Source organism: Euwallacea similis, chromosome 6 (genome assembly GCF_039881205.1).
Source record: "Euwallacea similis isolate ESF13 chromosome 6, ESF131.1, whole genome shotgun sequence".
Taxonomy (NCBI): domain Eukaryota; kingdom Metazoa; phylum Arthropoda; class Insecta; order Coleoptera; family Curculionidae; genus Euwallacea; species Euwallacea similis.
Genome location: NC_089614.1, coordinates 4856596 through 5087335, shown reverse-complemented (window position 1 = coordinate 5087335; position 230740 = coordinate 4856596). Strand labels below are relative to the sequence as shown.

Sequence of the window (230740 nt, the reverse complement as noted above, 5' to 3'; positions counted from 1 at the left end):
TTTATTTAGCCCAGGTTAAATGGGGAACATATTTTAATTCAAACGAGAACAAAATGCAAAATAAACGAGCGAAAAGCAGGACGCGAGCTGCGTTTTTGAGGTAGAAAAATAGAGCAAATTTCTAACGTTTTGTCTGGATTTCGTAATCATCCATTCGAAGGACACTGCAATTATTTATTAGACAGCGGCAGCCATTCTTAATTGTCACTTAATATTTGTTCTACTGTAAAATATGATCGTTCTAATTTCTTAATCGAAGAACGTAAGTTTAACGTTTAGGGATGCCACATCGAAATTGACTAAATATCAAATTGAGAAGTCGAAAACCATGATTATGATGTAGGGGCCCCATAATACATTTTATAAACTGATCCAGACTAATGTCAAAGGTCTTTTAAGCCAGTTTTTCAACCTTTCCAAGGAAGTTTGCTTAATATTTGTAACCTGAAATCATACCTTTGCGTCGCGGGGATATTATACAAATGTGTATCTGATTTAAACGTTGACACTTACCTTTACCCATGTAACGAAAGAAGGTCAGACACAGTGAAAATATATAAAGGTAATTTCCTAGGGGTAAACTCACCATTTCCTTCTTTCGAAAATTTTATTTATTTGTAGTCTAAAATTTGCTTGTTTAGATGATTTTAGTTCATAATACGAGAACAATCCTGTTAAATTGGAAGTTGCCATCAATGTAATCAAGGAGATCTAAGAGAAACCAGGCCGATGGAATATAAGAAATTTCTATTGAAAAAAAACTTGAGCGCATGTATTATATTGCGAGTAGGGGTTGAATACCTTAATTTGACAGCTATCTTGACAGGAGACATACATATTTAATCTTTAAAGGAACGCGGTTTTCTTGGGGCTTTAATAACTTCTACGACGAGGACTTTTAAAGAAAGGAAACCAGATCGAGTTCGCGGAATAGACTTTAGGGTTTCTTAGGAGGTCTCTTTGTAATGTTTCGAAGAAAGGATTTCTTCCAAAATGACCACAACACGACCGTTTACCCGTAAAAGCAATTATGTTATTCGACTTTACAACCTTTACAGCTTTTCGATGAAATGTATCGCGTGTGGCGAATAATGAATATTAAGTTATGAAATGCATTAAGGTGAGAACGATATAGGTAAATCCTAAAAGTCGGATGTCTTTGACTGATAAACGTCCATTTTATCGCTCATCACTTGACCAAATATATTTATAGAGCTCCAGCAGAAGAAAACATCTCAAGGAAACAATATCAGAGCCTTTTCGGGAACGAAAGAAACTTGAAAACATAAATAATGCTTTCAACTACAATGCGAATTTAGTTCGAAAGATTTTTGAAATTTCAATATGAAATGGATCGGGAATCGAGAAATCGTGTTGTGGTAATATACAGAATAAAAGACAATTTTCTAATAGGTCTACTTTAAATTTTGTTTGCGTCTCAACGGAATTCTTGCGATGTGAAGAAATTGATTTTCTGTCAAATCCATTAAGGAACAACAAGATTTAATATGAAGAATAAGTTAGTTAAGGATCTGCTACGTTTAAAGATTTCTGTTTCAGAAAAATGCATTTAAAAAAGCCTCCATTGGTTTTAATTAAGCGTTTTAAACACCTGTTGCTGGGAAATAAACGTGCACAATGGCTTTTTACTGACTTCGTTGACGATTGCAAGGATGCTCGTTAAACTCATATTAACATATCTACATATTAACTTTTCCTTCTTAATTTCAATACGTAGCCACGAAATCCTATTAGGGTAGCAAATTATAAATCCACACTCAAAAATTGCATTAAATCCTCAACAGCTATTTGGAACATATGTATTGTCATAATGAGGTCTAACATCATATTGTATAACTCTCAATTCATTCCATCCATACAGGTGAAATTTCAGTTTTCAGATTGTTATTTCGTTCTATTGTTTCAGCTCAAACAGGTTAAAGATTGTCCTGTTTCGAAATAATGTAATATCACAATAATGGTTGATCGACACAGGAACAGCTTCAGTCAAATCGAAGGACCTAACGGCTATCAAAGGTAAGATAATTTGATTCCAAAATCGATACTTCAGTAACAGAATGTCTATCAGCAAGTCATTATCGTGAGGAATAGAATCGTACTGTTTTGCAACGGATGGGAAGGAAAACAAAATAAATAAAACTCGCAGACGATGCGAACACACCAATAAAGCACAATCTTTGTTGGGTGTCGAGTGAAAAAAATCAATCATACCCTATTAAAGCCTAACAAAACATTATTAAATGTACATTTCAGAGTTTTCTTCGAATTTCTACCACAAATAATTATTGTGTATCGTAATCTTAAAATGATACAGATATCCGATATTTCGACCTACAGGACAGCTCCAAGTGCCAAGAAAGAATTTTTGAATATCGAACAGAATCATATAATTTTTTACGTCGTTAAGATCTCCAAGTAATCTCTAAATAGTGTAAGGTCGAGCACTATGGCTTGCATCTATTGGTTTGGAAAGACGAACTTTCACTTAAACGAAAAAACGTGAATTTTGGAAATAATAAATAAATAAATAAATAAATAAATAAATAAACATATATATGTTTTTTAATAACTAGTTTGAAGATAACAATTAACCCGATTTAGTACCTTTTGTAGTATTCACCTAATAGACTAATCAGCTTATTTGGAATTTAATTCGATAGATCTATATTAATTTAAATCAGAAGCAGAAATTCATTTAACATTTGAGCGTAAACTCGCAACAGGTTATTAAACTCCGACGTTCAATATTTAGACTTTCTAGTTTACACATATTGATTTAAATATAAAATGGAGTAAATCACGAACCATATTCCCAAACAAATTTATCCCGAATTCTCGAAGCATCGTTAAATGATTCGCACTGCAACTTATACATTAAACTTTATTAATATGCGGGGTCCGCTAATAAAAGGATTTCGTTTAATAGAAGTTCAACATAATTGCGTGGAACCTGCTAAATTTGATCGATAAATTTACTACTGTGCCTGCAAGAGCAGAAGAGACACGTTCGTTAAAATGATCAGTCAGTCACTGCAGTCACAGTACTGAAATTATGAGCTGGTTTATTACCAGTTCATCTTTAAATCAATTTGATTATTCACCAGTGGCGTGGACCAAGGAAACCCGGATAATAAATTAATTTGATATGCTATGAATTCTAGAATCCAGGTCAAGGGAACCTATGTCTAATTTGTTACAGATGGAATATCAACGCAGCAAGCAACGAACAAACCTTAATCGACCTATTAAACAAAGACAGTGATAATGTAACGCCGTCACTGAAATTAGCACCTGTCAATTCTAGTCACATATACGCTCGTCGTCATTCAGCGCATGCTTGTACAGTCACCGAAGATCGACGTCTTGATGTCACAGTAAGTTTTTTTTGTTGTAAGACATTTTCACGAGAGGGAAAAATTGGTCTACGAAGCTTTTCTCACCTAATGCTGTATTTCTATTGGGGATAAACAAAATAAGTTTTGACGTATTTCCTTTCGAACTTGATTTCTTTTAACCGTCGAACGTTTGACTAGGGCACAGTAAAAAGTTAATCTATTTTTTGATAAAGAAACCTCGAAAATGTAGACGGTAGATGATGGATTTGTATGCAATATATACTGTTGGGGCTGCTAGCTAAAATACCGTCTTGGAATGGAACAAAGACTTAATATTTCCATAACGGAGAAAAGTTCGAAAGGTGCGGGCTCCAATTTTCCAATGCAAAACTTATTGGACATAATTATAAAATACAAATTTGGTTTTGTTTTATCGATTTTTCAATTGAAATTATCATTATTTTAGGTATTTAGTACAGCAATAAAAATAGGGCGCTATAGAAAATATGGTAGTTTAAATTACCGCCGTAACTTTCACTTTTTGCACAAAGGCCTTTCAAACTTGAGGTGAAATCAACTGCCCAAGAATACAATTTTTTTTAAAAGCTTTGATTCGATAATTAGATACCAAAAAAAGAGTACGTTTGTTGCTATTCATGAAGTTATTACAATTAAAATAAGAAGAGTTGATAATGCACAAAAACACATAGAAAAAGCTAATTTCTATTAAGAAGAAAAGTACAAACGGTAATAGTGCAGTTCAGAAATATCATCTTTCCCACTAAACCCTGTATTTCTTTATTGTTTAATAGCTTCGAAACTTGTGATACAAAACGTTGGTGGGAATATATACAGATTTGACAGACATATTTGTTGAATTGAAAACTATGATTTGAAGCTCGAGTGAAATGGCAGGTCCCTTCAGATAAAAATATACAGGATAGTTGACTATAACAATCAAGAATAGAAAGATGCAGAGCAATAATAACTCTGAGATTTAGAGAAGTGTGATGTAACGATAACATCAAAACTATGACGAATAATCTATTTCTGCCGACATGACAGATTTTATTGCAAAATCTAATGATAGTCGTCTAGTCATAAGTGGCAGCACCAGATCTGTTCCGATAGAGCGGCATGCCGATTCCGGGTCGTCAGAAACAGTCAGAAATATGCGCAGTCTACAGATCGGGACTCTTTCGTGACCTAACTCTGACGATCCAAAATTGATTTTCAACCCTATTGGAACGAATAAGTTATTCTCAGATTTCATCGATAATTATTTGCTTTTTTGACTCTTTCACATGCTATTGTATCTGAAATGTAACTATACAAACTGTTCGCTTGGTTGGGACAGTGTAGCACAAACCATAGTTGTTGCAACTCGGTTTAGTAATGTTCCCGACAGACAAAAAATCCATCCCAATTTATTCTCCTATCGACGAAAGGTTACCACGCCACAAAAAGGAGGCTCAAAAGCTTTCATTGAAAATTAAATGTTTTTGAGAGGTCTCTCTTTACATTATAATAAAATTCAACGGCTTTTACCATGGACATTATTAAATGTAATTTACGGAATGACAAGGACGATTTTTCGTTAGTCTGAGATTTAAAAGAAAACCAAACAATATTTGCTAAATGTTACCTTCTAAATTCTTCACAAACAGGACCTTTTACAAAACAGAACGATTTTGGATTCTCTCCCCGACAAATAAATTCAGGCCAAAGCCACGAAGTGGCTTTGGTAACAACTTTGGTATTTACATAGCTCGGTCTAGATTGTCCCTCAGAGTTCTAAACGGTTTAATAGTTACACATGAAGATTACCCGACCTTTGATTGCCTTTAGCATAAGATATGGGGCCTTATATTAAATTTCACCGAACGTTAATCACAACCGCTTAAATACATATTATATACGAGACAAACAGACATACATATTTTATGATGTTACCTCAACAATCAAATTAAACGATACAATTAACTTTTTATATGCTAGTAATGAGCAAGGTGACATTGAAATATTGATGCCTTAGTTAAACTTTTATTGCTAAAGTGAATGATATAAATTGTTTAAGCTATTTTTTTCTTCGCTTCCGTAGAACTCTAATTGAATTCGTTTCAACCCTTACATCTCTCTGTATATTAACTTACGCCATCATTTTATGTTGCGCATTTATAAACTTAATAAAAATTTATTATTTCAGATTCAGTCACAGCCACCTCCCATTCCCATCCGACCGCCGCCCGTCCCCAAACGGACATTTCCGCCTCCTCAAACGCCTCCTACCCCTCCAATGCCTCAACACAGCCCTCCTCTCAATCCGAACGTTCGTAGAAAATCCCCGAAGCCTCCTCCCTTGCCACCTACCCCCAAAACTCGAGCACCCCCTTTTAATCAGTTGCTCCCAAATCAGAAGCCTGGCGAACACTGTCGAAGGCCTGATATCAATCGAAATATCGCGCAGAAGACTACAACTAGTCCGACGAATTTTCCTTTTGACAATATTAAACCTGGGGAGATAAAGCGGTGTAGCGCCAAGCAGGAGACTAAACCGTCTACTCCCAGCAGGATGTGCAAGCCTAATCAACAGGCGAAGATATCGATGAGGCAAGATTCGGGAATTTCTACAGACAGCTTTAGTCAGAATTCGTCTCCTAGTTACACGACAAAGGGTATGGAAACTCCATTAATACCTCCCAGGACACCTGTACATAGGGCTCAAAACGGCGGAATATTAACCAAAAGTAAGGATCTTAAAGGGGAGGAGGAAAAAGCGGAGGAAGTTAATGGCATTACAAAAAGTGTCTCAACCCCTGCTGGTTTGCAGACAGTGGTTAGATTTCATAACGGATCAAGCATGTCTGTGCATCATAAGGTGAGTGACCGTGATTATCAATGAAATTTCCTCTAAAACATCTCTTATCATTCTGAATATTTAACTCTTCGACTGATATAATTTACTAAACATCAAATTTACCCGCATCGTAAGATTCATTGTCGACATTTTCAGTAACGTAGCTTCAGGTAATTGAAGGCCTCCTAAAAAAATCACAACATGAATAAACAGGTAATTTGTTTGAAAGCTTGAACAAGAATTAGGATTCTCCCTAACAGCTTAATTTTGAAAGTCCGTGGCCACATTGATTTTAAAAGTGAGATTCTTAACAAAAGCCCTTTCTGTTAAACAATAGTGTAACGAAAAAACGCGTGGAGAATAAAAAAGCCATAAAAAAGATTAATGGCTGAAAATATATAAGGAAAAATGTCCTTATTAATTTGTAGGGGCTGTAGGAAAAATACGCACGATAAGAGCAATTAAAGCATGTCTCTTCGGTGAGAAAACAGAGTCTCGAGCCCATCTTAGTGTTTACTTCCCTGGAAGCTCCATAAACTGACAGAATTAATATACATGAGCCTCAATTTTCGTTTAGTTTTATACTCTGAAAGCTTCTCCCTTGAATTTTAAGGAAGAAAACAAAATCCATCATTGAGGAATTACGTTTTAAAAGCAGTAATGCGTAGATCACTTGGAGTAGGAATAATAGTGGGTGTGCAGATGCATTAGAATAATGTACTTATTTTAGATCCTCAGAGAATCCCGGAGGCCTTCGGAAAGCTATAACCACAGATTTTTCCTCAAGTTTAGGTTTATACAGTTAGTTATTAATGCAATTGCCCTATTGGCCATCGGAACTGGCATTACTGTTTACTTCAAAGGTACTTAACGATCTCCCAACTCATTTAAAATCATTAATTAGCTTCAATTTCAGCGAATCCGTCAAATATAGTGACAATAGTGAACAAAACCATAAACGTAACAGGGTTGCCAATAATTATAGAAAAACTGAGTGACAATCCGGCCCCGGGGATTTGCTTGCCTGTTATAGTGAAATTTTGCAAACAACATGAGCTGCCTTATAACTACACGATTTACCCCAATTACATAGGGCATTTTGGGCAAAGAGACGCCCAGATGGATTTGGAGATATACGACGCTGTTGTTGACGTGCGTTGCTATGAACTAGCTGCTCTATTTCTGTGCACGATATTTGTGCCAAAGTGTGGTCCTAATGGAGGATTGGTTAGGCCTTGTAGAGATATATGCCACGGTAAGAAATATTTTTAAAATTTTATTGTCCATTAAAGCAGTGAGATTTCGCAAACCTCTTAGTAAAAGTTCTGGAAACAAATACTTCGAAACTTGTCCGTTAAATCGCTTTGAGAATCCAATTATAAAATTCTCGTAAAATCCACATTACTCGGGTAAAAATTATCGTTTGAGCTGGCGCCGAAACGTGAGGTGTAAATAAAGGTAATAATTCGTAATTATTCCCGAAACCCCGTAGGTATTATCCTTTACTTCTATCATCCCCAGTCGAGGTTTCTCAGCAAACCTTTCTAAAAGCAGCCCTAATCCAGACGACGAAATTAATGATTTTCGCTGTGGCTGAGGTCACTATTACGGACACTTAGGCGGGGTAGCCTCAGACCGGATCTTAGCAATATTAACTTGTTAGTTCGGGATCCTGTTGCGCGCCTATAAAACATACTTCATACTTCCAGAAACAAAACGACGATGCGGATTCTTCCTGGATGTATTCGGACTGACTCTCCCGAAATATTTGGAATGTGACTTGTTCCCCCAATCCAACGATACTGACGTTTGCATCGGTGCAGAGGAAGTTCAAAGGGCTAAATCCCGCGAATCTGAACCGAGTAAGTGCATGTTTCATCATGGCTTCCCTATTTTTAGAAGTTATCGATTTCCAGCACAAAATAACCGTTATAAAATAGATATGTCTTATTTTATGGTAAAGTTTTATATTCGGAGCTCCAATAAGAAATTATTTCAAAAAAATTTTAAGAATAAAGGGTAAATGCCCTTTTGGGCGAAATTTAATTAAAGAACAAGTTAACTCGAAATAGACTCTCGAGGAATTTGATTGTCTCGGTTTTAAATTTGGAAGACTTAAAGCTGGGAAGCTGGTTATGTGTTGTAAAAATAAATCCAAATTGTAACGTTAATCACTATGGTTTTCGGCGGAACCAGTTAAAATCATTAGGAAACTAATTAGCAAGGGTCTAAGGAACGGGTCCTTTCCCATTTTAATCCTGTTTAGAACCTTTCGATATAAAAACCTTAATTTAAAGTTTTCGGAAAGTTTTTGTGTAACTTGGATTCCCTACCCGAGCATTTTGGCGTCTTCATATTGACCTTTCAAGGGGAATGGTAAAAAATATTTGTGTGATATTTGTGTGAGACTTTTTTAAGGCTCGTCTTTGTTTGGATTACTTAATTTTACTGTGTGCGGAAATAAAACGAGAGAGCCACAATTGAGCAAAATTTTAACAATATGAAATAAACCCTTGAAAGCAGATTCTTTCAATTCGGGACAGTTTAATTTAACATTATGGGGCCCGTATTTTTAAATGAAAATCTACCATTTTAAAATGTTTTCCCGGCGGTATTTAAATTTCATTTATGAATGTATACCAAAGGATAATTAACGATAACAAATGAAAGAGAATCTTATTAAGTGTCATTTTAAATTATCTTCTGGTAAGTTGGTCTTTTTAATTGAAGTACCTAGGTATTATTTATGTATAAGTCAGAGAACTAACCCAAGTGAAGTATGGTAAGGGAAAAATTGGATCCGGATTTTCTGTCTGTTCTTTCTCCCTTTGTTTCTTTCATGTTCGAACAAAACGCACTAAATGATTAAATGTGACCCAACTATCTTCCGACAAAAGGCCGAATTGAAGAAACAAGTAAGTTGGGGGAATTCATCCAATCTGTAAATTACTCGAGTTTAATAAAGAACAAGAAATGGGAAAGAACATGATACCGTCAATTAAAGAATGTATAGAGCCTCGATATTAAGTATTAAGGGGTTGCTCTTCCTGCCTCGTTGCTTTAACCTTCTGGAAAATTCCAAAATTCCATTAGCTATAACAAGAGGAGAGGGGTTTCTTATTAAAGATTCAATTAAGTAACAGACGAAAGAAATTTAAAAATACACTTCAAGTGCATTGGATTATTTATTTTGAAGTAAGTACTTAAGTGTATGGTGTCTTTTATAGAATGGATCACCCCCTTAACTTCTTAAATTTATTCGATTTTCAGACTTCGAAAGCTTGTAATATCCATGTCCATTTATTTGTCCCAAAAGACTTTCCCGAGCCATTTCAACAAACCACACCTTAACCAACAATCGAATTTCGAAAATCTAGGCAAAACTGATTTTAGGGAATTTATTATTTTATTTTTTTCTTACGTCGAAAATGAAATGCATCCAAATCTAATATGTAAAAAACCTTCTTGACACGCTCAAATTTCTCTATGATAACATACTTTCCAACTGCACTAAAAGTTATTGAGCAAATGAAAATTTATAAAAACATGTAGTGTTTCGGTAATTTTAAATTGTTTCTGGTGAGTTTATCATTAGAGAAAAAACATTAATAAATATAAAAACTGAAAGATAGCTTCTATGTTGCCAGACAAACAAAACAAAAAAATGTCATAAAGTTAGAAAAAATTACAAAATTAATCAATTTTTAACGAAGAACGCAATACAGGGTGCATTATTGACGTTGTTTACATAAAGGAGTAACAAAACGGGTCCTAGATGAGAGCCCTGAGGTACAGCCTATGAAACATTTAATTTACGCAAAAAAGTATTCTCGATTCCAATCTTAGCACGTCGTTTCCGATCCGAAAGATATGATTAAATTCAGCAAATATACGGCACCGCAATTCCAAAATCCCGCACCATTTTGAATAGTGGTCTATAACAGACTTGGTGAAATGCCTTCGCAAAATCTGTATAGATTACACGGACGTGTGTCCAAAATCTTGACTACGTCGTTCCGAAACTTTTTCAGGTTCGTCTCAGTCGACTTACCATGAAATAATCCATACTGATTTGAGGACATCTAGACCTTGATGGTTTCGAAAAATTATTCTGTAATTATTCATTCAAACACCTTCGCCAGCATCAGCAGCAATGAAACTCCCCCATAATTTTTAATGTCCTTTTTCGGCTCAGACTTGAACAATGGCACTGTCCAGAAGTGCTTCCAGGTGGAAGGAAATTGGCTCTGCTAGAACGAGAGCTAGAAAATGTGTGAACAATAGACTAGACAGTCCCTCCACAATTCCTAAGAAATACCGAAGGCAATCCATCAGGGACAGTGGCCTTGTCCTTATCAGGGGTGTGGAGTTTCCTCATAACTTCAAGGACCGTCAAAGTGTGCAGAGGATCAATAATTTCAGGCTCAGGCACGTCCTCACGATGTTCACTGTAGCAGTCACTAACACCACTCAAAGTAGTCAGCGAAAGTCTTTGAGATTTCTGTCTGAGTGGTTTTAGCTAGTTTGTGAAGCTCATGCTCCTAGGAACATTACCGTCCTCTCGAAGATTTTTCACGAAAGACCAGAAATATTTAATGTTATTGGCTTACATCTACTCAGAATTGGAAACGTAAAGAAAGAGGCTGAGATCTATTAAGTAATAAGTGCCACATTTAGATGTTTTGTACTCTTAATAGGCCTTGTTCTTTCTTCTCAAAACCTCTATTGTGTCTTAGTCAACCATTGGTTGATAGCTTGTATTTCCTTGAAACATATTTCTCAATTCTGTACTAAGTAACCAGATAGAAACAATCCACCACCTGATCCATATCCGTACTCATCTACAACAGGCTCCAGCCAAAGCATGAAATATAACTATTTCGGTCGTGATAGTCAGTTTTGTAAAAAATTGAAGTTAATAAAACATCGTATTTTCATTATCTAAAACAGGAACTATTGGTAGAGGGAAAAATGCATTATAATTAGGAATTTGATGCTGGACGATGCGACTGATCAAAACCACTGCAGATCCCATAAATAAATTCGTCACTTTATCACAGAAAATGAGATCCAAAAATCTATTGTTCCTATTTCTCACTGTATTGGTCTTCCGAAATGTGCTAAGAGACATGTCGGTAACTAAGGCCTTACCTGAAGAGGATGGAAGATCCAAGGGAACAAGGATACGTTCCTAAAAAACATTTATTGTGGATAATTTGAAGTCACCAGTTACCATCGTTTTGAAATACTCATGTCTCTATCTCACAGTGTCTACTATATAAATAAAATTCCTATAAAATTTGATGATAGATTTAGCTGAGAAATAGATATAGATAGCAATTATTTTAATGTAGTTCATTTTGAGTAAAACCCATACTTCCTCGAAATTTGACTGGGTAGAGCTTGGTAGAACACTCAAGTTAATAGAAGATTTAACTGCTGTCAATGTTCCTCTGTTCCTTGTACAGTTTAAGACTTCATAGTTGGAGCTGTATACAATATACAGTATGTCCAAAATAAGGATGTCGAATATGGGGATCTCTTGAACGATAATAGATATAGACTTGATTAAATGGGAGAAGAATCGCATATTCAGGGAAGCAGTTTCACGGTGCAAACAGATATACAAAATTATTTTTCGTTTTCAATTAAAAAAAAGGTAATTAAAATTTTTTTTTTTAATTTTCTTCTCGGATTATGATAAGAAACAGATGAAATCTGAACGCCAGTTTGGAGCTCCTGACAAATTCTAAGGGATGATACTTTTGTTTGTATAAAAGAGACTTCAGGATTTTTAGTGGCCGATAATGTTATATGTTTTTCTTCTTTATCTTCTTCATTACAGCGTTTATTATGGATTGTTCGGCTCTATTCTTTCAAGGTAAACATCTTCATACATACGTTCTGCTTCAACTGCTAATGTCATAGAATGAAATCAAGATGGTCATATCGAAATTGGCAAAAACTGCAATGCAAAAAATAGTTAATTTTTTTTTCAGTGCAACCGAAAAACCAAAAAAAAAACTTTGTAGATGCGTTTGCATTGTGAAACTATTCCCTTGAATGCGTAACTTGTCTATCATTTAACCAAGTTTTTATCTATTACCGTTTAAGAGATCCTTATATTGGACATCCTTATCTTGGACACGCTGTATACCGAATTAAACATCTTCATGTTACAAACTCCATCATTCAGGCAAGTTTTGGCGAGACAAATCACGTCGTAAAGCCCTTGTTGCAGTTAGTAGATTCACAGTTTTAGTACGAAGTACACCGAAAATTTAATAGTACAAAGGCAACATAGAGGACCCACTTACTTCCAATTCATTCCAGTCTTTCTAAAAGTAAAAATTCGATGTTGAGGTACATCGAGTGTGATTTTTAAGAACAAATGTGATAAATTCGGTTTTTGTTCCTGGATCTATAGAGCCGTTCCTGCTTGTGAAAATAAGAGGCACAAATTCATCCTTCCCTGCCAAATAAGTCTTAACAAAAGCCTTCTCATGATGTAAGCAATTATTAAGAACGGGAGTATTGATATGAAACCTACGGCTTACCATGATCAAATTTGTATTGAATGTAACTGGAAGTTCTTTTTTTGTTTTATCCGCTAATATTTTATAGCTGTTGGGGAGTTGTCTTGTAATTGTACTTAAAGTTTTTTATTTACTTTTATATTTAAACTTACTTGGCTTTTTGCTCCTCCTTTCCTTGATCATAATGTTTAGCGTCATCCACTGCCTTCTTGTGCTATATTTTATTTCTTTGCCAAAATCAGTTTCAATATAAAAAAAGATCCATATATTATGGATACGTATAAAACACCCGGGAAAGTTTTTTTTTGAAAATTGGTACTGACGCCATATTTTTTAAAATAATTTTTCAAAACGGTCGAAAATTGGAATAAACTGCGACAAATGTTATCTAAAATATTCTATATAGAATGACTTCCGGTCGATGGTAGGCTAAACGCTTATGGAAAACGGGATACATGATCTTTCTGAAAATTTGCAAATATTGGTAATCGGTCTTGCTCTATCAATCTTAAATATTTTTAGCAACAGGACATAGTTGGTTATAATAAAAAATGTAGCAACTGCAATGCATTAAGGGAGACAATTTTTGTGCTTTTTCATTTTTAGGTTTATTATTTCTTTTTGGTAATTTCTGCATATAATTCCTATACCTGCATATATCTAGTGGTTTCCGAAATATTGATTAATGTTCTTATTTTTTTATTCAAAATAAGACCTTTTTATCCAAAATAAAATCTCTGCTGCAATGAGAACTAAATTCATAAAAAAAAGACATTTTGTAGATTGTTTTAGAAAAATCCACGAATTTGCTCTAGGTACAAAAAGTGGTTATATCTTGCTTAGCGTGGTTAAAAATAAATGGTTTCACTATTAGTCACTAAACTTGCCTAAAGTGCGTTTTTTTTTTAATAGAACATCCTGCATAGCAGCAAAAATGCTGAAAGACAATTAAATTTCCTCTGTAAGATTTCACAAATAAATGCTGTTTTGTATATTATCTCTAAACATAGGATTATTTTGGTATATACATTAGGAGACTCTGGAACGCCGCCATGATGGTGGAAAACTGTGCAATTTTTCAAAGAATTTAATAGATAGAGCGGGGTTGTGAATATTCGTTTTCGTACTTATACGGATATACAAAATAATGGTAATAAATATGGAAAGAATTCACAGCGTCCTACATAACTTGATTTATATCTAAAACCCACATCGCAATTACTAAATAATACGGTTATTACTTTAGATGCCTAAAATGGCCGCTATTGGATTTCACTTCAACACTACAGATTGTGGTTCTCTGGATATCATTTGCGTCAACCTCACGATTGCAATTGATTATACATTGGGTGCAATTGCTCTTTGTGATTTACTACTGGTGTATTGTAAACTTGTTCTTTTACCTCACTCGACAAGTAAAAATCTGTTAGAGTAAGATCGGGAGATTTAGCAGGCCAATCCCACGGATCTAAACGCTTAAGCCAACAGTCGCCAAATATTTCGAAAAGCTCCCTTGTCGTCTTTTGGCTGCAACACGCCCGTACTATGTCCAATAGAAACCAACAGGTGCGATATTTTTCTAGAAAATTATTTATCACCAAGCAGGATTTCGGGGTATTTGGTCGAATTTAACGGTTTGTCGTAAATGACGAAACTTATTTGATTATCCTGCAGGGGGAAAATAAAGGTTAAAATTAAATTTTTCTTCAAATCCAATTTCCTTAACCCCATGTGCATTGTGATCAAACAAAAAGAGTGAACAGTTCTTTCGTCTATTGGAAAAGCCTTCTCTGGAAAACTTCGCTTCGTCTGATCAAATTATACAAGCTGCATCAGAATTGTTTTATCAACTGCTTACTGTAGGTTTCTATTACTGTACACGAAATATTATAATGAGTTTTACAATTTTTTATAACTAAAAAAGACATGACACCTATATCTCTGCCACTAATGAATGGTTAAAGTCGATAATTTTTTGAATTATACCTACCGATATGCTAAACTCATGTCTGAAATTTGGTTTAAAAAATTTAAGCTGTTTGGAAAGTAAAAAATTAAAACTTTTTTTCTCTTAAACTTTAACAACCTGCATTTCGAAAATAAAGGATAATTAGACATTTGTTTATATAAACTTTATTTCTTATTTCGGTCAAAGGAACCTACAGTAAACAGTTGGCTGAACAATTTTGATAAATCCAGTAATTTTTTTTTTAATTGGGGTCTTCTTGTTTACATACGAAAATTGCTTTACAAAAGTAGATTATGTTAAAATATTAACAATATTTTCTTTATCAGAAATTATTGGTTTCCATAAATTATTGCTTCCGCCATTAATTTTGAATCATAATTAATGCAATCGTATGATATCTGTAAAAACTCACGTTCATTCATTTTGTGCAAACCACGATACATTTCCCTGAACTTTCTTCATTGTCCTTGCTATAATTTGATTATATTGGCTATAAAGAATAAATAATTTCATCAAAACTTTACTTGAATCGCCGTTTTCTGCATTTACCTAGTTTTCGAGTCACTGTTCTTAAAAACGCGCAAACGAATAGTCACTCTCCCTCTACCCGTTAAATTGTTTAAAGAGTACTTCAGGTTAATTGACCTTCGTCAAATATGCCAAATTTCTGCTTTTTGAGGATTCGAATCACGGCGTAATGTGTCACGGCCCCATTTTGAAAAAAAAAGAACAATAATTATTATTTCAAAAACCATGAGAGATAGGTAGAGGAATTATCACACAGAAGTGGCCAAAAAGAAATAGCGAATCTAAAAATGAAATAATATACAGGGTGTCCTATTTAATGTATTGGAATTGCTACTACTTTTTGAACATATATAATCGATTTAGCTTAAAAAAACTTCGTCATTTAAGAAAATGCATAAATAGATGTCCCTGGACGTATATTCTGTTGGTTATGTACGCTAGAGTCATATATTTCTTTGAGACCTAACTGAATTTATTATTCCTGATGCGTTCTTCTATCACTTGCTGATGTATATCACGATCTAGCGTACTAGAGCATATATTAAACAAGAGCCCAAACTGTCTCCAGTAATTTATTTTTGTGCTTATAGATTTGAAGTTCAAGAAAATGTATTATCCTCTGTCGGTCGTTATGCGTAATAAAACATACTATTATTTAGTTAATTAACTGGTTAATGGCAGGAATTTGGAATTAAAAGTCCTTTGAATTGTGTATCAGTTTGAAACAAACTGCATGAAATAATTTGAGCTTTGGTGTTGAATTAGTTGAAAGGATTTCGAATGGCGCATATTAAAATTAATAAATCGGCCATCATACGCATGCAAATCGTGGAAATGACATTATAACGATATTCTGGGAGGATTAGGCCGTGCGTAGTGGAACGAATGAAATTATGAAGGTTTTGTGTACATACACGGAAAATGGTCACCACATATTTTGGAGTAATTTTAATAATTTCCTCCCAGGTAGGCACATCGACGTTCGTACCACAAGGTGGAGGGAAACCTACCGAGAATCGACAATAGATTTATTAATCCATATAAGCTGTCAAATATTTTAAACGTGATTTATAAATTGTACCGAAAGAGTATACGTCAACAAATTTGTTTGCTGTAGGGATTTATTGGGAAAACATGGAGTTTTATTACAGCTTGTCCGACCGGATTCCAATGCGATGGCAAACGCTGTATTCCAAAAGACTGGCAATGCGACGGCCACATTGACTGCGAAGACCAATCAGACGAACTCAACTGTACGAAATGTGGCATGGAAATGATCCATTGTGGTTTTGACAAATGCATTAGTCAAGAACACATGTGCGACGGGAAAGTTGATTGTCCGTGGGCCCAAGACGAGAGGAACTGCGGTAAGCATTCCAGAAGCAAACCTATGAGGTCATTTTTTAAATTTCTTTTTAGTTCGATTAAGTGAAAGAAACGGCGACGAAGGAAGGGGCCTTTTGGAAGTATTTAGACCCGACCAGAGTAAATGGGTTCCGGCCTGCATCACCCAATATGACGAGCACTATTTCAGATATATCTGTTTCCTCTTGGGCTATGCGTAAGTTCTTTCCACTCGAATATTCATCAGACATCTGTTGCATAAACTGAAACGGAAATTGAGTATGTTGGCTACAACGTAATGGACCATTGATAGCGAATTAAATAAATCACTTTAAACTGACCTTTGGTTTAGATACTATAAAGCCTCTAAATTGCATGTGATACGTGTCCGATTTATCTCTGTTTCGGGTTGCTATTTCAGCAGAGGTAATTTTTTTCTACACACATTTCTTTTTTCAGCAACGTAAACCACAGCAAAGTAATAGAGAATCCCTCGCAAATATCAACGGACGTCGTAAGCGGCTCCCGATATCCCTCACGAGATAAGCAGCCCCATCGCAGGTATAATCTGATTAGGGAGCTGGCCTCATGTAACACTACAAACTATCCAACTGTCGACTTAGTTTGTACCGAATACAGTAAGTATATCTGCCGTAGCATTTTTACATGAATTATGTTTCGTTCACAAGAATAATGCAATTGCAAGCAATTTTTCCCAAATAAATTAGGGTCGCACAACGACACAGTAGTTGTATACGGCAACGAAGTAGAATATAGTGGACAATCGCGTGAAAAAGAAAGATGGGATTCTTACTACCGGAGACGTACACATATTTTCCCAAGACCGTGAATATCTTCGCCCCAATTAGGTGAAAAGTTCGTCCCAAGTGTAACAGTGCTTTGTAAATATTTCCGGCGAATTTTCTGATTTTCCAAAACTTGAGAAACCTAGAAACCAACTGAAGGATCTGTGAAAAGTTTCCGTCCTTTGGGCGGGGTGCTACTTGAAAGGGGATATACATTTTAAAGAGTAAGCGAAATCTTGAAAAGTACCATGTTTCAAATTTGATTGAAAAGAGGTGTATATAAAAGGAATTCTAATAAAGCCGATGGAAATTTCTATGGAAAGGAAAATATGCATCGTTAGGACGCTCGTTGAATTCTTCGTCTCTCGCTATATTTTTGACGCATTTCGTCCAGGAATTTGATGAAAAATTAATATAATGCCTTTCTAAGATTATTTCTTAATTAAATTATGCGGGTTAATTTCAGACAACAAAATCTGCAAATGATATAAAAGTACCTCGATTAAACTAACTTAAGTTATCATTGCTTAATAAACTGATGTCATTAATTAGAGCTCTAAAGACACTTACTTTAGACAACTGAATTAAATATTAATATATCTCGCCGCCTCAGGTGTGAAACATTATTTATTTTAAAGCTCCAGAAACTCGATCTGCGGAGGGTAATTAAGTATTAGGGGAAAATGAATGTGGTAACTGTAATTAACTCGAGCACTAATTATTCTCAGTGTTTTATCAAACTGAACTAGTTTTGGAAAATCAAACAGCGTTTTCTCTAGTGAGTCTCTTTAAAGCAGCCTCCAAAGGCAAAGACTTTTTGACTATGGGGTTCATTATTCAGCTCCTTTTCACGGTAAGCCCATCAAATCCAATTTAATTTCACACTCGGTAAAAAAATCCTTCCATTTCTCACTTGTCAGCTGGCGTCATTATTTTTCAGTGTGCGGAATGGCCCGTAAAAGCTATGCCGAACGGAAAAGAACTCCCAGGATAGTCGGAGGAATTCGATCTAAACCTGGAGACTGGCCCTTTCTGGCCGCCCTATTGGGGGGGCCTGAGGAGGTCTTTTATTGTGCCGGGGTTCTCATCGCGGACCAGTGGGTTCTTACTGCGTCTCACTGCGTGGGGAAGTACGTACGGACACTTCGAGTCGTGAGGCAATATCGAAATTTGGAATTCTTGTTTGCTTGTAGCCATTCCAACGTTACCGGGTGGACTATCCAACTGGGGATCACTAGAAGGCACGCGCACTCGTTTTATGGCCAAAAGGTGAAAGTGCGAAGAGTGGTTCCTCATCCTATGTACAACGTGGGGTATGCTCACGACAATGACGTTGCACTGTTCCAGGTAAGTTTTTTACAGGGATCAATACGAAATACGTTTGTCATGTGCTGTAAGTTAAAAGTGATGGATCGCGTTTTCGACGTGTTCCTTTCACTTCGATTAAAGTTCTTTCAATTTTTTTCTGTAAAAACTTTTTGGGCGAATATATGTTGAACTCCTGGGCCATAATAGAGCTCATAAAAATACGAAACTTATTATTCAGTAAAGCGAAGCATCTAGGTTTTCCATAATTGGCGTTAAAACTTCAAACCTATTTTTCAAGCGTTCAAAATAGAATTTGTCGTGGAAACTTCCAAAGTGCAGAAAATTATGAAAGTTTCAGACACCGATCCATTCTGGCATTTTTTCCTGTTCCCGCTGCTTACTTGTTTATGTCATAAGAACTTGCATAAAACGTTTCGGGTGAAGTGTAATACTGAAAACCACTTGACTTTCCTTCGCAGCTTTCTAGCAGAGTTACTTTTCACGATCATCTCTTACCGGTATGTCTTCCAAAACCAAACAGCGAACTTGAGCCTGGCACGAAATGTACCGTTATTGGTTGGGGCAAAAAAGACGAAACTGGAAGTAAGTAAAAATTTCAACATATTTTGCAGGTACTTGTTATTTTCAGGAAATTGGCAAAAACTCTGTAATAGGATTTGTCCTTATGAAAAATATGTGGGAACACGTAATTACGACAATTACAGTAAATTTGGGCATATAAGGGGTTTTTTTGTCAGGAAGTTAAAGCCGCTTTCAAACCAAACAGATAGGAGCTTTATTCAATAAGTCAGAATAAGGCTTACCTGCGAAGGAAAAAAATGTTTTCCTGAATTCTCTTTAAACCAATTAAATTTTAAAAAGAGAAAGGAATGGCGGGTGAACAAAAATTACATAATAGCAAAGTTGGCGACTTTATTTATCGTCTCCCAATGCTTCCTTTGACATTTCAGAGGGCATATCTCGACTTTTTACGGCAAAATTAAAATGAATTTTTATTAAAACGCTCGCTATCCATTGGTGTTCCTATAAGCCCGGCCTGCGTATCGATTTTGCTGTTAATATGTTCACTTTTTATATTCCTACGTGTCATTGTGCAACTTTTTGCATACTATTTTGGAGGTGAAAATCGGGGTTTATGTGACACTTAATATATCAAATTTACGTAGCGAAAGTCAGAACAATAGTAAAAGCTCGTCATAAATATAGTGATGCGAGAGTGAATTTGAGAAAACGCCAATTTGAAAATACATTATTTATTCTTCGGCAAAATTTCCTCTCGTCGATGTGCTGAAACTTAAAGCAGGATAGAATCGGAGAAATGCAAGATAACAGGAAAACTGTCACTCCGTTTGAACTCCAAAACAAAACATTCGTATCGGGAACGAGAAAAGAAACGTCAATTTCTTTTAAAACGAATTTCTGTCCTTACGCGTTACGTCGTTGGTCAAGCAATATTTCACTCCCCAGTGCCTCGTCTCATCAAGAACAAAACTCGTTGATAATAATACCGTTGTCGAGCTTAAAAATACTATGTACGTTAGAAATTTCCCAAGTCGCAGCTAGTTTTAAAGTAATTTCGGTTAACTTTGTACATCCGGGGATTGTTAATAATGCAAGCTAGAACGCTTTATTGTGGAAATTCTGGGGCATCTTTAAATATTCCCGTTCTCATCTCGACATTGCCGCAACATTAGACTCCAGTTTAATCAAGCATAGTACGCCCGAATTGAAAAAAGCAAAATTAATGTCAAAACTACTTACTAGATAGCTAATTCTTCTAAAAGAATCCAGTTTGTGCACTTTTCAGCCTCAGAATATGAGCCAGAAATAAACGAAGTCGAAGTACCAGTTGTGGACCGCGACGTATGCAATGATTGGCTGGAAAACGATCAATTGAATGTTACCGGAGGAATGATATGCGCTGGATACAAGGAAGGTGGCAAAGATGCATGCCAGGTAAATTATGCAGTCATGCCTCAAACATCCATGTGTGTTCTGAAATAGCTATTAGATATTTCAGCTATCTTTCAGACAAATAATTCGAGAATTAAAGTTGCTATTTAAACGATTCGAATCCGCTTCTCGCGAACGCGCAGAAATCATCATTTTAAATACTTTAATAATGGCGCATTAAATGTAACTGTACAAAAATTTAGCACTACGAGTTCATTTCCAAGCTTTTGCGGATTTTGCTGATACCTACTAAGCCTTCGATTAAACTTCAAGTTAACTTTCCAACTTAAGTTTATCGAGTGGTTCGAAGTTTCACTTATCTATAGCCAACTACTCCTATCGACGTTTTATTAGGAAAAAACGCTTGCACACGCACACCTGCTACTACGATTCGAAATGAAGATAAAATAAATAGCAGTTGAATAACATTAAATTCCGCAGAAATAAATAAATAAATAAATTCATTGACTGCCAGATATTGTAAAAAACACACCCCCTAGAACGAAGACATGGAAAAACACAACAGACGAAAAACCAATACAGCCACCCTTTCCCCCATTTCCCTTATTTTTTGGCCTTGAGGAAGACTAAAAATAAATCGAAACGTCTGCAAATTTTATGTATAAATATTTAGTGAGGGATGCGATCCATGTTAATATTTAAATTAACAATGCTTGCTTACAGGGCGATTCTGGAGGTCCGCTGCTATGCAAGGAACCGGATGATCCCGACCGGTGGTTCGTTGGAGGGATCGTCAGTTGGGGTATCAAATGCGCCCACCCCCATTTGCCAGGGGTATACGCTTATGTACCGAAGTACATTGAGTGGATACACGAGCAACTGAAACAATATTCTGATGAGTAAGTTAACGACGACAATAAAGTAAAAAGAACGTGGTACAAATTATACACGCAAAACAGTTTTCTATGACTTTTACAAGAACACGATTTTTCTCGCAAATGACTACGTAAAGCGGTTTTTATTGATATACTATGGTTCCATATTGGTAACATTATACATGATTTTGTGTTATATAACAATAGGTAGAGGTAGGAAATCAAAGTCAAACTGATATTTCAAATGGTTTTTGAATGGCGTAGCGTAAGGCACAGCCACGTCGAAGTTCGAAATTACGTTATAAAGTATTAGAACAGATATTCCGCCAGAATATTCAGGCTACGCACAATATTGTAGTTTGTCCCCCAAATAGTGATATCTTATGACAATTTATTAGTGTTCGAGCGGACCGCTGTCAATGTGATCTGTTTTATACCATTATAGTATACACATTATGCGAAAAATCCCTTAGCGACCCTTCATGTGCATATTTTTATGTTACATCACCGAGGATTTACGAAAGGTCAATGCAATTATCCAAAGAATGCAATATTGTATAACCTTCCAGTAAGGATGAAAACTACTTGAAAACTAAATCATGGAGACCAATAGGGATTTTTCACTAATTTTTAAGGGCCCTGGACATTCAAACATTGATTTTCAAGGAGAATTTAATTCAATTAACCTTGACACGAATGGCTTTTTCAATTTAACTCATTAGAATATCAATCTCTTACGAAAATATCTCTGGGTCTAGAAAACTGATTTGTTCGTTGACTAATGTTAAAAATTAAAGAAATGAATGTTCAAAGCTCTTGAATCGCTTTACATGAAGTATTTTATACCTTCTAGATAAAAGTAAATAGTTTTCTATAGACTTTATTACCAGTGTTATCTACTGAATGTCCGTCATCAGTTGGCGGTAAAGTTAATTAATGCTTTAATAATAGGTAACAATATTATCGGTTTACTAAGTGGGTAAGCTAGAAGACTTTTGGGCACCCAACAGGTGCAGTTTTCCCTAACTCTTCATGCGTTTGTTATGTTTAATGAATTTTAGTCAGTTAGTGAAACCAGCACATGATTTATGGGATATTAAGCGATATTACTTTACAGCGTAATATAAGTTAGTTTTGTACAGGGTGTTTTGTCTATTATAAAGAAGGATTTCTATATTATGTATATTTAGATGCGGCCTATTGAAACGAAAACTTTGTAGCGGGCTCAACACAGAAGATATTTTTATTAAAATCTTGTATCTTGGTCGTCATGAGAGCGACTGATACCAAAATTACTGAAAGTTATATTAGCTATACCGAGAGCAACTTATTAAAAACAATCATGAGCAAACATTTTATATTGATTCACAAACGTTGTTGAGGTTTTAACATCGCATATCGGGTATCAGATATAACTTTACATATCGAGTTTATGTTACTTGCACACAATTTTACATAAAAATACAAAGAGAACAGAAAACTTGCCTTAGAAAACATATCTCGACACAAAGGCTTACAAGAACCGTAAAGCATTTTTATCAGTTAGTCCTTTAAAAAGTCACTTGCTGTGTAAAACTTGAAAGGCTCCTACTGAACAAGTGTAGAATTTTAAGCTAAGATATACTATTTGAAATTGTAGACTTATAGAGAAATTGGACAATAATTCGCTGGCAAGAATGGAGACAATAATAAATCAATATCTTGGCTGTCCAATCCCAAAAAGTTGATTCTTAAGGACATGTCCCACATGGTTTGAATCCTAAAAGTGATATAGAGTTTTTGACAATATACTTTAGACAATATCTAATTAGATGAATTAACACTACTTATGAGGATGTTTTTAGATACATTTTGTGCGAGTCATGTGGGCTACCTCTTTATCAACGACAATAATTGTTTAAGTGTTACACCTCATTATAATATATTTATTAGAAATCTATTTTATTTGTAAACCTTATTTGCCAGTCGTATTGGGCAATATTGATTTTTCTACTAAAAAGGTGATCTAACTACATTTTTTACGTGCCTTACACTGCAGATTTTCCTACTTATAATTTTGCTATAATTTCTTTAACAATATTTAGAACCTCACATTCATGTCAATTATGCATGTAGACGAAATATTAAGATTGAATTAAATTAGAATAATCCTCAAAGTATTAGAAAACTTGCTCAACTTTCAACTACTAATTTTAATACGACTGGCTAATGACGGATAAAAAAATTAAATGTTGAAATGAATGTATTATTAGAGGATATTATACACATAGGTTAAAAAATAGACATTATTTATAATGCAATGATTAGATAGATGTTGGTGGCTAACGGAGTTCATTGAGTTTCTCGTAGCTGATGGCTATTTTGTCCTAGAATTTGTTATTATACTAACAGAAAAATGTTCTATTTTTTTGGCAAAAAAATATTTTTTCATCTATCTGCAAGGTTTCTGCAAACCACTCAGTTCATCTGAGGAAACCTCGTAAAATATATAAAAGAAAACTATATAACGTTTACGGCAAAAGTTCGTATAATTTAGACATGTTTTAGGAAAACTATAACTATATTATGTTCCTCATGGCTTTGGCTGGATATAGATAAATGTGATGTTTAGGTACTAAAGAAAATATAATATGCTTGCTATATGCTTCCAGAAACATTTCCCAGAAACTTTATGTAGGGTACTAATTCGAAACATACCCAAACTTCATCAACTCTAATCTAAACAATCACCCGTATCTATCTTCGCAGAAAACGTTTCTGGGAAATAATCCAGCTGTACCAAACAATAAGCAAGAACTGTCACAAGATATATCGACTCTACTCCGACCTAACAGCCGCTATTCAATGTAAAAAAAAAATCACAAATCTAAAGCTCAGGATCTAATGTGAGGCGTCTGATATTCGGCTCAGAGGCGGTATCTTTTGCGACATACTCTTCATTGTGCTGTATTTTCCTGTGTTAAACTATGTAGTTAAAACAAAACAGAGTATTAAAGAAATAGCACCAAACCTTGTGTTTCATTTACGACGTCACTTTCAACCCTCAACTGTGAAAAGAAGAGTAGTGGGTATTAGTTGTACTTTAGAAATATTTGGAGGCAATTAAATTATTGAAAAATTTATGTTTTTTACATTTAAAAAAGTTTCGACCTCAATCTTATTCCTGTTGAAGTAGAAACGGCCAATGTTTTCCTCTTAATATCTCCAAGACAAAGTTTTCTTGATCACATAGTGAGTCATAATTAGTCACTGTATATACATATATAAGGTGTTTGGTAGAGCAATAGAAAGTTTCCAATGGGAGATGGATGGGGTCATTTTGAATCTATACAACCATATTGATCCTTATATAGTCTTATCGTTTTTGAAATATCGAAGAGGAGAGAGTAGGGAGGGCAAAGTAGAAGGGGCGAGTAAGTACCTTAGAAACGAAGAGCCTCATTTTGACAATGAAATTAATGAATAGTAGTATTCTTTATGTTACAACTAGAGTTATCAATTTTAAAATCATTAATACTCATTTAAATTTATTAGGTGTACAACTTTGCTTCCGCCGTTTTTTTTCCGAATTTCGCGATTTTATTGTAAAAAACTAATTATACCTTTAGGATCCAAAGTATTGTCCATCGCTGGCCACTACTTTCTCCCATCTTTCGGGCAGCATACGAATCCCGTGTTGAAAAAATTGGACATCTTTTGAAGCGATCCACGATTCTATCCAATTTCTTACTTCTTCATAAGACCGGAAGTGTTGGTCAGCTAGCCCATGTGCCATGGATCGAAACAAGTGATAATCAGAAGGAGCTAGGTCAGGAGAATATGGCGGGTGGGGTAGGACTTCCCATTTCAATGTTTCCAAGTATTTCTTGACCACTTGCGCAACATGGGGTCGAGCATTATCGTGCTGCAAAATCACTTTATCATGTCTCTCGTTGTATTGCAGCCGTTTCTTTTTCAATGCTCGGCTCAAACGCATTAATTGGGTTCGATAAAGAGCACCTGTGATTGTTTCAGTTGGTTGTAACAGCTCATAATATATTACGCCGAGTTGATCCCACCAAATACAGAGCATGATTTTGGAACCATGAATAGACGGTTTGGCCGTCGACGTGGAAGCATGGCCGGGATATCCCCAAGTCTTTTTGCGTTTGGGATTATCGTAATGAACCCATTTCTCGTCCCCAGTCACAATACGATGCAGAAATCCCTTCCGTCTTTGCCTTGCAAGCAACTGTTCACAAGCGAACAGACGCCTGTCAATATCTCTTGGTTTCAACTCGTACGGCACCCAATATCCTTGCTTCTGAATCATTCCCATGTCTTTGAGGCGTTTTGAGATTGTTTGTTGAGTCACTCCCAATGATTGTGCCAATTCTTGTTGACTTTGACACGAGTCTTCGTCAAGTAATGCTTCCAAGTTCGCATCTTGGAAAACCTTCTTTCTTCCACCGCTATGTTGGTCTTCGACGTGAAAATCACCGTTCTTGAAGCGCTGAAACCACTCACGACATGTCCTTTCACTAATAGTGGCTTCCCCATAAGTATCTGAGAGCATTCGATGAGCCTCAGCAGCAGATTTCTTCATATTGAAGCAGAAAAGTAAAACCTCCCGCAAATGACGAGAATTTGGCTCGTACACTGACATTTTCAATTGCGAATAACTTTATGATGAAGACACAAATAGACTAATATTTTTATGAGGTTATGTTAACAGGTGCCCAAGGCTCCTGCATGCCCACATGGGGTTATTTATTTCGATCATTACTTACCGCTACATACATCTATTCAAAAACGGCGGAAGCAAAGTTGTACACCTAATAGTATTTTCTTCTGCTGAGTAATATATATATTTTTTTAGTTTCATGAACTATAATTTCGTCATATATCATTTGAAAGAATCATCTGAATTTCTGGAGCTATCGCCCCACTGGACAACATTTTTTTAAATGGAAGAATAAATTCGAACCAAAGTATTTTAACATAATAATTTGTCTGCATAATTGTTTGTAATAATAATTTTTAATTCATTTTTATCTTGCTTTGTCGATATGCATATTAAGAACATTTTAAGAAATATTTACGAAAGCGGAACGTATTTAATACTAAAAAAATACCTTAATTGTAACAACTCAATTATTTTGTATAAAATTCTAAGAAAACCGATATTTCAAAAGCGATGAGATAAATATCATTTTATAAATTCAAAATGACCCCATCTAGCACCCATTAAAAACTTTTTGTCGCTCTTGTAAACACCCTGTATAGTTTCGAGCCATCTCTGAGGAGAATTTGAGACTGATTTAATAACAATCAATATTGAGAAACGTTAAACTGCTTCAGGGATTAATTTCAATCGTTCTATATTCCAGTGTGGATGCGACGCAATAATATAGATATACATTACATAGTTATAAAGGAGAAAGGAACGTTAGACAATATCCTTGAAAACTTTAGCAATAGTAATTTCCAATAACTCCTTGGTAATGATTTTAAACGACTTCAAAGTCTACGCTAATAACTATCTACATATATAAGCAAAATAACAACATATGTGTCCCTCACAAGGCTTTTCTGAACCAGTAACTAATCTAACGTAATCAAAATTTGTTCAGACTAATATATGTATATGTATGAGATATTACCTGAAAAGCGACTCTATCATTTATCCAGAAATTTCTAATTGCTTAATATGATTGGCATATATTAATCCGTTATATTAGAGTTTTTGTCAGCATGAAAAATTGATTAACCGTACTTACCTAACAGGAATATAATACAAACATCAACTCATTGTTCAAATAAAAAAAAACAATTAAGAGATATCCTTGTTAAGTTAATATATTATTTTTAATTATACGCCATTTTGACAAGAAAAATTGATACATTTTGAGCAAAAAAAATGTAATTATTTATTTTGGAGAAGCACTGTGTCGACTAGTCAAAGGTTAATGGTACCGTAGATAACAAAAACAATTAAAAATAGAAGAAACCTTGATGCCTAAATGCTTCTATTCCTTAATCCCGGATAACTAAGATCAGATTATTCTTGTAGCTCTTACGAAACACAGTTAATTTAATTTTTAAAAGCATATTTGCTGGTAGGTTTTATGAATTTTATAATATTTAAATCATAAATAACGATAATAACATCCAGTAGAAGAATGAAAGTATCGTTTGAGTAGGTTTACAAAAATAGGTAATTAAATAAATAATTATTATTTTCCATGCCCTACTTTTCTGGTAAATTTAATAGACACTTCAAATATGTAGATAGGGTTATTCAAATTCGCTTCATGATTGGGATCTCTAAAACCATAAGAGATACGAAGTTAGTTAAATTCGGGTAAACTTGCGCATTTTTAGTTCCAGAAGTATTCGAAAAACTCCGATATTTGCTCAAGTGGTTATTATTTTTGCTTGAGCTTAGCCGAAGGACGTTTCTAAAAATAAATATCACTTGAATATACATACATTTTCCTCTCTCTAGACAATGGTGTCTGAGTTTTAATGTAGCATTTCCTCAGCATAATTTTTTGAAATACTGACCTGATATTTTTATTACATTTTTTGAAATCCCTTAATCTTCTGGTACTTCTTCCCTCCTAATTATTATAAATATTTTTTTAGAATAATAACTGCAAGTCGTCGGTTAACTAAATCATTCATGAAGGATTGAGGTGAGGAGTTTTCAGAGTATTTCACATATTTTAGGCGCTCACATTCCGCACAATTTAATTCTATAGATTTTCGTTTTTATAATTTTTTTCTCTTAAGCTTTGAAGACGGCGGCAGATTTGTCGATTTTTCGTCCTTAGTAAACACTGAATGTTATTCTCAATTATTTTTAGTTGAAAATAATGTGAAATTTCCCAAGATCCTTTCAAAGAAGATTACCTCGATTTTATCGATTACTACCGAAACAGTTGGAATTTTCGAAATGTTAAAACGCAATTGTATTCGGCATAAAAATACTCAACTTTGACCCAATTTAACCGCCTTCCTGCTTCTTACGATTTTCTAAATCTCAACGTTGAGCAGCGAATATGAGTAACCCTGTATAACCTCGATTTAGCACGTTATATCGACCTGAATAAATTAAATAGAGCTCATACCATGCACTTAGGTATATGATATTAGTTGTTTAATCGATTATAGCTCTTAAGTAGTTTTTTTGTTTTCAGTATGTAACTAGTATCCCATCCAGATGTCGCATCCCACTGAGGGAAACCTTCCCCTAAAAAAAACTTATTGTAAAAATGTTTAATCCTCTTGGGCTTCCCGCAGATTATTAGTTCATACTGGCTGGGATTTATTAATTATTATTATTAATATTCGTATTTCCATTAAGTTTATCATTTTATCGTGTTATATGCTTATACTTCTAATTGCCATATCACAAGTATACATCGATAAGAAGCAGAACCGTAACCACTTCAGCTCCGCTTGAAATTAATAACGATTTTCACGGACGTACAGTATGGCAGACATATGTAGGTAAATCACGGATTGAAAAAATATTTGTAATATCCTTTATAGTGAGTGATCATTAAAAAAATCGCGCTGTAGGCGATGAGATATTACACATGAATTTACTCAAGACATGCCTCTGATAGTCCAATGCGTACTTTTGCGTCTTTTCGAGTAATCGCCCTTTATAAATTATTTGTGTTTAAGAGGAATATACCTAAGTCGCAAGGAGATTTAGTATATTATAGGATTGCATTATCGCATGGCTGAAGCTTTGACAACTTTGATAGGAATGCCGCCCTAATTTCTTCTCTCGCTACATTCTACTTTTGTTTTAATCGGAAGAAGCACCTCAGTTTTGGAGAATGTATAAAATGTTATTCGTTCCTCGACATATTTCCCTCAAACTATGCGGCATTGAACATATAGCCCACGGTACGTAACGGTTAAATGGAAAATAACTTATGTGCCAGTTTTCGTATTTGCGGACTTCTCTTAATTTTATGTTTGAACTGGATGGATTACACGTGCGTCAGCTTCTCAGTGCCACTTCCAAGGAAATAATAGTTTATATAAAAATGTGAATTGTTTATATAGAAATGTCAAAGATGTTTTAAATTAAACATTTCCCGTTTGAAGATTTTGATTAAAAACTTTCCGCGAGGGCAAGAAAGTTTACATTTAAATTTCATAAATGCAAATGCGTAGGTAGGTATAGTTATAACTGTGGTAACGTTACTTGTACCTACAGATCCCCGATCTAGACGTTTAAAAATACATCAATCTGAATTTAATTAATTCATTAGACCGTTTCAGGTTTTCGTCTAAAATTTACACGCCAAAAAATAAGCAAATCAACAAATAAATAAATCCGATCCGGATGGTCTTCAGTACAGTCCTGCAAAATGATTATCGTGGTATATAAGTATAACTACGCGGTCTATGATATCAATATTCGCTATCATCAGCTATCAAGGCATCAGTCTATCGAAGTCTTTTAGAAAATGTGTTTGAAAGTGCGGGTAGTGAATCACAGCCGAATGACAGCTACTTGAACGAACTTAGTGATGCTACTTGAACTAGCAGTGATCCTATTCGGTCTTCCTTCGTTCGCTCTCTCTGAATTTAACAATAGCATCCTCAAGTACGATAAGTGGCCCATCGGCAATTGTTCTTCTATGTTTAACAGTACTTCTCCCGACATCTGTAAGGCTGAGTTGCTGGAAAAGGAATCCTGCAAAATTTGCAATGAAACTGGCTGTTTTTTACACGTAGCGGTACTCTTCCCGAATAGTGATAATTACATCCTAAATCTGAACAGGGTAAAACACTTTTAATTTCGATCGTTATCTATGTCGTCTCATCGAAATGCCGGTTAATGTTATAAATAAATAGCTACTTGTAGTGCCGCGTTACGGATGCATTTAAATAAATGACGTCTTCTCGGTAGCGCTGATTAAAGCGACATTAATGTTGGTAAACAACGCATCCATTTTCCCAAATTTTAATATGTCGAAAGTAATTTGCGTTACACACAGACCTTCCCTGTATAAAATACGGGCGTCACGTTACACAATATAATGTTACCTAGTTTTTCATTACCAAATTTCCTCATGCCTTTATAATTAGAAAATTCTAACAAGGACGGAGGCGCCAGACAGAGGACAAAGTACGCCCTTCTTTAAGGGGAAAATAATCCTTAAAATTTCGTTTACCTAAATTTATTTTGAGTTGGACGTATACCAATTTTTCCAAATTTCCCCATTTATTTGCTACATTCAGTGCAAAAATTGTCGTATGAACATCTGATAAAGTGACTTCCAGCCAGTTGTTCCAAGAGATACTGTAGATAGACGCATGTAAATAGCATGTATCAGCACATACTTATATTTATTTTTCAATAATTGAATCGATTTCGACAAATTTTCGTTTGCAATAGACGTAATCGCCAATTCGGTATATTTTTGCAATCTAAAACATTTCTCGTAGATATGTAAGTGGAATTACTGGGGCTCCTAAATTGGCCCCAAAAACACAATGTTGCACAAACATCCGAAAATAGCGAACAATCAGTCGAAACATGAGTAACATCCTCAGCATGAACAGTTTAATGATTTTTTCAGCATTTGACTTGCTCAGCAATATGATTGATTATTATTTACTAGTATCTGATTGCGTTGATTTATAGGATATTATTGGTGACGAAACTATCTACAGTGTGTTGGGTTAATGAAGGAGCTTAAGACCAGCATGTGTGTTTCTTTTCTTCATGTGTGTGAGTCGGGTTATCCGCAGAAAACAACGTAACTGTGAAAAACTATGAAACGTTTAAGAATGTATACATTATGACATCTAAAAATAGTCAGAACGAGTTCAATAATTAAAGATAACTTATCGCCTAAGTTTTAATATAATATAAAGGTAAAAGTACTTCAAACTGCCGCAGACGCTCTAAATTATGTATCACCGGGACGGATCAAAATATTATGGGAACTAGTCAAAAATTGCATTTCAATTCACGATAAAAAAGCAAAAAAATGTTCATATGATTAATGCGACTTCTTCCTTATCTCATCAGATTAGAGTTTAACGTTTTTTTATCATAGAACTTTGTTACAGACCTCAACTGTCATTTACGATGCCATTGAAAAAGCCAAAGAAATTCTCACAAACGTAGCTTTCGAAATTAAATCCTTTGATGACGAGTGTAAGGCTGATGCAGGTTTAAGACAAATAGTTGTCGCCAATGACTGGTGCCCCCATGTCATCATTGGCTTTACGTGCGATTACACCCTCGGTAAGTAAAGCCTATTCGGTATTTTTCCCGTATGTTTAATATACAAAAAAAAATTAATCTCGTTTATGCTTCCGCTTTTCCATAAGAGATAACATTTTATCACTTTTACTGTGCACAGAAAGTGGCCATAGTGGTTGATAACCTGTTTGGTATGCGGCAAATTTGTTTACAAATTAACTAGAACTCAACTCGGTTACTGCCTGATAGTTTTTATTATGTGTGCATTAAAAAGAGTTTTCCCTGCAATATTTTTCCCTAAAATTATATCAGATGTGTCATAAATGTCCACGAAAGGTCGGCATATGCCCATGAAAAATCGTATTGAAAAATTGCCTTAATAAAATTTTTGGAGGGAAATTTTCACAATATGGTTTTTTTCTAAGAATTTAGGTTAAACTTTAACACTGTCTGTAGGTGTTTCATTTGCGAAATTATGGAAAATATATTTTTTTAAATTTTTGTTTTACCTTCTGAAACTTCAAAATTTTGAAAAATGTTTCACGTAATTTTATCCAAAAACTCATTAACAACAATTAATCAATGTTGTTATTTGAAATTTGGGATTTTTAGCGTTTACCTAGAAGTTATGTAAATATTCGAACAGGTGTTGTTAAATCAAGCTCGGTATATTTACGTATGACAATCCTTCAAATTCTATTAAGTTACTATAGTTTTTGAGACAATAACGATATTTCAGACTTTTTTGACACTGTATGAATATTTTAAGATTGGAGATTTCAACGTTTACGCAGAAGTAGGATACAAAATGGAAAATTATAGAATGGAAATTTGCGAGCAAATCTGCTTGGCGGTAATTCCCCTGGTTGCATTTGACTATTACAGATGGATAGCGATTTGGTATTCAAACGTAGGTCAAAGTCAATCAGTCATCCTTTCTCTAATTACATTTTAATAGAGAAAGAGCGCTGAAATAGCAAGCGACGGCGACTTTGTCTCAAATTTCTAAACCAAATATTTTTTTCATTTATTCAATTATCTGCTTTATTTTGCAATTATTTTTGCTCAACCTCGTTCGCTATTTACCTATACTAATCTATTGCAACTAGTGGAATGACTGCAAAGCAGCTCCACCTGCAAATTTATTACTTCCTTTACATGCATTCTACCTACTCCTACGTAAGCGCTAAACATTCCAAACTTAAGCTATTTCTCGTAGAAAACAAGTCTTCTATTCACTTAATGTTTCATCATGCACTAACAAACCACAATTTTGTTTTTAGCTGGTGTTGGAAGGGTAGCCAAAGTTTTAGGTAAATATGGATCCCCCCTTTTATCACCCAGTGGTTTCACCTTCGACTTTACCTCAAAAAAAAAAGTACAAATGACGGATGAATTTTACCATCTAGTTAATATAGGATCGGCAGGGTACGCGTCCCATGGAGAGTTTTTGCATTTATTAGCTGAAAAGTATGTACCCACATTGTTTTTGCAAAACTGACTTCTAAACCCTCATTTTTTAGCTTCCAATGGAAAAGATTTGTGCTAATGACGCAAAATGATGATATGAGTGAAATAGCCGGGGAAAATGCTTGCTACCTGCTGCTATCTACTTTAATAGAAGAATTCAAGGGGGGCCATACAGAAATTGACTACGTATCTGGTAATATGCAAGTCCTCAATATCACTTACGATAACTTTCTAAGAGAGAAAGTAGGAGTGAATTACGGAAGTATGTAGTTTAGCTGCTCAGGCACAACACGACTTGTATAAAGCGGACAATTTACAGTAATGCTGACTTGCGCAAATCATTCAGAAATCCGCAAATTAGCCATAGAGGCTGCTAGGATGGGCATGATGGATAACGACGAATACTTGATGCTCAACTTTGCCCTTTATAACAAGTAGGAAAATGTGTGATATGGTAAACTGCGATATAATGGAACGTATTGACATTTCAGCGCGCCGTATCCAGATAGACCCTGGTATGACGATAACGACATAGAGAACAACGATCTGGCAAAAAAGGGTTTTGGTGCAATTCTCACGTTTTATCCGTACAGGGAGGCCGAATTCGATAAAGTTTCCAACCAGTCGTTTAGAGGCTCATTTTACTTGGATGACGTCTATAATGGCATGCTCATATACGCTGAAACTATTAAAAATATAACTGCCACTCAAAAAATCGATTCCCTGAAGGGGTGTGACGTGATACAGTATATGATGGGAAAGACGTATCAAGGTAAGGAACGCGCCTTAAAGCGTAAATTAAAAAAAACTTGAACTTAATTGGGTCCGACAGACCAGAACAACGAAGAGTTAATAATTAATTGCAACGCGCAGAAAGTTGCCGATTACGCCTTGGTAGCTCAAGACAAAAAGGGAGTGTCCAAGATTATAGGAGTCTATTCGACGAGGGATAGAAACATAACTTTTTGGGAACCTGGCAACACCCTATTCCCTCACGATGTGCCTAAATGTGGCTATGATCTCTCAAAGTGTCCCAGTGAGTGTCAATTTACCACATCAAAACCCGACTTCTGATCAGTTAATTTCAGCTTACAATAAAGTGGACATCCTAGTTATTATTTTAGTTAGCGTAATATTTATTGGACTGATTATAGTCGGGAGTATGTTTTACAGGTAAGTGCGCATTTCTGACCAGGGCAAATAATGATAATTAAAAAGCCCTCGAGTCCGAAATTAAAAACGCAAAATATCAACTCAATTAAAACGTTCTTTTAGACATTACAGATTAAAAGCTGAGATTTACTCGGAAGCGTGGAAAGTCAATTATGACGATATAGCCTTCCTGTCAAAAGATAGAAGGAGCAGCATTCATTCCATTGCGCCTTTAAAGGTAAAGTCAGTTAGATCTTAAGATCACGTTTAATAGTAAATTTGTTAGGAAATAGACGAAATGAGCTTAGCAGGGGACAAGCAACTCTTTGCCCAAGTTGGGTATTACAAATCAATCAGAGTGGCCATAAAGAAACTACCGGACATCAAAGTCCACTTAAAACACACGCAGCTACGCGAGCTAAACACGATGAAAAATCTATCCAACGACAATCTTGTCAAGTTTTACGGGGCTTGCATTGACAACCCCAACAACTGCCTCCTAATCGAGTATTGTCCAAAAGGCAGTCTGCAGGACATTTTAGAGAATCCCCAGTATAATTTGGACTGGTCGTTTAGGATATCCTTAATATTGGATATAGTTCGAGGGATGCATTATCTGCATGGCAGCCCCATTAAATCTCACGGAGCTCTTAAATCCTCTAACTGTTTAATAGACAGCAGATTTGTGCTGAAAATTTCAGATTTCGGCCTGCACTTTTTGAGAAGCAATGAGAAAAGTTCCGAATCGGAGGAAGACTCGTATCAGTATTGGAAAAGTAAGGTTTTGGATTAGTCACAGTGAGGTTTTATACAGGGTGCTATAAAAAGTCGGAGGACGTTTGAATGTTTCTAAAAATTATTTGTTCTCGTCAAAGCTTGGAAGCACGATACTTTAAATGACAAATTTTGATGACGTTGATATTTGTTTTTATTGACACCTGTCAAAGTTGCGACGTCATCGTCATTTTTTAATAGCAAGATATGTCGTGTGATATCTTAAATGAAAGGGTTGTCAATGCTGAATACGCCTTTAAAATTTCAGCGAATTTTTAAGCTCAACACACATGGAAGCCTGTCAAGCAATCTGAATTGTCCGTGTTACTAATTATCATCAGTTTTCGCGACAACGCAATAAATCTGTGAGAAGGATTTTCACAATGTCGCCGAGCTTGTCGTACTAGCACTCGTCGTAATGAGCAATTCACAATGTTTCATTCACTCTCATGTGCGCGGGGCGTAACCAAATTCACTGAAATTTTACTAACGTCTTTAGAATTCCATGAAAAATTGAGAAAAATGATTCTGGCATGACAACTTTGATGGGTGTCCATAAAGATAACTATCAGATCATCAAAAAGTAATTTTTTTATAATTGAAAGTAAATCTTGCCCAATGCGTTTCCGGGTTTTGAAACAAAAATATTTAAGGAAATATTTAGATGTTTCCAGAGATTTCCGACACTGTATCATAACTCTAAAGGAAGTCACATTATACCCTCATTAGAAGCGGCATCTTACTAAATATGGCATTTCTTGATTTAAGGATACCTCTGGACTGCTCCGGAGCATTTAAGGATAGCACCGACACCTGAAGGAACGCCAAAGGGTGATGTCTATTCTTTTGGTATAATTATGGAAGAAATAATCATGAGAGAAGGTGTTTTCTACGTTAAAGGGTCTACTTTGGAACCTAAAGGTAAGACAATCACACATACATATTTCCAGTAATGAAAAACTTACGTTATGGTAATAAGATATTCGAAAAGGTATTATGTACATTTAATTAAAAAAATACATTTAAATAATTTGTAATTCATCCCTTACCAATAGCTACTCTTCTTGAACTTTTAGGATAAGATAGAAATATATATATATATGTATATGGAGGAATCTCGTTGTGCCTTTTCGGGTCAAGGAGAAACAATGGCTTTATTTGCTTCCAATTTTCGCCCAATAATCCTTTAAAGAATCTAAAGAAAAACCTAATTGTAAAAAAAATCTCTTTCCCACCATCCCTTATGAAATTAAATATACCAAACGAAGATAGTCGCGAAAGCAAATGATTACACACACGTGTGTTAAGAAAATTGAATGAATAATGGACACAGCGCAATGACTTGCTTTGGCTAAGAGAATTAGCAATCTATTATTATATTAATGAATTAGGCAAAATATTCCCTACCGAAGGTTAGTTATATCCTACATGTGTCGAAATCCGACGAAAAAGACATCGCCTAGTCAAAAATTATGAAAGCGATTGGATTCCCAGTTTTAGTGGGAAAGGAAGACTTTTTTAATTTGTTTTTTCTATATGGTCCGTGACCTCGGGCAAAATAGCATACATAACTCGTAAGAAACTTGATTAACACATTCGCCCATTTGCCGCCCTCGTCTGCCGCTCATGTGCAACATTTCATACAAATGTTCCAAAACCGCCAAATGTCGAAGATTTGCCCAGAAGCATGAATAGAATGCGAAATTCAACTAATTTGGCCAAATCTATTAAATGGACTTGGTATCAGTTCAAACACGGAAAATTAAATTTAAACGAACCGAAACTGTCTGAAACGACGATTTTACTCTGAAAGTACAAAATCAAGACGAAATGTTCATAAGTTAACCAAATTGATCAAATTAATCTTTAAATAAGTTAAAATAGCGTTTTATTTCTTTTAGACTCGTCGTGCGTTAAAAGCTACTCTCTACACTTGTTATGTAAATATCTAATACACGTCACATATACAATGCGAGTGTAAAGTCAGCCCCTTTTAAATCCTGGACATTCTACGATATTAAAGGAAATAAATTGTTAAATGGATCTCGACTTTCACTATGATCGTGACTACGTATGACAGTACAACATATGTAGTCCAAATATAGCACCTAAATTTGATCTTAACATCATGGAAGGTTAACATTTTTAAACAGAGGACTGATCGTATGTCCACCCTGTATTAAAATACAAACAGATTTAAAAATATAGTTTTGAATGGTTTGTTTTAGTTTTACGTAATCGCTTAGCTGTGGGCAATACAGGGGTAGTTTTTTGCTTCGGCAAATTGACAAAAAGGTTTAGTCCACAGGTATGTGAAGCTTGAATTCTGAATTTTTAGCCATTTTAACAACTTAAAAATAAATTTGGACCTTTTGGTTATTATGGTTGTCTGTCATTACCAGGTACGTGTTTTTTTTGTGAGATACCTCTGATTTTTTACATCATAAAGCGGATTGAATTGAGTTTATTGGGATGCCTCTATATACGAATAAAGGCTGGATAAAAGAAGTGAAAAGGTGTTTATGAGGCCATTTCTTAATGGAAATCGATTTTTAACAAAAGGTATATTTGGACACTATATTTTTCGCATGTAACTTTTCCAACTATGTTAGACATTTCTTTCGACGGCAAGCGGCCCCTGCCGCCCGGGGGCGAAATTTAAATTATCAGAGAAGTTTACGAGCTTATTTCCGCAACCCGCCCTACGCCCCTCGCGCTAATAAATATCCGCCGCATAAAACGGCATCCGACAGTCGCAACATTGCTCCCGTAGGGGAAATATGTCTGACTGGAAACCCCCGACTTCATCCGAAGTCGCGGGGCGACCTGGTCCGCTGAAGCCCCCCGATGTGAGCCCTAATATTTCCCGAGTGAGAAGCCCTGAAAGAAAACAAGAGCAACTGAGAATGAGTCTAAACCTGCCTGCTAGAGAAGACACCCCTAGTCCTGGGGGTTCGAATTCTACCAGTCCAAGACGCGCTGTAAGCCCTCTTTTGGAAGTGCGAAGGCCCATTTGTACCCTCAATTGTGACAACTGCAGCTACGCTCTCTTTCATCGGTTTGGACTCATACCTGCAGACTCGAGTAACTATAAAACTTGAATATTACTTTTTTCTCTTCTTCTGGGCGACTGAATATAATGCGACAAAATTTGCGTATCTGTGTAAACCTAATTTAAATAGCAAATATGTTGCATATTTCTCCAAGGTGCAGGAGAGTAATATTGTATTATAATTCTCAAGAGTATGATATGCCGTTCTCCGTTTATAGTAAATTTTTATTGATTTCGGCTCTACACACACATTCGGAATTTGGATGGCGAATCAAAAGAAATTTTTTTCCAAAGCGACGCTTTACATGACTGAGTTCAAATAAAATGTTCAATAACTGAGGAAATTATGGACCCTCATACGAAATTCGTCTCATATACATATTTGCTTGTATAATAATAAAATAATTCACTATTAATAAGGTAAAAACTCAAAGGTTGATTTATTTTTTACTATATAGTAAAATAAATCTGTTGTTTTTCTTGAGGTTTTGGATGAAAGAATTTTGTTAGTCACTAATAACGAAAAAAGATGGACTTACATAATCATTATTTGCGCTACTCCCCATAATGGTAAAACGTGGTTCGCATACAAAATGAGACTTCAAAATTTCAGGAAAAGGCATAATCTCTTATTCCTCGTTGAAAACATAATAATAAGGCTTGAGGCCGAGGAAAGACTATAGATACAGGGTGTTGTGTAAAGTTATTGTAATGAGAAGTACCATGGTAAACCTTTTCTGAAATTGTGTATTTATCGCAAGTAAAAAAAATGTCTAAAAAGGTTACACTTGCCCAATACAATTTAAATTTTCATCATTTTTTCGAATATATAAGACTGTTCATTAGATTTCTTCTATCATTCTCCGCAAGGAACTCGTAAACATTTACATCCAACCTTGACTTGTGATTTCTCAGCAACCAAATGGACTTGGTGTATAAAATTCTCAAAAAAAAACCTCCGAATTTCGATTGCCTAAATTGATCAGTTATAGCGTTTCGAGACATATTGATTATTAAATTGAGCAGTTGTTGTGCGCGAATTGTGAAAGATTTAATTATTGTTGAATGAATTAAATGAATTGAATGCTGATGAAGCCACATCATCAAGAGCAGGTATTACGTCATTCAACAGACTAAAATGCGTTACAATAGGCAGGATTGTCTTGTCAAGCGATTCGCTGTGCGAAATGCAACAAGGTGGAAATAATAGCAGTCTTAAAGGGCTTGATAAAACAGCTTATGTGGATTGGCGAGTTGAATTAATATGGAATATGGCTCAATTCGATTCAATTCGAATTATAACGAAATTTTTATTGAACGAGTATGTCTTTTCGGACAACCCACCTCGTTATTTATTTCACAGCGTCCAATGCATACACCAAACTGTTTATATCACCAAATTTACCTAAACTTGTTGTTTTAAAACCTAAAATCAGTTAAAGCATTAAGCTTTCTATTTTTACAGCTGGTGAAGAAAGAGGTGCATTGTAGCCTGAATAAAAATCGATTCTTTTTAATTACCTTCAGACCCAATCAATTGCAAAACATTTTTCGAAATACATTTTAGTGCAACTTAATTAAAAGACTTTTTCGTTATCTTTTATCCAATCCGTATACACAATAGTTTTAATTATTGAAACACGACCCCTGAATAGTATGGGGATAAAATCAGATAAAACTTAATTTTCTACTGTAAAGTAAACCCGAATGTCGTTGTAAAAGATTTGAAGGGCACATCTAGGGCAATATAATACATGAGCAGGGTCAAGGTGTTGTCACTTTGTTCTCGAATTCCTCCTTCATAGTAAACCCTATGGACTATTCGCGATGTTTAAATTCCCTTCAAAGAAATCTATTTTTACTCCAATTTTTTATTCCCTGGGGTGCTTAAGAACTTGATGATCAATTATTTCGATTGTGTCCCGTAGTTTACTTTCTTTTCACACTTAAATGCATAGAACCATTAATTTAAGTCTAGAAAAAGCATAATAATTGGAAATTGCAATACGAGTAGGGTGGAAATAGAACAGATTATTGATCATGACTTAATTATTCATTTTTAAGAAAAAAATATTATCAAATTGTGCTATGAGACTAAAAAAAATTGTGCTGTGAGCCAAATTAAACATGAATATCGAACTTTATTAACACAAATATGTATAATTAACTGACTTTCGAAATATCGATGTTTAAAATATGATAATTACGCAAGTTAGGATTGTCGAAAGTGTAAAAAGTACTATTTTTTAAACGTCGATATTTCAAAAACATCGAAAAACCCGAATAGGATACTTTTAGAGAAATATTTTTAGAAACTTGTGGGAAATCCAAAAATGCAGGGAGCTTCATTTAAAATAAATAGGTTGAATCATATGAACCTTTTTTGAGTCACTTCAATGTTTAAAATTATGTTCTTCTTTTAGCTCGGTCTGCAAAGCAGGAAACTGCTGTTTTGTATTTTATTTGTCAATTTTATATAAATTATAATGCATTTTCAACTTTACCTTGTAAAAATATCACCAATAAATATCCAACTACATATCTAATTGCGAGGGAATGTATATAAGTACACGGCCGCGTATTTTTTATATTCCTCTTATACAACGTTGGATAAAAATAATAACACTACTAAATAAATATTATATTAATTAATAAACCGCACATTACAAATTGGTTTAACATCTATGGGTATCTCGGTTACCACAAGAGATACAAAGTCGGTAAATGTGGAATATTTTAGAGAATTTTATTAGAAACTCATGCCTGTTTTAAAAACTGCTTTAGGTTTTGCCATTTTTCAAACAAAATGGAAATAAATTTAACATTGCATTTTCAACTTTGCAACTAGAAGCTTACGGCAGTGTGAACGCCCTTTAAAATTAAATAATGGCCAAGCTGTGACAACCAACTATCTGCTCTCGTGTGTCCTGCCTTTACATATTGCGTACAGTAATCGATTGGTTCAGTCTTGATATATGTCAAAACACTGATTGAAACCATTGCACCTCAAATGTATTATATTGCTGCAATAATCCTCGGAATTCAACTTATGACAACCACCACTTTGAGTTCCACGGTACCAAATAATTTGTGTTCATATGATCGGACAGTTCCTATTCTAGTTCTGGTCATGAAGCTATCAAGTGTTTCTGAAGTCCGCCATAAGAAATAATATTGTCAAGTATAAGTTGGCGAGCTGTATTGGTGGTTTTTGAAAACATGAATCTTCTGGAGGATCTTTAATAATGCGGGCACTTACCTACTAATAAGATAAGGGATTGAGAAACGTATGGCGTATGTTTCTGGCCAACTAAAGTTGAATACGTAAATGGAAAAGAAACGATAATGGTTTCTAAAAAAGCTTAAATATGAAACAAAATGAAGAATTTTTACACGGTAACAGCGAATACCAATCTTTCGACTTTTTGAAAATTGAATGCTAAGGTTTACCTGATGGTTTTCCTTATGTATGGTAATATTTGGTTGTTGCATGAAGTTACAAAACTACAAAAAGTATTGCACAATAGTTCATTTTCATATGCCGGATTATGTCTGGTGTACATTTGCATATAATGTGAACAGTCGGTAATATGGTGATTAATCATAGTCTCCTGCGATATCACTGCGAATGCCAGTAGCGAAGCCAAGATTTATGTTTAGAAGGTCACAAAAATTAATGAAGCAATGTGACTGACACTGCTTAAAAATTATTTTACCAATAAGTACTACTTGCTTGAGAAAAACGGGATTAAACTATATTATTCATTTTCCGAGACTTTTTACTGATCTCATTTCAAACCTCGTTTTTATCTATTTAGATATATTAATGTACATTCAACCCTATTTTTATTTATTTTTTGTGCTGTATTCCAAATTTAGTAAAGTCAAAGTTTAAAAAAATTAAACGTATGTACATTTAAAAATTGTAATTTCTTTCATTACTGTCATAGAATGAAGATTGAAAAACGGAAAAAGTTCAGAAGAGATGAGGCGTTATAAGGTGATAATTCTTGATATGTATTAATAAGGACGATAGTGTCCTGTATTTTTGAAACTTCCTGTATATAGGATGTTCAAAATCTGAGCTAAACTATCTTAAAACCCACTTCAATCACGGAACAAGCCAAAATGTGCGTATCTATTTCTAAATATGGTCTGAATAAGAACATACGCATATTAACGTGGTCCTACTTTACTATAATGGGCATTATCATGGTTAGAATCAGGGACATACTGCCCTTAGTATGCGTTTTTGTATTAATCCCATGCTTAAAGGATTTCTTAACATGCATTTTCTTTCGTGTGGCAAATTGGATAGATTTAATTTTAGCTGAGCGGGAAACAATTTAGGTCAATTTTCGCGAAAACTAAGGCCTCGACAAACTTAGCACAAGAACACTTTTTGGTATTAAAAAGCTTAGCTTTTAAAGCTGGCAGCGTAAAAAATTAAAATCTTGAATAGAAAGAATGTTCGCAAAGGAAAGGGCAAAGCAGACCCTTGAAGGAATTAAATAGCTACCGATAAACGGATCACGTATTCTTCACCCTGGACGAAGTTCTAACCCCTTTTTCCAACCCCTGTTTGACTTAACTTTTTAATTCTGGAAAAAAGTATGCCTTGACAGTGCTTCAGTAATTTTAATCAACATACAATTCATTTTTGACCCTTCCTTTAGCCTCAATTTCACATTTGTAAATTTACGTCAGATTTAATAAGCTCTAATTATTTCGCATTCCAACTCTCAAGGCTAAAACAGGTATTTTTTTATATTTTTCAGAAATTGTCGAGTTGGTTCGTAAAGGGCCTGACGCAAACGACGGATCTCCATTAAGACCGACCATCTCTAGTGAAAATGTAAACGAGCAAGTCGATGAAATAACATCCCTTATAGAAAAATGCTGGTCAGAGGATCCTCACGAACGACCAGATTTCGGCACCCTTAAAACCAAGTTGCGACAGATGTGCAGAAAGTAAGTTTGTATTTTTACCTTGTAATTTTATAGTTTTCTGTATTTTTATTGAACCCCAAAACGGTTGAACTTCGCTATGTTTTGCTGAAAAGTATTGGTAAGAAGCCTCATTAAGGACATTTCCATAAAAAGTCCATTGTTTGGAAACAAATATTAAAAAGTGACATATTGCGCTTGATTTTCTTATTTAACAAACTTTTCAGTTTAAGCTTTAAAATTCGGAAAAACACCTACTTATAAAATGTCTAAACTTAAAATAAAAACTCCTTAAAGACTAACAAAGGCTTTATTCTCTGGAACGCTTTAATGTTAAAGGTTAGTTAAACAATAAAATGGAATTTTTTTTCAGAGTATTTAATTTTTTTTTAATTACTTAATTTAATAGGTTCACTTAAATTCTAAATATTCATGGGAAACACTATTCAATAATGCGCAGTTTCTGAACTATATCCCATTAACCTTATAAATTGCGGCGATTGCTGCTTTAAAATTTTCCATGTAATGCCATTTGGACGGCAGTAAATGAATGAAGATGTTCGTGTTTCGATATGGTTAGCTAAAAATAAGCTGCGTGTTGCCTGGACATCTAAGTGGGTCAGCATTTTTACCTGTCCTCATTAAACCATTTTCCTAATTTTTTCTATAAGGAGTATATAATTTTACAGCAAACCTTGGATATTTAGATCTGTGTAAGTACTTAAAATGTATAGATTTGTTGGCTAAATTAGGAGTATTTTAGGGCTCCTGTAGATTCTCGAAACTTCCATTATTTGCATGATATAATTTATTATATAAACTGGAAAAGTTCGAAATGAGAAACGTGGTTGGTTACTTTAAACAGTTATTTCTCTGAATTTCATTGCGGCAATACAATTTTTATGCATTGTATAACTGTTTCATATCGATTCGAATGTGGAATAATTAATTAGCAACCATCCGTGAAATTCGAAAAATATAAATTGTATTTATCAGAGGGCGAAGAATTTCTTACCCATGTCATTATGAATATATTTAGCTGCTGTTCAAGAATAAAGGCCAGTGCATTCGTTCTATAAGTAATTAGCATCTATTTCTTGGTTTTCTTCCATAATTTTTGGCAATATACTTTTATCTGGAGCTTTTTCAATCCTGGTCACTAGTTTTTTTGGAGCAATACAAGAACAGGGACTGTCTCAGAGCAAAAGAACTAATGTTGCCAAAAATGTTTATATCTAACTTCCTTTTCCATCCTTTTTTGAACATCAGTTAGATTACAATGCCTGGATCGATTTTAAGACGGGTCTTCGACCTCCCTCTCGAAACTGGAGACGTTCAAGATTTTCATCTCCCTCATGTGAGAGAATCTTAGAGAAAGATAGCCAATTAACTTAGTCCAAAACGTACTAGCTTTGTGAATTTTGCCTGAGCTTATTAACTTCCTAATTAAGCTACAAAATATTTTTATCATCAGAAATGTCAGGGTGTGCATCTTGCATGCAATGTCTGACCCGTTTAGTTTACATATCGATTACACACTCCTGCAGTTGTAGTGGCCGTAATTGTATGTCAGAGGGATGGCGATGCCTTTTTGAAACTAGAAAACAAAAATTATTTAATTAACTTATTATTTTTAGAGCTTTCTCTATTGTTTTCGTGTTGAAAAATTTAATCACCATCTGATTTGCGAATCAGAGAAACAATTTTCTTTCTTAAGAGTAAAATTTAATTAGAGCTTTCAAGTTTCCCTTTTTGATTCCAGAGAAAATGACATGAACTTGCTCGACAACCTGTTGACTCGCATGGAACAATATGCTAATAACTTGGAATCGTTAGTCCAAGACAGGACCAAGGACTACCTAGAGGAAAAACGGAAATGTGAAGAAGTTCTTTATCAGCTTCTTCCAAAGAGTGTTGCCCAACAACTTATTATGGGAGAATCAGTTACAGCAGAGGCATTCGACTCCGTAACAATATACTTCAGTGACATTGTGGGATTCACTGCTCTTTCTGCTGAAAGCACCCCTTTGCAAGTCGTGGATTTACTCAATGATCTCTATGGGCTTTTTGACTCTAGAGTCGAACATTATGAAGTTTATAAGGTAAGCGACATAAAACAGGAAAATATTCATAATTTTGAAACAATTTACATGTGAACGTAATTACTATTTAAGGAAAAAGTTGCATTAATTATAATTAGCGAATTCCTATCCCTCATCGCCATGACAATATATTTTTTCTCCTGGAATTTTTTGATTTCCATCTTCAATAACTTCAAAATTCATGAATTTGGTGTAAAAAAAATACAACATATAGATGAATAGAACATGAAAAAATTTGCTTTTGATTCAGTTGCTTTAGACATGCATATGTTTTAAAAATTAAGTAGGTTCATAAAGACATAAATTTATTATCTCAAGAAAGGGTTATTGTCAGGAACTTTATTTGTTAGGATGAGAGAGTCGTATAAGATAATAAAGCGACCTTTAAAAAGAATATACGACAGGTTTATCTTAGACACTCAGGCGACTCTAAAATCAATTCTTGATGATGATAGGCTTGTTCCAACTCACCTGGAAACTGTCTCGCAACAGTCCAAGGACTCTTCTGGACAAAAGCATCGTTCATTTAAAGTTGAAGTATGCAATATAACTTGCTCAGAAGGATTCTCGAACCATTCTGAGATGGTTTCTGACCAGTTGGAATAAATTTCATAACGCATAGATAACAACAACCTGAATAATGCATGTGAACGTTTTAGGTTTTAGAGATTGTATACTTTTTAACAAATACAGAATAAAAGTATACATTTTTGAATATGAGATATACTGTTCCAGCCAATTATTCAAAAATAGAAACTATTTTCTGTTTATTAATGTGCAGATTTTCTACCTATCAATACATAAATTCGAACCTCTTTTATATTACCCTCAAGTATACAGAAAGTAGCGCATATATAATTCTGATTAGTTTTAAGGCTGAATATTTTTTGAACCCTTCTTGGAATTTTAATGTTCTTATATATCTTACATCTCATAATAGATAACAGATAACAATAAAATTATCCTCTCCATTCCACCACTGATATAGAATTGATTCTCTAGTAGGTGCTACATTACTCTAGAAGGTGTTTGAAAAATTAACGAGGAAACATACTCTCTGGGTACGTTCTGTATATTAAAACTTAGCAAATTAAAAAACAACGAAATTGCTAATACCATGAGATCATTTAAATTTCATATTTCGCCAGCTGTGGAATTTTACACAAGAGAAATAGAAGATAAAAAGTAGGTCGTTGCTCGATCATATGCCGCAAAATGACGTTAAAATTAATATTTGATAAAGGAGTCGAGTGAGGTTATGTTGCTTTATTTATTTTTATCGACGTACGTTCTTTTCTTCAACAAACTTCACAGCTGACTAAATACGAACTTTAAATGATCTCTCTGTACAATTTCTTATCCCGACCGTAAATAGATCGTGCAAATGGCTTCAGTCAGGCTTCAAAAGACATAATACTTTAAAACTAGCCAAAATAATATATGCGCCATTTTTTTTTGTACTTCGGTGTATAACAAGTACCATATTTTATAATGACTTTAATTTTATCCGTTAAATATAATTATGGATTGAATAAAACTATGTGACAGCGCTATGAAACAATTACTTACCCATTGCTTTCAAGCAGTGTGTGACTAAATCCAACCGCTCCCCTATTCCACAAGTTCGAAATTAATTCTGATATAGACTTCAAATTTAGAGGTTAATGGAGGTTTCTAATGCGAGGTTGGACGCCAAATTGAGAATTATTAGACCCTCAAGATCTAATAATTCTCATTGTTTTCACTGTTGAATTTCATTGTTTTGGCAACTATTATTTTCCAGACATGGATTTTTGAAAATTAATTAATAATATCAGTAGGCAATTTCGCTTTTGGATTTTTGAGAAAAGGTATCACTTGGTATGCTCTTTTTAGTAAAGTTCTCTGTAAATGCAGAATCGATCGGCATTATTTGCCAGAACCGTGAGACTGGAAGAATATCGAGAATTGTAACGTTCAAACTCATTTGTTAAATGACTTGGCATCCTATTGAAAAAATATCCAAAAACGTCTTCATTTAAGGTCATTAAAAGTGGTAGATTAAGCGTCAAGTCGATATTTTAAATTGGGTTTGAAGTTAAATGAGGATGTAGGACTTATCTATCACACTTTAAGGAATGAAATTCGGTTACAAGTGAGGGAACTCCATTTCTTGCATTAATTCTCGATCAATCCCCGTTTTTGATAAATCACCGAGAAAAATAATTTTTTCAAACAGGTGGAAACCATCGGAGATGCTTACATGGTAGTCTCTGGTCTTCCTGAGCGGAACGGACTTAAGCACGCTTTCGAAATTAGCCGATTAGCTTTAGATCTTCTGGGAGCCATTAAACAATTTAAAATTCGTCACAGACCAGACTACCCATTACGGCTGCGCATTGGCTTGCACAGTGGTCCAGTCGTAGCGGGGGTGGTGGGGCACAAGATGCCCCGTTATTGCCTCTTCGGAGACACTGTCAATACTGCATCTAGGATGGAGCAAAACGGGCTACCTCTAAAAATACACATTAGTGGAACCACTAAGAATATTTTGGATAAGGTTGGTAGTTTTGACATCGAACTACGGGGCGACGTTGAAATGAAGGTGAGGATTTTTCAGTGTCCTTGAGGGTTCTAATCCTGAGGCACTTTTATTTTCTATATAATATACATGATATGTGTTTCTTGCTATCGTTGTAAATTGTCATTTAATATTAATACTCTGCGTCGGCCCAGCTAAGTTCTATTTACATTAAGGGAATGAATAATAATAAAAAAAAAATTTTTTAAATTTTGTCCGATTGACACAAAATGTGACCTTTTAGTGATACAAAACAGGTTATAAAGTGTCACTTTTAATTCCTAGGCAGTAATGAGATCATTGTACTGATCGGGCATTAGAAAGTTTTGTAGCAGTAAAAAGCAATAAAAGCTCTTTACTGCCTAGGGCGTAAAATTCAAAAATTCTAAATGCTTGTATGTAGAAAACATAAACAAATCAAATGAAAAATGATTTTAGCTGGTCAGGAAAATCGAAAAAATTTACGTGTTTTTGATTTAGCTTCCTGCTTAGTTTTTGATTCGGCTATAAATACTGCTGCGGCAGTAAATTCACTACTTTTACCTCTTGTGAATCAAATAATTATTACTTTCCCATAATAGTGATTACACAAAATTATGCAAAAATACGATACGGGCAATTTTCTTATGCTCCTGCAGTCTCACACAAAGTGGAAGTAAAACAAACGGGTTCGTTCTTACTATTCGAAATCGTGAAGCGTAACTGTCGGAATAAAAATTTAACCTTATCTTCTAAACGTATTTGGAACATAATTAACGTTTCCAATATAATCAGATAATCGATATATCAGCGATGGGGTTTGGCATGCATACTAGAATCCGTTAATTTCCCGGCTTTATGAAGCTTATGAAATTGGCAACTGCGCCAAATTTATAATTGCTAACGCTTAATTAAAATCTTTGTTTGATTTCTGCCTTAGTTGCTTATCTAGGTGAAATCCTTTTATGCATTAATTAACAAGAGATCTCAATGTACCAGTCCTAGTTTGTCAGTTAATTTATCGCTTGTGAAGGTAGTGAAAGTTTCTCATTATTTTATCAGGAAAATATCAAAGTAGCTTTGTTTGACTTTTGATATTGTTATATCGAAAATTTTAAATATGTACTAAATAATCGTTTTATTGATGCCGTAATTCATGGTCCCCAGTTTAGGATCGCCTAATTGATAACGAATTGTGATATTTACCACTAAGAAACAGGAATTTAGAGTCTGAGTAAATTAAAATTCGTTTTACCAAATAATGAATTACTAGCATCGCTTATTCCCTCTTGAAAACTAAATTGAAATCCTTCAATAAATTCAATGTGATTCATCCATTGCGGTCAGTTATTTTGTTTCCTTTCAACTCAAATAACCAACTAGCCACGTTTTAATTTATTATTAGTAATGACATGGAATTCTATCATTTTGAAATAGTAAAAGCTACAGAGCTACAGGACTCGGTGAGATCCATTTAATTTTCTATCAATTTATTGTAAGTTAGTTTAAATCTGTGTATTCATCGATCTGATATATTGAAATGTATGTAAACGTTTTACTCTTTTGAACTAATTAATTTTTTTTTTGTTTTCAAAATTTCATCAATATCTCTTCTAGTTTTCGATATACAGGGTGTCAATTTTTCTCTCCGATGCACCATTCTTGAGTAAAAAATAAAAATCATTCAAAGTGCATTTTTTATTATTGTCTGATAAAGAAAAAAAACATAAACATAAAAAAAATATTTATTAACTGGAAGTGCCTCAAAATGATTGCACCCCGCTTCAATTCATTAGTTGCACTTTGGGCAACTGCTCTGGTAGCAGATTGTTATTATTATTTTATTAGATTTCTTTCTATGGGGAATTTCTATCGAGTATGTTGTCAAGCTATACGACCAGGACATATTGTTGCGGCTACCAGAGCAGTCGCCCAAAGATGCAATCAATGTATTAAAACGGGGGGCAATCATTTTGAGGCCCTTCCAGTTAATCAATATTTTTTTTAATGTTTATGTTGATTTTTTTTGTTTATCAGACAATAATAAAAAATGCACTTTGAACGGTTTTTATTTTCTTACTCGAGAATAGTGCATCAGAGAGAAAACTTGACACCCTGTATTTTCTTCACGAAGTACTTTTTGACCAATGTTGCATAGTTTTTTTTTTGAAATTTTTAAATGTACAATGCACTGGTGAAGTTTGGCACTTTAAGTTTGGGTTATCCTGTACGTTTTAATTCATTCAAAGCCAGGCTTGGGTTACCATAGGAACAAAGCCCTACGATGATTTTTTACCCCACTCAGGCATAGGGTCATATTAGACACATGCATATGGAGCATAATATGTTAAGCCAGGGCAGACGCCTCAATGAGCTATAAGTCAGCGCAGTCATCAGATTATTTTACCGCAAACAAGCCGAACGCGCCGTGCCTACACCTGATAAATTTAGTAATGAGTACGCCACTCCTAACAGAAACAAACTTTTTTATACTTACGTAACTCCCCAGACATATTACTTCTCCAAAATCTTCTGCACTCATTCGTGTGAAATTTTTAAATTATATCCATCCGCACCATCCATCAACGCCCATATTTACGTCCTAAAAATAGGCGCCCGGCCCACATTTTTATCTTTATTTCTTCTTCATTAAGTAATGTATCAGAAAAAAAGCGCCAGTTGCCATTATCGCAAGAACTTTCTTAACTCTCATTTCTTAGGCGTTAGGCATTGTTCGGTTTACAGACACGTTTATGGACCGACGCATGACAAGCCTTAGTGATATTCATTAATCTTTCAAGCCTTAGTGATATTCCCTAAGCCTGAATCTCATTCTTTATTCTCGTGTATAATCCAAATAAACGGGTGAAAGCAAGAAGTGCGGAAATACAGTGAATACAACAAACGTCTCGAGCATCCTGATTTTGTTTGGTTGGCCTCGTTGAGGAGCGCTCCGCCCGTTCGGTTCGTTCAGGCTAAAATGCTCAAGTGAATGCACACTTCACAGTACAAGTAAAACTCATGTTAAGATGCAAGTAAGCAAAACAACACGGGAAACGGGATGCTCAAAGTGTGTGCGCCATTCGCTGTGTTCTTGCACTTCCCCGCTTTTACCCTCTAATTGCTTTAGTGATTTTGTTCATTAAAAACATGGTCGCAGATGATCTGATAGGGCCAGCTGGTGTCCTTTTTTTAACATGCAGAAATTTTCATCGCAAGTGTATAATGAACCTTAACGGGTCCTATAATTAATATCATAAACTTATTGCATACATGGTATTATTAATATTCACAGATCCGTTTTTTATAAATCTTATCACTTATTCTTAGTACTCTTCTACTCCTCCACTTAGGCTAATCTATAAAGAACATGTTGTGAAGTGTTCCGAAACTCAAGGCAGTTACTAACATTCTTGTTTCCGGTTCGAACGTTCTCAATAAGCTTAAGAGTCTCTAATGTTGTTGGAGTTGATATTAACTCTCCAATCATTGGTCAATTGTGATCTTTACCTTCCTCCAGGCCATTAATGTGAGCCGAAGAAAAATTAGAAGCGACAATGGCATCATCATTTAGGTATTTGATCGTTACAATATTGTCATCAGCGTGCATAGAAGTCATTTCGAAAACGCCGAAAATTGTCTGGAAAAATTGTTGTCATTATCTTCTTGTTATATTTTCTACAATCATTCCATTAAAGGCAGATCATCTTCTGGATCGAAATAGTTCCCCACGTCTAACCATTTGAAAATTGTACCTTTTGATACTCTTTGACACGCCATGTGGATGAAGTTTATTGCATCCCAAAGGTTGATACTGAAATTCTTTCAGCCATTATCAAATTAACTATTTTCGAAACAAGGAGTCTTCCATAATAAAATGTAGATAACATCCCGATCTATAGGCTATAGCTTGGCACTCGTATTTGGTAGAACGACCATTAACCTAATGAAGTCCAAATTTGTTACATTTAGGTAACCTAGGCAAGTGTCCACTAACAATATGATGTTTCGGGCCTTCCGGCTTAACTCAATACTCTATCCCCTCAATTAATTTGCTAAAATCGCGTCATCCATGCTTTCTTAATGAATTTGCAACTTACTGAAAACTCTACAACATTCTTAAAATATTGAAGATTTCTGAATTTTTAAATAACCAGTAATGTTCTTTTTTCTGTTATTGTTAAATTTATATATATGCACAGCGTTTCTTTTTTTGGAGAGCTTGCCACCACCACATCTCTTTTCTTCCAATTTTAAAGTTCAGTCGGGTGTTAGTTTGTAGAATAACCCGGTTTCAGCGCCATTGAAGACGTCCTCATCCTTGAAATCTCTTCTAGTTATTGGTCACTTATTCTGCAGCCGGTCTTTTACGACGTCCAATCAACCGTAGAACGTCCTCTCCTCAAGGATTTCTCCACTGGATATATTATGCCTTTTTTCTAACTTCTGGGCACTATTTCTTCTACATTTATTCTGTTCATTTTTTAGCAATTTTTTCCAATTTCTTCAGCTCTCGATTGCAATATGGCACCACTGGCGGTTACATTTTTATGCCTTTACCCCGAGAATCATATTAAAAGGCTCTGATCATCTGTGGAATTCGTAGATTTTTTATTCTTTTTTTTACATTCATGTTTTGACCTTCTTTAAAAAATGTAATCTAAATGTAGAATTTTTATTTATTTGTCTTTGAAATATGAACATATGCAACTAATTTGGAGGGTGTCTAAAGGTTTCAAGTGATTCTCACCGTTGATTTTCTTAATCTCATGCTTTATTTCGCGCCTCGCTTGGCAATATCACATTTACTATTCAACGTAGAAGATTTGCTTACGAGTTTTCTTTGATACTGCATTATCAACAGCAACACTTGTACATGCTAAGCTCACAAGCCAAGCTAATCCCTATGCGATGTAACGACTTTCGGAAATCCCCTGCATACTGGGTCAAACAGAGATTTTAATTCGTTACAACCAAAGATTTTTCCTTTGAAGTTCGTTTTATCTGAAAGTCCGCTGTAAACTAAAAAAATTTAACTAAAAATAGAAAAAAAAAATGTGGTCAAGGGGCCTATTTTATTTTACACCAAAAAAATTTGATTTCTTTTAGGAATTCAGTTTTTGACCTTATTTTTCAATTATTATCGACAGACAATTATCTTTTGATTAAAATATTTGAATAACCTAAAAACGCGATATTTTCCTCTTTTCAATATATAAAAGTCGCTTATACATGAGATGCGCTGTGCCTACATAAAACATTTACGAGTAACCCATCTCTTCGCATCGATTGCAGTGCATGTGCACTAAGATAACATCTATACAGGCATTCCTTATTGTAAATCATTATTATCCTTTTCAATGAGCATTTACATTATAAGGCGGTGCCCAAATTATCCAATGTCCCTTTAGCATAGAATGTATACCTGTAAAATGATCTTAGGTACCGCACCGCATATTGGAATGCTGCTTGGGAGATTTCTTATCGTCTCAAAAGGCCAATAGCGAATAATTCGAACCATCTTCTCCTCCGATATTGGTTGAAATTGTATTCATTTTTCCAGTTTTTTTTCCATCAAAAGCATGTTGTGTGAACTGTTACCCCACTGGCTTTGATCACAACAAAATACATTTTTCAAGTGACTTTATTATTCATGAAATGGGGGAATGATCTTACCTGAAGCAAGTTTATAGCGGTTTTATTGAAAATCAAACCATTGCATTGCCGAACCGTGCTCTCAAAAGCATGTAATATTAAACAGGAAATAATAAAAGTTTGGTGGCTCTCCTAGGAAGAAATTGCATTTATGTATTATGGAATCCAATGGGGAGAGACTTGCGTTCAGAGGTTCTGTACACTTAGAGAATACAATATAGGTACTTAGTTAATTAGTGAATGTTTAAATTAAAATAAAATATATTTCTTTGTACTCAGGTGTATTAGCTTTAACGTGGGTCTGGCACAAGACTCCAGCACAGCTATGGAAATTTCTAACTAAACTTTTCACAGGGAAAAGGCCGGGTAACGACATACTGGCTGAAAGGAGAAAAAGAACACAACGTGTATCTTGGAGACGAGGCTGTGACTCCCCAACACAGTGTCATGCAACAACATCCGCGTAGTGTTCACAAAGAAGCTAAAGTCATTGACTTAAGGAAGGGTCTTGACGACGTGAACTTTGTTTCTGAAACACCAACGAAAACCACGAAAGGGACTCAGAGTGATGGAGAGAAAGACCAGCAAGTACCGGAACAATCGATGAACAATCGAAAGGATGAAACTCAAGTCCCCCTTCTCTCCTTTACTGAACCTTCGTTTGATGGCGTTTCGTAGAATATTTTTCATTTAATTGCTCACCTTCATGTTATGAAATGCCATGAGTTACTCAACTGTTAACATTAATCATGTCCTGCGATTTGTTTCGAATTTCACTGTTGATTGCATGTCTGTTTAATTGCAATTTTCTTGATGTCGCTTCATGGCATTTCTTTGAATTGATGTATTTCCCCGGGAGTGAAAACGTTCACTACCTACTTAAAAGCTTCGTAAGAGCTATAAATCGAAATAGTACCAAATCACATATATGCGTAGTAAATTCTAAATTAAACTGGCCAGTATAAAGTTTAGAATTAGGGAATGCGCTTTATTTGAGCAGCAAAAATTACCACATTAACGCCACAAGCAAGATTCGATTGATTTAAAATCACAGCCAAAAATTTGAGTGATCTTATCTCTCTCAATGCAATGAATCATTGTATGTGTAAGTTCTACAAGTCTCATCTACTTGTTCTACTGTGTACACGTGCGAGGGGCTGCGATAGATACTTTATTGCTGATTTACTATGGGAACTGAAACTTTTTTACATAGCTCCTTTAAACGTTTACAATAATTTATATTTATAACTTAAGAAATAATAGAAATTCATGTCTACCTATAATATACATATAAAAAAAATGAAGGTTTTATCATTATATTAGGATAGAGAAATGATTCACAATTTAATGTTCTCGCTAGTAACCTAGTGGTCCTTCCAATAGACGGGTCAAAGCCAAGTCCATTGGAAAGCGAGACCAGATAAGTTTAGACTGACTCAGATTATTGCGTAAAAATTAAATCACAGCTGGATGTTGAAGTGGTCACTGTACCCCCAATGGACGGGCAGAGTTCAAGAACTGTGGTTAAGTCCATAGGAAAGTCAAATAGTCTGACCTGCTCTGTTCGGTCCCGTGGGGACATTACACTCCAAAGTAGCTTATTATTATTATCCTCACCAACGTTATCATTATTATTATTATTATTATTATTATTATTATTACTATCATCTTGCGTAAACTTTTCTACTAATTTAGTTTCAGATCGAAGAAACTTCCAGTTGCCTTACAGGGTATTTTTGTCACGGCTTATCAGGGTATTTTAATTAATTTATGACATTTTTTCAATTAGTTTATTTAAAGTAAACGCTGTAGTTATTCTAAAGTATATAAATGTCTACCATACCTGGAGTACCTTTAGCTATAACTGTACCTTGAAGCTGATGCATAACTGTGTTAATAAGCTGAAGAAATATGATGTACCTAATACAGTGTAACTACAATATGTTTATTTATTTATAAAGCTAAAAGATGTATATGAGTTGCATTTTATAAGTGTGTTAGAGATGTATACAAATTTTAAAGAACTGTTGACATTATTGAAGAGATTTTAATTTTAGGACTATTGTTTCGTATAAGACTCATAATAATCGTTGATGTACTTATGTATCTCTATGTCATTAATGCGACTGATAGGTACAATCTGCTTGCTCATTTTATATTATATGAGAGAAATATAAAGGTACCAATTCGCATACAATTCACATTAATACTGATGCCAATGTTATACATACACCATGACTGTGTCTCTGTTTCCTATATATATGTACTTCCGGAATAAACAGTAATAGTCAACTATGGCTTAAATTTATTGGTTTTATATTCCATTTTAGAACAAATAATTGAGTCTCGTGCTCAATTACTGTTTTTTCATGTACCCATTTCGCTAAACTCTATATTTATTTAAATGAGAAAAGAGAAGGGTTATGTACACTGATCCATCAATGCCGGGCCCCATAAATCTACCATTAACCTCCTATTTTTTAGCAATTGTATGTTTTATAATCCAAGGTAGATATTTATTTACTCTAGTATAAATCCCCGGACTGCCCTTATTGCCGCATTCGATTCCCCAAGATACCACTCCTATAGTTATCCAGCGTCCATTTTTCAACTGGTACATTAGCGGACCTCCAGAATCTCCCTAAACACATAATATATTAAACACCACGATTGTGAAGTACATTATTACGACCCGAACGCCAAGTTTAATCTAAGACGTGAGGGTCATAAGTAACTCACAGCCGTAGTGTATATGCTATTTTTTTTCTTATTAGATTTGGTTAGATTTGATTAAATTAAATTTACTTAAATTAAATTAGAAAGACAAAAAGACAACGAGTTCTGAATCATAATTTTCACGGGGACGTTTCCTTTGATATTCAGATCCATAGTGACCACAATAAAGCCACAACGGGATGATGACATTGCGACTGATTAGCTTGTTAGGTGAATAATGAGTCGTATACCTGTCTTCATCCATGTATTCAACTGTTTTAGAAATAAAGATAAGGAAACGAATTCAACACACCTAATAATGGTGTTTTTTTATAACTAGTAGTCAAAAAAGCTCTTTATTCATTATCTACGGAAGTTTAGGCATTTAATAAGTAACTTGAGGTGGATGAAATTTATTAACGTAGCAGCACTTTCACGATTGTGCTCAGAAATCGCGAGCAAACCAAATTTATTAAATCGATAATACAATTTAGATGAGAACAAAGGCAAAGCGGAGAGGAAATATGAGAAGCCCTTTCAGAGAAGAATATATAATTTTATTCGGATATATCATAAAAAGCGCTAACCTGACAAGAATCCTTTCCTCCGTCGTATCCTGCAGCGCAAAGGTTGTAATCAGTAATTTTCTGCAAAAAGCTATCTACACAAGAATCCTGTTTCCACACTGGGATTGCCACTTGCAACAGTATTGCTGAGGTAGGACCTGCATATTCTATTTGTCCCCACCCTGCGACTAATGCAGTCTCATTTTCGAAATTTTGTCCTAAAATTCCCAAGGATCAAGCAAGGGCGTCTACTATAACAGCAGAAATTCTTACCTGAAGGTGGTAAACATATAGGCCAAATATACGAGTTAAAAGAAGTCGGCTGTTCTAACCGAACAATCGCAATATCATGTTCATACGTAGAAATTTCAAATTGTTCATGATTAATTATTTCAGCCACTGCATAATCGTGAAAGCGTGTCTCGTTAGACTTCGAAAAATCATATTCCCCTAATCGAACCCTAACGTTTTCGGGGGTGGATCTGAAATTCAACTATAAGAAAATAGTTGTTGAAAGAAGCATATACTACTTGCTTCTGTAAACAATGAGCTGCAGTCAAAATATGCGTATCGGTTATAAGTGCCCCTCCACAAAATTGTTGCTCTGTCCCGCGATTGAATTCATCGGGATGGTAAAGGGCAGCCAGCCAAGGCCACTGCTGGACTCTAGTTGTATTAGTGGCCGACATCGATCGTCCCTCCGCAGGAATTCCGCATCCTAGAAACAGATCCTGTTAATAGAAAATTTCATTTTAGAATAGGATGTACCCGTGATGTTGTCGTTTTCTTCATAGTCTTCCCCACCAGCAGGTAGATCCATTATTAGCTGAGAACCTACTATGCCCGATAAAGCTACATCATCTGGACAACACACTCCTACAAATCTGGAAAAAATCTACTTATTCCAATTATTACTGACACAATGGTGACTGAAAATTATCAATGCTTAATATCAACCCACTAATCAATAACAGTTTTGACTGACCGTATAAATTGATATATGATCACGTTTCGGCACTCTTTGAAGACAATAAACATAGTTATTGCGTAACAAATGGTAATTATTTCTTTGAACATCAAAGCGGTGCTTATCATTTACTTCAGCATAGTTTTCTTAACTCAGATAAGCTTGACCCGACCTCGTCTCAGCACAAGTGTGATCAAAGTTTAACATGATGGTCACTAGTTGGCCAGACATAAAGTTACTTACGTTCTCTCAATGACGCACAAATATTCCAAAGTTCCTCTAGTTCCAGTTAAGACATCGATGGGGCAGAAAGGCAGATGTTTACAATGACCTTTGGCATCTCCTGGTGCTATACATTCTTGGTAGCGTTTGTTTAACTATAATTACGAACATTCATATATTCAGATTAGATAGGGTTGATATTTTACTTTAAATCTACGCCCTAATCCTAAGAATCTTTTTTTTCTGGCGTGGTCCCTACTGAAGAAACTGTCCAAGCCACTATCAGCTGAAATTGAAATGGTCTTTAAGATAATTATTTTTTTGTTATTTGCGTGTAGTTTCTACCTGGTCTATGAATGGCGCTAGAAGATATAAGCACAAAATAAGCAGCACAAGCAACGGAAAAAATTATTAACAACCGCATTTTGTAAACGAACAATCTTGACTAAAAAACGTATTTAATTTCGCCATGTCTTATCTCTTGTGTGGGACACATCCTGTTTTGCGTCAAAAAATTAAATAAGGTTCATGAAAATGGCCAGCCAGACCAGAAATTGATTTATGTAAAATTGATACCTTAGGGAAAAAGTGATCGAAGCAGCATAATATTTTAAAAATGAATTTTATTTAGTGCATGTAAATTCAAAAACAGACAAATCAATGGATACATTTTGAATTACTTTATTCTCTTTTTTTTGTAGTTACAACTATAATTAACCAGCGAATAGTCTCAGAGAAAAGAATGAAGTCGTACAACACAAAGTGTTTATGTGTTTAGTTTTCGCTGTAAATGTGCCGCATTTCAATTTTCATTCAGGTTTTAAGTAGTGACTATATTTCAAATCTATTTATAAATTAAAAAGAATCCTTCTTATTACCATTTTTCATACCATTTAGAGGAATTATTGGAAGGTTCTTGTTGCCATTATTTGATTCTCAATAAATTAATTTTTTTAACATTTTAAAAATTATTTAGATTATTAGCGAGGATTCCTGAAATGAGATCCTACACACAAAGTGTTCATAGTACTCATAAAGAAAGACAGGATTTTTGTCAGATGGTTGAGAGTGTTCCTAAGCTACGTTTTACCCTCTTTTAAGAGGCTTTGTTACATTTTTAACATCTATTAATTGTACATTTTTTAGGCCATTTTTGGATTGTTAATTGCCCTAATTATTTTTCAGTTTTTAGGTTATAGAAAACTATGATTGTTCGGGATTCTTTAATTTGTTTTATCGAATTCTTTTGAATTCAAGGCAAATTTGTTTCTATTAGGTCATTAAGAGAGTTTTTATAATTTTGGCGCGTTTAGACTTATTGGCTTATTTAGACTTATTTTTTTGATGGAGTTCACTAAAATGTCTCTTATACAGGGTGATTCTTACGTTGGTGATTCCCTTCGATGCCAGGTAATAAAGGTACAAAATGAGCATTTGTTCCCTTGGCACTTTTTCGAAATATTAAAATTAACGGAAATATGTGTCAATCACATAATAACTTGAATTGTCATTTTTTAGATAAAACTGTATAAATAAATTACTAATTTCCGTGTAACTGTTGAGATATTTGAATAAAATTTTATAGGAAGTGATAACTATGGGAGACGCATATTTTTCAATACAAATGTATATCCAATTCCACCAGTTGTGTAGATATCAACAGGTCGTTTTTATATTAAAAAAAAACTGAAAATTGTACATTAGCGAAAGGTTTTTCTTTTTGATTTTTTAAATCAGTTTCTGGACACAGCATTTTATTGAACTGGCGAAAAACTAAACAAATAAAATTTACTAAGGGTATCTAAATGTAACATTTTCAAAAACACCTTATCTGCTGCTTATGAACACGATTTTCTGTTACCGTCAATATTCGTTTCTTAAAAATCAAGGGCAGTAATTATTGCAAAAACCGTCTTGCTCTAACTTCTTCGATAACTGAAATACTTTAAATTTAGCACTAAAAATGCACACCCTGGACGTGTTTAAAATAGCACCATATACAGGATGCCCATTTAACATCCTCTGAGGCTCGTCCATCGGGATTTTTTCGGTGAACATTTATCATAAAGAAAAAACGAAATTTATTTAAAATATCCAATGTATGGTGTCTAATTATCTCTATTTTGACCTACGGCGTCCATTATTATCCAGAGACCCAGTAAAATGAATTTTTCTTAACATGCAACTTAAGAATTTACAACTTAAATTTTAAACCCGAATTATGCAAGACGTTTAGGGTCCCAATTCGTGATAATTTAGTTTTTCAGTTGCAAAAGCTAAATTAAGTCTCCTGGAGCTCTATAGGTACCTAATTCTAGTTGAGCAGGGTTTAACATGGGGTTGCAAATTTAACACGTAAAATTCGTAAAAAAAAATGCACTGTACATGCAATACTAATTAGCAATATACGAGTATCTTGTTGCGAAAGTAAATTAAACTTTGATTTACAGTGAAATTTTGCGTGATCATAAATTTCAGTCCCGTAGAATTCCCGATTGCCCGAAAAGAACCGTATAGGTTTAAATTTAGACACTGGCGCCTTCTCTTTTACTTGGACGAAATTTCAATGGATCGACCGCATAGAAGAAATACGCATACCCAGACATATGTACATATATTATAGATTTTAAGCCTATATAGACTAATAATAGCTGAAGGAAACCAGATTTGCAAAGCATGTCATTAAATATTTGCATGCGCCTACTCGTTACACTGCTATCACTCCGGCCCTACTTTTTTTCAAAAATCTGCTTTATTTATTACATTAGCGGCGTAATTGGCCGACTGTCTGTAATTGATTACATCCAGCAAGGAATGGAAAAATAGAGATTAGCTGAAGGATTAAAAATCGAAAAATTCGACCATGGAGTATAATAGTCATCATGACAAATTTGTTTGACTAATTCCATACGATTTCTATTCTACGTGAGTTTTAGAACGTATACCAAAAATATGTAGAAAAATATAGCACTTTATGAGAACTTAAAACTTTATCAGACTGCTTGTCGACCTTTCGATATTGCCATATTTGTAAATAAAAATATTGATATGTTTATATTCACCTGCGATACATAGATATGTGCTGTAATTGAATAATTCTTTCAAACAAGATGATTAAAATTTATAACTAATTCCTAAAATGAGATTATAACTAATTATTATGGATGCGTCATTTCGAGTTGCAATGAAAAATGCGTCCATCATCCAAATACTACTCAAAATGTACCTTAAATACATCACACAAGTTGACAACAGTATAATGATAGTCGTAGTATTAACAATCGCTTACTAATATCCTTTAAGTAATATCGCATCATGCCAGGGACGTAGGCTCTTTAGCGTAAGAAATTAAATTTTGACTATTACCAAAAGTCAAGCAAAATTGCTTCGGTCCCCATCCCTCGTGGCTACGCCCATGTACATAACATATTTTTATGGCAAATTTAATTTAGTGAAAAAGTCAAAATATTTGTAAACGGCCCATTGCAGGAATGGATGATAACACTGACAGTAGGTACCACGAAGTGGGTTGCTTTAAAACTGTCCTGAGGGTAAATGCTATTAGATACAACATACTAAGATGCACGTATAATATTGCTGGTTAATTACGGTTTGCTTGTGAAAATTTAATACCACAGTTCGCATCTTAAGTTACATAATAAATATAATAACAAAACAAACATATCCGGTATAAATAATGTGCCAAAGATGCAAAAGGAAAACCATTTTTTTTTGTTTATCTGAATCAAAACTTAAAGTGTGTTTTCCATTGTGCTCTTTGGTATAAATACAGGGTGATTCAGATATGTGAGATCAAACGTCTAGGAATTGTTCAGTGCAACAGTAGAAGACATTTGAGTATAAGAACCCATGTCCGGAAATGCCTCCCTAAGGCGCTACGGCCTGATGATGCTTTAAGACAGTTATATACAAAACTATGTTTCATCAAGCTTTAATACATTTTTTAAAAATTTGTTTGTACAAAACAACACTAGAGTAATTGTTCAAAATTTCGTCCTTGAACTTCATCCCTTCGTTAAATCAGATCGTAGAACATTAGATTGGCAGATGTGGTCCAGCTCCGTGGTCCCCTAGGTCACCCGATCTAACATCTTTAGATTTCTTTCTGTGAGGACATGCACACAGCCTCTGGCTTATGAAATGTCAGGGAAAACAGAGCAAAACTTCATTGTATGAATTGCTGCGGCATTTAAAATCCTTCAAAACGATTATCAAATTTTTAGCCAAGTCTGCAGAAACCCTGTATGTTGTTCAAACAGGTGCATTCAAGTTCAAGGACGACACTTTGAACAATTACTGTGGTGTTGTTTTGTACAAACAAATGGAAATAAAACGTACTGAAATTCGGTGAAACACATTTTCGCACATAACTGTCTTAACGCATCTGAAGGCTGTAGCGCCTGAGGGAGGCGTTTCCAAACATGAGTTCTACACTCGAATGCCTTCAATTGTTGCATGGAATAATCCCTGGAAGTTTGATCTCATAGTTCTGAATCACCCTGTACACTTTTATTATTATTGTATTATTATTGCAGGAACAATCTGAAAAAATAAAATTCTTTCAAAACTTTTTTCAAGTTAAATCCGAAACTAGCTAATTTACATAAAGACCTCAATACGCAATATTATTAGTTTTTTTGAGTCTTACATAATGATTTTACTAAATTTTCTTTTTCATGTTTAATTCCTGAGATATTGCTTTTTTTTATACGAACGTGATTTTTGGGGTGGCCGTTTCATTTGGTAAAAAACCATCAACAGGCTTTTTTATGGAAAATTTATGATCTGCGAGAAAATAAATGTACGGGGTTTAGATTTTTTGGTATCTTGCAGATTTACATTCTCAAAGTTCTTTTTAACGTATAGTGTCAAAGTCAAGTTCAGATTCAGACTGACATTTGTATAAAGAAATCTGAGGATGAAGTGGGATCGAAGTCTGAATTTATAAATGGATGAATGAATGTAAGTGAATTTTATAAATGAGTTAAAAAGTTTTTTCTGCCTGAGATAACATTTTTTTTGCGTATTCGCAGAAGCATAATGGAAGTTTTATCTTTATATTTTTTTATATCTTTAACCTGAGTAATCTCGATATACTAAAATTGCATTCCAATATATTTTTATTTTGAATATTTTCTCATAAAAAAATGAATGTTTCATGTAAGTTTCTCAATACTATGTATAGTATTAAATTAATTTGTCCAAATATTATGGATTTACCTGCAACTTAACAATTATCATTCTTCCTTGCATCGATAACAAAATATTGCTAGTTCCTTAAATTCTTGATTTTTATTTTAAAAAAAACTAAATATCTCATAAAATGCAACAGTTAATTGAGTATACAGTGTGCTCCAAATTGATAAAGAACGTACTGGGATCTTGAAAACTGTAAGAGACACAAAGGTGGTAAATGAGCAAGGTTTTAGGGAAATTTTAAAAAAACCAATATCTGGTATAAAAATGGCTTTAACTTTTGCTGTTTCCCGAAAAATGGGACTCTCTTTCGAAAAATTGCAGCACTAAAATATAAACTTTGTTCAATAATTCTTGAAGCAAATCGCACGTAATTTTGAAAATAAAATATTATTAGGGCAGTTTTTTGTGCAGAATACGACAACGTATCAAGAAAATTTTAGTTAGTAATTTTTAGCGTTTACACAGATATCGGCACAATGAATATGAACCAATAAAAAAAAAATACAAAATATACAAACAGTTAGACACTGATATTGATCATAAGTAGCCCCAAAATTAAGCAGATAATCGAAGAAATTATACCAAAAAATGAAATTTGATTTTGAAATGTGAGTCAAAGGCGTATAGAGACGTATGAAATAAACGGATAGAAAACTTATATGTTTTTGGACAGAGTGAATGCAGTCTGAAGTTCCTTTCTGCAGGCGCCTAATTCGCCTGCTTGGTCCTTTCTTTAACCACATACTACGATAATAAATTTCAATATTGAAATCTTGTTACGTACTTGCAAAAAAAGAGATTTTACAAACATTCTGTCCGAAAATGGCGTTTTTACCTATTTATTCCATATGACCACTGACTCACATTTCAATTCCTAGATCCCAATTCAGAGAAGACTAGGAGGAAGGACTGGATTGAGATTCTGCAGATGAATGATACGTCGCAGATAATGAAAGGGCGAGAATTAAAATAAAAATCGAGGATAATTTTGCGCAATCCACAAATGGTTTGAGAACAGCCTGAAAGGAATTGTGGCCTGGAGACATTTGAGAAATTCCAAATGAGAGATTTAGATTTGAGTTTCGATTGTGGAGAAAATTTAGAGACAATTTTAATAAATGAGGACCAGGGATGCGTGATTAATTTAAATTTCTGAATTTCTGAATAATTAAATTTCTGAAGATTAATTTGGATGAAATTAAAAGAAAAATTAATTGACCACAAATTTCTTTTCAAATTCCATAGAGATGTTGATTTTTTTTTTTCTTTTTTTGTAATTAACCCAGGTTTTAGGTCGAAGTTTTAGATGGGAAATGCGCGTTGCCATGTTGCAATTCCCATTTAAAAATCAGAGGGCTTATTAGCGTTCTCCGAAATTGACAGTCAATAAGGGTGTATGAGAATGTAAATATAAAATGCAGCAAACCCGATATGTGTATTGATTTTCGGTCTTTTGTTTCACGTAATTCGAATAGGTTCAGTACAGAGGTATTAAAAAAATCCGTTCACGATATGCCAAGAGCGTGGGTCTGAAATAATAAACTGCGCTGATTATTAAAAGGCAAATTATTTAGAAGTGACACTAACAAAGCTTACTAGAATGCATTCTAATTTGTTATGTGCGATTTGTTTAAATATTGGTCGTGTATAAATTTATAAATATGCAGAAGTCCCAATTATCTGGCGCACCAGACTATTGGTTTCTACCACACAGGCGCCAACATCTCAAACTTGTTCGATTTCTATAGAAGTAAAAGACATGATACTTCTTGCGCAATTCCTTAAGTTGATTTAGTGTACACCTTATACAAACGCCAGGTTTTTGTAAACAGAACAGATATGTATATAACACAATAAATATTTCCTCCATTACGAGATAAATAAAACCTAAAAGGAGCACGCAAGGCCAGGAATTCTCTTTCGCCCACCAGGTAGAAGTTCTTGCAAAAATGAAAATTAATAAATATCGGAAGAAAAATTAACACATGTTTAAGGCTTTCGTGGGGGAAGCTAATTCCATTTCGGCGGGCCCATTAGGAAATTAATGGTTTTTGCGACAATATGGTCAGTCATTTCTACCATGTGTGCCGAGAGATCTTTGCAAAATCTACGTGGGATAAACCAGTTAAGAAACGAAACCTGTACACGGCAATTCTAGCTGGTTGATATCGCCAAGTAGACTTGATGGACTATACTCATTACAGAAATTTAAAAGTTAAAAATACTTACATGGGAATCACACCGCCCAAGAAAAAACCATAAAATCATTATTTGCTATTCAAATTGTTGCATGCAAAACGTACTTGGAATTTGGTTTCGAAATTTGAAGAATGCTAATATTGACACGAGTTTCATGGAAATTTATTTGTCCAGTACCATGATACCCATCAAGTCTAGCACGTAAGATATAGTAATTTGTAATATTTTATCAACCTTTAGCGGAAATTCAATAGTATCTAAAAATATTTATTATTTACTGTAAGTAAATAGTGTACAAAAGTGACGAAACTTCTTAATTCTTGCTGTTAGTTTAATCTTAATACATATTCCCAACCCTAATCTAAGTCTAATACACATTCTCCGTTTCAGGGGACAACCTTTTTTGAACACATAAAATCCGCATTTATCTCGTTAGATGTCACAGCATCTTCCAACCTGTTTCAGAAGTAGGTACCACTTGCGTGAACCTGCACATGCGCGCCAGGCTAAGTTGTAGTACTTTAGCAAGGCTACTATACAAAACCCAAGTACCCACTACTCCGTACTGTATCTCGCGAGCGAATTAGTTATGTTGACGGTACCACGTAAGCGTGTTGTGAGATATCTTTTGGTACTGCTTTAGTCGCGTTATCTCTAAGGTTGTTTACCAAGGTCGTTCGTTAATCTCAAACTTTTTGGGATAGAGAAGTTTGATTTTTCGGAGGGATGCTGTTTTTTGAATAGTGGACTTGCAGTGAGGTTCCTTTTGGAGAAAATCGCGGTACTTTTGGTAGAATTCAGACATTTGGTAACAGATTTTTGGCATGATGGAAAGTTGCAGAACGTTTTGCCGCCTTGTTGCTCTTGCGATCTCTGCTGACCTCTTATCCTAGGCTGTCTGAAATGGTTCTTTAGTTGTAAGTTTGCTTTTTTGTTCGTTAAATGGGAATGTTACTATTAAAACTTATCTCGTGCATGATTATCATCTAGCTAACTTTCTATTTTTTTTTCTAAACACCTGCTGATTATAAGCATATATTGCTTCATTAGAAGGCTTTCCGGACATAAACATACATCGGTTAATTCGAAGGCTTTCTATGTTATTGTTTTTCTCAGTAACCACAGTAATGAGATTTTTACAAATTGAAGTATCACATAATTAGCTTTTGTCAAACACGATATCCGAGGGAATCGCCGACAGGAAATCGAATTGTTAGCAAAACATGGTTCATAGTCAAACATCTATAGAAACAAATCATTTTTTATCCTTTGCCCCTCCAAGTTACTTTCTAGTTTATATTAATCTGTAATACGGATGAGGCAACTTAGGTCGACGATCGAAACTGGCCGTATTTGCTCATTTTTCCAGCTTATCTAAAGCCGTTTGGAAGTTATATTTTATTTTTTTCGAAATCTAAGAGCTTAATCCCATTTATCTACACCTTTCAATAAATAATCTTATTTACCTCAATTCTAAATAATACTAAACATTATCTGATAGTAGATACGTTTTATACGCTCAAAGATTTCGAAGTTTAATAATTGTATTCAAATGAGTACATTTCTGAAACGTGCATAATTTCACATAAAAACCCCGAATTGAACCTAAAGGAAATTGGTCTTATCACAGCCTATTAACGTGACACTTCACAGGTAAGAAAACCCATAAACTCAAAATAATGATCAAAACTTGACGGTGCAATAGGCTGTAAGCACTTATAGCCGTAAAGTCTTGGATAGACATAGTTCCGAAGAATTTCTGTATTGTTCTGGTTATCTAAAGGCGATATAAGAAATATTTAAGACATTTGACCCAACAGCTGCTTAGTAAACACATACGCATTTATACAATCACCATTCTTACAATAATATACATATGCCTCTGTAATCATAATTTTTTAGCTCGTTTAATTGCTTAGGATAAGAGAAAGTACTCAAAGGTTGAATCTCTTTATAATTAACTTAATATCACTTTGAACTGAACTCGATGAGCGACTCAACTATACAGGGTGTTTCGAAATAAGTCTGCCAACCGCTTACTGTAGGTTCCTGTGACCGAAATAACAAAAAAAGTTCGTACGAACATGAGACCGTTTTCGCTTCCTGTCTGAAGTAAAGGGTGATAAGAAACTATGATTTTTTTATCCTTTCCTACTATGTCCGTTGCGGCATTAAATATGTTTAGGAAAATTAGAGAGCGTAAAATAGGTGCAGAGTCAGATTTTTTAAGGGGAAAACGATTTTTCAAATTTCGCCAGAGGCGTCCCATTGACATGACCCTGGACGTTTTAAACGAAAAATATGATACGCCGCTGGTTAAAAAAATATTCCTCATGTTTCATGTTTTTGTGAAAAAAAGGTCACTTGAATGTTTTCCATAACGTTTACCGTTTTCGTGGGAAAGTTTTTGAAAATATTCAGTTTTGATTAATAGCAAACAAAATCATTACCAAAAATTTCCCAGTACATTGAAAAATTCAAAGGTCTGCCATAAATCTCTCGGTTAGTTTCACAATCATGGCGATTGTAGGAAAATTTCTAATAACAAAAAATCATAGGAAATCCTTCGAGTAGCACAAGCTTTTCCAGGTTTTCGTAAAAACGACGATGTGCCGCTAGTTTTTAAGATCTGTATTATGAGTTCCACAAAATTCCCCAAGAGAGAAGAGAATCATTCCTCCAATGACTCAAGAACTCTTAGGAAATTTGTAGAAATATCCAAGAAATCTTTGGGCTTTTTATTATTACGCAACAAATCCTTCAAGAAAACACCAAAGAATTATTTACCAATCTAAAAATCTTTCAAATATTTTCGGATATTTCTCCTCAAGAGTTTGAGATCTGCGTTTAGTTAAATGCTTTGATAAAATACTCGAGAACGCTTAAAACAACTTGAGTAAATTTACAAATCGATGCAGGGTGCTTTTGCAAATTCCCTAAATTTCCATCCCTGAGAAAACCATCAAATGCTTTAGAAATTCATAGAAAATAATATTGTTAAGGGAAATTCCTCCAAACACTTAGAAATGCTTATAACAGAACTGTCGCAGAAAATTTTAGTCAGGCCAAAACACCCTGAAAAATGCTGTAAAATTCGTGTTCTAGTTCTCCATATAGAGTGTTTGCTGTCATGATATTCTTCAGACGTATTTAGGTCAAGACATTCGGATGCAACAAAACATATAAAAAAGCAAAACGTCCAGTGGCCTGCTTATGAGAGACACCCTGTGCATTGATAAATTCGTGCATTACAAATTCAGTTCTTTCAATTTCTTCTCAATGTACAACCGGTTTCGTCTGTAAGTTAAGCATTAAAATATTCAGGTTCATTGGCACCCTGACATCAAAAATCTATTTAAATTGGTAAGTCTGTGAGTTTTAAATTTATTCTCCAAATAACAGTTTTAATTTGAATGCGGTTTGTTAGGAATACCAATTAGGCATCACTTCAAGATTGAGAATGAGGAGCTGAAGATGGGGCCTGGAATACTAAGTTATAGGAAATACGCATATGCAACGTGGACCATCAGCATATTGTTTCTTAGTGTGCTTAATTATTTATTTATTAGTGTTTTAATTTGATGCGCAATACAGAACCTTGAAAAACTTCGACCTAACTTCCAGGAAATAGTTCCGGAACATCCACTTTTCCAGTCGTGGCGGTCTATCACATATTACTTTCATATAAAACACTTTAGCGGAATAGAAAAGTTCTCCAGGGACAATAAAGCCCTTAAGTAGGAACAAGACTATGAAACGTAAAAGTAAATAAGTGCACTTATTACAAAATGTAATAAGATATTTTACTTTCCTCCCCGCGTCAGTGGAAGTTCCCGTGATTGTTCATGAGGCCCCATAAACAGCACGTTCATTGAAGACAACAAAAAGTTAAAGTCATGTTCCTACTGATGTTCCGAGATTCTCTATAAGGACGTAATTTTTACTTACTTGAAAGATTGACAGTTTTAGTAATATTTCAATGGACAGCTAAATGAACCGGCCATGCCTCAGTGTGCTGATTCTCTGTTTATTTTATTTGGTTTTGCGGAATGGTCGTGACTGATACGTTTGAGACTTATCTTATTTTCATTGAACACTTGAAATAAATTAAGATAATATACGCTTTTCTCCTTAACTTGTGACATTTCGCGTTCTCAATAAGACACGTGTGGGATCATTTTTCACCTTCCTAAGGCCTAGCGCCCGTTTCCGATTGAAAAATCGCAGCGACTAAAAAGTTGTAACTGGCTCTATTTTTCCTGCGACTTGATTGTCGCAAATTAAAATGAAACATTCATACTACCATAGACCAGTACGCCTTTGCTGTTTTTCAATCGCAGCTTTAACACTTTTGGACGCTTTCGCAGTCAAAGTGAGTTTAGATTTGAATTTCAACTGTAACAATAGACCCTTGCTACGTCCGTGTACAGGATCCTATCTTTAGACATTGGCTACCGCTTTTGTTGTAGAAAAAAAAGAAAAACTTTAAATACGAGTTTTTTAAATACAGTTGTAGGGTTTATCCTAAATCTCCAAAAAATGTTACTTCACACAACAGATGAATGTTGCAAACTTAAAAAAGGACACAAAACCGATAAATTTATAATGGGCCACCTTGTATATTTTATAAAAATTGAATAGACCTTTATTTTCTGATTTCAAGAATATACGTTTCAAGACATATGTCGAAAAATGCAGGATGTTATTCTTTGACTCATTTTAAGAAAAAAAGTTTTTATTAACATGAGTCCGCAAACGCACCGTTTTCGAGATACAGGGTGTCAAACGACAGTTTTTTTCAGTTTTTTGACGATATCTCAGAAATTGTTGAGGTACAGAAGTCACATTTTATACACCTATTATCACTAATATTAGTTACGTTTTGAGCGCTACTTCAAGTTTTCCCCATATACCAGAGGCGGAGATTTTAGGGTTGCGTGAGATTTTTTTACCCCTAATTTCTACGCCACTGGGAAAATTCTCATTTTAGAGGCACGTTTTATACCGCCAATGTGTTCAGCACAAAAAGGATACTCATGGGCAAAAGCTCTAATGTCCATGAGTACCCTTTTTGCTAAATTGTCTGCTGCTAAAATTGTCGAGAAAAATGACATTTTGTGATGAAAAGCCTGTAAAAAACTAGCAACATGAATAAACATGATAATAACATGAAAGAACATCCTTTAAGTTCAAATGTCATTTCTAAGTTAATTTGGGAAATAAATGATATTTAAACATTTTCTTACCTCAAAGTCACTGACAAACGTTCCTCTGCTGATACAGGTTTCCTCCATCTAGTGTTTTGATAAGTTATACAAGGCCTCACTAGTCCAAGCAGTCAATAAACCATTTTGCATTTGTATCATAAAACTGGAAGAGTTTTCGAGGATATTTTATTAACTCATGATGAAGTGTGTGAAACTGTCTTTTTAGCTATCTACTGCTCACAAGTGAATGCATCTAATAGCGCTTTTGCTTTTTTCCGATAATGAAGAGCAAGAGCGATTAGAGCACGTATCTCTTCAAATTCCGTTTTGCTATTGTGGTACCACAAAGAATCGCAAGTGCGCGCTAAACCTAATCTTTAATAGAAACCTCGAGAGGCATGTACACTTAAAGGTTGTAGTCAGCACACTTCCAAAAGACTACATCTGCTGGAAGCAGATGTTTGGCATGTGCCTCAAATTATTAAATCAGATTCGAAAGACCCTTTTTTGTGTTTTCCTTTGTCCCAATTATCAATTTCAGTCTGTTAACGGAAGTTCCCTTTTAGGTCGTTAAGATTCCTTTAACTACCTAATTTAACTCAGTATGTTGTTTTTTCAAATTACTTCTGCTCGGGCACGTTTACCAATTACTTTTAAAAGGCAAAGATATATTACTGGAAACAAGGCATATATAGTCTTCACAAACGAATTAAAAATTCAAGGCCAGTTGAATAACCAAGTAGACACATATAATAAATTTCTGTGGTAGATACTCCTACAACAATACGTCCAAGATGAACCTTCTAAACACTATTTTTAATTATTTTAACATTTAGATTTTATCGCTTAACATCGTCTTAGGCGCCTAACAGGCAGTAGTGCAGCATAGAAGTTTTTAAAGGCCTTAATAAGGGATCGAATAGCAGCAGTTAGGGCCGCTTTTACAACTCGAAATAAAACTGCAGTTAACTCTTAAGATTCTCCGGAACTTGGGAATTGAGGTTTGCCGGGTCTTTTTGGTTTTTACATCTGTAATTATGCTCAAATTAAACTCCCCGATGAGTTTTGCAAGTTTGCGTAAACCGATTTAGAATATCTCTTTTAGTTTCTAAGATATGGGCTCACTTTGATTCTTACACATTTATGCGATTTTGTAAATGCCTAAGAATGAAACTTCTTCAGGCTACACTTTTGAACTGTGTAATTTAATATGGAAGATTTACATTAGGCGATTAGACTGAAAACAATTTTAAAAATTGCCAAATCAATTAAAAATTTCTAAGTTGTACAAATCAGACTGCATCAAACATCTTTCTCAACTTCCGATATAGGCATAGGGTGATTCATTGGGAATGGGACAACCAAAAGTTGATAGTTTTAGATATCTACGAAGTGTCGAAAGTTTAAATTTTTAATAATTTTTTGCCATTATTTTGAAAATATCTAGGTTAGACACTTGAAAATTTGAAAACTTATGTTTTTTTAGGTGACGAATAAGATACAATTTCCGCGCTGCTAATAAAGGGCACCACTTGTGGTCAATTTTATGGATTTTACAATTAATAACTTTTTACCCTCTATGTCTAACGCGAAATTCGATTTTAAATCTGAGAGAGCAATTATTTTTCCATTAATTATGTATTCTCGTTTCATTTCGATATTTCGATCCGTTTTCGAATTTTCGTTCTATTTAACGAGCACTACGTTTAAATTTGATAATACAAGAAATTAAAAACGAATCAAACCAAACATATTTTCATTTTCTAGAACACATACTTCGCCACCTAAAAAAACAAAACTTTACAAATTTTCAAATGTCTAACCTAGATATTTTCAAAATAATGAGAAAAAAAAGAATTAAAATTTTAACTTTCAACACCCGGTATATGTCCGAAACTATCAATTTTCGGATAAAGCATATTCCCTCCAATAGTTACCGTTTGACGTGTAGTATCTCCAGCTTTCTGTTGTTCCATTGTCAATGAATCACTCTGTATTTGTAATGGATCTCGGAACAGTAAACTTACTAAGCAGTTTATTGTACTGCTAAATAGTACCACCTTAATCACGTTTATGAAAGAGGAACTTCGCAATCAACGCGACAATTCGACCAAGAGTGCGAAGAAGAGTCTCAGAGCTATCTTGAATCTAAGAGAGAGATTCCAAGTTGCCGATTTCTTAAATATTAAAAGTAAAGCCTAACGCCCATTGGCGTACTACAGCTAAAAGGTCATTATTGGCTAAATTACTGCCCACCTTGCTAAAGGATAACGTTTAGATAGGAAACAGCAAGATTGATTTGTTAGCGGGGTATTGCAATTATGCTGATTGAACTAAATGTAGTCATGCCCAAATTCTAATGCCGACAAGCAAGAGGGGCGAAATTTCTATTACATAAGACAACCCTTATCTGAGGATAATGGGCGCCAGAATCTAGCTATATCGAGCATATTACCCAAAATGATGACGCACATAGGCGTAGCATAAGGGCAACATATTCGATATATTCGATCCTCATTTCCGTAATTTTGAAAGGTATCTTATTGAGAGATACCTATTTTTTTATTATCTGAATTTTGCTCGTCGATATCTTACCAATTTATGGAGCAACAATTGGCCACAATCAGGTCCCCAAATTGCGTCTCCAAGACACTTAACGGTCACATGCATAAGAGATTTCCATCTTCTGCATCTCGTTCAGTTTAATCTTGAAAGTTTAAGCTCAAGTTGGAAAAGACGCCCTAAATAGTCCCTATAGAAGTCGAAGCCCTGATGGGCTTGGGTTCTTTACCTGCTAAAAGAAAATGAAAACTGACCTGACTAGAGCGGTCGCATTCGGCTGCCTTTTAAATGGCCCCAGAAAATATAAAAATAAAATTTTAAATTCAATGTGCCCCCTGTCAAGATGTCTTTCAGAATTTTAAAAGGCCTTGTTTAAGTTTACAGCATGTCTATGCTTAATGGGACAAACGAGACACTTTTGGTTTATCTTTTCTTTGGTGTTATGTTTTGTGGCTTAAATGATTTTACGGTAGCTACTGAGCTATATTAAGTCAATAAATTCACAAAGGATGTAATTACTGAGTACCATTGAGGTATTTATGCATGAAAAAGTGCTAACAATCATAATAATGGGTAAAAAAAGTATACGTAGACTATGTTTTTCTTAAACGGCTAATATATATTGTTTTTTTAAATTCAATTTGCTGTTACAGAATGATATGTAATTTTTGAATGAATATATTTATATTGGTAAGAAACGAAAATAATAACGTTACAATTTTTTTTTAATTCTCATTCTAGAAAGCCAAAAAAGCATTTATTTATATTTCAGAAATTTTTCAGTTTTTTCTTTATAGTTCCGGCAGTTTTCAAGTATTTACCTAAAATTTGGAATATAATTTAAGTTGTAAGACTTACACAATTGGGCATGTTAAATAGTTTTGATAATCTGCAGGATAATGCTTTTTGATGGGCCATGCCCCCTTTTCTCTCCCTGAACTGTTTCACGGAGCGCCGCTGGTAGATTCTAAAAAATAAAATGATTTTTTATTTTGGTCGGAAATGTTTTAGTCTCTTGCAGTTTTTTCGTATCTACGTCAGTTGTGAAGGAAAAAAAATAAAAAATGATTTTCTGTAACTCGCCAGACGAAATGAAAATTTATTATGGATAAGCAATTATTTATTATAAGTAATTCTCTATTATTAAGAGCCATGAGAGTGTATGTGGAACTACTTGTTAAAAATTAAAGCCAGGATGATACTAAATAATAATAATAACCTTAACAAGGAAACTACGTGACAACAACTGTTGAAAGTGGCTTCCTCCAGAGTATTTCTTACGATTTTAAATATATGTAATATTCGATTTTGTGACACATCAATTTTTTTTATTGGAACACCCTGTAGAAAGGTAACGAAACGTTTGCGAACCCATGTTTATATGATCTTTTAGTCATGAAATATGCTAAAAAATTACCCCCTTCCGTATGTATACGATATGTAGGAACACCCTGTATTTACCATTTTAGAAAGACATGGTGTACGAATACTTTTTTGCCCTCTGTATTTCAGATTTCATTTTACTCCCCTCCATTTGGGTAATGGGGCCGATGGCATATTTGATGGTAATTTCTCATTTTCAAGCTCTTAAAATATTGGATGTGTAAAACGCTTATTTGTGATAAATTGCGAAAACAACTCGCCCACTTAATTGCCTGTTTAGTTATTACATTAAACAGTAATGTGGTGTGAAGAAATTATAATAGGACAAACAGCCAACGCCCCCGTATGATACACACTGTACAACAAAATTCCAAGACCAAGAGATATGCATAATTTTGAATACAATTTCTGCTATTATGTGTCGAAACAATATGGGACAAAAAGATCAAGAATCTAATTTGAAGCCTCAAGGCTACACATGCACCGGGTGTGTCATAAACATCGTCTCCAGAAAATCCCAATTATCGTCAGCTGAACACTTATGGAAGAAAGTAGGCTTCTAAATCAGTACAAAATAATCAAAAATAGATCACCCAAAATCCCCCAAAAAGTCTTCCTTTAAAATAAAATATAAATTGCATTATTGTGCCTTCGAGTGTTAATCTCCAAGTAAAAGCTTTGTGTCGGCTACATAAAGTTGGGAACGAATATATTCTTGTAGCCACGTCTTTTCCTAGAAAAAAAACTCTTTTAAAAAGATTTCCTCAGCCTTTGTAGGGAATGATAAATCGGCCTTATACGGGATTATTCACAGGCCAGTGGTATTCTTAGTGGTTGATTTCACATCTGAAAGGATTAAACAAGGCTAGGAGCACGTTTTTAAATTGTAACTGTTATACGAGCTGGCATGTCCGCTGATTCTCGGAAGATCATCTCGAGCTAAGACGATTTCATTAGAAATTTAAACGTAATTTAAGGACATCGCATAGCTCAACATTATTCATCCCACAATGTCTAATTGAAACTACTTTCTACTTCTCCATATTAGTATATTCGCTGGGATAGGCAAATTTGAAAATCCAACAAGACCGAACCCACATTTTTTTTGTCAACATCATCCAAACTAAGCGAATGGGCATAAAACAGTATTTCCGTTCAGAAGAGCGAATTTTAAATTAAAATTCATGACCATATATTGCAATCTATTATGAAAGGGAACATGAATTTTTAATGAAAAAAGGTTTCATTGACAGGAAATTGTTCATTGCCCGGTTCAAAACCTTTGAAGGTGCATTTAATTTTAATTGATACTACTTTATAGTAATCGATTAATAATTGTTTCAGAAAAATGCAACAATGAACCTTGAGGGACTCCAATCTAGCTTCTTCTTCTACGTCTTGTTGTGCTTTGCATCGGCCACAACGAAGTACGATTTTCGATATATTTCGCATAAAGGTAAGTCATTTTTCTTCTGCCTCGGGAGTCTCTTAATAATAGAATAAACATAGCATGCGTACTTAATAAACCTGCGTATGCTCCTGCTCGATTCATAGATGGATCGAACTCCATGGTGTCCTTAGTATTTACAAATCCATCTTGTTTTTCTTATCGATTGGTTTAATATCTTAACGTCTTATCTCGAATAAGCACAAAATATCAATATACTAAGTATATATTTATACAATCTGACATCTTAAGATGCATTTTATATATTCCTCTACAAACAATCGCTCAATTTTAAGTGTTTGTTTTTGCCAAAGAATACGTTTCACACATCTAAGCGTTTTTCTCAAGTTTGAACGTGTAAGTGGCAAATGTGGGTCAATATCATTTACATACATTATTTTCTGAATTTTTTTTATAAGAAACTCTTCAGTCGCATTTGGGTTTGCTGTAACTACTACAAGGTTCACGCTAACGCAGTACTGTAATAAACTGACTGATATGAAAATCCGCTTTAAATCAGACCAGTTGGGTTGAGCAAACATTCTTTTATTTACACCAAAAGTGCGTAAAATACGATCTTAATGCCTGCAGATTACGGGAGACGTGATATTTTAAAGTACACAGGGTGTCCCAGGAACGTCAGTTCAGATAGGCGAAGAATAGCGATTCGGGCAATCTGGCCTTATACAAAAGTCGATTGGTTTAATTCTGTTTCAATTTTTTTGGTTCCGTAAATTGGAAATAAACCTCATAGTTTTTGATTTACAAACTTGGAAATGATCATAGGAGGGGTACCACAAATTCACTTAATACATCTGTTCCAAGATGGCTGATAGCTGGCCGACCTACACCGTACCAAGGTACACAAAATCGACATAAGTTTTCTAATTCTGGGATGAAAATCCCTTAGCAAAACAATTTTCGAACAGACATAGAATGAAAAAAACCTTCTGGTCGATATAAGTCTAGAAACTGATGATTTGCTCTGGCCTCGCCGCTGCAGAGATACGTCTGGTGCTAACGTCTGGATCTTCCAATATTCGGACGAACGTTCCCTCTTCTTAATCCATAGCAGGAATTTTTGGTTCTCCGATATCTGGTTGAACGAAATGAACCAGTCTCGCCCATTTTGTCGTACAGCCGTTTGACGCAGGTCACCCATTGAAAGCGTAGTCGCGCGACTTAGAGGTACGACCGAATGCAAACGATTATTCCTAATAAACGAAAGGTAAATGTACAGTGTCTACTGCAAGCGACTTTAAGCGATCGCTGACCACATGCGACTAGCGACTGATCTTCCTAGAATGGGACTAGTCGCCTGTTATGGTATGTGCTGTTACATTGAATTGCAGTTGCAGAAAAATTTCAAGAAATTGAGAGAGGATTAAGTTGAAATTATTTGCTGAACACACCGTAAGTAAACAAGAAGACAGTGAATATCAGTCTTTGGTCAGCCTCCTTCTGTACCTAAAAAAGTTGCGGAACATCGCAATTTAGCTGTAAGGAATAAGCGTTAACAAGTTTTTATTGATGAAGATGAGGTATGCAACAGATCTGTGCATATATCGTCTCACTGCATAAAACCATTAGCCTCACCGTGGTCTTGGGGCTCCGAAACAGGTGTACAATTACTACCGTGGACGACTGCAATATCTAGCTCAACTTCAAGCGACATTAACTGGTTTGCAACAGTATTTCAAAAACTTTCACACCAATTAGTAGTAACAAGAAATTTGAAAAAATCAACAGAACATGGACTTTCGTTCAAAAGTATAAATAAAGATTTTTGAATATTAAAAAGATTCATTTATATCTGTCACAGTTAAACGTTCCGCAGGTGATATTGTCCCTCTGTAGTTCGAATCTTTGGTGATCCATGACTAAGAAAGTTTCTTATTTTTCATTTTACGAGAAAAATGTATCCTTCATCAAAGTTTTCGCTTCTTATAAAACGATTCAATCAGTTTTCACTATTTGAATTTTCCTTTCAACTTGAATTTCCTTCGTTACAAAGAAATGTCGAAAATAGATTCGTTTAGTCGAAAATTTTTCTAAGTCCCAAAAATGAATTCTCGTCTTCGTGGCAACCGTAATCAAGATTTTGCTTATTAAATTTTTATTGCAATAATTCAATAAAAAAGGAGAAATTGCAAATAAAAATTTCACACCCAAAAAAATATGGTTCCATTATGCCATGGTGAGAAATTGCACACCGTACGTTCATTTCGGCCGAATATCGTCGATTACGAGCGATTTGGAAATAGGGATTATGGTGGCTCCAGTACCTGATATGCTCAGATGGAGCAGTACCATTGATGGAGAACGTGGTTTCATCGGAGAATACAATGTCTCGTGAAAAATATTGGTTATTCATGGTTTGAGATTCACGATCCACACGCAGAACTCCGAACGCTTTGCTTTATCGCCTGCTTCTAAAGCATGATTAAAAATTTGTTTTAAGGGATGAATGTTCAACTATTTTAATGTTTTTTTAATATGTGTTCTACTTATTCCTGACTGAAGCGATCTTCTAAAAAAAGAGAATTTTGAATTACTTTGAACCGAATCCATTACAATAAGCGCCGCAGCGTCATCTTCCTCTCGAGCCTTCTTATTTTTCTTTTCATCTAGTTCGGAGCCAGTGGTTAAGAATTTCTCGATCAATTTTCGTGCATCACATTTTGAGATCTAAATATGCGGAAACTTTTGGCTAAATTCCTCGATAACTCGCCGAATTGCATTATCACCCTCGCCATAGCACCGTATCAGGTAAATTCGTTGCTTTTCGACAACATTACCATTTAATTTAAGTCTTGTTTACGGTTGCCATCAAAACGAGAATTAATTTTTTGGATTTAACGAAATTTTCAAGTAAGGAGACCTAGTTATCGACGTTTTTCTGTAACGAAAAGGAAAGTTGAAACGTTGAGAACTGACTCAACCATTTTAGAAGAAGCAAAAACTCTCATGAAGAATACATTTTCCTCGTAAAAAAAAATAATCTTTCTCCTCTTGGCAACCTTGTCCGGGGATGTGCTGCAAAGCACTCAAAATGTACTGAAAATGACTCTGGATGCATTCGATAATAATCAAGTAATTTGTGCGGATTATTGAGTAAATGGTCATACAGGTGATGGAATTCTTCCAGCAAATTTCGTTTACTAAGTGTTTCATTTACCCAACGCCGTCTTTTTTACGCTGACGATCTCGCAAACGTTTTATGTAAAGTTGCTCCAAAACGTACATATCTTGCAAATCCATTTACACGATATTCACAGTGTGGAAATATTTTCTTTTGATGACAGTCGTGAACTAAGTAGTGAAAAGAAGAGAGCAGTGGAGGACACCAGCTCACGCTACCTGTCAGGCTTCCAATGGATAACCAAAATTCGATGATCTGGTTATCTCTTTTTGAGATAAAGTTCCAGATACCTTTCAGCAACACGGCAACTTCTCAATTTAGTTTGCACGTAAACGCAAACTTTATTTCTCACTTGTGCTGGGACATCAGTGAAAGCCTGACGGCCTGTTCGTTAGTATAGTTATGAAAAACTTAATTGCAAATATCTCGAAAACGGTTGGAGTAACAAGTTTTTTGACAGAATATATTTATTTTTGATGTGGGAGAGTTCAGAGTATTGGAATTCGCAAAAATTTTTCAGCTACAGACACTGATAAAAGTTAGATAGGTTTTTTATACCTCGGTAGGACATAGTTGACACCGCCTATAAACTAGTTTGTGACAGGAATTTTAAATGCATTTATGGTACCTCAAAACCCCCTTAGGAGCAATTTAAAGCCGGCGGGTCAAAAACTGCGAGATTTATTCTCAATTAAAACAAAAAGTTTTCTGGGTCACCTGATATAATAGGTATCTGCAAGCTGCGGCACCCACATACATACTATCTTATTTGTACTTTTCTTGAAGATTAGAACACCTGCTTTGAACAAATAACCCACGAAATTATCAAGATTTTAAGAAGATATAATATGCTCCATGTTTGGTAAGTAACTATTTTCGGCAAAATGCGCGCTTCAGACACCAAAGTGCGATATCTCTTTACGCTCTGCATAATCTCCATGTCACGTTTGATCCAAATAGTGTCACTAGACTTGATGTCTATGTGCTGTACCAGGATGTGATTGTTTTGTTAACTGACTAATGTTTTATTACGATCGTTCCTGAAAAGGCAAGGAAATTATTACTGCACACGAGTTCATAATTCCCCATTGTTCATTTGGTAATTAAACACATACAGAGTGGTCCAACGAAAACTTTGTATCTCGATTTTCAGTACATATTTAAAGAGAAAATGTGCAAAAACGCTCGTACCCGTCATTTTTTTATTCGAAGGGGACAATTTTTTTTATTGTGTTTTCAATCCCTCAACTTCAGCCCCTTAAAAGGGGTGGCAGTCACCCTCAATATTTTTAATGGGAAGAGGTGTGTATAGTGATATCTCACGTTTAAACGGCTTTCTGTCCTCATCAAGTCTGTAGTTCTTATTGTTATACATTAACTATTAATTAGCAGCTTCCTTCCACACAGATTTTGACGACCTTCCATATCAACCGGAACAATGGCAGCCACTTCGAACTTGGAGGCTATAATCGGGGTATAACTAGTTTTAAAATGAGGTATCACTCGACAGCCTTTCCCATTAAAAACATTAGGGGTAATTGTTGCCCCTATTCAGGAGTTGAAGTTGAAGATACAGTAAAATATTGTTCCCTGTGAGTCGGAAATCGACGGATCTGAGCGATTTACGCATTTTCATTTTAAACGCTGAAAATCGAGGTGCAAAATTTTAGCGGGCCATCCTGTACGTTAATATAAATTGTTATTTATTTACATTCGATTTTATTTAATGCGCGTCATTAGCATATTTGCGGTTTTCAAGACGTTTAATTAAAATTTAGTGTTAAGTCAATTTTTCTTTGTAATTCCAGATTTGCAATCTTCAGTTAAATATTTTCCTCTGGAAGGAGTGACTTCCTATTCGCAAATGCTCTTCGATGTTTCCAGAGATCAAATGTTTGTTGGTGCTAAGTATGTTAGAAACTTGGTCATGAAATATCCACCGGAACTAACACTGTAATGATGTTTCAGAAATACCTTGTACAAGCTACATTTATCGAAGTTGGAGTTGCTAGAAGCAGTAAAATGGGAACCTTCCGATGATAAATGGGAATCCTGCATTTCCAAAGGTCAAAGTGAAGAAAATTGCCATAATTTCATCAAAATCCTTTTGACGAATGGAAATCACATTTTTACTTGTGGAACGTATGCGTTTTCCCCTCTATGTTCATGGAGAAACGTAAGATCCCGGGGAAATCCCCTAGTAGCACCTTATATTTTAGAAATATTTTTTCCGCGTTTCAAGAAAACATTTTGAATATATTTTCTAGATATGAGCAATGTGTTCATTAAGGTCGAATGCCCATGGTAAGAGACATTCTTTATGAGGAATAATTTAAAAGACTTTAAAACGAGTACAAGAAGCGTAATAATCCTACAGATACCTACGTAATAGAAGGAATTTTTTCAGAGTCCCGACCGTATATGATGATGCTCACACAAATATTTGAAGACTCACCATCAGCATTTTTATCATCTCCAAATTTATGATAGAATTCCTGAGATGATATCGTCAACACCAAAACCAACATTTGAGTTTGAACGCTCTACTTTTATGGGCATCCTTCACATGACTAATGTGTTTCTCCAATATTTAATTACATTTTTGACATGCGTTTTCGGGACACCCTGTATACAGTAAGATAATGCCAAACGTCATTCCTGATGTCAATGACGATGAAAAAATTTTGTCCAAAGGATCTAGAAACGGTCAGAATATTAGAATCAGATCTAAACCACCAAACAGTCCAGATTTGAATGCTTCAGATTTCGTTTTTTTTTAACTCAATTCAATCGCTTTGATATGAATCATCTCCGAAAAGCATTGAAGAGTTGATTGATTGGGTGCAAGTGCTGTTCGATCGATTAGAAAAGACGAACTGGAAAACAATTTCCTAACTTAAAAGGTTGTGTGGAGCAAATTATGACGATGGGAGATGGAAACAATTATTCAATTCCTCATATGAGCACAGTCAAACTTCGACGCGTAGGCAGGCTTCCTGTATCGTTACATTGCGCTGATAATCTTTTGGGGAATGCCCAAAATATTGTCAGAAATGTTAATAATTAGATCAATAAGAGACAATTTCAATTTGTTGATAATTCTTTCATACTTTTTTCAAAACTCTAAAGTTATCTGTTAGTATTTCAGTATATCTTCTTTCGGAACAAATTTGAATGGGAAATCTATACCTTATTTTGGGACAGAAGAAGTATATTTTTAAAATATGTGTGTGCTACTAGGACCATAACAGTTATTCCTTCCACTAACGACCCACATTTCAGATCGATAACTTGTCAGCCATAATAGAGACAATAGATGGAATAGCAAAGTGCCCCTACAACCCCGCAGCTAGCGTAACTGGCTTCCTCTCCGATAGCTTCGACTACTTTTTCGGAGGCACTGCAGATTTTTCCAGTTCTGATACAGTAATTTCCAAATATATCACCGCTGCAGCTCCACCCTTGCGGACTGAACAATACAACAGTTTCTGGCTTAATGACCCTCAGTTTGTTGGTTCATTTGAAACTTCACAATTCGCCTATTTTCTCTTCAAAGAAACGGCTGTGGAGTACATAAACTGCGGCAAAGTAGTTTATTCGCGAATAGCCAGAGTTTGCAAAAACGACAAAGGAAGGCTTACAAAAAGCATGAATAGCCATTACTGGACGACTTTTATAAAGGCCAGACTTAACTGTTCCATTAGTGGGGAGTATCCGTTTTACTATAATGAAATTCAAAGTGCTCAATATGTCTCTGAGCAAAACGTGGTTTATGCGACCTTCACCACACCTGAGAACAGTATCGCCGGTAGTGCTGTGTGCGCTTTCAATATGAGCGCTATAGATGAGGCTTTCAATGGGCCTTTTAAGTACCAAAATGATATGGATAGTGCCTGGACCAGACGCGATATCCCTCACAGAGACCATTTACACTGCAAGCAATCTGAAAATACCTATCTATTAGAGACTTCAAAATACCAGCTTATGGATAACGCAGTTCAAGCGACCACGTTAAACCCTTTGCATGTTGCAAATTTGGAGAGGTTCTCTCACATCACTGTGGACGCAATTAAGCTGGGCAGAAACCACTTTGTGCATGTAATTTACGTGGCAACTGAGGAAGGATTAATAAAGAAGCTATCGGTTTTCCCGCAATCGGTAAAAGCTTGTGTGGTGGAAATCTGGCAAGCATCCTTAAATCCAATTTACTCCATCAAAAACATCCAATTTTTAAAAGAAACCAATTCACTCTATGCAGCCACTGAAAACGCTATTGTTAGCATGCCAGCGAACCACTGCAAAAGGCACTCTTCCAAAGAAAGCTGTCTCAATGCAATGGACCCTTACTGCGGTTGGAATGAGTTGGTAGATGGGTGCACCACCGCCCCCAGCGGAGACCAAAGATCGTGGACGCAGAAACTAAACTCCTGCCCCTTGCTCGACACCCCTGTTAATGGAGGCTGGAGTGCTTGGTCAGATTGGCAACCATGCTATCACAAAATATCTTCTGATATTGACACCGATCAGTGTCTCTGTAGAATGCGGAAGTGCAATAACCCAGCTCCTGCTAATAATGGACTAGCTTGTGTTGGAGCGTCGATAGGGGTCACCAATTGCACAGTTCATGGAGGCTGGTCTGATTGGTCGGCGTGGTCAGCATGCTCAGCTACTTGCGGAACCGCGGTCAAGACCAGATTTAGGACTTGCACGAATCCGGCACCAGCATTTGGAGGAAGGTAAGAAATTTCCCAAGCGGATCGTAAAAAAGAAAGTTGTTGAAAATTCTCACTAATAAGCCAGGGTCCATTACCTAGCCATGCGGTCAAGGCTCCTTCTCTTGACCGAGTTAATACTGAAACATTTTTTAATGAAAAATATATTCGTATTCTTAGCGAATTCGTCTAGCATAATCATTTTAAAGGCATGTTAAACCTTGTTGCGGCTTCTTTAAATCATGCAGAAGCTTTTTAAGATCATGGACCAACAATAAAGGATTATCTAGTGCATCTCTCTTATTTCCTGAAGGTCGTAAATTTATCTGATTAATTAGGTGTTACTCCCTCTTTTGTCGTCTCATTTATGCTGCTTACCAACGGTAAGAACGTCTATAAAACATTTCTAAACAATTTCGAGAAACAGTGTATTGTTACTTCATGGCTCATCCTTCGTGTTGATAATTTACTTAAGTACCACTCTGTTTTGACGAGTATGAAGGATAATTACATAATACACCCCAGTAAGGAGTAGAAATATGATTAACATCTCGCAAAGATTAGAAGAAGTCGTTTTCCATAAACTAGACACCTCGGGGTATAAACGTAGGTATACAAAAGGTGCATTTAACATGCCTAATTGACGCACCCATATTTTGAAATTCAATTTTAAATTCAAATTCTATACATACACGTTAAAGAGTGATAACCATGTGGTGAAGTTTGTATTTAATTATTTTACAATGTCTTAGTAAAATCGCACTACAGGGATTTTTGTTATTACAGAAGAACGTCGAGAAATTGGAAAAATTTTGATTAAGCTTATGGACAATATAAACGAAAAAAAATTAATTAAAAAAATAATAATTAAAACCAATTAAATTGCGCAAATAAAAAAAAAATTAGTCGATTTTGGGATTGTCAGAAAACGCATTAAAAAATAAAACTCACTTTCTCATTTTAGCTTTTTACGCTCTTCAACAACGAAAAGAATTTTAAAACTGATTATTTACATGATTATTCAAATTTTTTCCCATCTAAGCCATACTTTATCTCCCACAACAACGAAAACAATTATACGGCATGAGCGCGAAAATGCGATACCCATATGTGTCCAGGATGATTCATTAACATTAAAACAGCCGAAAGTTGAAAATACTACACGTTAAATGGTGACGATTTGAGAAAATGTGCCTTATTCAAAAATGTATAATTTCGGACATATACAGAGCGTTGAAAGTTAAAATTTTCACTAATTTTTTTACCATTATTATGAGAATACCTTTCTTTCAGTTATCTCATTGTTAATGAATCATCCTGTAGATATTTTCTATTACAGGGTATGTGTGGGACAAGATCGTATAGAAGCATTCTGTGCAGAGATCCCTCCTTGTCCAGCACAGTCTACTGACGGCGGCTGGTCTGCATGGTCCGGTTGGTCTACTTGTTCTGCCAATTGTGGAAAAGGTTACCGAATTCGCCAAAGACAATGCGATAGCCCTTCTCCCAACAATGGAGGCCAGTACTGCAAGGGAAATGACATAGAATATGAAACGTGCAACGACCATGTGTGCAATAAAGACCATAAGACTGTTCTTACGACCGAATGGATAACAGACTATAATATATCTCTAAGACATTACCACCAGAAGAGATTTAGAATTGCGTGTCGCGCTCCTGTGAGGCAGGCCCATCAAATTAAAATCCAAATCAAAGATGAGAATCAAATTTGCCATTATAATAAGTGCGAATCAGAGGATGGTGATCACAACGAGTGGGGCCCTTGGTCTAGTTGGAGCGAGTGTTCTGCTACATGTGGAGGAGGCACTCAGTACAAGAGTCGCATCTGTTTTCGAGGAAATTGCTTAGGTGATACAAAAAACTCTTCTCATCTATTTGAGCTAATTTAGGTTTGGTTCAGGTCCAGACACACAAACAAGAGATTGCAATAAACACACTTGTGAGGATAGCTGGGGATGCTGGACTGAATGGTCGCCCTGCAATGTTTCTTGTGGGTGGGGTGTGAAGACGAGATATAGAGAATGCTTAGGGCATAAATGCAAAGGAGCCCATAAGGAAATGCAGGCTTGCCACGATCAGCCTTGTGAAAGTGAGTTATTAACATTCACCCTTATAGCCAGATTGGAAATATTTTTGTTTGCAGATATTTTGGGTTGGGGAAATTGGACTGAATGGTCTCTGTGTGATGAAAATGAGTTACAATATAGGCAAAGGACATGCTACACCGAAAATCCAGGACCACACATGTGCCAAGGTAGTGCGGTGCAGTCAAGAATGTGTGTAGGCAACGCTCTAACGAACGGTAAGTGTGTATAAATTTCTGCCCCATTAAGATTATTCAGTTTACCATGGCATTATTTATCAATATTAGCGCGTGGGTTTGTATATGGAACTATTCTTTTTAAAACTGAAAATGTAATTAACGAATATTAAATGCAGATAGATTGTACGGTTGTGACTTATATCAGAACAAGTGCTTCCTACATTAATTTGTTACTATCTTACAATGTGTGTACTGCTAGATAAGGAAGAGTCGCAAAGATTTGCTTGCAGACTTCTATTTTTTAATTTTATTACTTACTCCATGTTCATTTTCCGCATAAATTCCGAATTTATTAATAACGTGTTTCCTTAACGAAAACTTTATTTCAGAAATAGGGGCATATGGACTTCGATACACTGACTGCTCTTGTACCAAATCCAATATCACCCTGTTCTTTGCGGGTTTGATAACAGGATTGTCACCATTGCTGTTTTACCTGATTCATATTATCTTGAAAAGACGGAGACTGAAAATTCCAAGCTCCCCGCATTACATAACTGCATCGACTGCCTTTGCAGAGTCGAATCAGTACGTTCCAGTTCCAATGAGGGAAAAACCACAGCTGCAGCTCCACCTCCATCACAGTCCCAGTAGTAGTGGCACAATAAAATCTAAGTTCGATTTTGATTTTATGAGCAGCCTAAAACGTAGTAGTAATGAATTGAAAAATGGACAAACGAAGCAATATTCCGTCAGTGATAAACATTTATATTCATAAGATTTGACTGATAAATTTAGGATGTATTTTAGATTTACAAAGATATTTTAATAGTAATGCTTGTTGATAAGCCAGTTCACAAGATAAAAATTCCTATTAAACAATTATTGAGGAAAATAGTAATACCTGAGTTGTATTAGTGTGATACCGGTGATCTTTATGTTCTGAAACGTATTTATCCTAAAGGCAAATATTTTTATATACATATAGGTACTTGCAATTTAACATATGTACCTGCTTTAAAAACTTAGTTAAGAATTAGACTTTTAAGTGTAAATTTCAGAATTTCTCTTTAAAAGAGATTAGTGTACCTCATATTGAGAAACCAATTGTGAAAAGTACCTATATTTTAGAATATATAAGCCCAGGTATTGTTTTTAATGCATTTTTCACATATATAAATCAATCCAGTGCAGCTGGCCAAAATGTCATCAATGCTCTTCATTTTGAGCTGCACTTTTCATTCAACTAATAGAAAATAAGAAAATTGATATTGTAAGCTATACAAAATAAATATTTTTAATTGTCTTAAATAAAACTCTGTAGATAAACATTGAAGGCCTTTTTTCTTATTTCAAGCTCCTTATAAACCATTCTTTATATACATTTATAGTGCTTACATGAAAATAAATTTAAATTACAAATGTCTATTCACACTCAGAAAAATCACAGGCTTAAAGAAATAAAGTAGTCATACATGTAAACATGAAGCTTCTTTGGTGCAGTACCTTTAAATGCTATACTATAACTCTGTTTCAATATGAGAGAAAACTAATTTTAGATTGATAGAAATAGTCAGAAATCTTTGCGAGGATTTCCAATCAGTATGCTACGCACATTTCTAATGGGCCAGAATTAGTTTTCCTCTGTTGAAATAGACCTTATATTTTAAAGGAAATATGAGGCATGTGCTGTGAAAAGGCACACACTTAGCTCAAATGTAAATGGAAATTTTAACATAAAACAATTCTAATAAAAAAGCAGATTTGAAGCCTTAAATATTTAATGAGTCATCATCAAATCAGATCTATGGCTGCTCTAGCGCATGACACCTTATTTTTTCTTAATTTTAGGAGAGGTAGACTGGAAGACACTACTCGCCGACATTAAATTCTCAATATATTGCCCCAGTACCTGATTCTCAGATTTCAATTTTAAATTCTCTTCTTTCACACTATCTACCCTTTGTGATAAGTCATCTAATGTGTTCTGCAATTCCAGTACTTGAGATATAAGCCGAGCTTTCTCTTCCTGCTCATCAGGACTAGTATCAGGCTCCAAAGAGTTATGTTGTGGACTTGAACTGCCATTGGTAAAGGTTGATTGAATTGAGTCCATACTTCTGCCATGGATCATACTGGAGGAGTTACCTTCTGAGACTGAGTTCCCTTCTGGTTCATCGTTTATTATGACTGTAATTAGTAGAGTTTGCAGAAGTTGGGGGGGCGAATTTAACAGTGTATTAAATACCTTGAGGATCATCGTCTGCTAAAGGTATATCGTCTTGAATTTTGGACACAGACATTTCTGGCGTTTAAATAGTAAAATTTAGTTAGTTAGGGAATGGTACAATTAATTAATAAAATTGATTCTGATGTAAATTCACTGAGGTTCAATGTTGGTGTTTTTATTTATTTAATTATTTAACATTTGACTATTTGACTTTACAGTAGTGACATTTGACTAATTAACATTCAATAGTCAGAGTGTATTTGTCTCTTTTTAATAAAACGAATTAAAAAAGAAAGAAACAAAAGTGTAAGTAAGTTGATGACATTTGACTTCCTATATCCCCCCAAGAGTAGAGTGTAGTGAATGCACTAATGGAACGTAGAGGAATTCGAGTCATATCCACCTTTCAACTTTCAAAATTTTATATTTTCCTAGCAACTAAGTAAAGTAATTAACAATTAAAAAGTATTGAAAACTGCCCTAAATAAAAAAAAAAAACATTTACCAAACTATAATACCAAAGCCAGATGCCTTTCACTGTCCAAAAGCAGAAAAAGAAGCCCCCTCCGAGACCTCCGCCCCCTAATTTTTCCAAGTACAAAAGCAAGTCGACGTTTAATCTAGCTCAACCTACTAGTGCCAATCTAATAGAATGGAGCCCTCCGAATTCTCCCAGTCAAGAAAGGGCCAGACACTTTGGTGGTAGCATTTCAAGTTCATTTAGTAGCAGCACAAGCAGTCTTGCATCAAGTAAGAAGTCGCTTGAATTTGAATCTCCCTTGGCAAACAATCAATGGCCCTTGCCAGCTCAATATACCACAGCAACATCGACTCAGCCTCCATCCAATGGAGGAGCTACCTTCCAAAGTTATATTAGTAACCAGCAAACCAGTACAATAAAATCATCTAGTAGTGCAAGTGCAAGCAATAATCTCAATGTGCCTTCCATTCTTGGACCAACTATTATTCGTCCTAAAGTAAGGCAACTTACAATTCAAAATGATAATGTAAGTTCCCCTTCGGGATCACCACCTATGCCCAATATTCCACCTCCAAGCCCTCCAAAAGAAATTTCTGATATTGAGACTTCCTATGGAATAGTAATACATGATTATCCAGCCAGTCTTCCTAGTGACCTCAACCTACAGGTGAGTTAACAAACAATACATTTTTAAGGGCATTTTCATTACACTTTATGTCAGATAATAAAATATTTTGATTATTATATGTTATTGCAGGCAGGTGATGTAGTTATATTATTACATAGAATCAATGAAGATTGGTTATATGGGAAAGTTATTGACAAGGAAGGAATGTTTCCAGAGAGTTTCATAGACATACAAGTTCCACTCAAAGAAGAGGAAAATATAGTAACAGCTTTATATGATTTTCAAGCACAAATGCCAGGTGATCTGACCATAAAAACAGGTCAGAAAATTAGGGTAACTAAAAAAATATCTGATGATTGGTTGTTTGGCAAATGCAATGGTCAGGTCGGCCAATTTCCCAGTAATTTTGTAAATCGAGTGCCTAAAAGGCTTTAAAACTTATTTCTATTACATTTAGTACCAATAAAATTGTTTACAATACTTTTCAACACGTAGCCTTTGCAACTAACAAAATTCTTAATTACCAAAGTAATTAAAATTAACTTTAATGTCTCAAATATCCAAACTGGGTTTTAAGATCAGTTATGAGGACCTATTTAAACCTTAAGAATAAAAATTATGGGAATTTTAGTTTGACACTAACCAGTTATATCATGTAATGTTTTATATGCCAATTTTATTTCTAATAGAGTATTAGAAATGTGATGTATAAATGTATACACATTTGAAAATGTGATAATATGTGCCTGCAATTTATGGCATAGTTTGTTATATTTTTGTATAGTCATGTTAGCACTCAACAATAGCTTTATTTTATCATAATAAAGGGCTTACAAAAACTAAGCAAATCATGTTCTTTTTTTAAATATGTTTTTATCACAACTTTATTTTTAATGAACTGTGACATTTCATTTAAATAATAATACACCCAAGAAACTTATAAAATACTGACTGGAATAATAAAGCATTAAACTTAGCTTACAGTAAATATAAATGGTGATCATAAAAAAAAACATGGTAGTAGGGGTGAACAGAGGATGTAAGATCTTGATTAAGCCATTTTCTATTTATCATAAAACATCTCACTGACCACAGAAGAATTTTTCCAAGATATGCCTCTAACATTTCAACATGTACTTAAGTTTTTATTTATGATCACTCTTTACATAAGTCAAACAAAATGGGTATCTACACTATTAGTCTAATATTTTTAAAATAGGCAACACCTTAACTATACAACGCTTAGATAAATATTTTAATAAACATACAAAATAAAGGCCTATAACAACATCCTATGTTCAATAAAATTATTGACGATCATTATATTAGGGGCTTAGAGACACATGCATGATATTTAAAAATATTTTGAAGTGAACTACTAATCGCTTATAGCTTTATTTTTATGGCACATAAACTTTATTAACTCCACTTTACTCCTCTCAGATGGTAACTTACTCTGTACTTAAAATAATGGAATGATCAAAAACCCAATTGGATGAAGTTTTAAGTGGATGTAACACCCTTCCGAGCAACTAGCAAGCTTAATGTTGGATTCTTCTTGATGTAGCTTACAGCCTTTTTATGAGTTACCATGGTAAAATCATAGCCATTACATTGCAATATTTTATCATGAACTCTTAACCCAGCTCTAGAAGCTGGAGATGACTCATGGACTTCGGTTACATAAATGCCCTACAATATATTTGGTATTGACATTTACTAAAGAAAGTTACAATAGGGAATATTTTACATTGTCTGTATATCCTTGTGGACTCTTATTGTAATCTTGGTCTATTCCACCCCCAATTTTAAAGCCACATCTCATTTGATCTCCACAAACTTCTTTATGTAATGTAATAGGAATCTGTAAAGAAATATGTATTGTGTTAATGAGGAAGCTCAAACTCGTTACCTTATATACAAAAGTTCCATGACATTTAGCAATTTACATTGATGATTCAAGTTAAGTAATGATTGTAAATAAATATGAGTAATTTAAGGGGTACCCTCAAGAATTACTTACGCTCAAGCACTCCATAGCTGTCCCAGCTTGATGCTGAAAGGCCATTTTTGCACACATTTTGATGAGTATTGCTAATACAGGTTCAACACAACAACACTGGAATATTGAGGTATCTCCACGTTAAAATTTGGAGATATATTCTTTAGGTAAACGGTAAAATGGCAGGAAAAAATATTAATATACGGCAAAATTTCTAAATGCTAAATGTTGATGTAGACGCTCCCAAACACAAAACAAAATCCTGAAATTTTTGACATTGATGTTGAATTGTGGATTTGAAGACAATTCAACATCAATGTCAAAGAATGACAAATGAAAGTATGATGCTGAGGAATCAATAAGAGAGGATAACATTACGTCATGAAGACGCACTGGCGGCAATTTTAACTAAGTTTTTGTATTCAACAATAGCAATATGTATTTAAATACCGGGTATCCTTAACAATTGAGAATTAGACAAATTAATCACTCATTTTAAGATTTTTTTAATCAAATTGAATAACACAGAAAAGTAACGAAGACTGTCCTGAACTAAAAAATATATTTAACAAACCAGAATACTGAAACTAGATGTTTTTCACAGCAAGTAAGTTATTGAAATTTGAAGTCATACAACTTCGGAGGCATGTTTTGGAAGTTACAGAAGACTTTTATCAAATTAAAATATATCAAAATGTAACTTATTATGTCTTCTTTGAGGCGTAGAACACCGATTCTAAAATTTGCAACGGTTAACGCTCAATGCCGATTTCAGTTTGATTTTGCAGTTAGCAAAATTTTCAAATTTTCCGATATAATTCAGAAACGGTAAATTTTGAGATATAAGACAGTTTACACGAACTGGGTTAAAAATTTAACGAGAAATACGAAAATAAAAAAAATTGGGGGGTTCCATTTAAAATAATGGAGTTGGTAGTTACTTCCGGTATAATCGGAAGTACCGCCATTTTGAAAATATTTTACTTAGTTTTGAAATGGTCGGTTCTAGTCTGAAACCAAATTTCATTGGGCGACGACAGTGGGAAGTCAAAAATTTTCTAATGAACGGGTCGCGTGGCTAAGCCTGCATGTTTAAATAAATAGACTGAATAATCATTTATTTGAAAGGGACCCAGAACACAAATGACATCAAGAAAAAAAAAACTAAAACTAGCTATTGCTTACGAGCAATCGATCTGTACCAGTGAGCTTCTGAGCAAATTATGATTGATTGTGTTGGCTTCAAGGAAGGAATATTTTCAAGAATTGCTGCTCAAATAGGTTTTCAGAACGAATTAATTTTTTGCTCTTCTCTTTTGAGCTTCAAAAGGTAGTACTTGGTGGCGATGTCACTTATATCACAGGCAGAATTAGTCTGAAAGCAGAGATAATCCAGTTATATGTCTAACTAAACAACTGAAATGTCTGATGAATGAATGTGAAATGCCTCAGTATTTTCCGTGCAATAAAACGATTTTTGAAAAAACCGCCGTTTAAAATCCAAAAACATCGGAAGCTGTGGCACATCGTGACGTTATAATTCGTACTTCCTTAGCGTTTCTGTCTTTTCCTGACGTCACAATTTCAAGGTTTTCAAATAGACACAGACAAACAGGTTCGTGCCTGTTTGTCGCTATTGCTACAAGGTGGCACTAGCAGTTCTTCAATCTTAACCGGTTAATTACCGAAGAAAGCAGCAGCGTTCTGAGTTTTCAATTGTGGTTTCGAGGTAGCGCCAATTTCGAGTTTGTAACGTGTCGGAACTTGGTCAGAACACGCAGGGAGTCGGAGTCGGGCGCGCAAACGGTTTCGGTTCAAATCGAAAATAAGATGCCCGGTACCAGTTAGTTTGATCCTCAGTTTTCGTCAATAACAGTGCAAATGAAAACTAATTTTCGGATTTTTTCAAGGGAAACATGGATGACGAGGGGGGTGTTATTAGGTACCCCAAGGAAGCCACAGTTTTTGCCTCAGTTTGTGCCGTTGTTTTTTGTATTTTTGGTGTTGTAGGTAAGATAATAAGTATCTTGAAGTGCACGGTGTCTCCGAAAGTAACATCATAAATTTAAGCATGTGTTCTGGGGCTCAGAATGGAATGAACATTTTGTACAAATGTGTATCTGAAAGCGCTTCATTTTCCACATACAGGGTGTGAAAACTAAGCTCCTGAAGATGGTTTTTAATTAGTACGTCGGTTTTAAGATAAATTAGCGAACCTTTGTTGCTGTTTGTGAAATTCTAAAAGGAAAAAGGGACACGTGCACAAAGGAGGCCAATACAGGGGATGTGGCGCGTGAAAAACACCTTGCGTGCTCCTCTATTGACAGTCTGATTCTTCGTGAAGTTTTCAAAACTAAAAAGTGCCGTTCACAGCCAATTAAGTCTGCAAAAACGGCAACTGTTCCCACCCCCAAAAGGGCAACCATCCCCATTTAATCGATTTTGCAAGAGTCGTTGGTTTGGAAATAGTAGTAGTGGGCGTACCTCAACAATACACCCTATAGTAATTTGGCATTCATCAAACGGTACTTCGCATGTGCCCTTCTGTAACGTTTAAAAGTGTGAGACGCTCTTGACCGAGAACTTAAACATGGGCAGCAATTATTCGGTAATTCGTCTGGGTAATGAGTAAAAGAAATCCGTAAGCTACGGTAAAAACTTTCGGTAATGTTTATTACCATCACCAGCGCGACAATACAATTATTTCTTTATCCTTTCTAAAGCTCTTTCTGCATCGTAGCCCAGATGATGGATGGAACAAACAACGCCGGAAGCTTGGTAGCTTAAGAGTTTTCTTTAGTCGTTGCCCAAATATGCACATAAAGAAAAGTTTTTAGTACATATCCGAAATTGAGTATCTCAGAAAATACGAAAGATACTACAGTGCAATTTGAATCGTGTTAGGGGGTATTCTGCAGCCTGACAATATGTGCTGTTCTGTAGGAGCATAAAGCCAAAATAATCATGTGAACAGAACAAACCAACAAACGATGTACCTAAGTGCTATTTGACAATTTAGCTTAGTATTTTTTCTAATAATAAATAAAGCCTATGAAGGAATTGAAAACAGCACTGAACCTTTGCTTCCGAGTGTTTATATTGTTACAAGTCCCTTGCATTCTTTTGTGCCCCATTGATTACCTACTTTAGGTAAATATTTGGTGATTCAAGATAGCTCTTGGAAAAACTGCCTTATTGTCTGACGATACAATTTCCTTATCATTTATAAAGTGAATCAACGACCTTTGACGAATGTAAATAAACACTTCTTGTAAAATTTACGTGCGTCATGAACTCATGTAAAACACCAAAAATATCCCTTACGAGCTTTCATAGTTCTTTTATTTTTTCAGGTAATTTTGTAACAATTTTGGCCCTATTGCGATGCCCAAAATTAAAGGCCCACGCTACAACAGCATTCGTGATGTCTCTCTGCGTTTCCGATTTGCTGTTTTGCAGCTTTAACTTACCTCTAACAGCAGCGAGGTACATTACCGAACAGTGGATATTCGGAGATGCACTTTGCCAGTTATTTCCAGTTTTCTTCTATGGAAATGTCGCCGTTTCTCTACTTAATATGGTTGCAATTACTCTAAATAGGTGAGTAAATACTAGAAAATAACAAGTGTTTCTAACAGCGGAGGGGAAAACATGACATTGGTAATAGACTTCTTTACTTGGTTAATAACATCAATTAATTTAGTTCATACCAGCGGGTCAAATATCAAATAGTCCAGTTAAATTAAAGTGTTCGTTATTAGATTAGTGATGTTTTCCTTGTAACGATCAATTTTGTTAGAGCCCTGCCCAGTTAGTTGAATCATGATTTTGGATGTAATATAAACATTACTAAAACGATATAAAAGGCATCACTCAGCTGTCATTATAGTTAAACGTTGTGCACACTTGAACTGGATTCAAGTGGTGAAATGTTTGAGTAATTGGATATGCCTGCATAGGATTTTTCATTTATACAAATGCACATTAGTTCGATAAAGCATGTATATAAATAAACATTCGTGGTGCGCTGAAACAGAGATAATACTCGACGTTTCAGTTGTAGCCTGCGTCCTTTCAGTTGGTGGTAAAAAGGCGCAAAATAACACCACTTTATAAACAAAAATTATTTGAAAAACTCATACAAATACAGAAACAAACATAAATTGCGTTAAAGTTTCAGATTTTTTTTGGTTTTTTCCTTGCAGCTTCTCCAGTTGTTCATATATTTTACATTAATCTTCAAAGTCCGCAGCAATATCTGGCCCACGAAGCCAGTTCAAAAATCTACAGTTAATATTTTTCGGGCCCCCTATTATCGCCCTAAACTTTTCCTTTCAAAGTTCCCCGTTCAAATTGAAAACTTTTTTGTTTTTCGCATTTCTCCACATCTGCCTCTGATTTTCCAACAACTGGCAAGAGTTTAGGGAGAAACGCCCTATTTTTATTATAATTTTCCGATAGGTATTCGCAACACGGTGGGACATGGAATTAATGAACATTCGAATTTGGATCCCTAACAATCCCTTTCTTTTGTGCCACCAAGGGCGAAATTACGGACGTTAATTGGCAAAAAATTTTTATAAGTCTCGTAATTTCTGCTCAAGAATCGTGGTAAAAAATAGAGCGTTTCTCTGGATACTTATTCAAATTGCTGGTAAACTGGTGAGAAGTATGAAAAAATAGAAGTCCCAACAAAATCTCTAAATTGGACGGGTAATTTAATATTTTATTAGTTAATATCAGTGGCGTACCACAAAAACAACGAGGATTGACCCGAATTAACCTAACCCTTCAATAAATATGATAAATAGTAGATAGCCGTAGGTCATAGAGGCCAGTCTATGTGGACTCTTATGAGAAACGTATGTTCCTAACAGGAACGAAATATCTCAAAAATTGGAAAAGCTGCAAAAAAAACGAAAAAATCTTTAACGCTTCAACGCCTAGTCTACTTGTTAATATACATTATATAAATAAAGGTTACATGCAAAGTCGTCTCATTTTGTGGCCTTTTCCCTGCCAAAACTAAAACACCCTGTAGAGCTGCAACCCATCTTAACTCCCTTTTCTAGTAGGGTATTTTCCATAAGTATAAAAATCGCATTTATAAGTTAAACCCTAAGTTGCATATCTCCATTATTTCGAAGAATTTATAAACTATGACACAGTCTTAAGATAATAAAAATTGTTTACTGTACAAACCACAATAAGTCTTTATTGATTTGACTCTCTGACCCCAATAAATGGGTATTTTTTTATTGAATGAGCTGTAATGCGCTATATGGTTTTGCACTGATATGCAGGCTAAAAATATGAAGTTTTCTAATGGACGGAAAATGTGCCAGATTGAGGGCATTGGCCCTTAATCCCAATTAAAATTTTAAGCTGAGATCAAACAACACATGTATTATATTAAGAAAGGAAGCGGACTAAATGGTGCATATGAATAAAACAGACCCATCCAGCAGCCAAAAGCTGATTTATAATGAAGTCTCGGGTTTTAAATATAGTGCTGTAGAAATATTGTTTAACGCATCGAAAAAATTATTGTTACCTCGACAACGCTGTTTATAGCATTGACGATTAAGCATAAGCTTCCACTAAACCATTATTTATTTATTTGTTTTGGTTCTAGATACGTACTGATTACCATGTACGATTACTACAACAAATTTTACTCGAAGATATCCATTTGCTTGCAGCTGCTCTGTACCTGGCTCATAGCGTTTCTAATAATGGTAAGAAAGATCCTTTTATTTGTGGAATTTGATTCATCGATTTTCTATAAGGGTCGTCGGTTGGGGCTCACCCTAAGTTTACTGTTTGTCATCCGACCGTCTATTTTGCAGAGGGGTGCCAATGTTTGCTCAGCGTCTGTTGATAATTTAATGACGAAGACTTTACGTTGGCTTATTTTCTAGATGCCTCCGTTGACCGGAATTTGGGGTCGCCTAGGACTGGACCCGTCAACGTTTTCCTGCACAATTCTTCAAAAGGACGGGAAATCCCCCAAAAAATTCATTTTCTTGCTGGGGTTTGCCTTCCCTTGTCTGGTCATCATCATCGCTTATTCTTGCATTTATTGGACTGTGCGCAGTTCAAAACGAAGGCTTAGGTCCCACGAGTAAGTATCAAAACAATCGGATATTAAAGTCTAGCAGCTTAACATAGGACTCGATGTTAATAAAATTCTAATTATGCAAGGCCACCCAAATAGTTTAGTGTGTCATGTTTAATCGCCTTGAAGATGTCTGGTTAATTGATGACGATTTTTAATAGCTTTAATTGCTATTAAGCATATGAGTGCTTTTAAGCTATCTCATCTGACCCTTTTCCGGAGTAAGTATGTAAGAGGAAAAAATCAAATTAAACTTTTAGATGCCGCAAGCTCGATTTAGTCCAATGAAGCTTTGATGAAAGTATCTGTATAATGTAACCAATCTTCAGAGGTTTTTCGGCATCCGCAAAGTAAGATTAAATCTACACGGTATCTCCAAAAGGTCTAGTCCGTAGAACGGTAGAATTTTATATAGACCTTTTAGAGACATCCTGTATATCACCATGGAAAGGGCTTTAGATTTCTGTACCTCAACAAAACTCCATCAATTTGCTTTGAAAATCACCTCAAAAAATACATTAAATATCTCCAAAGAATGAGAGGAAATTTCTAAGAACCCATTTAAAATTTGTTCATTATCACAAAAGACGTTTAAAAAGTACTTACTTAATAAGTTCTCAAGACATTTTTATTATTATTATTATTCTTTAATAAAAGTTGTGAGGAAAATTAGGATTAATATAATTTTGTCAGAATTTGGGTATGTTTCTGAGAAAAGTATCATTGATACCGACATAACTCGTTACATCGACATTTTAGAAACGAATTTCTCCAGGTCGAAATAGAGGTCATCCAACCCCATTAGAGATCCATAGTTTAAATTTTTTGTTACTTTCCGTTTCCATAAAATAGGTACAGGAGCGTCGAGTTTGCGACACTCTTACATTCAACACTTAATATTCCTAATTAAACTCACAAACCTGTTTCAGCACAAGAACCCACCACAGAGCCAGCAAAAGAGAACGCGACGATAGGAGATTGACCAGACTGATGGCCCTAATCTTCATATGTTTCCTCTTCTGCTTTTTGCCATTAATGCTAGTCAATGTGTTCGACGACAAAGTCTCCTACCCAGCCTTACATGTCTTCTCTTCCATCCTCGCATGGGCTTCATCAGTAATCAACCCTTTCATATATGCCGCTACAAATAAACAGTACAGATCAGCTTACAAAAAGCTGTTTACCGTAGTGAGGTCAAGTGTCGTCAGTGGGCCCGAATCCCTTCATTCCAACTCACTAAGGTCCAAACAAGACAAAATGCAAAGTGTTAGCTATAAGCATAAGGGAAGCAGCAGCGCTATAGTTTAAAGATTTGTTTTTAGTCTAATTAGATGTTTATTGAGCAGTGGAAAATTAAATTGCTCAACCTGTTCGTTTTTCTGATCGGGTATCTAGTAAATTTGTGCCATATTTTTGTATATATTTGATATGACATGCTTAAATGTTGTTATTTATGAGTGACTTTAAAGTAAGTTTAGAGTGGATTTAATAACATTCCTAGATCTGTCCAAAGTTTAAGACTGACTGGTTGGGTCCACCTGTAGTAGAATTTTTATGAGGGACTGTTAATAGGGTACATACCTAACCACGCAGCACCAGGTTTGTGATAACAATAACCCTGTGCTTATTTAGATGCCATTATTACCTACTGCTAATAGAATATTTTTGAATACTTTTGTACTTTAATAAAAATATATTATGTGAACTCGTTGAATAAATAAAGTAGTGCTTTAAAAGACCAAGTTTCGTTGAGAGGAATGAAACGACATGAAACTATTATAAGTTTTTATTTCTTGATTTTTTATCCAATGAACACATCGTTAATAATAATGTATAGAGGTTATATGAATAAAGAACAAAGTATCAATTTAGAAAACAATGTAGAATTTAAAATTTTAACAAAGTCCAGTAATTTTAGGACCTGGGACAACTTAACAGTACCTAAATAATATATCATATGGCACCACAACCAATTACATTAGTGTTTTAAGCGCATTTAGTTAAACTCGACGAAACCATTCGCGTAAAAAGATAACACGATCAAATTGCAGTTTGAATCAGCATTCACATAAAACTTTTAAAAAACAAATGTAACAGTGGCGTGAACAAATGATTCTTTTAGCAAATTCGGATAAGAGTCTAAAATCGAATGTCCTCAAGGCCCTATGAGATTTAGGAAAATTGAAAAATTGCGACACGCCACCACTTAAGTTACAGGCACCAACAGTCATAATTGGTTGATGTAAAATTGGGCGTTACCGTTTTACCCCTACTACTTTTTGCCTTTTGCCAAAGGCTGAACGGACCGCCAGCACCGGCTGTGGCCTTGGCAAAAAACCTAAAGTTGGCACATCGAGTACATACAAATAATTATTAAACAGATTTAAGGCTAGATTTGATCACTATGTTACATGCTATCTTTTCACTAGAGATTACTTAGGTTTATTTGAAAGCTATGTTCAGCACAGTGTAAGTGTAAATCACATTTACTTAATTCTAGTTACAACGATGTGGCACTGACATCAACTAAGCCACCCTGTTTCTGTGGGTATATCACATATGATCTTCTTTTCCAATGGTTCACTTGGGAGGGTGCAAGCAAAATCAGTTTGATTGTCTGAATTTCCGATTTAGCTCTGCAACGTGGTGCATTTTCGACTTTAGTCCAGGGTGACTTCTAAAATCGGGGTTACGGGTAAGGAACGTTGGGGGTGCTTAATTACTAACATTTACTTTTGTTTCATCTGACACAGCCAATAGTTCATTTTTAGCAACATGTTACATCTTCCTGATGTCGTACAGGCAGATCAAAAATGCTCATCAAGTCAACATTTATCTTTGTAGATTTAGAATCTATGTTTTCTTCATTTATGCTGAAAATAGCTTTTAAGGTGGACTAAAGCCCAAATATCTCGTAGTTCAAAAACTAGATCATACCACATAACTACGTTACTACAATCTTATTTATACAACTATTTCGTATTATTGGAAATTAGATTGCGACTAAGAGGAAGTTTTAACCAAATTCTAGGTGAAAATTAAATTACTGATTCTTATAATCTTTAGGCCAAATGCTTATGTAACTACGCATGCATCCTTCCACGGATTTATTCATTGCTTGAGCGTCGAAAATTTTAGAGTCTGAATTTAAGTTAAAACTTCACTAACAAGAAATAATGCACGTAGTCGAAAGTTAGCATGCAGTAGGGTAAATAATCCTTTTAGATTTCAAATATCTGTACAGGGTGTTCCCGAATACAAACGTCAACAGGAATATGCTCTAACTACCTATCATGATAATAAAGTTTCAACAAGGATAAAATTTGTCTATAAAGTGAAAATAACAATTAGTGTTCCCTCATTGCATGGAGGCCCAAAACTAATGGAGGCTGCTGATGCAAAACGTAGTACTATTTCAAATAAATTCCATGCAATTTTCGACTTCGTATTCACCTATTCGCTATCAGGGAGGATTCGTTTGAAGTCACAGTATATGAAAAGTTTCACTTTTAATATGTGTAAATAATTTAAACTCCCCTGGGTGGGGCGACTTTTCTAAAATTATCCAACAATTATAAAATTATATACCTACAATCTAAAAAGTATAAAAATACGGAGCATTAAATGAAGGTCCTGGAGACACCCTGTAAATATGCTGTGCAAATGTAAAAATATCGTTTCTAAAATACATATTATGTAGGTACATCGAGGAAGAAAATTACTTAACGTACTTAAGATTGTATGTTTATATACGTTATAATAAATCTATCACTCATAATTTGACAGTTAAATACATGGTACTTTAATATTATAAAGTTAATATTGCTCAAATTTATAGTAGTACAATTTACTCTTTACGCGAAAATACGTGTTCTTATACTTAGAGACCTCATTGTACACATTCATGTCAAGTGTTGTGTAGTAAATGATTCTACTGGTTTATTAAACATGCGTTTTTTAACATTACGTTAGAGGTATATGTTTATTGAATAAAAATAAACTTCGATCTGCGACATATAAGAATAGCATCAGGTTCGTTAGTTTCATACAGGGTTTGTCAGACAAGATTACGTCGTCATTTCATCGGATATTCCTAAGGTCTGGCTATTCTTCAAAAATAAATACCTACTGGGTCGGTCTTTAATAAAAAGCAAAGTTTGACGCACCTCAAAGCATTTTTCCGGGCTAGTTATTGAAAGCTGATTTTGAAAAATGTGGGGAAAAACTTGATTTTGTAAAACAATGGATTTTTTCCTGAAGGAAAAACATAGCGAAGCATCGCACATCACCATTCTTCTTGTCAGGAATTGAACACCGCCGCTGATTAGCATGATGAAGCAGCTTGCATCGCCGTTTATCGCTTAAATTCGACACCAAAAAAACCGATCCACTAGGTAATGTGGAAAAAATATGTTTTGAAAATCTACTTTTGCTATATTATTGTTTACAATTGATAAGATTAGTTTCTCATTAAGTTTTAAGGCCGTTAAAAAATAATTCCACAGCGTTATTTCCTTTTTTTTTATAAAATAGGAAGGATAACTTTTAGGCATTTTGGAGTAGTTTACTTCAAAATGTATTGTGAGGTAATTTGATTTCTTTGGATAAACCTTCTTCTTACTTTGTGCTTTCTTTTTTTCGCGGCATACATTAGGAAGAAAAGAAAAATTTATTTTGCAATTTTGTTAAAATGTTCACGTCTTTTTTTGAATAAAAATAATTTTTTTTACAGGCACCTTAAATTTTTAATTCCGCGCCGTTATTTAATTAAATATCATAAAAACTTTTCGTTTCGCTCAAAAAATTTAATTTTTCACAATACATAGTCAGAGAAAAAAAAATTGGTCAGTTCGCCGGGTTTTTTGCCGGTGAGTTTAATTCTACTGTCCAGTTTTTTGCGAACAGAAAAGCAATAAAAATGTTGTCTGATTCAGATTGTGATAGTGCATCCAGTAAATCAACCGCGTACTAGACCCTGTGAATTCCTTAATTTTTATCAGCAACTTAAAGGACATCCTGATCGTCATTGTGAATACTTAAGAAGTACCCAATCTATGTTCAATTGCATCTTGCAGCTTACGGAACCAAGAATCGAAAGGCGGCAATGTGTCAGCTAACCTAAGCAGCCCATCAACGTGGAAGAAAAATTAATAGTAACACTTAGGTTGCAAAAGAGAATCTCTAATCAAAAGGAATACCCTCACTTAAAAAAAACTCATTGTGACATTTTAAGGCAGAATGCGTTATTTCTACATAGGTATTGTAGTGTCATAATAATAATATTATTGAACTAGATGCTAGAATTAAAATAGATATAAAATAAGACTTCTTCAGTGCTAAATACTTGTTAGTCAAATTTGCTTCTCTTTAAAGTGACGATATAGTAATTGCTTGAGGAATATGGGGTACTACTGACTAAACGCAACATGCGCTGTTGCCGCATGGAGGGAGTGGGGGGTTGAACGAACCAATCACGGAGCAAGGTTCAAGCACCTCGTCGCTGAAAAACAAAATGTTTTCTTCCTCATTTTACGTCGAGGTGCGCGGCGAGATGCGACACTTCACTATATTTTTACCTTAACTTTTCGTTCGCAACAGCGGTGGACATTATCGAAGAGGATGAAAAATGATTTTCGCGTGTCTGGCGATGCTGGCAGAATTGCTAATTGGACTTAATGGAGAGTTTTTCTCTCGCTCACTCTTCTTCGCCACAACCGTTCACGGCAAATGCCCTTTCCAGATTATTGAGTTCTGTTTTCAGTTCCGATAGCTCGCAAATCCTCTTTGTTAACAAAAGTTCTAACAGCTCTTCTTTTCTGGCTCGAATAGTGATTTGAACTTTTGTTTAGATATCAATCAGTGATCATTAGTTTTCGGTACACCGTGTATCCAAGTTTTCTATTTGGTGTTCTGGATATGAGAACCCCTAAGAAAGAACCATTCTTTTTTGTTTCCATTGACAATTGCATCTTTGAATTTGTAGTATTAATGTCCTCTAAGAAGTACGTTTTCCCATAATCCCTAACAGAGGTGTCTTTCACATATCAAAACCAACATCTTTACTGTGATGGCTAAAACATTCTTTTTTTGGTTAACCATCCCGCCACTACCACTAGGCCTTAGTGGACTTCCCATTGCTACGCCATCTGTTTGCTCATAAAAACCATCTCGCAATTGAGCATTTAAGGTGCTAAAGTAATCTCGGAATAACCTGGGTATGTCTCGTTGGAATTCCCGTTTCGTATCCTATTATAGCTCCGATTGGTATTATTGTCAACAGCGAAACGAGATCAAAGTCAAGAAGAACATCATCCGGAGTTAGAATTAATGATTGCTGGTTTTTCAGGAAGTGACTTCAGTCCTTTCGTCTTTGAACCACCATCATCAACTGAATTTTTTTAATACGGACCTGGATGTTTTTATTTTGTCTTTTATTACCTTCTGCCCTTCTAAAAACAATGACGTATAACAACCACCGCAAAAGTAGTAAATACGATAAAGATACTCTTTTAAAAAGTGCACGTGTCTATCACTTTCCCACGTATGGTTTTTACCATAGGTTTGTCTTCGTTGCAGTTTATTCTGCTTGCGTAATAGATGTTTTCATTCAATTTTAATGTATTAAATAAATAACATAGATAATTTTTTATAAAGTATGACAAATAGATATGACTTAGAAGTATTAAAAAAACTCATATCTAGACAAGCAGATGGCTATAGATTGAGTTCGTTCTACTTTTTTTAAAACAAGTAAACAATTGTCAAATTGTTTAATTGTCAAATTGTCGTTCTATCAAAATCTATTCAATAAATTATAAAATTGATATTAATTATTATTAAAGTAAAATAAAATGTTCTCATCACTTGAAAAGTGTGATATGATAAAAATCTATTATGCTTGCTATAGTTATTTTTATTATTTTTTTTTAATTTATCCTCAGTTATTTTCAGAGCGCTATTTGCATAAATAAAAACTTTAAAAGTGGTATCAAAAATGATTGAAATTACGGATTTAATTAAATTATTTAAAATGGAATGATAATAATTCAAAAGTTTCCATTTTTAACAAATAAATGCAAATGAATATATCAAAGGATCTCAAAAAAGCGGCAATAATGAAGTGGCAGTTGTTTTGAAGTATCTCTTCAAATAAATTTAGGAAAAAATAAAAAATATATAACAAAATTTTGTTTTTTCCTGAATATCTCCGGAATCGTTCGAAGTTTTTCCCGGTTCAAAGTGGACTTTTCTTAGGCACTATATTGTGCAACTTTGCCCCAATTTAAGCGACCTCATATCCCTTATAGTTTCCGAGATCTTAGTGATATACCTGGAATTTGGACCACTCTGTACAACCCACACGGCTTTAAAAGTATATTCACATTTCGACATTTGTCCAACAATTAGATTTGGGATATTTCGATATATTCACATGACGTTGAAAAGAGTGTTTTGACGCATTAACATAAGCATACGACTTGCACATTTACACTATCATCAAAAGTGAACATGCGATTAGTAATATTTCATGCATATTCTCTTCACATCCGGTTTTCCACCTCCTTCAATTTTTGTTATTTTTGCTATATGGCAGCATAAAATTCAAGTTGTCTTATAATTAATGAAAGCGAATATCAATACTACGTTAATTTTACTAGACGATGTGGCAATGGGTAACCCACTTACTGAGGTAGGGACGCTACTGTCGTGGGGACGAATCCAAAATGCTGGTCTTAATATGTGTCTGCGACTGTCGTCACTTGGGGAAAATAAACTTGAAACATTCTTAGGATACCTCAATTCCGTAAGAAAAAGATGGTCAATTACCGTCCTTAAATGTTCTCATATCCAGAAGACCTAGTGGAAAACTAGGACACGAGGTGTACCAATGGCTTATACTTAAGTCCCAATAATATTTCTAGTCGTACTTTGATAGGCCGTGGAAGCCTTCACAGTCTGATAAATTTTCATTTTTAAGGTTTGATATGCATCGATAATATGTCGAAAGTGGATGAAATGATAAGTAAATAAAAGTGAAAAAAGTGGAGTAATGAATGTTGTAAGTGTATGAACGAATAACTCAGGAATTACTTCATCAAAAAGAAATTTTAAACTTTTTCGACATGTCGCATTTTGGATTTAGCCGCGTATGACATGTTTTTCTCAGTTAAAAAATAAGTCATTTCGATAGGGTTTAACTTCCTCAGTGATGAAGTAATTTCCAACTTAACCGAAAGTCAGTTGAAAGTAGTAAATCTATAACATACAATTATCGATACACATAAAAAAAAAACTAGAATGAGCTTCTTCGCTAAATTTTTCAAAATCGCCTTTCATTTGATTGCCCTGGAAAATACCCCTAATTACATAAGAAAGGATTTCCTGATGTCCTGAAAAATAAAAATATTTTGCAAGTTTTGACAAATCCTGTATACCCGCGATCCAGCTGTGAAAAAACTGATGAAGAACGGCTTGCACGAACGTTCCTACATATCTTGGAAATATTAATCTAAGTACTCTAATTAGAATACCAAAGTACTCTGGCCTATAGTAAAGAATGAGTCTTGTTTCATAGGTCTATAAATTTATCGCTAAATGAAAGTAATACTATAAATACTTTAATAAAAGAAGTCTGCTTTCGATTGACCGAGACTGCGTGAATATACGAATTGTGTGAGTGCAAAACTGTTAAAGTTGCATTGTTGTTCTAAACAACCCTTCAGCACCTTTCAGTGTCTCGTTACGCACCCTCTATAAGAGGAAGAATACATAATATCTATTCTCAAGCAACATCAAACAGTTTCGGGGACGCTAAGTGACTCCTATAAATTACATGAAACGTGATTTAAAAAATGTATGACACGATAGAGCTACTGCCTAGTCCAATTCCGTTGGAGGAACTTGCTCCTAGACCGATTTAGCTGTATAATACATGAGCTAAAACAATGAAAGACTCACTAATATGGCCGGTATAGTTGTCATAGAAAAATGAGCACTTCATGGAACGTTATTTTGATTTGAAATCTGTGTGTGAGAGTACGACGACAAAACTTCAACTAGATAACGATAGAAAAGTCTATGCAATAACTGTAAGTCAGATTTCGAAATATAATTTACCAACATTACGAAGAATATTCTCTTTGGTTAGTACATACTATTATGCTTTCCAAACAATTCTCTATTAAATACTGCGATGTGGAATGGATTCTCAATGCTCGTTCATATAGGTGCTTAATCAAAGTTAATACTGTATAGAACCTACTTGTATTAAATGCATCTTTTCTTCAGGAAAATAATACTGTAGAGGGAAATAATGCGCTTGAGAATCCACATAAAACACTTAAGTTTTAACCATAGTGTCCTTTTTGATTAAAGTATCATCAAAATTTTCATTTTGGCTACAGTCACCAACAGAATTGGTGAGCATTTGCTAGATTATGAATAAATGGTGATCACTTCTCGACCGCCCCCTCTCACCATCAATACTTTCTCCATGCCTTCGGACAATACTTCCAAAAAGTCCAAATCTGCAAGAGATCGTTATGCCAATTTAAATCGCAGAGGAGTGCACTAGAGGATCAACATACAGTAATACTGTTTTCCTGGTACCGGGTTCTTAGGCGGACTAGGTAGGTTCAAAATTACAAGCTGAGAGTCTTTCGACATTGCTCGGATTGTTTCGTTGAGCCTCATTGCAGTATGCACTCGTCTTACTGTGTCTGCCTCTCTGCATTAAAAAAAGGCCTTAAATGTGCCTTTATTAATAGAAATTTATCTTACAAAGAAATGCCGTCGCCCTCATTGGAATCTTCAGCGTTCTGCTCCTTCAAACTCTCTTTTTCTGGTGCTCCATCTTCCTTTTCTTTGGTGTTATTTTCGCAGTCTTCCTCCTTTGGATTTGGCTGCAACACATTTCTTGATTGAAAATCTACAGTATCGTTTAAATGTATGGGAATGATCATATACACGGTCTGTCGTATATATGGAATAATGACAATAACTTTTTAAATGATTTTTCTATCAAAAAATGTTTCAAGTAAAAATTATAAGGCTAAATTGTTTTCACTTTTGGATGGCCTTGAACTTTTTTCTCACTTCATAACATTCCGACGAAGTACAACTTTAGTTTTTCAAATGTGGCCCTATATTTCCGGTTTGTTTTATGGAATCACACTTATTGACGCATACAGATGTATCAAATTTTATTGGGGTTTGATGAGAAAAATTTGGAAAAAGAAATAGTTTTCTTATTTTAATAAAAAAATTAAATTTGATCAGAAAAGCCAAATAATTAAAATATTCTCAACATTTTTTATAAATCAAGTAAATAGCATTCCAGAAATTCCAATTTTTAATAAAAAAAAAGCAGTATCAACTTTTGGCTTAGTGCAATAAAGTGGCCATCTCGGTCACCTGATTCAAAGCCGTGCGACTTTTTCCTTTGGAGCCATTTAAAAGTTCAAATTTATAAGAATCGGCCAAATAACGTAGATGACTTTTGAGGGTTTGTATTGTCGGTGTAATACAATCCATCAGGCAAGATACTTGTGTTCAGGTGAGATGATCATTTATGTAAAGAATAACACTATGTTTGGCTAACGACGGAAGACATTTTGAGCAAATATTTTAAACTATTAAATAACAATTAATTTTTGCAATCAGTAAATTGTTTTTCCGCTTTTCTGATCGAATTTAATTATGACGGACCTTGCATTATTCCAGAGGCCGTTTAATAGAAAATTATCTAATTTGTGTATAACAGACAGGGTGTATAGTTTTTTTTGCTGGACTTTAACCACGTATTTTACGGACGACAGTTGTAATTTTTATGGTGAACGAAGCATATTTGAATAATGCCGCGTTAAGGATATACAGGGTGTTGAAGTTTAATATGTTTTCCATGGCAAAAATTAGAAATTTGCGAAAAACATCAAACAAATTTTAAATTTAACACTTTCTTTTTCTCTAATGTAGCATTTTTTGAATATACTTTATACAGCAATATAGTATTGTTTTTGGAGGTATGTAGAATACTTAGTTAGCGTTATTAAGTAATGCCCCATTCAATGATCTGCATTTTTTCAGTACTAAAACTGTAGTAATAGGATTGGTGAGGTCTAGAAAAATAATTAACAGAAACCAAAAACAATCCAAAGTAATTGGACCAAAACTGATAAATAAAGTTGTTGAATCATTTCAAACTAAAAATTAAATTGCAACAAACATCTCTTCTTTGATTTGTTTAAATGCCAGTTTATTACCACAATATCAAGGAATGTGGACTCCTCCGTAGCATATAACAATATTTTTCTGATAATCGAATGTGTGGTGAATTCGAGCCCAACTATCGATATCTTGAAATTGGTTAAAGATTTAAGTTTACAGACGAATACGTACTCATTCCTGAAAGGCACTATATCCATGGAAAGGATTTCTACTAAACCACTTACCTCGTTCGTGGGTTCGCTTTTTGCTTCAGTCGTATTTTCCGTTTTATTGTCAGCAGCGGCGTTATCTGTGACTTTGGGTTCTTGGAACCTGACTTTGGAAGGTGTCTTTTCAATCGCATGATGCTGGTCAACCACTGTTTGCACCTAGAATTTGATTCCAAATGAAAAGCCGGAAATGGCGGCATTATCGACATTCAGTGCAAAAATGGGTGTACATAATTGGGCAATCAGTATTAGTCGAATATAAGAAATGCGTAGGATGATGATTAGAAAATTATAAACGCTGCGAAAAATGTGCCAAAAAAAAATGACAGACACATTCTAAATTTACCAGGATAGTCTCTTCGAGTCCACCATTCGTAAGCGTCTAAATAAGTAAAAATCAAATTAAACAACCAAAATTATGACTTCTTCACGATTCTTTCAATGGGAAAAAAGGGAGGACTTACCATTCCCAAAGCCTGCCTTTTATTGAGATGAAGTTCTCTCAGCATTTGAGTTCGTTGCTCCATTACTAAAGTCCTCTCATAAGCGTAAGCAGATATATCTTTGTCCGACTGAAATTAATAAGAATACTGAAATGTAGTGGCATGCTAAGCATAGACCTCCAATCAGAAGAACAATCACCTTCTTAATCTACAATAGTTTAAGTTAAAAACATCCACAAACAAAACCCTTCTCCCCTTTTCCTTGCATAAGAATCGATAGCAGTGTGCAATCAAGCGTAGCGTGTTTTGGTTAGACGAAAGGATTGAACTCGTAAATTAAAACACAAAGAGAAACAATTAATATAGAAAACAATGAAAGTCATTAGAGTGTTTTGTGTATCTATATTTATGAAGATGACGACAATTAAAATGGTTTGAGAACTTTAACTTCTCATTTCGCGTTTCACAAAGGACCACACCCTAAAAACCAACCTCCATAGTGTAAAAAGGGACCAAGGCGTCGTTTCAACACAGCAAATATACAAGGTGGTCGTTAAAATCGTGCTAATATTTCAGGGTGTGATTCCTCAGGTAATTGTTCGCAACGGCCCAAATTTTCAGCTACAGGGTATTGAAATTTTTCATTTTCTAAACGTTATTTTTAAATTTCTCAAAAAGAACTTTAGATATTACTTTCAATTTTGTTGTGTTAATAGGACATAAAATCCCGCACTTTAATAAGAAAAGAAGTTCTGTTGCTCAATCAATGGCGTCCCTGCATACATATTGCCTACGAAAAAAGAGATACTCCACTGAAATTTGTTCTCGGGAATATTTTTTCTGATTAGGCTGGTCATTTTTACAAGAAAAGGGTCTCTTACACTTTTCTTGTTAGATGAAACATTATCGTTTAAAACAATAAAAATTGTCTCAATTAATTTGTTTATCTTAGAAGTTTATTATAAGTTATTATTTTACGTTAAATATTATATATCCTATAATTTTTTATAAGAGACCCTTTTCATCTAAAAGTGTCCAGCATAATCAGAAAAAATATTTCCTCGAAAAAATGTCAGTGGCGTATTACTTTTTTTGTAAATAATATCGGAAGCCATGTATGTAGGAACGCCACTGATTGAGTAATATAATTACTTTTCTTATTAGAATACGGGATTTCATATCTTATTAACATAAACCAAAATTGAAAACCGTATTTAAAGTACTGGCTGAGAAATTTAAAAATAACGATTTGAAAAGAAAAATTTCAACACCCTGTAGCTAAAATTTTGGATCGTTATAGACATATGTTCATATAAATTTTTCTTCATAAAATAACCTGAGGAGTCACACCCTGAAATATTACCACGACATGAAGGTACACCCTGTATAAGAATACAAAAATTACATGAAATAATAAAAACTAATAGGTATTCACCATTTCCACAACATCCACCTCTGCTTCTATTCTCAATTGATATAGAAATTTCTTCAAATCCTTCTTCATTTGAATGGAGTTGTCGTTAAATTGGGCCACAGTGAAGATGCGCAGTTTACAATTTTTCCAGCTGCGGTGTTGTTTGAGTAAGAAAGGAATCAGCATCAGTAGCCCACCGTCGTGCACTATCCACCAAATATCGATGTGCCCATTCATTTTCTGAGTGATATCTGGGAAGAAATCGATGCCTCTTGGTATAAGTAAGGCCATTTTGGCAGCTGTAAGGGTGCGAACGGTGTTCTCAAACGCTTGTTCTTCATCTGCGTCGTCTCTCCATCCATAAGGCCAACTTAAGATTACAGTGTTCGGTTTCAAACCTCCCAAGCCTGCTGTTTGAACCCTACGATCTTAAATATGTGAATATGTCTTTTCGACATGCAAAAAAGGTAACTTACAAATTACAAAGACCATCGGGGACGTTCTTAGCCACCAAAATCTCTGCAAAGCCTTTGACTTTTTCTTTATCCATAATTGCTTTGAGTGATTGCTTAGCTTTCACGGCCTCTACAGCCTGCTCAGTATAGTCTCCTTCGATAACAGAAGCGCAGATCGTTAAACCTTTGCCAGCTTTCAGTTGCGAGACCAGGGAAACATATTTGCGATGCTCAGGTTGGAACTCAGAGTTCAGTTTTACCAAGAGCAGAATCTGAGGACGCCAATTTTTGGTATGTGGAGGACCTTCTTCCAAGCGGAGAAGAGAGAATCTTGCAGCTGATAGAGCTAGACCTCTAATTCCGTCTCCCCATTCCTTCTCAGCTCTGGAATTTTGGAAAATTGTTTAGTACAGCGAAAATTGTAGCATCGAAATTTACAATAGTTGCAGAAAAAAAGGCGTTTTAAACTTTAACCAGCATTATGAGTCTGAAAAATTTGGCAGAAATTCACATAACTTGATATTGGATCGCGTATTTTTAGCAAATCTTAAATGTCGAATTTGATATTGTGTACTTACCCTCGATACTCAATATACTTGTAGATAACCCCAGCCATGCCCATAGCCACCAAGGCCAAATACCAGGACGACATGAACATAACTGAGATACAGAGGGTCAAGCCTATGACTGAAAGAATCCAATGGTAGTACTTGAAACGTGGCCTCCAATTTGGGGTTCTAAGTAAGGTCTGCACTGCACAGGCGAGGTTGACAAATCCGTAGCACATCAAAAAGAACATAGACAAGAGAGGAGCCAAAACGTCTACGTTTCCAAGTAATAAACCGCATTCACAGATTATGAGAGTGAGAACCAGAGCTCTGGTGGGTTCCCCACGTGAAGATGAAACGGCAAAAGGAGCTAGAAATGGTATGATTTCATCTTTGGCTATAGCTTGCAATAGTCGAGGAGCCCCAGTAAGAGATTGCAGGCCTGCTCCTAATGTGGACAAAAATGATCCTATCAAAATAACCCATTGGTTTGGCCATGCAAAGTTTGCCACGACCAGCTTCCCACCTATCGAACTTCCAAACCTGAAGACAAATATTAGGTATACAGTGCGTGGAAGATGAGGATGTCCAGCATGGGGATTTCGTTAACAGTAATATGTACAGGCTTGGGTAAATAGGAGAAAAATTGTGTATTGAAGGAAGTGTTTTTACGATGAAAAACAAATTTATTTTTGTTTTTTTTTTAATTTGGCCTGGGTCAGTAGCAAGTGGAATGAAATGTGATTTTAGTTTTCATTTATCTTTTACCATAACTGGTGAAAAAAAATATAAAAACTCGAAAATCTCGGTTTGGATGGATAACAAAAAATATTTTTATAGATCTGGTTCCATTGTGAAATTGCTCCCTTGAATACAGAATTTCTCTCCTATTTACCCATATCTGTATCTATTACCGTTTACGACATCCTCATGCTGAACATCCTTATCTTGGGCACACTGCATAAAATTGCCGGATAGCAATAACCATCTACTTACTTGTCCCTTAGAAGTAGATTATCGACGGTCGCAGCAAATAACAATACTGAAGATAAGTATACAGTTGAAGTAGTCACAATAGCACATATTGTGCCTATAGGTATAGACTTTTGTGCGTCTTTGAGATCACCCGAACGATTAGATCCAGCCATAATTCCAGTTACGGACGGGAAAAAAATACCGATCAGTATAGTGAAAGTGGTAGTTATATCAACCATCACTTGGGAATATGCATTTCCACCAACATTGTCCGCGTCAACAGGATGATTCCCCTTAGCTATAAATTGCCCTTCCGTCAGGAAACTGTTATGGATGTTATCTAAAATTGTCGTCAAGTATTAAGTAGTCTTTATGGTATTAATCAATGTGAGTGAATAATCACCAAAAAATACTCCAGAAGACAGCCCTTTAATTCCTCTCTCCACGGTAAGATTATTCTTCTGCCAATAATCAAAGCAAAGATTATTAGGACAATACTCCTTGTATAAAGGCCCAGTGATGTTCTTAGTACAGTGGCTTATATCTTCCACTTTGAGAAGTCGATTTCCCAATACGCACATGCTAAAACATAGAACATTTACTACGGAAAAAACTTACAAAAAGCACTAACAATAGCTTGTCGCTGCCATGGAAGTTGTAAAAAATCCCCACGTAAACAGCTACAATGGAAAGCAGTACGCAGGCAAGAGCAATTGCAGCGAACTTGTTAACGAACTTCACCCCAATATAAACGATGAGACCCATGATAATTAAAATGCATGTTCCATAAATCCGGAAGTTGTTAAACTTCACAGTATCGTCAGATATATCTCCGAACAATGTTATCGATGGAGCCATGTAAACCTTAAAGAAAATTGGAAAAATAATTCGTTAATTTATACAGAGATCACTGGGTAAATTACCGAGAACAATTTCTAATCCAGAACACCTCATCTACACATTCGTACTACTACCTATATGTATATACAATTTGAAGTAGTACCCATATTAAATAACGAGCACGAAATCGGAAATGAGTATTTCGTATAAATTGTCTAGATTAGAGAGATTTCCAATGGTTAATTCGGAAACCCGCACTGGTGCGCACTGATTACCATAATGTGACAACAAAAATTAACTGCATCTGTCTAAAATGTTGCTAAACGTCATAATTAAACGGGGATAGTCGAAAAAGTCAGTTGGTCATATTGCCGCGATGAGTGTGCACCGGTGCGTATGCTCGAATTCATCATAAGTTTGTATAAATAATTGCACAAAGGATTTAGAAATGAATAATTTTTCAGATGAAAATGCTTTTTACCTTCTAACACTCACTGATCTTTTCCGCACGTGTTAATTTAGCCTCTATGCTAATGCACTAAATGGAAACACAGAGTGTTTTTGATTCAGCAACAATTTAACATTTTAATTTTCTCCTTATTACATGCATCTTATATGTGTTTTTCTTGATATATTTCAATTGTTTAATTTTCTCATCCAATGAACATGTATTTTCAGATTTCAAAAAAATGTTCGAAAACTCCGACCCTAAATCAACTTGATAGTTATTATGCACTCACCAATACAATTTCAACAGCACCCACAATATACATTGCAGCAGCTAATGTTGTACCAGTGTAGAAAAGCATCCCAACTGCACCACCAAATTCAGGTCCAATTGCTCGAGATATCATAAAGTAACTCCCCCCTGCCGGTACCACCCCGTTAGTGGCAATCGCAGACATGGAAATAGCTGTTAGCATGGTTACGCAACAACAAATGAGTACGATCAAAAAGCCACAAAGGGCTCCTGCTGTTCCTACAACCTGTAATAGAATTACCTATTACAGTTCAAGAAGCTAAAAAGTATTCTTATTATACAGTGCTTTTACTTAAAAAGTCCATTAAATACTTAATTCGTATAGAAAATTATGTTTATTCTAGAATCACTTCAATAAAAATATCGAGTGGAACGCTTAAACTTATACTAAACTTGTACTTAACTAAAATAATGTTAATGGCTTCTTGATGTATATAGTTTTAAAAATCCTCAAAATCTCAATTTAATATTGTGCAGAAAATTGAAATTTAGCCAGCCATGCTCGAAATAGAGGCAAATATAAAAAATAAAGGACAAAGTTTTGTACCGTTAGAAATCCACATTTACGAATACGTACGAGTAGAATTCACACATTTTCCTCTTAAATACAATGTACTACACAATCTATTCATTTACACCCCAAAACCCTTATTTTTAGTTGTCCACTGGAATTTCTTTTGAAGTAATTCAAAAACCCCAATTCGGAGGTTGACACGGGACACTTTCACATTTGGAGCCTCGTAACTCACTCTAGTGAGATAATTACAATGTTTATGTAACAAGATTAAATTTAATTTAAAGCTCAAAAATAGAGTTGAATCCTGATGCCTCGTTGGAAATTCTATCTTTTACAGAGGCAAAATTAACTTCAATTAAAATTTTCATTGAGTTATAAAACTGCACTCTGATTTTTTGCGCCAGATTATGAGGTTTTAAAGATTCTGGCGCCTCTAAATAATGTGTGTATAAAAAATCTTTTTCTTTAGGAGATATAAACCAACAACGAGAAATATTGAAATTAGCTGGAAAAAAATATAAAAAAGTAATGGTTCTAGAATTATCTTCAGCTATTTCTGTTAGAGTGACATATCATCAGAAACCATAAAAATATAATGTCTTCCAAGGACTTCCTTTGTATTGAAAATCTCTTCAAAGTTGTCAAATTTAGCATTTTCAGGAAAAGTTCGAACGACAACATTTGAAAAACTGTAAAATTTCTTGAAATGTGATCTGTTAACTTTTTAATTGAACTTTAACTTTAATAACACGTTTTTATAATAATTCTTCTATAGGTGACATAATTGAATTTCATATATAGGGCGAATTTTTAAGTATGTCATTTAAATATTTCTGAAGTTAACAGTCTTAGAAAAAAATTTTAAATAAAGAAGGGAGAAGAATGTATGAAGGGGGAGAACTTTTGGCATAATCACTCTTTCGATTTAAAGTCACCTTTAGGCTCTAATCAAGGTCAATTTTGTTTGTTCAAATGGGAAACCTCACATGTTTTGACAGATTCCGATTTATTGTTGAAAACAAACATGTTTTTAATTGAAACAATTTTTTATTCAATTGATAGTTTTAAAACAAATTGAAATTTTTGACTATTTTCTTTTTTAACGAAAAATGCTTGTATCAATACATTCTTCAGAAAGGATTAAAAAAAAGACATAATAAATATTTTTTTAATTTTCATCAATTTTTTTTTACTCACAGTCCTATTCGCTTACAGTTTCAATTCAATTTTAGAATAACAAACATTTTAAAATGACAATGCGTTTTTCAAAAGACAAAGAAATTGAAATTATTTTTGCTTATCAGGTTAAAGTCCTACTGCAACTGTGCAACTTTATGCCGAGCGTTCGCCGCAAAACGTAGTTCCGTCACGGACTTTTGTCAATAAAATTATGAGTTTATTTCGAGCAACAGGAAGTGTTGAGATACAAAAAGAGTACGCTCAAAGACTGTCATTGGAAATGAAGGCAATCAATTTGGTATCTTAGCTGCCGTTGCACTTGATCCTCATGTAGGTACTCGCCAGGTGGCTGAAGAGTGCGGTGTATCACAAAGCAAAAATTTTGAAAAATCATAAGTTTCATTCTTACCACTTCTCTCTTCATCAAGAACTTCATGGTAACGACTTTCAAAACCGAATTACCTTTTGTACTTGGGCTCAAAGAAAAATCAGATGATTTTTTCTCGAATGTGCTGTTTTCGGACGAGTCTGGATTCACAAACCTTGAGCAAGTTAACAGAGACAACATGCATTACTCAACTGTTAAAAATTCCTATTGGTTACGAGAAGTGGAAAACCAGCGTCCATAGACTATAAATGTCTGGTGTGGCATTGTGGGTGAACATTGCATTGGTCCTTTTTTATCGATGGAAATCTTAATGCTGCTAATCTCGATTTTTTAACAAATAATTTACTAACACTTCTGGAAGAAATAAATTTAAATCGAAAAATGACTATATGATATCAACATGATGGATGCCCAGCCTATTACGCAACAATTGTTCGAAAAAAATTGGATAAAATGTTTCCCCACAGTGAATTGGTCGTGATGGTAATGTTAACTGGTCAGTACATTCCGTAGACTTAATACCTCCAAATTTCTTTCTTTGGGAATACTTAAAAGAAATTGTCTACGCTGAAGTGCCAAAAACTACTGAAAATATAAAAGAAAGAATAAGAGCAGCTTGCTGTAATATTCCACCAGAAATGTCCAACAGTCATTTAAAATGCTAATCGCTAAATACAGTGAAGTAGAAGAACATTATTTTTAACGTTTATTTGATTGAATAGTTAAAAATTTACGTTTTTTTTTTAATTTTTTGAGTAGAATGTATTGATACAAGCACTTTTCGTTGAAAGAGAAATTAGTCAAAAATATCAATTCGTTCAAAAGCTATCAATTGAATAAAAAATTGTTTCAAGTAAGAATGTATTTGTTTTCAACAATAAATCAGAATTTGTCAAAAAATATGGGGTTTCCATTTGAAAAATAAAGTTGACTTTGATTAGAGCCTGAAGGTAACCTTAAATCGAAAGAGTGATTATGTCAAAAGTTTTCCTTCTTCATATAACCCCTTCTTTATTTGAATTTTTTTTGTAAAACTGATAACTCCAGAGACATTTACATGACACATTTAAAAAACTCACCCTGTATATGGATATATATGTTACTAACTAAAAACTAAAAAACTAAAAGGTTTTAAAAAAGCGCGAATTTTTGTACTATAAATATGGACAATTTTATAAGGAAATGTTGTTACCACACTTATAAAGCAAAAATATTTTATAAAGCTACAAGCATTTATTGCTATATAAATTCAGACAGAGTCGCCTTTATGTACTATGGAAAGAGTTAATTTTTTGCTAAAATAAAATAACTAGAAGAAATGATTAGTGCCAAAAATTTTAAAGTTCTTTTCAGTCAAGCTCTCTAAACGAAAATTTAATTATACAGGGTTATCGGATGGGTCAAACGATTGATGTAAAATTTTAAAAATCTTAAATTAGAATGAAATTTTTTATTTTAACTCTGCTTGGTTAAAAACTAATTTCCACTAAAATTTAAATTTTGGAAATTAATGTTTCAGAAATTTTCAAAGAGATTTAGGCCTTCATACCCATTTTAAAAATCTTGGGCCAATTTTTATTTCTCGCGTTTTCTTTTAATGCGTTAAATATAATAACAAGTATATTAAGATGCAAGTTTCGCACACAATTTGCAAGAGGAGTGAAGCGACCAATTAAAAATGTATGAGAGCGCCAGTGGCCTAATAAATCTCTTTCGAGGTCGAGCAATTATACTAAAAACTCAAAAATAATTATAAATTTGAAGCATCTACATACTTTAAAGTTTCAAAAATTTTACTAACAGCATTATCAAAAATATTTTAAGTTTCTGGACTCTACTTTTTAAATTTGTATTTAAACTGAATGCGAATTGTAGCCAACACAACATAGATAAAATAACTATAGCAGTACGGTTATAGAACTCATAATCAAACTGCTAGCAGTGTGGGTGTTATGTAGCCATAACCGTTCCGCATGGAAAAGATTTCTAGCGAAGCTTTGGGATGAATACAAAGAATATGTGTTCACCGAGGATTTTGCATTTTTATGTTAATTCAAACAGAATTTTTCTTAACAACTTGTCATTATATTTGTTAAATAAAATGTATTTCTAACACACCCTTTATTTTTCTAAATTAAAGCTATGGTGGAAATGAATATTTAACCAAGCTGGGCCGAACTCCAAAAAGTTGAAATTTTAAATCGGACGTTTTTTACTTCTCAAAAGCGCCGTCTCACCTACCTGGAAACGCACTGTAGATAGAATCAATAAAAAAATATCTTGTGTTTTTATCTACTAACCAAATGCGAGAAAATTCGAATCTCTTTGAATTTCATTGTCTCTATATTCTATATCACAAAAAAGGTTAAAGAAAATCGAACCGTTTTTGAGATATTAGATTCTCAAAATGAATTGTTAAATTTTGATGTTTTAAATTTTATAAATTCACAAAGCTATCTTGTTTGGAAAGTGTTGATGGTGATTCCGCAAAATTTTAAATGGAAAGGAAAGAAGATACATAATACATTCTTTTTGAGGGAAGTAGACTACGTGGAAAAAACCTTAAAACGTTCGTGTTAATTCTTATTTTCTATCCATCTTATTTTAGGAAATAATCCACAATTTCCTTATGTAAAAGTTTTCCTGCACATGACATCAAATCATGAGGTTCAGGAACAGTTTTTTGAACTTTAAATCGAATTCACTTTACTTATTGTTCTGTTGCTTTACTTACCCAAGTAAGACGAATGAACAAAATGACACCAAAAATGTTTTGAATACAAGGCAGATAAACTCCTACGAGGGTACCCATTTGTGCCCCCTTTTCTGGAGGTGCAGGGGGTGCGTCCGGGTCACTGGTAGGATTAGGAATTGTGTTGGAATAGTTTGCCAAGGAGCTAACGAATGTAGAGATTCTTGGTCTTTCTTCTTCATCTTCGGTGTCGTAGTAGAAGTCGAAAGGTTCTTCATACCCTGGAAATAAATAATCAAATAATGTTTGCATTCAAAAGTTTCAAATTCACTGGTTCAGCCCATAAAAGCATTTCTAAGGTTACTGATGGAAATTAAGTAAAATTATTCTTAAAGCTTTCTAGTTTACAAGAGTACGCTGAAAGTCGTTCTAACTTTCTGAATATAAATTGAAATTTTAATTTTATCGTTATTTATTTATCAGTGATTTATTTCCAGTGGGTTATTATTTAAATGTAGTTCAGTTTATCTGGAAGTGAAAGCTATGAAACTGAATGGAAATAACAACACATCAATATTTGATTAAAAACATCATCGCTCAAATGATTCCACATTTTAGACGAAAGACAAGTATATAACGCACCTTAATTTAATTACAGAGCAAAGAAGATACAGTTGGTTTCAACAAGCTTAAAATTGACCGGGGATTTAATACTTAATGCCGACTTATTTCGTCAATATATCTATAAAATCTATAGTATACGACATGGCTTGAAATCGAAAATATCTAAGCATTCTTAAAGTTCTAAACATTAAGAGCTTTAGAAGTTTCTGGGTTAATACGTTGTGTCTTAACCTAGAGCTTTTGCTCGAAACTTCGCTTTTGGCACTCACGCTTAAGCCTTTCGAGTGTATATATCAGGGAAAGCTTTAATTAAAAATGTCCAAAACGGGGCCGCCTTTATCCTTGAAAAAAAAAGTGCAGAAAGAGTTAGAAATTGTCAGTTCTTCGAATTTCTATTTTACTCACATGCATAAATCTGATATTGTCGCTTGACGCTTCACCCGATTGAAATCTTCTAAATAATTCCTCGCTTTCGTTCAACAACAATTTCACACATCGTGAAATTTAGAAATCTTCCCGGAGAAGAGACTCAAAAATGTAAATACCAATGTAGGAGACACATGTCCAAAAATATTATTTCGAATTCGAGTCACTTCTCAAAGAATGTTGATCTCATTTATTTTGTAAATTTGGTTCGGTAGGTTCAGGCCTTCGTTTGCGAACCTTCAAAGTGCAACTAAAACATCTGAGTGTAGCAAACTCCATTTAGATATTCAGGGAAACGTTAGTTAACTATCACAGTACTATATCTGTTCTATTAAATATTTACATTAAGGCTCTAAATCCACTCCCTCTAAGCTTTCCTATTTTGCCCTTTACTGGAACCCTATTACTATTGTCCGGGCTCAATATTTACGGATGTTTAGCAGGAACCGTTCTTACTCCAAAATGTTAAAAGTAAATAAGAACTTCAATGACGTACTGGCCTTTTGCAGGAGTATCAGGGATCTGGAAGATACACAATACACCAAGTGCGAAGTTTCGGTGCTTGTTTTACCTCACTAAATTACGTTGTGCCTTTGTGTTTACTGTTACGCTCTCATATCTGTGATTTTCGAACTGGTTAATTGTTCTTTGACTTTGTGATTAAAATTAAAATGTCATAGTCTATTGTGCAAGAATTAATTGGCACTCACCCTAAAATGGATGAGATTCTGCTTAAAGGAGCTATGTGGAGAAATTTAATTTATTTTCAAAGCAGTATCGATCGAAATCGTTCTTTGTTTCAAATATACTGCGTGACATAGTAAAGAGAACACCCCTTGAAACTAGTTTGATTTAAATAATTTTTGGAGCACATGTTTCGTACGCTAAAACAAACACTTCATTAAAAATTGAACAAATTTAATTGTTAAAAACCAAACAAAATTAATAATTTGTCAATCCTCCGCGGTGTCTTATACATTCGTGTACACGTTTAGGCATGGACCTAATGAGGCGATTGATGTCCTCTTGGGGGATCTCATTCCAAGTTAAGTGGACAACATGGCATAGTGCCGCTAAAGTTTGTGGGGGGTGGGATAAATTATGGAACCTTTTACCTACAATATCCCGTACATGTTCAATCGATGAAAGGTCTGGACATCGAGGTGGCCAAGGTAGCAAATTGATTGCATTGTGTTGAAAGAAGTCCATAGTCACTCTAGCCACGTGTGGACGTGTATTGTCTTGCTGGGAAACTGGATTAATGAGAGTTTCCAGATAAGGTACGAGATGAGGTTCCAGAATTTCTTGGATGTACCGTTGGGCTGTTACACTGTCTCTAATGAAAAGTAAAGTTGACCTGCTACCATATGCAATAGCACCCCAAACCAGTACCTCAACAGTCTGATGGACATGCCTTTGTATTGTAAACTGAGGATCCCGTCTTTCGCCCCATCTTTTTCTTACTCTTGCCCGACCATCATGCATACCTAAACAGAATCTGAATTCGTCACTAAACACGATATTATTCCATTCCAAATTCCAATGTATCCGTTCTCTGCGCCACTGCAGTCGATTTTGACGATGATTTAAGGTGAGGGGTAACACAAGATGGGAACGGTTGGAAATCAGTCCAAAACTTCTTATCCAGCGATAAATGGTTCGAATCCCAATGGGCTTTGCATACTTAGAAAACCACTGATCCACCAGCGTCCTCGAGGAGACGAACCTATGTCTTAGGACCATAATTCGAAGGCGGCGATCTTAGCGTTCTGTAGTTCTTCGGGATCGTCCAGTACCTCTTCTTTTACTTGTTTGCTCTTCTTGGAACCATGCCTGGCAACATCTTACTATAGTATTAACACTACGGTTCAATTTAGTGTCGATTTCCTTAAATGACAGACCAGCCTCTCGTAGACCCGCTATTCGACCTCTCTCAAACTCGCTCAATTGATAAAAATTTCGCTGCATTTTGCGTCCAGACATATTTGATTAATCTAAAAGCACTTTCTAAGCGCACTATACACCAATAAATGTTATTTTTCAGTCATATTGTTGATATTTTATTGCAATTTTTATAGTAAAAAAAGAACCTAAAATTCCTGATAGCTCGTAAATGCATTGATGAATATGGCTGAAAATTTAATCGTTTTTTGTGTTTCCATGTCCAAACATGCATACCAAAAATGGTTTAAATAAAACCATTTTTACGGGGTGTTCTCTTTTCTATGTCACGCAGTGTATTTTCTATTGTTCCCTTACAATCTGTAAATCTCCTTAATTTTGAGTAAGCTTTTGGAGGTAGATTTATGACATCAGGCTTTGAGTAGAGGAAATCTCCATTAACTAATTTTGGCCGGGTAATTCTATTAAATATCCAAATAGCCGATATAATTCGGGAACATCAATGCGATACTTGTAGAGTTTAATCAGGAATATGTCAAAACACACGCACCGATTCAGATCAGCTACGAATGAATATTAATAGGAAATGCCCAATAACATGAACTGCTGCTAGACTTCTACCGTATAATTACACTATTCTCTATAGCATTAATTAGAACTTTCTGCATGCGCATTCAATGAGGACTGAGGATTCGATTCAAATTTCCATAAACTAAACGTTAATCCATAACATCGGAAGCTTCTAAATAGCTATATTGTCTTAATCAAATAGCTTAAATAATGAAGTTTAAAAATATGCTCCCATCTTGCTACCTGATGCTAACGACGAAGTCAATAGCAATTTGCTGATAATGGCATTCTTTCAGCAGGTGCCCGGAGAAACTTCTTGTTACTTCGTGATTAATAAAGCATTTTCTAGAACTGCTGATTAATTTCCGACCTCAAAGGAGGACTTAGCCTGTGTTATTTGTTATATACCTACGTATTTAGGAAATACGCCAGAAATTTCATTATAGAACGAGGAATCCTTCTAAATTAGAAATATAATTAGATGCGGCCTTCCAAAGACGCTTACCTTGCTTTGGTGCTTTCGACTTTAGCCCTTCAGGTTTACAAGCTTTGTCTATTCATTTTGAAATTCGAAAAAGTTCCGAAATAGCCCTCTTTCAGGAGTTTTATGTATTCCAGCTTTACATGCAAAACGGATCGATAATAATTGGTGTCATCATGCCGACCTATACATTAGGTTCTCTATTAGCCCTTGACCTAATCTTGTTGAAAAATATTACTTGTAGAGAATAATACAAATATTCCAACTGGTTGTAGTTTACGATATATCGAATAAAGCAGTCAATATAGGGTGGGGCAGGTTTAATGTGTGTTTTTCAGGAGGTGGCAAAAGTAGGTTAGATACAATACAGGGTGTCCGGAAATTAGTGAATTAAAAGGAAATGGTGGATTATATGATCGAAAATGAGAAAAACATGCTTATAAACATATGCCCAAAAATACTTTGTAGAGGAGCTACAGCTCCTCAAAGGAGCCTTGGCAAAAGTTTTTTTGCAACAAAGGTAACACGGTAGAAGTTAAAATCACCGAAATGGGAATATTAAGGTAACTTGACATGTTGAAGAAGCTGAAACATCCCTTTTTGCAAAATGTCAACCATGGGCCTGCATTTGAGGGGGGGGGGGGGGGTCTGAGGAAGATTTTGCTGTAACTTTTTTGACCACCATTTTTTCAATAGAGTAAAAGCAAATCATGAAATTTCAAACTATTTTTCATGAAAAAGATACTCTTGATTTGTTTGTCTAGGATTGATATGATATGTCTAGGAGGCACCGTTTTCGAGTTAAGGCAATTTGAAAATTTCGTGTCTAATTTGATGCTTAATCATTATGGTTTAAAATATCGAAACATGAAACGTATCGATATTTTAAACGCTGAGCTCGACTGTGTATTCAAGAAAATGGAAATATTTTTTAAAATTTATTAAAGTAATAGGTAATATTGGTAGTAATAAAATGGCGTCCAAAAAAGTTAATGCAAAACCTTCCTGCACGTCACTAGTTGACATTTTGCAAAATGGGATATATGTTTATTTGAGGTGTCAAATTACCTTAATACTCCAAATTTGATGATTTTAACTATACCATTTTTTCGTTATTGCAAAAAAATCTTTGTCACAGTTCCTCCATTAAAGAGCTGAAACTTTTCTGGAAAGCATTTTTGGGCATATGTTTATAAGCAGTTTTTTTTTAATTTTCGACCATATAACCCACTATTTCTTTTTGGTCCACTAATTTCCGGACACTCTGTATATTAAAATTGCAGTTTTTCCCCCCATTAAGAAAATAAATGAAACTTAGAAACTTTTTTTTTTCAATGCATTTAATTATACTATTTTTTCATAATTTGCTTTCCCCTGTCCACTGTTATGAAAAATTGAGCTACCAACTAATTTTTTGACAATTGACACACTTGTTTACGTCACGTCAATAAATAAAAACTTTTCCATAATAACCGTGATGCTTACTTGATCCTTATTCATAGCAATACCTGATGATAAAGTAATAGGCAGCAAATTGCAATTTCCCCTTTTGTGAAATGACATTTATATTCCTCCAAATAACATACTTTGTCGAAAATATTAGATCAAAGAGGATAATTTTGAAATCTGAGAGATATCTATCACACATGCTAATTACTTGTGTGAGCTAACTGAAGCTAAACGAGGCTCGTAAATTATAAAATTTAAACAACCTAATTTATGCAAGACAAAAACTATACATTGTCCAACCCATTAAAAGTATGTTAAACACATGATTTATCTAAATTGCGTAATCATGTTTTTTTCTGTGAACATGGAGAGAATCATGAAAAGATAAACGAGTTATGGATTTTATTTATTTGTCAGTAATTTACTGTTTATAGTTTTTGAAGGTGTAATTACTAAAAATTAGAGTTAAATCAGTGAAGCCGTAGAAGCAAACCAGGAAATACGAGTAATCCTTGGAAGATCAAGAAAAGTTACCTTCTTACCCAATAGTGACGTGAGCAGTGATATTTTATGACAAAAGGAAAGGTTCCTGAACACCGTAAACATTTTCAGTTATATTATTTTCAGAAGAATTTCCAAATTTCTGATTGTTATTTTTAGCCGTCATTAAATTTTTTAAAGGTCCTTTGTGAAGTCATACCTTGCAAAAGTAAATTTTAATCTGAAAAGGAGTTCGCATCAACAATAGTTTACAACATACACATGTAAACATATGACATATAGTCCTATACTGTTACAAATTAATAATATAATAAATAAATAAACAATCTTTATTTCTTCGGCAAAAGGTTATCGACCAAGCTGGTCTTTCCGCCCATGGTAAAAATTCTTAACTTTAGGTAACTAAACATTATTACAACCAAACTTATATGTTAAATCTGGAAGTATTCCAATAGGGTGGTCGACAGAAAGAGGAAGCGGGATTGCCTTGTCTGTCTTGTTAAGCAAAGTGGCTTCAGTATAGTTGAGTTGTGGTGATTGTTCTTCCCCTTTTTTTGCAGTTGTAGTAGCTTTCGGTTATTTTTGTCACGTTTGTGGGTTCGTATAGTAATTGGTTTGGTAGGTTGTGTAACTGGTTTTTGGGGTGTCCTATTTTTGTAATTAGTCTTAGTGCAATCTGTTCTGTTGTTTGTATATATCGTTTAGTTTTCTCTGTTGCATTTGCCCTTAATATATGTCCGTAGGTCAACAGTGGTTTGGATTTATATATTTTTGTTGCAGTTTTAGTGCTTACCCCTTCGTCCTTGTATGTTCATGTTCGGAAATGTTTTGTCCTTTTAGTGATTTCCAATTTGATGTTTCGTAAGTGTTTAATAAATTTTAATTTTTTGTCGATTGTTATTCCCAAGTTCTTACATCATTCTTTGGTTCCGTTATGTGTTCGTCTGTTATTGTTGGCGAGTTGGCTTTGATTTGGTAGTTTAAAAGTAGGAGTTGGTTTTTGATAGCATTTGGTGTTAGCCTCCATTTACAGAACCATGTCATTGTTTTGTCCATGTGTCTGAAATCTCTCCACGATTTTCTCTGTACTTTTGCTATGCACAATAAGTGCAGTGTCATCAGCATATGGTAATATGTATGATGTCTTGTTCGTATATTTTTTATCCTGTAGGTCATAATTATATATATCGTGGCAGTATATATTATGAAGTAGGGATGAGAGTGGCGAACCCTGCGAGAGCCTTTATTCAGGCAGAAAGGAAAAGAAAAAGTGGTATCCATTTATACTTCCAGTTGTCGATTTTCAAGTCGACTTTTAATTAAGTACAGTAAGTATTTTGATGTTTGCAGTTCGTGAAGTTTGCACAGCAAACCTCTGTGCCAGATGTTGTCAAAGGCTCTGTTAATGTCCATAAATAGGTTTGCTATTCTTCCACTGTTTAGTTGTGTTGTTTAGATGTTGTTCGTCAAGTCAAAGAGTGGGTGCATTTAATTATTTGACTAAAACACGGCGTTTTTCATTCTTTTAAATAGCTTGAAACCAATTGCAGATGCGAACGAAGAAGACAAACAGAAACAGAAAAGTGTCTACGCTAGTGAATTGATTAAAATATCTAAATCTCTAAAAACTAAATAATAACAAAAAAATTCAAATTTTTAACTTTTAAAATCTTTGAAGCATTTTCTAAACGATAACGAATTAAACAGGGACTCTAAGGTAAGATGCGCCTAAAATTGACTCTCATAATGAATCTTCCCATGAGCACTTCTAAATTTGTGAGCCTCGGTGTCAAAGCCCCCTGTATCCGGGAACGGGCTTTTCTGAATTCCACTACAGGAATCTTATATTAAACGTGCTGGGAGGGCTAAAAGCCGTTCTCCAGGTCTCAGTTCACCTCTAATAGAGGCTGATTCTCCAATGAGCCACAAAGCGTAATGGATGATCTGAGCGATCAGTTACCGGAATTTAATGCAGTGCTTTCCTTTATCAAATAATCCTCATAAGCTTAATTTCCAAATAGCTCAAGTAGTGATTAAAGCAAGTGGCTGGACAAGTACTTGATACTTAAATAACTTCCTCACTGGGGCATTTACTCTATTCAATTCATAAAAGTAATTTTGATTTTTCTTTGAAAATTGTCAAGTTGTCTAATACTGAAGAAATAATTCCTACTAATTCAAAATGTTTCCATTGAAGCACCTATTCTCGTAGTGGACGATCAGGTGAATAGCACATAAGTTTACAATAAAGCCTCCTAAAAGAAATATATATAGCACCTAAGAAGACAAAATAGCTGGCAAACTCTAAACTAAACTTATTGAAGAACTTTCGATCATAGTAAGCAAAATGAGCCCTTTTATTAACTAGGCTCATCGCTGGATAGTAAGAAAATACACTGCTGGACAAAAAAATTTGGACAAGGTTAACTTTATATTTATTTTTATATATATTTAAAATTACTCTATGCGCTTTTTATGCATATTATTTATGTGCATTAAAGCAAGCATATTTTTCAATTTTTTCTAATATAATCATGTCAAAAAACAAAAAAAGTTTTATATTACTGTTTCCTAAAACTGTTGTTATAAGTATGTCCGGATTTTTTGTCCAGCAGTATAGAATTAAGTGACAACGATAAGACCAGAAACCTCAGGAGATGAGTAAACTTTAAGGCTTATTCTGATCAATTTGGGCGATTTATGTATATTACGCACGGCTCCTATGCTTTTAGAACAAAATCGCCGTTTTCGGCAGTTTTCCATTATTTAATAATAATTAATTCTATAATATGTTTGAATATGTAAACGTAAAAATGAATACGGACACGTGAAAAGTAATCACAGGATCGTAAAAAATAAACTACGCGCACGTAGCAATAAACTACAGCCCGGTGTAAACACATACCTGTAGTTTATTTCTGCGTGCACGTAGTTTATTTTTTACGTACTCCCGATTATTTTTCGCATTAGATCCGGATATTAGAGCAAAATCGTCGCTTCCGATAGGTTTAGTTCATTTTCGTGTTTAAATTTATAGAGAAACGCAGTTTGACTGACTTTGAAAAATTAGTTGATTTTTGCATTCGTTTCATGACTACTGGCGAATCTTTGATATCTGGTAGCTTTGGAACACGTAAACATAATTGTCGCTGTTTTAAATTGTTTAAAGCTTGATTTGACCAACATACGCGATTTATGTATATTTTGCGTGGATCGTATGAATTCAGAGCAATATCATCGTTTGCGACGAATTTTGTTAATTTAACTACAATTTTCCGTACTTGAACTTGTCCCATTGCCGCGTTTGAAGTAAACTTAAAATCCATTCAAGTTTTCCCGAGTAGGTATGGTTGACCTCCACACAGAGCCTCCCTGTTTAGAAATTGACCTCCACACTGAGCCTCTAGAAAGTCTTCGCTCGGGTGCCTGCTCGTGAAGCCGCAGCAGCTCTAGGACTCGGGGGAAAACCAAAATTCCTCACCTTCTGCAGTAACCTCACTTTAGAGGATACCAACGGAGAGAATCAACCCCTCCCAACTCATCCAGCCCTCCTGCTGGATGCGTTTCAACCGCTTCGTTGGCAACGACTTTTGACGATAAAAACGATCAAAAGTGGCAACTTCAGCTTGTTTGATCATGATGTCAAAATCTCGTAGAAGAATTCAAATGTTCACACTTTGGGAAAGATTGACGATAGTGATACGAAAAAGATTAATTATTGGCACAGTGACAGAGTTGATGCTCTCACTGAGACTAGTCAACATCTAAAGTTAGTTCGGGATTTCTTGTATCATTTCGTTTATGTTCTATCGATGTGCCATTAGGAATATTTGTAATGTATACAACTAAAATACTTTCTTAGCCATCTGATCATAACATTCGAGGGATATAAATAGAATAGAAAAACTGAATGGGCAGATCCATGCGAGACGAGAGTCACATTGTAAAAAAGGTGTTGTTCATGTTCCAGTTATACGAATAACATGAAAGTAAGTTATATCTTATTTGCAGCATATCTTGCGTATCACGTTATACGTACTTACAGGGTGTTTACGTGATCATGTTAGAAATTGCAAGGGTAAAGTTCTGGCAATGTCTCAGTTCCATGATACAGGGGATCAAAGTTTAAAATTTATTTTCACTTTGTTTTTAATTAGTTTAACTAATTAAAAACATTTTTTGTCAAAACTTGATACTCAAGGGGTTTTAGACCGAGGAATTCATTTCTTTGAATATTTATTACCGTCGTTATGGGGCGCTATTTTCGATTCATTGCATAAGTTTAAACGGCCACAACTTTTTTGTATCTGGTGGGTTTAGGCTTTTTGCAAAGATTTTGTTTTTTAATAAACTTATACGGAAAAAGGTACACCTTGCAGAAGCTAATCTGCAAATAGGTATTTTCAGTAAATTAATTAAGCAACAATTTTTATTATCATATAATTTAACTACCTGTATTATGGAAATGGTACGCATTCTACGCATTTCGTTGTATACAGTGGCGGCCATAGACTTAAGAACGACACATAAAAAAAGAAAACATAATTCCTTGGAAGTGAACTTTAAAAATAACAATAATTTTTTAACGATTTTTATTAGATCTTAAGAGAAGTTAATAATGGAAATTTTAAGAAAATAAAAAAAAAACACTTTTTCATAAAAAGCCGATCAACTCCTCGAGCCCATAATTAAGAAGTATTTAAGCAAATAAGAATGTTAAAAAACAAAAACAAAACGTAACATAATTAGTAAGTAGTGGGGTAGCCTTTATTCTTCTCTACTTTCAAATAACGATTCGACATAGACTTAATTAGTGCTTGACAAAGTTTCTTAGAAATAGAGTACCCCCTTGCTTAACAACGTCGGATAAATTTGAAACATTTTTGATGGTTTGTTGTCTGAAAGCCTTTTTTACATCGTTCCACCAATTTTCAATCAGCTTAAAATCCGAACTACAGGAAGGCCATTTTAAAAGAGACATAATTCCGATCGAACCGAATACGAACATAAGCTGTCGTATGCTTTGAATCGTTGTCTTCCTGAAATTCCCAAATTACAGGCAAGTTCTCTTCGGTATTCGGTAACATTACAGTCTCTATAATGTTCTCATATTAGACCTGATTCATAATCCTTTCAATTTTATTAATAGAGCCTATCCCGGACTAGGAAAAACAACCCCAAACTTGAATCGATCTTCCTCCATGTTTCACTGTGATTGCAGTGTGCCTAGGATTGTAGTCCTGGCTTGGAGAACGCCGCACATAGTGTCTCTCATTTAATTCCATCAGTTTGATTTTCGTTTCATCGGACCAAACGTATTTCCATTAGGATAAAGCACATGCCTTATGGGCCTTAGCAAACTGCGTTCTAGCCGTGCGACTTTTTCTTCGAAGGAATCGTTTTTTTATGTGCAAAACGTCTATGTAAATTCAGACGTTCATTTCGGCGAGGTTTAATTTTTCGAAGGGAACACTGAGCTTTTATTTTCACAATTTTTTGAAAAAAATCTCTTTCTGGATATCAACCGCTGTCATCATGGGATTTCAACGAGAAAGTCGCACAATTTGTCTATCTCTTCCAGGATCCGATTTTCGACATTTCTTTTTGCGTGGTAGGTTTTGTGTAGTTCCATGTTCCTTAAACTGCTTAATCGCATGAACAACGATTGTTTTAGAGCATTTTAACTTGTTCTTATACGATATCACAGAAGCCCTCAAATTAATAATTAATCCTCTAAATTATGATGGGTGTTAAGGTTCCTTCGATAAACGAAACCATGAAAACAACAATTCGGTTTACGAAAGTGGACTGTATTAGTTTTTCCCTAAAAAGTAAGTGGCCTAAGTACTAATCGGGAGTCCGCCTAGATAGGCGGATTACGAACTAAGTTTACGTTTACATGATTAGAGCGACGACCGAGAAAAAAAGACCCCAAAAACGCGCCGCTTGCCTCTTAAGTACTAAAGTTGAGGAGTTTCAAGCAGGGGCGTACCACTACCAAGAGACGCTATGGGTTATGAGGGCGCTTAATGCCATAAATCGCACCCATCGGGTGAATTCCTGTACAAGTCACTTTTATTGGAGTATTGCAGGCGCGCCGAATTATAGATCGCAGGAATAGTCCAAGTTGGAGAGCTTCTACTGAGAAGTAGCGTATTTCCCAGCCACAAGGAACCCTTCGCTTTAACCTGATGGGTATGGTCGTCTGGTTCCCACATGGAATCCTCGAAGTATTATAAATACTGACATACATGGGCGTAACTTAGGGGCTGGAAGTACGAATACATTAACTAAGTAAACTACACAAACAACAATAACCTAAAGTCCTTAACAATGGGAGACTTTTTGATTTTTCCCTTGTTTTCTACATTTAGTTACTTCTCAAAATATAAATCTTACAAAAACTTTCACAAATTATCACTAATGGATACGCTAAACTGAAAAATCAGTAGCGTTCTTAATTTGGCGTCCTCTCTCTATCGATGCTTGAAATGCACCGATTTAGTATTTTCTTAAAACATAGGGAATTCTCTAACTTCTTCTAAAATAGAAGCTTCGGGATTCTCACAGATACTTTGAGGACATAGAGTCATACGATGTTGTTAAATTTTCGCAACAAATTCCAATTTCAATAAAATAAGCAGGCGTTCTTAATCCCACGGCCGCCACTGTAGATATTTATTCATCATTTATTGAGAGAAGCTTAGCGCCAAAGTTCGTACCATAATCGCATTAACACCCTGTATTCGTGTGACATACTAGTTTCGAATGATAATTTCATATATGTAGGTATATCACGTCCAATGTTCTCAAAGGCATATGAAATTATGTGCGTGATGCTTGGGACCCCGTATAGTTAGACAAATGTTTGATAGTCAAGTTGAGTCTCTCAGGCAGGGTATTTCCCGCTATTTTTTACTTTTTGGAGCTCGAACGAAACCATACAGAATTTGAGTTCATGCTCAGAACTTGGAAATCAAATTTGCTTTAAAACTTTCCCAGCATGTTCGTTCAGTCGCGCCATCACTTCCATGCTTAATAATGTTTTATAGTTCTTGCATCGTACATTTCACATTCCTCAAGTAATCAACTGTAGAATAACGCAAATAAGCCAAGTTCTAGAAATGTAGATTTTCGTATTGAATTCGTCAAAGCAAATTCATCATAATACGCCGTCGCTTCGTTGATGCACTACCTTTTACTTCTTTGACGTCCTCTTTGAAATACAAAGTGGCCAAAGGAAGAACATGCATAATTAGAAGGGCCGTTGCGGTTCTCGAAGCCAATAATAGTGCTTCACATGACGAACACAATTTCCTAAATCTTTTGAAAACGTTGAGACTGTACAGTTGCTGGGACGGAAGCAAAATATAAATCTTCGCATGTGCCGGCGAAATTTATTCGTCGCCTTTCCAGGCTCGTACATGCTTTATGACGAATTATGGCAAACTATGTTAAAAATGCATATATCATGCTCTTGAAAGGCCATGCTTGTAATTTTCTGAGAGACATTTATGTGGCAACGTTACTTCTAACGAACTATCGCAACTTCGATACTAATGCCTTTTTGCCACTGAAAGGGGACTTCTAGATGCCGCCATATTTTATATACAGAGAACAATAGCTCCAACAAACTGTTATAGCTAACTTAAATAAATAACTGCCGGAGAAGCACAAGAAGTTTCTTACTGCCCTACTTAGAAGACGTTTTCTCCGATATTCGGGTGTTTATTTATATTCCCGGGGTGAAACTTTATCAACACAACTCTTTTTTGGATTATACACGTCGCTTTTGCAAATTTACTACGGCTCAAAGTTGAAATACATCAAGTGTGACACTCATATATGAATATTATTTTTCCTTCTCCAAAAGTTTTGCATGGGAAAACTTGCCAACGCGGCTTGCACGATAAGAACATATAGAAGATTACTATGCGTTTTATTTGTACTTGATGCCGCCCAAAGCCAGGGAACGTGAACTTTACGCTTTATCCAGTTTTTCACACCTATTTTAAAAAACAAATTTTTCAGACTGAAGCGCGCATTTCCGAAATTAAATCCTCGGGCAATGTAGGTGGCTCCTTCAATCAATAAATATGTTATTTCCATCGAACCAAGATTTATATTCGTTTATTTGTAGATTCGTATCAGTCAGCGGCTTTATTTTTGGTTTAATGACGCTTCGACGCTTTTTATATTTATTTAACCAATATCTGCAATGCGTCCCACATGAAGAAGGTGGCCTCCTTTCATATGAGACTTGGAGTGGCGAGAAGTTTTTATTAAAAAACTTTCTGAACCGAAAAATGTACCCATCCTTCGCATAATAAAACTGTTGAGTGGTTGAAGTATTTCGAGTTCGAAATGGATAAAAATGATTCTCTAATAAATAAAATGTAAAGGTTGAGGACATAAAATTCTTTTAAAGTCCAGTTTTATTATGCTTTAATAGCGTAAAAAGGCAATATATTTGGGTCGGATGGCAGAGCAAAGGGTTTTGTGATATTACCGCCATATGCGGGAAATGTAAGTTTTCTCTAGAGATCTTTTACATCACATAATAAAAAGGAATAAATGAAATGTGTATTTGTTATGGATGAGGCAGATATCCCTGAATGCCGAAAATGCATGTGTGGCAATGTCCAAGCTTAATATCGATTGTTCCTCATAATCGACTAAAACCAGTGATTCAAGCGCTTTTCACTTCATTTCCTCGGGGGATATCGATATGAATCTCTTTCTTTGCAGAAAGTCCCTTATACCATTACAAAATTTGTCCAGGATCACAAAAGAGTATCGGCAGACTATCAGGGCAAGAGGGGCGTTTCAGATACCTATTTATTTATCTTGGAAGCTGGGTATATTTGAGCGGAAAATTTTATGAGTAAGAAGCATGTATTTTGAACAACTTGTCTACAATACTCTTTCCACAACTTGAAAAATTCAGAGATATATGGCTTCGCAAGTAGTAAGCGTCCTGTGCACATAACGATGTAGTTATAGAGTAGTTCTAAACTACTCACCGCTTATTCTAATGTAGGGAAATTAAAAAATATCCTCAAAGTCGAAGTTTTAAGCGTGTTTTGAACTGAACTACCTCCGTTATAGCTGCAGAACGTAGAACGATATAGTTGTGGTAAAGGCACGTCCTGAGCCTATTTTCAATGTACGCTTCGCCGCAAAATTAACGCATAGTAACGAAAATTGCACAAACTTATCACAAATGTGACGTAGTGCTTGAAGCCTCAAAAACCGATCTTCAATGGGTGTAGTCATCCTCCTGCGACCCTGCCCTGGTCTTCGAACGTTAGTACCAGTTGCAAAAAACCGCTGTAGTACTCGGCTAATTGTCGAATGTGCACCATTAAGACGTCGGGCAATGTAAACCTGGTTTCTTCCTTCTTCATGAAGAACGCCAACTGCTGCGCATTCTTCTACGGATAAGTTGCGACTGCGTTGGCTATTAACATCCATATTTACTTAAAATTGGTACGAAGCTGCAATGAAAGTGCCCACAAGACGCATTCGCGTGAAAAAGTAAACAGTAATAAATCATCACAAATAACGTGTTTTTGTTTTTTCTAATAATTAACACAAAAAAAGAATTTTCTCTTCATCCAACTCTGTAAAAACGGTGATAAGACATTTTAAGGATTGTTTATGCAGGGGTCAAAAAATATTTTAAATTTGAAATATTTCACTTTTAAAATGTATGCGTTAATTTTGCGACGAAGTATCTTTAAGCGCAGTAAGTAATAAAAAGAAAAAAACGTAATAACCGTAAACATGTTTGATTTTTATAGGTTCGCCGCGATTCACCTTACACCTTCGAAAATTCAATTGCGAAAAATTTGAAAAAAATCCCAAAAGTACTCAATATAAGGTGAATTATCCCTGCCAAAACTGAGCGAGCTCTGATGAAAACTGGAGATGTGACGCATTTTCAAATTTTGTTTTAAGGCAATTTTCTTGCCCATTATAGATACTTCTACACTTCTTGCGAGTTCGAAGGTAAGTGAGACAGCTCATAAAACTTCGCGAGACTCAACAAAAATTAGTTAAACATAAACGCAATAATTAGTAACATGCCAATCACTTTAACAACGCTTTGAACTATTTTTAACACTTTTACTTCCACTTCTAAACTTTTTTTTACCACAGCGTTTAATACTTAACTACCTTATGGTTCATTGGCCTCCTATATATCCGTGGGTTGGAGCTGCGAAATTAGGGAGAAACTTCCAGAACGATGTCGAATCGTTTCGATACGTCGGTCATCCGTGAATTTCCAGGAATATTCTGATAAGCTTATATTGAATGAATAGCCACACATGCTACCCACATACTGGCATAAAATATGCTTTTATATGGGTACCTCCAATGTTTGACGGGCTAAAGGATTGAGACTTTATATTGTTTGAAACACCCCCTAGCGCGATGTTGCCAAGATGTGCAACTTTTCCTTTAATTTTATATATATATATTTACATATCGCTGTGTTTCCCGTAGCTCATTTGATTGATAAATCTCAAACTGGCAACTTGGCTTTTGTAGCTATCCCGTAATTGTGGGTGGCGCCATCAAAAAGCCTCAAGTCTTCTCTACAACGCACAGTTTAATTTGTTGCTATACAATGGTAAGGAAATCCTTTAAGTGAATTGAATTTACAAAGATGCGTGTTTTAAAAAAAATTTAGCAAGCAAGATTCTCTTAGGGTGCCACAAAAGCGCCAATATGAGTCGGTTTTGTAGACAGTCCAAGGTTTGAATGGTTGATGGTTTCGATTTATGTAAATCTGGAAATTTAGACGGGAGTTTTTCTTGCGAAATTCTAACATCAGAACCTGAACATTTTCTCATGAGCGTTACACGCATACTGGCGTCCTTTCCCCGAAGTTCCCTTACGTTTGGATCATATTTTTACCAAAACACGCTTAATTTCGGAGTATTATGTACTGTCCGTGCTCGTATTCTCAATTAAGTCGAATTCCATGGACGACGTCCACAGACACAGAGTATGTGGTTCTTACCAAGTTGTACTGCTATTTTAGTATTCCTTCTATATCCAAAAAAATATAAAATTTTGTGTTTTTATGCATATGTTCTCTTTATTGTCACTTCGGGGAGATTAATCTCACTTAGCTCAAATCAGCCGAGACAAAATCTCACGAGTTTGTTGAGGTTGTTAAATCAACAATAAGTATTTTCTCCGGGATATTCTGACACCACACATGAGAATAAAGCCCCGGGTCTCTGACATGTAATCACTTCAGACTGAAGGACATCACACTTATAATTCTTTATACATTTTTCCCACGTTTGAATATGTTTTCATGAGCTTTTCAATGCCTTGTGAGTCTGAAGCAATTCCCACTTTCACTAACCAGCCAAATTAAGTCTATTCATAAGTCTTCCTACAGGATGTAAATCTAGAGCTAACAAACATGTCTCTATATTGAAAGTTATAAAGGTTCAGCATACTCTGGAAGTGGAAAAATCTCTCTATAGCGTTCCTTTGCCGCGCTTCGGCGTTTCCCGTGCAAGATTTCTTTTGATAAATGTTTGTCAGGACATTACCTGGGCGAATTCGAAACCTTTCTAGCTGCATTTGAGATGTGGGACAAGCTTAATTTTATTGCAGTACAGTTACATAATAAGACGTCTATCATGTTTTTGCGAGTTTATCGATTCGCCTTCGGAAAAGGCAAAGAAAAAGGAACACGGAAACTTTTTCCCCTTAATTTATTCGGATTCATATTCCTGAATTGAATTGAACCAATTTCTTGCGGATTTATGATCACTCGCACAGCTTGTTTGAAACGAGGCTTAGAATAACAACGTCTAAAAAAATAATGACGGTTTTAGCCATAACTATTCAGCCCTCAATTTATAAACCCTAAAACAATAGCATTAAAGCGAAACTGACTTGCTTAACTGTTTGTCTATATTTAGAGATAATTTTAATTAATTTTTTCATTGTTTGAGTATTTTTATTGCTTTATCTTTTATCCCAACAAGCGTCCTTTGTTTTTCCTTCTCCTTTCGTAAAACATAATACGTAATATTTATGGCTCCAAACGACGTCGCTCCATTTCATGAAAAGGTTTTCCAAAAATAACTGTATCCAGACCTTTTTCATCGTGTGTCTTCCAAACTAGAAACATTTCCCTTTTGTTCGGTCTATATTTAATTACAGCGGATAGTCTCTCGTTTTATTGTAGGCAATTCTCCCTAAATAAGTTATCAGTATTTTCGACCAGGCTTAACCGGCAATGGTCAGATAACGGTATTGATCTCTCTTGGTTTCACGCCTCGTTTGAGCTGAATTTTTGCATTCTCACGATATTTAGAACAACTGATCATCCCTACATTATCACTCCCTGATATTAAAAGCAATTTCCTTTTGAGGCATTTTCTTTCCGGAGTTACATTTTAACAAACTTGGCTAAAAGGTAATTTAGAAACGATAGTTTCAGCACAAAGCAGATAGTATCGCTCCCTCGAGCAATCGGTTATTAAAAAAGTTATACCTACCTAGTTTATGAAATTTGATATGCATAAAAGAGCATCAGCCTCTAAATAATTCCAGTGGAGTAAACATAAAACGGTGCAAAAAATTCGTAGAACAATAAGCGAATATATTTTCCGGATAATTAAAATTATTTGCATAAATTAATGTATATCAGATAGTTCGTTGTTCCGAATTAATTTTATTGTATACAAAATGAGCTAATTATTTCAGCCGAACAAAGCTGCTATTGAAAATTAAGGACTTTAGTTACCGTATAATACACATTCTGTGCATTACTTTTTACTCTGTAAGCCTTTTTATACACATTTGTAAGCAGTGTAAACGATGACACCCTCTAGTATGTGTCCAAAAAAAGGCTGCCGTAGCTCTTATCTTAAATGGTACTACCTACATGTGAGTATATCAATTAATTTTTCCTCGCCCTCTTATCCTGCATGCCCTATGCTGAAACTAAACAAGTTTTGAATCATTAGCACCCAAATCTAAGAATAATCCGATATTAATATTATAATGTAATTTCGAGTCAAGTATTTTACGAATTCTCAAAATTTCGAGTTCGATGGTTCCGACATCTTTTGGGCATAATTAATTTTTTCCACGAAAAATTCGGTATTTTATAAAAAGTAAAAATTTTCCCGAAAACATATGGTCAAGGTGTGACTTTTGGTTGTTCTCGAAATGGCTGAATGTAACAGAAAGCTAGATTTAAAGGAAAATATAACTTCGGCTTTCTTTTTCTCGATTCTGGGAATTTGCTCATGTAACTTCGTGATTTCCTGAAAATAAAAGGTTTGGAGCCGGTAGCGAGACTACCGTCGCCAAAGGATCCTACACCAATCTGCCCACTGCTTTAAAATTAAAGTTTTCTTCCATAATGAAGGACCTTGTTAGACACTTGAATCGAAAAACTGTATTTTGTTTATCATTCTTAATGATTCCTTCCAGTCGGTAAATTTCCCTTAATTGCATCTTTCAAGTCTGGTTACTCACTACTTTAATTTACATAATAAAATTCAAAGCTGCCTCGACAAAAGCTAAATTACTAAAGATGAAAGTTCTTTCACAACATGACACTATTTCCATTACCCTGTAGATACATATATCCCCTTCTTCGTCTTTTTCTTCCTTCAGAAAAGACCGTTGCTGTGAGAGTCTTTTTCTTTGAAAACTAACTTTTCTGTCTTCACAATCGTCTTCCCGAATTTTATTGCTTGTGCGATGGACAAGTAAATTGTTACAATCTTTTTAAACATATGTATATGAGAGTGTGCTTACCCTATAGTTCATCTTTCGGCGCACCGGATAGTGGCTTAAAATCAGCTTATTACTTCTTGGGCTTAAAGTCGTAAAAAATGCACTACGACTCTATCTAACTTGTCCGTGTGATAACGTCCTGTGAACCGTGAGCGAAAGTTAAAAATATTCGATTTTACATAAGAAAAATTTTAATAATTCATTGCAGAATTCTTATCAAACTGCCCAGAATGGCCTTCCCAGCTTGGCGCAACTATTGATCCCTTTATCGTTTTCACTCTCCACATGCAAGAGAATTTCGTAACCTGTCACAAAAGTCCAGGTTAGTTCAGGTTAACTCAATTTGAGCCCCAGTTCTGTCGTCAGTTTGCCACCTGAATTTTACGTCTTAGGGCGCGCGCAGATACGTAACATAACATCGTATCGCAGCAACCCCTGCACCACTTCCTTGTTACGCATGGATGTTACGATGTGGTTAAAATTTATGCGTAACAACATACTCGCGCATCATATAAGCAGAACATATTAGTGTTCGATCAAAATTAACAGAATAAAATTCACATCAGTAACGAAAAAAGTTCACAACTATGTTTTGTCCAGATATGCAAAGAAGTGGTGCAATACCAACGCGTATAGTTTATTTAATGTAACGGCGAGATACCAATAATCCATAGGACTCCTCAATATTACAATATTACGCGATGCTATTACACAATGTCGTCCATACTTGTTGCGAGGCAATGTTGCGATACGAGGTTCTATTGCATGTCTATACGCGTCTTTAGGTAGAAAAATAGGTCTCGCCCTACTGGCCTGGTTTTAATCAGGGTTTAGGGTTGCGCCCCAGATTCACGATGCTGGGGAGTCGAAATGCTTTTTTCGATTGAGCCCATCATGGGAACCCTAGCACTACGCTCGCTCAACAAATAGGTAATAATTTAGACCTTTACCTGCCGACCCGGAAGGTTACGAGGTTCTCGTTATTCCAAACTTGCAGAGATTGTCGCGGATTGAGACGTTACAAAGTTTACGTCCCTGTTACTCAGGGTTGGCAGCACTCGCCCCTATCCTCAAACGTTCAGTTTTAACCTCTGACGACCATCCCACCCAAGACTGCTTCGAGTTTCTTCTTGAGAAAGATCCGGGGATCACGCTTAAGTGGGCACCCATAAGGCCGTGTTCCCACGTGCATCTCCCAACCATTCCCTTTCCGATTCCCGCAAAACTGTAGTTTATTCATCGTGCCCGATGACTGCTGCCAGCCAATCAATTTTCCTTAATTACATCTTTCGGGTTTGTCGATTCCAATTAGCCCATACCAGCTTTCTAGAAAGTCGAGCATTTGCGAAACTATCGGGTGGCCGACAATCGTTTATTGTAACAAGCTCTATTTGCAAATGTTGCAACATGGAAAATTCCGCTTATTGTTTTCTTTATGATGATCCGATATTCCAAAGATCGGAAGGATATTAATAGTTCGAACGCTGCGTAATTTAAGTATAGAATCAAGTCTGATGCAGAAAACAAAAATTCATTAAATATTAGCAATTAAGCTAAGTTCTTTTTATTCAATCTGGGTCCCACGTGTGTATTTAGAGATACCACCCAGTTATATTGTTTTTGCAGCCTCCGGAAGCAACATTGTTCACAGCCATTTTATTGCCTCTACTAAAATTAATTATTATTGCAATCATGGATATTTAATTATATTCTGGGCCTTGAGCAGAGAGAATTAAATAAACCTTTATGCTCCATGATACAGGGTGATACATAGGAAATGGAGAGCCATTTTAAGCTATTCTATGTCCTCAGTAAACTGCTTTTCCGGCCTTATCTCAAATAGAGAAACACTCCTATCCACTTTTCTCTACGGCGGAATATCGATAGAGGAGATAACCACTTTTTACGGATTCCAAGCTTAAGCCTTCATTGATCCGCTTTTTGAAGGTTAACCAGCGTGTGTAAATATTTCGCAAGCTTGCACCTTGCACCGTTCGTTCAATTTAACTCGGATAAAGACTTAAACGTGTTATAAGATCTCGTCTCTTAAAAATTCAAAAGTCGTGCAAAAATAATGCAAAATGGACAGGGAAATTTTGCCGTTCTGCGGAATCCTCGGGGAGCGCCCGTGATCTGAAAATATTAAGAAGAGTGGAGAGAACGTTTTTGACTTCAAAGGAATTAATCTGACCACTTTCGCTCAAAGGAGTCAAGACTACTTTGAGATGCCATAGATGATTAAATATTAAATCCTCTTAATCCCGCGTGATTCAAGGTAAATGTATGGCCGTTACAACAGGTAAGATATTCAAGGAATAATGGATGCTTTATAATTAGCCAAAATCATTGTGAAGGGCTTAAGAGATGAAGGGATTAAACCTTCACGGGTATTATCATATAAAGTTTAACTCGAAAGTTTTTTTGATGAGATTTCGTAACAGTAAATTTTCACTTGAGCTCCTAATCAGTACACGAAGGATTTACATGATTGAACATGAATTAACGCTCCTGCTAATCTAACAAGTCATAAACTCCCTTACTAAAACAGTTGATCGTCACCAAGATCAAAGCCAAGGTAATGTCAAAGCACGTAAAGTCAGTAAGGCAAAACAGATGGCGCCACAATAGAATGAGATGTGGCGCTCGGAATTTCTAACCATCGCCCGCAGCAAAATAGTAAATAACAAACATTTTAATGTTAGTTGCCTTTTGTCTTTGAATATCTACATTCTCAATTTAACCCAACAAGCCTCGAGACCAGACCTCCTATTTTACCCCAACATTCCGGATCGTCTTCCCTACATTTGGCTTTTTAAAAAGTTTTGCCGGATATCCTTGTAACCGACAGCCCAATTATAAAAGTTCCGAGTAGCAAACTAGATGGATATGTAGGTTAAAACCGACGATCTAAAATTAAAATTTCATAAAATTGCTACTACATCGCTCTTCAGTTTGCTCTGGAGTCAAATGATGGCTCAAATTCTAAATCTTTTTGAGAAACGACTCTCATCGCAAAGTAACGATCCCTTATTACGTCATTTATTCTTACCCTACACCTGTTAATAAGCGACCTCGCGTTTTATCCAGTATAGACAATTCCATTTCCGTGCTCCATTCCACGTTCTTCTAAAAAATTTACGTTATGGGGGCGATTATCTTGTTCCAGAGGTTGCGTGTATGTAAATACCATTAAATTAAAAAGACCTATTTTTGGATTCGAATTAAATTGAGAAATATATTGTTGTTTTTGTTGTCTCTTATCGCGTAAAGTTATGGATTAACCATTACGAAAAGCTGACAAACTCAACTTTGCTTTCCAGCCAATTGAATTTGCCGTCAAACATAACAACTCGTTAAAGTTTCCAGGAGTTTCTTCCACGATGCCAATGATGATGTAGAATTTATCCGTGACAGTTTTCCCTGATTTCGCTGCTTGGGGAAAATGTTTCCAAACTGAACCACCAATTTGGATCTCTCTGCGAATCATCACCATGGAAAGTTAATTGTAATACCTACATGAATATCCTAATATTAAATGATGTTTTTCCACAAAGTGTAAAACGTGAAAATGCCCTAATTGTTCTCAGTAGAGAATACGTAAACCAGCAGCAGTCAAGTAAAAAACTTCAACGCGGTTTGCTAATGGCTTAATTGGGCTGGACAGACCTTTCGCGTTAGGAGGAAATGCATATTTGCTCTCAAACTCGAACTATTGTATTTTACCTTTTTGCTTAGTTCCTCCACACCAATTAGTGGAGGATTAAAAGGGAAACGGAAATTTCTCCTACATCACTTCCCAGCAAGAGAATCTTGCATAAAGGTCCATATTAAACATTATATGAAAGCACCCTTATAAGAAAGCCTGACATATCCGTATCAACTATTGTGCCCCAGGGAACCGAGGTAAGTGATTCTGGAGTGACCGAATTCGCTGAACAAACAGAAACACCCCCATTCTTTGCTAACAATAGAGCAATCTTGTTATTGTATGTAAAATAGGAACAAAAACAAACTTCTATATGGGGGACTATAATACGTTCCTTGCAAATATTTGTATTCAATTTCTTCCATTCACTGACTTTGGAATCTTCCATTAATAAGAACTTCTAGGTCTGTGGATTATTGACCTAAGCCCAAAGATAGTATGTGACATTTTTTAGTTAAAATATACCTACACAATATACCTAAGGTTTAATTAAATGTATGGTATTTTTCATTATAAAAATGTTCGATTTGACCCAAAAAAGCTGTGTTGATGAAAATTTAGGGTTGAGTTGTATAACCCTAAATCTGATACATAATCGGAAAACACAACTGTAAAAGACCGGTTAAACGATGCAGGGTTCGTTAAGTGGAGACAAAGAGGAAAATTTTTCCAATACATCGTTTGTATGATAAATATTCCGTGAAATCGGATTTTAATAGATGATAAAATTCTGTTAGAATATATATTAACTCAGCCTGCATCTATACATTGTACCCCAAATGGATTCTACGTCTATGAAAATATCAATTACTATGAGAGTCCAGAGCATTTTATGGAAATTCACATGATCTCTGAAAATTTTACTTTTTCTGTATTTTATGTTCCCACAAAGTGTTAAAAAGTTAACGATATTGGCTCACCAGGTTAACCAGTGGCGGAGGTATAAATACTGAGTAGGTACTAATATTCCATTTATTGTTCAGTGCAAAACTTGTGTATTCCACTCCATTTACTTACATTCAGTAAAAATAAATGGGAACACATCAAGTTTGCACTCAACTGCAAATAGAATTTGCCATAATAATCCTATAGAGAAAATAATCATAGGAAAAAAATAAAGAATGGGTCATTGAAATAGAGACCAAAATTCCCTAAAAAATATTTTTTCGTTTATAACGTGGTTTCGCTGCACACCTGATTTTTGATTTATTGCCATTAAGCTGTTTGCACCTGGGCAGTGGACATCAGTCACAGATATAATACAGATATCATAAAGCACATAGATATCATAGAAATTTGATTTGCAATGCTATAAAACTTTAGTAATTAAAAAAAAATTATCCTGTATCTCAAAAACTAAATGTTTGTAAGAACAACCCGTGCACCTTAAAATATTCTTTTCTAACAATTCCTGAAGTTCTGATCACGAAAGCATGTACGTCCTATATAGCAGGAATGTGCCACTTGATTAGGACATTCAGGATCTAAAATAATTGAAGGGCTGTAGCATTAAAAAAAACTAATTTTAGGACCAAAATGAGAGGCAAGATTGTGATCATCAGAACTTTCCAATCACAAATTTTACTCGAAGAGTAATCATAATATAATTTTTTTTAAAACACTTAGTTTTATTCAAGAACAGCAGGGAAATTCTAAAGTGCAGAGATTCAGATTTGTTAAATTTTCTGAAAAACAGAAAGAGGTAGAATAAATTTATTTTCACTAAAGTTTTTCTCTCTGCGTTCATAAAACATTCTAAAACTTTTCCCATTAACCAACACCGATCTCTTACGGCAACCAAGATTTCCAAACACTCATAACCGATTTTTTACATATTGCATATACATTCAAAATATTGAAGTAGGTATAGGGAATTATTGTCAATAATTTAAAAAAACTAAAAGTAAAAATATTTAAGTGCTAGCGATTTTCGCTGAAGCATAGTTTCCATGAAAACGAAGCAACGATCCAATGGCAAGTTTCTCTTTCCGACTTAGCAAGACTTTTGGCCCTAGCTAAGCTTAGCGAAACATCAATAATTTAGCTCTAAATGCAGCAAGTATCAATTATGAACTTCTCGATTTATGTGTTTAAAATTTTGTAGAATTTGCAAATTCTGATGTAGTTACATCTGAAATAGAGTCTGAAGACTAATTTACTAACAAGCAAATTCTCGATTATTTGGCAATTCCGATCTCTTGTCTTAACACAATACATTGCTGCCAATAATAAATCCTCAACCGAAACATGTTGTGGTTACAGAAAAAGGAATGAATCCCTTACATGGCATCAACACGTGACTGTAGCAGAAATCCAGACATTATAAACGTTCCTTATTAAAAGGACAGTTGTCACATCTCCGGAACAGGATAATGCAAATATCTTTGCGGGAATACATCCTCTAATCCGGCGTAAATATTAATAAGTCTGGCAATGTGGCAAACCCACCAGGATCTAGGTTAGCTACAACAGGATCTAAACGCCTATGGAAGGGCGGGGTGTGCGACAAGGCGTAAGCTAGCTTGAATCGATAACCTAAATGTGTAGTCTATGCTTTGCTTAAAAGTTCTCTAAAGCCGACAATAGAGGGCAGGTAGGTGGAAGGCTTATTTAGCTCCAAAGAATTTTTCCCACAAACCAATTTTTTATTATAAGCTATTTTCCTGTCCATGTGAACTTCTTTCAGGAAAAAGAACGTTTAAGAACACTTCCTCTTGTTAGGGCCCTGACTATTACTCATACTGTTTATTGTTCGAGAGCTATTTATCAGTTCATCACACAGAACCTCCAACTAAAAAAAAACCTCATCAATGAGGACAATTTTTAAGGTTGAAACAACATTTATAAAAAGGTGTGTGTCATACACTTTCAAGTTATGCACAGGTCCAAAACAAGTGAAAAAATCAAAGTTTCCTTCTTTGTTGGTCCGCTGTAGAGCCAGTGAAAAGCCATGAGATGGCGCGAGACAGTCTGGATTGGCGCGCTCTTAAAACGCAAAACTGGATGGAAAAATACCTTTAGGGGTGGTCTTGGATTCGTTGGTATCCGTGGTGGGCGAGCAGTGTCCATCGGCAACCGGAGACTGTTTTTCCTCGCCATTGCAAGGATTCTCAGCCTCCGTGGGGCGCAGATTTCCGTCGTCGACGCCGCTGGACATCCCACCGCACCGGAAGGAGGTTAGGGATGCTGTTGGCGATGTTTTAAGGCCCTTTCTGGACCAACAATCCCGCGACACGCGGACTACGGACTGAACTGCCGGAGCAGTTTCAGATGAAATCTACGAGAGCGGCGCAGCCTCACATAGTAGGACCAACCCCGTCGATCCCGGGAGCCCGAAACTCCCATTAAGTTCAAGCAGGACCGCATCTTTCTCTAAATCTCTCTAGAAAATCGGCCCGTCATCTTCACACGTAACTTCCACGCTATTTATGTAGCACCCCTCACTCACTTTTTTCGACAAAGTTGACCCCATAAAGGTCACATGCTAAAATAGCCAAAGAGCAATTATGTACAACCTTAGAAATGCTTTTACGAAACTTTAGGGAGTATTTGCGTATATCCAGCTGTTTATCCGAAGCATCGCCTATTATAGCAGGAATACTGTCCTGCTAAAACGGTGGACAAAACTTTTGAATTTAGGACGTTCCACAGTTTCCGAATGTTTTGTTTTGTTTTTGCCATTCGGAAGCAAAACTGGGCCTTAGGCAGCCGAGGGACGACCTCTTTTTAAATGACCCTCTGATATGTGTGAATTGGAATTCGAAAAAAACTAATCCAACCCTGCATCCAGTTGCAAGTACAGAGAACTCCCAAATTTAGTGCATTCCACCATCCCTAAATATTCTCTTTCATTTTCACCCCTTTTAATAATGTATCACTCTAAATATTTAATTCTGATATTAGGTAATGTTGTTTCCGAAAACTTAAGAACAACTTCTGACGTATCATACTCTGATTAATTAATAGATTTTTATCGGAACAGCTTTGTGGCCGAAATAAATGAACGAATTAGAAATGAAAAAGGAAAAGTAAATTGTTCTGTTTATTATAATATTAAAATTAAAGGTTAATTTAGCTCATTGCACTATCTCTAAATACGCACTGTTATTTTCACCCCTTTCAATAATTATTTACCATTCTAAATTCTTAATTCTAATATTTATTAATGTGGCATCTACCCTAAAACTTTTAGCCTCGGCATCAATTTTTGATATATCATACTTCAATTAATTACAAAAATAAATGGGAACAAGTTTCCCCTTCAATAAATTGACAAATTGTAGAATTGAAGGGTATGTATATAAGTATCGATGAACACACATATTAATTACTATTTTCCCAATTTTGAAAGCGTACATTGATTTTTCAACGCTTTAGGATCTCCTCTACCTGCTTATCTTCATCAATTTTTTATTGGAGGTTCTACTCCTGACGAATTCATCAAATAGGATACATTCCTGTGATTTTAAGGAATTCTGGAGATTTTTCTTGAGTTTAAAATCTCTTAAAACCAAAAATATTTTTTCAAAAAAGTTTTCATTATTAAATTTTTGCATCATTTTGCACGAAACTGACACGATATGGTTTCCCCAAGAAATTTCATGCATTGTCCACGATTCTATAGGAACTGGAATTGCCCCGAACATGCTCAGAATCTTCTGGCAAGCTACAAATCTGAACTAATTCGAGTGCTACTGGAATTTTGTAGAAATTCCTTGTCATTTTTCTCGATTCTCTAAAAACCCGAATTGATTGAACGTTATCAGAATTTTACAGAAACTTGTTCCATAATGCATGAATTTTAAGGAAGTTGGAGTGATACGGTTCTCCAGAAATCCTATGATATAAATAATAGTCTGTTATACGGGGTTCGTCAAAAAAGCGGAACGGGCGAATTTGCATCAAACCAATTGCCGGGAAAAAATATTTTATGTCAAGCGGTTTCTTATTACGACCTATTCCAAAATCACATAAGAGTATGTATCGTTGTCAAGTCTATCTTTTTATTTTTCAGTACACAGTGATTTTATTCAATGAAATGATATCGCTATTTAACTAGCGCGATAATACTAAAATTCAAATTGGGTAGTTGGGGTTTTCCCAGGATATAATTTTTTTAATTTAATTGGTAATGGCGATTAGGAACAATCCCGAAATCATTTAACAGAACCGGAACGGTCACACACCCGTCCAACCAATTAACGGAAAATAATAAAATTTCATATCTGAGGCTTTATAGGCACGATCTATTTAAAAATTGAGTTGATAACGTCGTGAAATCACAGAGAAATTTGTAAATTTATACATTTCCTGAAGTATATAAATATCGAAAATTCTGAGTGATCTGACAGCGTTAGAATTTCAATTTTTAAATACATCGTCCCGAGAACCTCCGCGTACAAAAAATATATATATTTTTGTAAATTATGTAGAAGAAATTGATGTAGCATTCGTTTTTTGTCCCCCTTTTTGGTAAATATTGCACTAATCCATGGCGACGAAATAATATGAAATGATGTCCATATGCAATCTTGAATTAGGTCTCTAAGATGCTGAATGCATTCAATAACATGAAGCCTAGCTCGGTATTATTTCGTGATTTGAGTAAGCCTTTAATGTGTCAACTATAGCATCCCGCTGGATAAACTTCGGTACTACAACTTTGTCAGCAGTAATTTCCATTTGCTGAAATCATACCTAGATGGTGAAGGTGTCAAGAGGAGCCTCGACGAGGAGAGAGATTAATATTAGAGTGCTCCAGGGCTTAATTTGGGCAATATTTATAAACCCCCTACTTTGCAGTATTAATGATGACTACATACACGTACATTCTCTTCGCTGGTGACACCACTATATTCTTTGCTTCAGACTCTCTGAACAGCTCATTGGCAGAATCCTTGGTGTCACAAAATAGGGAAAAATTTTATTTCGTTGCATTAGGGTTCTCTTAAGCATAGAAAAGGCTAGCCAGATCACTTTTGCACTGCGAAAATTAACCCCCTGGAAGTAAGCTTCTTGGATGTTGTTCTTGATCCTAGATTCCGATGGGGGAGGAACATTTATGCTACTCAAAGCGAAGCTCAATAGGTCGCTTTATGCCATCCTTGCTATCTCCCATTGTGTCTCTGTCGATGTATTGAAAACTTCTTAGTTTGCCACATTACATACTCAGTGCTTGCATGGGTACATTCAGCAGGGGTATATAAGATTTTTGGTCTGCAACGAAAGGCGGTAACAGATAGGATATGTGACATTTGTGACGCTGGATGTTATGACTGTGTCGTCTCTGTACCTGGACCAGGTACTGAATTACCTGGTCTATGTCAAAAAGAGCACGACTCAGAACTCATTGAGAACAGCATGGCTGCAATACAAGGACGAAAGGGGGTTGGTCCTCGAATATGGAAGGCTGTATGGGACGGCCCCGATGTTGAGCAATGAAATTCTTGGAAAAAACTTGTCCATCAGGATCTTTAAGGAATTAAATCGAATCTCCTTTACAAAAGTTTCTATACATTAGACGAATACCTGAATTTGAACTTTACTGAGTTGTAAACGTTATAAGTGTTTTTCTTAGCTTAACGTTAAGAACTGTATTTTCAGTCGAGCCCTGAGGAACTCAATTTAATATTTAGTTTCGAACACTTATTTGTGGCCTGTGTCCTACATCCAGTCTTTTTCGGTTATCGTTCTTTGGTTTAGAAAATATTTGGCCGCTCCGGTTCTTTAAGGTTTTGTAGCCAAATATTCAAAAAGGGGTAACTAATATTATTTGATAAAACCTTTACCCTCGTAATTGATGCATTTCATTCCAATTAATTTTGAGCATTGAATTGGAACAATTGAACAAACTTTAAATTAACGAATTGGAAGATCAACGGGCGTCAATAAAAACAAAAACATCGAGGAGGAAAGTGATTTTTTTTGTGTTTATTGAGCAAATTTGTTTTTTAAATCAAATGGAAGTCGTATTCCATTAAGTTATGTCAACTGAGGCTGTAATAATTAATAAATAACATCTGTGTACGTCGAAGTGATGCAAATCCACTTGAGCAATTTAATATTCTGATTCCCAAGAAACCTTAATCCTTTGCCCGTTTGGGAGCTTATTTTCAGTCTGCTGCACCCCAATAGAAATAAATCCCGTGCATTTAAGCAAATATTATTCTAGAATCTGTCTTAATAGCATGCGGAATGATGCTGTTATGAGAGGTGCTTGTTTATTGCGCGTATCAATGTTTACATTAATTCAGGTGAGTTTCTGGATTGTGGTTTTAGAGGTGTGTTTGACTTGGCAACTAATAGGTCGATAAATAACGGAATGCATGCATTTGGTAAAAAGGGCTAAAAATAAAAGGTGAAGGACTATTATCGCTGGATTAATTCGAACCCCTATTGTGGTTAGCTTAAGTAAAATAATCAATCAATGCCAACATGTCGTCTTCGACAAGAAGAATTTGACAAAAAAGTATTAAGGAATTTTTCTCCACGTTTCGGGGATATTAATTATCTTGCTAAAAATAAGTAATTTACTCGATATTTACGGCAAAAGAATCCAATCAAGAATTTTCCCCATTTTCAAGTTAAGAAATGTGTTTGTTTCTCAAAATCAATTAGCAACCAGCTTAGGCTACGCCTACGGTAATTACCATGAAGTTGTTGAGGTGTTTAATTTGCCCGTTAGCTCCTTCATTCAAAAATTAACTCAGCTACATAGCTGTGTAATTAGCGAAGTTGTCGGTATTGTCAGATTTTGTGATAAGTAAAAACGAAGTATTACCTTGATAGTTCTAGAGTTAGTGGGATTTTCTTATATAGGAGCGGTTTGCTAAAGGAACAAGGGAAACAGTTTCCATCTTTATCGATTGGCAAGACTGCGATAAACTTCAGAATTTTCGCAAGAAATAGCAGCTTTATCTAATCGAAAGTTGACCCAGTATTAGGACAACGAAGCTAGGAAACGTTTACTTAATAGCCATTGCTAAGGTCTTTTAAATTCCTAGATTGGAAATTCGCGTAAAATTAAGTTTCATTACTTACAGCACAGACCCATTAATGGCTCAGTTTATTTATCAATTTAAATAAAAACCCACTGCCACTGGTCCGACTAGAGGTACTAATAATAAATAATAATGTGGGGCAAGGCTGTTCGTTCATAATAATCAATAGAAGAATAAATCACGCTTAAATAGATGCCAGACTGAAATTTCACTTTGTCAATAAACCGCAAATATGAAAATTGTTCACATCCAACGGTCTTAAAATAGATCAAGTGCAAATTAAATTTCGCCGTAAGTTATAGTATCAAGCAGTCGATATCAATTTATTTCTGATATTGAATCAAAGACGTATGAGGCCAATTTTAAACTATTCAATTTAGCGATAGATATATTTGTATCCACAATTTATTCCTATGCGTACATACACTCCGTGCCGGAGTCAAAACTCTTCTAAAACACACCTATTAAAGCCTTTTCTTAGGTGTCATCGATCTAAGATTGCGAATAGGGAAATTAACTTCTGGCACGCTATCTAGAATCTCAGTGTGAAGGTGAATACAAGGCCTTAACCCCGTTATTTTCGCCATATTATTATCTAAAATGCTCGATTAGTTGATAAACATATCTGTTCCCTTATCTTTATTGGGGGGTATTCAAGCACTTGGATTCGCCATGGAATTCCGGCACCGGCAATAATATGTGGGATAAAAGTTATTGAAAGGTGATGTTTAATCCATAAAAAATTCATAGAAATTTGCCGCACCGCCATAAACAAAATAGAATTATCTGGAGGATTACTGACTTCAATACCGATTAAGAAAGCTCGGTAACGTAAAATAATTATCTATAACAAGGGATTTAAAGGATTTATTCTTAGTTTGCCTTACGATGTTGTAATAATTGGCAATAGTCACGTGACAATTGACGAGGTTTCATAATAGAATCCTTTGAATTCCCATACGGTTCATAATCATATTGTGGCATAATCCCTAATTTATGTAAACGAATTCCAGGTGCTTCAAAAGCAATTCTTTATTACGATGGGGGGTTTCATTCAAACTGCCCGAAATTGTGGGTGTTTTTAGGTCCGAAGCAATTACTCGATGGATCAGCCAATACCACTAAACCGAAGTACTTAATCCTGCGTCGTTTCGCCTATAAATGTTCGCAGAAAAGAGCATTAAAGCCAGTTACACGTGGAACTTTTGGTAAAAGGAAATTCCGTTACACCTTTATCGATTTATAAGCTGAACAGACAAGGAATATAGGTCTAGGATAAACTGATTAATGAACCTGATATGCTGGTGAATTCGCGATATGATAGTGATTTTAATCGATTTTTCGGGATAGAGAACAAATAACGGACATTAATTTCGTGACGTTTTTTGAGAATATTTTCCCAATGCCGGAGTAATCAATTTTCGCCGCTTTTGACACACCTCAGTTAAATTACTTTACGAGCAAAATAACAGTCATTATATTTATTACACACAAGACTTCCCTTAAATTAAATTATCTTTTCCCTCCGCGACAAAAGCGTTTTTGACACTGATACTAATTTATCTGAAAAGCCAAACGCCCTAGCTATTTTTCGGCAAAACCTCGAATTAAATTAGCTTCAAAATTTAATGCTATAATTCCGAACTAAGTAATTGGAAACCTGTAGCAATATTTTGGTAAAGCGGAAGTAGTAGCAATTTGGATGTCAGTTTCAAGTTCAGCACTTTTGGGTATCTCCATATCTATTAAATAGGCAATAAACCTTATTAGACAGGAAACGCCTGATCCAAATTTAAGTTCGACAGACGAAACTTTTGTTCATTATTATCCAGATATCCCTAGTGACAGCCCCGGAGCGTAGAATACCTTTACATTTGGATATCTCGTGGGATAACGAGATATATCCAGCTTAATGCTTAGTATGTGTTGAAACCTATCTCGAAAATTTCCAGTTCTTTCGTGTACCTGTCCAACTAAATTTGGATGAGGTTGCTCGCGGAGCGTCAATTCATTATTCTTTTATTAAATTAATGCATGTTTATATCGAATGAACCCTTTGGTAAGATATAGATCATTCAACGTTCTAATTTATAACTAGTTTATTCTGGTTAGTTGCGATGTGTGGTTCAGATTAAAAAGGGATATCGATCAGAATGAGTAAACTAAAAAGAGACCGGAAAAACGAGACGCTGAGCTTAACTATACTGAACGTAGCTTATTGCCCTTTGCACTCTCTAGAATTGCTGAGACGTCCTGAAGATTTGCAAATAAAATACGTATATATATATATATATATATATATATATATATATGTCACTGTGAGTGAGTCATTTAATATGAGACTATAATTCGGGTTTAAAATGCGAATTTTCGAAGTCGAGCATTTTAGATGAATTTGGCTCAATTTTAACGAGGCTTATCAACAAAAAAGTGATGTATGGGGTTAAATTTATCTCATGACAGGAAATATCATTTTAGTTTAAAAAAAAGTTCACTTGAACAAAAGCGAGCAATCGCTTGATTGTAGAGATGCACGAAGTCAGGATTTTCAGGATTTTCAACTTTTTTTATTGCACTTCACTGTTTCAGACCGTCGCCTCTTCAATTTTCATCATCAGTATTTGAAACAAATTTCAAGTTATTTTATACAAATAGTAGCAACTTAAACTAACTTGAAGAAGAGAGAAATAAGAAAAAATCGCATAACTTGTGTAGTAATATACAACTTTTTTCCACGGAAAAAACGAAATATCTAAAACTAACCATTTTACCTGACTCCCTCCCTTTTTTATTAAAAAAAAATTAAGTAACCAGAACAAACTCAACCGTAAGTCATTTCCTAGTGTTTCTGATGTTAATATTTACATATACTCTTCAAAATGCCACATTTCTCCCATGAAAAAGTTAAAATAAGACTTTTTTTCGACACATAAAATTCAGTAGTCAAAGGTAACGGAACCTAAGCATTTATCATGATGTCCTAAAATATCTTAGTGATAAGGACAGTTCTGAGAAACATGCCAAAACTGATAGAAAGGAGTTGCTTTTCCAATTTAAACCTGATAAAAATTCATAGAAAAATCCTCTTTGCTTGTATAGAAAAAAAGCAACCAAAACTTATTAGAAATAAGCATTTTTGCTGATTTCCCAACGGCTATGCCAGACGCTAACATAATATTAAATTGTAACATAATTTTTGCTGTAAAAACAGAGAATCCTACAGTGTCACAGCATTTTTAATGGGAAAATCATTTTAAATTAAGGATATTTATCGCTTTAGTGAGGAGAATTTAATTTGAGTAAGATAATATTATAATAAATTTTATAGTTTTGGCTTAAGGAACTCGGTACCGTACACCTGTTCTTGGAATCTGGCAAAATGTGTCTAATGGTAATATACCAAATTGTGATAGAAATTTCGACACAAACAGGTGTTCCACATTTTGAAATTCAAACCTGATTTCATTCATCAAGAAATCCATTTTTCCGATAAAAATAGAAAACTTTAAGTATCTAGAGCTAACTGGCGTTTTTTATGAATTGTCTGATTGATAAAAATGGTCCTAAGAAAGACATAGAAAGTGAGAGAAACGTGCCACTTTCTTTAATTCAAATCTGATCTAAATTCTCTGAAAAATCACTTTTGTTTCAAGATAAATAGCAAACCAAAGCTAACTAGCCCTAAGAACTCTTATGTAGGTAATAAAAAAATCTTGAAAGGTATGTCAAAACTGGTAGAAAAGTGCCACTTTTTATCCCTAAAACTTAATTTAGAACAATTAAAAATGAAAATATACACAATTTGTTTCTGAATATAAAACTAAAGAGCATTAAATTTGTTTTCAAAATACAGGTCATTTCGTCGTATCGAAATGCAACTAAAAACTGATGTAAAGCTGATAACTCTTGGAAATCCATCGAATCAACGTAGGATGAAATTTAAGTGGTAATGGAAGCACCCGTGGGCTGAAAAAGATAGAGGAAAAACTAAATAAAATAACCAAAAGCAGTGGAATGAAAAATTGAAGGTAAAACGCTTTTCCCGTATACCTTTCCTTTCTGAATAATTTTCATTTCAAGTCCAATATTTCCACGGGTAGAATATAATTCGATGCGTACGGATTAGAACGTCAAATAAATTTCAAAGAAAAATGATTCGGCAACAACTCAAAGAATTAAAATAAAATAATTGGATGAGCCAGCCGAGTGTGTAAACACGCATTATGATGAAGGCTTTATTTTCCGGTTCTCTCTATGAAGTGGAAAAGCACTTGAGAGATATTAATCAATTTTTTTACCATAAAAATGGTTTCTTTTCAAGATTTTGCCGACACTAGAGCCCATGAACCATGTGTATAACCCAAAAGGCGTGGAATTAAATGCCACTCTTAAAATATTTAACACAGGAAGCAGGTAAAATATTAAATAAACGATAATGTAAAATTCTATGGCAAAAGGAACATTGATAAATGTCAGGAAGATAATAAATCGAGAATGATAAAGTGCAATGCCTGGTAAATATGTGGCTATTTAAAAAGCAATATTTTCTCTCATAGGTAATTATATTCCGAGATCGATGTAAACCGCGATTGGCATGTTCTGTCAACGTTTCTGATGAATTGGAGGCACTTATGCGCTACCTCAATATCGGGGAAGTGCTATATCTATGATAAATGACTGCCGAAAGCATCTTTTTAACTAGATAAAAAAATGTGGGGCTGAACCGTGGTAAATTCGCACATATTTCTGGAATAAATGCTCACACATCAACGTGCCAGAAAAAAAAATAGATCGAAAGTCAATAAATAAAAGGTGACGTCATTCGGGAGCCCTTAATCCCTGTTGATTCATCATTTTGATAGCTCTAAAAACACCTATTATTAATAAATGGCTAATAATTATTTGTCGTGTCCATAAATTACTAGCACATTATCTAACTGCACTCGTGATAAAATTAAATCGCACCTTTTGTAGCTACAAATAGCTTTCCTAATCGATTTTTCATCGATTAATCGGTCATGTGATGCATAATCTAAGCCTAAATCTTCGATGGTACCTTTATAGGAGATCATTATGTTAGTTGCGCGCATTTTCAAGCATCCTGTTAAAAAGCTTTATCGTTACAATATGTGAAATATAATTCTTAAAGAAAAAAAATTATTTCAATATATTTTAACATGCGTGAGGACAAATTTGCGGGCATCGTGTAAAGAGATTTTTTGTCCTTAGTCCTTTTTGACCCTGACGCGAATACATAAGAACTTTTATTAAGTTTTTACACTTCCCACGTATATTTAACCTTTGTGCTTTTAATCCATATACGTGAATTAATTTGCTCGAAGCCAGGAAATTTTAATTAAAATCTAATAACCAATGAGGTCGAAGCAAAAATAAAAGACAATTTAAATTAAAGCTAGCATGCCCCAATCACCTCACCTTATTCCTTGAACTTTTAAGAATTATCATCAATGTTTTCCAGTAAATGAATGATTTCCTATGCGAGGAACTGTTGCTTTCAATCGATAAGCTTACCATTTCATCTCGAGGTCAAATTTGGGCTAATAACAGCGAATTATTCAATTTGATGTCTATATTTCAGAATGAAAAATGTTTTGCGTTCTTGAGGCAAAGTGGTATGAAGATTAAAAAGTTTTTCCTTGAGATGCTATAAATCACTGAAAGTAACGCAAACAAGAACGCCTTGCTTCTTATTAGTAATATAATAGGTGGAATGAGCACGCACGTGGACAAGTCCCAGATCGATATCCCTGTGGGTGTTTTTTCCTCCAAAAATTATATTTGTCAAGGCCGCCCTTTTATGCCCCCAGTATGGAAATATAATTCGGATATTTATAGCTATCAAGCCCTGAGAGCTGAGAGGGCGGCCCTAACAAAAACTCCTTCTGAATCATAACATCCGTTTAAAACGTATGTTCGATCAGACATAAAAAATATATTCTCCTTATCTAGCGGGACTTTCCTGAAACATTTTAATTAACTAGGACCAAAACAATTTATTCGAATAAATGTCTAATTATTTCAACGCCTTTTAAACGAGACAAAAGGAACGTTCTGCACATTCCCGTAAACCCACCCGTGGGATGAAATTTCGTTTTCCGTATACGGACTTATTCCTCGCAAAATTCTCTTAACTCATTCAAAGCCATTTATATTTGTTGTGTGTCAGCCGTACCATGTATTCTGGATAATTTTTTATCCCGCAAAAGTGAGTTTTTACTTGTGATGGCACAAGAATGCTTCATTAATCACTACTCAATCCGCTTTAGGCACGCCACGCATGAATTCCGAAAAATTACCACACACGAGTTTCAATATATGAATATGAACTCTTATGTTTCACAATGGGCAAGAACATCAGGAGCGCACTTAGTATTCAAATTTCCAGCATATTCTATTAAAATTTGTCCCCATGCTGCTCTATTATTACGAAGAGCGCAAGGTCACCACGAGGCCGGATTCATCAGGTCAAGTATAAAAAAATAATTTCTTGACTTTTTCGATGCTTGAATTTAATGAAAATTTGTCCTCATGCAACACTATTGTCACAAAGAGCGCCACTACTTCGGCATTTATACGAAATATTTTATTTGCAAATAAAATTACTTAAATGCTCTAAAGTTGCTTTCAGGTAACTTTTCTATAGTAATGCTTAACCGTAGCCGGCATTTACTAATTTTGATATAAATAAAATAGCGCCTCTTTAGTTTTGGCGGCACATCTGTTTAACTCTGAAACCGTTGGTCGCACTATATGTATGTGTGGTACTAATACGGCTTTTTATCTTTTATGAAATTTCAATATAAAAAATTAAGTTATTGGTCAAAAATATAAAAAATAACTATATTATTTACATGAAATAAATTGTTTAGCCCGGCAACGTTCTTTTGATAACATTAAAAAAATCCAGTGATGAAGAAAACAATTTTATATTTAAAAATGAGACAGTTCATGGAACTGATAACGTACATCTAACTTGCAATTTTACAAGGATGCAAACGCCTTGACGAAGATGAGCTGAACTGCGAACTTCGAGAATGTGCTTCAAGAATAAACCGGGTTAATAAAGCCTTGATCGAAAGCTGTTATAACTACCGAAAGAAAGCAGTGTTTCAGATCTGTCCTTTTCCATATTAAGACTTTTTGAAGCTAATTTTAAATTTTGAAAAACGCCTTTTTTCTATTGTCAAACATGTCACGAAACATTGCATTACATGAAAAGGATATATTATCAGATTGAAAGGTCATATTACGACCCTCAAACGAAAGAATTCTCGGTCTTTCTTATTAGATTGTGAAGGTTTTTCTAGGCCTCGTAGTCTCAATGCCTTTAAAAAATATGAAGTCATAAAGGTGAATGCGGTATTCTGTGGGGAACTTGCCATAAACAAAGGCGATAATTCGATACCTAAATTCAAGTATTTTACAACTGTTAATGAATCTATTTTTAGAAACGTCGACCTTCAGGATTAGCTCAAACAGAAAGTGGTTAAACCAATTTTCATCAAACTTAAGATTTCAAGAGCGCGATAGAGGGTGGGCATTGAAGGTTATAGTGAATCTGGAGTCAACATCAATAAATATACATTGCAAATAGGATATTGTTGCACAAATTTACTTTCATTCATTGCCAACAAACAAGCATGGAAAAAAATCAGAATAACTCATGTTTTGCTTAGTCTGTAGTATCTGCCCTACGCTCGAGAACCAAAACCTCAATGTTTAACAAGACACCTCCCGCTATTTCAACATCTTGAGATTGAAGGGCGTTCAATTTCTGATTTGTTATTAATTTCCGACGACGAGCAAATTCGGAACTTAGTTAGAAATAAAACGGACAAACACGTAAACCTTGTACTGTGTGTAATACAAGACAAATGCAGCGAAAAAGGCAACGAAAGAGATGAAGATTATAAATGGTCTTGAGAAAGCACCAATAAGAAAGCCCTATGTGTGGGTTAAGAACCTTTTAAGATTAGTTTCTAAATAATTAAATGAGAAAAATGGATGCAAATAAATTTCCGAACGCCTCGTACGTTGTTTCAGGTCGATCTCAAGAAAATTTAGAGAACCATATAGAAGATTGCTTGAAGCTTAAGGATTGCGTAGTTAAAATAATGAAATTGTACTAAACATGTTAAAATTTCTAAAATTCTAGAAATAAGGAATAACTTCATTAGTAATATATCTATTGAAAGTCTATTAAAACTTATTAAGGATTGGAACGAGCCCCGTTATCATATGTACACCTACAGTCCTTGGACACTATTTTTAATATTCAAACGACGATTTAAATATAAAAGTTAATGAAGAACTGATTACATGCGATGGCTTGCAGTTCAAATGAATCAGCTGGCCGAAAACGTTGAGACAATCTTCTGATGGTCGTTTGACATTGACCGACCTAACATCTGAAGCGAAGTTAAAATTTAGACCGTCAATACTTTGTCACATCTGGGACAAACTTTTTTAAGTGGGAGTGATCTAAAATTCGTGATTATAATAATTTTATTCTGAATAATAATCACGGAAGGAATTTTCATTAGGGTTGTAATCTCAACTACCGTGATATTCATATGATACCCTCGTATTTTCCACCATTTAGTATCCGGCTACGATGTCAAGTTTATAATTACTAATATGGCCTGCAAAGAGAAGAAGTAAAAATGTCATAATTTGACTATAAAGGAAGTTCCAACTTAAATAGATGATAAATACCACAGATAACTGTTAAATGAACCTGTGCCGTACGGGGGTCAACTTGAAAATCTGAATTAGCGTAACACTTAAATGGGGTAATTTTTGCTGAATTTTTTCGGAAAACAATCTTCGTTTTAAAGTTTTAGCCGTAATATCGGGTAAAATATAGAAATGTTAGTTTTAAGGTCGGTTAAAAATATAGTTTGAGATATCTAGAGCCATTATCAAACTAAAACACTAAACGCTGAAATTTAACAAACAATGTGATAGATTTATTCATTTAATTATTCTAGGAGAACACAATACTATTAACGGTTCTCTTTAGCATAAATTGCCGAAAAAGTTAAAAACGATATTTATACGCAGTGGTATGCTTTAACTGTAACGATAAAACGAACCGCAAGATCCTGAGTATGAATCTTAAATTGACGATTACTTAAAAAAAATTAAGTCATCAGAAATAAAAGTCATAAATTCGCTATGCAATGATATGATGTGGTAATGGTAAACTCAGACCATTAACATATCTAATCATACCCTTATAATGTTGAGAAAAATGTCTCCAACCACCATCTCTTTTAATTTTCAGCCAATTTTAAAAAAACATTTATCTTTGTGTAGTTTATGCGACGAGCCTCCGATGTGTCTTATTTAAACGGAAACGATAAACCTACCTGCTATGGGTTATTTTTTTAAGGTGATACCATCGTCTGTGGATAAATGCAGGTCACCTTATGAGGTTAATAGGAAATAAACAATAATTAATAAGTAATAGTGGTGATACGTCCGCGAAAACCTAATAATTTTAATAACATCATCATATGGCACTATATGATAATTACATGCAAATTAGAATACTGCAATTTAATATAACATACTAATAATTACGATGATAAAGTAGTATAATCGGAACAGTCTGATGATGAATAGAATACGTACTGCATATGCGAGGAACACACGACTCTGTATAGTAATTACTCCTATATATAAATTAAAGCACATCAAAATACTACAATTGAATCGAATATGTAATAATCAACAATATAAAGCAATATAGTCAATAGCGACTAATAATAATTAAAGAATTGCATATGCGCCGAACGTGCGACTTTGTATGGTAATTATACATATGTAAATTTAAACAAATCAAAATGCTGCAACTGAAATTAATATGTAAAAGTTTATATTATATACCAATATGACCGCAAAAACGTAATAATTAGAGCATTCTTCCGTGTAACTGTATGGAAACTACCTATATGTAAATTACAACAAATCAAAACAATGCAATTGAATCTAATATTCGATAATCAATATGATAAACAAATTTAGCTGCGAGAGTCTAATAATGAAGGTAAATTAGACTGCGAGAGGTCTACCGCGTGTGTGGATGGGATTGAGGAGGGAGTTGTGACGTTAGGGAGGAATATGACGTCAGAGATTATCAACTCGCCAAAGGAGCAATTCCAAGATATATTAGCTAGAGAAACATTATTGAACAAAACGTATAGTTAAATAAATACACGGTGCACCAAAAAATGTTATATTTTTCTTGCTTAATTTGTACAAATAAATGAATATTATTATATAAATAGTAATATATGAATGAAATATTATATGAATAGTATTGCCCTCTCTTGCTCTGATTATTGCTTCACACCTCCTTGTCATACTTGTAATTATGTCTCTAATGTCAACTTGATTAATTTAATTCCATATTTCAGTGATCGTCAATGGCACCTCATTTAGTCCCTTAGGGGGACCTGCAGGGCTCTAACTTGTCGACTCATGTTGTCCCATAAATTCTCAATGGAATTCAGATCAGAGCTTCTTGCTGGTCGAGGCAAGATTTGAATTTTCACATCTTAGAGGTAATTTCGTATTACTCGCGTCACATGTGTACGTGCATTATCGTGCATCAATAAAAATTCCTCACCGATAAATGGGACATATGGCACTACATGGGATTCCAAAATGTCTATTATGTATGGGTGGTCTGTCAAAACATCGTTTTGAAGCACAACTAACTCTGTGCGATCTTTCAGAGTAATGCCTCCCCATTACATAACAGATCCACCTCCTTAGCTCACAGTTCCGACAATGTTGCACTGCGCATATTGCTCTTCAGAACGTCGATATACTCTCCTATGACGATTTTAACTGAAAAGGCAAAATTGAGACTCATCCGCAAGGAGTACGTTACCCCATGGACGATCTCCCCAATCTCACTGTTCTAGGGCAAATTGAAGACTCTGTCTTCGATGTTTTACGGTCAATAGGAGGCCGCTTGCAGCTCTATAGGGAGCAACATTCCTTTCTCCCAATCTTTTCACTGCATTTTAGCTGATATGGAAATTATATCGATGAGAACACCCTTGCTGCAACACAGGCTTTCAATAAATCGACTTCGTAAAGCTTTTAATCGCAAAAATCGATCTTGGCAATTCGTTGTCAACTTTGTCGTCCTTATCCAGATATTTGATTATTGCCAGTGATTGTAGATTGTGCTACTCCAAATCGTAGTGCGATTTGAACTTGTGACAAGCCTACATCCGCAAGTGCCACAGCAGCTGCTCATTCTTTCACTGAAAGATTTCTCCTTTCATGGACATGTTGGGCCATTTTCTTTGGAAATAAAATTTTAAATTCATAAAACGCACTAAAAACACAATCCAAACGAAGTTAAATGAGGTATACAACCTTCAAACCAAAATAGCTGAAATAGCAATTTTTAATATTTTGTAAACAACTATTGTTATCTTATAAATAAACACACAAAAAATTATGAAAAAGTTTTAAGTCATAAAGTAATAATTTCAAACCACTAGCGGGCATTATCAATATTTTCGAAGGCAGATTTTTCAATTTTAGAAGTTATGCGTTAATTTTGCGGTACATTGTGCGTTATGTCCAAGAGAAGGATCTCCCGCATCGGAATCTCGTAAACGGTGATAGTTGCAGACTTGGTTAACTGAGAAAAAAATTGTACATAATTGAAGAGTGAAAATTTTGCCATGATCTAACAGTCGATCCAAGAAAGTAATCCTGCAGTTTAAGCAATTGCATAATAAACTCTCCCTTGAATGCCCAACTTTTTTAACATTTAATCAAGTTTGTATCTATTACCATTTACTAAAATCACATGCTGAACATTTTATCTTGGAAACATTAAATAACAGACTACCACTTATTCTTAAACCAATTATGCCCATGAAATTATTTACGAAGCATTCGAAAAACTACCTTTTAGATAAATTTGTCTATGTTGTTAGGGAATCTATGAAAACTTGTATGCAGTAGACACCTAATCTGTTTTATGTTTGTTTTTACTTTTAATTTTTTAATTTTTTTTTTATGTTGTCATATCTTGCAACTTTTGGGTCATAAAGGGTTTTGATTTGATTACATGTAGTTGGAAACCACTACTACCGAAACCAGAGACTTGATGGTAATCACCGGCAACAAACTAATCTGAAAACGCCACATGGGAACAAACGTTCAATAAGACAATAGCACTGATATAGCATCTGCGCAGGGCCGTGGGAAGAGATGGGGCCTGAAACCCCACGTCCTACACTAACTTTTCCTTGCAGTAATCAGACAGAGGGTCTCCTACCGATCTGTGGTTTAGAAGTCAGAGATGGATAACACCTGCTATATACTTGACTAAAGTCGGCGAGACTACAACAAGCAGTCTGCCTTGTCATCACCGGACCTTTCACGACCATATCAGAAACCGGGAATAGAGATCAAAGCCTTACTGGGTTTGCTAGAGTTTCCAATCTGGATCAAGAGGGAGGCTATTCGAGGTTGCTCCAATCGTTCGATGGGACATTCTCCTCCCGTTGAAGAAGGAGGTTCCGAATGATCCACTTGAAATGACCGGGATATAGAAGGCTGGCCAAGGAAAAGACGAATTCTTTCACTTGGGCGGCGAGACAACGGTCTGCGAAAAGAGCCACTAAAGAGCTAACGGGAGGACTTCAACCTCTTGACTTTTCTAGTGCTACTAGACATTCTCCCAAGTTGTAGATGCGACAAAACCAAAGAAACCTAAAAGTTGCGATAGCGCAGTACAAAAAAAAATTGGGGTGGAATGCATCTTCCACCCCAATTTTTTTTTGTACTAACCTGCATCGGCCTGAATACCATCCTATAAATTTTCCCGAACAACGCGTATATTCTTGGATTTAGTGTGCATTAAAAAATTTCATCGGATTGAATCTATGAAAAACTGAAGGTGCTAGGAAGTCAGAACACCTAAAATTTTGATACCCTGGTATCTTGGCAGCGACCCCTTTCTTGATAAAGTAACATGAAGAATCATACGTAGATGAATATTAGCATGTCATTCATTAACATTCCATTTGTATAAGTGATCCTGATATTGATCTGAGTATCTGCAAGCATTTTCCATAGTTCAGGTCAATTCTCAATTGACTCAAATGATTTCATCTGAAAAATAAAATTATGAAGAATTTGGGGTGAAAAAAGCTTCCCCTCTGAGTTATCCAGTAGATGAATTAAAAAGGTTATTATGGAAAATTTAAAAATAAATAGGTAATTAGAAACTCCATAAAAGCTATACTAAATCATTATTCTAATCTCTAATAAGAAATGTTCGAACGAGGAGTAAAAAAGCTTTTTGGTCTTTTCTTTGACAGGGGCACAATCTCCATCCTTGGCTGAAGATGGAGGACAAAAAAAGCGTCTCGTCCCGCATTTTTGTGGCTCCTACCCTTAAATTAATTAACGTGGAAGTCCAAGGAAATGCCGCAAACCGTCGGGAGGAAACAAGGTTAAAACGTGCGGGTGAAAAATCTTCAGTTATCGTGACTTTTACATTATTTATCAAGAAAAAAATACCCTCTTCTAGGAACATTTTTTCCGCATTAAAGACCGTGGAAACCAAACTTATTAAGGTAATTGTCAGAGAATCCATTACCTGTGCGAAAAAAAAAGGGGGAGAGGGGGCTTTTGGGTTTATGTGTGTATACGTTCACTGCGGAACTGAGTCATAAATTTCCAACTTCTCCCTGTCATATCGATTATTCGGCTAAACGTCATGTCGTCCGAACTGGTAGCACAATATAATTCAAACTGCAGAACACAAGGTGGATGTTTATCCTGAGAGAAATCGATTCGGAGCGTCTTCTATGCCTATATGAAAAAAATATATCCGAACTAACCAAAACAAAATGCAAATTTTGCATGGCATTTCAATGTTATAGTCTATTAACACAATTTTCAAATTGGAAAAACATTGACGATGCACGTCTCGCAAGAACTGGTTATTTATTGAATTTGACTATATATAGATGATTGCTAGAGGACCTAATAAAACAAATATCAATAGAGATAAATCTCCTTTTAAAGAATAGCCTAGTATTATAAGGGAAAACGCCTACATAATATATAAGACACAATATTTCGAGGCGTCGCAGACAATTGCTATATAAAAGTAAGTCTTCCTTTTGTGTAAAAGTTCCCTCTTTTTGTGGAAGTTTTCTTTTCAGTTTCCTGGGAAATTTAAATATAACGAAAGAGCTTAGAGGGGAATGTTCTAATTACTCAGAAAAGGAAAAGAGCATCTACATTGACCCTAATGGCATTTGTATCCGAATGCATTAAATGCTACAATTCAATTAGTAGATGGTTGTATTTTGACAAGTCACATATGCATAACTATTTGTAACAATTAACATTAATGCCCCATTAGAGCAACAGCGAGGTTTACTAAATGGTAGCAGTAACATAATACTCTGCTAAAATAAAGCGTATTTCGTATACACGTATACTTTACGTTCAAGTTAAAGTGGAATTTAAACCACTTATCTCCTATGGGATAATCCATGTAATCAATGTGAACAATACAGTTAAATAATAAGTAAAGATCGGAGATAAATCAGCTATGATTTTGTCAAAACCTGTAAGATTTGATATGCACGGCAATTACAAAAATAGGTAAAACGTTTTTAAACTTCTGGAGTATTTTTTGTGTAATGTTCCTGAACTATTTTAAATGCTTTTTTAAAAGGTTTTTTGGTGCGATAACCCGCGCACCCCTGACTTATAGAATCTTAGTTGTAAACATTAAGTTTCGGTCTTTTCAAACTCTCTGAAGTCATTGGAGAAACCTTTCCTGACGAAATAAATCAATTTTCTAACAGTATTTGTTTTTTGAGTTCGGCTTAATTTAGGTTAGTTCGGAAAGCAAATTATTTAATATTTAAATATTTTTGATTCATTTAAACAAATATTTTTACCCCTTTTTAAACAATCTTCAGTGAAACCCTGACTTCTAGAAACTCACTCGTAAACTCACTTAAACCCCAAGATTTAAAGAAAAACCTCCGTCGTTTTCATGGATTTTCAAACTCTCTATTTCCGAAGACAGTAACGGAACTTTCCTTAAGGAAAAAAACCCCATTGATTTTGCCATTAATCATCCGTTAATTAAAAAAAACAGGGTCGAATTACGAAGGATTTTAAAACGTGTAAAGACAGATTAAAATTAATCTTTTGCACTGAATTATATATAATCATAAAACTGTTTTTGTAGAAAAGTTACGCCACTGATTAGTAATCCGCTACGAGATTCTTAAATTATAAAATTCGTAAATTTAAGAGCAGGGTTGTGGCACGTGGGGATTAAAATGGTTAAAAATACATTAAAATTTATCTGTGGTAGGAACTCTGTGATTTAAAAATTGAAAAAAACTTTTCTAGGCAATTTACTCCACTGGTTTTGTATATTTATGACGCTTAAATTCAGTTAAGCCAAATTACCAGACTGCTAATATAAAAACAAGGCCGAAGGAACTAAGAACGAAGAACTTAATTTAAATCATATTTAAAGAAATTATTCAACATTAGGATTTCTTTTATTTGATTTTAATGAAGTTTTTCACCTCCTTTTCAGCCCCTATTCTACTCGAACCCGACTTCGGGAGTGCTTACTTCTAAATTCTAAGATTTCAAGGTGAAGAATAATCAAACTTTCTAAAGACATCAGTCTTGGAGCCATTTCTAGACAATTTTAGCGATTTTTTTTAACAGAATGTCTTTTCATAGTTTTAGTAGGAACATTTTTTATCTCTTTTGAAAATAACGAGTCTAACTTCTGGCAGTTTAAAATGCCGGCCCAAACCCAGGAGAGATGCCGAAAATCTAATGTTTATTTAATAAAACACAGTATCCACCGATTTGTTAAATCTCGCTTCTCTCGAAAACTATTAGAGATTTCAACTTTCAACAGTACGTTTTTTAGGTAAAAATCTCCAAATCTAATATTTTCCCTATAAAATCGTTAATGAAGGTAAATACCAAAAAGTTTAAATACTTTTATGTACTGTATTACCCACCCCAGGAAAGATGTGGTAAATCCTTTAGAGAGATTCAGAAAGAACTTAAAAAGTTATAATAAATTACAAATAATTCATCTCGAAACGTTTCGAAAATAGTAATTAAAAAAACATCCTCAAGAACCAGCCTTTCACCCTGTATACCGAAAACGAAACGAAAAGAGAGAGAGAGAGAGACTTATAAGAGAATTTTATCAAAATGTTGATAAAATTATTGAAATGTCAAATAGTCAACCGCTTTTAATGAAATAAGGTTGCAAAAGTTTGCAAAGGTTGCAAAATTGTACTCCCTTAGTGGTGACCCAGTAGTAAAGTCGGCTGTACAAAATCTGGGTCGCAGGACTCGTTTGTGTCTGCGAAAGCAATCAAATACGCACCCTCAATTATTTGGCAAATTCGAAGGGAACAAAGGAAAAATAAGGCCAAAATAAAATATTTAATTCGATCAATTTTCAAACTTCATCAATTGCCAGCTGTTTCAATTTAGCGGATTTTATCAGTTGGATGCCATTAATCGATTGTCTTCAAATTGTGCACCTATACTATTTATTTGCAACAGGAAAACTGGAAGTAATTTCCTATTGATAATGTAACTTAAAAGTTACATTTTTTTTTAAATCACACAATTACCATAAACGCATTTCTACTAGCCCCACATGAGCGCAAATTCATCCGCATTAATTAATCTCAGTTATAATAGCAAACCTCCGGGAATGGGGCAATAAACAATAACCTACAAAGTGTTTAAGCTTTTCAGGAGGATCGATCCAGATAAATGTAATCCAGGGTCTAGTACGCGGAACTATATTAGGCATTCAACGCAAACTTTCTCCTTCCTGTCGAGGTGGTAGAGTGGAGAACCGTATAAATGAGTATTAAAAAAGCGATTTAAGGAGTTTCATTATGGCCAGGGTTTAGGGCATAAATCTTGGCTGGTGAAATAAATGGAGGTTTTGGGAAAGCGTGCTCCTACGCAAGAAGCATTAATGTGAATGCTGAAACGTATTAGTACTTGAGCAAAATCCGTAAGACGTCGCATTACTTATCTGACCAACTGAGCCATGTCACACACCCCTTGTTATCGTCACTGAAAATAAACACTATTGGGATGTTTTGTCGGGAATACGATCAGTGTTTCCAGATGTGAAGCCTGGAGGCACGTGTCCGATATTACAACAGACATGAAACAGTTTCGCTCACGTAAATACTACGTGACCATTAAAATGCTCTTTCAAAAAAGTAGGAAATTTCGATTTCTAAAAAAGCGCTTAATTAATACCGTAATTGTGCTTTTCAATATCGAAAAAAATCAATTGCTCTATCAGAATTGGCGAAACGCAGCTTTGTAATGTAAAAGGTCTTTTGTCAATTTTGATTTGCGAATTACACGGGAATGCCTGGGGAAATAAAAGTTTCAACATTTGATAAAGTGGTACAATAGAGAAGTATTCTGTGTTTCCTTTATCGAAAAGGAATATTTTTTTAGTTTCAGAACGTTGTTCGATTCGGGGTCCTATGTTCACATAGGATTTGTGTTACTTTTCCCTCTTTGATGGATTGTTGCGGCCTTCAAAAATGTATTACAAGAATAAAGAAAGTAACGTTTAGGAAAGCATTTTTAGATAAGAGTTACAATCTTCCAAATCCCTATTATAACGGCTTTACTCAATATTTCCCAGGCGCACCCAGATTGGATTATGGATTTTGATGGGCTTCTTTTTCAGAGGTCGGGATTTTCAACTTTACAGCTTTAGAGAATAAAGCTAAGAAGCACGTAAATAGCCAATTTATTATTTTTTCTCTTAATACATACAAGAGCTGATTCAAAGGAAGTACGGTTGGTTTATTTCCAGCTGCCAAATGACAACTCACAATTTAAGAATAATTGCTGGCAATTTGCGAAGTGGTTGTTGATGCAGATACGTGGACATAACACCCCTATTTAATTCCCCGCATTTATTCCCTAGCACGCAAGGGGTATATTTCAATTACACCCGGTTTAAAATAAATTCCACTACCTCTTTACGCGATTATCCTGAAAAGCTCATTTCAGTCCCAGATAGCTGGTTCTATTTTTATTATTCGTGCCTCGTTGATTGGAGCATCATGGTGATAAGGATATAATAAAGGGAGATCATTAAAACAAAACCTCAAACGAGCGGTGTAGTATTAGAGGCACGTCTGAGATTAATGTATCAGCCATTATCTATTTGTCAAATGTTTGATGCTAAACGGTAAATGATTTAAGCACCGCCCTACGTTTACGGCTCACCGCCTACTGCAACGTATTTTTTCAAAGACCCCCGTTATCGTAAATGTCCATTTTGTGGGCGGATGATACTTCAGTTGTGTTATCATCAAATGCTGAATAATTTACACATGGCAAAAACCCATTACCTGATGATACGATTGTTGGATTAGGCCGCTTGTCTGGTAAAAGTTTTTCGGTAACCCTCTGATCCTCATTGTCAGCACTAAAACTACTGAAATTGTTCCCTTCGTCTTTAGTCTCACTGAAACTATTATAATTGCCTGGATCTTCTGCCCGAGTCACATTAAACCTTTCCGGCATCGCAAGCGCGCTGAAGTCACTTTACTCCCCCGCAAGTTATGTATTAATTGTAAGAAGCGCGCTTATTTGAATTTAAAAACGAATAACTTGCCAAAGCTGCCAACTTCCTGATGCAGCACTAAACACCGGCTGGAAAACAGTTTACTGTACCCCGCACTGGAAGCTAAATGGTATTTATAAGATTAAGATTAATGTTTTGTGGCGACATCTACCAGTCATTACCGTGATAATAGATAAAATGTGATGGACCGCCATCTAGTGCGAAAAGATTAAAGTTGTGATAAAGAGTTTTCTATGATTTTTTATTGATCAGTTTGGTTCCAATAATTTCAAAGTTACTGTTTTAGTATGGTAAAAATTATCTACAGGGTATCCAATATAAAGATGTTCAGCATGGGCATTTCGTAAACGGTAAAGATGCAGCCTTAATTGAATAGAAGAAAAGGTGCGTATTAAGGGAGTAATTTCACGGTGCGACCAGATTTATAAGATTATTTTTGGTTTTTCAGTTATTTCGGAGACAAAAATTTTGAATCGAATGTAGACCCTAAGAAAAAAATGTATCGGAGTAATATCTGGAGAACGGACTGGCCAACGATGTTCCGAGTGAGTGCCTATCCTTCTAGGAAACATAACATACGGGTACGGAGTCCTATTGGAACCAACAGTTATGACACACGTTATTTCCAAAGCGATGTTGGTGATACACAATCGTATATGATATAAATATTTTTATTTTATTTTTTAGTCTCCGAACTGAAATTTCAACCAACAGAATTTAGTTTTTGTCTGGAATTTTAAACTATATACCTTTTTAAATCATAGAATATATGTCTGCTTCGAATTAATGATTTTTAAAATCTTTTGTATTGCGAATTGAAACCATAGAATTTGGTTTTCTGTTGCAGATATTGTAATTGTAAACTTTTAACAGTACCACACAATTTCCAATTTGGACACAAACACAAAACCTATATCTACTCCAACACCGGTTTTTAGATTTGTTTTCTCTGATATTAACATACACTTACCATTAAAAAAGGTCAAGATATCTCTCATTTGTGAATCAAATTGTTCACTCATTTTACCTCTTGTATGTTTAACATTAAAACACGACTGTCCCGAAATTCGGTTCACCAATTACGGTCTTTTCTTATCTCTACCCTTAGCTAATGGTTGTTAGATTATCATTGTAAACAAAGTTCGAGTTCAACGTATTTATAGAATTTATTTAAAGAAAATTTACACATTAAAAAGTACAACAAAAATATTGCTTTCAAAAAGGAAATTTAACAGCCGTGTTACCACAACACGTAACTTGACACAGAAGGTATTTTTCTATATTATGTGGTAAAAATTTCCTATTATAATCTTCAATAAACTGTGTAAAGATTGTATAGTTGAGCATTACAGATCTAAGGGTAAGAATACCTACACATCTTCAAAATATGACTATAATGGCGATGGAGTGGTTGATTTAAGTATGGCTCTCTCTCTCACTGGAAATTTAAGTACTGTAAATTTTTCTTTTAAGATAACAATATTAAAAACGACAATTAAAGCAAATAGTTGCACATATATGATCAAATATAGATAAACAAGCAAAATTGAACACTTAAAATATACAAATACGTAATTTCACGCCTCGCAGGCGCCATATTTCAAAGATATTCCTCTATTACTAAACTTTAATTTCAAAATCAAATCAAGACTCACAGAAATGAAATTGAAGTTCAAGTTCCTAGTACTGCTGCTAGAAAAGAAAAGGTACTTAAACCAGGCAAGAAAATTATTCAGAAACTGAGATTCATTAAAATGTGTATCATGCTGGGCAGTACTAGGAAATTGACTCATCCAACACTATAACGAACCATTATTAGACTAGTCCAAAAATATTCTAAGTCAAATTGTTAGTTTGCAAATACGCAGAAGCCGAACTGAGAAGCCCCAAACGGTGTTTTTGCTTCCTCTGCTCAGCCATCTGCTCCTTTAGCTCCATAAGCTGGCTCGACAAATTTTTAACCAAGGTCTGAGTGCCTTCTAAAACAGTTTGCAAACTTCGGAGCTCTATTTGTTCTCCATCTCCTTCAACTGCAGCCAATGACTTGGCCTGCAAGCGTGGGAACCAGTCCAAATTCAGAGACTTTACAAGGGAGGAGACGTAACTCTCGGGTCCGGTAAATTCCGTCGGATCTTTCACCCTTATCAGAACTATGAAGTACAGGTAGTGCCACATATTGTGCTCTCGTTTAATGTGTTCCTCGAAACTCACGGTTTTGTTATCAAAAGCTGATCTGTTTAATCCTGCGAAATATAAATATGCAATGTCGTACATAATCTATGCTTAATATGAAATATTTTTCTTCAGAAACTAATCAAGTGCGTAAAGTAACTTTTTACTACCCGCCGATTGCAGTAAACAAGCGACGCGAAGCGAAATTTAATCAGCTAACGGGTGAGGTAAAGTATAGCTTCTAGCGCATTTTAAATACAATGTTTTTAGTACGTATATATTTCTGCTAACTTCCCACAAAGTGAAAATTATGAATTATACAACTCACCATTACAATCTTCTAAATACCAATAATTGCAGTGTTAGTTATATCTAATTCACCGATTGAATTTTATAGATTCATCCCCCAAATTAGAGTTAATGATGCGTGAATTAAAGTTCACGACGCGCGGTATAGAGTTAATAATATCGATTGAATTCAAAAAATCACTTACCACAAATAAAACATGTGTTCTTTAAGATCAGTTCTTTCTGTTGCTTCTCAGATCTAAGATCGGCAAATGTATCAATAATCACACCAAAAATTAGGTTAAGTACGATAATTATCACAACAAAGAAGAAGAGCAAATCGTAAACTACTCTAGGAACGAATAGTGACTCCTAAAAACAATATTTTTAAACCTTTATTTTTAAGACTTTCGAAAAAATTCACCTCATTACTAGGGGCTCTCAGAATATCTCCAATCCCTCCGCCATTACGCAAGCCCTGATTTAAAGTAGTGATAATGCACATCCTTAAAGAATCACAGGCTCGTTCCTTCTTTTCTTCCCCCGGGTCTATAAGCTCACAATATTCATGGGAGGCGTCTTCTTTATAAATTTTGCCAGTTAATTCAGAAATTTTCTCACACGTTTCATCTGAAAATCGCCTCAGAATTCTACCTGTTAATTTCAAATAACAAACCTCACCATCCTTCTTTTTAACGCTGACAATGAAGTCATCCCTAAAGAACATATAGCCAATAATAGAGAACATGTACACCAAAATTAGGGCTAGAACTGCGGTTAAAATTATAGAACGACCATTTCTTGTCACTGAACGAATGACATTTAATAACGTCTCCTCTCTATAGACCACGTCAAAGAGCTAAAAAAAATCAATCACGTACAAATCTACTTTATAAGTTCTTAAGTAAAATGTTCTTACCAAAAATGAATAAAAAAATGGATGTATCACTAATCCCATCATACAAAACACTAAATAAGTTAGGTGATAAACCAATTCGGCATCAGTCAATATTTGCTGATATGTCTTTGTAAGGGTGCCATGATTGCCCATAATACTGACTAGATGAATTCCCTTTAAAACAATAGTGACTGATCCTAACAACCACAAAGTGGGTTCTGGGCCTAAAGAGTAAATTAGCCTTAGTATCGTTGAAGCTACTAAAGTCCGTATTCCTGTTTCCCTAGGTAGCGTAATTACTATGGCTGACGACACTAGCATGGCAATCCATATTAGTACTGAGATTGTCGAACTTATTTCTGAAATTGTATTAATCAGAAATTTGGAGTTATTTCATTAAAAGTACTTACGCGGCATAATATCCTCGAAAGGATAGAAACAAGCTACTATGAGATTAATTAGTACGGCACAATTAAACAGAATATTACTCCATAAGGACATGTAACTGCTTACCCAAAACAGTACAGGTTGAGCTGAAATATTCATAAATTAACCACAAACCAAAAACCTTTCAAAAACACTCTTACCTCTTAACTTCTTCTGCCAGTTCATTTCATTAAACATATCATCAGTCCTTTCAAAGAAATCAGCAACTTTGGACCCTTGATCGTCCCTCTCGGCTATGTTCAGTACCCTAATTTTGGTATCCTTAGTTATGTATTCACATATTTCCGGAATAGGAAACACGATTTGCTCTAGAGTGCGGTCATGCCTGACTATTTCTATCTCTGCAGTGTGAGTATTATAGTATTCCAGTGCTTTTTGGACTTTGGGGTCCACTGCATCTGCAGGTCTCATCCAATTGGCCAGCTGTTTATGGTGTTGAGCCAATTGATGGCAGAGAATGTAAATATTGTGCCCTACATCCTTAGGTGATACCACGTCATCCACATTAGGATCATCCAAATCATCTTCATCTTCATTAGTTTCCTGATGAAATGCCTTACATGCAACTTCAACTAATTGCTTTGGATTCATATTCGATAATATCCTTTCAGCATTTTCATTATCGCCTCTGCTCTCCATTATAGCAAGAAGTAATTTTGAGGCGTTATTCTTCAACTCCAGAACCAAATCCATCCTAGATTTCCCCAAAGGGTTAATGTCGTTAAGAATTAACGCAGTTACAATATCTAAACCACTGGACTCGTGAGTGGCTATACAGTTTTGATTGTCATGGCAAGGTCCCTGGCAATATTCAGTTAAAGTTTCTAGAGTTTGATTAATCAGAGCCACGTTATTTTCGTTGATATAGAGACCCAATAAGCCTAATCCTCCAGTAGTTGAACCACAGATACAGTCCAAGAACATGAGAGTTTCAGACACTAAATTGTAGTTGGTTTTGTTGTTCTGATTCCTAAGCAAGTTCTGTAGTTTTGGATTATGGTTCTCGCAAAGTAGTTGCAGGAATCTCAAAATCGGTTGCATGATTAAAACCTTGTTTGATAACCCAGTGGGCTCATCTCTTTCACGATGTCTTTCTAATTTTTCTGCTAACAAATCCTCGAAAGCGCTGGCAGAGCTAGATATTAAATTATCATCTCCTACGACCATATTTCTATTATGAGCATAGGCTTGAGAAGTCGACTCTGCAGCTCTATTCAACTCCTCCCTTAATTCATCACTTATCAAAATCCCATTACTTTTGCCTTGCTTCTTTGAAAATTTATCTAGTTCTTTGCAATCCTGCTTATCATCATGGGCCTTTGCAGCCATATCAGAGGTATTCACGCTCACCGTAGATTTTATTTCCGATTGAGAGTCACGCATTTTATCATAAAATACCTATAGTGGATTTGTAGTTAGCTTCGGATAAATGGAAATACTAAGAACTTGCCTTGAAAAATGACTGACTCAGGTCACCCCCTAAAAGCTTGTTGAACATACTTTTCTGGATAATAGAATTTCCCCCTTCTAAAAGGGCTATTCCTAATTCAACCGCTTCTTCGAAAATAGAAGGGGAATTGACGGATTTTATTACTAGCTCTACTACCAAATCAGAGGCGCCTTCTTTGTCTAAGTGGACTTGGACATCGTGGAGAGTTTGGCCAGCTCTGCTAATTATTTTTGCTAAGAGAAGTTCACATAAAATTTCCAATAAAATTCTCAATAAAAATTTACAAAATATGGGATAATAACTGATTGAATCGTAGAAGTTGTAGCCTTAGAAAGTGATAAAAAAACAACTACAATAACATTTTTCCAATGCAATATTTGGAAATATTGCAAATCGGAATGGGGTATGCTTTTTAGGACACATGTTCATAGGAACTTCTTCTTATTACTTTCCAAGAAATTATCTCACAAAATATATTCACCTGTTATTCTCAGACATCCTGTATACAACAATCGACGTTTTTTTAGAAATAAAATTATAAATAAATATTAAAATATTACCTCCAGGTCCATGGGTTACTGTGACTTGATGAATAGCAACAGAAACACTGTCGTGAGTTTGCGTGAAATTCTTCCCAAAATACCGAGCTAAAAGGCTGTTTCGGAGTACTTCTCCCTTAAATTGAAGAAAATAGTGAAATTAAGATTTATTTATATCTAATTTTAAAGAGTTAACATCGAGAAATAGCATATAATAATAGGGGACAAATAAAAACACTTAAAGGATCACACCAAAGGGGGAAAAATACTATACCATAAGGGCTTTTGAGTCGTTTTCATTCTAAGCAGCGTTTAAAGAGAAATTTGTTATTAAGCTTAAACATTAAGTAAGTAGGAACTGACCTTTTCCCCGTAATCTGGATCAACCGCCATCATCTTGCGTAACGTCTTAAGAACTTTAACACATAACTTGTCTTCTTTCTCTTCCAGCAACTTCTCAGTATGTTTTATTAATCTGCAGACGTTTTCTCATTAAACTTCTAAATAATAAAGTAGGAAAGAACATACCTCCTTATAAACCCGCCACTTTCACACCTTTTTCTAGATTCAGTGCCATCAGGAAAAAGTAATTCAGGCCTGTATAAAACATCTACCAAAAGTGACAACTCTGATTGCACTAAAGGTTTTAATTGATCTTCCAAGAGAGAAACTATGTCTTGCAAACCTTCAATAATACTTCGGTCTAATCTCATTAGCTACAAGCAAAGGTATTTTCAATATGTTTGATGTGAAACCATGATTTATTACCGTGGACTGCGATCGTTCAATTTTTGGGGTTTTCGATGCAGTTAACCATTTGCTAGTTTGCCTAGTAAGAATACTAGCTTTGTTAAACATTGGAGTCACCTGACTTTCAAGGTCTAGGGGTATTGCAATGCCTCTATTTTTAGCTAGAATTTTTGATAATTTTAAAAGTAGAATATTTTTATGAGTGTCTTGAAATGAATCTTGAAATCAAAAAAGGCACTAACCAACTTCTGATAGCGTACGAATGCAGTTTTCAACATTAAAGCGTTGTGAGGCTGATAACCAAAGACACTGCGACACTCTGAACGCCGATTGCAGTAGCTGTACGAAAATTGGCTGTCTTGTCTGCAAAAATAAGCGATTTATGAGGAACGCAAGAGACCCACGAAACAACCAAGTCAAAGGAAACATTTCCGTTCAACCAAAAAACAAAGGGAAGTTGGAATAAGAATTATGCTATTACTCAAACAGCACACGACGTCTTTAAGACATTTAATATGCAACAATTCTAGGAAGGAACCAAAGTGTAATAGTACATTTTAGTAACATTATTATAGCTGTTAGTGTTACACCAAGGTGTTAAGTTTACACACATCAACAGTTGTTTATTTAGTTATTCAGTTCCAAACTCCAAGGACCGAACCTCAAAATAAGGACGTACTTTGTATACAAATTCATCTTATACACGCGTTGCTGTAGCATGGCGAATCTTAACAACGTCCTAGTACTATATGAGTATCTATATTCAAATCAACAAAAACAAGGTAATATAGGGCCTGATAAAATACACACAATGCCAGTCAAGTACAACTTGATTCAGCCACAACAGTTATTTACTTACATCAGAAGAAAAAGGAGTCTGTTTAAGTGGAGCGTTATTTGCAAACGGATCATACTCTTCGACGGTAGAATCAGTCCAATACACTCTCGCTTCATGCAGATGTTTCTAATAAGATATCCAAATGGAAACTTAAGTGTACACGACATTATTGAAACCGAATATTCGCTTTATTTATTTTAAAATTTAACAAAAACCGAAATTATATAGTGTGACAGTCTAAGGACAAATGAAAGAAATTCTCTTCATGAAGTACCCAAAAACAACATAGCATTGAGGCACTACCTAAGCCATAAAATTAAAATTTTAAACCCCCAATTCATGCCAAGGCAGAAGCTAAAAAGATAATGATACACTTACCTGAACTGTAGTACTCTGATCTGAAAATGGGCTTTTAAAAAAGGTGGTTATTAAATTCATGACGCAATTCGTAACGTGATTTTCCAAGGCTTTATCTGGATGCTTCCGATCGTTCGGAGCAGTAGCGATATCAGCCATATCCACCAAAAACGACTTCTCAAATAAGGTCCACATATGATTGCTTGTGTATATCTCTTTCATCTCGACCTCTGTGTCAATATAGCAGTGGTGTAAGAACCCTACGTAAGCTTCTTTAACTTCAGGAATGCAGTCCGGATGGGTCACCATAGCCACAATATCATCTAACGGCAATAAACTGTGGCACTTAATTTCAGTATAAACATTTTTCCCCATCGTGCAGCAAGCGAGCAGTTTGACAAGTTCTACGTGATATTTTAAAGGACTGCTTTCATCCATACAATGTCGTTCCGAGCGCATCATTTCAATAAAGTGGTTAAATGACGCCTTGTCATTATAAAATACCAAGACTTCTTCTCCTGCATTAATAAGCTTGAAAGAAAACAGTTGAGGACATTGAAGAAGGAAAATGATGAAAATACCTCTTGCATGACCATATCTTGGCACTTGCGTATGAACTGATTATCAGCTTTAACAATTGTTTGAAGGAATTTTAAGTACTGAACGTGACGACCATGTGTCTCTATAAATCGGACGAAGTCCTGTATTACTTTTTCGTTTTCCTCATTGCACAATGTAGGATTGTCTTGGAATATTGCACATACCGTCTGAGCTTCTCTTATCTAAGGATTCTCATATGTTATTATTACATAGGGCCGATTAATAAATTCCTACCCCAGGATTTAAAAACAAATCCAAATGTTTGTAAAGCAAAATTTGATTCTGCTGATTCCCCAAACAGAAGTTTTGCAAGAATTCATGTGCTAAGCGCATCAGTTCGTTCATCCTAATGTCTTCCTTTTCGTCATAAGGAACTTGCAATAAATCTAAAACGACCGTGTGAACTCCAACGTTCCTTAGGAGCCTCTGTTCGTGTTTCCTAGGCTTAACCAAAGGCTCTTCTTGAGTGCACAATTTATTCATTCTTATTAGAATCTGCTGTATTTTTTTGTACTCATCTGCTTGCTCCGGGTGCAAGGGTGGACCTACATCTAAATTAATAGCAGAACCTTTCTTTTCTAGTGCACTCAACATTGGTGGTTTAGGTAGAGGTGCGTCGTCTTCTTCTTCTTTATTTTTCTTGCCTGTGCCTAAATTGATATTTAAACACAAATAAACTGATCAACCAAGTTATGGCAATAAAAAAACATACCAGTTCCATGCTCGTCACTTTTTGCTTTATACACCCACAACTCAGACTTTTCAACACTCTGCCTCAATACATCCAAATCAGCTTTAATTTGCTTATAAGACTCCACATCACTATCAGATACCAACAATTGCACTTGTCTAAAAGACTGGAGGACTTCCTGTCTCTGACTGAAATGCCTGTTGAGATTGCAGTGATAAATATTGTTTTACATTCTTTTAACAAGAAAATATACCTAAAAAGCAAATGTAAAGCTCCAGAAACCAATGGGGGATAATCGTGCATTGTTAAATGTAACAGAACCCGGAGAAAGGTTCGACCCCCATGACCATCTAAATCAAGCACTGCACACTCTTCACTACTTCCAAATATGCCTTCGGCTTGGCTGCCTATGAGCTCTAAATCGATATTCTTCTGGCCCAAATTAACGTTGCCTCCACTGTTTTTCTCCGACTCATCAAATTCACGCTTAAATATGCTCAAGAGGCAGCTTATTCTGTAATCCAAACGGACGTCCAATATGAACTGAAAGTATACGTATTGCTATAATGTTCCGTGCTCTGATATTTATGCAAATACCTCTAAAATTTCTATAATTTTTAGCTTAGTGTCCATAACTAAAGGATATTCTTTATGATAAATCGACTTGGCGTGATTGCTGCTGTTTGAAGTGGCTAAAGTTCTACCACTGGGCCCTAGAGTAAGGGATGTCATCACAGCTCCCATGTCTCCAATAGTTCGAAGAACGCCTCCTTCAGCTGCAACAACATAATCAATATAAATTTTACTTAAATATTGAGTATCTGTTGGTCTGTACAAAACCTTATACCATTTAACACGATTTGACTTAATCCAAAAGTTGACAATTTTCAAAATAGGAGTGATTTTTCCAACGTTTATATATAATATATATACATAAACGTAATAAAATATCTTTGACTTCATATATTTCGAAAACCGTGATCCTTTGGATTAAGGTAAGTTGAGCTAAATCGTCGTATATCGACCTCAGGAGTTTGTAGTAGAATTTTGTACAGATGATTTAGATACATCCTGTACGTAAAGCACATAAACACATCAAAGATCTACCTTTAAGACTTTTCGTCACGTTCAGCTATTCAAATTGAAGATACTTTAAAATAACTTCTCCCTAGTTTATATTATATTAATTTGAAACTACTCACAATCAATTTCCCCAACAGGTATTCTTCCATCGACTAAATCCGACTCGGCAACACAATCCAAAATACTTAAAAGGGTTTTGGTTAGTTCAAGCAAATCAGAAAAACTATAAAAACCAAAGTATATTAATTCTCTAGCCAGTTTAACCACCTAAAATCACACGTGTATTGGCAAGAGTGAGAGTAAAAACCCAACAAAAAACAACCTCAAAAGTGAGTTTATTCTGTTCCTGATCGGCGAACGACCACATTTTGGCTACTACATTGCAAAGATAACCGCCAACAAAAGATATGGTAGAAGAAAACTTCGCACGAACTGCTTCTTTATTGGGATCAGGCATTTTGTTGCAGTCGTAACTAAAATCAAGAAACTTTCATCTGCTACTCCGATGGAATTTCCTGTCTGGTTTTAGAAAAACCACCACTACATGCATTAAAATTTCACTCCAAACAACTACTTACTCATTTATCGACATCTGCGAAGGGATTTCTGACCAAAGTCTGGCATACTTGACAGGAGTAACCGGTTCTTGAGGGTCTCTATCAACGTGTAAGTGCAGCATCAACCTGCAAAATGAGGCGCGCAAATCGAAACTGACATTTTCATCAGCCATGCACTTTAAAATCAACTCAATATCCAGGTGAGGCGACAAGTTATTTAAAGCCAAATATTGTCGGTTAAGACACATGTTGGAAAAAAGGTCCAATTGGTGTCGATAATAATCCAGAATAGCCTGATCTTCCTTACTTCCCAGTTTGGCTTTGGCACACAGATCTGTGAGTGCCATTTGTTTTTGTCCGGCATTCCATACGAGCATCACTTGGTTCTCTTCAACCACTGTTAACAACTGGTCAATACCCTCTTCAAGGAGATTTTCATCCTCCTCAGCAAATTCCTGCAACTCCACCTGCATAAGCCTGGTCTCTATTAAAATATCCGAGTTCTTTAAACTCAAGACGCTTTTGCATATCAACTCTTGCGTGACTGGTATGGCTTTCTTATTTGAAATGCACAGATCCGATAAATAATCCAAAAATCTGCTTTCCCAATTATTCATATTTTTCCTCACTAATCCCACAAAAGTTTCAATTTCTGCAGGGGTTATGTGCTTTTCTAACAATTTCCTATTGTTGTGAAGAAGAGCTGTAATGGTATCTTCGGCCAAGATGTCGTAGCCGATCTGCTTCTGCATGAAACCGAAGTGTTTTGCTATATATTCCTGATTCTTTCTGTAATCCTGCTGACTGAGCCTTAAAATACGATAGCACAAGCGAAATATGTACTTGTAAGGTGCGTGACGAGGATCGTTAAGCTCGTCTATTTTAAGAAACGCAGTTTCTCCTTTTTGCTCCAGAAAAGGCCCCTGAGAAATAAGTGAAAATACTTGTGAGATAATAAAAAGTTTACCTTACCTGCAAGATATTAAACAGTTGCTTTAAAATAACCTGTTCTCTCAAAAGCTTTTGCCGGTCCCTATTAGGATTAGTGACCACTAACTCTAAGGCTTCAGTTTTATTTTGCTCGTTTTCTAATTCGGCTACGAAATATACTATGTCTTGCAAAAGAGTAGTCAACGATCTAAAAAAATGTTCCATAAAAAAAAAAATTGCGCGTTAAATTCACAAACCTCCGCTCGCTATGAGAGATGGTTCCATTAGCCAATTTGACCGACAAAGCAGACAACAATTTACAAGCATCATTCGCAAAATCCAGATCGCGTACTTCCTCCGGCGACACAGGAATCAAGGCAAAAGCCTCCTTATCTTCTTTTCTTAATGCACATCCTACTTTCGACATAACCGGTTTCTCCTCGTCTTTATCAATAGGTATAGTGGTAGAGTGGACCCAAGTGTCCGTGAAAATATGATGCAGCCTAACGTAACTTGACTGGGGCACCAACGAGTCGGCTGGGGGTAAATTTGTGGGCCCCAGTTCGAAAAGGGAAGTGATTTCATTTCTCTCAAATGGGTGGCTAACCGGGACCAAATAGTATTTGGCATTTTCTGCAGACGTGTCAAAATCATCAGGATCTAGAGAAGCTGCCAAATATTGACCAGTGGCTAAATGCTTGAAACGGTATAAGGAATCCCAGTGGCCTGCACCTCCTCGGCAAGGATCATTTTGGACTACTTCGATTTCCCATAAAGCTGAAATTATGCCGTTTTTTGTATTCCTTAACAGTAAGAGGACAGGAGGACATTTACAAATACAAATCACAATAAATGCGAACAAAAAATTATAATGTATTTAACAATGTAAACGCAGTCAATTTTATGGTAAATTACTCCTTTGCATACACAACCCACATTTGTACATCACTCTGTATAGTAGTTATGTTCACCACAAAAAAAAAGGAATTAACACTTCAAAGATTAATGGAATACTCACCTATATGAATATTAATCATAATTTTCCTAACTTGTCTTTCAATTATATTTACATTGAAGTATCATGTTTCTCTATATGCATCAATACGTTTTTCAATCTGCCTAAACTAAAGTGTTAAAAAAATCGTTTTGTGACTTGGAATAGAAAAATTATCACTTTAGTGTAGGCATAATTATTTTATTAACCATTTTGAATCTGAACAATTAAATAATAACATTTTCGGTAAAAAATTGATTGGTTGTCACTAAATTTCTGCTGAATGCTCGTAAGTTCAGCAGTGTGCCATTAATTTACTCTTACCTTCTTCCTTCCTTATTTTTAGATGAAGAATAAAACTAATACCAACTTACAACCATCCCTATTAGGAGAAAAGGCACCAACGTAGTTTGTTTAACTAAGAAACTATAAGTCTATTAAAAAATGTTTTCTAAGCAGAAATTGAGTAAAGTTTGATCAACTATTCGTTCGGTAGCCCCACGGGCCTATGTTAAATTTTAAGAATACTTTGGAGCACGTACTCCATCTAGCTACGTTCTTTACTGCTGCTGTTCTTACTAGCTGCATTCTTGCGTCTTTTCCCTATATGTTAAGCGTATGCCATACCTTTGGTACTTCCTTGTTATTCAAGTAAAAAAAAAACCTTGACAAGTAGGTTTTTATGACACTCTCGGTGTACTCTTAAAATTGGAGATAATAATACTCATACACATTTATTTTTCACGTAAAATTACAAAATAATTTACAATCATCAAATATATGATGATCATGCTATTAAACTTTAAAAATTATATTTAAAACAACATTAAAAACAAAAACTACACATTGCTACACATGAAAAATGTATTAAAAGTATAACAATTTATCTTACCGAAAATGACCCTAACAGCATTCTCAAATCTTCTCCCTGACAACGATTTACATTCTGCAGAAAGACATTGGAAAACTTTATTCTCTAGCAGCCTGGTCCATCGCCATACCTATTCAGCCCCATACAATCTGGCACCAACTGTGCATTAATTCTAGTGTTATTGAAATATATGTTTTAGTGAGTTGTGTACCGACTTACGTTCTTCCCAACATAGCACAGACACTGATTCACATAAAGAGATGAAAAGGAAAGAATGTAGAGAATATTTCATCTTGAGAACGTCCAAAAACGCGCCTCTTGACACACTTTGAAGAACAAATGATAATTTGAAGGTGAAATAATTTATATGCACGTTCCATTTAAGTTTCTCATCCACGAATGTAGCAAGAAAACCGTTGTCCTCAAAATAGCTTACTATTTATAAAAATCATCCACTTCTCCACAACTTTATAAATAAATGGTAGCAGAGGGATGGGACAATCATTCTCGCATAAGTTGCGATCACCCTTTTGTATAAGTGAAACAATTTAATTGCTTATACTTCTTATTACTCTCACATTAATGCTAGATGTAGTACCAAAAAAACTTTTACAGATAACCTACCATTTCAGATAATTTGAATTATGTAAGTACTTACTTAACAGGGAGGATGGGCAGATCGCAAGGACTAGTTTCTAACGCATTTGGAATATCTCTTCTAATAATTTATGTTTTACACTTTTATTTAAAGAAAATGACACAAAAAATTCTATCATAACAAAAATTATCATTGCATTTGATGGATATGAAAAACAGAACAAAGACGCACTGCAGAGCATAAGAGACACAGGTCCTATTTCAACCAGGGCGTTAAGTAATTGATTTTTATTTAGTTAGATTTCAAAACTTATGAATCATGGATATGGTGAAACATGATATTACAATGAAATTATATCAGAAAATGAATGAAAATTGAAGAAAAGTTAATATTTGATAAAATGTTAAATTGGGTAAGAGTAAAAATGCAGATAAAATAATTAGAACTTAAAACGATCTTTAGCTTTATGCTAATTTCATGTGATGTCTGGTCTATTAATATACCAATTTATTTACAAGGTTACATTTCATTGTTTTCATGTAAGTAAAAAATTTTCAGACAACCGTCAATTATTCTTCTTACCTTTACTGCTAGTTGCTGCCGTGGCACTTGTACGCCCTGTGGTTCTCAAAAAAACATGGGAATGTTTCTTGTAATCATCCACAGTTAGAAATTTCTCTTGCTCTGTATGGAACAAACGCACTACATCGCCTCCTTTAAGAATATTGTCTTGGTTTTCTTTATAATCTAGGAAAAGTGTAATTTTCCATGAGGTGTTTCCATTCACCACATTTACCTAAATCGCAGTAATTTATCTAAACATTTTTTGCAAAGTAAAGGAACTTACTTCCTTGCAACCAACATTGTCAACTAATTCATGATTGGCAGCTACATGCAACAGCTGCTGACCTGGACCCACAGGGTTCAATATAACTTTATCACCTAAAACTATGTTATCTCCTGTCGATCGAAGCTTGTAAAAGGGGTGTATGTAAAACCATGAGCCTTCATTCCCATTCCCATCCAAATACACTCTAATAGCATTTTTTTCCAACAATGCTGGTAGTTTTTTGTTTACTGTTAAGTACTTGTTTGATTTGAGGTGCAACAACTGCAATATTGGTTTTGGTAAATTTGGTTTTAAGGTTAAAGCTAATATGGATGTTATATGTACCTGAACAACATTTCCATAGAGCACATTTGTCCCATTCTCTTTTTTATTTTCAGCCTCATTTTGTTTTTTTTCAATCTCTGCTGCATGCTAATTGAGGAATTTTATATGTAAAAACTTGTGTATGTTAAACTGAATTATAAAATAAAATTACTCACATGTAACCTCTTCAGTAGGCTGGTGTCAGTGTTTGACCCCATGCTTTGCTTGGCAGCCTTCCAGAATTGTTTCTGGGCAGAATACCTGTTCATGGGACATATTTTGAACAGGCAATCGCGGAATTTCTTGGGAGGGTTTAGCAGATCTCCAGCTTCAGGGCATACTACACACCTATCATCTACCAACCTATATTAATAGTACTGAAATTAATACAGCAGAAACAGACCGTGGAGTTTGGACTGATAAGAAAACTTCTTTCAGAAACAAAATTACAATTACAGTAATTGTTGTGAATCTCAGTATACTTACCCCAAAGTACTTAAAAATCCAGACACAGTTCCTTCAGCATATAAAGAGACAATATCCCCTATGTGAAGGACATTGCCACCTGTTTCCACCATGATTTCAATGGATCTATTCGGGTAGTGTTATTGGTTGCTTATTGGTTCTATAAATACAAACACAGTCTAAATTTGTTATTTGTTTAAAGAGATTAGAATGTTTATTTCCAGTTCCCTATAATATGTAAAGTGTATGTGAACTTGGAGTAGGTTTTAACAAGTCATCTTTTGAGAACGTCCATGGAAAGTAATTGTTCTAAACGTCTGCATTCCCTGCCTAGAGGAGATTATTACATTCTCTGCATGTACGGCTTTAAAAGGGTGTGATCGGAAACTTTACAGGACTTCGGGAGGCTGGAAGGAATATTATGCTAAATAAAGGTTAGGGTTTGTAGGTTACACTTACACATCTTGTTTTTAGAAAGTTTCCCATTTCGAAGCCATTTGTGTATATTCTGCGCTCTTACTTACACAATAGATAGGATAATCAATGATCACCAGAACGGTGCTATTAATTTTAAGGAGAATATGTTCGAAAACTTGTTAACTTGTTTGCATTAATTAACATATAAGTTGACACAAAACACAAAATCCGTCCCACATCTATACCCCGTGTTAAATGTTGATACACTGTCCATTGTTGCCATTCACCAGAATGTCCACCATTTGTTTAAGGCAATCTAGCTAGATCTGCAACTAAAGTTAAAAACTGGGAACGTTGGTTAATGAGTACCGCCCATCTTCAACCAACACAAATATACCTAATCAGCTGTTTAAGGCTAGGAACCATATGCAAGTCAGGATGTAGGCAACCCCACATACCCGACGCCCAGAACACGAGGGAGATTTTCAAATAGGCATCTTCCCATCCCATTAGTTAAACCGTTGTATCAGATTTAAAATAGATTGTCATTTGTTAGTAATCATATGTTACGATCCCTAACATATAAAGATACGGGGATTAGTACTAAAACTGCTACAAAAATATACAACGCCATCTGCAGGACGTCGGTAAACTACGTACACATACAGAGAGTGAATGCAATGGAACAAACTAAGCAGTACACATGCCGGAATAACATTATGGACACTTTTCATGTTAATATATTATCCAAATATAGAAAAACAAAGTAAAGAATTTGCTACTACTCGATCGCACATTTGCCTTTCTTGATCTCGACTCCCTATTTTCTGCTCTTACCTTTCCTTCTCAGTTCTCGGGGGAAATCCCAATTCAAAAGGGGATTCTCGGACGTTAGGCCATTTAGTAGCGTCGGTAGTAGTAACCTCGTTTGCCAGCACTTCATCCATAAACGGCTCTGTCAGTTTGCCCGGCATTATTTTATTGCTAACTCTAATATTATAATAGTTATGAACTATTAAATCTTCGACACATATAAACAACAGAGCGGATTGCACTAAGATTGATTGTAAAGCGCCCAATCAACAACTACGCGAACGCATACACGTAACAAGAATAACTGATAGACGACAAGTACCGGCAATAAGGGCCATTCTCGACTCTTTTAGTCTATAAAGACAACCAAGACAATTCTGCTTGCTTTACCTTTCCACCACTGTATTGAAACATTTTTAATTTTTTTTTTTTTCATTTTCATTTCGATAAAATGATATATGTATGTATATGTCGGAATAGCGTTGGACACGTTTTTTCATGTTTGAGGAAAGGTATTTTTTAATAGTTAAAGAATGAAAAGACAGACTAGCGAATTTGCTACCCCACGTCCGCTCTTCTGCCCATTATAAACTGCCTATTCTTTATATTAACTGCCTGTTCTTTGTCCATGTTGTCTTAACTTTCCCAATTCTGGTGAGTCCTTCAGAACCGTAGGAAAAGTACCTGCTAGTCCCTATTACAAAGGGACCAATAGTTTAATGTCACTCAAATAATTAGCAAACATGGCCACTTAGGAGCGTCATAGTATTAGTGACCTCGCTCGACATTGCTTTTTCTTAAGAAGGCTATCAGCCTGCCTCTCGTCTTATTGTTTCTTCTAATGTTACATTCGCAAACTTAAGAACTAATAAATCTCCGACGTATACAGGGCGATTTACAACTGAGCTATAAAATTTTAGGGCTAGGGGTGTCATGAAAAACTAAGCCGATTTTGTAAGAAAATTTTTTAGAAAATCGTTAAAATTTTTTCGGAAAAAATTGTTAAAGTTTAATCATTGTATAACAGGACGGCTGTAGTGTTTTAGGTTAACGTACGCCATGGAATTTTGTTGGATACCCTCTCAATCTTACGTGTAATTTATACATAGTTGGGACTGCCACATGTCAATAGTTGGGAGTTGAAGATATGGGTGATCCGACTTAAGGGTACTTATGTTTCACCCGAAATAGAAGAAGCGAGCTTACATGTGTAAGCAATTTTGGCATCATAAATTGTTACCCTTAAGTCGGATCACTCATGTCTTCAGCTCCCAATCATTGACACATGGGAAACCCAACTGTAAATTATACGTAAGGTTGATGAACCTAAAAGGGATTCTGCAGAAAAACGTAAATATTACAGTCGTCCAGTTATACAATGGTTAAAGTTTCACAATTTTTTCGCGGAAAATATAAGGATTTTCCAAAAAATTTTTTTACAAAATCGACTTAGCTTTCCATGACACACCTACCTTTAAAATTTTATAGATAAATTGTAAATCACCCTGTATATATGTCGTCAAAGTAGAACGGGGGAAACCCCGATTGGAAGACTTCGACCTTCCAAGTCCGACCGAAAGATTCCAATCGTCTACGTCCATCATATGTTATAAACTCGATTTGAATTTAAAAATACGCCAATCTTGCATTAAATAAAGGTAAGCCTCTATGTATTTGCTGTCGCGCTTGCCTATAATGAATGCGAGCAAAACTAGCAAATGCCTATTGCACGTTTAAGTTATAATTAATTTTTTATTAATGCATGATTAAATGATTATTAGTAATAACAAAGCAATACTTCTATTATATATGACAGAAAAAGTATACATTTTGTAGTTATTATTTTCTTAAGAGCGCGTTTCCAACATTGAAACCAATTAACGTCCGAATTGTATTATTGGCCTTAATTTTTTTAAATTACCTGTTAATACTTGAATTAAAATTAGTATTTGGTCTCTAAAACTGCGTAAAGATAGATATTAGCCATATGCTCAATATCAAACACATCGCTATTAATAAACTGCTGCAATTTTAAGGGGTTCTAGCAATGAAAGCTGAAACAATTTTAAATAAATGTTTTATTGGATAAGTAATAGGTACGCTACAAATAATAACGGGTGATCATTAAAAAAATGGCACTAGCCAGTTACTATTGACCGTCAAGCGTCCCTGGCAGTGACAATAGACCACAAATAAATTTATCAGAGACATGCCTCCGATATTTCCAGCGTTTACTTGAGGTTTTTTTAAAAATCACCCTTAATAAACTATTACATTTTCGAAGATTTTATGATCCGTAATTAAAAATAAAACCGTGATGCACTTTTGGAGCTTAACTTAAATATTTATAAGTCTACATTGTTAGTAAAATTTTATTTCATTGTCTAATAAAAAGTTTCCACAACAGTCAGGTAATGGAGAAAAACAGTTGCTCATTTACCTTACCAGCAATAATTAACAATGATTCAAATTTGAAGGAAGTAGAAAATTTGAAAATATTTTGTAACTGCTGAGCTGATATAATACAACTAACTCGATCAAAATGGTCTCAATATTATAATACTGAGCACATAATATAATACATTCAATAGTTGCTGTCTTATCTGTAGGTACGATTATTTTATTCACTAACACCTACACGAAATCGTCGGGTAAGATCTTATTAAGTGTTATTTTAAAATTATGAAAATCACACCAAATAATTATATTATCTATATAAAAATATGTTATTAAGAGCTCATTTAATTACTGCGGGATATGTATTAGAAGCCAAATATATGTACCCAATTAAATTCAGCTGGCATGGAAGATGCGAAGTAGCTAATTTTTGTATTTCATATACTGAATTGGAAACATATATCAAGCTGCTAATATTAACCTTACCTGCTATTATTAACCCAATAATAAAGCTTATATCAATCTAATGAGAAACTCATTCAATATTATATTTCACGACTCGTTTTATGGAAATAAAATAAGAGAAACTTCATCTCTAATAACGGGCAAGCAGACATCTAGAAAAATATACGCTTATTTAGAATGTGAAGTTCTTTATTGCGTTTGATTTACTTCGGCAAAAATGCTCATGCACACCCTTTTTTACGATAAGATACGACTACGAAATACGACTTGCACGATTTTAATTCAACGGCAATACTTTTCAAATTGCGTTCTAAGACTACAATTTATGTACAGAAATAATCGTCTGATTAAGGCAACGCTAATAGCGATTGCGATAGCGCTCTCGACTCTATATTGACTGGAAAACATCATGACTCATTATTACACATGTACCTGAAAAATCTCCCAGTCAACTCGTCCCAAGCGTCCTATGGAAATCACCGTAACAGTAGGTCAAAGAATGCCGACAAAAATTGAATTGGAATTGCAAACTGCTCACGAAACCCGTATCAAACTTTTGGATAAAACTGAGATAAGGAAGTATGGTTTTTGTAGCATTAATGAGTAACGGTCGAATAAACAATTAAAATTCATTAATGAATTCATTAAATGAAGTCTTTATCAGTTTGGAACCTGTATTTAGAACCAATTGAATATTACTCATAATCATTTATTCAGTTAATAAAATGGTTATGAAATTTGATGTCTAGAAATTACATAACACAGAACAATACCTCTAATTAAAAACGTGTGAATCAATTGAAAATAAATATTATTTGGCAACACAGTAACCCAATATCTCCAAAAATTACACCAGGAGGCCCAAAGATATTCCTAAACGGGTTATCACTGGCTTAAAACTTAACATACATGAGTAGTATGTATTTATATATAGCATATAAAATTGAATATCTACAATTGCCAAAAAAAAGCCTAAAAATAATAAATTATAAACGTAAAATATAATTTATATTCATTTATATATATAAATATATACATATATATACAATTATATATTTAAATGTATATAAATTAATGTTTTATAACCTATATAATATTCTTTCACAAACTGAAGGCTTAATGGCACTGGCAAAGCACTTCCGGTCTAGTTCTCTAAAGTTCCAGGCACCTGAAATCTTTGTCAGTGAAATTACTCAAATTATATAGAATTACCCTAGAAATAAGTACCCTAAATGCAGAGACAAATAAAATTTATTCAAATATGAAGAAAATCAATATAAACATGGATCCACAAAAAGCTTCGTTGCTGAGATAAGTACAGAGCATTAAAGATTACTTTAAAAAAAAAGCAAAATTGAATTGAGCTGCATTTAGTTTGACAAATTTGTATTTTGTAAAATGTGTAATTTTGTAAAAGGCGAAAGATTTGTAGTTTTGTCTTCAAACAAGACGGAAAACAAATTGACTGATCAAAAGACTGAGTGAAAGTTTGAATAATATAACCTTATGAGTTATTATGTATATCAGTCCTGTTGGTAGTTTCTTCAGACCAAGCAAAACTGACGACAAAACGTTACATTTAGACAAAACATAAAAAATAAAACTACTTTAATGCGCAATTTTATCATTAAATTCATATACTTAATAACATTTAAAAATGTCTAACCCATATGTTTATATTGATTTTCTTAATATTTGGTCAAGTTTATTTGCCTTTGTATTTGTCGATATTTATATCTACAGCATCCTGTACAATATGCTCAAAGAAAAAAATTAAATCACTTAAAAAAAGACTGTTATTCTCTCTATGGATGTAAACCAAATATACTGATTGCTAATCAAAATATATACATACATAATGATAATAAAAATTAACATAATAAACTTTATGATTGGTGTCTCTTAAGAAGTAAAGAGACTTAAATGACTTGTTTAAGATATTACAATAGCCTATTATACGGGGTGTCCCAAATCAAATGTACAGTAAGATATTAGTTATTATTACTAATCGAAAATTGAAATTTTGAACATTAATATGACATAATGAAAATAATATTTAGCTGATGTCAAATGTCATTTTATGATGGGCAGGAATTAGCACCATCGTAAATGGTTGAAACTACAAGGTATATTTTCCATTCGACATGGAAATATGCTTCAAATTATCTTGTCAACAACCTATTACACTTACTTTTTAATAACCCAATTACATATAAATCCACGTTTTACGATATTTGAACTTTTTTTCTTCCAATATACCAATTAAATTTCAAAAAGTTAATCACAATTTCTTTATTTTTGAGTATTCCTGAAAAAATAATATTAATTACCTCCTTACAGATTTATTTTTGGTAGATGCGAATTAATTTAATACATTTTTAAAATTTTACTAAGTAAATTTTTTTTATGTTATTTTTTCAATAGACATTCATGCTTAAAATTTAGTTTTTCTTAGTTGTAAATAGTAAAATTAAAAAAAAGATTAAATTAAGTTGTATCTGCCAAAAACAAATTTGTTGTCATATCAGGAATATTTCAAAAAGAAAAAAATAAACGCATTATTTTTCGAAATTTGATTTGTAAACCACAAAACGTAAATATATGGGTTTCAGGAATGATATCGGATTATGTCCATTAGATTTGGGTCATCCAATATGTAGATAAAAAAAAATCCTTTATTTTAGTGACCAAAATTGTTTTAAATTCGAGAAAAACTACCAACACCCAAGGCTAATAACCCAATGGAATGAGCCCGTTTAAATTCAAATCGCTGGGCTGGTCTTTCAAAACTTTACATCGGATTTCCAATCACGGTGTAGACAGTTTTTGACACAAGTTAAGCTTTATACTTCATAAAATAAAATGATTACTAAGGGGTTGTAGTAAATTCTTATGGTGATGTCTTGGCTTTCTGAAAACCAAGGGAGACTGGACAAATAATAAGCTATGAACTCACTAAACAAGCGACCTGTAAAAAACTCGATAAGCACACAATAAATCCCACATTATCCGACGGCTGAGGAAGTCCCATTGAGCGAGTTATCGAAATTTCGCGTAAAAGATATGACAGCCGACGTTATAACTCCATATCTTCAGCTTCATTTTCTGAGAAATCTGACATACTTGACTCACTGTCTGAACTAACATTTTCACCACTTCGGAGGGCTTCTTCTGTAGCATATTTTCTCACATATTCTATTTCCAGGATAATATTTAAAAAACATTTAAAAAATTAATAAAAATCCCTCATACCTGAAACCTTTTTCTTGTATTCTTCAGGCTTGTGAAGGTACATGGCAGCAGCATCTCCATTAAGTGGATCAATGGGATTTGGATAAGTTAATAGTTGTGGTAAAAATGACTCAAATATATTAGACAAGTCTGGAAACATAATATTATTTTTGAGTACCTACCAAATTACGTTGTATCAGAGGTTCTACTATTGCTATCTTTAAAATAGAAATATATTTAACTGATTCATAAAGAGTGCAATATTGGAACCCTCATTTGCACGCTGTATGACGAGTTTTTACCATATAAAGCTGTCCAAGCTTGGTTGATAACATCAAGACACACAGTGCCTGAAACTTCATCAATGTTGGGATGATACACCCTGTTCATAAATCCTATGCTAGGTGACTTAAATGGGTAGTGCTCAGGCAGATGAACTCTTACTTTCCAAATTCCACCTTCATAAGGAGCTAAGTAAGATAAAATTATTATGAATTTGAATTTTGAAACTGTGACTATTATGTGGTACAATACTTCGGCAAATTAATAATAATTTTTTTCCGTCGACTGAGTATTAACAAGACTGAGTTTTATTAATATTATTCTCTTAATATACACAAAATATTTCATTAATGACCTCCATTAATGTATAATACGAAAACTTAAAACTTTTTACGTAAAATATGCAAAACGAATATTAAAGTGCCTGATAGCGTAAATTTGCTACCCAGACTCATTACGGATCTACCGTTTAATAGAAACATTGCAACATTCACTTTTTTATATGCAAATAGTCAAATTTTTATAAAATGAATATAATTGCATTTCACTACAACTTAGTGATAAATGGAAATAAAAATATAATTCGCCCTATTTTTAAAAAGTATAGTTTATTTTTACGTCTTATATGAATTATGATACGTAGGTAAATACCTATTAGAATACAAACCCTTTGTAAATTAGACGACAGAATGAAATAAAATAATATTCGATACACGTTCGTTAAGTATTGTTGCTGTCGCTCGATCCTTGCTTGTTGTAATAAACCACCTTCTTAACTTGTGACGTAAATAACTATTATCTGTTGCTTTTTTACCCAAGCAGCAGGTGTAGGTATGGTATGTCAAGTGCATAATTTTGCATTTTTCGCAAGTCCACCTGTGGTTTATTAGTTATATATAATTTTTTAAAAGGGTGCCAATAAAGATGCAATTATTGGTGGAATACCAGGGTATTGAAGTTTCAAAAAAGCTCTCGATGCTTTCTGCAGAATTTCTAGAGCTAATAATCATTTAAAATTTGCGTACATTCCTAACGTTGAGGACGTAAACAATATGTCATCTCATTTAAAGCTGCAAATCTTCTGGGCGATAGTTACTATGGGACATAAATAAAAAACAACTACCACAGATTTTCAGCATTGCCTAAGATGATATGTTATTTAGACCCTTAACCCTTAACCCATCAGGTGAGATTTTTTTTCACAAACACCCACCTGGTGTCTGATAGACTACTCATTTTGCAAACAGTAAAGCAACCATTTTTTGAAAATTTATTAATGTTTTATGAATACAGGAGTAACAAACGACCCTATTTTTACATTATAAATATAAAAAAATACGTTTTATTTCTTAATGTTATAAGAATTAATAATAAAAAAAATTACTAGCTAATTTTATGAACATATTCTCAATTTTTCAAAAATGTCTAAAACTTTATTTTTATTTTTTAATATTTTAACACAAAGTTATTCAGAAAGAATTGCTTTAAAACATGTAACTCAAAAATAACATTAGATATGGAAGATTTTTTTTCCAGCAAGGGCTAAAGATCCCTTTTATTTATACATGTATTACATAATGGTTTCGAACATTATAAGCAAATTGCTTTTCTACACTATACACATAAATACTTTGTCATACGGTGCTTTATGGGTGGGCACAAATGACATTTCCTACGTTTGTCAAACTTAAGTCCTTCGTCATCTGGTGATAGATTTACATCTGATACCCCCAAAATCCTGGCAACACATCGACTCTGCCAAGGGCCAAGTCACTGATAACACTAATATAAGTGGCGAGAGAGTCATGATGTCTTAAGAGTACGCGTGAATACTTTCACCTATAGGTTCTCACGGTCATACTAAAACATCCCTTAAATTGAGCGATTTATGTGTTTTTGGTTATCTCTTAGATTCGAAATAAGTAACATGTGGTGAATTGAGTGGGTATCCAACACAATTTAAATCGCACAAATCACCATGTGTAGTCTGGCAGACTATGTTCCATACGTTTACTCTGATAATTTTTATAAAAATGGTCATAAAATAATGCCGATCGCGGGACACATAGTGGACCAATTGAAGCGAGATTAGATGTACTGACAAATTTTGGGGTAGTTTCATTAAGGATATACAGCGCGATTATTTTATTGGGAAGTCTGTGAGATACCACATGGCGGGTTAAGGGTTAATGCCAACTAATAGTTGACATGAATTTGAAGTAAATAACTGATTCATTCTAAGAGCTGTACTGAAAATATTGAGAGACTTTTTGAAACTTGAACAACTTGTTATCATCGATAAGACATTTTTCAATTTATTCTTCATAACACCCTTGAATTTAACAAGATTTCGCACTTTCCAATCATACGTTTTAGTAACACCCTTTATAAAATATGTAAGTAGTTGAATCTGTGATTTTTCATTAAGTCACAATAGCTCCACCTTTTTCAATGAGGCAACCTTTTAATCCTTTTATTTTATGGCGTATTCTGGCACCAGCATCCTTGTTTTGATATGTAATATGTGACATCTGACAACATGTAAGATTCGGCGACCACATTGGCGCATTCAATACGTACTTTTTAAACGTCGGACTTCCGAACTCAGCTTTAGTGACGTCGATGATTGCTTGCACCTGACCAATCACAAAACCTATATATGCTTCACACATTTTATATGTGTCATTTATGAAGGTTTTAATCTTTGACATGGGAGTTCTCAATCTGTGTCTTTAAAATTTAAAGTAAAAATGATTTGCAACTTTTTGGCTTTTAGCGATGCAGTCGACGGAAAATCTTGTGACTAACATCTATATTAATGAGAGATTTATAATTGTAACTTTTTCAACAGTCTCTATTGTTAATCAATGTCATTAATGGACTCACTCCTTAAAAACTATTTATAGATATTTTTGTTACATATCAAACTTTTCTGAATTTAATTGTATCACAATTCTTTCGTTCTAGGTACTTAGAAATGTGAGGTTTGAACTTGTCATGGGCATAATCTTATGATATGTTTTTAGGTTCTCCCTCAACATGCAAGATAATTTGGTCTCCAATAACAATAATAAGACAATAAATAGATACTCAATTAGCTGAAAAATGGGAGATCCACTTACTTATTAATAGATATGGTAAATGTAAACAAACTTACTTCCACGAGGTCCATAAAATTTGACGCAAAATTCATTGAGCCCCCCAAGGATCGTCACCTCGTGTTTGCTCTCAATGCTGAGAACAAAGTTAAAGAAAATTCAAAAATAAAAACAAGCATATTGTTGACGATCAGCTGTAAATGAGCAAATGCTTTAAAAATAGTCTGAGAATTGGAAATAGATGTACTCAACAACGACTCGAGACAAAGGGATTGAAAGGGGTTCAACTTGGGAGCCCACCACATCTGACAATCAGCTGACATTTCAGTGTTTACATTTTTCACAAGGCACAAAGGAAAAAAGGATACAGTTTAATAACGTCAGTGTCCATTCGTCTCTTGCCAGCACTTGGGGATGACATTTTAGATTGTCATAAAAACGTAACCATTAATTTGTTTAACGTAGAAATGATTTTGAGACGCGTAATTTAAACAATGACCCAGGAAATTACAATTTCTCGTCCTCTGCACTACACTACACCATTCGTCGCACGACACTTTCAAGTTTAGATCCACAAGCAGCGCAGGTCTTTTCCCTTGCTAAACAACTGATTTTTACTCCTTCTGATGCCATGTTGCCAAATGAATATCATCATTTTCTCAATTGGTATAAACATATTTAAAAGAACATTCATTTTATATTTTGTTATTTAACTTAAATACCTCTATGACGTTTCTCCATTACTCCAAACTTTATTTCAAACCAATTTTTTAACCTCCTGCTAAATGTGTATTATCTATAATAGCTATTCAAGTTTAGTTGCTTAAGCCCGCATTATACCAACAATTTCTTCACGAATTAATTTGCGAATTAATATATAGTTTTAGACTGACTTTTAGATAGCTAACAAGAGAAATTATAACGATATTTTTGCCAACTGTAACAATTTTGGTGGCTATCGTTATGAAATGCTTTGTCGCAACGATCACAAGCTAAGCCAGGTGGCAATAAATAATACAATTGAAGCAAATTGGCAATGATGTACAAATCTTCTTGTTCAGAGACGGACTTCGGACTTGCGCTAATTTTGACGTCACTACTAGTTGTATGCTCCAGTAGTTCTCGTTTATTTTTGAAAATCCTCCCTTGACCTGCACACATCTCCTTTATTAAAATAATTGAATTGCATTAAATGCATGAATGCGTTTTTTGAAAAAATAAATCCCATGTCCAACTTCAAGAAACCGTTGAAATATCAGGGGCACGTCTTGGATAAATTCATCTGCTACTATCTATTTGTCAGATGTTTAATGATAAACAGAAAATTGCTTAATCAACGCCCTACGTTTAGGGATCACGGTTTACTGCGCGTTTTTTTTTAATGATTCACACTCGTTCTGTTGAATATTAAAAACGATATGTGAAATATGCTAATTCAAACCTAATACAGAATACTCGTTCATATTCGATTAAGAATTCAGGTCGTAATTATTGTAATTCATTCCTCCGGGAAAAATAGGTCAAGGGATCCTTCACCTGAAACTCTGATATTCATCATTAACCCCTATGTCGCCCTCTATGAGTACAGAAAAAAAGAGATCTTTAACACACAATCGTACATTTGTTTAAATAGAAATTTGCATCGTTAGATGGCAGCAGAGTTTTAAAATGGCATGGTATCTTTTCAAAAAAGAGGTTATACATTTAAAAATTATTTTAATTTCAATATTCAAGTTGACAATATCATACATTAGATCGTAACGTTATCGACGTTTAGAGGTCATTTATGTAATAGTACACACAGCTTACTACTTGTTGAAACGATTGGTATTCAGCTCCTCTCTTAAAATGGCACCGTTAGAAGCAAGAAAAGAAGCCGCCCCTGAAACTACGACTGGTTCCACCCCAGGCGTGAATGCAGTCCTATTGGGCCCCCCTGGTTCAGGGAAGGGCACCATGGTATGTGAAAATAAATTTAATTCAAACATTTCTAATAACAGCAAATTTTCCAGGCTGCCTGGTTAAAAGATAAATTTTGTGTGTGCCATCTTTCGACAGGTGATATGTTAAGGGCTGAGATATCTTCAGGGTCAGACTTGGGCTCCAAATTGAAAAAAGTAATGGACGAAGGCAAATTAGTTAGCGACGATTTAGTGGTGAACATGATAGACAAGAACTTGGATAAAGCAGAGTGCAAAAATGGGTTTTTGCTAGATGGATTCCCAAGGACTGTTGTACAGGCTGAAAAGGTACTAATCATTATTTAACCACTAACTGCATTATCATTAGAAGTTTGCACATTTTAGCTTGATGACTTGCTAGAAAGAAGACATACCCATCTTGATGCAGTGATTGAGTTTGGAATAGATGATAATTTGCTTTTCCGCCGTATCACTGGCCGCTTAATTCATCCAGCTAGTGGCAGATCCTATCATGAAGAATTTGCTCCTCCAAAAAAGCCTATGATAGATGATCTTACTGGGGAGCCTTTAATAAGGAGATCAGATGACAATGTGGAAGCATTGAAAAAAAGATTGACAACATATCACACTCAAACTAAACCACTAGTGGACTATTACCAAATTCGGGGTATTCACTATTGTATAGATGCCTCTCAGGCAGCTAAAAATGTTTTTAAAAATATTGATAGTATTTTTATTAAGAAAGCTACTGCCAGGCTCTCTTCCAGATTATAAACAGCTGTATATTTCCACTTGTTAATTCCATTATTCAATTTGCATAGTCATGGTATTTTAATTTTTACTCCATAGTGGCGTCTGAAATATTACTTATTTTGGCAATATTTTTCTATAGTTGTATTAAGAAATACTTTTGAATGGTAATAATTATTTAATTAGACCAGATATAGAAGTTTTTCTTTAAAAGATCCCTTGATACAATTCTCAAAAACCTTAAATTACTGCCTGTCATGTTTGGCATGACATAAGGGGCAAATATTAAGCAGTTCCATTTTTCTTTGAAATGCTGGATGCTTGCACACTCTGCAGGACCAAATAGGAGCTCCCACAATAGATAAACCAGTGGCTATACAAGTGGGAAAATGAATCTTACAGCTTGTACAGGCAGTATTCCTGTGAAATTAGAGTTAGTAAGAAATTTTAAATAAATAAATCAACAATCTAATCATCAAACAATCATAGGAGATTAGTTAGATAACTTGAAAACTCTTACCAATCATCAACGCTATTTTTGCAATTGTCACACTTTATCAGCTTCTTTTTTATATTTATGGGCTCATTTTGCCTAAAAATATCCCAAGCTAGTTTACAGTACTGTGCCTTATCAAGAGATACAATCTGTAACATAAATTTACAGTTAACTATTTTCTGAACATTTCAAATAAAGAAAATGCTTCACCTCGTCCAGAGATTTCACCTTCATAAGTGCTTTGGAACAAATAGCAAATGACCTATCTAGGCAAGCAGTAAGGGACAATAAAGAATAAATGTCACATTCGGGGATAAAGTCTGTATACTCTTGCAGCTTGAAAGAAATGCACAATGCATCATGGATTTTCCCATTGTAGAGTTGATGTTGAGCCAAAATATAGTAATGGTATGCTTCAGCTCCACGCCAAGCATTTTCGTATAGCAATGGGTCATAACTAGACGTATCACCTAGCAAAAAGCTATAGCTACCATACTTGGTACTGATTTTTTATTATGTTACCTGCGTTTGTACCACTTTTATGCATTTCGACCAAGCGCGCTGCGTACACATAATGCTTTTTAATCTTAACTAGGTTTTTGTTGGGTTTCTTAGCTTCTAAGTCTGCCAACTAAAATCATATTGAAAGGTAATTTCAAAGAAAAAACATCATTGTACTACAAACCCGAAAAGCCTGCTCAGCAGCTCTCAAGTAGAATTTAGCTTGAATGTTTATTTCAATAGCTGTCATAACTTGCTTTTGATCAATTAAATGATTAGTATACTTAAGCAACAAATCTGATATTTTAGTGATATTGTATTTTTTAGCTAAGTCTATTGCAACGTCCCACCGGTTATGCAGAATGCATAAATCAATTGCAGATTTTACTTTTCCCACCTAAATTAAGAGTGATAACCAAATTTGTAATTGGCTATAGCACATAATAAGAAAACATTATAGAAGAGCGAGCAATGCTTAAGCAATCCTTAGGGCTCCTACAGATGGACAACTTGGTCGCATCATTGAGTATATAGTACCATTCGGTCACTAAAACATATCTCACTTAAATTCATTGATTTTAAATTAACCTATCCAGTCAAGTCAATCGCGCACGAATTTCCTAAAGAATAACGAATCCCAGCTTCCATTAGAAACGTCTATACATTCACACGTGCGATTCTAGTGGCATCAGTGGTATTGAGTAGTACGAATAAATACAATAATTATTATACACTTTTATTTTACTGTATTATACTGTATATATCAATATACAGAATAACCCAGATGTTAATTTTTGCATTATTAGGTGCATCGATATAAGTCAACGTTTTCATCGAAGGGGACTACGTTATAGAAAGGCAAAAAATAAATTTCTTCAGAATAAATCTTTCTGGAAAAGTATTACCATTTGGTTAAATATGTCTTATATAAAAAATAACAATTTTCAATATAATAATGATAATAATAATAATGGATTTGGCCTTTGGACTTGAACTTTGGCTTGTCTATTGGTAATAGTCACTTGCGCTAGTATCTTTTCAAAAACCTTTTTGATGCAATGCGTATGATTTAGCCTCAAATTGCCTGATTACACCTTACAATGAATATTGGATTCCGTCTATTGCAGGGAAGTCACCAGCGACAGCATCAACCTACTGTACGCCAATATAATAATAAACTAAAGAATAACAATAAAATAAGAGCAAGATCTAAAATAATATGTTTGAAAGGAGAAAAATTATTTTATAATCAACTATCAGATGAATAGAACGTCTCTCAGCGTCAAAAGAAGTAATATTCAAAAAGTACTGATATGAACTATGCGAAGCAAGTAATCATTATGTACAGGCTAAGTGGATGAAAGAAAAAATTGAAGGTTATAAACAGATCATCGCACCGAACGGATATTTCATCTCTAAATCTGAATTAGCAGCGACTATAAAAACAACATATAATTTGAAACGTCCAGGAACTAATATTTAAAATATCTGGTATAAATAATTTACACTTATCCATAAATATCTAACACGCCAAATAAATAAAATATTTAAATGCTCAAACTTCCTGCCGGCATTCGTCATAAAATTCCTCTATCTCTTACAAAATCGAAAAAAAACAGAATACTCGAAATCCTTCAAATTATAAATTTATCAAAAGAAACTCAAATAAAATATGTGTGAATAACACGGCGAAATGAGCGTTGTAAGATCGCTTTTTTTGAGTGCCAGTTTAAGCATTGCATCGGACTTTTATAATATTTCCTTATTCTATGATTATAGTCTTAAATACTTTGATATAAGCTTTAACTGCCTCCATATGAACTGCACTTGAGGCAAACATATCTCCAATTTTTTCTAAAAGAGGATCCTCCTCTGGAAGCTGTTCAACAATTATTTCCAAATTTTTCCAATCTTCCAGATGATAATAGCAATCTATGATCTTAGAGATATTCTTTGCCAATTCATAGTATTCAATAGCCGAACCCCTTAAACAGTTATCTCTTACAGGCCCGTGTGGGGAATAAAAGTAATAATGTTAAATACCAGTTATTGAAATGATAAAAATAATCCGCAGTGGAGTTGTAAGCAGTCTTTAAAAGGTAATCAGGAGCAGTAGCCCCGTTTTTCAAAATTTGAATTACCCTGAACCAATCCCCCAAAGTTTGACGTAAATTTAACGCCAAGTCGCTATAAAAAAAATAGAGAATTGAATTATATCTATTTTTTTAAAGAATTCTCTGAAAACCTTCTATCAGCCTCCATGTAAATTTTTTCAGCCTCATCGAAATTCTTAAAATACGTAGCTACACGAGCCTTTCTTATCGCATCGTTGCTAATATTCCTTAGTTTTTTAACAAACTGTACTTTTGCATAATCTTTAGCTCTCACAAAGCAGGCATCTGCATTATTCAAATTCATTTCTTTTAAAGCTGCTTCGGCTACCAGTGTCCTAAAATTTTTAATATTTTAGAAACAGCAAAATTTCTACGGGAATTTACCAGAGCCTTGGATGTCGGTTATCCTCAACGAACTGAGCTGCTTCATTGATGCCGACTTTCTCCAAAAGCTGCCTTGTATCCCTTAGACTTTTAATTTCCAGTTTTATCAAATAATCTTTGCTTGGCTTTTCAGGATTGTCAATCACTTCATCTAGTAAAACCGTTTCAACTTCTAAGTCCTGAAATTTGTTATTTTCATGCACCAAACAACCCAATCAAGAAACACCGACATTGAAGCTGCAAATATACCCTGAACAAGCGACAGGCTCCTCAGGATAAATGCCTTTAAAGATATACATTCTAGTTTTTTCCATTATAGCCAAGAGCTGAGGGTTGTCAGAAGCCCAGCACATTGCCCATACATCTTTTCTCTCCAGCTTACTTCCTTCAGTACTTGTGGATGGCCTTCCTGAACCTTCAGATATGTCTAGAATGGTCATTACTCCTGATACATCAATCACTGACAGCCTCCTAAACATAACATCTTTATTATTGAACTATGCTATAGCTCTACTAAGGTACTTCAGATTTAAATCGGAAAAATTTAACAGGCTATAGAACTCAGACACAATTTCAGGAAAAATATCTATAATTTTACACACATTTAGCCTTGATGATTTACACTTGACAAGAATATAATTACCACCTGCAATTTAGCTTCTTTTTTATGATTAAAAAATAGTTACAGATAAAGAAAAAAATGCAAATGATAAAACAGTTTTTGAATTGAATAAGGAATTTAATATTCCTGAACCGAACAGTCAGTGTCGTACCACAAAAAAATTAGATGATTAAAAGATGTCTGATCCTAGGAATATCATCAGCTTCGCATAGTTTGACGGGTCTAATGGTGAAGGTTATAAAAGTGTCCATAAACTAAAAATTTCAGAGAAATATCTGAGAAACCGTAGGAGGTAGAAACAAAAAAACTAATCAAAAATTGAAAATTTATCACTTTATATTTTAATAACGAAGCTTTGAAACATATTGGTTCATATGAACGTTTTTCTTTATTTTTGGGCGTTCGATCTTCTGTTAAAATTGTCCGAAAATCTGAATTGTCTGGCATAATACCACTTACGAAGAATTGCAATTGAGCACTATTTTATGAGGCCTGGTTGCTATTTTGTAGCGGTTAGTTAAAACAATATGAGGCAGGACATAATAGTGAATTAGCCCAGATTCTCTTCCAATTATAAGGCAGGTGTCTGTAGATGTTAGACAACAAATTGGATCAATGGTTTGATGCGTGCTCACTGTATTTTTACAGGAACTGTCAAGATCTTGAATAATTTCCACCGCTCCCGAAGGATTATCATCAATGTGATATATTCGCGATCGAGCTGCTCCCACTGAAATTTTCTCTGCATTTAAATGCTAATATCATAAACAAACCTTACCACTAATTGACTTTGGAGTTTTATAATGCCAGACTACAAAATTGTTCTTTGAAGCAGCGAAAACTTGATATGAGTTCATGGCAACTGCTAATGGTTCAATATTAATGTATTTTCCATCTACTGGAGTGCCCAAAGTATTGTATAGTATCAAGGCATATTTGCCAATATTATCTGCATCTGACTGAGTTGCAGTGATGCAGTGATCTCCGTAAGATGATATAGAATAAAGGGTGCTAACCCATCTGGTATGACACTTAAAATTTGCAAATTACAGCTTAAGTAGGAAATTGGGGATACTTAAATACCAAATTATTAGTGGTGTCCCAAAAAGTAATGCAAATCCCAGATCTTCCAGGTCTACAAGAGGTGTAGACTACAGTCTTTTTAAAATAGCACCATTTATAATCAGGACGAATATTGGCAAAATACACAAAAGAATCGACAGCTAAAGCAACTCGCAAAGAACCACCTTCCCATACACAACAAGATATTGAAGAACCTGGTACTCTCAATGTTCTCAGATGCTTGAAATTTATACTTTATTTTTAACTGTTAAAATTTAATCTCTATTTACTGAAGCTTACCTCTCCAAATGGATTATAAAATTGTACCATATTTATGCCTTTTTCCTCTGAAAACTGTTTACCACAAATAGCTAACAAAGAACCATTGTGATTCCAACTACAATGCACCACAAACATTTTAGTATCAAATAATACTGGATCTGAAATTTATTCATGTCTATGTCTCCATACATAATCAACTAAACAATTACTTACTAGAATCATTTTCACTTCTCATAAGTTGAGCTTTTCCACTCTCAAAACATATAGCCAAAGTAGGGCACATGGAATGCATGAAGCCTCCAGCTCCATTGTACCAATCAATCCCCACAATTGGTATGGAATCATATTGGATATCATGGCAAAAAATAGTCAATTTCATAACAAAATTTCCTTGATTATCATATAAATGAAGTTGGCCAGTTTTCAAGGCAAATAAGAGAAGCTTTCCATCTGGAGACCACTGAACCCCACAAAGAGGAACATGTTTCAACTCCTTGCCCCAAATTCTATTACCTCCCACACAACCCACAATTACTGCCCCATCTTCATAGATTATGCAAATTTTTTGTCCGTCGCTACTCCAGTCCATGCCTACCACTGTTGACTTCTTGCGGTTATTAATCATTTCTTCATACCATGCCCCCTAATTTATTATATAAGTATACAAATTAATTATTGAAATAACTTTAAGGCACCTTATAAAGCATCCACACAATAATGACTCCATGAGAGTCACTTGTGGTAAGCTTTTTGTGGGGCTCATTCCAAGTTAGAACTCTAATAGTATCAGTATGGCCTTCAAGTGTTTGATTCATCGACAAATTACTTGTTGCAGCAAGCTTCCTACTCTTTAGGCCACTATCAGAACCTTTAGTAAGTGTCTATTATATTTTGAAATTGAGTACCCTTAAAAATTTACCTGAATCCAGTTTAAGAACTTTCAAAAGTCCATTGTCCCCGCCGACTGCTATGTAGCCATCATTTTTGTTCCAGTCCAGGGAATATATTCTTGTGTTATTGGGGATTGCAATCTGTCAAGGAGAAATTGGCGAGTTTTATGAAATATTGGAGTATTAAATTACCTTTTTGCTTAGATATAAGAACATTTTGTGGTATTTTATCTTGTGGGTTTTGAAGATTTAATTTCAGTACGTTTATTTATGTTGATGTTGACTTGTTGCCATGGCAATGACCTGATGTGTCAATTTCAAACGTGGCTGATAAATTCTCACCTTATTTTAAAGATGGCTTGTTAATGAAATGACGTCATAAGATTATGAATTCAAAATTGTAAAACGAGAATCTATATAATACTAACTCGTCAAGTTTAAAATGTAATAGTATTCATTACATGAACGAACATTCTTTGCTAGTAAAATATAATTTATATATTTGAGGAGCCATAACCTATTATTTAATTAAGTCTTATTATTACGAAGTACTAGTATTACGTCTTTTCAGAAAATGCCGTATTTTCATCGCGCATTCACATTTTAAGTCCTTACATGAATAAACTATTAAAAGATTTAACAATATTTCAATCACGTTTTAGCTAAAAGAAAATAAAATTCAGAAAATATATAAATTTAAAAAAATCAGACAATCTCATTTATATCTACCTATACTTATGTAGAATAAATTTCAATATAAAAACTTGTTACTACGCGTAGCCTACCTTACTATGGTCCTTATCGTTTGATGAGAAATAAATCTATAGTAATTTTAATTATTACAGTAAATCTAAAACAATAAAAACTCATCTTAATATAGCTAATTAGGTCAACTTTTTCATCTCATTATTGTATAGAGAGTTAATATTAACTTGAACACAAAAATTCATTTTTGGCACCTCAGTCCCTGTCAGACTTGAGAAGTTAGGTCCATCTTGGTGTATTTATTTTCTGTGCGCTTGCAGAGAAGCATTTGGCAAATATAGAGGCAGTTAGAACCATAGCAAATGGCTGCTAATATTAAAACACCCAACACGATTATGGCAGCAGTCTTCCAGTTCGCTGTAGTCTGAGCTTTCAAAGGCGCGGGATTATAGTCTGAAATTTTATATCCATAAAATTTATCGTTATAAACATTTTTATGATCTTAAACAATAACAAAATGTACATATGTTTCATATGAAGTGTATACCCATGGGCAATTAATGATAAAATGTAAATTTCACATGTCATAATAAGGCGGTAAAAGTATCGGTACTACCAATTTACAGGCAGTAGCAATATCCTCTTAGGTTTTCTAAGATTTCCAAGATTGAACCACTCTGTACACCTACATATGTATAAACATCATCAGATATGCTCATAAATGCCACGTATTCGTAATTTAATCTAGGAAGGAAATGCTAGAGAGTCTGTTCCCACAATAATCCTGAGTTGAAGGGATTACTCATGAGAATTCAAAGAAAATTTAGAAATCGGTAAAATTAGCGGGCATAGATATACGGGATATAACATAATTAATGTTTAGATTATACTCATTATCTTATAGGAAGTGCTAACTTGATAAAATGCCGCTTGTTTGAAACAGAGTTAGTCAAAATAATATCTCAACAAAGGAGACAGAATTGTTACATGTTTGCCTAGCAAATAAACACTAACAAAAACCTGCTAATAAATTAATGGGTGTGTATTGTGTGATAATGGAAAAATTGGCAAAATTTCCTGCTACAGTCACAGTTCAATTAGCTAAATAATTCTGATACTTAGTGTTTTTAAATAATAGCAATATATGCTATGAAATTATATTATATTAAATACATATTTACACATTTCAAATTGGATAAAGTTCATATATTACTGGTAAACGCGTATATCTATTGCAGGTATTGAAATGCATAAAATTATTGTCAGTTAATGCTGAATATTTCAAAAAAAACCCTAAGTGGTTAAGTATACCTACATACATTAAAAAATCTTTTCTTACCCCTTTCATTATAATTGTAGTAGCCTCTTCTTTGAAGCAACACTTCGAGGGGAAAGAGTCCTAAGAAGCCTGAAAGAAGCATTATTAATTAAGGCTCTTTCCACCACTTGTTGAATTAAAAATGCGAAATCTGCACTTACATATAAAGAAAATAAACGTTTTATTCTGTTTTAGCATTTTCTTGTCACTCAGCAAAGCCCCTGTAGGTACTAATGCTAACTACCGATGAGAACGATATGTGTGCAGTCACCGTTTAATGCCCACCAAACTGAAAAATGTAAATCATGTATGACTCGTTTTACGGCTCTATTCATTCTGACCCTCCGTCCGTATACACCGGATACTTTACACTTAGACAGGACTGTATGTTCGAATTTAAAGTATCTGAACTATGCGCCTCGGAATTTCAACCTGCGCCTCTTCCCTTGCTGTATTGTGTGTTGTCTACATCAGAGCCGACTATAACTATCATTAGCGAGCATGTTGCCGAATCTATGTGCTCATTAGAAGTTTTCGTATTAATGTATTATTTCATATAATTATTAATTTGAATTTATAGAGGGTGATTCCAAAGATGGAAAAATCCTTTTACCCCGAAAATAAGATTTTAAAAGAATACATTTTTTTTCTTGGGATTTTTACTAAACATCAATACGGAAATACAGAAAGTGGTATTTAAAATATGAAACTTCGATGGAATCGCTTAAGACAATCTAAATAAATTTTGTAAATGTTAATAACTACAGGGGACGCACCAATAAAAAATATACTTGTAGGTCCACCAGAGGCACGCGTGCTAGTGGGTCACTAAAGAGAAAACGTTACACCGCTGATTTCTAGACAAATAAAAATAAATTCTAATACATATATTTTTATTTAAATTAACCCCGAAACACTTCGTATTGCCGTTAGTATTGATATCTCGGATTGATTTAGATGCCACGAGAAAAAATGCTTATTTTGAAAATCTTTTTTGCCGTTAGAAACATTTCCCTAACTTTGGAATGAGCCTGTGCTCTGGAATTGAAATTTAGAATAATGTATGGTTATATGATTTGTCTAGCCAAGCTCCTTAGAGTTGTTTAATAGGAGATACATTTCATTATTTTGAAATTAATCCGATATTCTCAAAGATGTTTTTATTAAACGAGTATTCTCATTTTAATCTGTTAATTCAGATTAAGCAGAAATTTGGCAATGCTCCATAACCGGCAGTGGCGGAAGGGAACCCGAACCTATAATTATTAAACAATTTATGTATGGGAATAGAAATTATTCATTCTACATATAAAATAAATATACCTTCCTGTAGTTTTGAACTAATAAAAATTATTAAAACTTAAATTACATTGTTCCTAAATTCTGACGATTTTCCCGCACAAAAGTTTCATTTTTATTCCCATACTGTGTGCCGCCCCTGCATGTGGTAGATTTCCTCTCTTCTTCAATTGTGTCATCTGTCATTACGTCATTCATTAATCAACCAATAACAGACAACCACGAAAATTATCTTGCGGTGGATAGGGGAGAAAAAGAGTCGAGAAAACCGGCCTGCATTCATCGTCAATAAATTATTAAAAAATTGAATTTCTGAAGAGACACGCACATCTAAACTCCCGGAATTGCCTGTTACTGCCAGCATAATGATTAGAGTTCTTTGTAAGTTATCAAAATCAAACTAATGTGCCGAGTCATTACGAATTTTTTTCTTGTGTAGGAGTAAACAACCTTTGTTTTGCAATGTTTTACAGGTTTAATCTTATTTGCTGCCGACTCCTGGGCCCTCTACCCTTCACGGAGTAATGTGGTAGAGCTAACCCCCAGCAACTTTGATAGCCAAGTTATCAGAGGAGATGAAATATGGATTGTGGAATTTTTCGCCCCTTGGTGTGGCCATTGCCAAAGTCTGGTTCCAGAATATACTAAAGCTGCAAATGCCTTGAAGGTGACTTCTGTACCATAAAGCTCCCAATAGTTTTATATCTTTAATGAATTTGTAGGGGATAATAAAAGTGGGAGCTGTAAATGCTGATGAACATAAGGGACTTGCTGGCCAATATGAGGTCAGAGGTTTCCCAACTATCAAGATATTTGGTGTTAACAAAAACAAGCCTGAAGATTACCAAGGGAGCCGTACAGCTGATGCCATTGTTAATGCTGGGTTAAGTGCAGCAAAAGCTAAAGCAAAAGCTACTTTAGGAGGTGGAAGTGGTGGATCATCAGGTGGATCTTCTAGCGTAAGCTTTCCTCATATTTTTTAAAATAACAACTAAAGTTTTTTATATAGGGTTCTAGCAATGATGTAATAGAACTAACTGATAGCAACTTTGACAAATTAGTACTACAGTCAGATGATCTGTGGTTAGTTGAATTCTTTGCTCCATGGTGTGGCCACTGCAAAAACTTGGCTCCACACTGGGCTAAAGCTGCCACAGAACTCAAAGGCAAAGTAAAACTTGGAGCTTTAGATGCTACAGTGCACAAAGAAAAAGCTAGCCTCTATCAAATTCAAGGCTATCCAACTATTAAATTCTTTGGCTCTGGTCTGAAATCATCTGCAGAAGAATATGATGGAGGAAGGACTTCCAGTGAAATTGTACAATGGGCATTGGATAAATTAGCAGACAGTATTTCAGCTCCTGAAGTTACTCAAGTTATATCTCAAGAACAATTTAAAGAACAGTGTGAACAGAAGCCATTATGTGTGGTGGCTGTCTTGCCTCATATTCTTGATTGTCAATCTGAATGTCGAAATGAATATATTAAGATTTTGACTGAATTGGGAGAGAAATTCAAGAAGAAGCTGTGGGGTTGGATTTGGGCTGAAGCTGGGGCACAAGTAGAATTGGAGAATGCTGTTGATATTGGAGGATTTGGCTACCCTGCTATGGCTGTGATCAATCCCAAGAAGATGAAGTACTCAATATTGAGGGGCTCCTTTTCCAAGGATGGAATTTATGAGTTTTTGAGGTGAGTTTCTTTAGCCAACAATGTTTATGTTGTAGAGCACAAGAAACTAACAAAAATATTTACTAAACTTTTTAATCAAACTAATAGTTTCTGAAATATTTTCAATTAAAAAATTTTACAAACTTAAGCAATTTGCCAATGCAATTTAGAGTATACAGAAATGACGACTTTTTTCCCATTTAATCGATTTTTCAACTTTCATCATTTCTACTCATCATTCAAGAGTAACATTTTAGTAAGTAGGAACCGTACAGTTGAATCGCCGATACAAATTGATTTTCGATGTGTGAAGTTGCTAAAGTGTTATTTTATAATTACCTATCAGGTAGTATAGTACCCTTTTCTATCATTTCTATTAGTTGAGTAGAAAAGGGTATTAAGGTAAATGACTTGACGCCCAATGCTAATTATCTTGATTTTCTGATTATTTACGCTGATCTTGCACTTTTTACTAACTCTAAATAACAGATCATGTTGGGACCAGAAAAAAGTTTCGACGAGAAGATCGATTTTATATATATAGAACATTCATAACGAATAAAATACCAATAAAGTATTTAACTCTTTAGTTGTCCATTTTCTTTGCATGTTTGTTCTATTCGTTGCTGCCACCATACTTTTGAATTTGAGAATTTTATCGCCAACGTATTGTTCAAAGTCTTCGAGAGTCCGCAATTCAAAGTCTACAATTTTATACTTTTGTTGGTAAAGGAAGTTTTTGTATGGGTATGTTATTACCAATTGATCTATTATTATTTATGAGATGTCCCGATGTCCCAATATTATAACTTTTATTAAGTCTTTGTTTGTCTCCCACGACAAGGAGCGAGAGTGAACATTGTCACAACGCGTGTTGTATTAATATGAATAACGACTGGGATTCTTAGTTTTAAAGATTCTCTTCAATTCTAGCGTAATATCTCGTAGAAGAATCACCATCTACAGCTATCACCACAAATTCACTATCGTCTTGGTTAGTTTAATTGGAGTGATTTGCATGTGATTCGTAAAGGTCTTTTTCGAGTTCTATTTCTGTTAAGGCTATGACAAATGGATTATCTGTTTAAGTTTTAAATACGTCATGTAATACCTATTTCGTTTAAAAGCTATGTAACTAAAAATGTATTTTCAAATGTTCATAAAAAAAATAAACTAAACTTGCAAAAACTAATTATCAAATTATCAAAGATAATACCAAAAAAATATTGACAAAAAATATAAAATGTTAATTTCGAAGGATTACTTACGTCCTGAGCGGGAATAGTCTGCTATTTTCACACGTGGGCTAGATAAATATATGCGCTAATCAAGCAATTTCTATGGTGAGCATATTGCCACTCGAAAGTGCAAAAAAACAGTTTCCGTTTCGTATTTATTTTTTTTAATTAAAAAAGATAACACAATGAGAATACCCATTCTCTTATGTTATATGTATATGACACAAGGACGTGAAACTTTGGTAAATATGCAGGAGGTTTTAAATCACCCTGTAGGGAATTTTTTTTAGGATTCTGAGTCTAAAAAACATTGTTTAAACTGATAACATAAATTACAATTCAAACCGTCTTTGAATATGTTTTTATATTTAAAAGTTATGTCTTTAAAGTTAAACTAAAAATTAGTATTGTGCGGTTAATTTACTAGCAGTTTATTATCGGTAATTGGTAATCTGACAATAATATTCGCCCTTAGTATCATTAAATTTACGCGTTTTTAGTAGTGACAGAACTTAATTAAATACATTTTTACAGAGATTTATCTTACGGCAAAGGCAATACTGCTCCAGTGAAAGGACAAGCTATTCCCACAATAGTAGCTACAGAGCCTTGGGATGGAAAGGATGAAGAGTTGCCCTTAGAAGAAGATATTGATCTCTCAGATATTGATTTAGATGATAGTAGTAAGGATGAATTGTAAATGAGACCCAAAAGACTTACTAGAAATACTTTAACTTCCTAGTGTGTATGTAAGATAATGTGTTAATTATTTTTGAAAAATCATATAAGTATAGGGTATTTCAAAGTTCGCGCCTTATTTTTTGGGTAAAGAAGTGGAAATAAATTGAAGGTTCGATTGGGAGGTCTCAAAGAAAGACCGCTTCATCAATTGAGAACTCCATTTTTATAACGAATAATTTATCTTTATTATGCAAAATGGCTTATTTATTTTAAGGTATAATTTTTGCTTTTGAGGAAAATACACTTTTACTAGTGTTGATATAGCGATATTATTGGTAATAATAATTATTTTTTGACTTGAGGCCCATGTTATTACATGTCTAAATTTACTTTATATATGAAGCCGAATCAAAAAATTACAAGCTGTGAACAATGTTTAATTAACGGTCTTAAGCCATTATTGTATGTATCTACATACATCACAGTAACTTAGCTGTGTAAAAGATTCAGTAAAAGTCGCAAAAAGAACAACTTCCAATGTTGGTAGAGCTGTCTGGCAGAACATCTACAATTTGAAAAAAAAAGCGAAGCTGTTTCGAAGCTTTGAAACGAATTCTTTTTACCGTTTCTTCACACATAACGTGAGAAGCGAAGTTTGAAACGCCCTGAATATTTAAAAAATATATATTAAATCTAGAACTGTATTACGATTTCCATTTAAACTCCATAACTTTTGTAATATTTATTTGTTAATAAATGTTCGTTTTTCTAAACATACCGTCATCTAGGGTTAGTGTGATAATGTTGTGCAATTTTTATAAAATACACATCAAATATTTTTTTTCTGAAATAGCCTCCATATTAACCTCGCAGAAAGCTTTAATAAGAACGAAAATAAAAGTCTAAGGCAGAGTAAATCGGTATCATTATTGTTACGTGCTGCTAAAATACCATTATTTACTCCATTAATATATATTTCCTAAACACCATTTCTCTAAGAAAAATATTCTGCCGCTTTTTACGTAAGTTTCCCAAAACATAATCCCATACTTACCTTACACGAGACTGCACAAAAGCATGATAGACAGATAGGACAGCCCCACAAAGCCTGTAATAATTCTGAGAGCAAAGCGGTAGTACCTCATAACACCCCCACCCAATAAGGTAAGCTTTTCATCTAAGTGCACTCCCAGAAATGATATACGTACTCTAAACAGTTCCGATTTAAAAACTAATATTCATCACTCTCTCCACGAACCTCAAACTTGTTGTAGGAGGAGTTATCCAAAAGTTGAGTAAAAACAGGAGAAAAGCTTATTATTGTAAGACATTTTTTCTTATTAGTTCTTCCATGACATATTTAATTAAAATAGGTATTATAGAGGTAATGAATGTTTCAATTTGCATCACCAAGCGTTTTACGTATTTTTTAAAAATCGGAAAAATTTTAAACGACCAATTTAGATTGCGGCTCAGAATTAATTTTAATAGCTTTGGTAGAACAACTTAATTTCAGATAAAAAAAGATCTCGATATATCTGAAGAAGCAACAAACTAACATTAGTAAGTGTTTCCAATGTTTCCTCTGTAATAAAGTCTTACGAAACACCTGCCATGATATGAGGGAGGAAAAAACATTGCAAAAGACGTAAATCCGTACCTTTTTATTTGGTATGATATTTTAAAGTTGGAAGGTACCATGTAAAAAATGAAATAACATAGAAAAAATAACTTGCATATTCATCTCGAAAATAAAAATTATCAATTTCTGTTAAAGTTTAAGATGATGTGTAGAGAAACTTTTAGATATATAATGTTATAATTAATAGAAAATTGTAAAAATAGTATGTAAAAAAGCAAAAAAATAGGTTGCTATCTGTTTTTGCATTAAATGGCCTTTTCACGCATCAAAAACCCTATTTTTGCTTAGATCATATCGTTGCTAACACCATGTGAGCAGTATAACATTGATTCATCGTCGTGGTTTAATGACAAAATTAATTATTTGATGAAAATTGTTAAAATTCCCCAGTTTAAAAAGTTTTATATTTCTCACCCTAGTCGCCGGTAACCCAAAACAGACTCCCACCAAAGCAATTTTCCAAAAATTATATCAAAACTTTTATGTGATCAAAGTAACTTGAAGTGACGGGGTTTGCAATTGTATTTTCAAGATTCTTTCCAATGCATGGGTTTTAAGGGTGAGATAATGAAATATAAAATAACCCTCTATCCCAATAGTACATAAAGGCGTTATTGTCTATGCATCAAATGCGGCTACAGAGCTTTGCGTCTGCGCATTTAAGATCAAGGTCAATAGTTTATGGTCAGAAAATTGTCCTCAAAATGTTCATTTGGTACCTGTTAAGACTTAAAAAAAACACTACTAAAATGCCATGAATTTACTATACCATTAATATGATTTAGTATTATGCGCAGCATATAAAAACAAATACGGTATTTTTTTTAATTAAGAACGTCATTAGGTGCAAAAATTTTCGGTCAAGGTTCTAAATCTAAGCGTGTTGCACTGTATTCAGCAAATAGAACATTGTGAAGAAACATGAGCGGCGCGACACATTCACTTTCCAATTAAATTCTCAATCAAGGTCAACTGCGTGCAGATAATCAGTATCAGACGCACCATACATTCCGATTTTCCGCACATGCGCGAGCCTTCTGCCATTTCGTATACAAAAAAAACTGAATCAACTTATATGACTTTGAGGAAGTTCGTAGAACTAAGATACGTCCTTCAGAAATGACATACATTAGCTATGACTATGAGATAAACTGCGTAAAAACTGTCAAATAAAAACTGCGTCGAAACGAAAAACTGCAGGTTACGTAAGGTAAAATGTAAAGGCAAATATAAAGCGCAGCCGCGGCCGCTATCTTGTGGTGGCTGGCACATGGTTCACAGAAGTAGTAATGACAAAGGGAACAGTGGAACCGTTTGAGTTGATGATTTGCTATTATGAGTTTTTGGAAATATAAAAGTAACAACCTACAATTCAAATTCTTTAAATTAATAGATAATAGGTACAGAAGCTTTATGCGCTGGTGTCGTAATGTCTGTATTAGCATACGACAGCTGGTTGATTATTCGAAATATGCAACGTAAGCAAGGCTACTGTAAAAAAACTGACAAATTATTAAACCGGTTTGACGTTTTATTTAAAAGGCTACAAAAGTAGAACTTCCTGTTTAACTGATACGAGTGCAATTTGAGGTTTCCCGTGAGTTAAAGAGAAAAAATATTCAGAAATATCCTTGAACAGTTAGACCTTGGAAACGGTGTAACTAGCCTCGCATTGGGAGTGGTTACGTCATCATATTGTGTGTCGTCACAATTGTAACTGCAAATGGAGCGTTCGGATTGGTGGAAAAATGATTTCCGCGGCCATCTTCTAATGGTCATGTGAAAGGTGGTTCAAAAGAGGGGTGAAGGACCTCGGGAGGAGGCTAGCGAAATGTTCCCGTACACCGACACCGACCGAGCCGATGTAGTAGCGCCGCGTCCGATCGTTGTCGATCGTAAAAACGTTCAGTTGTATGACAGGGACGGAACGCGCTGACTTCCAAAAAAACCTTTTTTATCGAAATACTTCGAGTAAATGTGTGTAAATAAGGTGAAGACCACCAGGCAGAAAGTGTCTGTTAAAGTGTTAGGCCCTTAGACAAACTGTTGCAAAGAAATTAACAAAATTAAATTCGGTACAACGTCAAGTGTTCCCGATGATGGCGCTATGGCCGCTAACAAGTTTAGTAAGGAATAAATCCGCCTTAACCTCATTTTAAACTTTTGTAAACAAGCAGAAAACTTAAAACAACCCCTAGAGAAGGGGATCAGCCCTTTAGCTTTACGAAAGTATCTCATATACCTGCATTCTGTAAACCGAAACATGGGAAATGAGTGTTTGTTGACGAAACCGCCAAAATCATTTCTTGACTATTAGTCCTAAGAAAAGACTATCGCAATGAATAATCATGCAAAAAGCAATTCTAGTAACTTGTCTGGCGGTAGTTCATCAAACAATTTCATTAATAGTAATAATAGTGTTAAGCAAGAAAAGCAGGATGATCCAGAGATTAGAGAGCTGGCTGCTAAGTTTGTCGAAGCTAACAAGGCTAAAATGGCAGTACCTCAGAGAAATAACCAACCCACTGTACAAAGCATGAATATATTCAGTTTTTTGACTGACAAATCCAAGGTGAAAATGCCAGGGCAGTCCAATTCCACTGAGGAGAGTAGGAACATTGATGAAGAATCTACTAAAGGTAGATTTGGATGGACCTCAATGGGGAAAGTTAATATTCCGTATATAATTCGTTCTGGTGAAAACTATTGTGCAGTCCGGATGGTGGAAATGAAAGTTCTCAGCAAGTGGTTAAACTATTTGCATCAAGACCTTTATAATTGTACCAATATCCGAAGTTACTACATAACAGAAGCTGAGGCTCGCCTATTGAATGAAATTAATTTTAAACATTGTGACTATCAGTTTGGTAGGGAACAGTTTACATCCAGAGACTTAATTGTAAGACTTTCAGATGCAAATGAATTTTACCAATTCTTAGGACATTGTTATCATAAGTTAGTGAATACCTTAGAACCAGAAATGCCTAATAGGTGTGGTTTTATTCGAATTAATAGGGAATCTGTAGTGCCCTATACCATATATAATGACCAAAAATATGTGCCCCTCTTTTATTTTGAAGGAGAGACAGATAACTTAAAGCAGAAAGCTGACAAACTGGAAGGCTGGGATCTTTCATATTTAAAGTTTTGTTGTAAAGTGCAGGGGATTAGAAATGAACTTTTTGCACATGACTCTTGTTCAGTGATAAGTTTAAATGACATTAAGAACTATTTTCCTCCTGGGACAGTTTTTGAAGACTATTGGCCAAAAAAGAACTTGGACTCTTCACAATTGTTAATAACCGGTAAAGCAAATTTACCACAAAATGTTCATTGGACCAGACAACCTGCAGCTCCCCCTATCCCAACACACCCACCTCCTAGCCCAAAACCAGCCACTCAGGCTAAAGCAGCCACTAATGGCCCTTTGCATAATGTCCACATCTATTCCAATAACTATGGCATAACTGGTGGACAACCGCCATACCATGCCACTCAACCTAGGGCTGCGAGTTCAGCAGTTCGAGCTACTTACCCAGGTTCTACCAGGAATGTGAGGCCTACTGCAGGATACTATGGAAATATGGCTCAAGCACCACCACCATTGGTTCGAACTGCCACGTAAGTAGTTTTATGCATTTGCTTGTTAGATATGAAATTTATGATGGTGGGTAAAGCTGACATTTGCATGTTACTTTAGAATCTAATATTAGAGTAAAAAGGTAATATGCCAATTATTGACACCTTTCTAATATTTGTTACATTTTACAAGCTGGTAATTTTTTAAAAAACCTAAATCATAATCTTTCATGTTTCTTTGGCAATTCTTCCCTCATCATTTTGCAACGCCGCATCATCTACCATATTTTCATCAACTATTGATTATAGTACACATGAATTTGTTTACACCATGCCAATGCCATCCATTATTGACCATATTTGGGTACCAATCATTATTTAGATCAGTTATGATGTTACAAACCAATTGCATGACAAGAATATCATAAAAACAAGGAAATGAAAAACTAAGAAAAATTAGAAAAAAAAGAAAAAATTGTAACATAAGATATAAAAAAGCAGATTTTCTAAACATGGTCTATTTTACTTCAAAATCAACTTATAGTATTTGCAGAATCTTTGAAAGCATGTAGCACTATGTTTTAACAATGTATTTTACTTGTGTATTTTCTTTAAAGATTTGCTTTTTAATTTTTTTTATAATCTTAACCTATGTCAATTATTGGGTGTCAATAATTGAACATATACTATTTTTCATTGACAATAATTTGTTTACACTTATTTAAAAATATTAATCGTGCTATTTATACATTATTGAGCCTTTTTCTTGTTTGAGACTACTCCAGGAATTTGTAAAGTGAATATAATTAATTGCAACACTGCCAGCTCACAAATAACATAAAACAAATGTACATATAGTCCAGTAGAGAGTCAATAACTGGCAAACTACCTTATATGATAATGAAGGTTTTTTTTGAGGTTTTTGATACCTAAATTTTGAACCTCTGATTTATTTCTCTTCAAATGTTTTTCCTACCTAAATGTGGATTCTGTAGTACCAACATAACCTGTAGAATATTAGTGAGGGGTAAACCACAGATCCAAATTCTGTGCAATAATTGCAGAATTGCTGAGTAGGTAACTTTTTTCCTACACTTACCGTATTGCTTCAACAATTTGGTTTTGTATTATCTTCAGTAAATAAGTATTGACTATATTATTTGGTATTTAACTATTTGGTAATTATATCATTAAATTGAACTTCTCTTGTGAGGAATTTTATAAATTTAAGGAATTTGAACGTCTTAAGTTTCAGTTTTATTTTGATAAAAAGTGATATGGAAGTTTCCTTATTGTATTGTATTGTATTGTATTGAATAAACTGGTGACAGTCCTCTAGTGCAACATAAGGGCAATTGAGGCCCACACAATGCATGGTACTCATTGTCTGTTACTAGTCTTTCTAGTAAGTATAGATTTTTTGCAACCTTAACCACCTTTCCGAGGGATGCCCTTTTTTTACAATTTATAGCACAATTACTGCTCCCACACATATAAAATCTTTGACAATTGTCAGACATTTTTACAAAAGGTGCTTCATAATCATTTTCTTCTCAAGACATAGCCGCATTCCAATTAATGTACAATGCACATTCTCTGCAAGTAATCCAAAAGCAGACTGTGTCATGTGTAAATCCCAATGGCAGTTCTTATTTATGGTCTGCTAAACTGTATAAGGGATTGTGAGCTTTGATAGTTCTGTCAGGAACTTATTGGAGTCTGTCATACCTAGTAGGGTGTTCCAGTGCTCCTGGAATATTAGCTCCCCGCATCTCTGGAGCTTCCCTTTTGACAAACAGTGGAATATCCCCAATACTGGTTCTGATTCTATAAAGCATCATATGTTGATCCATATTGCACATATTTCAATTGAATTTGTTTCGTTGAGGGTTTCCCAGGGATGAAAGATAAATGACTTAGTCCTAATACAGTAAGAATATCGTTGACGAGGGACTTATTTTTACAGTGTGACTACAAAGTTAGGGGAACTATATTAAGTAGAACCAATTTCCATAATTCCACAAACCATTAAGGGTCATTAGGTTTTCTTTTTCATACCAGTTGTATTCTACATCCAGCATCTTCCGGATGGTGCTGGAGATGAGAGGAATCAGAATCATCAGAATGGCCAATAGGTTGTCCATGAGCAGTAACCATCGGAGAGGGAATAAAATCCCACCCTGCTGATAATCCCTCATAGCCCTAAATTTAACTGTATCTCCATATAAAGTAGTTGTAATCATTTTCTATTCCAATGTGTTATTAACATAGCGGTTGTTGTTTTAATTCCTTGTGCTCTGACCAAGAAGCTTCTCACTGCTAAGTCCTTCAAGTTCAGAAATTGACTGATATTTGCTGTGAGATTATTTTGTTGAGTGCCAATTCTTCCGATATGACGAATTCCTAATGTTGCCTGAACTTAACAATGAATATATTTACATAGTATTAATTGCATTAATTGATTGACATTGCTAAAATATATGTTTTTTTGTAACGTCTTGTATATTTTTGTTTCTCTTCTTTTTATGTTGCTTTGGTATAGCCCACGCTTTACAGGGAACTCGCACCAGTGTGCTTATTTCTTGTGAACGGTTGCCACCATCTTGGTTTTAGAGATAATCTATAGGCTAATCTTTAAAATTCCTTTGCAGAATTTTCTTTTTAATTTTCAGAAAAGTAGAAATGCCATCTGGAGGATTTTGTGACGTAAAATCATTCACATCATAAATTTTCTTTTTCTAAAAAACTGAAGTAAAAAATTTTCTCAATTTTTGGGAAATTCAAAACATTAAATACCTAATTTACACGTCCTAAAAATGAAAAGTTTAATTAATTGCATCAACAGTTGTTGCAGAATAAAATGAACGAACTACACCACTGAATTCTGGATTTTTACTTTTTTAGTATCTTGTTGAGTAAATAAAATATAGTGGGAGAAGTATTAAAATGTACTTGTTTCAAAAGATCGCCCTACTGACAAGAATAAGATGGTGACAACTTTTTGGCACTACGTTTTGAAAATTATGTATAGTGTGTCTCCAAGTAGATGAAATTCTGCTCTGTTATATATGTTCACCACTGTTTGGTTAATAATTAATATCTAACAATTCCAGTTTTGATAAGTCAAGTTTGTGTTGAAAATTTTCAATAAATCTAAATGAATTTTTATGGAGTTATGGTATAAACTAAAAAAATTTTTTTGTTTACATAAAAGTTTAAAATCTTTAGGCAACTTTGATATTTTATACATATTTTATGAATTTTATGGTTATGGAAAAACTAAGTTGCTTAAGCATAACTACAATTGGAGTAGGAGTATAGATGTTACTTTTAAACAATTTTTTATAATATGTTTTTGTTGTATCTGCCACATAAAGGTACTTTATAGAAAAATAAGTGTTTAGAACATTTCTGATACATACCTGATTTTTTAAAATTGAAATTATTTATATTATTGAAAAACATTCTTGACTAAGCAGGGCTGAATCTCAAAAACATAATTTTAATGAGTTTTGGTTAATTTGGTATAACTCAGGAATTGGAATAACAAAAAGACGAAGTCAGATGTTTAAAATTGTCAACATTTTCTCAGGACACCAAAAATCAATATAAAAAGTATACATATAACAATACGTAATTCGTATAGTACTAATTTTTGACTCAAATTTAAGGAATGACTTTAATTGAGTTAGCACTTTTTTCGTAAAAAAATGAAATTTAGTTTAAACTTACTCTCTATTTTTAACCCTCCTAGTTCAATAACACACCAATTACGGTTGCATCGATGTATATATGTAGATAGCTTCATGTGAGAACTATTAACAATCACAATTAGGAACACAACAGGTTACAATTTCTTAACACAAACATCCACATGAGCCGCACAGAGTGCAATAGATGTGATATACCACTAATGATTTATATTTATTGGTAAAGCTAAAATAGAAATAGCAATTTTTTTCCTTTCATTTACATTCCTGATTTACTTTATTTGATAAAAGAAATAATATTTTTAATGGTAGTGTTTACTTTAATTTACTAATTATGTTATAATATGACGTTTGTAGGTCGTCTATGTCTGTTAGCCGGATTACACTATTTTTTCATTATTCCTGAGATATTTTCCCAGGTTATACCAAACAAACACTTATAACATTTTTGAGGAGCCATTAAACAACACAATATAAATTTAAATCTAGAATTATTTTATCTTTTGTAAGAGTTATTTTACATATTTGGGACACACTGAATATCTTTAAATTCGATAACAGCTAAAATATCCTACATTTACCACAAAGAACGGAGGCACCTTGTACCTTATATACCACATTTCTTCAGTGGTTTACCCCTTGGAAAGTTAGAATTTTAAATTATCAAATGAAGGCAGATAAAGCTGATCGCTCACTTATAATTTATAACTTAACTAATAATCTGAATTACATTGAAATTCAAACTACACAGCATTTTGAGTGAATGCAAACCATATATATATTATTAAAAGTAGAATAAAATCTTTAGAAGTACTTAACTGGTTAATACTCTGTGATTTCTTTCCTGGATAGTTATCGCTTTAATCCTGCAGCAGCCTCCTGTGATCAGAGGCTGGATGATAGTACTTGGTGAGTCCAGTTAATTGGTGTTCTGATAAAATATTGCATAGGCATACACTGAGTGATTCAATAGAATGGTCCCAAAACCATAATTTCTAGTTGTGGATCACTTTGTATGTATATGTTAATGCAGTAGGATCTTTTTTTAACAAAAGTTAGTTTGAACTATATTTGTTTTACATGAAGTAGGTACTTATTTATTTAGGCATGCTAAACATTGAGTTGTAATGGAGTATGGATTTAATGTGAGCGTCAACATTTTTTATGAGTATTTTTTACACTGCAAATCTAAATTGTTTTAAAACTTGAAGAAACCGAAAATTAAATAGGGGTCTTTGAGAAAATTATACTAAAATTGTTTTATTCCAAAATTTCTCACATATTCCATAATAAATCTTAATCCTGTAAATACAGGATACACTACATATGCAGTTTAAAAGAATAATTCTTTCCTTTCTTCAATTCAACTTATATTTTAAAAACGATGAATTAATTAAATTAATTAAAGTTCAATATTCTTGTCACCATTGTCATTGTCTTCCTTTTTTGGGGAACATAGCATATAGTAAATGGTTGGAGAAATGATGTGGTTAATCCCTTGAGATGACTTTCAAGGTTTCTTTCAATAAATTGCATGTAGAGTGCCTTAGTAGGTTCACACAAAAAAACCCTTAAATCTACTTTTATTTGCAGGATGGGGCAATACAACGCCCAAAAAAATGTCAATAATTACATGGTTGTGGAAGCACAAAATAATTTCCAAGCTACAGCACAAGGCACCTACCCTCCTCCCCCTCTGTTGCAGCATATGAACGGATCCATGCCGAGGTTTGATGTGACTTCTCAGCAGCAAAGGTTTGTGGTCCATTCTCAACAGGTAAGTGTAATTTCTTAATTTCATGTATTTTCTTTAGGGATTACGGACAAAAACGAGCTATAGACTCAATAGACCAATTAGTAAACCATAACCCTGCGCACCAGGCGTCATCTAGGACGCAGGCCACCGCACAAGATGGTGGTAGTCTAACGAACGGCCGGTCTATGGTAAATAATACCGGAAATAGGAGCAAACTAATCAATCTACCTGAATCCAGCCCTCCATCAGCGACTTCAGGCACTCACATTCCATATAAAATGCAGAAAGCTCCAGTCCAAGGAAAGATGCTTAGTTTAATTAACATGAAGGGGAATGTTTTCACCGAACATTTGGTCACTCTTCAGGATTTGGTTGCCAATTTTTTTAATGGTGTCCCAGTCCAGAACTGTCAGCAAGTTATGCAGGTTTTGGGCATTGAGGTTTATAAAGCAAATGCGTAAGATTTACGTTTTTTCTAATTCAAAACCAATAAGAAGGAATGCATTTTTTTTCAGGGGCCAGATGCAGGTACTTATGGACAATGGTAAATGTTCAAATCGAAACGAAACAGTTCCATTAGTTCAAGTTAGAAATGTGATAGACTATATGCCCCAATTAAAATATATGCTAAACGGTATGATTGCCGAAGTCCCATCGGGAAAAAGACAAAGAAACAGCTAGGGGTCAATCATCTGGAGGCCACCATGGACTACAGATGAGTCGCCGACCTTTGAAGTGCCAGGTTTGTTAGAGGATACTGCAAGTTATGAAAGTTTTCCTACTCTCAATATGCTGCATGAGTTCCGGAAGAGGCATCAGTTGGAAAAATTAGCTGAAAAGGATCATTGGAGTTACATGTCCAACTGTTTATTTAATGCTACAATTCAGTACCATGTGGATGATAATTGGCTGAAGCAGGAGATGAAGGTAGAAAGTAACTATTGCTTGAATGATCCTCGCTACAATTGCTACTGGTGAGAAAGGGCACTTATTAATATTATTGTTTATTTTACGATGTTTGTTCCTATACCAGTGTGTAAACCAGTTAAGAACTCCTTTTTTAAGTGATAGTACGATTACGCGGTTTGAACTGAGGTTTTATTTTTTTACATTTCTTGTCGTTTGTTACGAAATGCGCGTTATGTGGAATTTCATACAGATATTTCTATTTAAATTAATTAGTTTCTTCGTGTCATCGAACAAAGCAGACCGCTTTAATGTTCTACAGGGTGGTCCAAATTTCGGAAGCGTAGTTAAGCCTTAAACATTGATAAGAAATGTTCATAGTCAGTTAATTTTTGATATTCCGGGTGTCTACATGTATGGAAACTTTGGTATGGAAAAATTTTATATTTTTCCTCACCAAATCAAGCTTTAAATATAACAACACCATCTTTAAAATTAATAGTTCACGAATCTATTTGGAATGCCCTGCTGGACTGTTGCGTATTAATTTGGATCACCTTGTATATGTGGAATGCCTCTGCATGTATAACTGATTATTCTAGATGGTAATGTTTATCTAGCAGTCCAATGTCTTTGACAAATGCAGCGAATTTTGCTAAGGAAGGTTAAATGTGTCAGAAAGTAAAAGTTCCTTTTTAAGATGCTCAACCGACAGAACCTCTTGCCTGGTTTTAAAGGAGTTGAGCATATTCATGGCTTCATGAAAGCAATGATAAGTGTCCCTTTCTGGTAATCATGTTGGCTTAACCTCTTATCATACAGTGTGTCCCCCTATATAGATGAACCGATTGTTGTAAAGGTTAAAAAGTCTTGATTGAAAATTTTGTATTTCAGGCTTCAGTCTTGCCTGATTAATGGCTAATAACCACCATCATTTTAATTTTAAAAAATAAAGCATGTATCAGAACTTTACAAAATACTTTTTTGTAAGATGCATTTTATATACCAAATACGACGAAGAATTATCAAGTAAAGGTGTTTAGAATAAAAATTTAGTCAAATTTGGTTTTTCACATTTTCTTTTAATGTAAATAAAAAATACTTTAGCAAAGGTCATAAATGAGTAATACGTATAAAATATGTGAGAGAACAGAGTAGTCTAGCGATTTTGAAATTTGACATAGGGGACTAGATATTAATTCTAAACAAGGTTTCTTAATATTTTTATTGTCGTATGTGCCACATAAAAAGAATTTTTTTCAACAGAAATAAATACATATTTTTAAGTTTCTGGCTCATATGTTAGTTGTGAGAATTGAAATTATTAAAATTAATTTTTAACTAAGCAGGAATTAATTCCACAAACTGAAATTTTAAATAGAGAATTTTTACCTTTTACAAAAGTCGTTTCACCTATCTGGGAACCCATTGTATGTTTGTTACCATTGATTGTGTATCTTTTTCCACCTCATGTTTTTTCTTTGGATGATGACATATACAGGGTGCTTCAAATAAAGCGAGTTACAGTGGTCATGAAAACAGTAAATGATACAGTTAATAATAAATGATGCATTGAAATTGAAAAATATGTACATAGTGTCCAGATTTCGTTGTACTGTTAGAAAACCTGTAGCCGACCTTCATGATTTTATCTTTACTTAAAAAGTCGCCTTTGAAACTTTCGTAAACCAAATTGTTTCTAAGCTACAGAGCGAAACTAAAACTAAAACGACTGCTCGTAGGTCCCTTGTCTTGGTGTTTAGGTTAAAAAATAATAGTGGTATCGATAAAGATTTTACATAGAATTCAACGGCACATGGTTTTTAAATCTTTCATTCTTAATTTTTCAATTATAATATAAACTTAAAATATAAACATTTTTAGTTTTTAATGTTTTTTTGATGAAATACCCTGTATATTGTTAATATTTTGCATCATTTCATTGACCTTTTCGGGCTTAACCTCAAATTAGAGCACGTTGTTTCAAGGACATATGTTTCATTGCTTTAATTGCGAGGTACCAAGAACAACGTAAAATTGAAAACAAACCAGGGTACAGAGTATTTTTACAAAAATAAAACAGTATGTGATTGATGATACCTTGAGACTTTACAGACTCGATATTTGGATAATACCATTTATTGATAAAAATAAAGCAAACCACTTTCCACTTCCTAACATAAGTAAACCCTTGCATGACGGACATTTGGCAAAGGTAAGTTTTCCACACGCCTTATATCTACATCTTGACATTGATTTTCGCTCATGTCATATCATAAAAGTTCGCATATAATTATTGCCTTATTTGGAAAATCTTTTATCTGGGAATGGTTTAACTTTACGTTGTTTAAAAGGTGAACCATCTTCATCTGAAATCTAATTCCGAAGTAACTTGCTTCCAGAGAACCATAGCGATTTAGCTGCCCATAATTTGAAATCTATATAGTCCATAGTATCTTTTTTTTTGCAACATTCGTCGAAATAGTACGTTTCGGTTATAGCCAGCTAGGAATAACTGCAAAATCAAAAAGTTAAAAGTAATACGAATGATCCATTTGCTGGTTCCTCTGCAATCATTCTGTTTAAGAGGTCTACTTTACTCATATTGGCATAGCGCGAAACTACTGTAGCAGGCTATTTGGTAGTGGTAGTTAGTATCAACTTTTGACCATCTGGTTTGATGGAGTATCAGTTAAAGGAATTGATGTAAAATGTTTGTGTAAACAGCAAAACCCATCGGTAACGTATCAGCAAACTTCAAAACCATTGGGTGGTCTACGTCTATTTTTCATGTGTCGGAGTAAAAGCTGATTTCAGAGACGTTTTTTTTCTTTCATAGAGACCAAAATCCAATGGGAAACTTCATGCGGTCGTCGACAAAAAATTCCAAACAAGCTGCCTCATGTGTACTTTTCTGTAAAACGGAATCATTTGTCCATCCATTGACACTTCTTTGATTCGTTTATTTCTATGACATCGGTGTGGATATTCAGCATAGAATTTCGAATTTCTCACAATTCTGGCTCTCTAATCCGTATACGCTTAACAACATAGAAGCATCAAAAATAATTTTTATTTTTTTAAAAGTATTTTCAAGGAAACCACCTCACGTAGAACCTTCACGAATATTTGTAAAGAGGGCAACGTTTTTGAAAATATCTTGAATATATTTTCTAAAGTACCTATCTGGTAGCTTAGTAAGTTTTTGTAAATTTCATTCCTTGAAACTTAAGCCATATTCCATTGGCGTTAACACACGGTTTCTCGATTTGACTCATCATCTAATAAAGAACTTTCATTTCGAGTTTTTCCCTTGTTCTTTTGGTTCAAAAAGATCATCATCTGCGTCACCAACTTCAGAAAGTTGAATTGAATGAATTTGAATGAATTGTTAAAATTCAAATTATCCATAATAATATTTTACAGTTCCTTCTGTGTTGAAAGTTCTAAAAAGTTATTTTTTGGCTTAAAAACGTTGCAATTGTTAAGACTTAAGGTATACGACGATGCGGTAAGAAATATTTAGACAGACAAAATTTTATTCTTTTCGATTAAATCAGAAGATGTTATACGTTGTTGAGTGTTAGGTGCTGTATATTAGGAACCTGGTTACTTACTTCTTTTAAGTTTGAAGCTATTACATAGCCACATGTCACGTAAAAACAAACAAAACAGCCAATGAATACTATAGTGGCAATTTACAAGGTATCTTAACCTTCTAGTACTAACATGATTTTTTAACACCAGTGCCATCACCGGAGTATAAGACTAAATTTATAAAATAATTTTTATTTTAAATCTGTCTATTCAAAAGTTAAATTTGTTAAAAGAAAACATTATGGTAAGTTTTACAGTTATTTGTTAGAGTTACATAAAGGTAACATTTCTAAAAATAAAATTTTGTCAAGTCAAATTTGTTATTTTTGTCGTTTTCGTCGTCATACTGTCGAAGACATTCCCTATATACTTCGGTAACATGTTCTAAACATAAAAAGTTGCTGCATTGGAAATATTTATATTTTGTTTTGCAACTTTTTTCGTGCCACAATAGACACATTTCCATAAATTCTGTCTGAATTCGGGGTAGTATTTCCAGGCTCTATATAGCAGATTTCTCTTATTCATATTCTTGACAATCGTGGCGTTTGTTGCAGGTCTTTTCAGATGTTCCGTGATCATGTCAGTTAAAAGTGTTGTATGGAAAATTCTTCGAAGCATAGTTGAATTGGGACTTTTAAATTGAATACTGCAAATGGTTTGTGACAATTATGTATATTTAGTAGCGAATGCAAAATTACCATCAGCTACCTTCTCATATTTCTAGTTATACCATAGTTTGCATATGGTCGATTGTGTCAATACAACATTTAGTATGGTTGTACATCATAATTTCTTGCCTGTATTTTTATTTAGGCTGTCATCGTCATGCATAGTTGCAGTCGAGAGACTTTTTCCTCTCTTTGGAATGTAATTCCTTTTCGTCTAACACTAATACACTCAGGAGATCAACAACTGTTTTCTGATATTTGCAACTGTGGAAGATTTAGGCTGTCGCTTTTCGACATATAGCTCGTAGAGCATAGTACGTCTTAGTATCAACTAAAAAAGCAAACAAATCTCTTACACAAATATCGAATACCAATTTTTATTTTTAACCTGATACCAAGATAAGGAACGTACGAGCAGTCGCCTATTCAAACAGTTTTTTAGATTCACCTTAAAACTTGGGAACAAAACAACTTACGAAAGTTTTAAAGACGATTTTATAAGTTTCATGAAAATCGGTTGGTGAAAATCATCATTATCCATCCATCTTTTGTATTATCTGCGATATCTCATGATGACAACAAAATCTGGACACCGTACAGGATTTGTCAAAATAAAAAAAAACAAACTGATTTAATAAAACCATATACACATCAAAATGGCCTAAGGGATGGACATATATACAGAGTGGGTTTTTTAAAAATGTTAACATCTTGTGATTATCTGTACATTTGCATGGAAAATAGTGAACATTTCGAACACCTATTATAAAAAATTATTAATATTGAGCGGCAAATTTTATGCTTTGATTATATTACAATAAAACTTTGAATTAATTATTAGCTCTCCTACTTATTCCTGATTGAAAACCGTGGAACTCATGAATTTTACATTTTGGGTATATTATCGGATATATTTGGGGGCGAAATTCCGGAAATTTTAGTACCATTGAAAAGCTTATTAAAAATGTTTTCCGACGATATGTCGCGACCATACCTGTTTTATTAAAAAAATGACTTAGGGTGGCTGGGGTGCATTTGATAGAGGGTAACAAGTTCATTATATCCTCAATCATCTTCCCCCATCATATTTTGGTAGACATGTTTTTGCATTTTTACATTGCCATCATGATTTTCAAGAAATTGGCACTTTTACTTTTAAAAACCCCACTCTGTATACACTTAGTATTTTCTACACTTTGTATGTGGTTAATTAATTGCTAAGTAGTTGGTTCAATTATCTGAGTTACTTTGTATTTGTTCGTCCACAAAATACTACACTTGTCAATTTGTGCCTTTTTCCGCCTTTTTCTTTACTCGTCCCCTATGCTATTTTGATGTGTATACATTTTTTGAACAAATTCTAGAAAATTGGGCATTTTTTTATTATAAAGAGTTGCCACAGAAATGGCATTCAAGAAATTTAGCCGGAGGTCTTCTAACTTTCTAGCAATCATTGTTATAATCTCACTTTATTTGGTCTATAATGCTAAAAGTACGTAGTTTAGGTTTTCCTGTCAGCAAGGTTACTGTCCCTACAGAAATAATTGTAGGCGATGATAACTTTCGTTTATATTAGCGCTCGTCACTGTGAACATATTAATTTTGAAATAAACTATAATATTTCATGCATTGTTGTCAATTTCGCGAAGTGACCTAGCTTTCGAAATATTAAAATCGCCTTGTGATAGTAAACATATTCCTTTCTTGTGTGCTGCCGGTAAGAGCAAATTCCAATTCAGGATGTCAAAAAAATATGAAAAGAAATTTGTGACAATGATTTTCGTTTTGATTTGAATATTTAATGCATTGAAGACTTACTTCCGTAAGTCTGTGAATCTCATACTAAGATTATTTAAGCCCAAACGATCGTGGTTATCCGAGGAAAAACTGTGTAAATCCGATTTTTTTTTGAACGTATCAATGTTTGAGGTAGTTTTCCTCTAATGGTAATTGTATAGTTAATTTAAAGGAAAATATCTGTCCATAGCATCTGTTACAATAATTATTTATTTTAGATAAATTGTAAAAGATAGCTAACTGTTAATTTAAATGTGAATTGTGCAAGGTAGGGGTTAAAATAGGACTATATATTCAAAAGGAAACTTTATAGATGAATAGTTTTCTATTCTTTTTAATTTACTACATTTTGATCTGACGTGTAAATAATATTCCTCCTAAAAAACATATTTTTGACCGTGTAGTGTCATTATCATTCAACTGTCCATAGCTTTCCGCATCATATTCAGAACTGTATCATCATGTACAGTATTCCATGGAGGACTATATGACTTTTTCACATTTATTGTAACTTAACACATAATCAAAATTAAAATAATGCCAAACTAAATGTTAATGATAGTCTATTTCCAGTCAGTATCAACGTTTCAACCGTGAATGTCATTATTTGAGCTTCATGAGTTGCAAACTTTCAACCGGTTGTATGTACATCAGGCAACCAAGGATGAACCGAACTGTCTTGCAGCCATGACATTGGCCGTGTTGATTATAATACCATCTGATGCCAAAAATAATTATTTGTTTCACAAGGCGAAAAAGTAGTGAATTTGCTACCGCGGCGGTATTTAAAGCCGAGTGTCGACCAGATGAGCATAGGTTGAGTGTGCCGCGCGAGCGTTCTGTATCAATGCTTTTGAAGTCATGATGTAATTGAAAGATTGCTAGCGCCAGTTCGCTCATGTTCGCAGATCTTTGGTGACGTATCAAAGGATTTGCCGCTCATTCGGCTCTACCCGAAATTCTACAAAAAAGGGTTCTTTTATTTGCAGGGTTAAAAACCGATTTTCATAGTACGACTTACGATCTCGAAATAGTGTTATCATCCACCATTTTATGTTCCTTTTTGGTTTTAAGTTGGATTGGAAACAACCAATAGGACGCCAACCACTGGTGGTTTACAAATTGCCCTGTTGTATTGAATTTGTTTTTTTTTTTAATTGAAGTAACAGCCCACGACGAACGGGAACAATAGATTTTATAAATGAGAAGCTTAGCCTCTTTCGTATAGCAATATATGCAGAACATAGTAACAGCACTATCTTCATAATCCATAGTTTATACTGAGCAGATCCTGATCATCTGTGAACACAACCAAAAACTTCCGTGGTCTGGCTGGTTTGAATGTTATCTAAGCTTGCATGAGCAGACAGGCACGGGAAAACATTACCGAGCGCTTATTAATTATTGGCTCTTCATCGCTCATCTGGTCGATATATGACATAGAAG

General features: G+C 34.6%; 15 protein-coding genes across 28 annotated transcripts in view; 8 read left to right on the top strand and 7 right to left on the bottom strand.

The window, feature by feature from the left end:
- LOC136409612 (atrial natriuretic peptide-converting enzyme-like) overlaps positions 1-22009 on the top strand; it is a 22419-nt gene extending 410 nt beyond the window's left edge. The window contains exons 2-15 of one of the 3 annotated variants that reach the window (XM_066391235.1): positions 1928-2037; positions 3221-3395; positions 5563-6234; positions 6944-7076; positions 7130-7468; positions 7923-8075; positions 16398-16613; positions 16666-16807; positions 17050-17228; positions 18337-18526; positions 18590-18743; positions 19184-19307; positions 20539-20681; positions 21363-22009. In XM_066391235.1, the coding sequence (XP_066247332.1) occupies positions 1979-2037; positions 3221-3395; positions 5563-6234; positions 6944-7076; positions 7130-7468; positions 7923-8075; positions 16398-16613; positions 16666-16807; positions 17050-17228; positions 18337-18526; positions 18590-18743; positions 19184-19307; positions 20539-20681; positions 21363-21542 (2859 nt within the window). In that variant the 5' untranslated portion in view covers positions 1928-1978 and the 3' untranslated portion in view covers positions 21543-22009. Of the gene's footprint in view, positions 1-1927; positions 2038-3220; positions 3396-5562; positions 6235-6943; positions 7077-7129; positions 7469-7922; positions 8076-16397; positions 16614-16665; positions 16808-17049; positions 17229-18336; positions 18527-18589; positions 18744-19183; positions 19308-20532; positions 20682-21362 lie in introns of those variants that run through there. The other 2 variants (XM_066391234.1, XM_066391236.1) reach the window with 2 other exon arrangements.
- A 7943-nt stretch (positions 22010-29952) lies between these two features.
- LOC136409609 (atrial natriuretic peptide receptor 2-like) lies at positions 29953-55149 on the top strand. Of its 2 annotated transcripts, XM_066391228.1 has the most exons (16): positions 29953-30303; positions 31601-31778; positions 33020-33206; positions 33260-33468; positions 33526-33640; positions 33698-33978; positions 34039-34242; positions 34295-34379; positions 34482-34596; positions 34645-35134; positions 35901-36053; positions 42963-43155; positions 43821-43844; positions 44894-45233; positions 47452-47817; positions 53782-55149. In XM_066391228.1, exons 1-16 carry the CDS (start codon positions 30049-30051, stop codon positions 54103-54105), a joined length of 3519 nt encoding a protein of 1172 aa, XP_066247325.1. In that variant the 5' UTR covers positions 29953-30048; the 3' UTR covers positions 54106-55149. The 2 variants fall into 2 exon arrangements, with proteins under 2 accessions (XP_066247325.1, XP_066247326.1); XM_066391229.1 differs by lacking the exon at positions 43821-43844 and having other exon boundaries at positions 29954-30303.
- A 45-nt stretch (positions 55150-55194) lies between these two features.
- Positions 55195-58324, bottom strand: LOC136409617 (venom protease-like). The gene is made up of 8 exons (XM_066391242.1): positions 58243-58324; positions 58104-58183; positions 57919-58052; positions 57477-57592; positions 57243-57426; positions 56982-57190; positions 56730-56926; positions 55195-56068 (listed from the first exon to the last, which is right to left on the bottom strand). The coding sequence occupies exons 1-8, from the start codon at positions 58319-58321 to the stop codon at positions 55901-55903; spliced, it is 1167 nt and encodes a 388-aa protein (XP_066247339.1). The 5' UTR covers positions 58322-58324; the 3' UTR covers positions 55195-55900.
- A 7546-nt stretch (positions 58325-65870) lies between these two features.
- Positions 65871-87382, top strand: Sema5c (Semaphorin 5c). Its single transcript, XM_066391231.1, has 9 exons — positions 65871-66233; positions 75813-75924; positions 80866-80965; positions 81026-81233; positions 82340-83793; positions 85109-85638; positions 85691-85879; positions 85934-86092; positions 86443-87382. The coding sequence occupies exons 2-9, from the start codon at positions 75825-75827 to the stop codon at positions 86829-86831; spliced, it is 3129 nt and encodes a 1042-aa protein (XP_066247328.1). The 5' UTR covers positions 65871-66233; positions 75813-75824; the 3' UTR covers positions 86832-87382.
- Positions 87335-88456, bottom strand: LOC136409620 (short coiled-coil protein homolog). The gene is made up of 2 exons (XM_066391248.1): positions 88302-88456; positions 87335-88243 (listed from the first exon to the last, which is right to left on the bottom strand). The coding sequence occupies exons 1-2, from the start codon at positions 88354-88356 to the stop codon at positions 87885-87887; spliced, it is 414 nt and encodes a 137-aa protein (XP_066247345.1). The 5' UTR covers positions 88357-88456; the 3' UTR covers positions 87335-87884.
- A 256-nt stretch (positions 88457-88712) lies between these two features.
- On the top strand, positions 88713-90240 carry l(3)05822 (lethal (3) 05822). Its single transcript, XM_066390979.1, has 2 exons — positions 88713-89431; positions 89522-90240. Exons 1-2 carry the CDS (start codon positions 88811-88813, stop codon positions 89825-89827), a joined length of 927 nt encoding a protein of 308 aa, XP_066247076.1. The 5' UTR covers positions 88713-88810; the 3' UTR covers positions 89828-90240.
- Positions 90241-90245: 5 nt separating this feature from the next.
- LOC136409479 (tax1-binding protein 3 homolog) lies at positions 90246-91637 on the bottom strand. Its single transcript, XM_066390980.1, has 3 exons — positions 91416-91637; positions 91143-91256; positions 90246-91084 (listed from the first exon to the last, which is right to left on the bottom strand). Exons 1-3 carry the CDS (start codon positions 91470-91472, stop codon positions 90896-90898), a joined length of 360 nt encoding a protein of 119 aa, XP_066247077.1. The 5' UTR covers positions 91473-91637; the 3' UTR covers positions 90246-90895.
- Positions 91638-93134: 1497 nt separating this feature from the next.
- LOC136409564 (protein trapped in endoderm-1-like) lies at positions 93135-99362 on the top strand. The gene is made up of 5 exons (XM_066391151.1): positions 93135-93404; positions 94748-94994; positions 97030-97132; positions 97316-97518; positions 98442-99362. Exons 1-5 carry the CDS (start codon positions 93311-93313, stop codon positions 98818-98820), a joined length of 1026 nt encoding a protein of 341 aa, XP_066247248.1. The 5' UTR covers positions 93135-93310; the 3' UTR covers positions 98821-99362.
- Positions 99363-106600: 7238 nt separating this feature from the next.
- Positions 106601-170349, bottom strand: kcc (solute carrier family 12 member kcc). 3 transcript variants are annotated; one of them, XM_066391146.1, is made up of 16 exons: positions 170288-170349; positions 169082-169419; positions 119201-119439; positions 114363-114608; positions 113414-113646; positions 113186-113364; positions 112804-113122; positions 111838-112350; positions 111281-111643; positions 110826-111225; positions 109412-109519; positions 109294-109329; positions 108963-109106; positions 107293-107414; positions 107100-107239; positions 106601-107039 (listed from the first exon to the last, which is right to left on the bottom strand). In XM_066391146.1, the coding sequence occupies exons 2-16, from the start codon at positions 169254-169256 to the stop codon at positions 106948-106950; spliced, it is 3309 nt and encodes a 1102-aa protein (XP_066247243.1). In that variant the 5' UTR covers positions 169257-169419; positions 170288-170349; the 3' UTR covers positions 106601-106947. The 3 variants fall into 3 exon arrangements, with proteins under 3 accessions (XP_066247243.1, XP_066247245.1, XP_066247244.1); XM_066391148.1 differs by lacking the exon at positions 109294-109329; XM_066391147.1 differs by lacking the exons at positions 169082-169419; positions 170288-170349 and adding an exon at positions 145618-145849.
- Positions 170350-170464: 115 nt separating this feature from the next.
- Itpr (Inositol 1,4,5,-trisphosphate receptor) lies at positions 170465-185799 on the bottom strand. 7 transcript variants are annotated; one of them, XM_066391141.1, is made up of 32 exons: positions 185458-185799; positions 185020-185158; positions 184710-184896; positions 184555-184641; positions 184228-184491; positions 183963-184176; positions 181175-181694; positions 180960-181125; positions 180009-180910; positions 179753-179903; positions 179550-179697; positions 178945-179123; positions 178601-178890; positions 178369-178544; positions 177891-178306; positions 177638-177838; positions 177078-177587; positions 176721-176825; positions 176104-176224; positions 175880-176022; positions 175640-175827; positions 175475-175586; positions 175386-175412; positions 175133-175247; positions 174573-174805; positions 173263-174520; positions 173086-173208; positions 172697-173034; positions 172459-172636; positions 172202-172407; positions 171984-172149; positions 170465-171560 (listed from the first exon to the last, which is right to left on the bottom strand). In XM_066391141.1, exons 2-32 carry the CDS (start codon positions 185109-185111, stop codon positions 171154-171156), a joined length of 8223 nt encoding a protein of 2740 aa, XP_066247238.1. In that variant the 5' UTR covers positions 185112-185158; positions 185458-185799; the 3' UTR covers positions 170465-171153. The 7 variants fall into 7 exon arrangements, with proteins under 7 accessions (XP_066247238.1, XP_066247236.1, XP_066247239.1 ...); XM_066391139.1 differs by having other exon boundaries at positions 172202-172636; XM_066391142.1 differs by lacking the exon at positions 175386-175412.
- Positions 185800-188288: 2489 nt separating this feature from the next.
- UbcE2H (ubiquitin conjugating enzyme E2H) lies at positions 188289-196321 on the bottom strand. Of its 2 annotated transcripts, none has more exons than XM_066390789.1 (5): positions 196070-196321; positions 195761-195837; positions 192624-192791; positions 192343-192471; positions 188289-189242 (listed from the first exon to the last, which is right to left on the bottom strand). In XM_066390789.1, the coding sequence occupies exons 1-5, from the start codon at positions 196120-196122 to the stop codon at positions 189190-189192; spliced, it is 480 nt and encodes a 159-aa protein (XP_066246886.1). In that variant the 5' UTR covers positions 196123-196321; the 3' UTR covers positions 188289-189189. The 2 variants fall into 2 exon arrangements, with proteins under 2 accessions (XP_066246886.1, XP_066246885.1); XM_066390788.1 differs by having other exon boundaries at positions 188524-192285; positions 196070-196319.
- A 1068-nt stretch (positions 196322-197389) lies between these two features.
- Ak2 (Adenylate kinase 2) lies at positions 197390-198547 on the top strand. The gene is made up of 3 exons (XM_066390771.1): positions 197390-197660; positions 197714-197950; positions 198008-198547. The coding sequence occupies exons 1-3, from the start codon at positions 197550-197552 to the stop codon at positions 198395-198397; spliced, it is 738 nt and encodes a 245-aa protein (XP_066246868.1). The 5' UTR covers positions 197390-197549; the 3' UTR covers positions 198398-198547.
- Positions 197538-205028, bottom strand: Oseg4 (intraflagellar transport protein Oseg4). The gene is made up of 18 exons (XM_066390769.1): positions 204917-205028; positions 204754-204865; positions 204530-204702; positions 204048-204477; positions 203853-203992; positions 203574-203792; positions 203269-203521; positions 202950-203220; positions 202099-202339; positions 201869-202047; positions 201616-201819; positions 201414-201557; positions 201160-201355; positions 199555-199767; positions 199392-199500; positions 199080-199339; positions 198894-199018; positions 197538-198793 (listed from the first exon to the last, which is right to left on the bottom strand). Exons 1-18 carry the CDS (start codon positions 204938-204940, stop codon positions 198619-198621), a joined length of 3468 nt encoding a protein of 1155 aa, XP_066246866.1. The 5' UTR covers positions 204941-205028; the 3' UTR covers positions 197538-198618.
- A 3243-nt stretch (positions 205029-208271) lies between these two features.
- Positions 208272-212409, top strand: CaBP1 (Protein disulfide-isomerase A6 homolog CaBP1). Its single transcript, XM_066391120.1, has 5 exons — positions 208272-208427; positions 208520-208713; positions 208769-209005; positions 209056-209738; positions 211490-212409. Exons 1-5 carry the CDS (start codon positions 208412-208414, stop codon positions 211653-211655), a joined length of 1296 nt encoding a protein of 431 aa, XP_066247217.1. The 5' UTR covers positions 208272-208411; the 3' UTR covers positions 211656-212409.
- Positions 212410-215132: 2723 nt separating this feature from the next.
- LOC136409437 (uncharacterized) lies at positions 215133-223916 on the top strand. 2 transcript variants are annotated; one of them, XM_066390923.1, is made up of 5 exons: positions 215133-216899; positions 221420-221476; positions 222161-222322; positions 222382-222780; positions 222839-223916. In XM_066390923.1, the coding sequence occupies exons 1-5, from the start codon at positions 215617-215619 to the stop codon at positions 223002-223004; spliced, it is 2067 nt and encodes a 688-aa protein (XP_066247020.1). In that variant the 5' UTR covers positions 215133-215616; the 3' UTR covers positions 223005-223916. The 2 variants fall into 2 exon arrangements, with proteins under 2 accessions (XP_066247020.1, XP_066247021.1); XM_066390924.1 differs by lacking the exon at positions 221420-221476 and having other exon boundaries at positions 215134-216899.
- Positions 223917-230740: the final 6824 nt, after the last annotated feature.

Coding starts and splice junctions, on each gene's coding strand:
- kcc (XM_066391146.1), bottom strand. CDS start 169,256: ATGCCGGAAAGGTTTAATGTGACTCGGGCAGAAGATCCAGGCAATTAT. Junction 111,644..111,837: donor AAGTATATTGAGTATCGAGG/GTAAGTACACAA, acceptor CCAAAATTCCAG/AGCTGAGAAGGAATGGGGAG. Junction 109,330..109,411: donor AAAGGCAGGCTTTGGGAATG/GTAAGTCCTCCC, acceptor TTACTTATTTAG/ACGCTTACGAATGGTGGACT.
- Sema5c (XM_066391231.1), top strand. CDS start 75,825: ATGAACCTTGAGGGACTCCAATCTAGCTTCTTCTTCTACGTCTTGTTG. Junction 81,234..82,339: donor CTCTATGTTCATGGAGAAAC/GTAAGATCCCGG, acceptor CCCACATTTCAG/ATCGATAACTTGTCAGCCAT. Junction 83,794..85,108: donor GCACCAGCATTTGGAGGAAG/GTAAGAAATTTC, acceptor TTTCTATTACAG/GGTATGTGTGGGACAAGATC.
- LOC136409564 (XM_066391151.1), top strand. CDS start 93,311: ATGGATGACGAGGGGGGTGTTATTAGGTACCCCAAGGAAGCCACAGTT. Junction 94,995..97,029: donor GTTGCAATTACTCTAAATAG/GTGAGTAAATAC, acceptor TTTTGGTTCTAG/ATACGTACTGATTACCATGT. Junction 97,519..98,441: donor CGAAGGCTTAGGTCCCACGA/GTAAGTATCAAA, acceptor AACCTGTTTCAG/CACAAGAACCCACCACAGAG.
- UbcE2H (XM_066390788.1), bottom strand. CDS start 196,122: ATGTCATCCCCAAGTGCTGGCAAGAGACGAATGGACACTGACGTTATT. Junction 192,792..195,760: donor ATTTTATGGACCTCGTGGAA/GTAAGTTTGTTT, acceptor TATCTTACTTAG/CTCCTTATGAAGGTGGAATT. Junction 192,286..192,342: donor ATACAAGAAAAAGGTTTCAG/GTATGAGGGATT, acceptor TCCTGGAAATAG/AATATGTGAGAAAATATGCT.
- Oseg4 (XM_066390769.1), bottom strand. CDS start 204,940: ATGTTCTTATATCTAAGCAAAAAG. Junction 204,866..204,916: donor TCTTATATCTAAGCAAAAAG/GTAATTTAATAC, acceptor TCTCCTTGACAG/ATTGCAATCCCCAATAACAC. Junction 202,048..202,098: donor GGTATATTTGCAGCTTCAAT/GTCGGTGTTTCT, acceptor AACAAATTTCAG/GACTTAGAAGTTGAAACGGT.
- LOC136409609 (XM_066391228.1), top strand. CDS start 30,049: ATGCTACTTGAACTAGCAGTGATCCTATTCGGTCTTCCTTCGTTCGCT. Junction 33,641..33,697: donor AACTTTGCCCTTTATAACAA/GTAGGAAAATGT, acceptor TTGACATTTCAG/CGCGCCGTATCCAGATAGAC. Junction 34,597..34,644: donor ATTCCATTGCGCCTTTAAAG/GTAAAGTCAGTT, acceptor TAAATTTGTTAG/GAAATAGACGAAATGAGCTT.
- LOC136409620 (XM_066391248.1), bottom strand. CDS start 88,356: ATGTCTGTGTCCAAAATTCAAGACGATATACCTTTAGCAGACGATGAT. Junction 88,244..88,301: donor AGCAGACGATGATCCTCAAG/GTATTTAATACA, acceptor TACTAATTACAG/TCATAATAAACGATGAACCA.
- LOC136409617 (XM_066391242.1), bottom strand. CDS start 58,321: ATGCGGTTGTTAATAATTTTTTCCGTTGCTTGTGCTGCTTATTTTGTG. Junction 58,184..58,242: donor TAGCGCCATTCATAGACCAG/GTAGAAACTACA, acceptor TTTCAATTTCAG/CTGATAGTGGCTTGGACAGT. Junction 57,427..57,476: donor AGAAAACGACAACATCACGG/GTACATCCTATT, acceptor ATCTGTTTCTAG/GATGCGGAATTCCTGCGGAG.
- Ak2 (XM_066390771.1), top strand. CDS start 197,550: ATGGCACCGTTAGAAGCAAGAAAAGAAGCCGCCCCTGAAACTACGACT. Junction 197,661..197,713: donor GTTCAGGGAAGGGCACCATG/GTATGTGAAAAT, acceptor CAAATTTTCCAG/GCTGCCTGGTTAAAAGATAA. Junction 197,951..198,007: donor CTGTTGTACAGGCTGAAAAG/GTACTAATCATT, acceptor TGCACATTTTAG/CTTGATGACTTGCTAGAAAG.
- LOC136409437 (XM_066390923.1), top strand. CDS start 215,617: ATGAATAATCATGCAAAAAGCAATTCTAGTAACTTGTCTGGCGGTAGT. Junction 216,900..221,419: donor CCATTGGTTCGAACTGCCAC/GTAAGTAGTTTT, acceptor TTTCCTGGATAG/TTATCGCTTTAATCCTGCAG. Junction 222,323..222,381: donor GTGACTTCTCAGCAGCAAAG/GTTTGTGGTCCA, acceptor TATTTTCTTTAG/GGATTACGGACAAAAACGAG.
- LOC136409479 (XM_066390980.1), bottom strand. CDS start 91,472: ATGTGTGCAAAAATGGCCTTTCAGCATCAAGCTGGGACAGCTATGGAG. Junction 91,257..91,415: donor CAGCTATGGAGTGCTTGAGC/GTAAGTAATTCT, acceptor ATTTCTTTACAG/ATTCCTATTACATTACATAA. Junction 91,085..91,142: donor CACAAGGATATACAGACAAT/GTAAAATATTCC, acceptor AATATATTGTAG/GGCATTTATGTAACCGAAGT.
- Itpr (XM_066391139.1), bottom strand. CDS start 185,111: ATGGTGGAAACAGGTGGCAATGTCCTTCACATAGGGGATATTGTCTCT. Junction 178,307..178,368: donor AAGTGACGAGCATGGAACTG/GTATGTTTTTTT, acceptor ATATCAATTTAG/GCACAGGCAAGAAAAATAAA. Junction 175,413..175,474: donor ATCCAGATTACGGGGAAAAG/GTCAGTTCCTAC, acceptor AACGCTGCTTAG/AATGAAAACGACTCAAAAGC.
- CaBP1 (XM_066391120.1), top strand. Junction 208,714..208,768: donor AAGCTGCAAATGCCTTGAAG/GTGACTTCTGTA, acceptor ATGAATTTGTAG/GGGATAATAAAAGTGGGAGC. Junction 209,006..209,055: donor CATCAGGTGGATCTTCTAGC/GTAAGCTTTCCT, acceptor TTTTTTATATAG/GGTTCTAGCAATGATGTAAT.